The sequence below is a fragment of the Topomyia yanbarensis genome, chromosome 2 (assembly GCF_030247195.1).
Source record: "Topomyia yanbarensis strain Yona2022 chromosome 2, ASM3024719v1, whole genome shotgun sequence".
Taxonomy (NCBI): Eukaryota; Metazoa; Arthropoda; class Insecta; order Diptera; family Culicidae; genus Topomyia; species Topomyia yanbarensis.
This window is the reverse complement of record NC_080671.1, coordinates 340,407,378-340,695,735: the sequence shown is the minus strand read 5'-3', so window position 1 is coordinate 340,695,735 and position 288,358 is coordinate 340,407,378. Positions and strand designations below refer to the sequence as shown.

At 38.4% G+C, this 288,358-nt stretch overlaps 6 protein-coding genes and 1 long non-coding RNA gene across 12 annotated transcripts in view; 3 read left to right on the top strand and 4 right to left on the bottom strand.

Moving 5' to 3' along the window:
• The window catches only part of LOC131684073 (acetyl-CoA acetyltransferase, cytosolic-like), a 17,831-nt gene extending 15,474 nt beyond the window's left edge, over nt 1-2,357 (top strand). For all 5 annotated transcript variants that reach the window (XM_058966614.1, XM_058966611.1, XM_058966610.1 and 2 more), the window contains 3 exons: nt 903-1,753; nt 1,818-1,980; nt 2,038-2,357. In XM_058966614.1, coding sequence (XP_058822597.1) covers nt 903-1,753; nt 1,818-1,980; nt 2,038-2,156 — 1,133 coding nt within the window. In that variant the 3' untranslated portion in view covers nt 2,157-2,357. The remainder of the gene's footprint in view (nt 1-902; nt 1,754-1,817; nt 1,981-2,037) is intronic.
• Nucleotides 2,358-2,917: 560 nt separating this feature from the next.
• Nucleotides 2,918-3,439, bottom strand: LOC131680637 (uncharacterized). The gene has a single exon (XM_058961353.1). It carries the CDS (start codon nt 3,437-3,439, stop codon nt 2,918-2,920), a length of 522 nt encoding a protein of 173 aa, XP_058817336.1.
• A 7,747-nt stretch (nt 3,440-11,186) lies between these two features.
• LOC131684071 (Golgi apparatus protein 1-like) lies at nt 11,187-15,817 on the top strand. Of its 2 annotated transcripts, none has more exons than XM_058966608.1 (6): nt 11,187-11,734; nt 11,832-12,957; nt 13,039-13,888; nt 14,081-14,828; nt 14,887-14,993; nt 15,060-15,817. In XM_058966608.1, the coding sequence occupies exons 1-6, from the start codon at nt 11,428-11,430 to the stop codon at nt 15,225-15,227; spliced, it is 3,306 nt and encodes a 1,101-aa protein (XP_058822591.1). In that variant the 5' UTR covers nt 11,187-11,427; the 3' UTR covers nt 15,228-15,817. The 2 variants fall into 2 exon arrangements, with proteins under 2 accessions (XP_058822591.1, XP_058822590.1); XM_058966607.1 differs by having other exon boundaries at nt 13,039-13,903.
• A 23,105-nt stretch (nt 15,818-38,922) lies between these two features.
• LOC131684068 (uncharacterized) lies at nt 38,923-102,386 on the bottom strand. The gene is made up of 6 exons (XM_058966595.1): nt 101,716-102,386; nt 63,984-64,413; nt 53,324-53,437; nt 51,854-53,254; nt 43,501-43,630; nt 38,923-43,440 (listed from the first exon to the last, which is right to left on the bottom strand). The coding sequence occupies exons 2-6, from the start codon at nt 64,152-64,154 to the stop codon at nt 43,079-43,081; spliced, it is 2,178 nt and encodes a 725-aa protein (XP_058822578.1). The 5' UTR covers nt 64,155-64,413; nt 101,716-102,386; the 3' UTR covers nt 38,923-43,078.
• A 56,090-nt stretch (nt 102,387-158,476) lies between these two features.
• On the top strand, nt 158,477-237,355 carry LOC131684066 (putative metabolite transport protein HI_1104). Its single transcript, XM_058966594.1, has 4 exons — nt 158,477-158,936; nt 221,473-221,763; nt 235,514-236,415; nt 236,554-237,355. Exons 2-4 carry the CDS (start codon nt 221,534-221,536, stop codon nt 236,952-236,954), a joined length of 1,533 nt encoding a protein of 510 aa, XP_058822577.1. The 5' UTR covers nt 158,477-158,936; nt 221,473-221,533; the 3' UTR covers nt 236,955-237,355.
• Nucleotides 188,177-189,267, bottom strand: LOC131684067 (uncharacterized). The gene is made up of 3 exons (XR_009304604.1): nt 189,052-189,267; nt 188,340-188,992; nt 188,177-188,275 (listed from the first exon to the last, which is right to left on the bottom strand). It is a non-coding gene; the product is annotated as an uncharacterized LOC131684067 (long non-coding RNA).
• Nucleotides 237,356-239,260: 1,905 nt separating the features above from the next.
• On the bottom strand, nt 239,261-286,942 carry LOC131684065 (dynein light chain 1, cytoplasmic). Its single transcript, XM_058966593.1, has 2 exons — nt 286,761-286,942; nt 239,261-240,144 (listed from the first exon to the last, which is right to left on the bottom strand). The coding sequence occupies exons 1-2, from the start codon at nt 286,866-286,868 to the stop codon at nt 239,983-239,985; spliced, it is 270 nt and encodes an 89-aa protein (XP_058822576.1). The 5' UTR covers nt 286,869-286,942; the 3' UTR covers nt 239,261-239,982.
• Between the last annotated feature and the right edge of the window lie 1,416 nt (nt 286,943-288,358).

The window sequence follows — 288,358 nt, the reverse complement described above, 5'->3', positions numbered from 1 at the left end:
CGTCCGTTCGTAGCGGTTGCTCTTAGGAGTCCCCTGGCAGCCCACTGCCTCATCTCCAGTCTCTTGTCGTTCGCATTGTACTTCATACTAAGACCAGCAGTAGTTGGGGTGGCCTCATTGGGTGATCGAATGACCAAAATTTTTCTTGTTCATTGCTCCATAGTTGGGTTGAAGTGATAAGCCGCTTCTTGACGTAGAGAACGGCGCTGACCCGGATCTGAACTGTTCTCTGTCGGCGTACGACCAAAGATGCCAGCGGGGTTGGATACTTGATCTTCACTAAGGTTGCTCGGATCCCAGTTGGTACCGCGGTGCGGGATAGGAGTTCTGTATCGGAGGTGAATGACTGCTTGTGGGGTCTTAAGTGACAATAACTCAGCTTTACCATCTTTTTTGATTTTGATTGTGCAGGTTTTAACCGTAGGGTCGTCTGCCTTTTTTCGGGTTAGAAAAATCTCTTTCTTGTAAAATCTAACTCTATGTGCGATCGAACGCAGAAGAGCTTCGTACAAGGACATAGATCTATCAACCACGTTGTTCTCGCCCAACTGATTGTACTTGAGGCCATTTCAGGGTTCTAAGCTTCTGCAGGATGTCTTATACGCGAATCCGTGGATTACTTGTTAAAAGCTGCAGCCCAAGCTTCCCTCCGTTGTTCAATCCGCCAGGTTGAGTTAGCATTTCCGTTTTTGGATTAGCGTCTGTCTGGCGCTAAGCAGCGCTAGGTCAATGTTAGAAACTTATGAGACGAACTCGAAACGTAGAATCCTAATACGCTAAAGTGTTAGATATTGCACCTTTTATGCGAATAAACGGTATTTGTGCAATTTTATTCTACATCTCATTGAGCTTAAGAAAATAGTCAGTTGAACACTTTTAAGTAATTCTATCAACCTTCACAGGTAACTTCCAAGGCACCGTCTCCTCGCTAACTGCAGCCGAGCTGGGAGCAGTCGTCGTGAAGGAAGTTCTGAACCGAGCCAGCGTACCACCGGCCGATGTCGATGAAGTTATCCTTGGACAGGCACTAACCGCAGCGCAAGGTCAAAATCCGGCCCGTCAGGCTGCGATCAAGGCTGGCCTTCCCAAGGAAGTGCCGGCCTATCTGGTCAATATGTTGTGCGGTTCGGGGTTGAAAACCGTTTCGCTAGGCTATCAGGCAATCCGTTCCGGCGATTCCAGCGTAGTCGTTGCTGGTGGACAGGAAAGTATGTCCAAGGCGCCGCATGCAATGCACCTGCGAAGCGGTACCAAAATGGGAGAAGCAAAAATGATCGATACCATGCTGCATGACGGACTGACGGATGCTTTCCACGACATACATATGGGAATAACCGCCGAGAATGTGGCCAAAGAAAGTAACATTACTAGGGAGCAGCAGGATGCTTTAGCTTTGGAAAGCCAAAAGCGGGCAGAGGAGGCTCAAAATAAGGGTTACTTCACGGAGGAGATTGTTGCCGTGCAGGTTCCAACAAGAAACGGAACAATTTCGTTCGAAAAGGATGAGTTCCCGAAACCGGGTACAACTTTGGAAAAACTTGCCAAGCTGAAACCGTGTTTCATCAAGGACGGTACTGTGACGGCTGGGAATGCTTCGGGACTGAACGATTCGGCTGCTGCCGTTTTGCTGATGTCCGCCGAAGAGGTTCAGAAACGGGACACTAAACCAATGGCTCGGATCGTCGCTGTAGCTCAGACCGGTATTTGTCCGAAGACGATGGGGATTGCCCCGGTCAGTGCGGTGTCGAAAGTGGTATGATTACTTAAATAACAGCTCTTAACGATTGAAAATTGTTGCCAAATGTTATTTTTTTCAGTTGCAAAACGCGGGTTGGAAGGTAGAGGATGTCGACCTCTTTGAATTGAATGAAGCTTTTGCAGCTCAATCAGTTGCCGTCGTGAACGGTCTTGGGGTTAGTCCGGACAAGGTAAACATTAATGGCGGAGCTATTGCTTTGGGACATCCAGTTGGTGCCTCCGGTAAGAAAACTGATTCGATACGATAATATTAGATAAACATTACCGATCATATTTTAGGGTGCCGTGTTTTGGTTACGTTGTTGTATGCTCTGAAAAGAACCAATGGCAAGAAGGGAGTAGCTTCACTCTGTATCGGGGGCGGAATGGGAGTGGCCATGGCTGTTGAAATGGTTTGAGAAATGGTCTGATCCAATAACTTTTTTGTAGTTAGCAGAATATATAACTTTCCTCTTCTGTTGGCCAGTACTTACGACCGTTACCACAAGTCGGTTGCAATCAATATATTATACAATGTGTTTTCTTTTCAATAGTATTACTCTAGTTTCAAATAGTATTATTACTGGGAAACTTGCGACAATAAAGAATTGATATATCGATTCACGTTTTCTTGGTAAAAAGACATACCGAAATCAGTCCGGCTTGAAACTTCGTTCGATCCGGTCACAAATCTCGATAGCTATTGGTTTACCTACAGTCTTTCAACAGCAACAGCCTTTCTCAAGACTCGGTCAGTTTTTTCTCAATACAACCTATATTTTTTCGACAATCAGTCTTTCTCAAGACTACCTACTTTTTCTACTCAATCTTTGTCAAGACTAAAACATTTTTCAAGAATTATTCAGCCCAAAGAAATATTTAGTTGATCTAACATGTCAAATATTAAAACTCCACCCGAAAATACGATTGATTGTGGCAATTCATTAGATGTTTTATCCAAATATGAAGCTGAAGAAATTAGTAAATTCGCATTGTGCATAATGCCAATGATAAGAAAAAGCAATCGCCGATAACTGATGATCTCCGACTTCAAAGCCTTTCGAACTGAGCTTTCGACGTTCCTTTCAAAAGTGAAATATTTGTATTTGGTTGTACGCCGCCTTAAAATCCATGAAAAGATGGTGGATCTGCAAGTTGTACTACCGGAATTTGTCTAGGATCATCCGCAGGCTGAACATCTGATCCGTCGTTGATCGGCCTTAACGAAAATCAGCCTGGTTCCCTCAAGCGGTCTCAGCCTGCTAGATAGGATACGCGACAGTATTTTGTACGGCGAGTTCAGGAGAAATATCCACCTGTAATTAGCGCACTCCAGTTTGTGCCCTTTCTGGTCGAATGGGAAAATGGGTCCATCCAGCCAACTAGCAGGCAATTCTTCGTCCGCCAATATTATTCGAATAATCCGGTGGATTATTTGGTGCAGCTGCTCACCACCTTGTTTGAGAATTGCAACCGGGATCTCGTCCTTCCCAGCAGCTTTACCGGTTTTCAGGTCACGTATAGTGTTCTTAACCTCATCTAGTGTTGGTGGATCCACAGCTTGTCCGTCATTTTCAATGCTTGTTCTGTTCCTAGATATACTTTCACTTCCGTCATTCAACAAAACCTCGAAATGCTCCTTCCACCTGACAGTCACCGTTGTTTTGTCTGTCAGAAAATTTCCCTGTTGGTCATTGTACATAACGGGCACTGGTGCTGATTTACCCGCGCATCGTTAACAGTTGCGGTATTTAACACAAATTTTCCTTGTTACCGCTCGATTTCAGCAGACTGCGAAGCCAGCCATAGGGCAATGGAGGAAATATGTACCGTAGAGATTTTTTATGCTATTAAAGCTAGTGCTTCGCGGAAGTCTCCCGGCAGTGATGGCTTACCGAAAGAGTTTTATCTGAAAACTTTTGATATAATACCAAAGATGCCAGGTACTTTTTTCAAATGTCTCAATGTCTGCTATAATAATAATAATAAAGTCTGGGAAGAACAAAAAATGTCAGGAAAGCTAGTGTAACCAAAACCCTTTATATTCAAAAATCTGTAAATATCTGCAACCAAACTAAAAAATCTGCAAATATCTGCAACCAAACTAAAAAATCTGCAAATATCTGCGTCATCGAAAAAATCTGCAGCTTAAATTAAAAATCTGCGAATTTGCAGACTTGTCTGCAAATCTGACATCTCTGTATAATACATAGGCATTTCAAGCTAATTTTAAAAGGGAGCTTCCCGCCGAAGTTTCTATACGGAGTTGTTTCACTAACTAAAAAGAATAACAATGACAAAACCATCAAAGCCTATAGACCTATCACACTTCTAAATTGTGTCTATAAGCTTTTGTCGCGGATTCTGAAAACACGAATGGAAAAAAATATCGAAAAAACATTACACGAAAGTCAGAAATGCTCTAAGTATAGACGAACCATGTTCGAGGCAGTGCACGCTATCCAGACAGCATTGCAGAGATAAAATGTAAACGAAAGCAGGGAAAGTTCATATCTTTTGACTTGGACAACGCTTTTGATAGGTTCAACCAAAGCATCTTCTTCGAAACCATGAGGATCATGTGCTTCAACAATATCATGATGAGAAAAAAATCATGCATTTATCTCGTTCTAGAATACCGATCAATGAAAATCTATCACCCGAATTTCCAATCGAACAATCTATTTGCTAAGGTGATCCACTCAGTGTGCCCGTTTTCGTAATATATCTGTACCTTCTGCTTGACAAACTCACTGCGATTTGCAACAACCCGCTAGTGTTGGTAGTAGCCTATGCATGATGACATCTCCATAATCATCAATGATGAAAACAAGTTAGCAGCAGTTAGACAAGCATTCTGTGAGTTTGAGAGCTGCACGGGAGCTGTTTTCAACACGACTAAATCAACAGCAATTAATGTAGGTAGAATTGATCCCAATGCACAGCGACTAGCAACATATATCGCAATTAATGATTCAGTAAGGATATTAGGAGTTTCTTTTACATCTCCCTCAAACGAACAATAGATGCAAATTGGAACGCTATCGTAAGGAAAATATCTTATTTAATGTGGATGATCAAACCGCGGATTCTACACACAGAAAAAAAATATTGATAAAAATAAGAGTGTTCCGCTCTTAGCAAAAAACAACCAACGCCAACTATTAGGTTGCAAGTAAAACTTTAAAATAAATCAAGAATAATAATCAAAGTAAAAGTTTTCTTTTTAAGCAAAGAAAGAATAGTACTCAAAACAAGGGTTTTTATTTTTAAACTATGAGTATGCGTTGGTTGTTTTTTGCTAAGAGTGAAAAATTCTTATCTTTACCAACATTTTTTTTCTGTGTGTATCGTTTCGCCAAAAAGTAGTCTCGTTGAATACCATGATCACACCAATTCTATGTATTCCTAATGCAATTGCAATTAGAACCGTTTATCTGGGGAAGAAATCTTACAAGAGTAGCAATGGAACTGCACGTGCCACACCGAGCTGGGGTACGCAACACAACTGCGCTATGAAAAAACCACAGCCACTTTTTCAAAAGCACCATTTAGCTAAGCCGATGGTTTTTCCAGCAGGTATTATGCATGAATTGAATCGTGATGATCTAATAAATCGACTGATATTCTTCTTTTAGAGTTTTAAAAAGGTTTAAATGGATAATCCGGTGGCAAATCTGAACACAAATTTTCCTACGCACACTTCCAAGCATTCAATTCTAACACATGCTTAAAAAAGGTAACTTGAACCTTAATTTTCATAGTTTTTTTTATTCCTGAACTAAGAAACAACAAGAGCAGAAGATAGGGGAAATGCACTAACATGGTAGATAGGGGAAATGCACTAACATGTTTATAAATTTTGTAAATTTTACCTTAGATGCTAATAGCACGCTCACAGTGGCTGCTCCTGATTTTTATATAGATTGTAACTGCCCATAATATATTTTTAAAATCACGAATAACTGTAAACTGATGTTCTGAATAAACGTTAATTTTCAATGTTATAGTAGTTTAAAAGTGCGACAGCATAATTCGGAAAGCATAATTTCTGCCTCCAACAATATACAAAAAAATCTAAAAAGACATTAATTTTAATACGATTCTTACGAACATAAAACATCATAGGAACATTTGGAAACATCTATAATGGCTCGAAGACCGAGCCATTACAGATGTTTCCACCTTTCTTTCAATCGTTCTGTCTGCCATTTGTCGCTCGCTTATTCCGAAAAAAACACATTCCTGAAAGCATCTGACATGTTCGCACAGTTTCACGCTGATGGAAATTTGTATAAGAAGGAGAGAAATAGCAGACAAAAGTAAGGTTGAACCAAATACAAATATGTATTTGGCTGAACTGAGTAAGCTTCGAAAGGCGGCCATCTTTAAAGGCGAAAAAACAGTTGGAAAATCTCTATGAAAATCAATCAGTAGGATTCTAACTATGTTCCCAATATGTTGATTGATTTTCTAGAGAATTGTGTATGGGTTAGCGAGAAAACTGCTCTTTTTCGTTTTCGTGGATGACTACTTTTTTGGGCTTTCTCAGTTGAACTGTTAACTAGCGTTTTTTGTAACAATGCCGTTGCCAGGCATTCGCTACTGACTATATGAACATCCCAACAAACAATTTTAAATGGATATTGGCTTAAACAGTACTTGTTTAGCTTATTCTCTCGGATCAATGGCTTATTCAGCTTTGTTTGTTGGGATAATTTCCACAATATATTCTCATATTCAGAGCATTCGTAATTATTTTTTGACTTTGACCAAACTGGCGCAGACGGATCCAAAGTGAAAAATGGGTAGGTAATGTCAGAGACATAACCGAAGTGAAGTAGAATACACTTAGGCTGTTAATTCGAATGCTGCAATTTTTGCTATCTTCTGCATTAAAAGCTAGCTATTTCGATATTTGTTATGATATATTGTGCCCCGCTGTTGTGGTGCATTTTACCCCTGCACAGGTGCGTTTTGCCTTGCCCATTTTGCCAAGAGCAATTTAAAATGATTTTGAAAAATTGAATATTTTTCATGTCCCTGAATATTTTGCAAAGCGATTGTGATTTCAGAGTAAAATGTTGGCTAAATGATATCATTAATTAAATTCTCCCAATTGATGGTCTATAGCTAAGTTACACCGAGACAAAATGACTATTGAATTCCATAAGAATCGCTTATGATTTTGCGCCACAAGTATCCCATATGAAAATCATAAGTTTGACTTATGACTCGGAGGAGAAAATGGCCATCGAGTCACTTAGGGTTTTCATAAGTAATGCTAATGAAATTTTTAAGCCGTTCTTGTACCTTTCATAGGAATGTGCTTATAGAAATCATCAAATTAGTTCGAGAAAATATTAATTCAGCATCACGTTTATTTCATTTTATGGCATATCTTTATTATTTAATTGAATTAATTTTACATGAATAAAAAGTGCTTAACCTAAATTTGATGTTTGGATGCGTGTGTGATGTACCTCATTATAGTTCCAAAAAGCTGTAAAATGAATGGAAATGAAATCTTGAAAGTTGGTGTCAATTCCATACTTTTTTTGTGAAAGTCATGTTAAATATGGAACAATGAGAAAGAAAAGAATATTTACTTACATTTCATTGCCACAAAATTGCAAAGAAACCTCAGTTTCAATGCACTTTTAAATTTGTAATTTGTAATTTATTTATCAGCAGAACGAAAACTTGTCAGTTACATAAACTTTGTATCAAGTCAAGGAAAAATGCCTGTTTCTCTAATTTCACAGATTTCGTATGGTGAAATTATGACATTTGCACAATAATACGGTTATGAACATCATTACATGCGCCTATTAATTCCATAGGACGAACTTATGAAATTCATAAGCGCTCAATGGAATCAAAATTGTGCACCTTCATAAGTTGCGACTTATGAAATTCTTAAGTAGGTTTGCCTCAGTGTATGATTATATTTTCGTAGGGGTGTATTTTACCCCATCTACCTCTACATACGCTTGCATTACATTCACATAAATCACACGCGACGCGTTTGTGCAAATGGAATCTTGATTATATCTTGAAATTTTCAAACGTGCACCCGAGACACATACATGGCTAAATTCAAATGTTGGGTTTGTTCCATAGTTTCGAGTGGGTAATTACCAACTCGATTATTTTCAAGTTGATAGTACTACCTTTACTATTCACATTACCCACCGGCCCTGATAATTGAATATTAATATTAATTAGTCAAAAGGGCGAAATTGTTTTTTTGTAAATAAACTTGATTCGCTCACTAGTCTGGTGCAGAGTGGAATATCATGTAAAATATGCGTTTATGTAAATTTTTACCCTTCGTAGAAGTAATTTCACTTGCTTTCTGCTTTGAAATTATAGTAATTTAAGAGAAACCATCAAAATAAAAGTTTGTTTACAAATCTTATTCGCCCTTTTGCAAATTTAGTATGGTTCATTACACATATGTATAGTGGGATCGAAATTCATTCGTCTTGCTGAATATTTTTAGAAATAGGCCACTTTAAAGAATGGTATGTACAAATAAAGTATATTAAGGGCCAAATCGGATAACGAATAGTTTTTGGACTTACTGTAAATACTCTGCAGTTAAGAGCCAGCAGAAGGGCATTTGCGTGTGAAATGTCAGAGTTAAGGCGAATGCCCTATACATAATATGTTCAAACCTTCACCAAGCAGGTTTCTTAGCGTGGAGTTTTCGCAATAACCCTGCAATTGCCACGTATGATTATAACCAACAACGAATGTAGTGCCAGGCAGCGATGCCACATGTTTTTATGAAATTTCTGTAGAAGAATAATTAAAATGTCTGTAAATGTCTCCAGATGGTTGTGTAAATCCTAGTTACACTAGAATATTAATTTAAAAATAAAAAAAAAATCACTCGTAGTCGAATACAGTTATTCTAGTACAATTTTGCTAAACACTATTACTCTTTTAAAAGTCTGTAGATTTCTAACTACGTCTGTAGGAGGCTATCAAGTCTGTAAATTTCCGACATGTCTGTAAATCTGGTATCGCTAGTGCCAGGACATTACTTTTAATGGAACATTTCAATAATTGAACTGCGAAATAAGTAAAATCATTTATGTGAACGTAAAATAAACTGGTCTTAATGTGGATGTACAAATCCCGTCATACATGCAGCAGTTATACAATTAAACTGTGTTTATAGCAGCATATACATAGATATGTAAAAAATTGTCCCAGTTTGCCCCGAGTATCGAAGCAACGGTAGAAGCATATTATATCAGTATCCAATAAGCCAACATCATCTCCTTTACACAACACAACCAATGCTATTAAAATCGTCATCGTCAATAGTACTACTGCTTACCAAAAGAAAATTAATCAAATGATGAATTTATCTGAGCCCGCCACGCATAATTTAAAGAGCAAAAGAGCGGGGTCTTTCGCACCCAACCACCCCTTCGCACGCGCACACTTGCAATCCGCGTATTGAACTCCGAAAAAGAGCGTTTTGCTTTTTCTGCGATGTGTGCAGATCATTGTATGCACGTCACGCCTGTGCATCATTGGATGGAATGATGCCTGGTGACAGTCATTGAATATATGCCGACCGGAGCTTGAGCTGACACAAAACGTAGCAGCTACTACTTTTTATACCTGGCGAAGTTCATTGGATAAAAAAGAGGCAGTCCTAGCAACGCTCGCTGCTTGGTTGAATTGTACGGACCAATCAGCGCAAATAATTACCACCTTTACAAAATACATTATTTTCGTTATCTATAATAGACGTACATTTTACGGGATCAAATACAATATACGTGCACATATTTCCGATCAGAGAGTGCAAAAATATAGCGATTGCGATCAGTACAACGGAAGTTAGTCGCATTTGAACACTGGGAAAATATCTCAGCAGAAATTTTTGAAATGGGACGCCCATATTGAAAAGTTAGAAGTATTCTACTTCAAAAAAATCATAATGAAAAAAGGTTAATTTCAAGTTTATGCTAATTAATAAGAAAAACTCTTGACAGTTTCCCACAAAGATATAGTTTTGAAACAGATTCATAAAAAACATAGACAAATTCATTTTTTTCGAGGTAGACGTCTCATATTCAATTCGTCTAGGGGTCCAAAACCGGTTGGTTCCCTTATAGGCCTATATTAGACTGGTTCAATTTTTGACTTTAAGCTCCACCAGGCTCTACTGATTCCTTTTATAGCCCCTAGTAATTGTGCAAGTTTTGGTACCGATCGGTTGTGTCTACGGACCCTCCAAAAAATTCAAAGTTTATATGGAAGTTTGTATGGAAAATAGGTTAACATTGAAAATAAATTCTTAAAAAATCACCTCATCAATCAATTAATCAGAACACTATATATTTCTAAAGGTATTCTTCTACTGAACACATTCGGGTAACATTGCAAGTCTATGAAAATTCGTTGAAAAAAGTTATTAACTAAAGAAGCAGTATGACTTCAAAACAAGTGGATTTTATTAGTAACCATAGCAACCCTGTTTGAATAGCTGTATCTGCCATACGCGAGCGGTGGGTGGGAAGTCTAGTTTACACTGGTATAACGATGTAGCTATTCAAACAGGGTTGCTATGGTTACTAATAAAATCCACTTGTTTTGAACTCTTCTTTAGTCAATAACTTTTCTCAACGAATTTTCATTAAGTTGCAATGTTCCCCGAATGTGTTCAGTAGAAAAATACCTTTAGAAATATATAGTGATCTGATTAATTGATTGATGAAGCGATTTTTTAAGAATTTATTTTCAATGTTAACCGATTTTCCATGCAAACTTCCATATAAACTTTGAAATTTTTGGAGGGTCCGTAGACACAACCGATCGGTACAAAAATTTGCACAATTACTAAGGGCTATAAAAGGAATCAGTAGAGCCTAGTGGAGCTAAAAGCCAAAAATTGAACCAGTCTACTATATATACTTGGCTTCTCACGTTTCGCTTAACTCTCGACAAACATATGATTACGGCCTAAAAGCCAACTGTCAAAATCCACTTTGAATGGAAATTCCGGATAAACCGTTACAGGTCAATCACAGATATTGGTAGTAAACGAAAGATAAAAGTTTTCTCTTTCATAAACTGTGGTGAATTGTGTTCGACTAGTAACGGTTTGTCTGGAATTTCCATTCAAAGTGGATTTTGACAGTTGGCTTTTAGGCCGTAATCATATGTTCGTCGAGAACTGATGCTCTCTATAAACTTCTTCGGAACAGTTCAGTTCGGAGTGCATTTTGAAGACATTCGTTTTATTTAACTCTAAGTTGACCAGCGATGAATTAGAGTGTTGCGCTAGTTTGTTTTGTTCTTAATTTCTCATGTTCCTTCCACACACACAGATGCACATAAACAGTTGAGTTACTCATCGCAGGCGATTCGCAGCAGGGTGCCGAAGCCGGACGTCGCTGTCAAAATTCATTCATCCCCATCTTCATTCTTTTATCATCTTCGCGCATCGGCTCTGACACGTACCACTTTGTTTTTCGCATCAAATAAAAACTTGTTTTACCGTAATTTTTATTGGATTTCATGCACAAAGTGCATCTAACCGCTATGTTCCGCTAGTAGGAGACCTGTTGCCGGTGAAATTCAGAAGATTGTTTGCGGGGCAAGAGTGATTTGGAAAGTTTTGTTTTCGCAACGCCCATAGCATCGAAAAGAAAGACCATCGAAATGGAAACATTTGGCATTGTACTGCTAGTGTTGGTTGCGGCAGCTAGGACTACTGCTGCGGCGGAAATTAACTCCGGTGGGCCACAAAATGGGCCTCTCAAATTACTGGATAAGGAAGGCTGCTCTCAGCTAAGGGCGCTGTGTCCGAATGTGCCAAACGAAGCGGAGGATCTCAAAGCGCTGGAATGCGTCCAAAGTCTGTCCCAGGAGCAGGTGGACGCACTGACCGATGACTGTCAGCATCTGATTTGGAGTCATACGTTGTCCTTGATGGACGACCGGAATATTCAGCGGTTGGTGCAGAAGGGTAAATATAAATATTTGCTTTTGTGCTATTTGCAGGTTTTTATTTACCTGCCATCGAGCTGATTTCAGTGATGCCATCTTTTTTCTCTTCCTTGTAGGATGTCCAAAGCATTATGAAAAGTTTCCCTGCACCGTCAAGTCCGATCCGGGTCAGTTTCTGGCCTGCGTAATCGACAACCGGGATTCTATTAAGGGTGATGGATGTCGCCAATACATCCAGCGGCTGGAATATGTAGCCTTTTCCGACTATCGGCTGATTCGACACTTTCTGAAAGATTGTACCAGGGACATTGAATCGCTGGGCTGCGGAAGAATCAGCAACGATGATAACAAAGTTTCACAGGGCGAAACCATATCGTGTTTGCAGAATCGTTTGGACCGTTTGAATGGAGACTGCAAGCGGGGAGTTTTGCACCTGTCCGAGATTCAAGCCGATGATGTAAAGCTGGATAGGCAGCTTTTTCTTTCGTGTGCAGTTGATGCCATTCGGTTCTGCCCGTCGACTCCGCAAGGAACTCAGCTAGTGTTAAGATGCTTGATGAAGAATCGAAACGACGTCCGAATGACGGATCATTGTCAGAAGCAGTTGCTGCGGAGGGAACGTCTTATTGCTCACGACTACAAAATGAGTAAAGGTTTAACGCGGGCGTGTAAAGATGATATTAAACTGCATCGGTGTCGTCGGGGAGTATCGGACGATAAAGATGTACGCTTGGCGCAAATTCTGCTCTGTTTGGAAGCCGTTCAGAAGAATAACACGAAACTAGCACAGGATTGTGTGTCGGAGATTAACGACCACCGACGAATGCTGATGGAAGATTATAAACTTTCGCCGGAGATTTTGACCGGCTGCGCTGACGATATCGACAAGTTCTGCAGTAATTTGGATGCTGGGGGCAAAACGATTCACTGTTTGATGGATCATGCTAGACCGAAGAAGAAGAAGGAACGCCGCGTAACGGAGATTTGCCAGCGTGCTCTGGAAACACTGGTGAAAGTGGCCGATGTTGGAGAGGACTGGCGAGTTGATCCCGTGTTGCGGAAGGCTTGTAAGCCCGTAGTCGACGTTGCATGTGTCGATACAGAGGGAGGGGATGCCCGAGTTATGTCCTGCTTGATGGAGAAGCTTGGGACGAATTTTATGACCGCGGAATGCGAATCAGCTTTGCTGCAGATTGAGTACTTTGTTGCGAGGGATTTTAAGTTGGATCCTCAACTGTACAGGTACTGTATCGGAGTGGGATGTCCGGAAATGAAATTGTATTTAATGTAGTATTTGACTGATCAAATCGTTTCTTTTCCCAGAAATTGCAAAGACGACGCTATTCGATTCTGCCGGGCAAAGAAAACCTGGGCTGATGTGGATACCGCCCAAATGGATCCGGAGCGAGGTCCTCTAATTTTACCCTGTCTGCACCGGTACGCCTATCACCCTGAGAAGGATATGCAACTGAAACAGGAATGCTTCCAGGAAGTGAAACGTGTCATGCGACAGCGTGCTCGTTCGGTCGATCTGATCCCTGAGGTCGAGGACGAATGCATTGACGATTTGGCTTACTTTTGTTCGGATAAAACCGGCAAAGGTGAGGAGATGCTCTGTTTGCAGGAAAATTTGGAAAAATTGCAGCAAAAGTGCAAGGATGCCGTTAGTACCTACACCGAAGAGGAGGCAGCTCATATTGAGTTAAATCCAGTGATTATGGCCGTTTGCGGTGATGCCATGCAGAAGCATTGTTCGGAAATTTTGAAAACCGGAAAAGATGAAGGCGATGTAATGGAATGTCTTATTTCGTACAAAAACGATCCGGATCTGCGAAACGATGTCAAGTGTCGGTCGGCGATTGAGCACTTTCAAATCATCACACTCAAAAACTACCACTTTACGTACAAATTTAAGGAAGCCTGTCGTCCGTATGTCACTCGATTCTGTCCACAGAGCAACACCAAGTACGACGTAGTCGCTTGTCTCAGCGAAGTGATGCGAAACGATACCATCAAGGGGGCAAAGCATTCCATTCCGAAGGAATGCCGGCAACAGGTACGGGCTCAGCTCTACCAGCAGCGGGAGAATATCGATTTTGATCCGAAGCTGAAGGCTGCCTGCCGGGAGGAAATCAACACCTACTGTTTCAACATTCCGCACGGATCCGGCCAGGTGAATAATAACAATGCAAGTGTGGTTTGTCTTAACTTTTTCCCGTTTACTATTCGTTTTCTTATTGTTGTTGGTTCCGAGGATATTTTGAACGGTATCTAAGTCTAGGTTTCAGCGAAACATTTCAAAATACACCCGGATTAGTGTTGATGCTGTTTAATTAATTGCTACAATTCTATCCGCTTACAACAGGTCTTGGAATGTCTGCAGACGCATCACGGAAAGCTTGGGGAGCAATGTCAGCACATGCTGTTCTCGATCAAAAAATCCGAGCTCAGCGACAGTACCACCGATTACATGCTACTGAATACGTGCAAGGAAATGATTCACCAGTACTGTCGGGATGGGGAACCGGCGGCAATCTTGAATTGTCTGAAGATCCACAAGGACGAGAATCTGTTCGACGCGAAATGTCATCTGGTGGTGGTGAATCGAATGATCGAGCAGAACATGGACTACCGGTTCAATCCGACGTTGCAGAATGCTTGCGCGAGGGATATTGCTGATCACTGTACGGACATTGTGGCCAGTGCGAAAGCGAACGAGGAACTGAACGGAAAAGTGATCGGGTGCTTGAAGAACAAGTTCCGTGAAGGGAAGTTACATACGGATTGTGAGAAGCAGATGACGGAGGTTTTGCACGAGCAGGCGTTGAACTACAAGTTGAATCCGTTGCTGCAGAGTGTATGCCGGGACGAAATTCAGGTGTTGTGTAGCTTGTCGGTCGAGTCGGGAGCCGTGGAGGATTATGGTAAGGTGGAGGAATGTTTAAAACAAGCCTTCCTTGATAAAAAGCTGGTTAATCGCGCCTGCAAAGTAGAGGTAGCCGAATTGATACAAGAGGGTAAGGCTGATATATATGCCGATCCGATGCTGCAGCGTGTGTGTGCGGTGGATTTGCTCAAATATTGCTCCAACGTGCAGAGCGGAAACGGAAGACGTAAGTTTACTACAATCAACATCTTTGATTGTCACTCAAATTGTAACATTTATTTCAGTTCTAAAATGCTTAGAGGTAATCCTGCAAGACGAATCAAAAGCACTGGATGATGAATGTAAAACCACGTTAGTAAAACGGATGGAAATGTTTCGTAATGCGGCTGTGGTAAGTAGCTCACTCATCTCGTCAGATCGGTATAAGAGCACAACTAAATATCTGATTGTTCCTTAGGTGATTCCGCAGGCTGAAAGTTTCAGTCAGCTGTACACACAGGTGATACGCTCACCATCGAAGCACTATTTCATGCTGGTGTTGCTCAGTTTTGTAGGCTTCATCTTCATCTTTGGATTGCTGTGCGGGCGTGTTACGCGACGGACGATTGCCATGAAGAACAAGTAGTCACGAAGGTGCCGATCGTTCCGGCCTAGAAACACACCAAAACTGGTCGCTTATTTGTAAGTTAGAGTACTTTGGCTTTCGATAACTTTCTTTAGCTAAACTGAACGGAACGAATGCTGCTGAGTGTAATTGATCCTTCCAACCCCCTCAACACCCGCCAGTCGTTATACGTGTCCGTGTTATGTGATTATAGTTAAGGATATTTTTTATCAAACATCTTCGGGCAGCTCGACGACCAGTGATAACTATTACTTCAAAGGCATTTTGCAGCAACTAACTATCCCTTTATCAACTGCTGCTTAATTTGATGCGATACATATTTTACCAATGTGTTTTTGAAATATTGCTCCTGAATTTTGTAATATACTTTTTTCAAATAGTTAGAAACTTGTGCTGTATACCACTCTACTAGCGATTAAACAATATCAATCAGAAACACAATAAAACTTTATTTAGAGTGTTGACCGAGAATAAACTACTAACGAATGTAAAACAAAAATATAACATCATAGAAGACATTTTATACGTAGTTTTTAACTTATCATTGTAAGGATCACAATTAGAATGAAATAAAAGAAAGTTACATAAAACGATCTTTCATTTATTGATATTTAAAGTAGATACATAAGATTAAAATTGTCACTAGTGGTCTACCGGTAGCGCCTTGCATGCGACAGGTAAGTTATTTTCATGACCGGTCCCTCATTTAGATTCTATGCCATGTCACGAGACCAAACATAAATGCTTGGAATTTAACCAGTCTGAGACATGTTTGATTTTCAGCAGAGCGTGAATGTACGGGTGATGCCCCGACGACCCGCGACTGGTGGTGTCTCGTCGTGGTCTACTCAGTCTAGTCCTCGGCTGTGAATCTAGCTTACGTTGACGGAGAGTTCCCCGGCGAAAGAAGTTCTCCCGATACTGATTCTTCTTCGGTTTTCCATATATTTCTATTGGGTCAACCGGTAGGGTGCCGTGGTCGGTCCGGTGATTTCGGATGGACCGTGTTGGCCGGACAGCCCATATTCGGTGCTTTGTCGCAGTCTACTAGACCAGTCCTCGGCGGTGTATCTAGCCTACTCCTGCGGAGTGTACCCTGGCGGTGATTGTTCTCCCGAAACCGTTGCTCGCTGTTCATTAAGTCATTTTCGCTGTAAGGCGATCATGATCTGCATCACGACTCTGTTGACCGCGTTCCACTTGTTTACGTCGATTGTCATTCTGTAGGCTACTTTATCCGGGTTGATGTCCGGTCCTCCCATTTTAAGTAGCTCCCTGCACCGGTGTCACCTCGACGTTCGCACACTCCGGGCACAATGGTGACGTTGCGTGTTCCAACCGATGAAGATACTTCCTGAAGCAGCTGTGGCCCGAGAGGAGTTGTGCAGGGCCGACGAAATACTTTTTTCCCGAGTGGGTAGTACGATTCGGAGTGATTTCTACTGGTAATGACGAAAGTTCAGACATGGTGTATGTAAGTGAAAGTGAAAATTTCCGGATAATACCTGGTGGCTCTTTGGAAATACCCTTTGTTAACGGGCTGTGTGACGGACGGCTCAGCGAAAATGTGTTTGTTGATTACTGATACTACAAATGTTCCACAGCTAAGTACTAGTTACTCTACTGTGTTAAATTTCATAGTATTTATTTTCTGTTTTCTCTGATAAGACCTCCTTTGTGTGGGTACTGAAGCCAGCATGATAGTGCTGACTAATGGGAAGGTATCTCCGACAACAGACAGCCCCTCTGGCTCAATGGAGGTCAATTTGAATATTTCCATATTAAATTTGCAAAAGGGCGAATAAGATTTGTAAACAAACTTTTATTTTGATGGTTTCTCTTAATTTATTATAATTTTGAAGCAGAAAACAATTGAAATTACTTCTACGAAGGGTAAAAATTTACATTTACGCATATTTTTCATGAAATTCCACTCTGCAGCAGACTAATGAGCGAAACAAGTTTGTTTACAAAAAACACTTTCGCCCTTTTGACGAATTAATATTGATTTATCCGGTGGCAAAATATTACCGATAAATCTCCTTTTCGATATAAATTATAGTCCTCTAATATAACAAGCCCCTGGAAGGTCTACTTCCGAATCAAATATAATCCATTTAACATCATCGATATATCGCGTAAACTAACTAAACAACATTCGGCCGTGTACGAAGAAGTATCTTGTCTACGTATCCGCCTGGGAAGTAGAGATTTTCAATCAGTCTCGTGACGAGCCTTTCGCCGGATCTGCTCTTCCAAACTTTGTTCTTTTGAAGGGGGCTCATCTCGAGGGGCAAGCACTAGCTGGTTTGAGTGCGTCGTATTGAAAATACCAGCGTATTTTGAATATAATTAAAGTAAATAATGAAAGCATTTAAAAATTCTGCTGTTGTACTTAATAAGGTACTTAATGTAATTAATATCGAGGTGTACGTACTTAAAATATTTAAAGTACATGTTGATGGTAATTAAAATATTTTGCGTATTCAAAGTACGAAGGTGCTGTACTTAAAATCGTTTCAGTAATTCAAGTACAATGAATTTGACACGTACTTTTGAAATCTTTGCGGTACTTAATGTACTTTATGGTACTTAAAGTAACTAATTTTGTAAGACTTTTGGCACTGCGTCGTATTGAAGATTTAGTGCTTGCCCCTCGGCTCATCTACCTTTTTGCCTTTTTGTGCTTCTGGGCATGCCGTCATTGCGAACAATTGGGCCATACAGCTACCTAATGTAGAAACGTAGAAACCACGACTAATTTCTACACTTCCTTGTCCACTAAAGAGCGATAGTCTGGCAATCCCATTGAGAAAACATGTCTTAATGTGATTATAAATTTCCGAAAAAAGAAAATTATTGTCTCTCCCGAACTACCTCGTAAAGGCTTGAGCGTGCCCTTTGATGGGTGCTATTACAAAACCGAAGTAAGTGGCTCCTCGTCTCGGAAACTAACAGGAATTTCCTCATGGGACATCAAAAACCCCAAGTGTCCTATATTTCACTCCCACGATTTTCCTAGGTTTAACACGAAGTATTTGGTTAACTTCCGACGCAGATTCAAGTTCCGATTTTTTCCGAATATATTCAACATTTGAAACGCAAATGAAAAACTTAATGAATGCTGAAAACGCGGTTATTGGCACCGGTTTGTCGTCGGATTAACGAGAAAAATAATGTTTCATCTGGTGGCTAGGTTCTACTCAACCGTTGAGCGGAATACACAGAACCAAGAATCCCTTTTCGGCGACACCAGCATTCCATATAGATCTACGCTCAAACAATTGATGTTTCGCGATGAAATGATAATACTTTATTTAAACGAAATGATCACACAAATTTATCTGACAGCAAAGATGCTCGCGCTAAGCTTTGTTGTCTGCATATCACTGTATCGTTCGTTAGATGAAGCCAGCTATGCTTCTATGCTAATTATTTATTTATTTATTTATTGATATATGACAGTAGTGGTGAGGGTGATCATAAAAGAGGCTGCGCTGCATGCATTCTCCCCACAAAATGAATGGTTTTATATTTACAAATTAAGGTTCAAATAACTTTCGGTGAGCGTCTGCACGAATTGAACGCTTGATAGTATGCGTTGGAAAAAATGCGTTCAACTTTGTCACCAATTTATCCATATAAAGCATTTATTAAACGCTAAAAGAAGAATATCAGTCGATTTATTAGATTATCACGATTCAAATCATGCAAAATAGTTGGTGGAAAAACAATTGACCGGGTGGAATGGTGCTTTTGAAAAAGTGGCGGTGATTTTTCGTCGCACCACCACATTGTCCCGGGGCACGCAACACAACTGCGTAGTGAAAAAACCAAAGCCAATTTAACAAAAGCACCATCCCGCCTGGTCAATTTTTTTTTCCACCAACTATTTTGCATGATTTGAATCGTGATAATCTAATAAATCGACTGAAATTCTTCTTTTAGCGTTTAATAAATGCTTTATATGGATAAATCGGTGACAAAGTTGAACGCATTTTTTCCAACGCATACTACCAAGCGTTCAATTCTAACACATGCTCAAAAAAGGTAACTTGAGCCTTAATAACCATGTCTACATCGTTACAGTTCCAAGGATGCTCTTCATTCGACGGAGCATGGAAAGCACTCCTTGTATTTTCGGGGGAATGCATGGGAGTTCCTTAGTTCTTTATCTGAAAAATCATATCAGATTACCTTAGTTTTAATTTTGCATTGCTCCATGCCGGGTAATGAGAAGGCGGACACTTAGATTAGAATGGCAATGAGAAAATGCGAACAGTTAGGCTTTTAGAAGGTGATATTCATGAAAGATCGCGTAGCTTCAACGAGAGGACGCTCGAAAATTGGCAAATTTCGTAGAACAAAGGAAGTTTAAGAATTCCAAATGCACAAACAAGCCTTGGTTCAAGGGGATAGATGAGGCACGTGACTTCAATCGGATGATATCTCGGGTCATGTCCAATCATTATGCGTTGGATGAGCTTCTCTGGTGTAGTGGGATCGTGGAGAGCGGTCTCTGCGCTTATGGTGACGATTATCGCAACATTAAACATGTTGTTTGGTCGTGCGCCTAGCACCCTAGCGCCACGTTAAAGAATCCCTTTGGCCTCGTTCCTCCATTCCGAGATGTGAGTGGGTATTTCCCCCTTCTGTCATTTTCGAGTGGGTAGTACTACCCATACTACCCACGGTATCCGCCGGCCCTGGAGTGGCGTTCGGTGGAAGGTTAACTTTCCGTGCTTTCAATTGACTCACGTAGATGAATTTGGGATGAGCCGGTAGGTCCACCTTCCTTTCTCCGTATTGTCCTATTCCTGCTGCCACGTCGATGGCGACAATTTCAAAGTACATAATTATGTACGGGTAGCGTAAAAGGAAAAACAAATTGATGAATAAGTATGAGTGCATCGGGTGCGACCGGTGCTTGTTTTTTCTGCAAGGCTGTTTATTTGTCGCCTTAGCATAATAATGACCTAGTGAGAATGTTGCTATAACAAGTGGTGTGACCCAGAATGGTTTAACTGGAATGCGCCCATCTGGTTATGCAAGTTGGATTTGAATACGATCGTTCGAGTAATTTACGATCAGTGGGAAAATATGAGTGTGGCCTAATTTCAAGTGGCCTGACTAAAGGATATGTTTGATTTGGGTTTTATGACCTGTGATCTGAGAAGGATTCACATTGATGCATGTAGGGATTGGATTTTATGACTTGTGGGAATATTTTGTGAAGTTATAAAGTATGTCTGTTACAGTGGGAATAGGCTGGTTTCCATCGTCAGCCGTAATGACGTAATAGTCTCCTCCGCTGCCTTGGCATCCGTTTATTCATTGCCGTCAAAGTGTATAAAGCAGTTTTGCTTCCACCTCTCGTCCATCCATCAGAATGTTTCCATCCTTATCCCTACACATTTCGGTTCGCGGCACGAAGCTTTAGCGGGATGCGTTGAGCTTCTGACAAATTTTCGGGTTTCTTGAGAGCGGTACAACTGTTCCATTTCCTCACACTCTGCTTCTTCCAGACGGCGTTTTTTTCTTCTGGAATAGGCGGGTCCGTTGTTTCCGCCTCAGTCGGCATCGTTCTACGTTCAGCCGCGTTCCATACTGCAGCATCAATACCCACGCTGCATCCTTATCTTTTAGAATCTCTCTACACTCCTCGTCAAACCAGTCGTTTCGTTGATTTCGTTCCACATACCCGACGACGCTTTCAGCTGTGTTGTTTATGGCTGCTTTGATAATGTTCCAGCAGTCCTCAAGAGGTGCCTCATCGAGCGCGCCCTCATTCGGCAACGCTGCCTCCAGATTCTGTGCGTATATTTCAGCGACTTCTGGTTGGTTCAGTCGCCCAAGATCATTCCGAGGCGGGCGTCGGTATCGTACATTGTCCATTGTAATGCCGCTAAAACTAGAACCACGTAGAATACGGCGTCCGGCTTACTGATTAAATGAGTAGCTCACGCTACTTGTCTCAGAAGCAGAAAGAGGGGTCAGAGAGCAAGATCGGAGAGTGAGAGGAGCGGGATGCCGCTTTAAAAAGGGAGATCAAGCCTAGCAAACCAGATTGTCATAAGGAGCTGTGCTGACAAGTAGACGCCAATCCCTGGGGAATGCGTACCGAGTCGTGATAGCGAAGATGAGGGCCCGTAGATGCCGGCTGAGATGTGCCGGGATAAGCTAAAAATAATAGTTGAGGGTTTCTTCCCGAAGCACGATCCAACTACCTGATCACCGACACCGTACGGCTAAGAAGAAAGAGCAAACACAGACTAGTGGCAATATCGATTGCTACAATTATCGATGGCGACGTGGCAGCAGGAATAGGACAATACGGAGAAAGGAAGGTGGACCTACCGGCTCATCCCAAATTCATCTACGTGAGTCAATTGAAAGCACGGAAAGTTAACCTTCCACCGAACACCACTCCAGGGCCGGCGGATACCGTGGGTAGTATGGGTAGTAGGGTGGGACAAAAAATAGATTCCAGCTCCGAGCAACTTTTTAGGTACCATTTGGGTCCTAGAACAACTGTGCAAATTCTTAGCTCGATCGGTGAAACTATATTTTTGCGCCCACTGTTTAAAGATTACATGGGATTTTATATGGGAAAATTAACTTTTACAAAATAATTCCTCCAGGAGTCGCCCATTACTTCCTAAAAATAAATCGTTATGTGGCTTGTATAGGAAATTTAACAAAGAAAAAAAGTCTCGAAAACCACGAAACGATCTGATGCTTGAGAAAAAAGTTATTAAGCAGAAACTGATTGATGGTCTGAGGATTGCTAAAATATTCATTTTTTCTAGCACCACTGCTGTTGGTTGTCCAATTATACTCAATTTTGTTTTAATCCTCTCTTAACGTATCTAAATCGCTTATCTATATTATTTGGCCACTTCGCAAGGTTTGGATGGATAAATTGAGGCTTATTTTGTACATAATAAGAGAAAGTTGAACATTTTGTATATAATAAAACCGTCAGAAGCAGTGATGCTATGAAAAGTGAAATTTTCATCAATCTTCAGGGCATCAATCGGTTTTTGCTTAATAACTTTTTTCACAAGCATCAGATCGTTTTGCAGTCTTCTAGACTTTGTTTCCTTGACAAATTTCCTATAAAAATCAGACATCTGTTTATTTTTAGGAGATAACGGGTGACTCTTGGGAGAATTAATTTTCAAAAGACAATTTTCCCATACGAAATCCCATGTAAACTTTAAACCGTGGGCGCAAAAATATAGTTTCACCGATCGAGCTAAAAATTTGCAGAGTTGTTTTGGGAGCTAAATGGGACTCAAAAAGTTACTCGGAGCCAAATTTCATTTTTTTCATATAACCATGTCCCACTCTAATGGGTAGTACTACCCACGCCATCAGATTCTCATTATCTTCCTCACGTTTCTGATGGTTCTTCAATTGTAGCAATCGATATTCTCCGCCAGTGTGATGCAGATGGGGATCATTCAGGCGAGAACGCATACTGCCTCCGACGATATTGTTCTGTAGGCGCTCGCAACTCGTACAGCCACCAGCCGGAACGTCCTGTTCAGCTTTTCGCGGTTCCGCTTGATTTTCAGCGCCGCATCCCAGGCAAGAACTCCCGCCGACGTTTGGTATGATCCTCGCTATTGCGTTCGTTGCCTTCGCCGACTTTTCGCAGACGTAGCTGACGTGGTTATTGAAGCTCAACCGTTCGTCGATTATCACTCGCAATTGGTTCAGTGCACGCTTTGATGCAATCACGTACCCTCCGACGGTGATCTGCATTTGCTGAACCGCTTTGCAGTTACTGTTGGTCAGCATATCCACACCCGTCTTGTGGTTAGCTACCTGTAACTTGATCCCGTTCATCCAGTTCTCAATAGCGTCTACTGTCGCCGTCACCGACACCTTCACTTCATCTAGTGTCTCACCCATCACTGCTAGTGACACGTCGTCCGCGAAACCCACGATTTCCTGGGCAGCCGCAGTGTCAAGACCCGTCGTAAAACTCGTTCCAAAGAGTTGGACCGAGAAGGCAGCCCCGAGGAACGTCCGCTGCGACTCGCATTAACTTCTGCCTTTCGTTCATCTCGTATAGCAGCACTCTATTCTGGAAGCAGCTCTTCACGATCCGGCATCGTCATTCTGTGCAGCGCTGCGGCGATGGCTTCCCAGCTGGCACTGTTGAACGGATTCTTCACATCTATCGTAACTACAGCACAGTATCGATATCCTTCTCTAGGTTCTGTTTAGGCACCTTCTCAGCACTCTCGAGCATTTTCCGAATTACCTCCCAACTGCATCTTGGTCAGGCCGCGGTCACCCTCCGTTCGTTTCGTCAGCCTATTAAGGATAATTCTTTCCAGCAATTTTCCTAGTGTGTCGAACAGACAAATAGGCCTATACTAGGCTGTATCGCCCGTTGAATTTCCTGGCTTTGGTGGCACCGACACCAGCTTCTGTACCTTCCACATTCCGGGGAAATTGCCTTCATCTAGCCACTTCAGCAGCACCACCCTGAACATGTCCGAATATGCAAGAATAGCAACTTTAAGCGTCACGTTTGGTATTGGTTTGGGTTTTGTTTGATTTTAGTCGCATCGACGCTGCTTTGATCTCGTCGTTAGTCACTTGCCACTAGTCTGTGTTTGCTCTTTCTTCTTAGCCGTACGGTGTCGGTGATCAGGTAGTTGGATCGTGCTTCGGGAAGAAACCCTCAACGATTATTTTTAGCTTATCCCGGCACATCTCAGCCGGCATCTACGGGCCCTCATCTTCGCTATCACGACTCGGTACGCATTCCCCAGGGATTGGCGTCTACTTGTCAGCACAGCTCCTTATGGCAATCTGGTTTGCTAGGCTTGATCTCCCTTTTTAAAGCGGCATCCCGCTCCTCTCACTCTCCGATCTTGCTCTCTGACCCCTCTTTCTGCTTCTGAGACAAGTAGCGTGAGCTACTCATTTAATCAGTAAGCCGGACGCCGTATTCTACGTGGTTCTAGTTTTAGCGGCATTACAATGTACAATGTACGATACCGACGCCCGCCTCGGAATGATCTTGGGCGACTGAACCAACCAGAAGTCGCTGAAATATACGCACAGAATCTGGAGGCAGCGTTGCCGAATGAGGGCGCGCTCGATGAGGCACCTCTTGAGGACTGCTGGAACATTATCAAAGCAGCCATAAACAACACAGCTGAAAGCGTCGTCGGGTATGTGGAACGAAATCAACGAAACGACTGGTTTGACGAGGAGTGTAGAGAGATTCTAAAAAATAAGGATGCAGCGTGGGTATTGATGCTGCAGTATGGAACGCGGCTGAACGTAGAACGATACCGACTGAGGCGGAAACAACGAACCCGCCTATTCCAGAAGAAAAAACGCCGTCTGGAAGAAGCAGAGTGTGAGGAAATGGAACAGTTTTTTTTATTCATTTCGTTTATTTGATAGGCACAAATGCGTTAGCTTGGCGGTGCCAAATGCTTATGTTTTTACATTTTGGATATCTTAAAACTAGGAGGTTACAATGCTGAAATATTTTTTTTTTTACAAAGGAAAAAAAAGTTTACAGCTATCTTAAGACTAGAAATAAGATTCAATAAACAAGAGAGGGCCAAAAGATTTTTTTATGAAAAAATTTAAAACAAAGGATTCACTTTGATATACAAGAGGGGGAGTAATAGTATTTTACGAAATATTTTACGGTTATCTTAAAACTAACAATATAGTTTAGTACACAAAAAGGGGGGAACAAATATTTATGAGAAACTTCACAGAAATCTTAAAACTAGGGATTCAATTCTATTTACAAGATGGAGGACAAGAGTTTCAATAAAGAGTAAAAATTATAGCTATCTTAAAACTAGGAATACAGAATACTAATTTGAATTTTTTAACTATAACTTATGCTTGGTCAAGATATTCAGAGGGTGGCTTATTTCCGCATCAGTGTAGCAGCAGTTGTATCAAGGACAGGGGAGAGACAGGGAAAGAAGAGCAAAACTTGCAATTTTCGCTCGAACGGGTGGAGGGGGGGGGGGAAGGGGGGATCAGCGAAACAAATTTGCGTCTCAGTCTAGTAAGTCGTCGAGTACCGGATTGGCGGATGGTATTCTTCGGACCCGCGGGGAATCCTTCAAAAGTCATCGGACCTCGAGTCGCTCTCGCTTCAGTTTCCTTCTATGCAGGCGTAGTGGTAAGGGCGACGGCGGTTACATAGTGGCACTCTGGAGCTGATCGGTTCCACAAGGAAGGAGGAAACTCTAAAAACGAGAAATAAAAGAGAGGGGCTAAATTGGGATATTTATCGTTTTTATGAAAGTATAAATAAGGGACATATAGGGGAAATCACGAGTTGCCAGCATATCTCGGACTGGTACATTGGGTGGTCTACCTCGGGCCCGAAGGGATTCCTTTAACTGAGACCTGGTGTCACAATACCCGGCGCATACCCAGACAACGTGTTCGATGTCGTGATAGCCCTCGTCACAAGCGCACAGACTACTCTCCGCAAGCCCAATACGCCGCAAATGCGCATCCATGGTGTAGTGATTGGACATAAGTCGGGACATTACGCGAATAAAATCCCGACCCACATCCATCCCCCCGAACCAAGGCTTCGTTGATACCTTTGGGATAATCGAATGTAGCCATCGTCCAAGTTCCCCATTGCTCCACGAGGTTTGCCAACTGTTGAGCGTCCTCTGACGACAAATACTAAAAAATTCGTTGAAGCAGATTGGTCTTTCGTATATGTCACCATTTAATGCGCCCACCTTTGCTAATGAGTCGGCCTTTTCATTGCCCGGGATAGAACAATGAGAGGGGACCCAAACAAAGGTAATCTGATAAGATTTTTCAGATAACGTACACAAGGACTCCTGTATCATCCCCAGAAAATACGGGAGTTGCTTTTTTGGCTTCACCGCACGAAGAGCCTCGATAGAGCTGAGGCTGTCCGAAACGATGAAGTAGTGATCTGTGGGCAGAGTGTCGATGATCTCAAGGGTGTACTGAATTGCAGCTAACTCTGCGACGTAAACTGAAGCGGGATCATTGAGCTTGAATGAAGCGGTGATAGTATTGTTGAATATACCGAAGCCAGTGGACCCATCGAGATTTGATCCGTCAGTGTAAAAGATTTTGTCGGAGTCGACTTCTCGGAATTTATTATAAAATATATTGGGGATCACCTGCGGGCGTATATGGTCCGGGATTCCACGAATCTCTTCCTTCATGGATGTGTCGAAGAATACAGTAGAATCAGAAGTATTTAGGAAACGGACACGGTTGGGATTGTACGAAGAAGGATTGATGCTCTGTGCCATGTAGTCGAAGTACAAGGACATAAAACGGGTTTGAGAATTAAGCTCGACGAGCCTCTTGAAATTTTGAATTACCAACGGGTTCAGAATGTCGCATCGGATGAGCAATCGATATGAGAGTTCCCAAAATCGATTTTTTAGCGGAAGAACACCCGCCAGCACTTCGAGACTCATCGTATGGGTCGAGTGCATACAACCCAAGGCAATGCGCAAGCAACGATACTGGATTCTCTCCAGTTTGATGAAGTGTATGTTCGCAGCGGAGCGAAAACAGAAACACCCGTACTCCATCACCGACAATATCGTTGTTTGGTACAACCTGATCAAGTCTCCTGGGTGAGCACCCCACCATGTTCCAGTTATTGTTCGGAGAAAATTGATCCTTTGTTGGCATTTCAGTTTCAGATACCTAATGTGACATCCCCAGGTACCTTTAGAGTCGAACCAGACCCCGAGATATTTAAATGTGAAAACCTGGTTGATCGTTGCACCCATTAATAAAAGCTGGAGTTGCGCCGGCTCACGCTTCCTAGAAAAAACAACCAACTCAGTTTTCTCCGTGGAGAACTCAATACCCAGCTGAAGAGCCCAAGCAGACAAATTGTCCAAGGTATTTTGTAATGGTCCTTGCAAGTCGGCAGCTTTGGGCCCTGTAACAGAGACCGCCCCGTCGTCTGCAAGTTGCCTTAGCGTGCATGAATTGGCAAGACAATCGTCAATGTCATTCACGTAAAAATTGTAGAGCAGGGGACTTAGACATGAGCCCTGGGGAAGACCCATGTAGCTAAATCGCGATGTTATTAAATCGCCATGCGAAAAGTGCATGTGCTTTTCAGACAACAGGTTTAGCAAAAAGTTATTTAAAATTGGTGAAAGACCATGCTGGTGCAGCTTCTCTGACAGAATGTTGATAGAACCTGAGTCAAAAGCCCCCTTAATATCCAAGAAGACTGATGCCATCTGCTCTTTGTTAGCATAGGCCATTTGGATTTCTGTAGAAAGCAACGCAAGGCAATCGTTCGTCCCTTTGCCATTGCGGAAGCCAAATTGTGTATCTGACAGTAAGCCATTTGCTTCAATCCAATTGTCGAGGCGAAACAAGATCATTTTCTCGAACAACTTCCGAATACAGGACAGCATTGCAATCGGCCGATACGAGTTGTGTTCGGAGGCTGGTTTTCCTGGTTTTTGGATGGCGATGACCTTCACTTGCCTCCATTCATAAGGGACAATGTTACCCTCAAGAAACTTGTTAAATAAATTCAACAAGCGCCTTTTTGCAGTGTCAGGCAGATTCTTCAGCTAGTTGAATTTGATTCTGTCTAACCCTGGGGCGTTATTGTTGCACGATAAGAGAGCAAGTGAGAACTCCACCATCGAAAACGGTGTTTCGTTCGCGGTATCGTGAGGAGACGCGGCGCGGCACGTTTTCTGTACCGGGACAGAGTCCGGACAGATCTTCTTGGCGAAAGCGAATATCCAACGGTTTGAATATTCCACGTTCTCGTTGGTACTATTACGGTTACGCATACGTCGAGCCGTACCCCAAAGAGTGCTCATCGCTGTTTCTCTCGTTAACCCGTCGACGAACCGGCGCCAATAACTGCGTTTTTTGGCTTTCATTAGACTCTTCATTCGCCTTTTTAACGACGCGTACTGTTGATAGCTAGCGGGTAACCCGTCTTCCCGGAAGGCCTTATATGCAGTGGACTTTTCCGCGTACAGCTCTGAGCACTCTTTACCCCACCACAGGGTGGGAGACCGTCCATGGGTATTCGCGCTGGGTACTGGTTTAGTCTGAGCTTGATTCGCACTGTCGAGAATCAAGCCAGCCAAAAACCTGTACTCTTCCTCCGGAGGAAGTTCTTGAGTGGATTCGATTTTAACGGATATCGCGGTCGCGTAACTCTTCCAATCAATGTTCCGTGTGAGGTCATACGAGACATTGATTGTTTCCGATGGTCTTGAACCGTTAGCAATTGAAATCACGATAGGCAAATGATCGCTACCGTGGGGATCAGGGATCACCTTCCACATGCAATCTAACTGTAGCGATGTCGAGCAAAGCGACAAATCCAACGCGCTTGCTCGTGCTGGTGGTGTAGGAATCCGCGTCATTTCTCCCGTGTTTAAGATGGTCATGTTGAAATTATCGCAAAGATCTTGGATTAATGTTGATCTATTATCATCATGAAGACAGCCCCATACCGTACCGTGCGAGTTAAAGTCTCCCAGAACTAGCCGCGGTGCCGGTAAGGATTCCGTGATATTACAAAGCGTTCGGTGCCCTACCGAGGCTCTAGGAGGAATGTAGATGGAAGCAATGCAAAGGTCTTTACCTTTAATTAAAACTTGACAAGCGACAATTTCAATGCCTGGTGTCGAAGGGAGGTTAATTCGGTTGAAAGAATAGCACTTTTTGATCCCCAAAAGTACTCCTCCATAGGGGTTTTCTCGATCCAGACGAATTATATTAAAGTCGTGGAAGTTGAGATTTATATCGGAAATTAACCAAGTTTCACATAATGCGAAAGCATCACATTTTAAACTATTTAGTAAAAATTTAAAGGAATCGATTTTCGGGAGGATACTTCTGCTGTTCCACTGTAGAACAGTGATCGAATCGGTGACCTCGTTCGATGACTTAGCCATCGAAGGATACGATCGCTGCAAGGAGGGGCCATTTAGTAGTCAACTGCTTCAAAAATGTTTGCACTATAGGGAGAAAACGTATCAGAAGGCTTTTAAGAGGATCAGTAACATTGAAAGCTGTGAAAATTAAGTCCACTATGTCAGAAAATTTCATTAGTCCGCTACTGGACTGAGTATCTGTTTGAAAAAAGGGGACACTTGGGGTTTTTGATGTCCCTGGAAGTGGTGGGTACTCCTTGTTAGAATTAATATTTCCAAGTCCTGGAGCAAATTGCTTCGGCTTTTGTGCATCACTTCCGTTGGATTTATTGATTGTAGTTGGCGCACTCTGAGTGGACGACACCTTGGCACCCTTACGAGGCAATGTAGGGGAGGCTGGATTTCTCCTCTTCCTGGATTCCCCTGGGTTAACCAAAGATGTTCCCTCTCGTGGGTCGTCAGATTCTTGCTCAACGTTAGCCAAACCAGCATAGGGATTTTCGGACAGGACAGATGGCGAAGCATTCTTTAGCATTTCTGCATAAGAACGCCTTGAGCGTTCCTTAAGGGAGCGCTTAATTTTATCCCCCCGCTGCTTGTACGCAGGACATGATTTAAGAGCATGTGAAGGGCCACCGCAGCAAATACACTTTTCAGTTTCTTTGTCGCAAGAGTCATCCTCATGCTCTCCTTCGCATTTGCCGCATCGTTTCTTATTTCCACAATATGTGGCTGTGTGGCCCAACTGCTTGCAATTGCTGCAGCTCATGACCCGCGGTACAAACAGGCGAACTGGTAGGCGAACCTTGTCAAGGAGGATGTAGTTGGGAAGAGAGGACCCGGCGAATGTCACCCGAATCGAGCCTGATAGAGAGTAGGTAGTCTTACCTCCCTCGGTGTTTGCGGTATACAATTGTTTGCATTCTAAGATCTTAATCTGTTCAAGAGAGGGGTCCTTAAAGCAACCAACCCCGTGCTCCAACAGTTCTTCGCATTTCAGGCCCGGTTCTGACACTACCCCATCGATTTCACAGGCCACACAAGGCACGTACGCTTTAAATTCCCGCGTAAAGCGCTCACAGCAAGCAATCGCGTTTGCCTGGCCGAGATCATTCACTAGAACACGTATCTTGTTTGCCCGAACACGTGTTATCTGAGTTACGGCCGGGTAATTAGCAGTCAGATCTCGAGAAAGTTTTAATATATTAACCGGTTTCTCTCCGGTCCGAAAATATACCACCCATGGCCCAGAGGAACCTTCTGGGTACTGCTTTATACGGGGAGCAATGCGAGTATTAGGGGGATCAGGGACTTCCATGATTACATCAGATGGTATTTCGCCCTCGGCCATTTAAGCACGAGGGCAGAGCGTTATATAAACGGGAATGTGTCTTATTATTTGATTACAAGGTAAAGTAAAAGTAGGGAAAAGGAAAGAAAGCAAACGAGGAAAAAAAATAAAGCAAAACTTATCTGCAAACAACGTCGATTGTTCCGCACCAGCGAAAACAATGTACTGGATTTACTGCCGGCACCAGCAGAATGGCAGCTAACGAACGAACAAAGGATGACCTTCACTCACTGAACACACCGAACACCACTGTGAAATATAACGATCCGTTCCGTTCAAAGGTTGGGAGACGTATGAAATGGAACAGTTGTACCGCTCTCAAGAAACCCGAAAATTTTATCAGAAGCTCAACGCATCCCGCTAAAGCTTCGTGCCGCGAACCGAAATTTGTAGGGATAAGGATGGAAACATTCTGATGGATGGACGAGAGGTGGAAGCAAAACTGCTTTATACACTTTGACGGCAATGAATAAACGGATGCCAAGGCAGCGGAGGAGACTATTACGTCAGTACGGCTGACGATGGAAACCAGCCTATTCCCACTGTAACAGACATACTTTATAACTTCACAAAATATTCCCACAAGTCATAAAATCCAATCCCTACATGCATCAATGTGAATCCTTCTCAGATCACAGGTCATAAAACCCAAATCAAACATATCCTTTAGTCAGGCCACTTGAAATCAGGCCACACTCATATTTTCATTTTTCTGATCGTAAATTACTCGAACGATCGTATTCAAATCCAACTTGCATAACCAGATGGGCGCATTCCAGTTAAACCATTCTGGGTCACACCACTTGTTATAGCAACATTCTCACTAGGTCATTATTATGCTAAGGCGACAAATAAACAGCCTTGCGTAACAAACAAGCACCGGTCGCACCCGATGCACTCATACTTATTCATCAATTTGTTTTTCCTTTTACGCTACCCGTACATAATTATGTACTTTGGAATTGTAACTGACTCTTCCCATCTTTATGTACATAGAATAGTAAAGCTAATTTAGCTAGGTTAGCTCTTAAGATTTTCAAACTGAATAAAACAGAAGTTGTTAAACTACCAAGAACATATATCCATGTTGGACTACCGAGAGCATGTGTCCATCAAGTTGTTAAACTACCGAGAACATACGTCCATGTTAGATTACATGTTGGAAGATGGCATTCAACAGCTCAAGAACAATTAATCTGCACACACTGATAGTCAGAATCTGGGAATCCGAACAGCTACCGGAGGAGTGGAAGCAAGGGGTTATTTGCCCCATCTATAAGAAGGGCGACAAGCTTTGATGTGAGAACTACAGAGCGATCACCATCCTCAATGCCGCGTACAAAGTGTTATCCCAGGTTATCTACCGACACCTATCACCTATTACAAATGGGTTCGTGGGAAGTTATCAGCAAATCCTCCAGAAATGCTGTGGATACCAGGTCTCAATGTACCACCTGTTCGTCGATTTCAAGGCGACATACGATAGCATCAACCGCACTGAGCTATGAAAAATGATTAACGAGTACCTGCCTATCCGGGAAGCTCACAAGACTAATTAAATCTAAGATGGAGGGGGCGCAAAATTGTGTGAGGATATCGGGTGAACTCTCAAGTTCATTCGGATCCTTCCGGGGACTAAGACGAGGTGATGGTCTCTCGTGTCTGTTGTTTAACATTGCACTAGAAGATGTTATGCAGGGAGCCGGGTTTAACAACCGAGGCACGATTTTTACACGATCCAGCCAATTTGTATGCTTTGCGGATGACATGGACCTTATTGGGAGAACATTTGAAACGGTGGCTGAGCATTACACCAGACTGCAACGAGAAGCAGCAAAAGTTGGATTGGGGTGAACGCGTCTAAAACAAAGTACATGCTGATAGGAGGGACCGAACGGGAAAGATCCCGCGTAGGAAGCAGTGTTACTATCGACGGGGATGTATTCGAGGTAGTGAAGGATTTCATATACCTCGGATCTCTGCTAACGGCTGATAATAATAACAGTCAAGAAATTCACCCACGCACTAAATGCACCATGTACAGAACGCTGATAAGACTGGTCGTCCTCCACGGGCACGAAACCTGGACCCTGCTCGAGGAGGACCTGCAAGCACTCGGAGTCTTCGAGCGCCGTGTACTTAGGACTATCTTTGGCGGCGTGCAGGAGAATGATGTGTGGAGGCGAAGGATGAACCACGAGCTCGCCAGGCTCTACGGCGAATCAAGTAGGTGGCCAAAGCCGGAAGGATACGATGGGTAGGGCATGTTGCGAGAATGCCGGACAACAAGCCTGCTAAAGTTGTGTTCTTCTCAAATCCGGCAGGCACAAGACGACGAGGAGTACAGTGGGCTAGGTGGGCTGATCAGGTGCAGCAAGATCTATAAAGTATCGAACGCAACCGTGGGTGGAGAGAGGCAGCCGCGAACCGAGTGTTATGAAGAAGAATTGTTGATCAGATTGTATCAAAATAATTGATGTAACATCATATAAATAATAAAACGTAACGTCACAATCTTTCTTGTTAGATTAGTTGTAATGTCGCAATCTTTCTTGTTAGACCAGCCACATCAACTTTCTTGATTCCGTTGCCCGCCGAAGTGACTCAACAAAGAGGTCTTTTTTAAAGGCTTTCGTCTTTCCGGTCGTCCTTCTCCGTGCAGTTGCAGGTTTCCGTTGGTCGATGCGATAGCGAATCGCGTAGTAGTCGTTATGGGGATACTTTTCGCAAACTCTCCAGGAAATGTTCGCCGACAGAATGTGGCGGAAATTCTCTCGTTTCATGAACCAACTAACTCCCAGTTTTATCACGATACCAGGAGCCATTTAGCTCCCCGCTTCGCCGCGCTCTACTAGATGTAGTTGAGCCAAAAGGTAGATGCCGAGGTCTGTCGCCAAATTTCACTACAAGGAAATATTCTCAGAAGATATCTTTTGCAAATAAAACTGAGAATTCCATTTAACCCTTAAAGGCGCAAATCAATTTTTTTAGAATTTTGTGAAAATCGTCTAACAGCTATATCACGTTAATACAATAATTTTTAGACGATTTTCAGGATGTTGTTTTAAAACAACATTGCGCATTTAAGGGTTAAAATATTGGGCATAAATTCAGTTTTTTTTTTAAAAAATTTCATTAATATAATACCGCTACTACGCCACTGATTAATTGGCATAAAGTCATAGCGCGTAACTGACACTTGGCATCATTTATTTTATCTCCAGGACAACGGTAATTTGGCATAACGGTCATTTAGCATACTTTCTAATTTTGTGTAAAGACCAAATGACCCTTTGGCATAATTTTGAGAAGGGATCATACTGGAGGTCATTTGCCATTTTTTATCTACAGGGAAACATACATAATTTTAGAGTGTGCGACAAGTAAGGTTAGGGATCATCCATAAATGACGTAGCATTTTTTTTTAGTAATTTTTAACACCCCCACTCTCCCATCGTAGCATTTCGTCACAAACCCCTAAATACCCCCCTGGTAATTACATAGCTTGGCGGTAACGCTCCCCCCTCTTGTCCCCGTAAAAAAACTATGTTATTTATATGAAACGGGTAAGATTGTCGTGACATCAGGTTCTCGTTTAAAAAAGCTACGTAACATTGCAAGACCCCCCATGCTCCTGTCGTCACACATCACAAAATTCAATACACCCCCCTCCCCCATATAATGCTACGTCACTTATGGATGATCCCTATTCGGTGTAATTTTGAGCCGTGCTACTGCAGGTTTAAAATTAATTAGTTCATTCTTCTTTACAAATTAATAAATAACATGTCGCTCCGTCGGACTTGCACTAATTCATAGTCCCTATGTTTGACCAATCCGGGCAAACTTGTGGATCACAGGTTTGCTTGCGGTGGGCCGCCGCTTCCAATGGCGGGTCGGTGGTAACCTCGCCTGGCTTTGTGCCGCTTCGGATCCTCGGTCACGATTATGCGGCTAAGCCGCATTACACTGGCTTCGTCCGAAGTGCTAGAACAGTGTAACAACCGGTGATTTAATATATGTAAATCCATGCAATAAATCATCGTTTGAAAAATTTGGCGATATCAAGAAATGATAAAGTTAACTATGGTCTGGATCAAACGGTATATAACTCGAAAGAACAGCTGATGATATAAAGAAGGATAATAGGGATAATTTTAATTGTTGAAATGTGCTATGGAAAGCTAAAACTCACTGGCGATCATTATAATGTTAAAAAAACAAAACATACGTCTGGTGAATCGCAGTTCTAGTGCACTTTTTCAACAATAACCTGTAAAATCTACAATATAGTATAACGTAAGTCATAAAAAAAATGAACAAACACAAGAATCTCAAAAATGAAACTCAAAAGAACTGCTTTTATATAAAAGATGACAAAATCCAAAGTCCGATAGTTGAGCTCAGGCAGAACAGTGATCGGCGCATGCCCCGCATATTCGATATCGTGGTAACCGTCGCCACAAGCGCAGATACCGCTATCCGCTAGCCCAATATGTCTGAGCGTCTAAGGTGAAGTGATTGGACATGGGCCGAGACATCACACGAATGAAATCCCGACCCTCATCTATCCCCTTGAACCAAGGTTTCGTCGATACTTTCGAAATGATAGAATGCAGCCACAATCCTAACTTTCCATTGCTCCAAGATGTCTGCCAGCTTTCTAGCGTCCTGTGACGAGAGATGTTGAAAAAATTAATTGAAGCAGATTGGCCTTTCATAAATGTCCCCATCCAAAGCGCCCGCCTTAGCTTAAAAGTCCGCTTCTTCATAGAGCAATGCAAAAGAACCCAAACTAAGGTAACCTTGTACGATCTTACAGACAAAGTACGCAGGAGCTTCCATGTTTTCCCCAGAAAATATGGAATGTGCTTTCTATTCTGCTTTCATCGAACGGAGAACCTTTATTAAAGAAAGGATGCCTGAAACAATAAGGTAATGATGCGTGGGCAAAGTATCAATAAAACCAAGCGGATATTGCATAGCAGCGAGTTCTGCGACGCAAAATGAAGCAGGATCGTTGAGTTTGAAAGAGGAGGTGAGGTTTTGATTGAATATACAGAAGTCAGTGAAGCCGTTGAGACTTGACCCGTCGGTGTAAAACATCTTGTTGCAGTCGACTTCTCGAAATTTACTATGAAATATGTTTGGGATCACCAGAGTCGAACCAGATCTCGAGATATTTAAATGCAAAGAACTGATTGATCGTTACATCCCTTAATTGAAACTGAAGTTGTGCTAGCTTACGTTTCCTAGAAAATACGACTAGCTCAGTTTTCTCCTTGGAGAACTTGATACCCAGCCGGAGGGCCCAAGCAGACAACTTGTCCAAGGTATCTTGCAATGGTCCATGCAAATCGGCATCTTTGGGACCTCTAATAGGGATCACACCGTCATCTGCAAGCTGCCTTAGCGTGCTTAAATTGACAAGACAATGTTATTCACGTAAAAGTTGTAGAGAAGAGGGCTAAGACCTGAGCCCTGGGGAAGACCCATGTAGCTAATTTGTGATGTCGATAAATCACCATGTGAAATATGCATGTTTTTGGACAACATTTTCTCGAACAACTTTCGGATTGCAATTGCAATCGGAGTTGTGGTTGGAGATTCGTTTTTCTGGTATTTGGATGGTGATGACCTTCACTTGCCTCCAGTTTTCAGGGACAATGTTACCCTCAAGAAACTTATGAAATAAAATCAACAAGTTGAACTCGATTTTGTTTGGCCCTGGGGCTTTATTGTTACATGATAACAATAAAGGGAGAACCCCACCATCGAAAAAGGTGTTTCGTTCACGGTATCGTGAGCGGACACGGCGTTGTAGATCTTCTGTTCCGGGGCTAAATCCGAACAAACCTTAGCAAAATCGATTATCCAACGGTTTGAATATTCCATGCTCTCGTTAATACTGTTTCGGTTTCGTATACGCCGGGCCGTGCTCTAAAGAGTGCTCAAAGATGTTTCTCTCGTTAATCCGTCGACGCACCGGCGCCAGTAACCACATTTCTTGGCTTTCATCAAACTCTTCATTCGCGTTTCTAACGTCGCGTACTATCAATAGCCAGCAGGTAACCCGTCGTCCCGGAAGGTCTTGTACGCGGCGGCCTTCTCAGCGTACACGCTTGAAAACTCTTTTTCCCACCATCGATTGGGAGACCGTCTGCGAGAGTTCCCGTCTGGCACGCGTTTAGTCTGAGCTTAACTCGCGGTGTAGAGAATCAAGCTAGCCAAGAACCAATACTCTTACTCTGGAGGAAGCTCTTTTGTGGATTCTATTTTACCGGATATCGCGAACGCGTAGTTCTTCTAATCAATGTTTCGTGTGAACGCTAATAGCTTTGTTGTTTATGAACGTATTTCCGTCTGGTTATCACCAAACAATTCGGAATTAACTGAAATTATGTTTTATTGCTATAGTGTTTTTGTATTTCAATAGCATACTATTGAAAAACAAGCAAAAATGAACAGATCTCGAAAACGTGAAAACTCCCATACATCAGTCAATCTATCCCCGGCAGCGCCGTCAATAGGGAGCAGCTTAGTGATTCAAACGAACACGAAAAGTTATAAATAAATGTGCCGTGTGCCTGTTTTAATCAGTTGTTGCTCTTTTGCCAGACAAATAACATCGTGCCTATAGCGTCTGGTACGACAGATTTGAGCACCCAGCACACTACGCTTCTATGAATGACGTCATCCTCGACTATTTAAAGAATATCATTTCTCGAGCGACTTCATTCTCCCGTCGGGCCGTAAAGAACAGCAGTAGCAATCATGCATGTTGACAATGCGCTGCGATGAGTGCTGCATTTGATCACTGCTACCGCTGGGGGTGATCCGATGTAAATAGCGCGCGGCTGGAAGAGTTGGAAAACCTCAGTTGAAGCTGACTAATTGTTCCATCCTGCATGTTATTGTTAAATTAAAAGCCCTTTTAAGGGCTATAACAAACAATGAAGAACAAATTTGAATATTTCCAATCATTGACAGTGATAATCCAATTGCGCAGTTTATATTCGTTATTTGTTGCTTGCATACGCGCAAGCAATCTGAAATTTGCAACAATCTGTTATTTGTTTAAATTTATCCTTCAGAAGCAATACAAAAATGTACAGTTATTTAAAAGTATATTGCCATGCTGAAATTGGCGAAAATCAAACCAAATCCAAAAGTCTGCAATATCATAGAAATCGGAGGATGTGAAAAATCCGCAAATATTTTTTCGTTATTCTGCATGAAGGGTCCTTCCATCATCAGTGCGAAAGTGATAAAAGCCGATGTCTCGTTTCAAGCTATCAGTATTTCATATCAGATTCTGAAGGGAAAGGTTGTTTCTTTTTATTTCGAAATATTTATCTGATGTAAGTAGCGTGAGAGGGCAGACCTTGTTTTGCAGCTGACTAATTGTTCCATTCTGCATGTTATTTTTGTTAAACCAAAAGCCCTTAGTTAGTTTAGTACTTTTCATTCCATAGCACGCGTGTTTGTGGATTCCACAAATAGTCCTTTCCAGGATTCCACCAATGGACTCCAAATATAGAACATTTCAGAGTTAATGTAAATTAAACCACCGAATATATAAAGATACATATGTTAAACTTTCTTCGTTTACGAATAGTTTGAGTTATGACCAGTTATTTTTCTATCGTGCTTGTAAACATTTTATGTGATAGCAAGTATTTAAAGATAGATGTAAGATTTTGTTTGTGAGCATCATTAATTTATGTTCCCATTTCGTGGATTTGAATAAAACTTTTTTAAAACTTGAATTTGTCACACTACAGGTTATCGATTTTAATTTAAAAATTCAACAATTATCTCTAGTAAAGAATAGCATGCCTGTGTGTAGTTCTCAAACAGTCGATAGCATTAAGGGGTTTTAATTTGGCCACGAATAATATTGCTTGCTCATAAAACTGGCTGCATTTTTAATGTTATCGTGGTCGTGTCTTGTACACAACCCTTAAATTTTTTCGATTGCTCTAGTTCTCGTCTTGATTTGGGGTTTGCTCAGGACCATTAATGGCGCGTTTTGGAGCTAGGGACAACCCGGTACTGGTTTTTCCCTGATACTAATAAAACGATGAGATGAAGCCGAAACGCAAATTCCTTAACTAATTTAGTTAGCTTTTACTCAATTTTCCCTTTAGTGGAGAAAAAATGGTTTTTACTCATTTTTTTCTCCTTAGGGAGAACTATAACAAAGATACTTTACCTGATTTCTGGTTGATTGGATCTCACGGTAGCTTCTGGCATTCCAGCGATTACTATTTCTGTTGACTAGAAACATGTGCTATTGTTTTCAGGTCCAGACTGGCTCAATATATTTTCGGATACCAGAAATGTAACGTGGCGGCGCTCAAGTCCGTGAAAATGATGGATTAAATTGGAAAAAATAAACAAATTGATATTCAAATCTTTTATTCGAAACCTACGCATCGTCATAGCTTACACAACTTTGTTTCATCAGTACTGAAACAGCGGCTTGATTCAGCTTTTCGATTTATTTATTAAATAGTATCTTGTTACATAAATCTAGAGTGCACATATTTATTCTTTGTTCCAAATACCTATATCTAATTAAATAATGCTATCATATAAGGAAATGTGTGTACTGTCACCTGCCTTTCCGGTGTATAAACAAATGAAGCCAACCGAAGCGCTTTTGGTTTGCCCCATCCTATAACTAACTTTGGAAGTAAAACAAGTAGTTTTTCAAACGTCTCTAGAAAGCTCCTTGGGATTATAAGCTCAGCTCTACTCAGGGAACAGTAAACCAACTATGAAACGAACACTTCATATGTGCATATGGTATTACCAATTATACACGAAATTGAACACAAGTGTGCAAAATCCCACAGAGGAGCCCAAATAATTGTTTCAAAATCGTTTAACACAAGTCCAACAATGGACGTTTGTTGAACGGTTATAAGGACCACAGATTTTTTTGTCTCAGAAAAATCTCAACGTCTTCGGCTGGGTTGAACCCAGACCAATTGGGGTGAGTGACGTGAGTGCTTACCACTCATCCACCGGTGCCGTCCAACCTGTTAATAACCTTTCAATTCCACTATCACTTTGTGTGTATCGTCAGAACTGTTTCAGCCTACTGGTTTTCAAAAGTTTCGTCCGAAAATGACACTGACGGCAAGTTGTGGTTGAAATACACGTAGGTATCTACTTAATCAAGTAAAGTGATAAAGAAATGAAAAGGCTGTAAAACATCTTACTGGGATTTAATGAAATTATTCCACTGAAGAGCTTTAAATGAAACCAGTTGAAAAGTTTTGACTCATTAGGAATTGGTGTACATTGCACTTCTAGGTGATTCAACGCAAACATGCACTTTTATATTACTCATTTAAGAAATGTGCGCCCACTCTGTGTTCAATTTAGTGTTCAATGCACAATAGTTGATAGTATTTACAGTGTTGCCAATGAGACTCTTCCGGGTTTGCTGTGAGTAAATACTGTTTTAGGCAACTAACCCTACCCTAGCCTATTACAAATTCTTACTATAAAATAGGCATCATGGCGCACACATTTAACGTATAGCACTGGCACTATCTACGACAGTGTTGGAAGCTACTGCCGAGGGAAGTTTTTCGTGTTTAGGCTGTTTCGCGGAGTTAGCGCTATCGGTTACTTTTGGATTATAGTGCAAAATTACAATATGATTTATGGTTAACTTTCTGGCGTCGACAATTCAATAATTATGGCCAAAATCAATATTTATGGTATCCACAAATTTTCTCTAAAACATTGCAAACATTTTTGACACCGATTTTTAAACAAATATCACCTATTCTCGTTTCCCGAAGCTGACAACAGAAGTGAACAATGACTTATTCTGTTTTTGCCTTACCCCGAAACAGAATAGGGTTCTAACCCTAATTGGGTCATTAAGTGAAGAATAAATTTCTTCTTTTATTACATAAATCGATAGAGCTCAGTTTTCTAAATATAACAATATACATGTCCAACCCTTAAGAGTTCGGAGCTATTATGTGTTAATAAATTTTCTACGAAAATGTAAATACGTTCTTTGACACTGTATGTCAAGTATACATCGGTAAGCATCTCTGACAGTTAATCCAGCAGTATGATAGGGGTAAATTAAAGTTGGTCAAATTAAAGGTGTTAAGACATTCACCGAAACGTACACGCCGCACCAACTGCTTAATAAACGCGGCTCTATTTGATATTTGCAGTAGTAATAAGCGTCCCATTTTGGTTGAAACGAAAGGACAATTTTTAAAGCAGAATTTGATTGATAAGTATAGCTCATTAAACCAATTTGATCAATTCTGTAATTTAAAAAGAATTTTTGAATTTTACTGATCCTGGTGAATTTGGCACCACTTGCATCTGGGATCGTTTATAAATTACGTAACGCTTTTAGGGGGAGAGGGCGGCAAATTGTGTCATATGGGAGAGGGGGTGTAAGCTACAATGTTACGTAACGTGTTTTTGCCGAAGAAAAAAATATTTAAGAATTTGTTACGTAATAGTGGAGGAGGGGATAAAGAAATTTGTGACAATTTATTACATAGGGGGAGAGGCAGTCAATTTTGGGCAATTTCTGCGTTACGTAATTTATGAATGGTCCTTCTGGTATACTCAAGCTGTACAGAACGTTGCATAATGTAGGGCATTCAGCCGTTCGTTATGCAAATTTGCAACATTATGACAGATTGGCTAAGCGCGGTGTTACATGAATCGGGGCCGTTCCTTTCAATCAGGAAAGGCCGTGTGGAATTTTGGAAAAATTCGCTAATAAAAACGGCATTCGGCCCAATGTCTCAATTACTGTCAGATAACGCATATTGACCTTTGACCGGATTTGAAACTGAAACCTCCATTTACAAACTCTTTATTACGTAATATTCGATGTACGTAACCTCTTTTTACGAATTAAAGCTGGAATATTGAACTCTTTTTACGAACCAAGTTCATAAAAAAAGTTTAAGTACGTACAGTACAGTACGATATTGCATAAAATTTAACATTATTCTTAGTTAACTGTTACTAATAAAAGTTGGGTATATTCGAAATAGGGTTGATGAGTACGTGACGGAAAATGATACCTGACGCCATTTTAAAATTCGAGATGGTGACTACCGGTTTAAATTCTCTATAACTTCAAAAATATGGGTATTTTCGATATAAGGTTGACGAGAACATGGCGCAAATCCATGTCCGCAGCCATTTTGAAATCCGGTTTAGATTAGGTTTATAACCTCAAAAATACAGGTATTTTTGGAATGGGGTTGACGAGTAGATGAAGGAAATCGATATCTGAAGCCATCTTGAAATTTAAGATGGCGACTTCCAGTTTAGATAAACTCTGTAAACTCTACAACATGGGGCTGACGAGTACATTACGGCAATCGATATCTGAAGCCATTTTCAAATTTAAGATGGCGACATCCGGTTTAGATAAATTCTCTATAACCTCAACACTATGGGTATTTTCGAAATGGGGTTGACCTAACACATGGCGGACATCAAGATCTGAAGCTATTTTAAAATCCAAGATTGCGTCTTCCGGTTTAAATAAATTCTTGGATCTCAAAAAGATTCCAATCATCCATTTTCATCATTAACCTGATAATCACGTTCCAAAAATACCCATATTGGTAGGGGAACTTTATGAAATAGCTTTCAAAAAACGAACACTTTTTTTACCAACTAATTCAATTTACGAACCCCCGGATTAGTTCGTAAATGGAGGTTCCAGTGTATCTACTTTCAGCGATGGAGCGATCGTTACATAAAATCCTTACCGCTGTTATCGAGTTAGCAATCGAGTAATCGAGCAATTACATAGATGAAATACTTCATTTCAAATCAACAATAATTTATTTGATTCACAATCTCAGTAACCAATGTCAGAGTTTTATGATTTCATTTTTAAGTCAGTCACTGCAGGTTTACTTGAAACTAACATTTTTAAATGGCTTTGGTAAACATTACAGCCAACCTGGAGCGACTCGAATCTAAAAACGAAGCCAGCATTAAATTTATAGTTTGATTCGTGCTTTGTTTAAAGTTGTAATAACGTAAGTGTTAATTTTCATCTTCAACTACGGCAGCACGTAAAATTTTATTTTGTGTCGTCCATTTTTGTATAAAATGCATGATAATTTGTTAACTTGGTTTCTTGACAACCGGAGTTTTATCAGGGTTTTTGATATAAATTTAAAGTTTTTACGCGCCGTGCCTGAATCTACATAGATTTCTTATTTTACATCGTCAGAGGAACACAAGTAAGTCATTAAAATTCCGTCTTTAGATAAGTATCTAATTCTACCTGAAGCGAACATGCTGTTTGACACTAGATGTCCAACTGTGGGACAGCATCCTCTAAATGAAGCAAAAAGTTGAAACGGTACATTTTCGGCGGAAAATGCCAAATTTACCGGAATTAAAAATTTGCCAGCACAATAAAGCACCGTTTACTGACGACTAGAAACGTCTTCCCGTAAAATACCTCTAATTGAGCGCGTTTAGAAGTACTTTAGCTTCAGTAGGCATTAATAGTCGTGAGCACAGAATCGTCATAAATGAACTTTAGCGGCCTTTCGTTGACTTTCCAATTTCAGCTCCAGCATCGTGTAGGGAACAACGGAGATCACAAGCAAAATGGCCAGGATGATAATCTTCGGCGATTCACAGAGTAATCCGTGGCCGGCAAATGTGATTCCCAGGCCGAGAAATCGGAGAGCCTGCAGCGGTGACAGGACCTCGGGCACCTTGGTTGAGTGCGTTAGGGTGACCAGAGCAGAGATTAGCGTTTCCCATACCGCATTGCATACTCCCCAGGCCGCCGGTATGACATACAGTACGGCACTGTCATCTTTTGAAGGTTTCCAGCGTAGCAAAACTAGTAGAAGGCAGGCATGGAAGATAAAACCAGCGACTGAAATTGAAATAACAGGATTATCAATAGAACGCAGGTGATGTTCGTAGCGATACTTACTTATCACGACCACTCGTTTGGTATGCCTCAATAGCATACTCAATGTGCAGGCAGCGATTAGCTGCATAACTCCCAATCCGATCATTGCTCCGGCAACACTGTTCGGTCCAAGCTCGCACGATACAAATGCCTGTGAGAAGGTAGGTTAATATTGATAATTTATATAGATAAATATGTGCACATTCTTTTCGGAAACAAGTTTCAATAATCCAGCGTTACGTTTTTGGTTTAAAAGTCAGCCTTTAAAACAAAAACTAGCTATTTTAGAGCTCGACCAATTTAGAAACGTAACGCTCCTTTTTGTTCGATACAGTGATACAGTTTTGGAATATTTTGACAGAAATTTGTTTACAAATAATTTCACATCAAAGTACGTGCAAAAAAAAATAAAACTACAAGGGGCAGCCCTATGGGGTTGCACGAACTGTAGACGTAGGACTATACTACTTAATGTAAAATATTTATTTTCTTAGTACTTAGTGTGTGGGAAAAAACACCCGGACCGGTGAAGAAAATTCAACTTTTAGACAATATAATCACATCTCATGTATAGACCAAGCTTTCTAGTTGCTCTCAAACAGATCCTAAAAGTTCAAACACCCATGGATAACCCCAAGGTTGTAGATGTGTTTCGATGCCACAGGATTGTGTAATAATTAATATTACGTCATGAAAATTCAATTCTTCCGTGACAATTTTTTTTCTGCAAAATGCCCTGTGTGTATGCAAAGCTCATGATTTGTTGGGATATTAGCATTGATCGGAAAATACTTTCCAACGCTGCGCATTGCATACATACAGGACATTTTGCAGGTCACCAGAAGCTGTTCATTTTACCACCGCCACATGTTCATTTTACTCACTCGCTAACATGTCTCATTTTTGGACATGTTTAGAAATCAAGAATCATGTTTGAAAAAATGTGTTTATGACGAAGTATTTTTACCAGATATGTACAAAACATGTCTAACAAGAAACATATAAGGTGATTGTAATATCTCATTCACTTATTAGTTAGAAAATAATGACTTTGCTTAACGTGTTCATTTTACCGCCAGTTCCCCTACCTACCGTATTCGCCACAAACATTGAACCCAAGCGCACAATGCAAAATGAGTCAACGTTGATGATGATGGGTAGAGCGAAAGAGACAACTAGACACTATTAGCGCATTTCACCAAAATTCCACGCGGCCTTTCCCGATTGAAAGGAACGGCCGTGCCCCATGAAACGCCGCGCTTAGCTCATCTGTAATAATATCGTGATTTTGCATAGCGAAGGGCTGAATGATAACACATTTTGTTCCAAAAAACAGCCCTACGAGGCAACACTTTGTGCAGGTTGATTATACCAGTTGCAAGTGGGGCCAAATTCACCAAGTTCCGTAAAATTCCTTTTAAATTACAGAATTGATAAAATTGCTTAGATGAGCTAAACTAATTAATCAAATCCTGTTTTAAAAACTGTCCTTGCGTTTAAACCAAAATGGGAAGCTTATTACTACCACCACATTACTTAATTTCAAGCGCAAATAGCAAATACATGTGCTAGTTAAACCAAAAATTTACTGGCAACATTACAGCGGCATTTAGGAAGCAGTTTGACCGGTCGCCTGTTGGACGACACAGAGTAGCGTCCCTCCACAGCCAGTGTAACGGACTTCTAACTCAGCTACACTGGCTGTAAAAAACACAGCGCAGTGATCTGCTTCGCCAGCCGTTCAACAGGGAACTGAGCGTGTCTGGCCAAGTCCGTTCTTTAAATAGTCGATGATGACGTCATTCATAGAAGCGTAGCGCGCTAGGTACACCAATCTGTCGTACAGGGCTTGGGAAGCGCTATCTTCTGTGTGTTAATGCGCGATATTTTGACAAGGTTGTATATTATTTAAATTTTTAATGCTATGATATCAAAAATCGTTGGGATTATCTATTGGAATCTATTCTTAGAAGTATTTCGGGGCGATTTGTGCAAAACATTTGAAAATTTATCGTGAGATGGCTGAATTATATGCTTTTAAAATTGGACCACTTTTCGTTACATACCATTTTTGTAGAATTTGCAGAGTGCACCCCCATATCGAAAACAAAGACGTAGTCCTACGTCAAAAAAAGTTGATGTTTTCTCAAATTACCACACGTTGGAAATAATTTCTGCACGAAGATAATGAATATCCGATATGAGGGTACGTGTACGAGGGTCGCAAAGAAGTTGCGATTCATAAAAAATATCGTATATGCAGTGCTGAAAGGTTTCAAGGAAAGTGTGTCTCTTTCCCGGAAGGTGATATCTGTGGATGAGTTAACGACCGGTTTTAATGCATTATCGTTAGCATCTTCCGCGCAACGAGAAGAATTAGATCAATTTGTCCTTGATGGATGCACATTCACAAGATAAACCATTCGTATCATGCAATAGAAATATTTTATTCGACACTTTTTGCTATTGTAACAACTACATTTCTTGGGTGCGCAAATATAAAATCCAATCAACCTGGTATTATCAGGTTTATTGGAATTTATATTTGCGTATCGAGCAAATGTAGCTGTTACGATAGCAAAAAGTGCTGAATATTTTTTTTACGATTATAAAGGTTTTAACCTTAAGGTCATTCGCCTCTTCGGGTTAGAAAAATCTCTTATGAGAAATTTCTAATCCTATGTGCGGGGTCGAGACTCGAACCCAGGTGCGCTGCGTACAAGGCAATCGATTTACCAACTATGGTACGCCCCGTAAAATATTTCTATTGCATAATACGAATGGTTTATCTTGTGAATTGATCGTATATTATTTCAACCAACCCAATTATTTTAATTGGGATGGTGGATTGTGCTCCAAATTTCTGATATTCCTCAGATGCGTTTTTATTATCAGTGCACTTAACACATCTATACCAATCCGGCGCTAATCTATTCCGACAATAAGTTAGTGTTGGTTTCTGATGAGGCGAAGCCGAAACGCAACACAGTATGACATCTATACCTTTTTACAAAATTATGAAAATTGTTCAACAGAGAAATATCTTTAAAATTTCAACAGGGACTGCGTAATACAAGAACAAAGCCAGAATTTTTTTTCGAGAGGGGCTCAAGAGTTTTGAAGTAAAATTCCGGTGCCTGCCAATCCCGTACATAGATCGCACCAGGAAAAGGAAGCAATGTTAGTCCGACACGTGTATACTAGGGTGGGACAAAAATTGTATTCCAGCTCCGAGCAACTTTTTTGGTACCATTTGGGTCCTAGAACAACTGTGCAAATTCTTAGCTCGATCGGTGAAACTATATTTTTGCGCCCACTGTTTAAAGTTTACATGGGATTTTGTATGGGAAAATTAACTTTTACAAAATAATTCCTCCAGGAGTCGCCCATTACTTCCCTAAAATAAATCGTTATGTGGCTTTTATAGGAAATTTAACAAGGAAACAAAGTCTCGAAAACCACGAAGGGATTTGACGCTTGAGAAAAAAGTTATTAAGCAGAAACCGATTGATGATCTGACGATTGATAAAATATTCATTTTTTCTAGCACCACTGCTGTTGGTTATCCAATTATACGCAATTTTGTTTTATTTCTCTCTTAATGTGTCTAAATCGTTTATCTATACTATTTGACCACTTCGCAAGGTTTTGAGGGATAAATTGAGGCTTCTTTTGTACATAATAAGAGAAAGTTAAAAATGTTGTATATAATTAGACCGTCAGAAGCAGTGATGCTATGAAAAGTGAAATTTTCATCAATCTTCAGGGCATCAATCGGTTTTTGCTTAATAACTTTTTCCACAAGCATCAGATCGTTTTGCAGTCTTCTAGTCTTTGTTTCCTTGACAAATTTTCTATAAAAATCAGACATCCATTTATTTTTAGGACATAACGGGCGACTAATGGAAGAATTAATTTGCAAAAGACAATTTTTCCATACGATATCCCATGTAAACTTTAAACCGCTGGCGCAAAAATATAGTTTCACCGATCGAGCTAAAAATTTGCAGAGTTGTTCTGGGAGCTAAATGGGACCCGAAAAGTTACTCGGAGCCAAATTTTATTTTTTTCATATAACCATGTCCCACTCTAGTGTATACTAGTGCTCTGACTGAGAGTAGGGACAGGTATTCGATTATAAATTAAATTCTTCTAGAATTCGGGGACTTATTAGGTGTCTAACAATGCGTTTTAGGAATATAACGACGAATCGCGAGAAAATGTTTAGAAATATACTTATTTTAAATATTTTTCTTACAGACGACAAACAAGTGGAAAGCACTAATTATTCTCGAAAAAACTTAAACATAGTAAACAAACTGAGGCAACAACTAAAAAGGAGAAAATTCACCACAAATACTTCTTGGACGATATACCGTCAAAATTATTTTATCAAATGATGCGCTGTTTAACGTTTGTAAAACTCATCGAAGATACTAAACCTCCGAAATTGGCGGTTTCAAAATGATGTTATCTTGACCTTAAATTACTGTTTTTAAACATTTGACCTATACAATACAACAAAAATCAAATGCTCATCAAAATCGATCAGAACCTGCTAAAATCGAATGGAAATAGTCATTTTTCATAAATTTCTCTCTACATTCGGAAAGTGTTATCCTCGTTATTAATCATATTACGTTTTCTTCTCAACTCGACGCATTCCCAAAATAAAAACCTGTTTTAATCCACCTAGTGGTGCAATTGTGCTTGTCTCATTTGTCCAGACTACGATTCCATGGCTGGTTATGTTCAATACAATGGTGGAAATGAATATTACATGTTCAGTACGATTTGCACATACATACAACGGATCGGCAGCCACGATCTTGAGATACTATGTGATACTGAAACATCGTTTGAAACCAGCGGCGGATCATGGAGAAAGATCCATGAGGTCCAGGTCCTGCCGAAAATTTTCAACTTGTTAAGAAATTTTAAATTAATTTTAATTTTAAAGTAGCAACCCCTCACTGCATACTCCCTCCGGGCCGGTATGATTGACGATTTTTAGAGTGATTGCATAACCTTTCTATATGAGAAAGGCAAAAATGTACCAAAGTCCAAAGAAGTCAATTTTTGTCAAACATCTCAATGTTTCATGCATTTTAAAGTCATTTGGCATCAAAAATACAAATTTGATTTTGAAAGTTTTTCATTTCAGTTTATATGGGAATTTGCTGTGTGATTGCACTCTTCAACTCGTAACTCCGGAACCGGAAGTCCAGTCAATAAAAAATTCAATAGTAGCCGATGAGAAGGTTGTACCTTTCATTTCAGACTAACTTTGTGCAAATCGGTCCAGCCATCTCTGAGAAACAGAGGTCACATTTTTTACACGTACACACATACATACACACACAGACATTTTCCGATCTCGACGAACTCAGTCGATTGGCATATGACACTCGGTCCTCCGGGTCGGGATTTGATTGACGAATTTTGGAGTGAATGAGAAAGGCAAAAACATTTTTAGCAAGTGTTGAGAGTTATGCATTTTTTTGGTGAGCAGTTCTATGTTTCATAGACATTAAATCAATTTTAACTTCGCTTCCTATTAAATAAAGACCCTTATTACAGTACATTTCTACAAAAACGAGCTCAATTTGAAAAGAAATCTGAGGATTATGATTGATTACAGAACTCTGGAATTTTCTATTGGAATGTTTTCAGGCAGGAATTTGATATTGATGCTATTAGACAGCTGTGAAATCAAGACCAATAGATCAGTTACATATCAGGACCCCATTCCGACAATTTATCAACAGTCCTAATGATGTTTACAACAACAGGTTATCAATCTACGGATCAGATAATTGTTATTGTAATATTGAATTAAATCAGTCTGCATCAATAAATTTTCAACTTCAATCCAATATTTTTTTGGGTGTTGTGGGGGGGGGGGGGGGGGGGGTTGTATGGTGTTAAACCCCAAAATCTTCTCTTGGCTACGCCGTTGCTTGGAGTTTTTTTTTCGCTTTTCATTTTCCGATATGTTTCAGATCGATCCGATGGTCATAAGTTAGAAAAATTTGCAGTCAGAAGGTTCGCACAAATGAACATTTTTGTACTGATAAGTTATCAAGTTCCTTCCAGACAACTTGGAAGTGTTCGATGATTATTTCTAGCGGTTGTAGATTGTAAAATGAAATACAAAATTCGTTTTATCGAAATAATGTTTAGCTTATTTCATTGGATTATTACTATATTGAACAATAAATAGGCGACAAAGAGTAATCAACAAACAACAAGCCATAACTTTTAAAGTATTCAAAATAGATATTTAAAGTCTTTAGTAAAGTTATTCGCAAAAGTAAGAGCTACAAATTTTCTGAAGACATCATTTCGATATAATCACTTCCAAGAAAATTTGTGAAAATATCTCACTCATAGGGGGATTAATCAGCAAAAGCACAATACTAAAAGAAAGGGCATATTACCTCCATTAAATTCTCCGAAGATACTATTGACCTAAAATAAGCCGTTTTGGCGTTAATAATAGATTACATGTTTTTGGTCATATTTCTGGCAATGGGAAATGATAAAAATCTTTCGTCCGCATTTAGTGTTAAATATCTCTTTTGATAATAGTCCGATTTCAACAATCTATAGCTTGTTCGAAAGGTATTCGTTAAAGCTGTCTAAAATATATATAAATTGTTAATCTTTATTGTCAATTTCGGCAGATAATTCAAAAAAACTGCAAAAAACGCCATTTTTACGCATTCAAGCATTCATATCTTGGAAACTAAACATCAGAATCCAAAAAAAATTAATAGCGTTCATACTGTTTTTTAGTTCTTTCATTTAAAATTAGTTTGGATAAGATCGGTTCAGCCATTGCTGAGAAACACGAATGAGAATTTGTCCGTTACATACACACACAGACATTTTCCCAAATCGTCGAGCTGAGTCGATTGGTATATAAGACTCGGCCCTCCGGGCCTCGGAAAAAATCTTGAAAGTTTGAGCGAATTCTATACATTTCTTTTATAAGAAATGTAAAACATAATGAAACCAAACATTACTAGTGGTTTGGGGTTTCTACCAAACCGTTGTGAACAAATTTGTCCATGCAAATTTTGGTTTTAAACTGTGAAGCCACACTGATAGAATATAAAATAAAATCGCTACGAATTAGTTTTGTGCAGACAATTTTCATAAGATATACGAATATCTCGTACATATGATGAACTCGCAGTTCTATTGAAACACTTTTATTTTTTTATTACGAGTTTTTCGTGTAAACCATGAAACGACTTTCGTTGGCTTATTAGGAAACGGCAAACGAATTGTTCGCTGCTATATATGAAAATCTTTATAATATTTACGAGCACCAGTTGAGCCATGCTCGTTGGTTTTATACGAATAGGTTTGAGGTTTCTCTGCCGGAGCAATATCCAAATAATATGCAATTAAATACTAAAACTTATCTTAGATGAACGAAATAAATTCGTGCGACCAACGAAATTGTTCATAATATACACAAACGTTTGTTAAAATAAACAAAACATTTCGTTTCATTTACGAAAAATAATGTCGTTATCAACGATAACATTCGTGCAATGTACACTAAATATGTAAAATTTACGAAAACTATCGTTCACCAAGCGGCCATTCTTGTTCATGAAATGAACGAAACTATTTCCAATGTACGAAAATATTTCGCAGAAAACGACGAATGAACTCGTGCATTGCATGATCATTTTTATTATATTTACGAATTTATATTATCATTGCACCTTCCAATTTTATCAATTAGATTAAATTCCCGCGGATTTTTAGGGACCACATACTTCGGGTTGTTCCCATTTTTATATGGCATCAATTTTTTTAAATGTGGTTTTTTAGGGGAGATGGTGGACCCTTTTCCTGGCTACGTCCTAAATCCTTGGCGTAATATTTTAAATAGCACATAAAAATTTAGATCTATTGTTTCCTAATCGGGCTTGAATCATATGCACTAAAACAAAATCAAATTTGGCGCAAAATTAGTAATAATTGAATATTTGGGTCTTCGCTTTACTATAATGCTCTTTTATAGGCTATGAGGAGCACAGATGAAATATGCGAACGATTCACGAAGATCAAAGAAAGCCTTTCATCACATTCCAGCCGATTTAAATTTATTGCTTGTTTTTCTAGTATCGTATCCCATGGCATATAACGACAAGATAGCCTAGTCAATAATTCTACCCTCTTCTAGATTAACTCCGATTACACGTTTCCGTCCTTCGCCAACTTTGGCGAAAGTTTTTCATGCTTCCGAAATTTGTTGTTGTTCTCCGTGTTGTCAATAAACATCACCCATCACCCAACTGTACCAACTGACTGTTGTAATTTTTATCAACTCCCATTCCACCCACTTACCTACCTTCATGAAATCGGCCAGCATGTAGCCTTGTTCGGTTCCAATGAAATACGCCATCGGTCCGGCGAACAGCAAGGTGTCCGACATCTTTCGTATCGAGTCGAATTTGACGTTATGCTCGATATCCGTCGTGAAGCCAGTTATGGTCAGCGCAATCACCCCAAATATTAGGTATATTCCCATCAGGGGACTGGTTTCGCTGGATCCCTGCATGCTTAGCGATGTCAGTGAGCTGCTGTTGAGCGGTATGTTTCGTTCCCATACGGGACAAAGGTATGATCCGCAGATTCGTTCACCGTGATCATTAGTTTGGAATGTACTGTATGGAAACCGGTCCAGCTGAAATCCGTCATCTTCCTCCTTGCGATGCATACGAACATTGTACAGGAAAAATAAAGTCTCCCTAAAACTAGGCATACTAGGAGTGGTCACTCTGGTGGTTGGATTCGGATCCGCCAGAGTGTCACTGGTCGAAGTGGGAGAAAATTCAATAGATGGTTGGTTGAATGCTATGCTGTTCGAAGCTGTGCCATTGAACTGAGTGGTGACCGATCTAGTGGTATTCACGGAGGGAAGTGCCGATATGTAGTGGCAACCAGCTCTATTAGATGAGGCACACGTTAGGATAAAGGACGCGATTAAAGCTCCCAGAATAATTCCAAAATCACCTGCTGCACGATACCATCTACAGAGTCTTCGAACACTTTCATCTTTACTACATAGCAGTTTATGGTCATCGTAGCTATCTGCGTTTATGCCAGCCATACTGTTTCCACCACATTCGGGCTGTGAGCAGCTTAGCTTGCTGGCCATCGAAACCACTAGCGCTTGCTTGCAAATAACCGATGGTCCCAGTACTAATCCGAGCACGAGGTATCCGGGAACTAATGAAACGAGCACCGGATAGATATGTGTAGCTAAGAACACACACAGTCCTCCATAAACCAGGGCCAACAGAATCGTGTAACCAAATCTGCGCAGAAGCTTTGTCGTTACCAGGCACATACATGCTGTCACTATACAGCACAGACTAAGCAATCCAGACCCGACATCCGGACCCATCGCGAGCCATGGTTCCTGTTGAAACCACGTAGAATTTGAGCCCTGAAGTCCTATCAATGGAAACAAAGCCGTGCACATCAGTCCGTGAGCAATTGTGAGCAGAATAAAGGTTTTGATAACCTTTGATCGGACGTGTGCAGGAATCTTGTGCCGACAACCGTAGCTTCGATTATTGACTGTGAGTAATCGACGCACCGATGTTGCGCCGATGGAACTGTTGCCGGAATCTCGCCGTCGGTTGCCAAGCGTTGAGCTTTGAAAGGGGAACCCGCCGGTCAGGGTTGGCGCGATAATCAATCGATGGCTGCGCGAGGATGCTGGCGAGTAACTGTTGAGGTATTGCTGAAATAAATCAAATCCCGTTAGTATATTGCTATAGATGAGTGACACGAGGCCCCAACAAATCGGTACCTCTATCATAGGGTCATCCCAAATGTGATGCGCTTGGCCAGAGCTGCGTGTTCTCATCACTTTTCTTCCCATAGGAGGGTGCTTCTGTTGAAAGAAGCTCTTCGCAGCTGCAATCTAGGAACAGAAAAGAAATAAAATGTGTATATTTTCTTTCTGGACAAGGCATTCTGTATCATGGCGATGTCTGAACTTGTCTGGGGTGTTTTTAAATTTGGATAAGGATGGTGACCAACAAGTTAAAGTAACTTTTAATGAGATCTCAACAAAAATTGTTTACCGAGATCTCAGTTGTTGAGATTTCGACTAAATATGCGACACAAGCTGAGATTCGGCAGAAAAAGTTAAGTGTGTGTATAAGAACTTTATCAGAGTAAATAAGTCTTCGTCGATTAGATACCTGAGTTGAGGCAAATCAGTTGCTTTGCAAAAAGCGGTGCAGATTGCCGATGGGTAAATGCTTCCTAGATATTGAAGGAATATTTGATTCGAACTTCTGTTAGAGAAGCTGCACCTTTCACACCCATCCGTTACGATATCTTGAACCAAGATAAATTCTGATTTATGAACCTGTACTTCGACTGCTTAACTCAGAATATCATGTCTTCTTCATATAAATCCACTCAATTACCGGAGTCATGTGCCCGCATGTGATCCCGAATATTTTTAATAAATTCTGATAAATCGACTGCGATAATATATTATACACTAAGGGACCATCCATAAATGACGTAGCATTATATGGGGGAGGGGGGAGTTTTGTATTTTGTGATGATGTGTGACGACAAGGGGGTAGGGGGTCATGTCATGCTACGTAGCTTTTTTAAAGGGGAATAGGGGTTGACCTGATGTCACGACAATCTTACCCGTTTCATCTAACTAACATCGTTTTTGATTTTTTTAAATTTTTTTACGGGGACAACGAGGGGGGTGAGGGTTACCGTCAAGCTACGTAATTATCAGGGGGGGTATATGGAATTTTGTGACGAAATGCTACGATGGGGGAGGGGGGTGTTAAAAATCACTCAAAAAATGCTACGTCATTTATGGATCATCCCTAATGGTTCAAATTCCAACGTTTACTCGACTTCAGTGTCGACAATGAAAATATCACCGATTCATGTAAGTTGATGCTTCGTCAGTATTTCTAATGTAACATTACCTTAGAGTCGAAGTATTGGCGCTCTGTTCTGTTTGGCGTAACGCAAGCACCAAACGTCAATTGCCTCCTTTTGTTCGCACCATCTGACCGCGCATCAACATGCTTCTCATTCGACTACCGAACGCTGAATGAGGTACAAAAATATGTACCAAACATTACATGTGCAATGAAAATTTAGATTGTCTTCTTATCGCACCATCTGACCATACATCAACGTCCTTCTCATTCGACTAGCGAACGTTGAATGATGCACAAAAATAATACAGGCTTTGTATAACTTACAAAATTTGCGATCAGGTCTCGTCAACATAGATTTGCCTGAAATAGACTGAAAAAAATCGATTCTCGGTGCTACTTACTACTATTTTTTTTTCTGAAAATCATTTAATTCAAAATCGGTGCACAGTAGAGTGACATTTTTCAGCACAGTTCCTTTTGAGTTCCTTTTGTGGTCCCAAATGCATGTGCAAAATTTGGGAGCGGTCGGTTGCTTCCCGGGTTTGCGCATTGCGTTCAAAGTTTTTATGGGATTTTATATGGGGAAATCAATTGATTTGCATTTACGTTAATAAAGATTGCTATTTCACTCAATATGAAAAAACCAGCTTTACAAAACTATAGTTCAAACCTTGTTTAACTACTTTGACGAAATTTTCAAAAAATAGTTATAACGATTTTAAAACTTATGGTTCAAATCAAATAGCCAGAAATTCATTATTTCTTCTTCACTGTCAGTACACCACCGACGCCGATATTTTAAACGTAAATAACTCATTTATTTCTAATTTCTTACAGAATTCAAAACTGAATTTCTCTTTATCACAACGCAAGGCCGTTCATTCTGTTGCCTTTGCGGAAGCCATATTGTGTATCTGACAAACCATTTGCTTCGCATAAATTGTTGAGGTGGAAAAGAATCATTTTCACGTACAACTTCTGGATACAGGAGAGTATTTCAATTGGCCGCTAACTGTTGTGCTCGGAGGCTAATTCCACCGGATTTGATATAACGATAACTTACCGTTCGTAAGGCGACTCTCAGACCAACAAGTCGACCATCCCAGTCCATGCAGTGTAATGCAATAAAGAATATTGCTAATCCGCTTTCAAAGTTATCTTGCGCATTCTCCACCTCTTCGAGGTTTCGGATTTTTTTTCTTCTTTTGTGTGTGCATATTAACCGTTATTCGGCTAGTAGATAAGTGAAGCAGCAGTGTTTCTTTTCTGGATACCATTACATTTACAATTTAAGTACCGCTGTAATATTACATTTTCCATTCATGTCTCTGATACAATCTCGAACTGGGCCATAGGCCCGTGCCAAAATGACTTTCCCTGACAATGATTCGCCTCAACAAGGCGAGATGGATATTGAAATAAAATCGTTCGTAAACTTCTTTCAGACCAAAGATTTTTTTTAAAATCTATAACAGATTTCTTGAGTTCTCACGTAACGATATTCGGCCTTGACAGAAATATCGAAAATTCGCTCCGAGAAGATTCTGGTGGTGGTGGCTATTTACGAAGGAGTACAGAGTATATGTATCAGCTATTCGGGTTGAACGTGACGGGGCCGTCATCGATTCAAGATTGAATTGCGCGGATTTGCTGGCACGTGGAGTTGGCTGTTTTATGCTTCAGTCAGTGAAGATACTGGAGTGTAAACGTTGGCATATACCATCAGTCGCAGCTGACGAAAATAGGACATACGTCAACTCATACTATTATCGGGTGACCTTCGCCGGGTCTGCCCTACCTACCATATCCCGCGTACAAACAGCGTGAGGAGAAACTTAAGCGTTCCCTTCAGGAACGTTCTAAGCTATCTTTTGCAGAAATGCTAAAGATAGCTACGCCATCGGAGCCTAGTAATATCTATACTAACTAGTCTGCTGACGAATGCGACTGCGATGAACCCCAGGAGGAATATCTCCTGCTGGGCCTAGAAGCAGCAGAAAAAGGAGGAACATTTCCTCCCCCAAAGATTCGTTTTAAAGTCCAGAAGGTGTCTCTTCAAGGTCTCTCGAAAATAACTACTCGAGGAAGTACTGGTGCAAAACCGAAGCAAGTCGCTCCCGATCTTAGAAACCTAAGCTCTGATAAGGAGATCCCAGCACTTCCCGGGACATCAAAATCCCCAAATGTTCCCATATATCAGCCAGAGAAAGAAACCAGCGCTGGCTTAATAAATTTCTCTGACATTGTGGACCGTATTTTTACAGCATTGAATGTTTCTGACCCTCTTAAAAGCACCTTGATAAGCTTTCTTCCCCCAGTAAAAACATTGTTGATGCAGTTCACTGCTAAATTGCCTCTCCTTTCAGTGATTGTATCCTTCGATGGTCAACTCATTGAACGAGGTCACGTATCTGATCACTGTTTTACACAAGCAAATTGCCGAAAATCGAATTCTTTAAAAATGTTAATAAATAATTTGAAATGCGATGCTTTTGCATTATGCGAAACATGGCTATTGAAATAGACCTTTTAATATTATTCGCTTGGACGGAGAAGACTCTTACGGAGAAGCACTTTTGGCGATCATTAAGTGCTATTCTTTCAATCGAATCAACATCCCCTCGACACCAGGCATTGAAGTTGTCGCTTGCCAAACCACAATTAAAGGCAAAGACCTTTGCATTACTTCCACCTATATCCCCCTAGAGCCTCAGTTAGCTACTGTCGGCTTCGCGATATAGCGGAACTCCTCCCCGCACCGAGACTAATTTTAGGTTATTTTAACTTTCACGGTACGGGGATAATCGATCTACTTCACTCCATGAGCTTTGCGACAAATTCAATATGACCATTTTGAACACAAGTGAAATGATACGGATATCTATCCCACCAGCGCGCCCGAGCGCCTTAGTCTTGTCCTTTTGCTCGACATCGCTGCGGTTAGATTGCATGTGGAAGGTAGTCTCTGATCCTCACGGCAATGACCATCTGCCAATCGTAATTAATATTGCTAACGGTTTAGGATCACTGAATACAATAACAATTTCGTATGACCTCACACGAAATATTGATTGGAAGAGCTACACGTTCGCAATATCCGGAAATATCGAGTCCACACAAGAGCTTCCTCTGCAGGAAAAGTACGAGTGCCTGGCTGGCTTGATTCTCGATATCGGGATTCAAGATCAGACTAAACCAAGGATGCAAAATGCCTACCTTTTACACGGCTGTAATTTTTCTGCCTACATTCTCAATTCTCTCTCGATGCTGCTGTCATTCGCTAGTGCAGGACGCCCAGCGCTGTACGGCTGCCTGTGTGCAAAGCAGTAACATGATAAAAAACTACTGTCCCCAGTACAGCCACCAGACGCGAGCGGTGCAGCTTCTCTTTACTTATTTTACATTTTTTAATATTTTCAATCTTTTTAATATTTTTATTCAAAAATGACGACAATGAATGTGGCTCATTTACGCCACGGCCGGCATCAACGCTTTCGTGTACGGGACTCTCCCTTTGACTATGCAGAGAAAAATGTACAAAGCAAGAGAACAAACTTTACTACGCCACACTCTCACCGAGCAGTCGAAGTACAGCAGCAAAACAAAAATGTATTCTAGTGCTGTACGGGAAAATGTACTCAGTTTGGCTACTGTTCTGGCAAGAGCTGCAGTGATGCGTCGCTGTAGCGGGCTGTACGGCTTGTGCAAATGTAAATATATCGAAAAAAAATGTAGTTTATCGGTACCGTTGGCATCCCTGCGCGTACCAGACGCGAACTCTCGCGGGTGTCCTCCCAACCCATGGTGGGCAAAGAGTGCTCAGGCGCTTCCGCCGCGTATAAGACTTTCCTAACAACTGGTTACCTGCTACCTACCGACAGTACGCGACGTTAGAAACGCGAATGAAGAGTTTGATGAAAGTCAAAAAACGTAGTTACTAGCACCGGTTCGTTGAGGGATCAGCGAGAGAAACATTGATGAGCACTATTTGGGGCACGGCTTTGTGTATACGAAATCGTATCAGTACTGACGAGGACGTGGAATATTCAAACCGTTGGATATTCGATTTAGACAAGAAGGCTTGTCCGGTTTCCGCTCCGGAACCTTTTCCGACGGTGGAGCTTTCACTTACTCTCTTGTCATGTAACAATAAAGCCCCAGGGCTAGACAGATTCAAATTCAACTTGTTGACGAATCTGTCAGTCTACCAAGAAGAGGTTTCTTGAGGAAAACATTGTCCCTCATGACTGGAGGCAAGTGAAGGCCATCATCATCCAAAATCCAAATCCAGTCTCCAATAACAACTCGGGTCGACCCATTGCAATGCTGTCCTGTATCCGGTTGTTGTGTGAGTAGTTGTGTGAGTAAAATGATTCTTTTCCTCCTCCTGGTTCGAAACCTCAAAGGGACGTAAAGGCAAAGGGACGAACGATTGTCTTGCGTTGCTCACAACAAAAATTGAAATTGTTTATGCTAGTAAAGAGCAGGTGGCATCAGCTTTTTTGGGTATTTAAGGGGATTTGATTCAGTTTCTATCAACATTCTTACTGAGAATCTGAACCAGGATGGTCTTTTCCCTATTTTAAACAACTTTTGCTGAACTTGTTGCCTGAAAAATACATGAATTTTTCGCATGGTGATTTATCGACGTGATGTCGATTTTGCTACATGATCCTTCCGTAGGACTCATGTTTAAGCCTCCACATTTACGTGAATGACATTGACGAATGTCTTGTCAATTCCTGCACGCTAAGATAACTTTCAGAAGACGGTGTGGTCTCTATTACATATCTCAAAGGTTTTAATATTCAAATATCTCGGGCTCTGGTACGACTCTAAAGGTACCTGGGGATGTCACATTAGGTATCGAAAACAGAAGTACCAACAAAGGATCAACCATCTCCGTACAATAACCGGAACATGACGGGGTGCCCACCCAGGAGACCTGATCAGGCAACAACGATATTGTCGGTGATGGAGTACTGGAGTTCCTGCTTCCGCTCCGCTGCAACTATACACTTCATCAAACTGGAGCGAATCCAATATTGTTGTTTGCGTATTGCTTTGGGTTGCATGCACTCGACACATACGATGAGTCTAGAAGTGCTGGCGGGCGTTCTTCTGCTGAAAATTGATTTTAGGACCTCTCATATCGATTGCTCATCCGATGCGATATCTTGAACCCGTTAATAATTGCAAATTTCGAGAGGCTTGTCGAGCTCAATTCCCACACCCGATTTATGTCCTTGTACTTCGATTACGTCGCACAAAATATCAATTCTTCCTTGTATTATCCCAACCGTGTCAACCTCTCAAATGCTTAGGATTCAACAGTATTCCTCGACACATCCATAAAAGTTGAGATTCGTGGAATCTCGGATCACATACGTCCGCAAGTGATCCCAAACATCTTTCATAGTAAATTTCCAAAAACTAAATAAATTTCGACTGCAACAAGATATTTTACACCGACGGGTCAATTATCGATGGCTCTACTAGCTTCGGCATATTCAATCAAAATCTTACTTTCCTTATTCAAACTTAATGATCCCGCTTCAGTTCATGTCGTAGAACTTGCTGCTATTCAGCATACCCTTGGGATTATTGATACTTTGCCCACCAATCATTACTTTGTCGAATCGGACAGCTTCAGCTCAATAGAGGTTTTCTGTTCGGTGAAATCTAGAAAGCACATTCCTTATTGTCTGGGGAATATATGGGTGCTCCCGCATGGTTTGTCTGTAAGATCGTAGAAGATTACCTTAGTTTGGGTTACTTCGCATTGCTCCATCCCAAGTTATGAAGATTATTTGGATCAAGCAGCACTTTAGAAGATGGCAGCTACGAGAGACCGATCTACTTCAATGCTTTTTTTTTTTCTATATCTCCCAAGAGCTTCTATAATCCCGAAAGTATCAACGAAACCTTGGTGTAGAGAAATGGATGTGGGGACAGTTATCACGATATCGAACATATTGTCTGGGCATGCTCCGAGTATTGTTCTGCCAGATTTCAACGATTGGATTCCCTTTGGGCCCGAGAAAGATCACCTAATGTCTGGGTTCGGGATGCACTGATAAACCGCGATCTCATTTATATGTCCCTCGTACACACTTTCTTAACATCCATCAATATACTGCTTTAACTGCCTCTTTTCCTTTACTTAGCATACTCAGAAGTACCCTCTTCCGCCTGTACCGTACGGAACCTAGAGTACACACATCATTCGCGCAACGCGGTGTGTTGTCGATCCGCATCTGAGCCGTAATACGAAATCGTCGGATTTTCAATGATTATTGGAACGATTTGAAAGTTTACAAAGGTTTTTCAAAAAATTTTGTTGTAGCCTAAATGTATCGTCGTCAAACGGTGAGATAATATGGTTCTCACAAGTTTCCTAATTTTAAATCTGATCCAAGTTGTGTTATTGCTATCAAGTCCGTGCATTAGGATGTCAATTCCTTGTATTTTCTCTTTGTCCATATTGCGTGTTTTCACGGGTAATGGAAAATTTAAATTAAACGTACTTGATCATCACAAAGTTGTGCCAAATTAAACGGCTCTATCCCATTTGGCATAATGTCATTTGGCATAATGCCCTTTGGCATAATGCTATTTGGCATAATGACCATTTGGCATAATGGCAATTTGGCATAATAGTCATTTGGCATAAAGGTTATTTAGCATAATGGTCATTTAGCATAATGTCATTTGGCATAATTGTCATTTGGCATAATGCCATTCGGTATAATGCCATTTGGCATAATGCCATTTGGCATAAGAGTGATTTGGCATAAGAGTGATTTGGCATAACCAATTAGCACCCCGCATTTGTTGAATGTGCGCAAACAAGGAGAATGCCTATGTGTGCGGGCAGGGAGAATGGTGATTGACGGTCCAGGAACGATCAACCTGGTCTACAATACATTCCACTAGTTTATTTCGTCTGATTTTTACTATCGAGGGGTGAACTGCACGTTCCCTTGATGCTGCGTTCCCTTTGGTGTTTGCTCTGATGACAAGCAAATCATAATATCTCTATAGAGCAGCATTGTCTAAGCTTATCGAAATTGCTGATAAGATTGACGTTGAACTGCATCCAGAAGTGATTTTAACAGCTTTAGGAAGGTTTTTACCAATGCGTTTCTCGCAGAGTTCCCTGGTTCAAGGCATAATGGATTTTTTTTTCATTTAAGCACTGGTGGAAATATATCCAACAAAATCGTTTGTTTCAGATTTTCAACAAAAATGAAAACTATATTAATACATACAAAAAAAACACAAGCTGTCGCATTTTTATCTTCCGAAAAAATATCTGATGCCTTCGCAAACATCAAATCATCAGTACCGACTGAACTTACTGGATTTTTCAAGTATGTTGAAGAATATTACGTGTTAGGCAAATCTAGACTAACAACAAAATCAGGTCGAGTTAAAACATGATGATGAGTTATGTTCTATCAATGACCATGCGGTAGACTTGGGTGCAACACCCAACTCCTACTTAGCAGAAGGCAAAGGATTCTTCATATTTCTTTTCGATCATGTCCATATGAGCCTGCCTAGTCGTAGTTTTCCGTTCTAAGTTTATAACTGATTCACTCTAGAATACCTATCCGTCTTTCAGTTTCATTACTTTCATTTCTCTTAGTCTTAAATTTGCCGAAAATAGCCAACAAAATCGATACAGTAGAACCTGCGGGCAATCAAAAAATAATAACATAGTAACACAAAATCAGGTCGAGTACATACAACGGAACCTTTGTATCCTCCTGATCTTTAGTCGGTTTACCGAAACGTGAAAGATGGAATCCCACGTACTACCAACCAAATTGAAGCATGGCACGGTCGTTGGAATCGTCTGGTGGGTCGCAGTGCTGGTCAGATGCATATCATCGAAGAACTGAGACTAGAGGAAAAAATAATCGTTTTACAAATCTTGGTGCATATGTCACTAATCTCCGAGAAGAAGCGTCGTACCAAAGATCGGATAATTGATGCGAAACTCTGCAAAATTTTGATACTATTGATTATCTTCAATAGCAGCAAATCTGGGCTCGCAATCAAGACGATTTTTTAAATTAAATTTTCTAATCCCTATGACGGTTAATACGAACAAAATCATTGAATATCATTTATTTTGTTTTAATTTGCACATAAACTATTAAAAGAAAAAGAACAACCAGAACAAACGCTCAGTTCACTGAATTTATCTACACAAGGATTTTAAAAGTAAAATTTGCTTTCAGTCAGATATAAATTGTAGAAATATGAAATTAGCAATTTGCAAACTTTCGCATTAAAGAACAGCTCATAGTTAAAAGAAGGATGAATTTTCAGTAAAGTATGTCATTTATCTTTCAATAATTGGTATCAGTACAGACTAGATAGTTCGGTATAAATCATTGATGATTTTCCCTTCTTTTAAACATGAGCTGTTCTTAAATAGAAAGATTGTCAAAATTTCTATTTAAAATTTACATAAGTAGAATAAAATCCTTAGATGCTACCTTGTCGTTAATCCAATGTTCACTTTGCCAAATAAATATACCATATACCAAATAGAATTATTCCAAATGACGTTATGGCAAATGGCGTTATGTCAAATGGTCTTTATGCCAAATGGTCATTATGCCAAGTCACCTTTATGCCAACTGACTATTATGCCAACTGACTATTATTCCAAATAACCATTATGCCAAATGGTCATTATGCCATATCACATTATACCAAATGGGGTAGAGCCATGTTCAGATTACTTGAAAACTAGTAATATGCATGATGTATGGTTCAAAAAATAGTGCAGCGCATCAAACGTGGAGATGAACCCTCAAACCTGTTGATTTTCGTTGCCAATTCTACAACAAATCGCATACGTATGCGAAATTACTCATTCTTCGAGATTGTAGTTCAAAGATTTCTATTTCAACTGTTATGCTATGAATGAATAAAAATCTAGTTAGGGTTCCTTGATCAAGACTTCTATTCTAATGTTTGAGGTTTGTAGCAGCTAGAATCATCTCCAAAGATTCAATATTGTTTATAGGTGGTTGAAATTTTTTCTTTTCATCGCAAGCAGCATGGTCACAGATTAAAGTTAGTTTAAATTTATAGCCTACATAGAAACACGTAGAAGATATTTCCTTTGTAATTATGCAACCTTAATCTTTCATCCAGCCAACATAAAAGTTTGATGTGTGGGTATAAGGAATTTTCAAGGCCTGTTTTGCGTAAGCAATTTCACCTTCAATGATTCTCGGAACAGGTATATTAGAAAACAAAATACCGTGGGGCTTCATTAGCTGACCGTTGTCGGTGCCCGGTTTCCTATGATTACGACGGCTTGATAGCTATTATGAAAAACTTCCAATGAAGCGGCTTATTGTACCAAACTTTTCCAGAATTAATTGCTACACCGCACCACGACTCATTTCAGACATTGGGGAAATGAAACGGTTCAGAAAATCCAATCAGAAACAACCCCGACAGTAATTAGTAACCATCACCGCAAAGAAGCAGTCAAGTCTCTCAAGATGGACAAACCTGTTGCTGATGTACGAACACCGGCCGTTCGAGTCCCCGTGCCACCGCATCCCTATCACGGGCAAAGTCTCTCTCGATGATTCGGTCCCGGGCCAAAATCCTTTCGCGTTTCTCCAGTCGCCGTTCCAGCCGCTCCGTCGACAGTTCGTTCAAATTTGGTAGGCTTCCCATTTTGTTTAGGCCTCTATGTACCAGTAGCGTCGGGCAAACGCTCGCTACCGGAGCGCAGTTTGCGTGACGCGAATAATGGTTATCTGTTAGCTGGGTTCTGGTTGCACCGCCAAGATTACGTGCAGGGGAGCGTTGTCTGTGTAGGCGTCTTCTGTTTAGATTATAATTGATATTATTGTTTCCTTCGGCAGTTTGTTTTTCCAGACCACGTTCCAGTAGTCAGATTTTTTGCCACTTTGCGGTTGTGATTGACGAAAGTCTGAAAGATAAATAGGAAGATACGACATTGATTATAAGTCTTCCGGTTTTTACGGAATGTGGTGCATTAATGGTATGGTGTGCTTTCTCTTTTTAACAATAAGGTTAATAAATACTCATGGTTACATTATAGATGTATAGTGTCTTCAGCAAAGTTGAGTCTTATGGGTTTTTCTTTGAAAAACCCCGGGGTAGTGGATTGTACAGGTGTTGCAATTTTTAGCAGAACTAGGCAGGCAACTAGACATGTTTCATTCCCATTTCTGTTAGAAAGTTCTAAACCAGTGCAACCCACTGCCTCGGTGTTTTTCAATGAAAAACGACATTAGTATACAGGCCTTCAGGTGGTCGTATCAAAGTAGTCCTATCTAAAAGATTTAAGGGGTTATATACAAAGTTGTGGCGAGAAAGTCAGTTATGTTCGTGAATTTTTGAAAGTGTTTTATGCAAATTTTATTTGAAAAAGCGAAAGACTGTTCGTTGGTAGCACTACCGAAGATAGAAAAAACAAGTTTAATTAGAAAAAAAAATTTCAAGGTTGTCGGAGTTATGGCATGTTTTTTGGCAGAGGTTTGCGGTGAACGCTCTCCAAGCCGAACCGCTCAACTGAAATCCGAAAACTAAAATAGATTATTGAGGAAAAATGTATTGTGGTGTACTTGAACGAATCGGTTTCTCAATAAAAATTTGTTTTCTTGCAAAAAAATCATGTTGACCAATAAATTGAGTTTTGTGGTGTTCAAAATTTTAAACAAAAATTCACTGCAATGAATCGAAAATTTCTTGATGAAAAAGAAACCGTTCAAGTGTACGAGAATATAATACAAAAAACGCAAACAATTCTTTTTAAGATCGGATGAATAGTTTTTGAGATATTACGTTCACCGCAACGGTATTTTTCAAAACTTCATTCCGAGATAATTGCGTTTAAAATTTTGTGTCCACTTTAGTAGTAATTTAAAATCTAATGCTCCGATCTGGATCAAATTTCGCACAGATATTTTCAAAAGTATGTACTTTCAGAATATTCAGAGTTCCAACTTTGTATTTATAAACCCTTAAGAAAAAAGAGGTAGGAAACTGGATACTATCTATTACTTGCACCTAATAGGGATCTTTAGGGGTGTGCGGGTTAAGGCATATTATGATGCAGATTAGTATCGTGAGTTAATATCTCAGTCCTTTTCCAATTTTTAGGCCCGAAACTATTGAAAAAAACATTTTTTAGTTTGTTTCCTTTTAGGACAATAACACATCTAAACCCGTGCGACTTGCATGAGTCTATAGGTTGCCTTATCAGATCTACCATAGTTTGCAGATGAAACTTGGAATGGCGAGCTGTTAGCGGATTGACAAAGTACCAGATCATGTTGTGTGGGGTGCTGTCCCGGTTAACAATGAGGCGAACGAGATATTTGTAGATACGTCATTTAGTCGGACAACTGTTAGTTTGTTGGTTGAATTTAATTTGGTTTTTTTTTAATTTAAAAACCAGAAAAGAATAATTAAGGTTTAAGAATTATATGAGTGTACTCGTAAGGACAACTGCTATCAATAAAAACGAAAAACTGGCACAATTTTTCCAAATTAAAGATCCCTATTAACACTAATTAAGACATATTTGCTGGCGGTATCTCTTGTACAAAATGGAAAATATATTAAAAAAAATCTTTTTGTCATTTCATACAAAGCTATCTTTAAGCAATTATAATAAAATGTTTTCTTTTTTTCGAGAGTTGTCCTACTGGATCTGTGGAGCTAGGTTTCTTGGAAGGGCTCCCCGTCAGAATCACATACTACAATTTCCTGACGAGACAAGCAATGGCGCCCAATAAAACACTGCTTAAGGCCAATTGTAGCGGGCCGTAATTCTGAATGTGATATTCAATGCACGGCTCAGATATGTGCGGACCTTAGAGACTTCGCGATCGCGTGTATCATCGCGAAGGGCTCGAGCATTTGTACATCAACGTGTTCAATCGCGTGTAAGTGTGTATGTCGCTTGTGCTAAATTCGCGTTCATAAATTCAATTTTATAACCGTGTGCCTTTCGTATATTCGTGTGTGTTACAGGATGATCGCGCGAGGACCGTGAATCTACTATTTAGTTTTTGGTGTATGGCTCAGATGCTAGGAGAAAGTGAGATCTATCATATCACTATAGTCACCGATCATGTCGCCATGGAAGGTGTTGTCTAGTGGATATGAGCATTACTTGTTTGATTGATCCAACTGAATATATGGACCTAAGTAGCTAGGACGGAGGGCAATGATTTCCGGACTTGACTGATTCATGATCGCGCGAACACGGGCGTTTGTAGGTTCGCGTTTGAGACCGCGTTTGAAATTTCATAAGTGCTAAAACGTTCACCTTATTACCGGGGTGTTATCAAGTTTGCGCGATCGCGGGCGTAGGTGTGCGTTGTTAATCGCGAAGGGCTTAAGCGTTCGTATGTTAACGTGTTTGTCGCGTGTGACTTCGCGTGTACAAAACTGGATTTTGTAACCGTATGGCCATTCACATACTCGCGTGCGTTCTTGGATGGTCACGCGGACCTTCATTCTTATATTTAGTTTTCGGTATACAATTCATATTCTGGCAGGGAGTGAGTTACCCCATATTAGTTCCCGGTCATGTCGCCATGGAACATGTTGTCCAGTGGATATGAAAGCTTTCTTTTTTTAATTGGTCCAATTGAAGGTATGAGCCTAGTCTACTAATACCAAGGATAGACACTTCCGGAAGTGACCGATTCATGATCGTGCGAGCGCGGGAGTTTGTTGGCTCACGCTTGAGACCGCGTTTGAAAATTTATAAGCGCTGAGACGTTCATCTTATCACCGGAATGTTACGTTTGCGAGATGGCGGGTGTTGGTGCTGTGGATGGTCGCGAAGGGATCAAGCATTAGTATGTTAACGTGTTTGTCACGTGTATGTGACTTCGTGTGTATAATTTCATGTAGCGTGTATTCTCGAATGATCGCGTGCGGACCGTGAATCTGATGCTTAATTTTTAGTGTATGGTACAGATGGTAAAAGAGAGTCAGATTTCTCATATCACTAGAGTTCCAGGTCATGTCACCATGGAACGTGTTGTTTAGTGAATATGTGCGTCACTTTTTTGATTGCTTTAACTGAAGACAATAGTCTAGACTGCTAGGATCGAAATTAGACTTCCGGACGTGACCGTTCATGACCGCGCGAATGGGGGGTTAAAGCTTAAGACCGCGTTTGGAAGTTTGTAGGTGCTGCGTTTACTTAACTACCGGGGTGTTCTCATGTTGGCGAAATCGCGGGCGTAAGTATGTGTAGATGATTGCAATTGCACAGTCGCTTTTGTGACCAGGTTAGTGTTATCGCGAAGGCCACGAGCGCTTGTACGTTTGCATCTATATAAGTATATATAGGCAACAACTTTTTTCGGAACACTGTTAAATCAAACGGTAATTGGCCTCACATACCATTTGTCAAATATGAGATTTTTCCGAAAACTCTAGGTCACTCACAGGAGTTTCCAAGTTTGTATGTAAAATGTATGAAATATACAGTATATATATATGGGGCATTCCACGCAAAATTTGCCACAAAAAATTTTTTTGCCCAGATAATTTAATATTCGACACGTATTTTTTTATTTCAACATAGTAGGCGAGACTTTCGACATTTTTTGTGTTTAATTTCACCATTTGAAAACAACCTACTTTTTTCAATCGCTCGTACTGTCAAAAGTAAAGAAGGTACCAAAAAAGTACCCATAACATGAAATGTGCGCCTTTTTCATAGCTTTCGGATGAAGCATATTAATACTTACTCAACGTATTGGTTTCATGGAAAATATTGAAAAGTTTTAAACATATCGATTTTTTTTTCAAATTTGAACATGATTTTTTTTCTTTTTTTTATTGGATGAAATGGGAAAATCATTTTTCTTGATGCCATAAAAATTTGGGAGTGGGCAATTAAATACTTACGGAGATATGAATTTTTCAATAGCGCCTTGCGCGCCAAAAACGTACCGCCACGCACTTCGCTCGTACTCAGGTTTGACTGTATGAGATTTTACACACTAAACAATAATAATTATTAAACGGATTGACTTGATTTTTTATGAGGATGCATAATATGTGTAGCCAGTCGATGAACCACGGAAAACTGAATAAAAAAAATTCTCTCATTATTTTTAAGAAAAATCAATGAATTTTACATAAAAATATCAGATTTTTCGGATTTTATAAGGCTATTCCATATTCCAAAATTCAAACCATTTTATATTTTTTTTTTGTTAATCGAGTAAATAATAATCCAAATTTTAAAAATCTTATTGAATTTCCTCTTTCAGTCAATTTTATCAAGAGTTATCATATTCGCCGTGGCGCTCCTCGACGTCAAAATGGTTAGAAGTCTACTCTTGGAACGCTTGTGTGGTTCTGTGTGACCGCAATTTTTTCTCGTACATAATGAATGTATAAATAAACCTTAACATTACAAAAGCGGTCCATTGTTGCCTTACCTTCAAAATCGTAAACCAAAATCACTTTCGGTTTAAGCACTTTACATCAGACGCCCCCCTAAAGTAAAACATACACAGCGAATGCGTTATGTTTGTTTTAGATTATTATTGTTTTATACTCAATGTTGTGGTTGATTTTATAATATAAAACAATTGGGAATATCTTTGTATGAGATAATTTTTAAAATGATTAAAATATGATCTTTGTATTCTGGCGATAAATGATTGCTGAAGAGAGATTCTTGCAGTTCTGCAAAAAATTTTGAACAAATGCTTTTCAAGTTTCTGGCGCTTTTTCAATCTTATTTTCAGTTTAGTTACCTATCGTTTCTACGTCCTACTCTTAACTCCATTCTTTTTGAAAACCTTGAATGTTTGCATTTATTTTTCTGATGGTGTTCGTCAACATTTTAAAAATGTGAAACGTTGTACTAATTTTTTTCACCACAAATCTGACTGCATTCACCCCACACAGTGACATTTTCGCACAAAAGCCCATGGAAAAGGAGCTTGCGACGAAGCCATTATTTGTGGAGCCAGTTTACAAATGATCAATGATGATCAAATGTGGACCGCAACTGAGTCGTACGATGTGGCAAGGAAAGCTGCTTTGTCACGCAATGTTTCAAGTTCAAATCTCAGAATAACATAGGAAACGTGTCAATCGAACCAATTTATTCTGATGCAAGAGCAGAGAAAAATCCACAGAATTGTTTCGAAAAATGCCATACCTGGACCACAATCATTTCACTATGTTGAGACGAGCGTGGACTTCAAATTAAAACTGAAAATCTTTTCTTCCGGCAACACTTTTGAATGATTAAGACAAAATAAATCTGAAAATAAACATACAGCTAAATGCAATAAATAGTAAAGTTAATCGCAAGTGTGTTTTACACAACGCGCTGGTGGGTAAAACTTCATACACCCAAGTCTCAGTACGAGCGAAGCGCGTGGCGGTACGTTTTTCGCGCGCAAGGCGCTATTGAAAAATTCATATCTCCGTAAGTATTTAATTGCCCACTCCCAAATTTTTATGGCATCAAGAAAAATGATTTTTCCTTTTATACAATAAAAAAAGAAAAAAAAATCATGTCCAAGTTTGCAAAAAATAGATTTGTTTTAAACTTTTCAATATCTTCCATAAAACCAATACGTTGAGTACACGCAGAGAAATAAGGCATATTGGATTCAAATATTTTGCGACTTCGAATCAAATTCAAAAAAAAAAATTGAAACGGAAATAAAAATATTTTTTTCAAATACCGGACAGTGTGGGTTCTACAATATTCATATTAGAAACAAAAATACTGCAATTTGATTCAAAAATCTTTTAGGGAAAAAAGGAATATTCGTATCAAATATATTGAAACTTTGATTCAAATTCAAGGAATTAGTTGAGCCAAAAGAAAATTTTATTGGTTTTAAAATAATACCATTTGAAACAAAAATACTTGCTTTAGATTTAAAAATATTGCTTAAAATAATGACCGTGTATGGTTAGATCTCCGCCATTTTGTTACATTACGCAAACGAAAAAATGAACGCATCGGGCAGATATTGCGGTCGAGACACTAGTATTAGAAGATTTGGATATTTTCAAAATATTAAAATCGTTTGATTATTGCGATGTGATAGTGAGTGCTTTTATAGGTGAGTAAATTAATTGTTAATAATGTAATATAAACCTAATATATATTAATATTTCAGAAAACGGAGACACTATTGATGCCCTAAAATTCATCGAACGTAAGGATGTGTAGGGACTAACACAACACCTTTTTCTAGCGGAAAGGACGAAATGCATACATCCATGAAAGTTGTTCCTTAGAAACTGTAATTATGTAGATATAATATATATAGCATAAAAGCCGAAAATCTCAGACCTGCGTTTAATCTATAACGAGATGCTGCAATATTTTGCGCGGGCTTCTAGTTCTGTTCACGATCTAATCGCAAAATTCAAAACAAAAATTCAAAAATTATTTATTTTCTGTAAGTTATGACATTTTTTGAAAATCTTGGTTTAGATCACAATGAGCGAAATTAGGAATCGGCGCAAAATATGAGCACATACGGATTCCAGAAAAATATGATAATCAGAATATTAATATTAACCAAACCTTTTTTTAAAACAAAAGAAAAATGTTTTTTGGATTAAATATATTTTTTCATTGTTTTCAAATGAAAAGCGCATTTCAAGCAAAAAAAAACTAGCGTTGTTTCAAAAATAAACATATGATAGATTTAAATAAAAACATTATTAAATCTAACATAGTCCTATAATAGAAACAACAAACTTTTTTTTGAAGGTAAAAATAAATATTTTTGAATCTAAAAAAATTGCAATTAGGCCGTGGTTCAAAAAAAATATATTTTTGAATTCAAAGCGGATTATTTTGGAATTCAATATACATTTCTCTGCGTGTAAGTATTAATATACTTAATCCGAAAGCTGTGAAAAAGGCGCACATTTCATGTCTTAGGAACTTTTTGGTATCTTCTTTAGTTTTAACAGTACGAGCGATTGAAAAAAGTAGGTTGTTTTCAAATGGTGAAATTAAACACAAAAAATCTCGATAGTCTCGCCTACTATGTTGAAATAAAAAAATACGTGTCGAATATTTTTGACTACTAAATCGAGAAAAAAATTATCTGGGCAAAAATTTTTTTGTGGCAAATTTTGCGTGGAATGCCCCATATATATATATATATATATATATATATATATATATATATATATATATATATATATATATATATATATATATATATATATATATATATATATATATATATATATATATATATATATATATATATATATATATATATATATATATATATATATATATATATATATATATATATATATATATATATATATATATATATATATATATATATATATATATATATATATATATATATATATATACATATGTATATACATATATATATATATGCAGTAAAAAGATATTTTCATTTAAAGTTAAGTGTTGTCTCTCTTTCTCGCACATGCTTAGAATAGAAAATTTAAAAAAATCGGTTGGTCTTCAAAGATAAACAACTTTGTCGGGGAACCTCCAATCAATATGCAACCTTCTAGCTGCTCGTTATAAAATAAGCTAAATTTTGACGTATGCAGAGTTACTGTGGAGTTTTTTTATTTGATTTTAAGTTTTTATTTCCGAGTTTCCATAAATATTACTATAGAAACTTGCAACCGCCGGTTACGATGAGCAATTGGTGGCTCCGCCACAATAACTAACAATCCTCGAGCGGTTCAATATTTTTCCTTCTCGATATCCAAATACAACTCTGCCTTCTCCTGCTTCCAGCTGCACTGCCACCCAAATGGTACCCACATCATTTCACACTTGTTTACAGCGGTACCTGTCTCATTTAGCCGCCGCTACACGCCACGGGTAGAGTCAGGGTTGCCTCTATTTTTCAAAGAAAATTTGGCAGTTCAAATAAAAATGTCTGGCAAAATCTGTCACTTGACAGCGACCTCAAAGTCATCGAAATTTGGTATACATTTTGGTTTTCATAGAACATTAATCGATTTTTGTTTGGGAAAATATGACCCAGATTTCCAAAATTTGAGTGTAACAATCTTTATAATTTAAAAATCTGGTAGAATAAGAGGTTTGTCTTTTTGCTAGAAGCTCAAAAAAACTCTAGCTGTGCCAGATAAATCTGGCATAATAGCATTCCTTCTAGGGTGTAACGTAGAATTCAGAATATCTGGCAAAATTTAAAAAGTCTGGTAAATTGTCTGGTTTGAACAAATGTCTGTTCAATTGGGAGAAATCTGGAAGATTCCAGATAAATCTGGAACATTGACAACGCTGGGTAGAGTAGCCAGCAAAAGGGTTAGCAAACGGATATAGCCGAGCTGTCCAAATTCGGAGGTGTTCGGGTCATCTCCGGTGCCGACTTACGATTGCGACACCGTTTTAGGCTCAGCTCCAGGCACTGATGCTTCTTTCCGTTCCTGACGACTAACGAAGTTAGAAATGCGCGCGGTGTTCGTAAATTTATAAAAGTAATTTTGTGTCCGCGTGGTGTAGGTTAATTAATTTTATGCTTTCTTCCTTTCTGGCCCGGAGGGCCGAGTGTCATATCTCATTCAATTCAGTTCGTCGAGATCGCAAAATGTCTGTGTGTGTATGTCTGTGTGTATCAAATAATGTCACTCAATTTTCTCAGAGATGGCTGAACCGATTTTCACAAACTCAGTTTCAAAACGAATGGTTTAACGCTGCCATAAGACGCTATTGAATTCTTAGTTGATCGGACTTCCGGTTCCGGAGTTACGGGTTGAAGAGTGTGGTCGCACAGCAAATTCCCATAAAAACTGGTAACCCTATGATGTCCGAATGATGAAATACATATTCAAATACGTTCAACGTTACTCGGATTTGCGGGTCTATATCACCTATGACCGGGTCTATATCATCTATGACCAATCAAAGTAGTTTTGACCACATTGGTCACCTATGGCGGATCTTGATGCCCCCGGGGAACTCGCCAAGTTCCCAAGCTAATGTCACACCTATATTCCAGTAAACTCTTAACCGATTTTTACAAACTTGATTTCAAATGAAAGATATTACACTCTTAATGACTATTGAATTTTATTCAGTTCTGGTTTTTGGTTCCGGAGTTACAGGTAGGATATTGCGGTCACATAGTAATTTCTCATATGAACCGGTACAACCGTAATACCTCATAGGTTTAAAATCTATTGAAATGAACATCAAATTACTTCGATTCGCAGGCCTAGATTACTGATGTCGAATCAAAAATTATTGGAATGTATTGTCCACTATCGATAATTCCGGAAGTTACGAGGTTCCGGGCAAATTCCAGCTCTAAAGCTGACGACTGGTGACGACTGAACCATATTTCACTAACATAGTCTCAAATAGAAGGTATATTATGAACCCGCTCCCGCCCTGTCTCAACCCGGCCCCCCTGTCACACTCCCCACCCTCTCAGACCAACCTTCCACATGCATCCCCTTCATCCACACCGTATACTAAAATAAGTTAGATGATTCCCGACACATCCTCCCCCTCCTACTAATTATATCCCGTCCCTTCTCCACCATGAAGTTAGCATGAAGACAACATTGAACTCACGCTGATTAAGTTATATAAATATTATATTTTTGTTTGTTTCAGTGTGTCAGTATCGACATGTTGCTTATCAGGTTCGTGATAGTCGTGCATTTTGCTCATCAAGTGTAATAAGAATGAAATAGATATTTTCACAATGTTATATTGAACATAACCAGCCATTAAATCATAGTTTAAATAAATGAGAAAGGCTTGTGACACTAGGTGGATTACAACAATTTTTTATAGTTACAGTTAATAAAAGTCCAAAGATAAAAGTATTGATTAATGTGCTAGAACAATAGAGTTTAAAAGGTATTGTAAAATATTCGTGTTAAAAGTTGATTATCGTTTAAAACTATTAATCTAAAATTTAGCTGTACGCAAAATAAAATAACAGTGAGAAGACGGTTCACAGACAAATTAAAATTCCGGCAAAAAAGGTAAAAATTGGATACAAAAAGTAGACGGGAAGATGGTAGCGGGTACCACATGGTTGTATGGCTATGTTAGTAATACCTCTGAGTAGGTCCCCAGAGGGCCTTTTATTCTTGGCTCCAGATTGTCATCTGGAACCTATTCCTTCGCAGGACGAGATCAAGAACAGAAACGGAAACTACCGCCAATATGTGGTTCTCTGTCCGTCGCCATGTGTCAAAAACCCCTGGAAACAATCCCGGCAGCCACCACGCCATTCTGACTCCCGGCAACCCTGAAAACCGGCAACCAAAAGCCACAGATCGGATGTACACTCGATAGCAGAAAAGACCATCGGCCGGTCCAGGTACGCTCGCCACACTCTGCTGTGAGAATCCCCCAGGACGCTCCGACCGCAAACCGTTGGACCACAGTCCCATTATCACAGCCATTATCACCGCAAACCGCCAAGATCCACCCAACATGCCACCCAGTCGACGATCCGGCCATCTTCCGCCTAAACCAGAAAAACCAAACCGCAAGTAGCAAGTGACGTCTCTTAGAATTAGGTTATTTATGAGTAATAAATAGAGTTAAGATGTTTAATAGTGAAGAATAGTGATATTGTAACTTATCTGAGCCTTGGGTTAGTAACTTTGCATCCCGTGTTGATATTGCTCGAATTTCGGACTCAAAAGGAATCGCCAGCCCTCGTCGTTGGTTGTCGTCCAGGACGTCGAATCAGGTCGTAGCTTTTGAGCATTCTCTACGTAAGTACACCCTTTCGCTGGTCCTCGTCTAGTTGCATTGTCTGTGATATTACCGAAGGCAAATGGGTCACCCTCTAAATGAGTGCATGAGATGGTGGGTGACATTCATATGCACCACAGACAATCATAATTTCTCTCACCCTGAGCAGCTCGTGCTTGAGCTTGAGCTTGTGCGACCGCCCCTGGCTGCTACTCCGTTATCGATCTGGACTAGCTGAAGTTGCACAGGAAATCAGTAGATAATTATGCCTGGGAGTAGCGAGACATCTTTCTATGTTCAACTCCTGGTAATCCTAAAGTGTTTATTGATCAATACCTGCGCCGGCCAGGCTCGAATGTAGATCGCGGAAGGAAAGGGAAGCTTGCTTTTGCTAGAGGCCTTATATACTACTGCGCACTCCACAAGTATCACGGGAGGAGGAATTTGTTAGTAAGTATAGAAGTTGGATTCTACTTCTTCTTTACCGACGCCAGAGAGGTGAATCTACTATCTAGACTAGATTATCGATCCATCAACTCATGGACCGGGGACCAACGGCTTTACTTCCCTTCCGAAGGAAGACATGACCACAGATTTTTCACCTCAGAAAAATCTCAGCGACCTCAGCTGGAATTGAACCCAGGCCAACTGGAATGAGTGGGGGTCATGCTTACCATTCAACCACCGGCGGCGTCATCTCACCCTGAGCAGCTCGAGGTAATAAACTTGAAACATCTTGTGGATGAACCAGAGTTATCGGAAAAGATCATATTTTGCACATGATTTGTGCATCCAATTACCATTTCAATTAGCAGTGTTCCCAAAAAAAAATTTTGCCGGTCTAATAAAGTATAGTAATAAAAGTAATCATAACATGCCGAATGAAGAAAAAATATGCAAAGAATTTGACTAGAAGTGTATAAATTGACCGGTACTATTTTGGTATACATGAGTAATGGAGAAGCAAACTAATAGATGTAAAAAAGAAACAGACTAATGAAATAGAATAGAAAAATACATGTAACATGCACTCAAACTACTTTAACTTGTCTAAATGCAACAAATGTTCACCATTAACAATTGCATTGTGTTAGACTTTCAACATGCTATGCTGGCCGGAAATGGATGGTTCACGTGCGTCGTTAAATTTATTGTGCCTTAATTTATCCAATCCAACCTTTCTGAATGAATAGAATCGATAGCACAAATTGAACACTGAAAGTATTAGCCACTATTCTATCATATACGCCACTCCCTGACCCAACTGTCACAAATACTCAGACGAACACATACACAGATAGACATGCGACTAGCACAATACAATTGTACACTAGGACCAAAAATTACAATTGTTACAGAACGACAACTAATAGGTTTCTACTTATGCATTTATTAAATCAATTTTATTAATAAATTAATTTAATTAGCCTATGCACGATGACAAAGTTGGCCGTTAAATGGCCACACAATTGCCCCCACTGTAAGCCCCGTTCACGAATACCGCCATCAAACTGTGGAACAATATTTGCAAACACGGCACACAGCAAAAGTCGATACACGTCGACCCTCCAGTCTGCCAAGCCACTGCGCGTAGACTAGTAGTTGAGCGTTAGTATGCGCAGGTGCAGAGTATGAAATAAACATAAAAAAGCACATAAGCCCTTTCGGTTTCCTCGATGCACCACTATCGAGGCGTATTGCAATAATCATCTTAAAGCAATTGTCTGTCGGAGGTTCTGTAGCACTGATCCACGCAATATGCTTGATGCTGTTTGCAATACCGTCAAACCCCTCAACCTTGGGGAGGGAAGCAATTATAATAAAATGATGTCTTAAAATTATTATCCTTAAGGGATTACATACCTTTTCTGTGAGAAAAATTTCAAGAAAATTTGAATTTACGTAAAGGCATAAAGCAATGATTTCGTTACATCTAACTTATAGTATTTTGGTAGTCCAAATTTCAGTGAAATAAACAAGCATAAATTGATAAAAAAGTATTGATAATTGACTTTTTCCTTGAAACCCTTTTTTATTTAAGAGGATTGCGGTGATCACGATTGAATACCAATAGATCAACTAAAATCCCAAAACTCAAAAATTCCATTAGTATATGAATATTCCTCGTACCTTAACGATTAGTTGAATAAATAATATTTTTCCTGCATTTGGGAACGTTTTTCCTTAAAAAATTTAAGCTCTAAAAATTGTATTAAAACTTCTCATCTACAGAACAAAAATTTACTGTATCGATTTTGTTGGCTATTTTCGGCAAATTTGAGACTAAGAGAAACGAAAGCAATGAAATTGAAAGACGGCCGGCGTCGGCAGTAAAACATGATGATGAGTTATGTTCTACCATAGACCATGCGGTAGACTTGGGTGGAACGCCCAACTCCTACTCTGCAGAAGGCAAAAAAAACGGAGTAATTCTGGTGTTATTCAATTCGTTGAATTCTCTGCATGTGCTAAGCTTCTAAACGTAATAAAAACACAGTTTTTGACGTGGTGAAGCTGAATGAGCGTAACTTCCGCGAGATTAGGATCCATTTTAACTTTAACTAGTTGCTCCCGAACTGTGGGTTATTAAAATCTGTCGAAATTGTACTATCCCGTGGCTCGGGCGCTTTTGTTTCTTTTGGCAGACACATTTCACTGCGCAGCCGAGGGCACGATACAATACAGTTTGTGCACTGGATATAGAGCAAAGCGCTGGCCTGCTTCACTAGTGCCTATAGTGTAGCGATTTTTTGCTTCTGCTTTGTGCGAGGTCAGAAGATAGACTGTTGATTGCACATATTTGTCTTTACGTATATGAGAGTACTAATAATATTACATTCAACGTTTTCATTTGACTTTGAGGTTTTTCTAGCTTTTTTTGTTGAAAAAAATCTTTGACTGTCGGGTTTCAGTATCGTAGTACCGAAACTCGTCAAAACATGGTCGACACTAAGAAAGCTAAGGATACCCTACAGAACAAGTGCATCAATCTTATTTGATGCTGGCTGATCGGGGATCGAACAAACTATGAATGAGACCGGCGCCATACCAATTGTTTCATCAGTTTTCTCTGTAGTTAACTGACCGTTTTCCGGTTCCAGTGACAATTTTAAAATAATACACGACTATCAGAAAAGCAGCTAGCCCTCGGAGATGCAGAAAGTTTAAAAAACATGGTTATTATTTCTAAACACCATGTGAATTTTTTGAGGTGCCGAAGAGGAGGCGCTGAACTATCGTAACAGCGACCACCACCCCAAAGACGGAGAACACCCATCCGGTTAACCTGTAAATGTCTCATAGAGAATGCTATGTATGACAGGCAGCGTTTCCGCACGTGTACGAGTAAGCATGGTTATCACCCAACGTTGGACATCGCTTTGATACTCATTTATGTATCGAACAGACAATCCCTGTGCAAACATTGTAAAAATAGTATCATTTTCTCCAGCAGAGATCCGTCGTTATCTCAAACGTATCTTTTCCCTGTGCTGGGGGCAATGTTCCACTCGCATTGTAGTAAAAAAACCCACTTTTCCCAGAACTTATGATACTTATTTTAAGGATACAACGAAAAACGTGTTAAAAATGAGCATATCCACTATCAATACATTTTAGCAGGATAATTTAAACAGAGAATCACAACAGATATTGCGTTTCGTGCTCTACACATATGTATTTACCATCTGCATACCCTAGTTGACTATTCATTCCTATGATTACTTTTCGTGTCACTGTTCCCAGCGGGCATTTGTTATGCTCCATTACATTGGTACTATATGTACCTAGTAAATATTCATGCACGTGGTCGTCTATTTAACGTCCACAAATTATGATGTCACGTGGAATAGAGAATCGAAGCTTCTTAGAAGAAACATTGTTTGTCCAATCTGTTACTTCCCGAACCAAATGAAGTAACAAAACCAATACCTAAAATGCCGTTATGATTCATATTTCGTTAGAAAATCAACTCAATAAATGCGCATCGAAGATTGAACGAGAGATATTATTTTTATTGCATTTTATTACCATAGTTTGATCGGGCTGTATTATGATATGAAACATCTAAAGTCAAAATCATCGATCATTTCGACGTTGGCACAAGGTTGGAGCACCCAGGAGGCTGATTGATGTTTTTCGCAATCGTCTCACGGAAAAAAAAATTCCATTGACAACGACAAGGACTGCTTTCCATTTTGTTTGAAAGGTGGTTTTGTGACTGTTGAAGGATACAAACGTGAACAAGGGCCATAAGTCAGGAAAAGTCGATGTATCGTCGTCGTAGGCAAAGTGGAAGTTGGACTGTGAATTTAATTCATTTTTGGTGTGATGCTATGATGAATACTGTACACTGCACAAACAGTTTCGTTCGCCCAGCTGGACGGTGAAATGAGTGATCTAGGGGAACTGGTGGTAAAATGAACACGTTAAGCAAAGTCATTATTTTCTAACTAATAAGTGATTGAGATACTACAATCACCTCATACGTTTCTTGTTAGACATGTTTGTACATATTTGGTGAAAATATTTCGACATAAACACAAGTTTTCAAACATTATTCTTGATTTCAAAACATGTCCAAAAAAGAGACATGTTTATAGCGTGTGGGTAAAATGAACATGTGCTGGTGGTAAAATGAACACCTTCTAGTGACCTGCAAAATGTTCTGTATGTATGCAATGCTTAGCGTTGAAAAGCAATTTCCGAGCAATGCTGATGTCCCAGCGGCTCATGAGCATTGCATACACACAGGGCATTTTGTAGGCAAAAAAGATGGGTGGGTAATGTCAGAGACATAACCGGAGTGAAGTAGAATACACTTTAGACCGGTAAATTCTGCTCTGGAATAAGCAATTTCTATGCGATTTTGTCGACTTTAGCACATTCATAGTTTATTTGGAGTATTTTTGGAATTATCAAGTTGACAATTTGCAACATTCTTTGAAAATATTGTTGAACTTTTATGAATGAAGGCACGCAAACGAGCGTTTAACCGTCGTCCTACTACCAGCATCAGAGAAGTAGCAGATCAGCATTTTTCGCTACATGGCCTGTACCAAACAGACCGCTCGTAAGTCCACCGGAGGAAAGGCTCCCCGCAAGCAGTTGGCAACAGCCCCCTGGCAACCCTATACTATCATATGGAGTTTGACAGCGACCGACATATATGGGGCGTTATAGCTATAAAGCCCCAAACAAAGAATTATGTTCGGCACTATGCTCGATATTCAAGCATTCCACACGACGTTTTGCATCTTGTGGGATGATTTAATATCATATCATTCAGAAAATCGACATTTTGTAACTAAATACAGCTTCTAATCATTCGGTTCAAAATCAATGTTTTACCTTTCATGGCAGTGATGCTGGCTGTACAGAGACGTCGTCCTTGACAGGGAGCTGGTTGGCAACGAAGGCCGTGTAAAAGTGCCCCAGTCACGGTTGGCGTTAAGAAGCCTCATCGCTACCGAACAGAAACTGTCGCCCTGCGAAAAATTCACAGCTATCAGAAATCGAGCGGACCTAAATTGTGACCCAAAATAAACCACAAACCAACAAGTTGTTTTCAGAACCAGCCAATTATAAAGTATTATTATTATACATGAAATTTTCCATTGCCTTACAACCTCCCTCCCCCTTTCCTCCCGGCTTGAATTACTATCAATCTTGATGATGCTGTGCGGCGGGGGCACTAGTTTTGATTATAGTGAAAAATTTAGGTTTGCGCGTTTTTCCCAAAAGTTTTTTAGCTGTGCTGTTTTCAAGGAAGTTGTAGTTGAATTCAAAATAAAATAGTTTATTTCTATTGTCAGAGATGGACCTTCCAACGAAAACTGGCTCGCTTGGAATCGAATTGTACGGGCCAACCACTGCTTTCACAAAATCTGTTATTTTCAGTAATTGTACATTCTACACAACTAGTCACAACAATTTCCAATCAGCGCAAAAGTCGAAGGTTTTCATTCAGTACAACAGCAGATTTTCACTTTTAGAAAAACAGGCAACATTCTGGCCGAAAATTTTGAAACGGAGCACCTATATCGAAACGTTAGAAAACGTTCGATTTTTGTAAATTGAATCATTACACTAACCTGTCTACAAATCACACAAATAACTTTTTTATTTTGTGCCATTCTACTTGAAAGCGACGATATTGTTCACAAGTGGCTCACTTACCATCCAACGCTCTTGGCAAGCCACTTTCTGAAGCTTATAAGAACAAAACTTCAATTCGATTCTTTGTCGATAAATTGATGGCCCTGAAAAGGGCCTTTTGTTTGGGCAGTGTTTGGAATTTACTTGGAGCTGCTGTATATGGTAACAGTTTTGGTGCCATCTGAGACGGCGTGCTTGGCCAACTCTTCTGACAGCAGCAAACGGACGGCGGTTTGAATTTCGCGGGAGATGCTGCAAACGAACTGCTGCATGCTGATGCTGCAAACGAACTGATCGTGAACAACAGCATGCTGAGTTTTTATACCTGACTACAGCACGATGTAAGCTCGTCCTTTTTTGTGTTTTCCTCAATATGTGTTCTTCGTAGCTCCACCGCTTTGTTGGTCGACCACGTATTTTTGATAAAGAACAAAATTGAAATTGTTTCCAATACGGAGGTTATCGAACACTCAGGGTAAAAAGAGTAATGTAATACGGCACTTTGGTAAAATGTTTGAGAATTGAAACCTTTTTTGAATGCGCCTAGTAAAATACCCTACTTCACTCCAGTTTCTTTCTGACCATATTTGCAATTTGTGTACTGAAATAAATCATAATTTAGGGTAATGTTTCAAAGATATTAACTATATCTGAAGTGGAATTAACTATATAACTATTTCTGAAGTGGAATTAAATGGAAGAAAATCTTTGAAACATTACGTACATTCCACTAAGACCTTCGTTCGCGTATATATTGTGATAATTTAGGGTTTAACCCAAATTGCTCTCCAGGGAGAAACAGTCCATGAAACAGAAAATGCAAATTTATTCTTTGAAATGATTTTGGTGGCCCTGAAAAGGGCCTTTTTTATAATGATACAAGTGAGTTCTACCTTTTCAACTTCCAAATCCATACAAAGTGTGTCCCTGCCGGTTCAGAGTATAAACGACATTCATTGCGGTTTTGCGCTTGGCGTGTTCAGTGTAGGTCACGGCATCTCGGGTGACATTTTCCTGCATACCATCAGCATTCGTAGATTAAATCGGAGATGCATTTTACACCACCATGACGAGCCAGACGCCGAATGGCGGATTTGGTGATTCCCTGGATTTTATCACGAAGAACCTTGCGATGACGCTTGGTACGGAAACGCAAACATGATACCGCTCATTGTACCGTCCGGACGAACATGTTGGTCCTGTGGTAAGCGAGCACCCACTGATACAAAACAAGCTCGCGTGACCTGTATATATAACATTCCCACATGTAATGAAACGCTTACATGCTCCTTTTTGACGACTCTGCGTGGGATATGCTGGCAAATTGCGCATTTTCCTCGCTGTTTTCGAAGGATTTTCTGAAAATCCTTGTTTTGGTTTATTTATAGTAGTCGCAGTAATTCCGAAATTTAATACGAAATACGTGCACAAATTTCCGATCAGATAGTGCAAAAATATTGCGATTTCGTCCAGTAGAACGGAAGATATTCGCATTTCAAATCTGGGAAAATTTCTCAACTGAAATTTTTGAAACGGGACCCCATATTGAAACGTTAGAAGTATTCTACTTCAAAAACTTATCACGGAAAAATTAAATTTTCATGTAATACTAACCAATTTACAATTCTGTGACATGGAAACACATCTACAAACTTGGGGTTATGCATAGGTGTTTAAAATTTAAGGATCTGTTGGAGAACAGTGAAGATATAGCAACTTGAACTTAGCAATTAATTTTGAGGCTTGGTACTTGGAGCAGCAAGATGGTTCATATTACCCCCACTACAACCTGTTCATTTTACCCCCTAAGACCTTTTTTTTTTCTAACAGCCGTTCCGATTGAGCCGATTTGTCCTGATCCCTACTTATTGCTGTGAAATATCTGCAAGAGGTTCAACTACTGTCATTTAACACCATTTTCACAATAAAATTAAAATTTCACCACAAAAGACCTTATATTCTACATGCCGAATTTAACATCAGCGACAAACATGAATGGCGATTTTGGTTTTCATCATATTTATTTCACATTGGACAGCTTTTTATCAAAACAAATTATTTCAATATCCTTTGAATACTTGGCAGGTCACGTTTCTGTGAAGTTTGTTCTAAATTTAACTAACATTGACTTGATTTGGCTACCTGTTCATTTCACCCCCCCCTGTTCATTTTGCCCACAAGTCCCCTACAGAAGTTTTCGACTTCATATTCGTTCTCAGCGACCTCAAAAATCCCCAAAGGGAAATTTTTAAAATAATAAATTATTGTCTCAAAGCTTAATGCAAATGTGACGCCGAAAGGATATATGATATATTTCGTAACCTCGAACATCCATAGCATTGCAAACAAAAATCGTAAATAATCTTTTGAACTCCTAAATTAAAGGGTAAGAGTAGTAATAAATGATGAAACTGGAGAGACTGAGCCACGGTGTCTTTGTCGAACAACTCTATTAAAAAAAATCGGCATCCGCGAGACTTCAAAATAGGAAAGGATGTACTTTTCCCCAACCGATTGCAAAATAATCTGTCGGAGGGTCTCGAACAACTTTTCATTTTAAAGATTTTCGTTTGAAACTTTGGTTTTGCAAAGATACTAATTCATTAATTTTTGCCACTAGATGATACTATAGACATTCAAATAATACTAAAACTAGGAATCTTATGAAAAATATTATTGTCTACAACTTTATAGAACAATATAATATAATTATCCGAGAAAGTTATTAACATTTTATAATTTTTTAAGTTCGCATGGGGCCTACTGGTTAAAAAGTTGATTTGCAAGAACTCACAAAATTTTTTTAGGTTTAGTTAAACAGTGTATTCAGATGAATTTAAGTGTTTACAAAGCCCCATTATAAACGAAAAAACTATATTTTCAGATTCCGTCGGTTTTTTGGGCAGCAATGATATTTTATGATCATGGAATGTAAAGAAATGTTGACAAAACTTCTTCGATACTTTTACCTTTTAAAGATGTTAATTAAAATTGTGAACATATTTTTTTTCTATCATGCATTCGTGTCTTCTTTGTAGTATCTATTTTCATTCTAGGGGATGGCTTTTGTAATCTAGAATTATCCTCCTTCCTGATCAGATCCTGCCTGGTGAAATACAATTGGCTTAGATTCAAAACTTTGAATGAACTTAATCAGACAATTCGAGTCATTGTAACAAATGATGGATTTTATTGCAACTTTTGATTGTAAATCCTGTTAGTCCTTTTCAATATTAAAAGAAAGATGATCGAAAGAGAAAAAACCTATTTTAATCCACCTAGCGGTGCAATTGTGCCTTTCTCAATCATGAATCACGAGAATGTGTGCGTTGTTTATATTCATTAAAAACTTTTAAATGCATATATTACATTTTATTATTATACAACACATGACAACTATATACAAGAAAATAAATCATTATTCGAGTTCTAAAATTTTGCAAAAGAAAAAAACAGCCACGGTAATATTGAATTGAAAAACCTGTTTTAATCCACCTAGAGGTGCAATTGTGCCTTTCTCATTTCTCCAAACTATGATTTAGTAGCTGGTTCGTACAATATAACATTATGGTAATGTTTTTCATTCTTATTACACTTGGTAAGTATATATAAGAGCACCTTTTTGCATTTATCGCGGTATCGGTTTGAATCGGAGTTTTCTATGTGATCGCACTCCACAACCCGTAACTCCGGAACCGGAAGTCGGATGGAGATGGAATTTAATATCGGTTTCCGGGGACGCAACACCTTTCATTTGAGACTAAGTTGATCAAATCGGTCTAGCCATTTTTGAGAAACCAATATAACCGTTATTCTGAATTTGGATGCTTCCGGATCCGTCGATGGTGGCCAGTGTGGCCAAAGAGACTTTGAATGACTGTTGGTGACCTAGATCTACAAATTCAACAAATGTGTTTACATTTTGGAAAAAAATTCACCTTTTTACATTCATCGCAGAATTCGTTAGAATCGGGATTTGCTGCGTGATCGTACGTATCACCCTGTAATTCAGGAACCAGAACTCGTATCCACACAAAATTCAACAGCAGCTGATGGACCATTCATTTAAAATCAAGTTTGTCAAAATCGGTTCAGAAAATTCCGAGAAACCGATGTGGACAAATCAACAAATTTTGTTTTGTAACCATACTCTTCAACTCGTAATCCGGAACAAGATGTCGGTTGAAAATGAAATTCAATAGCAACCTATGGGAATATTATACCTTTCATTTGAATCTTAGTTTGTAAAAATCGGTTCAGTCATTTCCGAGAAACCGATGTGGACATTTTGTTAACAAATCCGCACATACGCACATACATACATACATACATACATACATACATACATACATACATACATACATACATACATACATACATACATACACACATACATACACACAGATATTTTGCGATCTCGGCGAACTGAGTCGAATGTTATGAGTCGGTTAGAAAGTCGGTTTTTGGAGCAATTGCATAACCTTTCTATATGAGAAAGGCAAAAGAATAATATTTAGCTTAATCAGCATGAGTTCAATAGTATTTTCATGTGATTATATTTTGAAATGATGGTGGAATGGGTTTGAAAGTGGAGGGAATGGGGGGTTAGTAGAGTGGGAATGGAGGATGCGTCAGAAATCCTTCATCTTATTTCGGTATACGGGATGGATGCAGGAAATGCGGGCGTGAGGGTGGTCCAAGGGGAGGGGAGTGATGAAGGATGGAGGTGTAAGGGCAAGACGGAGGGGGGAGGGGGGCGGCGACGCAATACTCAACTGCATATTTTGTCTTCCATTTGAGACTTGGTTTGAGAAAATCGGTTCAGTCATCACCGAAGAACCGATTTGACTTTAATTGTGGAATATGCCCGGAATTCCGGACTTCCGGAATCGTCGATAGTAGGCAATATATTCAAAGAATGTTTGATTGGCAATCAGTGATCTAGATCTGCGATTAGAAGTTATTTGGTGACCATTTCAATAGTTTTTAGCCTCTGAGGTATTACGATCGTACCGGTTAATATGGGAAATTCCAGTGTATCCTTACTAACACCCCTGTACCTCCGGAAGCAAGAATCAGAACCGAATGAAATTCAGCAGCAGTCAATGGTATTACTGAATCTTTCATTTGAAATCAAGTTTGTAAAAATCGGTAGAGAATTCGTTGGGGAATGGGTGTGATATTAGCTTAGGAACTTGGCGAGTTCCCCGGGGGCGTCATGACCTGTCATAGGTGGCCAATTTGGTCAAAGCTGCTTTGATTGATCATTAGTGATCCAGACCCGCAAACTAGAGTAATGTTACATCAATTTTAATATGTTTTACATCATTTGAACATCATGGTGGTACCAGTTTATATGGGAATTTGCTGTGTGACCGCACTCTTCAACCCGTAACTCCGGAACCGGAAGTCGGATCAACTAAAAATTCAATAGCAGCTTATGGGAGCGTTATACCTTTCAGATGAAACTAAGTTTGCGAAAATCGGTTCAGCCATCTCTGAGAAAATTGTGTGAGTTTAAATGACACACACACACATACACACACACACACACACACACACACATACACACACACACATACATACACACACAGACATTTGCCGATCTCGACGAACTGAATCGAATGGTGTATGACACTCGGCCCTCCGGGCCTCGGTTAAAAAGTCGATTTTTACAGTGATTGCATAGCCTTTCTTTATATGAGAAAGGCAAAAAAAAGTGCGAAATCGGCAGTCCCAAAAAGTCGATTTTTAGAAAAAAAAATTTTTTTTTCGAGATAACATAAAATCTCGACGTTTCATGCATTTTAAAGATGTTTGGCATCAAAAATACGAATTCGATTTCTGAAATTTCATGAGGTACCCCTTTGAAAAAAAAAAATTTGAGTTCCGGCTTATATGGGAATTTCATATGTGACCGGACGATTTAGTCTATATTTCCGGACCCATATAAGCGATCCGTGCGAAATTTAATTGACATCTATGGGGATATTATAGCTATCATTTGGGACTATGTGTGTGAAAATCGGCCCAACCATTTTCGGGAAACTGATGTGAGTTCCTAAATTTTGAAAGATGGCCGCTTTTCCCGGGCACTTCCGGAACCGTCTATGGTGGTCAATGTAGTCAACGAAAGTTTCGTTGGCCGTCGGTGACCTAGAACAGCAAATTTAAGTTGTTTGAGAGACATTTTAGCAAAATTTTTACCTTTTTTGCTTTCATCGGAGTATCGGTTTGAATCACAATTTGCTATGTGATCGCACGCCACAACCTGTAACTCCGGAACCGGAAGTCGGATCGGGATGAAATTAAATAGCCATTTACGGGGACGCAATACCTTTCATTTGAGGCCAAGCTTAGTCGAATCGGTCTAGCCATCTCCGAGAAACCGATGTGACTGTTATTCTTAATTTAGATACTTCCGCCGGGGCTTCCGGAACTGATGATGGTGGCCAATGTGGCCAAATAGACTTTGAATGGATGCTAGTGACCTAATACTACAAATCGAAGCAGTTGTGGTCATATTTTGGAAAAAAATTCACCTTTATACATTCATTGCAGAATTTATTAAAATCGACATTTTCTGCGTGTTCGTACTCATCACCCTGTAATTCCGGAACCGGAAGTCGGATCCATTAGAAATTCAATAGCAGCCTATGGGAACGTTGCACCTTTCATTTGAGACTAAGTTTGTCAAAATCGGTTCAGCCATCTCTGAGAAACATGAGTGACATTTTTGGTCACATACACACACACACATACGCACATACACACACACATACATACATACACACATACATACACACAGACATTTGCCGAACTCGACGAACTGAATCGAATGGTATATGTCACTCGGCCCTCCGGGCCTCCGTTAAAATGTCGGTTTTCAGAGCAATTGCAATACCTTTCTATTGAGAAAGGCAAAAACTTTGAGTTTTAGGTATATGTTCAATAACTTTTGGGGCAGATTCCATTCATCAGACTGTATAAATGTAGGATTTCGCTTGCACTCAAATCGCATTTCATTCCCAAAAGAAACACATTTCACAAAGTCTTAGGAAAAGGCATCAAAACCAAGTTTCATAATTTCCTTCAAGAAGAAATTCCGGAAGCGTTACTCGCAGAACACGGATCACAGCAATAAATGAACAAGAAAGCATCGCGCTGAACCATACATTGAGGAAATTCTCCTTAGTACGTAATTTAAGTTTGTTTATTGAAGATTTCTCCCATAATATAAGATAAGAGCGAAGACCGTATACTAAGAAACTGGAAACTCTATCCAGATTCTGGAAACAGTAACTGCAATACTTCTTTCGGATAAAGGTGGTAATTTATATATCTACTTTTATGTTAAGCTCCCCATTTTCGTACTATGGACAAAACTTTCGTTTCTCATTGACTATTGCGATTTCTGTTCAGTGCACAGCGATTCTGGAATTTCTTCTCAAAGAGAATTATGACAGTAGGCTTTAACACCTTTCTCCTAGGTTATGTTAAATTTGTTCCTTTTGAAGCCAAAGTGTGATTGGAGTACAAGAAAAGCCTTGTAGGTATATCGTTCGATGAACAGAAATCCTCCAATTTTTTCAAAAAGGTAACAAACTTGAACCTAAATCTCATAAAATCATATTTTTATCCATCATTTTTATACTAATTTTAAAATGGTCGATCAGGATTTTCTAATTACTTAATATCTAATCGAGTTTGTTCAAATATAAAGGTTTAAATTTCAGCCAAATTCATCTTACAAGATGCTGATGGAAAAGGAGGTTGATTCAAAATTATATCAGCCACCCTCCAGAACGCGGGAAGAAATGACAAAAGAAGAAACGAATATAGTTTTGACAGAAAAAAACTGTTTCTTTTTACTACATTACCCAGCTACTTTGAAAAGATTACCAATTTCATACAAATATTATCTACTCTTCTATATACCTTCTTGGTCATAGGATATCATTGGTTCGCGAGAGCCTGAGAAATATGGATTTATGTTTTTCCGCTTTGACGTGGGACTTTGTCAGCACTTCAGATAACACTGTTCAATTAAAGCAAACCATTTTTCACTTATGAAAATATTTTTTCAAATCGGCTTATTAACCAGTAGGCCCCGTGCAAATATAAAACTTTGACAAAATTTGAATAACTTTCCCGGGCGATTTTAGATCGATTTATAGTTTTGTACATAGTTGTAAACGATGAAATTGCCATCAGATTCTTATTTTTTTTAAAATATTTGAATGTCTATAGCAATACCTAGTGGCAAAAATGTTAAACAGTTTCATTGCAAACCCTATGTGCAAAAAATCTTTAAAATAAAAAGTTGTTCTGGAGCCCCCGACCGATTATTTTACTTTTGGCTGCAAATGAAAGTTGAAGAGTCCATTTTATCACATACTGAAGTTTTGGAGATGGCGATTTTTTTTTTTCTAATAAACTTGTTCTACCAAATACACCGTGGAATCCTGAACAGCCGTCATACGCATAATTGTCCCATGTTCAATAGGATTTCCTATATACATTGGACAATTATGCGTAGAACGCCCGTGTACATAACCTAAATTTTTTTCAACTCGTTGTTTTTCGGGAGCATAAGCTCAAATATCTCAAAATTATGAAATGATGGACTATTTCAATCCCCGGGCTCGGTATTACTTCGAAAATGACCCTTAGCTTTCCAACAACTGACATAGTCACGGTTTTGTAGACCTGTGCAATTAAATTGGTTTTAATTAAAAGGTCATAGTCACATCAACAGCCAGTAACTTTCTCGCTTTCTCAAGCAGTAATTTCCAATCCCGTCAGCCCAGTGTTATCACAAAGCGAATTGGGAAAGGTACAATAGATTACATCGAGAATAGTTTTACAAATTGTAAGCGTCGCGTAGTGTTTTCCGAGAAACACGCAAGCAGATGTGAGCTCTGATCGCTTGTTCGCTCTGCATCCTATGGAACTTTATCGCCTCTGTTTCAATTCCCTAGAATCACATTACCACACACCTCAAGTTCCGCACAATTGTCAGTGCAGCTACTAGTGAATTGCATACAACGTATCCTCCGCCCAGTTCGCTTAGCTAATTCCGAGCAGCATGGGGCGGTGCACACTGCTTTCAAATAGGCAAAAACGTAATCGAGATTGTTTTGACCGCGATTATCAAAATAAAAGGATCTGTCAGTTCATTTATTCATTCATTCTCATATTGTTTTCGATTGTCAGTGTCTAATTTTTCGAAAAGTTTAGATAATTCTATTCAACTTATACTTGTTGAGTAAATAGTTTATTTTTACACATTGAACAAAAATTGTTGAAAATCGCCGAAAAAATTATCTGTAAAAAAAATTCTACAAATATCTATCAAAATCAACAGCCAGATGGCCTCTTCAAAAAAAATGTAGAGAAAATTTTCAATAGGACGTAAGTAACAATGAAAGATTTTCTTTGAGGTCTTTCTCTTCTGTTCATTACTCGGCCATTTCAACATTTACTACTCTACTCTTTGCATAACATTGTAGTAAAAACCGTCGGCTTTCGATATGTGTTGGAAAATTAGTACAAAGTATTGTGATGACGTCGTAATAAACGAAAGAGAAAGTAAACAAAGAGAGGCTCTCAATGTTACTTACGTCCTATTGAAAATTTTCTCTAGATTTGTTCTATCATATTTTCTAAACTTTACCGAACAAAGTGAAATTGTATGTACATAAGTGAGGAAACACAAAAAAATTTCGGCTAGGTGGCAAATTATTATCAAAATGATACCTCTATAAAATGGAAAGTATTTTACAACCAACTTTGCTAGTGTTACTATATCACGAAAATCGAGTTTTCCTTGTCAAAACAATTTCGATCGCATGTTGCATGTTTGGAAACAGTGTGCGCTCGCCGGGCGGAGCGTTTATATGTTTCAAGAGATGCCAATTTATGGTCCATTCCGGAAAATGATATAGTGTCGGATGGCTATTTTATAGCATCTACTCAGCAGAATATGATTTGACCATAGAAACTACTATATACGTGCGTACGTGTCGGTGCTGTGAATGAACCAAGCACACGAAATCGTGATCCTGCTCTATTTCCGCTCTAAGCTTTAGGACACTAGGCAAAGAGATTTTAGCGCCAATGTGTTCGAAATTGTGCTTTTGGAATTTATTCATGGTAATGCAGACAATGATTGAGAAGACAACGATAATTATATCTACCGAAGATGATGGGCTGGAGATGCGTTCTGTGCAGCTTCAAATGAAATGGGACGGGACCGCTTTCAGCTCGGCAATTGTCCGCACATCCGTGTAATTGGTAAATTTTAAAACTGATATTTCAACAAAGTGACGTTTATTTAACGATTTTCAGCGAATAATTGGACAAAGTATCTATTTACGCGAGGTCTCGGAAAAATTCTTCTTATGCCGAATTCAAGTAGACTAAAAATTATAATTACAATTGTAAATAGGTTCCGCAGACTGATAGCATGATGTGATTTTGCAGAAATTATACATTTCTGCTAAAATGTGAACCATTGCTCTTAGGTTTTTTAAAGGTAAAGTCTTTCGAATGTGTTAATCAACGAACTAATTTTCAACGAAACTAAAACACGTCAAATTGAGATAAAATTTAAGAATCCAAGAACAATAATAGAATTTTGAATGTAACATTGGTTACATAAGAACCCCGAGCAAAATATATATTTCGAAAAAAAAAATTGTAGGAATCGTTAGGTTTTGTTTGCGGATTTTAAAACACCTAATTACCAACGCGAAACTGGCTGAATAATGTAAATTGTATCTTCGAAGGATTTTATTAATGTTACAACCTCGTACCTCTGAAACTGTGTGTTCACTTATTTGACCTCCAAGAGTCCGTTTAGAGCTACTTATTGAAAAATTAGCTAAAAATTGTTATCGGAATGTAAAAAAAAGTAATAAATGTTGTAGACCCCCCAATAGCAGTGCTCAGATGAAAGAAGAGCATCTAAGCTTTCGATTTGTGAGTACTTTAGTGATACTGATTTTTTTTGTCAAAATATTTTCTACCAGAGACACCGTGGTTGAGCTTTTCCATGCGGAATACATTATCACCACAAACTACCATCAGTAAACAAATTAGAATACCAACTTCCAGGAAATAGAAAATAATAAGAGAAGGAAGTGATTCCCTATTTCAATTTAGTATCTAGCCCAACACCCACTTAAAAACACTGCACCCCATTTATTCTCCATGCAGGGCCGGCGGATAGCGTGGGTAATGTGGGTAGTACTACCCACTCGAAATTTTGGACTTTTTCATAAATTTGAAATCTGCCACGTAAGTATCTCGGGCACACATTTGAAAATATCGATGTACGACAATTCCATTTGCACAATCGCAAGCGATTTAATGTAAAGGTAATGAAAGCATGTGTATTGCTAAAATGAGACAAATCCCTATTCTATTACCCTCACCCTATGCTTACTACCCAGTCGGGCTAAAAGTGTAATGCCGGCCCTGTCTCCATGAACCGATAATGAGATATAAATCACCCCTTATCTTCTAGCTTATAGACAAAAACCTTCTTCTCGTTGGCTGCCGTTATGCATCGTTATAAAAAACTGCATTGCTCACCTCACTAGGCAGAGGCATGAACTAAGATTACATACTAAACTATCGATAAGCCCCCGATACGCCCAACATCACGGTGACACTACCGTATCTCGTTTCCCGTTTTGCCGAAAATGCCGAGGATGACTGCGGGCAATAATCAACCCAGCCGAGCAGAGCAGAGCATAGCACTACTGAATATTCTTGTTACCACCGCGCTGCTGTACCAGGTGTGCTATATGTAGGTCCCGGTGCTAGGTTGGTGTTGGTGTATGGAAATTGTGAGGAGAGACAAATTTACACCAGAATTACGTGACCTTGTATTTTATACCTTTCATGGCCACATACAATACCCAGATCGAAAGGAGCAGGAGCAGAATCGGAAAACGGCCGAATATGGTACAGCATCAACTTTGTAATGGGATTCAAACAGCCCTGCGGCACACCAGAAACGGAAGTGATTTCCACCGCAATAGAAGTTGCGTAGATGTATCCTTTTATTATGTTCTCAATATGAATATTTCAAGCGAAATTGATCGAATTGATTACGTTCGAACGGAGCTTGGTTTTATTGCTAAACAGCGCCTATATTGAAGTGGTTTAGAACGCGGGAAAACGGATGATAGGTTCCTCAACTGATTTGGAAGGAAACATAATTGACTCTTTTTGTGCGCTTCTCGGAATCATGTGAAGTAAGGTTGTTTTCAAGATCAATTACCGTACAGAGCCCGCCCACCGATCGCTCCCATTTACCAACAAGTTTGACGCCAAAATCGTTTTATCTCGAATTTAGCATGGAATCGAGTCAAAACGGTTCCATGTAGATGTAACAATTGCAGTTTTATGGCACTCTTACAGAGCCTCTTAAAACTAAGGCTGCACTTGTAGTGTGCTATAAGATTTAAAATGCTACTTGGGATCCCACTTAAAAATCTGTATTATTGTGAAAATATGACAAAGTTTTCGGATAAGTTTTGTGAATTGTTGAAGGCTTTTCACAATTCGGCCACCAATCAATAAAAATTGTCAAATTTATTTGTGTGTTTCAAGGGGTTATATACAAAGTTGTGGCGAAAAAGTGAGCTAAGTTCGTGATTTTTTTAAAGTGTTTCATGCAAATTTTATTTGAAAAAGCGAAAGAAAGTTCGTTGGTAGCACTATCGAAGATAGAGAAAACAAGTTTAAAATATTCAAGATTGTCGGAGTTATGGTCTATCCCCCAAAGCGTATTTTTTGGCAAAGGTTTGCGGTGAACGCTCTCCAAGCCGAACCGATCAACAGAAAATCAAAAACTAAAAAGATTATTGAAGAGAAATGTATTGTGGTGTTCTTAAACGGATCGGTTTGCCAAAAGAAGTTTTTTTTTCTTACAAAAAAACATGTTGACCAAAAAATTGAGTTTTTCCGTGGTTAAAATTTTAAACAAAAGTTCATTACAAAGAATCGAAATTTTTTTGATGAAAATGCAACCGTTCAAGTACACGAGAATGTCAATACAAACAATTCAAATTTTTTTTATGTAAATCGGATGAATAGCTTTTGAGATATCACGTTCACCGCAACGATACTTTTCAAAAAACTTCATTCCAAGATAATTGCGTTTAAATTTTTGTGTTTATTTCATTCGCGGAAGAACCAGCGCGCTGCAAATGGCTGTAATTAAAAATATAATACTCCGATCTGGATGAAATTTTTCACAGATATTTTCAAAAGCATGTACTTTAAGCATATTCAATAAATTTTTTCCGATTTTATGAGTTTCAACTTTGTATATAACACCTTAAGGGGGAGGGGTAAGGGTTTCAGCGTGAAAAAAACACTTTTTTGTGATTTTTTATAACATTGCGTGAAGCGAATTGATCAAAACTTTTGTACATTATAGTGTATCATTTCCATAACATTCTGTAATTTTTCTATGCAAAAATATCGACAAACGACTCGGTGACGCGGCTTTTTGTGGAACGTCTCTGGCAAAAACATGATTTGCGGTTTTACCTGTCATTAACCCATTCATGCCCATGTTGTTTGTGGACAACTAAGTTTTTTAACAGCTATAACTTTTGATTGAGGCGAAATTTGCTCACAAAAACAAGTAAGGCTCATTAATGTGATTATTGCCTTTAATTTGAGTATTAACAGTTACAAGGATCAGCTTTAGAACTAAAGTTACTGCAATTAGTCTGATTGGATTCTGATGGAGCAGTGCTGCCAGGGACAGTTTACGTTGAGGACGGCAAACGATTTTTTTCATATATCTTCGTTATGGTGCAATATTATTGAAAACTGATAAAACTGATCAATTAAGACTGTCGTTCGCTACGTTTCCCAAGTAATTGGACTATTGTAATTATTCTAGGAGAGTTGTATTGAGTATTAGAAGGTAAAAATTGATCAGCTTCTAGCACTGCCATGGAAGCACCTATCTTTATGAAAATAGGCTTTTCGTGTTTCTTGACTCCACCGTTTTCAAGCAAAAATAGTTTTAAATGCAATAGAAAAAGTTGGGCATGAAAAGGTTAAAAACTACAAGGGGTTGAACGAACTGTAGACGTAGGACTATACGACTTAATGTAATTTTTTCTAGTACATTTAGAGTAATAATAAATCAAATATATTTCTTACGTATAGTTTAAGCAAAACCAATCAACATCGAATGCTACATAATAAACCAAACCTTCTTTATTATCAGGTCATTTCATTTGTAGTAGGTGATCGAATCCGATTAAACTTATTTGAGAAGATCTGAAGAAACAAGACAGAAAACCGTGACCGTACTAATATCTGGAACTAAATCTTGATAGCACAAGATCAGTTTCTAAAAATTGTAAAAAAATTTAGATTGTGATTAAAAAACCCGGGCCGGTGAAGAAAAATTAAGTTTTAGACAATATAATCACATTTCATGTATAGACCAAGCTTTCTAATTATATTTTGCCATTATTGTAACTTTCCTAAAGTACGCATACAAATGCAGTGGTCTTAATCATATATAGAAACAATAAATACACAAAAATCGAAAACAACTTTATATATGGATGCGTTTTTGCAACGGTTTTTCGAGTGGCAGTGTAATCCTTCATAAATAGGTTTTGTAGATACATAGGTACATAACCTATTAGAAGAATCAAAATAGGATAGGCTGAGTGGAAATGAATCACGTGAAGTGTAAATGAATCAATGAATTGATCGAACGTAAATAATAAACTTTCGTTGTGCTTTCCATCGATCCGCGTAAATTTGTTGCTAAGAAAGTTTTCGTCTTTGCGCAACGAAAGCACAGATCGCTACCATGCAACGGCTAACAAACAGGGATACCACATTGAAATTTGTGTTTCGGTCACAACTATCTTTTTACCATCTGTGATAACAGAAACAGGAAAAAAATCTGTGATAAGTTTCCGAAAAACCACAATATTTCCAAAAATCTGGAATTTTCATCGAAATGCCAAAAATCTGCCATCTGTAAAAAAGAATTTGTGATCAAAAATTGTGAAAAAAATCTGTTACACTACAGAAAAATCTGTGAATATGGCAACCCTGCTAACAAATTAGATATACCTATCTCCACATTCGCCTCAAACATTGAACCCGAATTGCGAATTTGCGAATAGAGCTCGAATGTACAAGCGAATTTGTGCACGAATAATTGTGTTCGAGATTGTGCTAGAAACGAGCACAACACAAAAGAAAGCATAGTGTTTGAACGGACAAGCTTAGTCGCGTGTTGAACGGAGCTGGGTAGCATACCTCCACAACCAGTGTAACGGACTTCTAACTCAGCTACATTGGCTGTGAAAACACACAGCGCAGTGATCTGCTCCGCCTGCCGTTCAACAGGCAGTCCGGCCAAATCCGTTCTTTAAATAGTCGATGATGACATCATTCATAGAAGCGTAGCGCGCTAGGTAAACAAATCTGTCGTGCCGGACTTGGAAAGCGCTATCTTCTGTGTGTAAATGCGCGATATTTTGACTAGGTTGTACATTATTTAATTTTTTAATGCCATGATATCAAAAATCTTTGGGTGTATCTATTGGAATCTATTCTTAGAAGTATTTCGGGGCGATATGTGCAAAAAAATTGATTTTTTTCGTGAGATGGCTGAATTATATGCGTTTAAAATCGGATTTCGTTACATACCATTTTTGTAGAAGTGCTCCCCCATATCGCAAACAAAGATGTAGTCCTACATCAAAACTATTTAACTTAATCACATTTCATGTATAGACCAAGCTGTCTAGTTTTATTTTGCCATTATTGTAACTTTCCTAAAGTACGCATACAAATATAGCGAATGCAGTGGTCTTAATCATATATCGAAACTATAAATATACAAGAATCGAAAACAATTTTATATATGGACAGGGATGCCACACTGAAATCTATGTTTCGGTCAAAAATATCTTTTTACTATAATTAACACAGGAAAAAAATCTGTGTCTGTAATAAATTTCCGAAAAATCACAATATTTCCAAAAATCTGTGAAATTTTCATCAAAATGCCAAAAATCTGCCATCTGTGAAAAGGAATCTGTAACAAAAAATTGTGAAAAAAATCTGTGACATGTCAGAAAAATCTGTGAATATGGTAACCCTGCTAACAAATTAAATATACCTACATACACATTCACCTCAAACATTGAACCCAAGCGCACAAAGCAAAATGAGTCAACGCTGATGATGATGGGTAGAGCGAAAGAGACAACTAGTATCACGACACTATGTTAACCGTCTTTGCAAATGGAGCTTGAATGTACCAACGATTTTGTGTACGGATAATTGTATTCGAGATTGGACATAAAAGTGTGCTGGAAACGAGCACAACACAAAATAAAGCATAATGAACAAACAAGCTAAGTTGCGTGTTGGACGACACTGGGTAGCATACCTTCAAAGCTAATGTAACGGACTTCTAACTCAGCTACACTGGCTGTGAAAGCACACAGCGCAGTGATCTGCTCCGCCTGCCGTTCAACAGGCAACTGAGCTTGTCCGGCCAAATCCGTTCTTTAAATAGTCGATGATGACGTCATTCATAGAAGCGTAGCGCGCTGGTCGTGCCGGACTTGGGAAGCGCTTTCTTCTGTGTGCAAAAGCGCGATATTTTGACTAGGTTGAACATTATTTAAATTTTTAATGCAATGATATAAAAAATCTTTGGGTTTATCTATTGGAATTTATTCGTAGGAGTATTTCGGGGCGATTTGCGCAAAAAAAAATTCATGCGTTTTTAATTGGAACACTTTTCGTTACATACCTTTTTGTAGAATTTGCCAAAAGCACCCCCATATCGAAAACAAAGACGTAGTCCTGCGTCAAAATACCCAACCCCTACGTTGAGTTTTTGAGATAAATTTTCAATTTTAATTTCGAAAAATTTGACTTGATTTACTTTTGCGCTTGTTAATCATCAATTCTGTGTCTTTGCCAACGAAAAATACCATTTAAAAATTGTACGAACATTGTACTAACTAACTTGTTATTAATTTGTCCGGCACTAATTATGGGCAGTACAGTTCCCGGTAATAGCGTCCTGAAACTTATTGTCTGGTGTATATGAGTGTCATTTGTCTTTTTTTTAGAAGGGTCCAACTGAAGACATGAACCTAGACTGTAAGGACCGAAGGTAGGGGCCGAGGATGAAAACTTTATAAAACTGGAGCCCGACCTGAACCTGATAATCTCAAAATTTTAAAACCCGACCCGAACCAGAAAATTTATAATTTAAGAAACCCGATCTGAACCGAACTTGTTACACTGATAAAATAAATTCGTAAATATAATGAATTCGATCTTGCAATGCACGAATTCATTCGTCGTTTTCTGCAACGAAGTATTTTCGTGCATTGTAAATAGTAGGTTTCGTTCATTTCATGAACAAGAATGGCCGCTTGGTGAACGAAAGCTTTCGTAAATTTTACACATTTAATATACACTGCACGAATGTTATCGTTGATAACAACATTATTTTTCGTGAATGAAACGAAATGTTTTGTTTATTTTAATACACGTTTGTGTATATAACGAACCATTTCGTTGGTCGCACCAATTATTTCGTTTATTTTAGAAAAGTTTGCTTGATGAACGAAAGTTTTCGTAAATTTTACTTATTTAGTTTGCATTGCACGAATGTTATCGTTGATAACGACATAATTTTTCGTGAATGAAACGAAACGTTTCGTTTATTTTAATAAACGTATATGTATATTACGAGCGATTTCATTGCTCACACGAATTTATTTCGTTTATCTTAGGAAAGTTTTCGTATCTATTAGCATATTATTTTTTCAATCGATATTTTAGGATCGGTGTTTGACAACAACGATTTTTCAACTAACTAAAAGGATCGATCCAGCAAAATCGATTTTATTTCAACCTGCTCACCTCTATTGAGGACTAGAAAGATTGTGGAGTGTAGTAATGGCCGCTTGGTGAACGAAAGTTTCCGTAAAGTTTACATATTTGGTATACATTGCAGGAATGTTATCGTTGATAACGACATTATTTTTCTTGAATGAAACGAAATGATTCGTTTATTTCAATATATGATGAACGATTTCGATGGTTCGATGGGCGCATGAAGTCATTTCGTTTATCTTAGAAAATTTTTCGTATTTATTAGCCTCTTATTGTTTTCAGTCGATCTTTTGGGATCGATGTTTGACAACGTCGTTTTTTTTTAATTTAAGAAAATCGGTGTGGCCAAATCGATTTTATTGTGATACGAAGAAATGGCCGCTTGATGAACGAAAGTTTTCGTAAATTTTACTTATTTAGTGTGCACTGCACGACTATTATCGTCGATAACAACCTTGTTTTTGGTGAATGAAACGAAATGTTTCGTTTATTTTAATAAACGTTTATATATATTACGAGCGACTTCGTTGGTCGCACGAATTCATTTCGCTCATCTTAAAAAAGTTTTCGTATTTATTAGCATACCTTTTTTCATTCGATCTTTTAGGATCGATGTTTAACAGAGGCAACAACGTTTTTTTAACTAACTAAAAGGATCGATCTGGCAAAATCGATTTTATTTCAACCTGCTCACCTCTATTGAGGACTAGAAAGATTGTTGTGTAAAGAATTATCTAGTGTACACAGAACGAATGTTATCGTTGATAAGGACATTATTTTTCGTGAATGAAACGAAACGATTCGTTTATTTCAGTAAATATTTGAGTATATTACGAATGACTTCGTTGGTCGCACGAATTCATTTCGTTCATCTAAGAGAAGTTTTCGTATTTAATAGCATATTCATTGCGCTGGCAGAGAAAAACTCAAACTTATTCATACAAAACCAACGAGCAGTTCACGATGGCTCAACTGAATCCGTACTGCTCCAGTTTCTGTATCAACTGGAAGCGAAAGAGGTTCAGAAAATCTTCCTGAAACCGGCAGACACGGATGCGGCTACCAAATAGTCAGACCGAGACCGTCGTGATGATATATATTCTACCTCTATTGAAGCGCTTTTGACGTTGACGGTTTGACGAATACTGCTCGTAAATATTATAAAGATATTCGTATATAGCAGCGCACAATTCGTTTGCCGAACGAAGCCCTCTCGTAATAAGTCAACGAAAGTCGTTTCGTGGTTTTCACAAAAAACTCGTAATAAAAAATAAAAGTGTTTCAATAGAACTACGAACGATTCATAATATGTACGAAAAATTCGTATATATTATGAAAACTTTCTGAACGAAACTAATTGCTAGCGATTTACGAATATATTCTATCAGTGTAATACAGAGAATCAAATAATGATCCCGAAGATTTTTAATGTTAGGCACCCGGGCTGGATCCAAGGCTCATCCAAAAGAATCATTCATGGCTCAACCAAATAGAATCTCTCGAACCTGACGTAGCGCCATATGCGTCCAGTTATATCTGCCTATGGCAAAACGAATTACAGGCAAGAGGAATTGGCATTATTATTGAACGTCGAATTAGACACGTTCTGAGAACCTTATAAATCGTCGATATCGTAACCGGAAAATAGGATAAATCGGCGGCTAACGCATTGGGAAACAAGAGGCATAATGATGACAGATTCAAACAACCTTGCCCGTTGCACTTAACCAAAATTTCTAATTTTATATCAAAAACATCAAATTTCAAAAACCCGGACCCGACACGTACCCGAGAAATTCAAATTTGAAAACCCGGAACCCGAAAAGTGTAAATTTACAGAACCCGAAATCCGACGGGTTCGGGTCGAGTCCAGGTTTTGGGACCCGAAACCCGGACCCGACCCGAACCCGATGACCATCTCTACTAGTGTGCATCGATAACGTTATTGTTTAGTAAGGGCTGATCGTCTGCCTACCACTTTGACATGCGATGATAATATCTTACCAAGCATTATAAAGGCGGTGCTCAGCTCGTTCGTTGTTTCGACGCACGGACAGAAGGTATGTATACCTGTCCAATCTAGCAACGTTTCTGCTGCACTACTTGATTACAAGAGCGCAGTGTGTCGAAGTGTGTTCCGTTTCCGTTGTTGTCAACTTTCCGACTCGCATTTCTTACTTATTAATTTGAAAATGTGAAGTTTTTCAGTTTCCCGTCTTCACATATAACGTTCACCTACACCAGGTATTTCATTCTACCATACGGTAGAGTTCTAGCATCCACCCACGATCGGTAGTGAGACAATCTTGTAATTTGATTTCCTCCATGCAAACTTTTTCACTCTTGACAAATTTTATACCGTACAGATTGTTGTGAAATGATTATATTCGTGTAAAGTTTAGCTATACATACCTTATAGAGCTCTTACAACAGGAAAACACTAACAGTCCTCCCTAGTGGGCCAATCATCCCAGCATCCCTATCGTAGCTTGTACACGCAGTTTAGGAACATGAGCACTAGCCACTCCGCAGGGGGCTTTATTATGATGCGTTGAATCAACTTTACTGAATGGCAACAAAAATGCGACTACTGATATATCACTAGTGGCAGGTATCTTAACATGGTTCATATAAAGCACACACGCGTGACTGGAGAAGAGAATTTCGTGGTAATTTGATCCCGTAGTAAGCACGATGCCTTTTTGCCAGTGGTGAGCTAGCAGCACTGCACTAATAACAATCTAGAAACCATGTTCTTCATTTTTATCTGTTTCTCACACATCCACTCTGACAGTGGTACACACCCCACTCAGCCCAGATGTTGACCTCTGCTCGGGGGAAAATTTTGATCATTTCCACGTTGGGAAAAAACGCACATCAATTTTGGTTCACCGTCGTAGCCAGGCTCGTCGTCGTAATTTTGCACCGCAAGGTTGATATTTGATTTTAGTAAGAACACATTCCGGTAAGACACACTCTTCTTATTCTGACTATTCCGTTTTCTACCGTCTAGCAGTGGCTATGGTAACGCGCGAGATGCCTGTCTGCTTTTTTCCGAGCTCTGCATTATTTGCAAGCCGAAGGACGTGTCGCGGAAAACTGAGAGCAATATTTGACGGCGGTTGCATAAATACAGGCGTAACGTTCAAGCTACCGTGGTGAATTGCCCCGTCGTGTGAGTTCGTGTGACGTGAGCAGTGCAGTAAAATTTCATTTCATTCAATCGAAACTGAATGAACGCAGTCAATCAGTCGTCTGCAGTAGCATTCACATTCATTTAACGCATCAGTTGTTGTTAATCTGAAGCTGGGTTCATGGCACTTCACTCACCGCTGCTTTCAAATGAGTCGCAATTCATATTCAACCTCCTTCGTTTGATCCTCTCAAATGAATAGATCAGCTTTCAATTTCCCCAGTGAGCACCAGTCAAATGAGATCCGGGTAAACCTAAGACAAAAAGAGACAACTGGCTTCGTATTTTTGGTTATCATGCCTTTCTTGTGCCAGATGACAGATGAGTGTATGCAGCTAGCGAGGTTGGCAGTGCAGCCAATTTCTTTGTCATATTTAGATATGTTGCTATAATACACATAATAATGACCGTTTTATTGACACACATTTCGCATTTATCTGGTACTAATCAATCCAACATTTTTATCACATACTACATGTTTCTAGCAAATTTGGACAGCATAACAGCCTATTCATCAGAATCAAATTTGCAACAAAAATATTATAGAGATGAACGTACTACCAAATAACATTATTCATTGCAATCAGTTTCAATAAGCTGTTATTAGTAGATTCATTATTTTCGTCTGAACTCTGCGAATTTAAGAAAATTTGAAAAAGAAATATGATAGCCGCAGTATGCTATCATAATTGTACGAAGCTGTCAAATTCATAGCTAAAATCAAATATGTAATTCAGCTATTTATTTGCACCTCTACCAATAGTTCCCTGTGTACAATTCCGATGACATGGTGAAGAGGTAAAACATTTCCACACTGGTTATATAGGAACACATTACGAGCACAGTCTATAGTCTACGAGAATCTTTTTTTTTTTCAGAAAGAATTCGAAAAGGTTCTGCTCGATATGAATGCTATAAATAGGTCATATCGAAGGTGGTTTTATTGATTTGAGGTAACCAAAGGCGCCATATTGGATTGATTGATTGCAAAATGTCCTCAATCATCAGTTTCCGTCATCTAGTGACCATCATTGCAAAAGCGATATAGATATATATTGATCATGGTTTTTACTGTGGTGGTTACCCGAAACCGCCATCTTTGTTTTCAAAATGGCCTAAATTCATAAATTACGGTATTTTATGATTATTTTAAATGATACCCATATTGATAGTTGATTTCACAGTTTCTTGGTCACTATAGGCCGCAATCTTGGATTTCAAAATGGCCTAACCTCCTTTCAAATGGTATCCATGTTGCCCTCATCTCTGATTTAAAAATGACTTTAACCATCGAGCTTGAGCTTGACCTTGTACGACCACCCGTAGCTGCTACTCCGTTATCGATCTAGACTAGCTGAAGTTGCACAGGGAATCAGTAGTAGTGCTTGGGATTAGGGAAACATCTTTCAATGTGCAACTCCTGGTAATCCTAAAGTGTTTATTGAACAAAACCGGCGCCGGCCTGGCCCGAACGTAGATCGCAGAAGGAACGTTAGTCCGATACTTGCTTTTGCTAGGCAACGGCTTTACTTCCCTTCCGAAGGAAGATTTTACACCTCAGAAAAATCTCAGCGACCTCGGCTGGGATTGCACCCAGACTAACTGGGATGGGTGGCTGTCACGCTTACCACTCAACCAACTACGCCTTCATTTAAAATGACTAACCATCGATTTCCGTTATCTATCATCTTGGACCTTTAACGAGTTCGCCCGTTTACACCTAAGACAAGATAAAGCAACTAGTAATACGATTTCTGTATATTTCTGTATTTTGGTAATACGTCCATCTCTATTTCAAAGTTTGTGGCAAATTTGATTCTGATGAATAGGCTGTTATGCTGACCAAATTTGCTAGAAACATGTAGTATATGATAAAAATCTTGGATTGATTAGTTCCAGATATATTTTGGCGAAATGTGAGTTAATAAAACAGTCATTATTATGTGTATTATAGCAACATATCTAAATATGACAAAGAAATTGGCTGCACTGCCAACCTCGCTAGTTGCATACAGTCATCTGTCAACAATTATTCACCAGGGCACAAGAAAGGAAAGAAAACTCTCCAAGAAGAAGAGAAAGAAAGGTTCGGAACATTTGTCATTTTTGAGTGAATTTGTTTTATGTTTGTTAAGCAGAAAAGTCCACTACGTCATTTGTTTTATTCTTTTCTTTTTCATATCCTCCTGATTTATCAGCTTCATCGAAAAAAAATACAACCTTACTCATACAGAGAAAAAATGCTCGTACCTGTATCCGTCTTGAGTTGCCTCGTCTTATCATAGCCTTTACCCTATATTATTTATTATCTTGGTCGGAGTTATTTTTATGTCAGTGAGTGTTCCATCATATTCATTTGTGAGTGGTTCATTGGAATGGTTCACTTCCATTAGCTGAGACCGTGCTAATGTGAGGTTGGTGTTCAATAGAAACTAAACAGGCAAAAACGTCAAATGACTAGAACCTGTTATTCAATTGACAGTGAACTTTGAGTGACTCAAACGAAGACGGCAGCCGAACTCAACTGATATAGTGGTGGTATGTTTACAGTGAAAGGCTCGAAGTTTCACTTGAAACGATTATTTTCGTTTGAAATTGATATTTTACCGCACTGGACGTGAGGCATTGTGAGAACTAACACATGCGTACTTGGTACAGTGACAGTCGAAATATATTATCTGGTACATATATTGAGAAAAAAAAGATATTTATTACTTGTTATAACTAACCTGTTTTAATACAATTGCTAGTGAAATTGCACCTACCTTATCATTTAATACTATCATTTGGATCATCCAGGTTAGATGAATCAGATGAACCATAGGTTTATGGCCGTGTCCCAGATGGGATATAATAGGTCGAAATTCTGCAAATGGATGTTATTGCCAAAGTACTTTTAACCCCTTATGCCCATGTTGTTTATAAACAATAACATTTTCAAATAGCTATTAACATTTGGTTTAGGCGATATTGGTTCACAAAAACAAGTAAGACTAATGAATGTGATTATTACTTTTCTTTTGAGCACTACCAGTTACAAGTATTAGCTCAAGAACTGAAGTTACTACAATTAATCTGATCGGATTACGATGAAGCAGTGCTGCCAGAGAAAGTTTACGTTAACGAAGGAAAATAAAATTTTCAGTTATCTTCGTTATTTTGCAATATTATTTAAAACTGATAAAATTTATCAATTTAGACTGTCTTCGGCTACGTTTTCCACGCAATTAAACTATTGTAAATATTCTAGGAGAATTGTATTGAACATTGGAAATAAAAATAGAAGATGCGAGGGAAGCCTCTTTCTTAATGAAAAATATCGGCATGAAAGGGTTAAGTACGTGGGGGCAGCAAAACCGATCGCTTCCTTCTTCATAGGACTATTGTAAATCCTCTAGATGCGTCATCTGGCAATGTATAATAATCCGTTCAGTTCATGTTCCTAAGAACCTTAATATGCTGCGTAAAGAAGTCTCTTTGACAGAGCTGCCAAATGATTTTATTAAAAATCTGTATTGTTGTAATAAAAAATCTGCATTTGTCCGTATTCAATGACAAGCAAGTTTTACAATTTACGTGAATTTACGTGGAAGTGCAAAGCATTATTTAAACATGATAATGCGATTTTTAAAAATGACTTTTTAGCGACTTGGTGGAATGTCACAAGACAGATGTCCTCTTAAGGAAGATGTTTTCGTTTATTTCCACTTCCACTATCATATTAATAAAAATAGTAAAATGGACATGTATTTCCCCACCAAAACAGATACTAGTACTTTGAAGACACACAGTAGAAATACTAATTAATAATGAGATGGTGGTTTTACTATAAATAAAGGGAAAGTATTTAAAACTGTTGCAAAATGAGAACATCGAAACGAGTTTTATCATTATGATTTATTTGAGAATGGGTGCTGTAAAAGAACTGTTGAGAGGTAGATCCCACAAAAAGAGGTTTCCGATTAGATTTTTCATAAAACCTGTGTAAATGTGTGATATTTTGAAAATCTGTACTAAATGTCGATTTCGAGAAAAAACGAGTTTTAAGTTAGAATCGCAGCAACCTTTACATTATAAATTGAATTTTATTTTTGCCATATTTCTTGTTTATTGTTAAATATTTCAAATCTGGAAAAAGTGAAATGTAGCTGAAGAAATTCTTTATCCAGTTCTATCATTATCTCATTTTTTTATGTTTTGCGACCTTGCGGTCTGACCTAACACCAACCTTGTGTATTCTGCATCAGATTTGTATTAGAGCTTAAATTCGGAACAATACTGATTAATTTGTGCAAATGGCACAGATATTGCATATAACCACACTTTGCAGCAAGGATACATTGCACGTTGTTCTTTAACAATAGGACTAACTTCTGAGTTGTCGTTGGCGGATTTTTTTCCATTACTCGATGATGACTGTTTTTAGCTGATCCTAACTAGTAATTGTATGTTCCCAAATTTTACACTTGAAATAGTCTAAAAAATACTCCACATAGTCCAACAAATGCTATACTGTGTTTAAATTCGGTGACTGGGAGAGATGAGGAAGCGTCGATTTTACGTTGTACAGTAACTACCATCGAATTATGTTACCTTTATCACCATCGAATTATGTTCCGTTTCGTTATTATGGATAAAACGGAAACTTCTCTATAACCTATCTTTTTGTCCGTGCTAGTTTTTAAATTCAATTGCCAAATGTGCAAATGATACATCGTAGAATCAATGAAGACGAGTTATCAACTTCAAATGCAATCCAAACCATTATAATTCAGTCAACATGATGACGGTCGATCTTCAATTTTGTAATTCTAAATCAGCGATAGGCATTTTATAGGCATATTGCTATCAGAGTCGTAGTGTAGTTTTCTGGCGCCCTTGGCGGAGTCTCAGTTTTGCACCCCTTTTGATTTTTTTTTGTTTATTTTCCGACGGTCTCTTTCCACAATGACGTGATCATATTTTTTTCACCTCAGAAAATCTCAACGACCTCGACTGAAATTGAACCCAGGCCTACTGGGGTGAGAGGCGGTCACGGTTACCATTTTTGATTTTGATTTTCTTCCGTCTCGCTCGTATTCTCATTGAAAACTGAAAAACTTAGAAAATGTAAACAATAGACTCTAAAGAGAAACCACGTAAAATTTGGTTCATTTCGGTCAAGTTAGAAGCTAATTTTGCGCGTGCGAGTGAAACAAAGATGTTTTTATAATCTGTTGCTCATATAAGCTTTTTCCAGCCCCCTGCTAGGCAGCCATTTTGTCCTAGCCAACATCTGCCTTTGTTAAAATCAAAACAACCCAATGCTATTGCACGGGCGACGTGGGCCTAGATGCAGCTAGGCCCATCATATGTTGACTACTGTCAAAGTCCGTATATCTCCATAGCGGATGACAGGAGTGACACCCTCCTGGCTTTTTCACATTCTCCTGGCCAGTTGCTAAGAAAATTGGTATCGCGTGGCCATATACAGGGTGAAGATAGGCACAACATGTTTGCTTTACTATCCTCTAACTTGTCTTTCAATTGTACACACCAAAAAATATGAATTTTATCTTTGACCTAATTTCAAACATGGCACAATTCAACAAACCGTAATTCATGAAATGACGAAATATAATCCTGTTCCGTTCCGTTTAATTTTACATGAAATATGTACTTTAAATGTGCAGTGCTATAAAATTACACTTATCAACGTTTAAGACAAACGCCATATGAGGAGTAAAATTACGTGATCAACGAAATTCAGTGTCGTGTAAAATTAAAATCGAGCGTAAAACTGTGTCATTTTTTACGCTTGTATATGTCACGGTCAGGAGACGTAATTTTACACGATTTTTTCTAGGTGTGTATGCAATTGTATCTCCCGTGATTTCGGTTTCTTTGCATTTTGCGCTGGGCTCGAATCCCGTACATAAATGAATCGTCTGATAAAATCCAGCAGGTGGAATAATGAATGTCGAACAAAATTCAAACAAATTATTCTAAATATTTCCAAAGGACTGACGCAGAAATATTCAGCCGTAACAGATATCTTAAAAGTTCGTCTTGATAACCCAGAATTGTGAAAATCTGTCTTAAGCAAGCGAATGTTACTGGCGGTAAGTTTCTAACGAAGGGCTACCGCGTCTATATACCCGCTCACAAATTGAGATCGATGGTGTGTTCACCCATTCGATTCCGCTTTTAAAGGACCGCCCACAGTGCGCGAAGATATTAAATGGCAATAGCACAGAATGGAACAAAATTAACTGTCCCTTCAAACTTGTATCGGGTGACCTTTGCTGGAACTGTTATGCCTAATTACGTCTTGTACGACAAGGTTCGTCTTTACCTGTTCCGCTATGTTTACCACGCATCATGCATTGCACGAAACACAAACGAATAGGCCGTTGTAGCAATGAGCACGCGATGTGTCAAGTGCACAGAAAATGATTAGAATGAATGCTGAAAAGTGTGCCTAATGTGGGAAGAGTCCCCATTATATGTTACTATTCCCCGCGTACAAACAGCGTCGGGGAGTCAATCCTTGAGGTAGAACTAACCGCAGAACACGCGATCAACACGGTGGAGGAATGGATGAGCGCGAGAGGCCTGGAGCTCGCTCATCATAAGACGGAGGTAGTTATCGTCAACAACCGCAAGTCGGCACAACATGCAGTTATCCATGTGGGAGATGTGGGAGCGAAGTCTGAAGTCTCTCGGAGTCATTATAGACGACAAGCTGACCTTCTGCAGCCATGTCGACTATACATGCAAGAGAGCGTCGACTGCTGTTGCGGCTCTATCGAGGATGATGTCCAACAGCTCAAAGGTGTGCGCCAGTAGACGTAGGTTACTGGCAGGCGTTGCCGTATCAATCTTCAGGTACGGCGGCCCGTCATGGTCAAGAGCACTAAGGGTAACCAGTTACCTACAGAAACTGGAGAGCACCTACCGCGTGATGTGCCTCAGAGTGATATCTGCCTACCGCACGGTATCGCACGATGCATCCTGCGTGATAGCGAGCATGATGCCAGTCGGGCTGGTCATTCGGGAAGATAAGGAGTGTTTCGAGCTACGTGGAAATAGAGGAGCCCGCAAGCGCACCAGGGTGACCTCGGTCGCCAGATGGCAGCGTGAGTGGGACAACTCCTCGAAAGGTAGGTGGACCCACCGGCTGATACCTAGCATATCAAGCTGGGTGGGAAGACCCCATGGGGAAGTTCACTTCCACCTGACACAATTTCTATCAGGCCATGGCTGTTTCCGGCAGTACCTCCACAGGTTCGGGCACGCGGAGGTCCCAGCCTGCCCGGACTACCCAGGTGTAGACGAAACTGCCGAACACATACTGTTCGTATGTCCTCGGTTCAACGTCGAAAGAAGAGCAATGCTTGACGTCTGTGGCTGGGACACAACCCCTGATACCCTTATTCAGCGGATGTGTCAATCGGTGGAGAAGTGGAACGCAGTCTCGGCTGCTACCATCCAGATTGCCTGTAGGCTACAGGTAATCTGGTGAACGGAGCAACAGACGACGGGCACGGCTAACTAGTGATTGGTTAGCTGGAGCGAAAAAGGCCAAGCGCAAAAAAGGGAGTGAATGGTCTGTTCATGCTGAAGCAGGTTTGGCGCAGCGACTGGCAACTGCGTAAGGGGTAAACCCAGCCACCCCGAAGCAAGACAGAAGAGTGAGTGTATAGGCGTATAAGTGGACTGCCTCATGCCAAGACGGGAGCGTCGTAGCGTAGTATGTTGGGACTTAGCTATCGATGCCTCATGGCGTGGCAGAGGAGTGAAAGGGTGAGCATCCTAGTCAGTCTCACACGGCATGTTAAGGGTGAGCACAAAAGTCAGCCTCACATGGTATGTCAGAAGTGGGGCCTAAGAAAAATGTCCCACATGGGAGGCCAGGGGGAGTGACAGAGGTACAATAGAGTGGCACGATCGAGAGTGAACCAGGTGATAGGGTGAGCACCCAAGTCAGCCTCACATGGTATGGGTGGGGCGAGCACAAAATTAAGCCTAGCAAGGAATGAGTAAGGTGAGCACACAAGTCAGCCTCGCAAGGAACGAAAAAGGTGAGCACAAAAGTCAGCCTCATGTGGGAGTGTTTGAGAGTGAATCAAGGTGCGATAGAGAGAGCACCCAAGTAAGCCTCATACAGGACGTATGAACGCGTGCGTGAGAGTGAATGAGTACATTAAGTACAGCCATCCCCCCAGAAGTAATACCGAGAGGTAGTTCCTGGGAGGAACGATGGCGGAGCCCAATGGAGTTTAGTCGGTATTAATGGCAGCGTCACCATTCGAGCCCGACACGCCCCCAGTGCACCCCGTGCGGTAGCTTGGACCCTACCAATAGCACGTGTACTGGGCTAGGACGTAAAGGTCTTCTCCATTGTAAAAAAAAGAAAAAACAGCGTCAGGAGAATGTGAAGCGTTCACTGATATGGCCATAGCGTGGTTGTCTGGTGCCTTTGGTTGACTACCAGTATTGCATCCACGCGTTTGCATTGGCTTTCTTGTTCAGTTCGACTTTCTAACAATAATTTAGTGTATATCTGGAATGGAACTTATTCTGACTTATTTTTTGACTTACTTTACTTACTTATTTTACAAAGCAGATCCAGATTTCAGCGCCCCCTGTGGGCGGCGCCCTTGGAGGGGCCCACCTGGGCAACCGAACGCTACGGGCCTGATTGCTACATATTTTTTGTAAACTGCTATAGTATAATATCATGATAGTGGGAGTGACGTCGTCAAATGAACCATGGTTGTATCATTTATAATTCTAGAAAAAGGACATTTATTAGCTTTAGACCCTAGCAAAGAGTATTCAAAGAAATCTATTGAAAATAAAAACGAAAACGGTAAAAATGATTGTTTTTATACTTTGACAGCTACGTGCCGATTGAAAAGTGTGATATTTTAGTAACAGTCTTCTAAAATTGCTATGTTTGCCTATCTGTTAACGAAGTTTAATTGCTACTAACATAAAACTGCCTCAGTTTTACAAATCAGATGCAACTGAATGAAGTATTCCTGCAATTCTTGCGCACTTCATTTAAGGTCACACACAGATTACATATTACTTCACCTTCTTCACGGAGGCACTCTTCATCAATAAACAACGTTTTGCAACTATTTAGATCAGATTACATCGTCTGGGGAAGGGCATAGCGTATTTTCACATTACACTGTACGCAGCTCACGCAGTTCGAACTTCCATCGCCACCTATAGAGTGTTAGGCCCTTTGCCACTATCGGTCAGATCGGTTAGAAATGATGATAACTTATTCTACTACTACCTCTTCTACTCAAACCATCTTCCATTTTTCGACTGTACTTGCACTCCCCTCTTCCCCACGGAACTACATCAAGGTATTGCTTCGTACGGAGGGCTCGTTGTGCTTTCGACGAACCTCTTTGTTCTGCTCTAACACGGGTCCTTACATGGTCCATGAAATGGCTCGACCCTTGAGCTTTGATTTAACTCTCGATCCTTCTTTTGCTTCATGTCCCAGTAAGTCGTTTAGATGCTGATTCTACGAGCCATTTGGCCAGTTTACGTGAGTCCATTAGCTCCCAGCCTTATCATGATCTACTTGGACAGTCCCCGACGGTGAGCTCATCCAACTCCAACTGAGAGTTCCCCGACGGAGGAATTTCTCCCGATACCGATGCCCGCTTCGTTGAGTCAGTTAGCTCCCAGCTTTATCGAGATCTAATCGGATATTATCCTACTCCAATCGAAAGTTCCACGGCAACGGAATTTCTCTCGGCACCGGTATTTGTTTCGCGAGCCAATTAGCTCCCATTTTCACCACAATTCTGTCGGGTAGTCTTCGGTGGCGAATGTATCCTACCGTGAATTCCCTGGCGGTAGATTTCTCCCGATACCGATGTTCGTTTTCGTCCCGATCTACTCGATCAAGTCCCCGGCGGTGGATCTAGCCTACTCACGAGCTACCCGGTAGGGTTTCGAGGCCGATCCGGCGATTCCGGTGAAGCCTGGCGTCCGGTTCACTGGCGCCCTGGCGACTCGAATCCGGTGCTACGTCCCATACTACTCAACTGGTCTCCAGTGGTGGAACCAATCCATACCATCGGAGCGTTCCCCGGCGGCGGAATTTGTCCTGAAACTCGATTTGTGATTTTTGTGCGGCGCTCTAGCCAATGGCGCTACTTTGTTGGTCCCTTCGTCACTACCGCTGCAGCTCGGAGAGTACGCTCGTAACTACTCTATTGATAGCGTGCCATATATGCTCGTCATGGCACATCTCTTCGACGAAATTGTTCACTGTCACATTAGGCCCCTTCGGACTACTTCTAAGCTAGGGCATTCGAAGACCACGTGTTCCGGTGTCTCTTGTACGTTCACATTCTGCGGGCAAATGGATGACGAAGCTTGTCTAAACCGGTGTCCGGCCATTAGGCCGAAGGACATTCGGACTAATAGACATTAGGCCGAATGGACATTAGTCCGAATGGACATTAGGCTGAATGGACATTTGGCTGAGTGGACATTAGGCCTAATGGACATTAGGCCGAATGTACATTAGGCCGAATGGACGTTAGGCCGAATGGACATTTGGCCGGCAGGACATTAGGCCTAATGGACATTAGGCCGAATGAACATTAGGTCGGATGTTTAATAGAGAGGAGGGAAAGGGAACCGAAGCTTATCCTGCACAGCTTTCGGGATTTCTCAGTATGCGTTAAATTTTCGAATCCCTTATTGTTTTCATTGTCTAGATAATATAATTTTTTTTACCAATTTAAGTCCGACACACGGATTGGGTCCATGCATAAATGACGTAGCATTTTTGGGGGTAGGGAGGGTATACCAAATTTGTGACGAAGTATGACGAGGGAGAGGGTAGGGTCAGAAGTTGTGCGACGTAGAATTAAGTTTAAAACCCATCGTTTAGAGAAAACAATTTAATTATTCTTTATTCCCAAGAGAAATAAATTTAAATTCAAACAAGTTCCTTTTGATGCGGTTTTTCATGAGGTAAATTTTACGATTCGCGGAATTACAATTTCGCAAAAATACGAAAAGATTTTGTATGCGGTTTTAACTTGCTACATTTGTTAGTTAATGTTCAGGAATCAGAATATATTGGCTCAAATGGCACGTTCCCCGTACATAGTCGGGGATTTGTGCCTAGCTAATGTTGCTAACTAGTAGACTTAGTTTGGAAGCTTTATTAAATTTTCACTTCGGATTCAACAAAACAAAATTTAGTAATATAGATGAACCTATGCTTCTTAGAATCATTGGCAGCTGCGAGATTGTGAACTGAGAGAACTTCTCTTCATGCTCCCTTGACATATAAAATTCAAAACGAAACTATCAACACTATATTTGTCATGAAATGGGCTTATTTTGCACACAATTTGCTGTTATAATGAATAAAAGTCGTCAAACATTTTGAAAGGATATGTATTTGAAATAATTGAAAAACATATGTAATGTTTTTTCATACCCCGGCCGCTTTGTATGGGACGAGGGGAGGAGGTAGGTAAATGCTACGTTATTTACGAAGGGGAGGTTAGAATGTTGTGACCAAATGCTACGAGGGGGGAGGAAGGGTTCAAAAATCGCCGAGAAAAGCAACGTCATTTGTGTACGGCACCTTGAAGCGATGTGGGGTAGCCACGTTAGGCGGTCATATAATTTATTTTTTACATTACGTTGGCAACGATTTCCGGCGATTAGGCCGTTAGGCTGAATGATGCTAAGCACATCAAATCTGTCTATAATCAAAGTAATAACTTTTATGCCAATTTAATTATTCATGCATTATAACGTCTTGTGTAATGAACACATAGGTTTTAATCGAATTTTCTTCTTTCATATTTTTTCATCCTCTATCAAAATTTCTAATTATTTCCCTAACTCAATTTAAAAAAAATAATTTCAATCAATGATTTTTTATCCTTCTTTTTAATATGAGCTGTTCTTTCAAATTATATCCTGTGCATTTCACGACTTCTATCCAGCCAGTCAAATTACGGAAGTTGACCCAGATAACAATTCACGTACATAGAACCAAGCGGCATTTTAAGAATTCAACTTTTACTAAAATTCATTTTCTTTATTTCGATTATGTTAATTAAAGCGGATTACTTATTCTAAAAGTTGTCATTGTACATGTCACTAAGACGCCATTTTTTTGGAAGGCATACTTACATGAACAAAAACGCTGTCGCAGCAAATATCTCGCCAGAAACACGCATATTTATTTATTTATTTTTCTAATCTTCTTCTGCTTGCAGCGAAGCCAGTGTGATGCGGCTTTGCCGCATAACCGAGGTCAAGGATCCGGAGCAGCGTAAGCATCTGCTGAGGATCCGCCGGACGAGGTGGCCGCCGACCCGCCGTCGGAGGCGGCGGCCCCTCGCAAGCAAACCTGTGATCCACTCGTTTGCCCGGATTATTCAAACATATCAATAAGTTTAAATCCGCCAAGTGATAGCGATGTCGGACAGCACCCGGTTTGAAGCGATATGGCGTAACCATATTAGGTGTCAATTTTATTTTTTACTCCATGCAGTCAGTAAATATGCAGCGAGAAATGGGGTGTAAATATGCCAAAAATTATAATCATAAGTTTTTTAAAAAATCTGAAAAATCACCCTTCATTGAAAACTGATCATTTTTTTCAGTTCCAACAACTTCATCTATCATTCTCTTTAGTTCATTCGGTCTAATGGCCATTCAGCCTTTTGCCTTCGGGTGAATGACCATTCAGCCTAATAACCCTCCTTTCTCCGCGGTGTCCCACCAGTTTAGAACCAAAGCCACTTTGGCCACCTACGACGGTTCCTGAGTCCACAGAAGCAGCAACTGAACAATGTTAAAAGCAAAGGAAAATTTGATAGTCGAAATGTCTTTAAAATGCATGAAACATCCAGATTTGATGTAATCTCGAAATATTTTTGATGAAGAATGCGTTGTTTTATTTTGGGACATTTTTGCCTTTCTCATATAGAAAGGTTACGCAAACACTCTAAAAATAGTCAAACTAATCCCGGCCGACGGTAACAGACTTTCTGCATTTTAACAGGGGCGCAGCTAATGGTGTACGGAGAGGGGTTACCATTTCGCGAACCTTCTTGTTCTAAATATGTCAAATCCATATAATATCCGATGAGAGTGATAAGAGTTACAATAAATGTTTCATCACACTGTTAGGTGGATTCAAATCGTAATTTTGCATCCCTCTACTGATCACCTGAAGTAGAAATGTAATGTATACCGAAAAAAATAATCAAATATAAATAATACTTAAAAGCTAGCTTTGGATCTAAGTTTCCCCGGCGATTAATGATACCGCATTTCACGATAGTTACAAACAGTTTATATCTTATAGCCTTGATAGGATTTATAGACTGATACAAGCAGTAAATGGTATTTAATAGATTTAATTCAGACAATTATGCGTAGTAGTATAAGTGCTCGTTCCAATATGCTCAGAATGGATTAAACAAATCTATTTTAAAAAGAACTTATCAAAAATATATCAGTACAAATGAATTTAACATAATGTAATATACGATTCAGTGAACCTGTATCAAGCTATCTTAACTATTGCACTGCTGCCTATCCGATAATGCAGGTTTTTTCAACTTACTTCGGATCAATGCAATAGCAATAGCAATCACTTTACGAGCCGACTTCGGCTCGCGGTTTAGTACTTCAAATCCTTTCGAAAACTCATCCGTGATCATTACTGGATTGAACAAGATCAGATCCACAACCGAGGCGTGTGCTGAAAAGAGAACGTAGAGAAAAGAGCTTTAGGAATCAACGTCATACCACAACACCATGACTTGACCGTGAACTTGAACCTGGGTTATGCAGGTGCCAATGGTGCCAATGACTGGTTAAAAGCGCGGACCGTCTAAAACTGCCTGTTGGGCGTGGAGGTGTGTGAAACTATATAAAAACTTTATAAAGAGATTCGAACCGCATTACGGCACAATATCCGCAGTTTTGGTTTTTGTTTGTTTCTCTGTCTACGTATTCGCAAATTTCAACTCTGTGGAGTCTACTATAATTTGTAGGGTGATTTGCTAGTTTTAATCCTATTGGGAATGGGGCCATCGTATTTCGATAATCACTCGGTTTACAATCAACTAATTTTGCATCAAACGATATCAACCATTTCGATTCGTTCCTACAAATCAGGTGTGTCAGGTTTGCGGGAAACGAAAATCCGTATCAAGTGCTCAAATTTACACCCTTACATTTGCGTTGGATAGATATAGAGATAGCAGGCACTCACATAACACGTGTACTCAAACGGTAGGGTTTACAATAGGAATATGGTCAAAAGCATTCCATAGGTTAAGGTATTAATAATAAGTTGAGAAACAGGCGTGAAGCAAATATTGAACAGTCATCGAACCAATGAAAATAGGACTCAGATATGGTAATGTGGCTATTTCTACTGAACTAGAGTCCCTCTAGTTCAGTAGAAATAGATTGTTTTTATTGTAATGCTCAGCCTACTATACTATAATTTTCTGCCTAATTAAAAAATTTGGATAAAATTATTTTTTATCCGCTAAAGAGAAAATTACCACATTTGCGCGTAAAGGCTACAAAACCTATTACTAAATAGGTTATTGGAGAATTTTCGAGTATCGAGTATCTCACATCAAAATACGACACTTACTTAGTGACAGGACTAAGCTAACTCCGGATTGACGCTAGCTCCTAAAACACAAAAATTATTTGTGTTTCTGAGCAAACCCCTAGTTCTGGGTGATTTTCCGCAAGAAAAGGAGTTCTGATTAAGCTAATAAGAATAGCTCCAATCTCTAATAACTAATTCAATCAGTGGCGTAGCCAGGGAAGGTTTTGGGGGCTAAAATTAATTAGATTGAAAAAAATTAATTGATACTGACGAATTTAATTAAATATTCATCAAAATATTTTTGGAAAAATATTCTCCGATCACTACATTGAGAACCGTGTTTGAAGCGTCATGAGGACTTTTGAAAATTTCGAAAGGGATCTTGTAACTTATCTTTCTGCCGAAATCCCACAGTTGTCAAATTACTTCAATGGAAAATAAAATAACTTTCTGAATTACTATGAGCTCATTTTTGGAAAGATGCTTCAAAGTATGGATTAGAGACAATTTTTCGAATGGGAAGCTAAGTTTGATTGTCTATAAAACATAAATTTACTTACCGAAAACTTGCATACATTTCAACATTTGCTGAAAATGTATTTTTTTAGATTGCGTAGAGTTTAGACAAAAATTCAATATAGCTAATAACAAGAATAACATTTTAGAAACTAGTTGGAAGTTGATGATAAATAACGTATACAGTTTGTCTCTAGCAGATTAGTATCGGTTTTTATGAGCATTTGATTTTTATTGTATTATCAACTATATGAATAGCCTCTAAGCAAGATTGGAATTGATAAATATTCCAATATATTTCAAGTTAGTGGCTATTAATGGTGTATATTTGAGTGCTGCATTGAATGGCGTACTAAAATTACCAAAAATTTCGTGTACTAGGTGCTAGAACTCGTTGTCAAGTTGTGAGCTTGAATGATGAAGAAAAGTAAAATCAATCAACGATCACGATTGCATTCATTCGAAACTGCCAAATTTCGATATTAAGTACATTGAAGAATTTCAAAACTTAAAACTGTTCATCGTCTGAATTAATAATTTTGGCGGCAGTCTTCCAATGAACATCAACAAGTGTGCACCCGTGTACAAAATTTCGTGCACTCGTTCAACCTCAAACATGCTTTGCCTTTGTGTATAGGTTCGCATCGAACACCGAACCCAAGCGAACGATGTGCAAACTTAGGTTTAAACATCGTGTACGTACACTGTGTGCGTAGATAAGAAAGGCACACACAAAACAGAATGAGTCAATGCTAGTGATGATGGGTGAGAGAAAGAGAAAACTAGTATCAAGAACCTGTGTGTACGAACACCGCGTACGTACATGGGGTTCGTTTGTGCAGACGAACATGTGCTCGTGTTTTGGTACGCATTAGCGCGTTCGAGTTTGCACACGAAATGATGGTGTAGGATGAGCACAGAACTAGAGCGAACATGGTGTTCGATGTTCATTTGGGAAGACTGTTTGGCGGTTATAAGTATTTATAGAGAATTTATTCTTCAAGTAAGTTTGGGACGAGATTTAATGTTTTCAGCAAAGTTTTCGAAAATACTGCTTTTAACAACTTTGTCCAAGATATGAATATCCCACATATTCAGAGTATCGAAATATAGTAGTAGAAAACCTTCACAACAAGTTATTCTGATATTACTGAATTTGATAAATCTCTTCTGTGGTTAATAATCAATAAATTCACATTGCATTCAAGGTATTAGTTTCTGAAATTTACAAAAAAAGATATATTTAAGAGAACCCGCATAAATGAAAACTTTATCTGGAATTCTCCATATTAAGATATTACGATAAATACCTATTTCTGTTAAATTATAAGAAATTTTATACTGACGATTTGTTTTATTGTTACAATACAGGTAACTGTTGTAATATAATATTATAAATTGAAAAAATAGAGATGCTTCCGCAGGATTATAAAAAATATATCTAAATGATTTGACTTGAAGTCACAACCGTAGTAACCGATTTCATATGGTTCTGCAAGGTTTTATTTAAAGACAAGTTTGTATGGTTAAAATCCCTTGACAAGATAACAATAACGTTTACTACAAATCGTTTTGTTACAGTTTTCAATAGTCGATCATGTTGAATTGGATGTGTTGTTAGAATGAGATAATGCATTTTGCTACACGCATCAAGACGAGAAGAGACGGACAAATAACGTCAAATAACTAACGTAACATCTTTCATCATTCGCCTAATCAAGCAGATTCGGAGGTAATAAGTTATATCAATCTATTGTATCAAACCTCAGTTCATCACACCGAAAAGCTCCTAAACCAATTAAATAAAGATAAAGAAAATCAGAATTGAAGTTCCAACAATATGCGATATGGTCCCTTATTATTCTGCTCTTGTAATCATGGTCATTCGTAATCGCCAATAATTGATTAGCACACAGCATGCCGATTTACCCTGTTCCGAAAAGCTGCATGTGTCTATAGTCACGAAGAAAAAAATTCCTTCCACAAGATTGCAGAATTAGCTCAATTGGTAAAAGCGGCAGTACCACCACAAGATGTCAACAACATGGATGGACGATGACGAGGCTTTGCCATGCAGCCAAACCACAGAATGCCATAAATCGATAGAATTGAGAAGTCGAGTTAATGGGTGGTGAGGGGGTGAGGAGAAGTTTGAACTGAACCTTATTGGGTGTATCAGAAGGAAAAAAACATTTATAAAGTTCTTTTTACATCGTCCGCATATGCCCTCAAATTTGTTTGAGAAAATTGGCATTTTTGAATGGTAACGTTACTTAACAACCTATTCGGTATATGGTAGAAGTGGCGCTAACCATAAGTGGAATAGTCAATATGATTGTCCGTAGCGTTGGTTTATCGTTTTGCAACCGATAAGAAGGATCTTCAGCGAATAGTTTTTAAGGTCCACATACCATTGCGGTTATCTTACAGAAATGGTCAAGAAATATGCGGAAGCTGGCTTTAAAAAAATCCCAACTATTAAAAGGACTATGGGTTTGCCCAGAAATATAAAAAGTGTGTCCGTTTTTTGGAGCTGGCATCAGTTTAGCTCAATTGGTAAAAGCGACACTACCACCACAAGATGTCAACAACATGGATGGACGATGACGAGGCTTTGCCATGCAGCCAAACCACATAATGCCATAAATCGATAGAATTGAGAAGTCGTAGGTTTTGTGTTCAATTGAGTTATAGGTTTTGTGTTCTCAACTCGCAATGATTGTTTTAAACAATTTTCTCCTTAATGCAGAAAAAATAGTTTTTGCCTAATTTTTCTTCACTAAGGAGGAATGTAGAATCTTCATTTATATCTCGATATGCTGCATTCAGGTAGCCTTCATATTTTCAAAAAATTGTTTAAAATGGCATTATCAACAACTTTGCTGAAGGAACCAACTCTATTGCTATTTTTGAAGAGTTAATTCTCCATAATTGAGAATTATTCACTAAAATTTTTATATTAATGTATGCGCTTTTTATGTTGCAAAACTTCTCGAAGTTGTCAAACCTTCAAAATCAAGGATTATTAAATTGGGAGATCTTGAATGTTGAAAATTTTTTTCGAACATTTATCCCACTTTAAAAAATTACAATTTTGACTTTATTGGCATATTATACAAGAAAATAATCTATATAGGTTTGAAAACTGTTCCATGTTGATTCTTCTTGTTTGTAGAATGGAATGTTATCTGTTAGACTACTAATGTTTCTGAATTTTCAATAATTTATTAAACTCATATTAAATTTCAGCATTTTTCGAAAAATTTATAGTATTTATAGAATTCAATTATAGTTTTGTTCCCTTTAAGTTCAAAAGTGATTTAAAACAATTTTCTCCTAAGTGAAGAAAAAATAGAAAAAAAATTACCTAAACTTTCTCCACAAATGAGAAATATAGCATACTGCATATGTCACTGGCTTGCTAAACCAAATCAATTTTCGGATCCATTGATTCACACCAGCTTAATCAAAACTCCTTGTCTAGCGGGACATTACGCTAGCTAGCGTAGTACTGTTATTAGTAAGTATCGGATTCTTATGAGAGAAACTCGAAACGTTTCTCCAATCTACAATCTTTGCTTTGTATTTTGCTAAAATACAATGTTATTGCAAATTGTGGCTTGAAAGTAGTGAAGCCTTTGAGCGAAACGGAAACTCGAACAACGATGATAAATCAAATTTAAACCAACGTCTTCAAATGGAACGGTAGAATGATAAAAGGAAACGGCTCAATGCCCTATCGAAAACGAAACTAAAAGAAACGAGAAAAAATAGGGTCTCAAAAGTTTGATTGATTGTACTCATCAGTTTATCTAATTTTTAGGATTTGTTGCCGATACCACGAATCTTTGTAATTATTTCTATCTTAAATTGCCAAAAGCAAAAATTGATCGAAAGTCAGCTCTAAACATAAAAAACTGCTAAATAAAACCAGTTTTTCGGCAGCTAGGCCCAAACAAGGGTGTGATTGGATGATCCGATAGGAAAACATCACAAGGACGACAAATAATAAGCTCATAAGAAGAGAAAAGTTTAAAGAAGTAAATAAAAATCACTATCTATTCTAACAGGGGTAGGCGTGGTACTCTAAACTAATCTAGCGGTCATGATGTAAAACGAAGGCAAGTAGCGTTTAAGGTTTTGAATCATTTAGAATCATGACGTAAAACAGCTTTTTAGTAACTTTGGCGGTCTGTCGAATAATAGTACCGAGTAAAAACTCGTGATTGAGATTAATGTGTTTAGCTTTTACAATGATCGGTATTTCATATAACAAGTTTATTCTGATCTAATCAGAACGGCTGACAGGACCCTATTTTAAAACATATGAATGACGTAGGTTAATCGCTCTTTCATATTAATACGTTTTGATGTATGGTAGATTAGAGGAGCCAGCTTCTTCGTACTATCTAAAGCTTTGAAGGTGCCACGAAACAATTGTGTGAGGAATTTAGTTTCTAGCTGTATTCGCATTGACTTGTAGGAACCAACTAGGAGTCCCAAGGCAAAATCACCTTAGAAGCCGTGCATCTGGCGACTGGGATAGGTTTAATCAATGAAATTCCCAAGCAGCACTTGCAGGCAAGTAATGGACGCGATTAGTTTCATAACTAAAAACATTTGCTGGTGCGCTTTTTTAGTTGATCAAGGGGGCTGTACCCCCCAGCACTCTATTCTTATAACCTCGAAATATGGTATTTTTTTGGAAAATTTCTTAAAAAAAGGAAACAATGCGACAGCAAAGTGGTCATTAGTGTTTATTAAGATATGCGTCTGAGTTTTTACTTCTTGATTTTAAGCATATAAAAAAATTCTCAATTTCTTCTAAAGGCGCTCCGTTAAATTATTTTTTACAGTAGTCACGCTACAGTTCTGAAGCACTTGTATCATATTTCTTTAGGTAGGAAAGGGTTGTGTTGTATTTAAGAAGCTACATACCTTTTTGTACGAAAAATGTCAAGAAAGTTTGAATTTACGTAAAGGCATAAAGCTAAGATATCATTACATCAAACTTATAGTATTTTGGTAGAACATTTTTCAGTGAAATAAATAAGCATAAGTTTATAAATATGTATTGATAATTGGCGGAGTTTTGGCTTTTGCCCCGAAACCCTTTTTTATTTAAGAGGTTTGCGGTGATCACAATTGAAGATCAATAGATCAACTAAAATCCCAAAACTCAAAAAATTCCATTAGTATATAAGTATATCTCGTACCTTAACGATTAGTTGAAAAATTAATAATTTATTCATGCATTCGAGAACGTTTTTCCTAAAACAAATACTGTTTTTTGCTCTAAAAATTGTATTAAAAAATTCACAACTACAAAACAAAAATATATGCATACAAAAGGAATCGATAAGGTAAAAGAAAAATTAATTACGATCAATTGAATAAAAAAAATGGAAGAAAATCGGTTGAGTGTTTTTTTGGAAATCGTGACCACGGAAAACCATTTTTGAAAAAAACTACACTTGGAGAAAAACGAGTTTAAAATTTCAAGTTACCACTGCTCTTGGTAGACTAAGCGCGTTTGGATGCGCTGTAACTTTCAATCTATTCCTCTATACTCTATAACAATTTGTGAAAATATTCTCAAGAAGATGTACTTTCAGTTAAAGTAAAATAAAATCGATTTTTTGTAAAATAAAAAAGGTATGTGACCCCTTAAAACTGTTATTCACCATTGGAAATTGTTAACAAAGTCATGCAAAAAAGAAGTTGGATTTTCACCTTTAATTTTTTATTAGCGTCTTATGTTCAAACAATTTGTTTTACTAATATCAGAGTTTTAAGCACAAGCGAAGAGTTTAATCTAGAAAATTAATGCATGTTAATCTCTATACATTTGAGGTTTTGTTCGCAGTCGTGTTTACTGACTGAAAAAGCGGTTTCGAGAAAACGCACACTACAACCTACAACTACAACGTCTATGGTGGTCAATGTAGTCAGCGAAAGTTTGTTTGGCCGTCGGTGACCCAGAATTGCAAATTTAAGTTGTTTGAGAGACATTTTAGCGAAATTTTGATTGATTCGGTTTAACCATCTCCGAGAAACCGATGTGACTGTTATTCTGAATTTGGATTCTTCCGCCAGGGCTTCCGGAACCGATGATGGTGGCCAATGTGACCAAAAAGACTTTGAATGGCTGTTAGTGACCTAGTACTACAAATCGAAGCAGTTGTGGTCACATTTTGAAAAAAAATTCACCATTATACCATTCATTGCAGAATTTATTAAAATCGACATTTTCTACGTGATCGTACTCATCACCCTGTAATTCCGGAATCGGAAGTCGGATCCATTAGAAATTCAATAGCGGCTTTGGGAACTTTGCACCTTTCTTTTGGGACTAAGTTTGTAAAATCGGTTCAGCCATCTCTGAGAAAAGTGAGTGAGATTGTGTTCGCGTACACAGACACAGACGCACATACACACATACATACACACACATACATACACACAGACATTTGCCGAACTCGACGAGCTAAATCGATTGGCATATGTCACTCGGGCCTCCGGGCCTCCGTTAAAAAGTCGGTTTTCAGAGCAATTGCAATACCTTTCTATTGAGAAAGGCAAAAACTAAATTTAAGGGTGTTGCCATAGAAAACGCTTTATAAATCGATAACTTTATGTCCTACAAGTTCAAGGTTTCACCAAAAATTCTTCATTACAAGCATTTCTAAAACTTTGTGAAAGACACCAACTTTCAGTCTACTTTCTACTTCTGCCGCAGTCAGACGTACAATCGAGCCAAGTGAACAACAGGCCTCTCGATCTAGTGTGCATTGTCTCGAGAACAAAGGAAATATCGGATTATTCTTGTCATCATGAGTAAAGTTGACGAAAAAGCTCTACTCCGACCCAACGCAGCGGTCGTTGACTTTAAATTTTGTTTAAAACGACCGAGTTTTAGTGAAGTGGAATACCTTCTGAAGGTAAAAATGCAACTTAGGCTTGCGGAAGTCTTGTACCTTCAGTTTCATCATCTTCGCAGTGCAGTGTTAATATCATTCAGCACGTTAGCACAAGCCGAGCGTTTCATTTTGAAGAACAACTTAAAACACGTGGTTGAAAGTGACAACGTTGGAATTAAAATTCCCGTATACATTGAGAATAATTATATAGATGTAAGGTTTTATGACCTATCACCTCGTACCCCTCCTGAGCCAATTGCAAAATGCATGTCGCAATACGGAGAAGTAGAATCCGTTACACCTGATACTTGGAGAAACTTCTTCCCGGGTACTCCTAACGGCGTGAGTGTAGTGAGGATGCGGGTTTGAAAGGCTTATACCCTCCTACTTGGCAATAAAACTCAATACTCACGGAACTACAATTATGCAAACTACGCTATGCACCCATGAGTGGCAAACTCCTACGTGCAAGTATTGTAATCAGACAGCTCATCATGGACAACCTTGCGCGGAAGATGCAGAGGAAAATGCATCTCAACCGATTGCCAACTCATCTACGGCAAAACAACCCAAAACAGAGTTTTCAATACCAATGCCTGAGCCACAAACGGTGGCCAAATTTGTGGCAGCTGTTCAGACCATAATGACAACCGCAAAAGAATCATCCAGCACCACAAAAGCAACTGTAAGCAACATCGGCAACGAATGCAGTAACAATGACGATGGATTTACACTGATCAACAATAAGTGCAAGAAGCAAGGGAGAACATCTGATCCCGGACACCAAGCCAGCTTCGACCGGGACGTGAAAAACAAGAGAGAATTAAATGACCCCCCCCCCCCCCCCCCCCTGACGCTGTTTACCAACAGACCTCGCGAAAAAAGGTCTCCGCTCGCAATAAAAAGTTGCGCGCACGAGATCCAATTAATTAATTCTTGTTTGTATTTTAATTTTTACATGTATTGTAAACGTATAAAAGATCCATGGCTCCGTTAAGCTACCGCTATGAGCCGTGTCAAATAAACGAACTTAAAAAAAAGACACCAACTTTCTACCTCGTCAGCATAAAAAGGTTTTTTTGTAGTTTGATCGTAGTAAGCCATGCCTAATTTAAATTTTTATCAGGCTGTGGGGGATTATCTTACGAACAATTCGTCCAAAGATACCCTTTGAATATATTCGATGGCTTGGTCTCTAGTGAATTACGTTCACGTTTTTGGGGTTTCCGATCACTATGCAGCGGTGTCTTTTGATGACTCCTTCTCGATAACAAACATTTACCCAATTTGTTGAGCTGAGTCGTTTGGTTCACAACACTATGTCCAGGCTTCTGAAAAATCTTCAAAGTTTGAAGGTTTCTGCACGTTTATTTTAAAATAAACGTTAAAAATCAAAACCCTCCCCCCCTTGAGAATTTTCTGCGCACGGGCCTGTATGCTTAATAGTTCTGAGATAAACCTCGTAGTAACAAGATTTATAGCACCATTATCAGTTGTGAAACTCATCAGAAACATTTCTAAGTTTCAGAAGCAGTCCAAATTGCACAGAATTATACATGTTTTGTGGGATGATACAGTTTCTTTTTGGAATTAGTATAACAGTTGCGCAGCTGATCAGAGATAGAGATATGTTGCACCAACAGTTCAAATAGTTCCACGTAAGTTTATATTATACAAGGACAGTTCATGTTGCTGCTAGTGCAACTTGTTTCCGCAACTTAATGCTAAATTACTTGCATTGTTGGGTTTATGTTATAGTTTATGCAATTCGCTTGTGAAACTGAACTGAAAAGAGTTTTTACGGACAGTGTTCAGCCATTTTGAGTAAAAACAAACAATATCATATCGTTAGAAAACGAAAAAACGGAAGTCATCATGATACGAACATTCGAAAACCCATGTTTTTCCGAAATTTTGAAAATCGATCCCTATTACGGAAGTTGTTATTAGTCACGACAACAAATGCAGTTCATCACATGGATACATCATTAACCATTCGTTATGCAGAAGGACTAGATGATTATAAGGATCAGATGCATTGGCGGACTATTTGAAATGGAAATAGGCTCTATGTGGGGACACTTCTGTTCAGATCAAGCTAGGTTCGATCAATTGACTACTAGGAAACCGCACACTGAATGGAATGTCACTACTATTTCTTTGGAGATTCAAACGATGGATAACAGATTTAAACCTACACAGTAATATTGCAATCAACTGGTTCCATTTGAAATAACTAATTTAAATCCATGACCGATTGAACGTCTAGTGATGCATCGTGATGAATGCATATCTATCGTATGCATATGGTAATTATTCAATTATATCTCGGTAAGCGTAAACACATTCGACAGGTGTGGAATACCTAGGTCGGTAATTATAAATAAAATCCTTACATTGATCAACAAGGCAGTAAATCATTGAATTGCAGATTCACACCAATTTTGTTGTGCTAAAATTAAAATGGCTATTCGTTAATTAGTTGGGAAATAATTTCTATTGAATTTCTAAGCTGATATTGGTGCTACATTGATCTATACGTAATTATTTTTGGGAAAACATATTATAACTATTATATAACCACTTTAATATTTATATTTTGCACTTGACTTGCTTCAATTTTTTCCAGCTCCCTTAAGCCATTAATTACCAATTAGACCTTCCTACGGCGGTGATACACAGCGGATGCGGAATACAGTTCCACAGGCTAGTGACACGCAGGTATGGTGACCTTCTACTTGCTCCACTAATGACTGGGCACTGGCCTAAACGGACTGATCAATTCCAACGGTGCCTTTGTCGTGACAATCGAGACGCTATTTTTGTACCCAATCTCTAGTGATTTAGAGAGCAAACGTCAAGGTACTATTTACTGAGTGATATAATTTATTGTGATTCCCATTTGTTCAACCCTAACGAGATCCGATCGTTGCTGCGGTGATTGTTTGCTAGGTACAAGCCCTGTACATCGTGTACGATCGATTGGTGGAAGTCCTTATAACCTGGTTAGAAAAACGATCATTCGTCACGTTCAGTGCTGCGGAAGGTTGTGAAAAAGTAGCATGTTTACATCCGTTTCTAGAGGCTTCCTATTGATTGCCCCTTGACCTATTGAATAGTCGTCAACCGCTCACGTCATATCAATTTTCCATCAATTTTGATCGTCTTTACTAAATGGTATCTTTGTTGGGCTTCACTCCTAGAAAAAATCGCGTAAATTTTCGTCTTCTGACCCTGACATATACGAGCATCAAAAATGACTTAGTTTTACGTTTGATTTTAATTTTACATCACTTTGAATTTCGCAAATCAAGTAATTTTTCTTCACATATCGTCGCTGTTGTGCTATCTTATGACAAACGCCATTTTGGGGTAAACTGAGTTAGATATGCCACATTACTTGTCTGAAAAATCTCTACAAAGTGGCGTTTTCAGAATTTTGAAATTCTATTTGGTTGCTTAGATATAGCAAGAAACATGATGATAAATTGTAAGTTTTTTGCTTCAAATCACTGTATCTAGGGATTTGCTCAAGTTATATTGAAGTTTTAAAATCTTTTTATATGTAAAAATGTCTGAGGAACACAATGGCATAAAAATTTTCAATAGAAAAATACAAGAGTTGTGAGAAAAACACAGTTTATGATTTAAACTGAAAATATAGCATATTTGGCAACACTGTAACCAAAAATAATTATTTTTTCTAGATTCCCTGACTCATTTCCTTTAAAATGCATCTCACCGATTGTTTATAGACCAAATGAACCCAAAGATACGAATAAAAGTAAAAAATTGATGATTTTTTCCTATGGAAAAATTTCCATGCACGATTATGACACGTCATACAAATTTTGTCATCAATACACGCCTATGACATGTGTGAGTGCGACTTTTGTTTACATTCATAGTAAAAACTCGCAACATAGTCAACCGATCTTTGAAATATTTGAGAGATTAGTACAGAATAGATAGAAGCATCAATTGTCTTTTTTGGATTGTTTATACCATTTATAAGTTTCAAGATATTCAATGTCAAACTTTAAAAATCGTTTTTCTCGAAATGTGCTAAATGGCGCTTGTCATAAGATAGCACAACAGCGACGATATAGCGTTTGTTCTGAATGGAAGTAAGCGTAATTTTAAGTCAATGCGCATACAAAGTATATGTGTCATGTAAAATTAAACAGAACACGGTTATGTTTCATCATTTCGTGAATTACGGTTTGTTAAATTGTGTCATGTTTGCAAATACGTCAACGATAAAATTCATATTTTTTGGTGTGCTGGTCAATGCTTGTTCATTGAATTCAGGATAAAGAGTAACGGTTGATCGCTGTAGTAGGGTTTTATGCTGTCCGACTTAGTAACTTTATACGCGCTCACTGTTTAAGGTAATTTTTCGAAGTCCCCATAAATGTAGATGAATAAGATTTATCATTTGTCATCAGTAAGCTCAATTACATCACAAACAAGAACGGCCGCACTTTGGATCTTTGATTTGTCAGCGCTCGAGATATTGCACCATATATCGACCCCGCCCTAACGCCGCTAGTGAAGCACGTTCGATATCATCTCCCCTTGCATATCGCGCTCGAGGACGGTCCGAATTCAAAATTTGAAAATTTGTGAATGTTTCGTCTAATCCACAGTACAATTTCAAGCGTGCCGATTATATCAGTATGCTGGATGTACTGCACGATATCGATTTGGACTCAGTTCTGGATACTGACGATGTAAAAAGTGCCACACAGACTTTCTGTAACATCATGTGCTACCAGATCGATCGCCAGGTTCCTAGCATAATTAGCCGCCAAGCTGACAAACATCAGCTTCGTCGACTAAAAAAAGCTATACGTGTAGCACTTCGAAAATTTAGCAAACACCGCACTTTGTCATTAAGAGATTATTGCATCGGACTAAATCATGATTTAAAAAAATTGAATGTGCGCTGTTTTCCAGCTATTTTGTCCAGCGTTTTTGTCGCCGAAACCTTGTCTACGCACCAGGTTGCCACTGCCACCAGTAGTGTACATCAACTTGAACGCTGGATAAATCAGTTTCAAGTGAGTAATTTGCAAATTATCTCACCTGCCTCTAGGCCTAACATCGTCCTCTCCTGGTCCGGATGGTATTCCGTCTGTGCTTCTGAAAAAATGAATTTCCGACCTAGCCGTACCACTTCGTCGGTTGTTCGAATTGTCGTTATCATCGGTAACGTTTCCATTGTTATGGAAATCAGCATTCGTGTTTCTAGTTCATAAGAAAGGAGTCAAGAAGACCATAGAAAACTACCGTGGAATTTCTGCATTATTCGCTGTATCAAAACTTTTCGAGTTGGTTGTAATGGACCCGATGCTCTTTCACTCTATCTCAGAAGAGCAACATGGATTCATACCATGCCGTTCACTTCATGCGTCTCTGAAGGATTCGAGGATGGCTTAAAAACCGATGTTATCTAAACCGATCTGTCCGCTGCTTTTGACAAAATCAATCACGAAATCGCCATCGCCAAGTTGGCCAAACTGGGATTGAATGGATCACTCCTTCGTTCATTATTCTTATCTCGTTGACCGCCAACTTAACGTGAATATAGACAGCGACTACTCTGAAATGTTTGCAGCTACTTCTGGCATCCCACAAGGAAGCCATCTTTGACCACCGATCTTCCTACTTTACTGCAATAATGTGAAATATAGACTCAGTTGACCACGCTTGTCGTACGCGGATGACCTCAAAATCTTCAACCGTATCAAGATTTTGGTAGACGCACACGTCTTACAGAAACAATTCGATGTCTTCAGCGACTAGTGGAAAAGAGAATCTATCAATTTCGACTATTATCTATCACGATTACGGGAGAGTTCCGTGAAGGATCTTGGAGTAATATTAGATTCTAGGCTCAATTTCAAGCAATACGTCTCATATGTTATTATTCGTGCATCGCGAAACCTTGAATCCATCTTCTGTACTGTCAAGTCATGCATGGTTATATACTGCTTAAAAATCTGTACTATTCCCTAGTAAGGTCATCTTGGGAGTATTGTTCGACGATTTGCAATCCGTACTACCTGAACGGTGGCGATCGAATTGAAGGCATTCAACGCAAATTTATACGATCTGCTTTGGAGCGGATTCTTCGGCGCGATCCTTTTCGGCTACCTAGATATCAGAGCCGCTGTCAACGTACTCAAGTCGACACTGTCCAACAACGCAGAAATACAGCAAGAGCCCTGGTTGTAGCTGTTAGCACTCATCGATTCTACATCCCTAACGCATTTTTAATCGTGTTACACATTTGTTTGACTTCAATTTTTCCCGTATTATAATAGGTCTAGGTTTAGGAATTTTTAAGAGTGTTTAAATTAAGATATCATTATTGGGGTCGATTGCGGCCTGTTAATAATTTTCGTCCGTTTGTAAAAAAATAAATAAATAAATAGATAGATAAATAAATAAATAAATAAATAAATAAATAAATGAATAAATAAATAAATAAATAAATAAATAAATAAATAAATAAATAAATAAATAAATAAATAAATAAATAAATAAATAAATAAATAAATAAATAAATAAATAAATAAATAAATAAAGAAATAAATAAATACACAAAGAAATGAATAAATAAACGTGAATAAAATAACTTAAATGATACGAATAAAATGTATAAAATGAAAAAAGTTTATCAGAATGTATCCGAAGAATCAAACGAATAATATAGATAAACTGGCATCAAATGAAAAACCTGTTTCAATCCACCTAGTGGTGCAATTGTGCCTTTTTTCATTTATCAAAGCTATGATTTAACAGCTCGTTACGTTTAATATAACATTGTGGAAATGTATTACATTTTTATTACACTTGATAAGTATATATAAGTGCACGACTGTCACGGACCTCATGAGCAATATGTAGACGCTGACACACTTGAAACAAACAAAAATATAATTTGTTACTGTTATAATTGCCGCAGGATTCTACTTTATCGATTTTGTTGGCTATTTTCGGTAAATTTTATGAGAAACGAAAGCAATGAATTTGGAAGATGGATAGGTATTCTAGGGCGAATTAGTTATAAGTTTAGAACGGAAAACTAAGACTAGGCAGGCTCATATAAACATGATCGAAAGTAAATAGGAAGAATCCTTTGTCTTCTGCCGGTAAGAGTTGGGCGTTCCATCCAAGTCAACCGCATGGTCATTGATTGAACATAACTTATCATCATGTTTTACCGCCGACACCATTGCTTTCGTTTCTCATAGTCTTAAACTTACCGAAAATGGCCAACAAAATCGATACAGCAATTAGGAGCGATAATTAGTGGGAGGTAGGGAATGCGTCGGGATCAACCTAACATATTTTGGTATACGGAGGGATGAAGGGAATGCGGGTATGAGGATGGTCTGAGACGGGGGAGAAGGTGAGAGATTTAGGCAGGAGTGTAAGAGGAAGGAAAGGGAGGGGTTGATGGGGGGTGAAATAGCCAACTGCGTATTATACCATCCATTTGAGACTAGGTTAGTGGAAATTGGTTCAGTCATCACCGAAGTGGCTTTAGTTCTGGAAGAGGCAAGGGACTTCGGGAATTGTCAATAGTGGATAATACATTCCAAGTAATTTGAAGTTCATTTCAATAGATTTTTAACCAAAGAGGTATTACGATTGTACCGGTTTATATGAGAAACTCCTATGTGACCGCAATAACCAACCTGTATCAGAAATCAGAATATATTGGCTCAAATGGTACGTTTCCCGTATGTATTCGGGAATTTGTGCCTTGCCGTGTCTTTTCATCAGTACCTGAACAGAAGGAAGGGAGAAGGAGGAGGGAGGAAGTAGAATTAGAAGAGTGAGACAATAGCAGCGCAAAAACAAAAAACAAGCAGCAGGTAAGGTAAACTCACAAGTAGTTCAACTCACCTGCGAGTAAGCCTAAAGCTCTTTACCACATTGCGTTGCGTTGCGCTGCACGGCACTATTCTTAGATTGCATACTAACGATTACTATGTTACCTATAGGTTCTCACCTTGCTTGTGAGATAAATGATTGGGAATGAGCTTTAAGCTCTTTTGCGTTCAGTAAACCAATAGCATAAGAATCGTCATTACCCGTCACGACCGTCTTCACCGATACTTAGGATAGGGTAGGAATTGTTTATGTAATACCTACTTAAGGAAGGCCACCGACTCAGCGACGCTTCCATAGGTAGTACGGAGTTGGATTGAGTGACAGGTATAAAGGGCGAACACGAAATTATTGCGACACCGAAAATGTCATGCCAATTTTCTTATAATGTTTAAAATCAAACCAAAATTTTAGGGTAGTTTTATACATATATTTACTTCAAAAATCAAAAGAAAAGTTAATCTCCATAAAAGTCTTTACAGTGTCATCCGGTAACAGTTTATCAGTTTTTTCCATTTTCTTAACATGTCCTTCTCGTCTTTGACTGTCTTCTTGCTCTTCCGAAGTTCCCGTTTCATCATTGCCCAGTACTGCTCCACCGGGCGCAGCTCCGGACAGTTTGGCGGATTCATGTCCTTTGGAACAAAATAGACAGAATTGGCCTCATACCACTCCAGGACACTTTTAGAATAGTGACATGATGCTAAATCTGGCCAAAATAGCGGAGCTTCGTCGTGCTGCTGCAAGAACGGCAAAAGGCGTTTCTCAAGGCACTCAGATTTGTAGATCTCACCATTTACTGTACCCTTTGTCACGAAAGGCTCACTCCTCAGTCCGCAAGAGCAGATGGCCTGCCAAATGAGATATTTTCTTCTTAAATTTGTCGTCCACATAGAACTTGCTCTTGCCGGTGAAAAACTCCGACCCCGGAATTTGCTTAAAATCGGCTTTTATATACGTTTCGTCGTCCATCACACAGCAGCCATATTTTGTTGGCATCTTCTCGTAGAGCTTTCGTGCCCGAGTTTTAGCCGTCGATTGTTGCCGCTCATCGCGGTTTGGGAAGTTCTGTGCCTTGTATGTATGTAGTCCAGCTCTCTTCTTTGCATTCTGGACGTAGCTCTGCGACATGCCGATCTTTATAGCCAAATCACGGCTTGAGACGTTGGGATTTGCTTTAATCATTCGCTTCCCCTTCCCTCCGTCTTTTTGTTCTCCGGTCCCGGTTTTCTTCCAGCTCCTTTGTCGTGGTCCAACGTCAACCGCTCCTGGAACCGCTTCAACACTCTGGAGACGGTTGAATGGTGAATGTTCAACATTTTTCCCAACTGCCGGTGCGACAGGTCAGGACATTCCAGGTGTTTGGAAAGAATTTGTTCTCTCGACTCGCGTTGGTTCACCTCCATTTTCGTTGAATCGAAAAACACGACTTCGAGTTTGACAGCATGTAAACAATACACATCAATGAGAAAGTGTGCAAAATTTGGTTGATTTTTACCCAATGGTAAAAAAGTTATGCCCTGTTGAATGTGTCGCAATAATTTGGTGTTCGCCCTTTAAGTCTAGAATTCTCCACAAGCAGGCAATGCGTTCACGAAATGAAATGGGGTTTAAACGATAGAATGCTTAGTCACTGAGTATACGAATATTCAGAGTAAAAAGATATTTAGTTATATTTTTCTTGTGTTCAAACTCTGGATAGGCGGCCATCAAGAGTAATTTATTTTTTCCCTAAACTACAGCAGTTTTAACTCCAAACAGCCTGCCGTGGGAGTATTGCTAAAACTGTGAGCAAATCTCATATCTATAATCGATAACCGATAATCGGTACAATCGCACCTAATGTAGAGGAAAACTAAGTAAAGGGCGAAATAATCGAAAAATAATTTCAAAAAAAAACAATGACATTTTAGAATGAATTGCGTGAATGAATGAAAACAACATCAGTATAGCTTTGCTACCAGTGAATTCAAGTTTTGTAGATCGAATTCAGGTTGCGTAGATCGAATCTTATTTGAATTTTGTCTACTTTTTAAATCTGTACCAAGACTTGATCGAGGAGCTTATTTGAAAAAATTATAGCAATTGAATAAAATGAAGGTGCATCAATCCGTTGACATAACTAGAGAATTTGCGAAAGGTATAATACTATGTTCACACTACAGAGTTAAAACATGTATCGATTTTGTTGGCTATTTTCGGCAAATTTGAGACTAAGAGAAACGAAAGCAATGAAATTGAAAGACGGATAGGTATTCTAGAGCGAATCAGTTATAAACTTAGAACGGAAAACTAGAACTGCCGAAAATAGCCAACAAAGTCGATACAGTAGAACCTTGCGGCAATTAAAACATAGTAACAGAGTTAAAACATGTTATAATAATTAGCAACAAGAAAAATGTCATCAAGACAGCGTTAAAACACGTTTTAACTCGTAGTGTGAACGTAGTATAAAGCTCATTCAGCTCTTGAGGGAATTAAATTTTAAGTTTGAAAATATTACGATGGCATAGTTTCGTGTGTACGCAACTACTTGAAAACGATATAAAATACATACGAAGTTAAAGTCGAAAGGTAAAAGCATCAATTGTGATATTCAAAATTATAATTAGAACAGGCTCAACGGTAAGTTCGTCCAATCGTTCGAAGACGTGTCCATCTTTACCGTGACAAGCGACGGTCGGACACATTTTAGTGAACTCGGGTGATTCGTAGTTATACTGCCCAAGGAGTTTTTATTCTCAGGTGATACAATCCTCAAAAACGCCGATCAGCCATGTTGGTTTTAGAAACGATAGCTAACAACATTGTTTACTATTTCTCTCAATATGTTTGCTTAGATTTCAGGCGGTAAACAAAGTTGTTCGCTGTCATTTTTCTTCCCCGCAGTATGCTGCACGCTTACCTCACTCCTCACCTAGTTACTGCCAAAGACGAATCACCTTATAACTCAAAGCACCTTGATACTGCCTAAGCTCGACCCTCATTAACAGACAACAAAGATTAAGCCCGCACGATATTAAGCTTATTCTAATGACCCTGTCACTTCTAGTTTTCCGATCTGTTTACTTCACATCCTTGCTCTCACTTGAGTACTAAAAAAGAAAATAAGACTAACATAGTCGAAATAAAAAAAGATAAAAGAATAAAAGCTCCTTGCTGTCATCTATGTAAGAACGACCGAAAACTCGAAATCACAATGATCACATGACTCAGCGCGCTGAATAGTTGCCATGTGATAATTAAGTTTGCAGTTGTCGGTTAAAGCCCTGGTCAGCATGCCGCAGTCGAGCTTTGAAAAATGTAGAGTGATCGTGAATTTCCCACACTGATATGCATGTTGCATTTTGTGCAGTGTATATTAACCTAAACTAACGTTCCTGATTTGATGATCGATTATCCGTTTCAAAGCTTTCAGAAGAAAAGAAAAGATTTGATGATCGATTATCCGTTTCAAAGCTTTCAGAAGAAAAGAACTTAAGCTGATAGGCCTAAATATCTTGGCTTCTTCATAGCTTGAGCGCCCCCCTTTGGGAATAAATCGAACAATTATTTCTCGCCATGCTTTTGGGACATACCCGGTAGCAAGACTGGAAAGCATAATCTTTTTCAGACATGTTTAAGAATATCAAATCCCTTTTGCAGTTTCACAGGAAGAATTCCATCTTTTCCGGGTGATTTGTATTGAGCAAAGCTGTCAACTGCCCACTAAACCGATTCGGTGGTAACCAATGTTCGTGCTAACGCTCACGAGTCCGAATCACCAGAATAAAATCTGTGAACATTCTTCAGCTCCGGATCGACACATCCTGGAAAGTATGCGTCGAAGAGCCAATTAAAAACATCTTTTTCGTCTGTCACATAAACACCATCTATGGTGAAAATCATTCGATTTCGAGAGAATTTTATTTAACCTGCTAGCCTCGTTCAGACTAGAGACATTGGTGCATAGGTAGTGCATTTCTTATAGATCTGCAGAGCGGGCTGGCTGGTAAAGCCATAGCAAACACAAATAGTATTTTCGTTTTTTTTTTAGCTAGCGTCAATCCGGCGCTAGCTTGGTCCTGTCACTAATTTAGTGTAGGATTCTGATTAGATGAAACGCATATTCCATAACTAATTTAGTTATAGGTTTTATGCTCTTAACGCACAAAGATGGTTTTAAAAATTTTCTCCTTAGTGGAGAAGAAATTGTTTTCACCAAAATGTTTCTCCACTAAAGAGGAATGTAGCATAACATTTTCCTGCAGGCGAGTTGTTTTGGAAAGGATCCTCGGTCGGAAATCTATCTCCCGTAATTTTTGACCTAGCGCCAAAAACAAAAGTGGATTTTTTCAATATTTTGATTTTTCACGAAATGGCACACTTTTTAATAGAAAAACGCTGAAAATGTCATATTTATATTCACAAAAGTGGGCATTCAAGAAAAATTAGGTAATAAAAAAATAAAATCTTGGATGGTGAATGGTGATATTTTAATTTTTTTTTAATCATTTTAATTATACATCCAGCAATATTGCTTTCTAGAGATGATGACTGTATTGAATAAGAAAATATAATTAAAAACGTAGTTGAACACAACCATTTGTATAACTTCAGCCTAAAGCTAACTGAAAATAGTAATGTTGCTATGCATTTTGGTGCAATTTAAAAAATACGTTTTTTAAACATTTTGTTCCAAACTATAATGACAAAAAAGTTATATTAAACGGCGCGATCCGGCAAAGTTGCTGAACCAGTACTACAAAACAAGATTCCAGCTATCCAAAAAACATTCGAACTCTTCCGGACTTGTCCGATCCATAAATTCCAAGCGATTTGAAAACATTTTAATTTTTACTAATTTGAGGTACACCGAAATGCCAAATACTATGTTTGGAAAAATGTATCTCTATGAATATGTGCACAGGCGTCCCTTCCTCTCTCCCTTTTTCACTGATCATCTGTATATGCAACTAAAAAAAACAAATGTATTCACAAAGATCTCCTCGAGATTACTAGCATTCGTAAGGATGTAGAAAATTTACCTCCGCACTGGTAGGTGGATAGATGCCAAATCGTTCTAAAAACTAGTTGTGGTCTATTTTTAGTTCATATTAAGGCATGATAATAGCAATAGTAGCAGTAAATAATTTTGGCCAGGATTCGATCCGAGTTAAAAGTGTGCACCGTAAAAATATAGTTTCAAGAAAGCGCAATTCTCAGTATACTTAGGGTATACCGTAAACCGGGGTGACTTTGATCATCGGGGTGACTTTGATCACTCAAAACATTTTTCGTAGATCGCTTATCAAACCAGAACAGTCTACCGAATCATTTTAATTTGAAATGATTTTTACTCTAAACTTATAAAATACTGATTTGTTACACTTTTTGAGTTTACCTTATTTTTACTTATTTTTACGAAGCTTCGTAAAGTGTCTATTTTTTATAAAACAAATAAATCTCAGATGTGAGCAGGAGGAATAAATGCAAGCGAGTCTTTATTTTCCTTTAGATTGGAATATGCTAAATTTAGTTTTAAGAGTTTGTTTATTTTAATGCATTTTTTTGTGAAACTAGTTGGCAATTATTTAAAACTATTTTAAGCTAAAATTCGCAACATGTTATTTTTTTTAATTCGTTTATTTGGCACGGCTCAAGGCGTTAGCTTCACGGAGCCGTGGGTCTTTTATATATTTACATGATGTAAACAATAACAATAATAAACAATTAATGCTAAGATCGATCCCGTGCGCACGACTTGCCATTGCACGCGGAGATCCGTTTTCGTGTCGGGGAAATCCTTGCATTCACGCTAACTATATCATGGTGGTCATTTGTATCTTTGTCGTCTTCGCACATGTCCGGGTCATCATCGGTGTTACTGCCTTGATGTTCGCGATCAGGTGTTGTTCCTAACTTCTTTCCCTTTCGGGTCACGACCGTGAACCCTCCGTCATTGCTAGTAGCTCCCTCGTTGCTAGAATTAGCTGTTGAGTTTGTGGTATTTGACGCGGCTTTCGCAGTTGTCATTATTGCTTGAACAGCAGCCACAAATTTGGCAACCGTTTGTGGCTCAGGGAATGATATTAGAGACTGAGTGTTGGCATTTGTTTCTGTAGATGAGCTTTTCTTAGCGGTTTCTGGGCAGGGTTGTCCGTAATGTGTCGTTTGTTCACAGAACTGGCACGTGTTAGTTTGTCCTTGATATGTACATAGAGTTCGCTGTATAATGATATCACTCCCTTCTGTTGTGTACTGCAGGATAAGGTAGGAGGGAATGGGTTGGTCTACCCGCATTCTCACCACAAAAACACCATTTGAAATACCTGGAAAGTAATTCCTTCACGTATCCTCCGTAATTGATTCCACTTCTCCGAAATACGACATGAATCTTTTAATGGCCACTTTGCAAGTACGTGGTGCCAAATCATGTAATTTAACTTCCACGTTTCCGTTATCGATATACACAGGGATCTTGATTTTTGCGGTGTCACAATCCAGAACGTGTTTCAAGTTGTTTTGCGTAATCAATCTTTTTGCCTGGGCGATTTTGTTGAACGTTATCAGCACCGCGTGTCTGACGTGCTCCAATTGAACGAAACTGACATCTGAAAACCGAAGCTGCATTTTCTCCTTCAGCAAATGTTCCACATCACCAATACTCGGTCTTATGCGGAAAGACCGGAAGTCAATGGCCACCGTGTTGGCCCGAAGAATCACATTTTGTTGTCGAGACTCAGTTATCTTGATAGAATAATAGTAACGGTTCCCTTTGTTTTTCAGACAAAGCACACAAGAAATAAGCAACTGCTTGCGCTGGCTTGGGTAACAGCAGAGAACACACTGGTATTGTGACTGATGCCTTTGGTGGTTAAGAATGTACATTTTTTTATTGTTCAATATTCCAACGTGTTAAAATGGATGAAACTTTTTGTACATTGATAAAGCAATGAAATATAACAATTTTAGCAGTTTAAAAGGTTTTCAGAATCTGTTATTCTAGTTGGACACAAATTATATGAATTTTGGTTACTCGAATTTCACAGTATATTGAAATACTTTGTATAATACCAATTAACATCTACTTAATAATGAGTACCTTTCCAGAATTAGTTTAAACGAACATTTGAATTAAAAACATTGACATCAATAACTCAATGTGGGTGAACATGCAGGTTATCAAAGTCACCCCGGAATACGAGAACGAATTTCAATTTGAAATCATTTTTGGAAAAACAGCTGGAAGCGGAGAATTTAAGATGAAACCATCCAATCTTGTTCTCCATACAACAGTACATGGTTTAAAAGTATTAAACTTGAAAAAATGTGTTGCGTTTAAAAATATGTAATGATTGCTTCGAAAAGTGATCAATGTCACCCCGGTTTACGGTACATAAGAGGCCTTGCGGCAAAATTTAAAATTCGAACATTTATATGTTATTACCGCATTCCATTTTTGTACATATCACTTTTAATATCATATTGCATGTTTTAGGCAAATTCTACAGTGGTGTAATCTACAGACAGGTAATCAATGTTTAAAAACATTAAATGGTAGAAAAGCCTATGTAAAATAGTTTCAATAATAAGGGAGTGCATATTATAAAAGATTTAAAATTTTAAATTAACGGAACTGTGACCTTCGCTTCACAATGTAGTTTTTTCGTCGCTAGCGGTGAACGTGATTTGCTCAACTGTAGAATATGGAGCTAAAACAAACGTTTGTTTTAAACATCCATTAGTGATTTCAATAATGGTGACGATTTTCAGAAATTGAAAGCTTCCTTATTTTGTGTTTTGGCATTAACATTAGTAGTAATGGTTCAAATCAAAATCCTCTGTTCAATCACTAGCTATTGTGCGTCCAACGGTATTCGGGATATGTTGCTCACTTTGAGGTTAATTTTAGAAAAAGTCGATATCGATATAATCGTGTGGAGGTGGCGTGTTATCAAGAGCTGCAATTTCATCGGAACAGTACCGAATTAATTATAATTTCGTAAAGATTGGTATACAGTGGCACAATTCATTTAGGAGCTCTGGCTCAGGATATCTGTTTATTTCGATTTCGTTTATTATCAAGTTTAGAATTAGTTCGCCTAATACACCAAAATGATGTCCAGTTTCAAACGTCGTCAACAATACAATTCTACCATTTCTTTTCTTATTATTTTCTTAGCATAAAATAAAACACTTATTCTCATTTAAAACTCAGCTTCCATACAGTTTTTCAGCATTAGGTAATTTACTGAAGTAAAACTTACTTAGAACCTACTTCCCATACGACGCATTTACTTTTGATTGCCTTAGTGAAAATTAATTACTATTCGCAACTTCATATTCAGTACTTTTTCTTAGGATGAATATTCCAACAGCTTTGTTGAAGAACGTGAACCATTAAAAAATATTGGTAAAATATGCGGAAAATTACCGATAACATAAAATAAAATTTAATAGGAAATTGATGTGTTATAATTGTAGCTTCCCTACAGCTACCCTCTAAATCTATCATTAGGGGGAATCTGGTCGATAGTTCACTATACTGATTCGTCGATCCGAAATGACGTGATGTGCTAAAACAGTATTAAATATGCAAGGCATACGTATCTTCAAAATTTGGATATTGAAAAAAAAAACAATTGTTTCAGTACATCAGTCCCACCTTGAGCACCCCAGTAGTGTGGACCATGGTGTTGGGCAAACTCCTACTACCTCTAGAATGATAATTTGGTGCATCACCGAGACAGCAAACGAGAACTCAACTCTCACCGTTAAAGTTTTAAATACATGCAACAATATGCGTTTTATATTTCTCGTGACTATAGTAAATATTTTGAAAAAGTGGCACAGATGAGCAGAGCACACACCACTCGCAGTCTGTCAATGGTGGGAAAGACCAAACATCAACAACTAACCGGCTTTGGTGGGATTCCTTTTCTACATTTTTGTTGCTTTACATCAAAGCAGAAGATTTAATTGTGATGAGGCGGACGGGGTAATATGCCCATGCTTTACTCAAAAATTGTTGAAAATTAGTGAACAAAAAATTATCGGAATCATGATTTAAAAAATAGATTTTTTGTTTATGAACATTTCGCGATTTACACACTTAAATTAATTTAGCTGTTCGTTATTTTTGATGAAATATTTCGGTTAGTATCAGAAATAACTGATGTTTCGGTAAACATGACTTGCTTTACAGAAGTTTCGTAAAAAAATTGGTTATACTACGTTCACACTACGAGTTAAAACGTGTTTTAACGCTATCTTGATGACATTTTTCTTGTTGCTAATTATTATAACGTATTTTAACTCTGTAGTGTGAACATGGTATTATATACAATCTGTTTTACCAAATTCGTCAAATAAAAGTACAATGTGTTCGGTTATTCCCGAATACGGTAAACCATTATCGAACGGACTGTGAAACTAACTCGTAATTACCGAATTTTAGTATTTCAAGAAAATGAACTGTTAAGCCGTGGTCATTTGGAAATTAATGGATTTTGTAGTTACCGGTTGCATTATTTAGTGCTAGTGACTGTGAAAAAAGACGACCGGAGCGTGAATTCTGGAAATGGAGCATGTATACCAGCAACTGAAGGAGCAAGACGAGCGCTCCAGCGAAATTTGTCGTACCTATTCCTTTTTTAAGTACGGTAGCTATTCCTAAAATTACCAAAAAGGCCCGTAGCTATTCTACTAAAGCTACCGAACTACTCGGCATTTTTGACAGGTCAATGAAAAGTTTCGTTACCGAACGATTTGTAAACAAATCATTTACCGGACTGGTTACCAAACATTCAGCTGTTTAAAGTTTTATAAAAATACAGACCGCTGCAAAATTTTCTAAGTGTGTCATATACTAGAGCTTAGATATGACATTATATCTATAGAGAATGCGTTTTACTCCACCCTCCCCTATTTACGACCACCTGATTTATTAATTTAGATATAGGTGTAGGATGATTATTTTTCTACAACATAAACCTCATGAGAACGGCTTAGAACGAAAATCAAGTATAGAATATCACCAATGCATTTTTGTATTGCCAGTTACATAACACCTGACTGAAAATATTAGTGAATAGTTAAAAATGGTTCTAAAACCAGTTATGGAAAACTAAATGAATTGCATGATATCTAAAAACAAATAAACAAAAACAAATGAGTAGCTAGTGAATCAGCTAATCATAATTATTAGAATCCCAAATAAAACAATTATGCAGGGCAATAGACTGTTTTCTTATAACAATACCTTATTCACCAACGTAATTTTTACAATGACGAGCGTAGTCTGTTGATAAACCAAAATACAATATGCCAAAATTCCACTATTAGCGTGAGTCACACGAAATCACCGCCCAACAGGTAAATTCAGCTTTGTAAGACGAAAAAACGAAAAGCCTAACGTCATACCTCATCATCCCTATCTACTTTATGGCTGTTCGGCCATCTATGGGAGCTGTCCATCAATGTCAGCTTCTTTCTCCGAACAGCCTAGATAAGCCGTGTAGTGTCGGTAGTGGTTGTTTTAACCGGCTAAGAATTACACTACGGACTACCTGTTCCGGTGGTAACACCAAACAGGGAACCCCAATTCCATAGTGTCATGCGACCCGTGCTATGGGTAAAATTGTTGAGGGGGTTTAAAATATTTTCAATGGCGAACGGAGCCTGGGAAGAGCCGGGCGAACTCCCCAGTAACTGGCTGTGGTCCACTAGGAGGTTGACAACTCTATTATCTTTCTCCGGACAAAACCAGCCTAGAGGCCGCGTGGCATCCTGCGGGTTGAAGTATGTCAGTTATGAAAATAACTGTCAAATTCATTCCCAAAGGTGGCCGCGTCACTTATGAGGAGGCAAAGAGCTTTAGACCGATCAGTCTGACCTCCTTCCTTCTCAAATCAGTGGAACGTTTAATCGACCACTACATTCAGGATGGTAGCTTGGGCGAGCACCCGCTGCATGCAATGCAACATGCATATCAGCGGGGGAAGTCTACTACCACCCTGTTACACAATGTTGTCTACAACATTGAAAAGGCTTTTTCACAAAAGCAATCAAGTTTAGGAGTTTTTCTCGATATTGAAGGTGCTTTTGACAACGTGTCTTTCGAATCCATTTTGGAAGCAGCACGAGATCATGGAGTACCTTCATATATCACGAACTGGATACACACAATGCTTAGCAACCGACATCTGTGCTCATCGTTAAGACAAGTAGAGATGAGGAAACTGAGTGTCTGCGGATGTCCTCAAGGTGGTGTGCTGTCACCACTTCTATGGAACCTTGTCGCCGATAGCTTGTTGAGAAAACTAAATTAGCTTGGGTTTCCGACGTATGGTTTCGCCGATGGTTATCATATAATGATCACCGGTATTTGCATTAACATACTTTTTGATTTGATGCAACAAGCCTTATGTGTTGTTGAGCGGTGGTGTCTTCATGTTGGACTATCAGTTAATCCAAATAAAACCTCAATGGTGCTTTTCACGCAACGAAGGATTACAACCGGAGCTCGTCCATTGCAGTTTTTTGACTCTGAAATTATTGTCGAAGATCAAGTTAAGTACGTTGGGGTAATTCTCGACTCAAAACTTAATTGGACAGCTCACATCGATTTCAGGATCAAGAAAGCTTGCATGGCCTTTGGCCAATGTAGACGGGCTTTCGGCAAATCTTGGGGACTCAAACCCAAGTACATTCAGTGGATCTACACAACAATTGTTAGACCAATACTGGCATACGGGTGCCTTGTTTGGTGGCAGAAGGGAGAAGTCCTGACAATCCAATCAAAGTTAAACCATCTTCAGAGGATGGTCTTGATGGCGATGACTGGTGCGTTCTCGACAACACCTACTGCTGCTCTCGAGGCACTCTTGAACATAAAACCACTACACGTGTTTCTGAAACAAGAAGCACTTTCTTGTGCATACCGTCTTAAGGTTACTGGGCTCTGGAACAGTAACCCAATAGATCGTGTAACTAGCCACACAAGACTGTGGCCCCAAATGGTTACTTGGGATGAATATACACTTGCTCCCAGTGACCTTACACTCACATGTAGTTTTTCTTCTAAAACTTTCAATGTGAGAATTCCTCTTCGTGAGAAATGGCTGTCTGGCTGGATGGAGCGACAACTTGAAGAATACGTAGTTTGTTATACGGACGGTTCTTTGTTGGAGGGCCGAGCTGGTGCTGGTGTCTATTGTCATGAGATGAGATTAAACCAATCTCATTCGCTTGGTAGATACTGTACCGTATTTCAAGCAGAAATCTTTGCGATTCTGTGTGGCGTACAATCCGCACTTCAACAGGGAATTTGCGGTAAAAGAATCTATTTTTGCTCTGACAGTCAGGCTGCCCTGAAAGCACTTAGTTCGGCAGATTCGAGATCGAAATTAGTAATCGCATGTCGAACTCAAATCGAAGAACTTAGCATTTCAAATGCTATCTACCTTCTATGGGTACCCGGTCATTCCGGTATTACTGGAAATGAATGGCTAGAGCTGGCGCTGCGACTGATTTCGTTGGTCCAGAACCAGTTCTACCACTGTCAATAAGTTGGATAAAGCCCAAGATTCGCTCTTGGGCTGCATTCGCCCATTGGCGTAGCTTGCAAACTTGCGTTCAAACAAAGGCTTTTCTGCCGGATGTGAGTCCGAAAATGTCAAGAAATTTGTTGCATTTTTCCAAGCACAACTGCAGTATTCTGGTCAGCGCACTGACTGGACATTGCAAACTCAATTATCACATGGCTACTATTCAGCGCGCTGAGTATTATTCATGTGATCTTTGTGAATCCGATTACGGAACATCATATCATTTGATATGCAATTGCCCTGTATTAATGCAATTGCGCATCCGGATTTTTGGTTCTCCATACATAGATGAACCTATGTACAGAGAGCTGAAATTTAAGGATATGCTTTTGTTCCTAACCCAGTGTGGTAAAGAGCTATAGTTTTTTAGCCGTATTTGAATGACAATATCTCTTCGGGGGTGTTTTCGTTCTGTTATCTCAATATCCCCTCGGGGGTGTTGATATATCCGCTCACTGTTTGAGTAGAGGTTCTAAATCCCTCCGGGGGTTGGAAGTTTTATTCCTGCTGTTGTGGCACCTGCAGATCGTTCAGCATCACTCCGGGGGTGCAGAATGCTCTGTTTTAATTGTTCTGTGTCGTTGTTTTCCTTACCCCTAACCTTACCACTTCCCCAATCCTTCCCATCAGGAAAATGATGAAAAGACGATTCTTGGCAAGGCACAAATCTCCGATCAACATGGGGAACGTGCCATTTGAGCCAGACGCTACTGATTCCTGATACATAACACCTGACTGAAAATATTAGTGAATAGTTAAAAATGGTTCTAAAACCAGTTATGGAAAACTAAATGAATTGCATGATATCTAAAAACAAATAAACAAAAACAAATGAGTAGCTAGTGAATCAGCTAATCATAATTATTAGAATCCCAAATAAAACAATTATGCAGGGCAATAGACTGTTTTCTTATAACAATACCTTATTCACCAACGTAATTTTTACAATGACGAGCGTAGTCTGTTGATAAACCAAAATACAATATGCCAAAATTCCACTATTAGCGTGAGTCACACGAAATCACCGCCCAACAGGTAAATTCAGCTTTGTAAGACGAAAAAACGAAAAGCCTAACGTCATACCTCATCATCGAGCAGAGAAACTGACCTGTCTGGAGTACCACTGTGTAATGAGTGCCGCAAATAGATGGTTTCTTTTTGCTTTAGGTGTTTAATTGACGGCGAGTCTGTCATATTTCATTTGTTCACTTATTTCATCAATTCTTACCTGCACAATTAGAATCGATTTCACGCCAATAAAACTAGTTCAATGCAGTAAAGCTGCAAAAATTCGTACCATGTCGGTCGTCACAAGTCGTTTGATATAACCAGTTTATATATGAACTCATCGGCACGGTTAATTCGGCGACGTTTATTCCTGTTCCGTCTGTTTCCTGCATGGCCATTAGGTAGCTATTGTGGTCTGACGTTTCCCTTTCACACGCGTGCACTATCGATTTCAATAGTGACTAAGCGAGAAACCCTTAGTGCGAAGGTGGCGCGGCGGTCTAGAGTCTAGTCGAACTGTGGTAAACTGAAGGAGTAGCGTGAACAACTACATTGTGGAACCAGCGGAGCCGAAAAACGCCTGTTCTAAGGTGTACACTTAATTCGATGGTAATTCGGCAAATTAGAGATTAATGGACGTTAAGGAACTGTTTGGGATACATGAGAAATGGCAATGCAGAGAAGACCGGATTTCGCGAAAATTAATGGTTGGCAGTATCCTGTAGAATAATGAACTAGGCTTGCTTAAATATTTTGTCCAAATTTGAAATCTTACACACTGGGTTATCCTGAAATCAAGAGTCATTTGAGGATGGCTGAATTTCTTTCCTTACTTCGTTATAAATAAATGTCTGAAAATGGTAAGATCTACATAAATGAAACTATTAACGAAAGGCCTGAACTACTGTACCAACTTTCTGTATCATTTCGTGCAATGCGAAAAACCTCTTCCAGAGAATAGTTTTACAGCCGACAGTATAACGAACCAAAGCAAAAGAATAGTAAAGAAGCATCGAACTCGCCATGCTAGTTCCCAGCATCGTAACATACACCTCTATTTATTTGCAACAAACGACCAATGCCCTCCTCAATTGATGCACTGTCCCAAGCGGCTATCTCACATGATCCCATCACAGTCGGATGGACGGGCCGACGCATGGCAGGTCGTTGGGTTGTACATATAGTGGATGTCGTCTCGTGATCTTCATTCAAAGCCTCCGCTGCTGGTATACTGGCAAGATTTCCGTTCTGCATCGCGTACACATGCACTACATATGTTTTATTGGGCTTGTCTGGACGAGACAAGTTAGCCGTGTTACATGTTTGTGTGATGGGAAGGAAAAAAAACTGAGAAACCTGCAGGCGAAGGTGTGTGGAACGGAAAAACCAAGCCTAGAAACCCAGCGCTGTAAACAGGCTCCACCTTTACTTCGGCGGATCGTGATTTTTATGTTATGGGCACCGAATGATCGCGGTGCTGCAATTATGTGATTTTACGGGATAGTTTTAACTTTTGAATTTATTTTCATGGGCTTATTTCGAGAATAGGTTGAATTAAATATTCGGTATTAAGTCAGACCGGACTAAGGTCGCAAAATGTTAAAAAAAATCATGTAATGACAGAACTGGATAAAGAAATTTTTCAGCTATATTAGACTTTTGCCAGATTTGAAATATTTTATTACAAGCAAGAATTATGACAAAAATGTATTTCAAATTATAACTTTCAACTCGTTTTTCTCAAAATGAATTCAATGTCACGCTCTGACTTAACACCAACCAAATCTGTCCTCAATACACACGCCGTAGACATAACTGCGATATTGACTTATTTGTTGGCGTATCATATTCACACAAAAAATATGAATTTTATCATTGACGTAATTGCAAACATGACACAATTTAACAAACCGTCATTAACGAAATGACGAAACATTACACTTACTGCCATTCAGAACAAACGCCATATGTGGAGTAAAATTACATGATTTACGATATTCAATATCATGTAAAATTAAAATAAAACGTAAAACTAAGTTATTTTTAATGCTCGTATACGTATGGGTCAGAAGACGTAAATTTACATGATTTTTTCTAGGTGTGTTTATCTTAACAACCCTGCTGACTGAAGTTAATTTTTTTTCTCTCAAATGGGTCATTCTTATAAAAATCTCACACCTTCCAATTTTGACATTTTTAAACAGTCGGATTTTTTAATATAACTGTAGTGTAATTTTTTCTGAAATATAGTTATTTTCTAAAATATTGACGCTTTAATGTCTGATGATTAAAAAAAAGTACAAAAGTGGACTAGGGGTTTGCTCAGAAACACAGTGTTTTCGTTCTTTGGAGTTAGCGTCAATCTAGTGCTGGTTTAGTCCTGCCACGAAGTTATCGTCGAATTCATATGAGACGAAGTCGAAACCCGAATTCCATAACTAATTTAAATTATATAAGATTCTGTAATCGGATTCACAATAAACACACGAATAATACTCAGCACGTCGAATAGTAGCCATGTGATAATTGAGTTTGCAATGTCCAAAGCCCTGACTAAAATACTGCAATTGTGCTTGGGAAAATGCAACGAATTTTATGACATTTTTGGACTCACATGCTGCAGAAAAGTTTCTATTTAAAATAATGTTGCAAGCTACACCAATGGTTGGCATGTTCGGATGCAACCCAAGAAGGAATCTTGTGCTTTCTCCATATCTACCGTAGACTTATACCACAGAGAACAGACGTCCATCTTCAGCATTCAACTTGTGTAAAATCTCTAACGGTTTCGAAGGTAGTTGGGATATCCAAACCAGGTGCGCTACTGTCGTCATGTTTTTTTGTGGCTGAGTTCGACAGAATTGACAGCGGTTACTCCGCTACCCAGTCAAACTAGTCCGGAACCGGTTCGGACTTCCAGCGTGAATTCCAGCTCAAATGCATCAACCGATAGAGTCGGAGTCGGTTGTTTTCTTTGAGCAAGATTCCATACTAAATCCATTCAGGATTTCAAACCGGTTCCGGAATGGATTTGACGGATAGTTGGGATAGGTTGGTGTGGCGGCGCTAGTGTTTATCGTATATTAATTCAAATGTTTACACACGTTTTTTAAATATTTATGTTCGATCATGGATGTCTGTTCTCTGTGCTTATATAGAGCAAAACGTTCCAACATCCATTTGATCGATTCGATTGTCATAACTACACGAGCAAATGCTCAGGAATTAGGACTACCGGAAAAGAACTCAGAAGCAGTCATCTGAGATGGCTTCGTACAGCCTGGAAAGTCTGTGTCAAAAAGACAATTAAGTAATTCATCTTCATCCAACGAGTATTCACATAACTTTTTGAGTTTAATAATTAAGAGGTTTCTCTAGAAGCACGCATAACTCGAAGCGAACAAGTCTCTTGTATGATGCTACTATGAGTGAGTTTGTTTTTGCCATGACCACAATCAAGTCCCATGGAGCTTCAATCGTTGAGAATACCTGTAAAACTTGTCGCCAAACCTTCTTCGCAGAACATTCAGTCGTAGATTTGGGATTTCGATATGTAACGATATTTAAAGAAACGATTAAAAGATCAAAGGATGATCCTTTGATCATTTAATCGTTTCTTTAAATATCGTTACATATCGAAATCCCATATCTACGACTGGAAGTTCTGCGAAGAAGGTTTGGCGACAAGTTGAAGTATTTATGATAAAAAAACAAAGGTTTCAGTTCGTTCGGACGAGCCAGTTTGCCAACTCATACGCAATACTGTCGGAATAGAAAGTTACATCTAACGCCTCTTTCCTGTCAGATTGTGCAAATCTGGGGCTATTACCTCTATATAGTATATGGCTTATAATTGCATATAGTGAACCCCGAAATGGGTACTAGGGGCATGACCATTATTCGAATCCGTTCGATTTGCGAAGAAACAAATTTCCACTGTGTGAGACCCACGACACTCCGTACGCGACTGGCATATTTCGGTACTACCGACAATGCAGTCCTCGGCATGGAGAAAAATCTTGACTTGAAGACAAGTTTTGTTGAAATACAGTTTAATGTGTAATGACCGTCTTCTGTAAATTTCGTGAAATTTCCTTTTATAGTTTGGTAAATTTAGTGAGATTTCTGTCCATGAGTTAACAAAAGTAAAAAAAATAGCCAAGCAAACGTAAGAAAACTCAGCTCACTCATCGTAAGAATTCAAAATTATCCCTTTGCAAACTTAAAAAAGACTCGGGGCAGTGCACGCCACGGTTTCGAGAGTAACTGATATTAATCGCCAAAGATTACAAAAACGGCAAACAAAAAATAAATCGAATATGACAAGGATTTTTCTGGTCCGGCAAGCAATCTGCAGTTGCGGCAAACAACATCAGATTTATGTCACAACCGGGATTATGAAGCAGGGCAGGGAGCCTACCACAAAAAATATCTTCAAAAACGTGGGCTGTCTCTTTTAGAGAAGACTAGTTCTTGTTTTTTCCTTGTTTTAATAGAGGAGACTGAGGAGACTTGATCCCCTTTTTTATTTTTCAATCCTACTCCGTGGAATGATACAAAAACTATGTATTTTTTGTACTTTTATATTGTTTCTAGGGTTGACTGATAATCATAAAAAAATTACATGGAAATATTATACTGGACATGAGCTATGAGCATTTTTGGAAAACAACAAAAAACTGGAAAATTCTTTGATTAGTGGAGACTCGATCCCTAATTTGGGGACACTTGATTATATTTTGAAAAAAATGAGCATGTAGGGTAATAAGCCTATTTTTACCCTTTTTCTATTATCATCCTACCCATCTGAAGCCTTTGGTTAGAGCAGCGTCTGCCATCTTTGCTCAACGCATTGGCTCAAATGGTGTTGCGATAATTGGGGTACTCGATTAGAGTTTTTGCTGCGCTCAAACAGAAGATTTTCACCATTCTCAAGACAATTTTGTTATTTATATTGGCTCTTAATAAGAGGCGAATGACCGTAAGGCTAAAACCTCTATAATCGAAATAAAAAATGGCTCCTAATAACAAAGCAAAGAAGCTGAAATAATAAAATTAATAATGAAATAATGTGGTACCCTCCCTAATAGGACAAAAATAGGTACCTAACCCCATTCAATGTTATAAATGTATTGTGGTATTGATTAAATTGTTGTGATTACATATTACTATTTTTGTTACTACATATTACGCATCTCTCACAAGATTTTTTTACGAATTCCCCAAATCTCTGTGCAATGTCGTTATTATGGTTGAGAAACGTCAAATGTGGGGTGCATGGTTGCTACGTATACTGTAGTAAACAATTACAGTTAAGTTTCTGTACGATGAAGCGTTCATTTTTGACAGTATTTTTTTGTTATTTTATGGCAACAATGACTTCAATTGTTCTGGTGTGAATTTGGTTATTTTCAGTGGTGTGTATGAAGCATGGCGAAGGAGATCAAATCTCCACAAATTTGAAGGGATCAACTGAACCCATAGCATCTATTTCAACATTCTCCTGTAATTCTGTATGCAAAAATATAGTATGTAGTGGGTGATTTTATCAATTGTATAAAAGTTTGAAAATTTATAAAATAAATCTTCTTCAGTTCTTCCGAGATTTTTTTCTTTGAATCGGTAAAAGTTCGGTAACACATGTCCAATTTATTTTTTTGTGTTAAAGAAACTTATGTTTAGATAAAACTGCGCAACTTTCTAGTATATTCGATTCATGTATTCTGATCCGCCTTCGAGTTACAATGATGGGATCAAGTCTCCCCGGGGATCAAGTCTCCTCAGTCTCCCCTACTGTGGCGTTATGCAAAATCAGTTCTAGAGTTGTATAAAGTCATCAAGATAAATTCTGTGCTCAAAGACTACCCGGCATTTTTGTAAATCGAAAGATATTGGGCAATTAAGAAGCAGCCACTAAAAGATCAGATGTCATAACACTATAACAATCTATGAAAATGAATTAAAACATTCAATAAAATTTAACTTTTAAAATTATATCTTAATAACGATCTCAACGCGAAAATGTCTTTAAACGAATGAATTTAAAAAAATCTATAATTTTAAACTACGGGGATAACAAAAGTGTTATTCTTAACATATTGAACCTGAGTAGTACCACGTTCATGATGTGATGGAACTGCACACAATGTGGCAATGGAAAAAACTACATTTTGTTTTTCAACAATCATTCCACTTCGCTTACAGAAGGCTTTTGAATTGATTTTGAATCAGCATAATTCATTTTCGAGCCTCGCGTTTCTTTCTGCAAAATAAATAATAATAAAATAAATAAATAAATAATAAGGAATTACGATTCTTTCGCTGGTGTAGTGCCTATCGCCGTAATTTATCTTTGCATTTGACAATAATCCGGTTTAACTAAAACTGAAATCAGCAGCTCAGGAATAGTCTACTTGTGATTGATCTATTAATCCAAGAATGCTCATCAAAATATTTTTCGAAATAAATAAAGAATTGACTGTTCTTTTCTTTTGAAGCACCAGCAGTGCAGACAGCTAGCATGATTTTGAGCGCCCATCCTCTGGCCTCTGGCTCAGGCCCAGTGTGCCCATTCGTACATACGGTACAGAGGACGATAAACTGTTATTAACCTACTTTATTTGTGTTTTTCTACCATTTAATTCCATTAACATAGTGGAATTAAATGGTAGAAAAACATATATAAAGTTCGTTCATTCCGCTAAGACCTCCATTCGCGTATAGATTGTGTTATCAACATTCTAGCGGACAACAGCCCACATTGGAAATTTTGCTGATTTGACAAGGTACTTTCGATTAAAAACCACTGAAAATGACATTTTCTGTGGATCCCCGGACTACCTATTTCGTCACACAATGTGCACAGAGGGCGAAATACACTGATGAAAAAACGTGCAGAATTAACACATCAGTCAGAGAAATGTTAATCACTTTTGTAAAAGATCCTTATTGCCATTTAAAAAGAACATCGGTAGCATTCAGCCATACATCGAGTATAAATAGGTGAATTTTTCATGTCTCTTGCTTCGTAATCTGAAAGCTTTCACTTCGCGTCGGGCTCTTGACCCGTGCTTAAATAAGCTCTTCAACAAACGATCCAGTTGATGTTAAATGGATCTTGAACAAACTCGAACTTTCCATTTAAAATCATTCAAATTGTACTCAGTCTTCTTTCGGGTCATAGATAATCCGCTACGTTTTCTAAAGATTTCGAACGAACTGACGCAGAAATATGTCATGACAAAGTTTTCCTAGATAAGTTCAAAATTGGGTCAATAGGCCAAATGCTGCTTTTAGTCTTTTTGGATGCAGCTGGCGTGAAAGATACATAATCGAACTTTTTTATCACGTTTTGGTACGTAAATTACAAATAAAAGTTTTTTTAAATTTAATTTATAGAACTACTCGTTCCATTCATCCACGTGGATGAAGTAAGATCGATAATGTCAAAGAGAATGTATTTACATTTTTGTAGAAAATAAATAAAAAATCGTGCTGAAACTTTAAGGACTAGACGTATACATTGTTATATTTAGAAAGTGGCGCTTTGTTTATTCCTACAATAAAAATATTCTTTATTCTTCTTTAAATAACGCTATTATGACAGCCTGCCAAGCAACATTATTAGCGACAAGTAATTTGTAAAGGACTACCGCGTTTACATGCCCACATACAAAGTGGAGATCGACGGTGTGGTCACCGATTCGAATATGTCATATGTGGATCTACTGACGCAAGAAGTTGGCTATTTCAAGGACTCCTTTCTCCAGTGAATGAAAATTTTGAATAGAAATTAGACAGGACAGGACAAAATTTTAAGACCTTTCAAACTCGTATCGGTTGATCTTTGGTGGGACTGCTTTGCCTAATTACCTCTTGTTCGACAAAATTTCTCTACTTATTAGGGTGCTTGTGCTTCCTGTAATACGAAAAATCAAAAATGGCACAACATTTCAACTCGAGATCCAATTGGGGCAGTACTGTTTGGGTCTAACTTGAGAACCGGCAGCTTTGTGTTATTTCATTTTCAGTCTGCTTCCTCACCTCGTATATATCAGAAGTCAAAAAGGACATCGCTTGCGAACAGCATACAAACAAAAAATACAACCCGCGCCCAACTGCGGGTGGAATAAGTGAACCACCAGATAACTTGTCGAACTTGTTCTTACGGAAGCTTCACATACACAGCTACATCATACGACGCAAGTAGTACTAATAACGTTCAACTCCTTAGTCAAGGTAGAAAGTTTCGTAGCAAAGACCAACATGCAATACGATGTCGAATATGAAAACGTCAAAATTTAGATCCCCGTGTATATGGACCTTGATCTAACGGACATTTGTCTGAATGATTTGACACCTCGTACTAGCACGGATTATATTAAAAGATTTGTGTCGAAGTATGGACAAGTGTCTCCAACGATTCTAGGAGAATCTTTTTACCTGACATTCTTAACGGTGTTCGGGTGCTGCGAATGCAGCTGAACCAATGTATTTCGTCTTATGTAACTTTCGAGGGTAGATCATCTCAATGTGTGAACTACATATAAAGAACCCTATACACATACCCTGGGTAGAAGACATAAACAAGAAAGAAGACGGCTAGAACAGAGTCACTCGAAAACACAAAAAGCACCAAACATATAACAGCGAAAATTAAAGCTCTAGCGACGACGATATGGGCACAAAGCCAAGCGAGGGAGAAGGCGGATGGAATGATCAGCAAGCGGCACAGGGTAAACCTGACCATACTCTCAGCACCACACTGATAATATAAATTCGTAAATATAATATAAATAAATTATAAATATATTCATTTGTCGTTTTCTGTAACGAATTATTTTCGTGCATTGTAAATAGTAGGTTTCGTTCATTTCATGAACAAGAATAGCAGCTTGCTGAACGAAAGCTTTCGTAAATTTTGCACATTTAATGTACACTGCACGAATGTTATCGTTGATAACGACATTATTTTTCGTGAATGAAACGAAAAGTTTTGTTTATTTGAATAAACGTTTGTGTATATTACGAACGATTTCATTACTCACACGAATTTATTTCGTTCATCTTAGAAAACTTTGCGTATTTATTAGCCTGTTGTTGTTTTCAGTCGATCTTTTGGGATCGACGTTTGACAACATCGATTTTTTTTTTAAATTAAAAAAATCGATGTGGCCAAATCGATTTTATTGTGGGACGAAGAAATGGCCGGTTGATGAACGAAAGCTTTCGTAAATTTTTACTTATTTAGTTAACGTTGCACGAATGTTATCGTTGATAGTGAAATTGTTTTTCGTGGATGAAACGAAATGTTTCGTTTATTTTAATAAACGTTTATGTATATTACGAACGATTTCATTGCTCACACGAATTTATTTCGTTCATCTTAGGAAAGTTTTCGTATTCATTAGCATATTAATTTTTCAATCCATAAGTTAAGATAGATGTTTAACAACGGTGTGTTTTTTTTAACTAACTAAAAGGATCGATCTGGTAAAATCGATTTTATTTCAACCTACTCACCTCTATTGGGGACTAGAAAGATTGTGGTGTGAAGTAATGGCCGCATGATGAACAAAAGTTTTCGTAAATTTTACATATTTAGTGTACATTGCAGGATTGTTGACGAAATTATTTTCGGGAATGAAACGAAATGATTCATTTATTTCCTATAAGATAAGATGAACGATTTTGTTGCTCGCATGAAATTATTTCGTTTATCTTAGAAAGGTTTTCGTATTTATCAGCCTATTATTGTTTTCAGTCGATCTTTTGGGATCGATGTTTGATAACATCGATTTTTTTAATTTAAAGAAAGTAATGTGGCCAAATCGATTCATCGTAGTACGAAGAAATGGCCGGTTGATGAACGAAGTTTTCGTAAATTTTACTTACTTAGTTTACATTGCACGAATGTAATCGTTGATAACGACATTTTTTCGTGAATGAAACGAAATGTATCGTTTATTTTAATAAACGTTTATGTATATTACAAACGATTTCGTTGGTCGCATTCGAACTTTTAGAATCGATGTTTGACAGCACCGATTTTTTTTATTAAAGGGATCGATCTGGCAAATTCGATCCTATTTCAAACTGCTCTTCATTGTTGAGAACTAGACAGATTGTGATGTGAAGAAATGGCCGCTTGATGAAGTTAACTTTAACTTATTTTGTGCACGAATGTTATCGTTGATAACAACATCATTTTCCGTGAATGAAACGAAATGTTTCGTTTATTTTAACAAACATTTATGTATATTACCAACGATTTCGTTGGTCGCACGAATTCTTTTCGTTCATCTTAGAAAAGTTTTCGTATTAATTATCGTCTTATTTTTTCATTCGATCTTTTGGGATTGATATTTGACAGCACCGTTTTTTTAATTAAAGATATAGATCCGGCAAAATCGATTTTATTGTGGTATGTAGAAATGGCCGCTTGATGAATAAAAGTTTACGTAAATTTAACTTATTTAGTGTATATTGCACGAATGTCGTCGTTGAAAACCACATTATTTTTCATAAATTAAACGAAATGTTTTGTTTATTTTAATAAATGTTTGTGTATATTACGAACAATCTCGTTGGTCGCACGAATTCATTTCGTTCATCTAAGAGAATTTTTCGTATTTAATAACATATTATTTTGACATTGCTACTGTAGAGAAAAACTCAAACTTATTCAACCAAAACCAACGAGCAGTTCGCGATGGTTGGACTGAATCCGTACTGCTCCAAATTCTGGATCAAATGGAAGCGAAAGAGATTTAGGAAATCTTCCTGAATCCGGCGGACACGGATACGGCTACTAAATAGTTAGACCGAGACCATCGTAATGATCAACAATTATCTGACGTATAGCGACAATGACTCCATATTCTGCCTCTATTGAAGCTCTTTTGACGTTAACGGTTTGACGAATGGTGCTCGTAAATATTATAAAGACTTTCGTATATACCAGCGAACAATTCGTTTGCCTAATGAAGCCATTTCGTAATAAGCCAACGAAAGTCGTATCGTGGTTTTCACGAAAAACTCGTAGTAAAAAATAAAAGTGTTTCAATAGAACTACGAACGATTCATTATATGTACGAAAAATTAGAATATTTTATGAAAATTTTCTGTACGAAACTAATTCCTTCCGATTTACGAATATATTCTATCAGTGCAAGAAAGAAAATTAACACAAGAAGCAGAAAGCAGTGCGCCCAGGATATTCGACATAAATAATATTCGATCATTTTTGTTTTACCTATTTTGAATTGTATTTTCGAAATATACATTATATACTAATGAAATAAAGATTCGGTTTTTCATCGGTTTCAAATTCATGTTTTTGTATCGTTAAGCACCGTTGACAAGAAAGATTTAACTGTGTTCTTCACCATCTTTTCAAAGTATACATACTGTGCGAACTTTAAGGCAAACACTTTTCCTTTAGAGGAGATCTGAACCTGTGCGCTGGAGATTTTACATTCCCGAGAACCATACAGCATTGGGAGCAATGTTACCACAAGTACAGATTCAGGCAAAGAAGAAAAATATATAGTTCTGTAAAACTTTAACTCATTAGTTAATAATTTTTTATAAGTTTTAAACGTCATTTTCAAACCAAAACTTTCACTGATTTTCATCAAAAATTATCTGTAATTCGATATAAGCAAAAAAGTGTAATAACGTGCTACACGATTAACGTATTACGTATTGCACAATGTTCATTTCAAAATCACAATTCAGCCACCCATTTTTTTTCTGGATCCTGGCATCAAAGCGGTTGCATTGAATGTGTAGCCCGATAAATCCAATTTTATAGAGTAATTTTTATTTATCATTTTATGTAAGAAAAAGCTCAACTACGTAACTTTAATATCATCTGTATCGGAATAGAACAAAAACAACATGGTTTAATGGCCCAATTGCTACAACGAACTGTAATGATGACGATCAACTTCTAGACTTCATGAAACTTCACTCTGCAACTAAATAATGAGCGATATAAGTCTGTCTGTAAAACTCTCTAGTACGTACACTCGATTTTCATTAAACAACTTCACTTCCAGCACACCGCAGTACCATGTGTTTGTAATATCAGACGGCTAGAATGATGTAAACGGAACAACAGTGGCCGACAGCGAAAATGACCAAGAACAAAATGCTATAAACCTACACACGAAGAACACTTTGGGGTACTATCATCCGTCCACCTTACCTGCCCGGTCGTTTTGTCTCGCTTGTAGGATAAACCCCTTTTCCGGAAGGCGGAAAGTATGAGGCAATTCAGTCCCCGCGCGTCGTCGTAAGTTCTACCCCAGTAAGCAGCAGCGGGGAGGTTCCGCTGCCGTAGCCGAAGCCAAATCTAATTACACTGGCATTGGCTTATAGGCGATCGGTCGGTCGGTCGGTCGGTTGGTCGGTCGTAGCGTGAAACAAACAGTGCCTTTTGTTATTTATTGAAACGCCCGGGATCGATCCAAGCTTAGTCAGTGGCTGATCGACGGTAGATTCGGTTGTATATCCTAGCTCTCGTCTCAAGAGAAGATCCTTCCCACCGCCCGGTAATACTATCTAAGCGTCCCTTTCTCGGTGGACGGTAGCCGTAAATTTGCCGGTTTTTTTGAGCAACGGAGTCAAGACGTAACCGACTCAGGTGTGATCATTAAGGTGCAAATTATTTAATTTAGGCCGAATTGCCAAAAATTGAAAGTGATAAAATACGCGCGAGGAAGAAGAGTGCAATTCTGTGAGAACAATTTGTGATCAAGTTTATTATATAGTATATCGATCGATCGTCAATTTGTTGGAGTGTAGTGTTTGACTGAAAGTGCAACAGAGAGATAGTAACAACCTGTTGGAATTAGAGATCAAAGGTGAATAATTGTTTACGTCTATTTAATGATTAGCTTGTACAGCGAATAATAGACTGTAGTCTTTTGGAATGTAAGGGTTATTCTGATATATGAACACTTGCTTGGTTATTCGTGAGGATAAATCGATGAATGCTGAGTCGCTGTAACAGGTTCGGAACAATTTCGTAGCGGCTCTGTGGAGAAGCACTCTAGCATTATCGAACGCTTTACTTTATTAGAACCCATGGACATTATTGTTGTGAAGAAATCTCAAAAGTATAAATATAAGCATTAAAATATTTTTTTGACAATTTTGAGCTCTTGTCGTTTAACGCATTATTAACAAAATGATATGATTGAGCTCCGAAGAAAATCCGTATCCAATCGATATTAATTAATCCTATTATTCAAATATTTTCGTTATCTTGTCATTGTTCAAATACTTATAATACGTAAGAACTGCATAGTTTCTCTTGCTGTATTAGAGGATTGATTCTTTTTCGCTAAATATATGATATTGTTCAAAGAACTATTGTCTGTTTCAAATGTCTCACATGTTTATAGTGGAAACAAGGTCTATTTTTTCATGAGATATCATCAGTTTCGAATGGTATTATTTGAATCTCGCCTGATAACACTAATTTACAAAATAGTTGCGAGAAAAAGTATTTATAAGCTCGTTTTGTACAATAGTGTAAATAGTGTAAAATAATACATTTCCTAGTCGTCGATTGAGCTTATTGCACCAGTTTACAGCATTTCTGAACTCAGTAAGCTGGTGGTCATTTTCAATGTAAAATCGTGTGCTGAATCCGAAAATGAAGTCCAAAAAAGTTTACAGTAGAACAGTTTTCGAGTTAGACTAAAAAATGAATTTCTCCTCTAAAATAAAAGGTACGATTAGTTAAATTCATATATCTTCGGTCATAGAGCATTGATACGAAAAATAATTATGTTGAATTAAAGGTAAATGAAAGTACTTTTTTCGTCTGAACATTTTGTTTTAATGTGACTACTGGTTCTGACATTAGATATGAGTTTGTTTATCTGTTTTCTTGATTTTTCCTCATTTTTAAAGAAATGTAAAAAATTGGTATTAAATAATACGCATAATATTCACATGAGTCATACAGAATCGTATACGTTCAAAATTCGGTGCAAACTGCACTATGCACTAATATACAAATCGTAATCTTATGATGACGCAAAATTTTAAATACTCTTACTAGTTTCACAAATGGTGACTTATCTCCCCTTTTTGCCACGTTTGGTTCTACTAACAATTAATTTTACGTTAGTAAAATGTCTAGAAATTTGTATTTTGAATTTATATTGGATGCATACAGGTTTCCACGACGTACCGATTTTACTGTCTTGGCCCACAAAACGTCGATATACTAGAATACATTACGTAAGACATCTAGAAGTGTAATTTCAAAATATTTCACGTTCTTCGAATCATTCTGTAGATCAGACTTTGAGGTTTCAAACCTAAAATAAGTCGCTTCCGACATCCAACATAATTTCAAAATACGAACATAAATAGATGTTCTAGTAGGGAAAACAAACTATTAGTTTTTCAATATTTGACGTATTGGTATGTGATATCACGTATACGTAGGGATTCGTCAAGTTTGTATTAACGTTGTACAAAAGTAGTAGTTGAGCACTTATAGAGTTTCAAGATATGAACTGTATGAGTCGTGAGGTTTTAGTTTACAATGAATTTTGTATTAAAAGAGAGTTATTTTCTGAATGGCACATGTAAATATTACACGCGGTATTGCATACTAAGCATTCGATGATTTATTCCTTCACAACGTCTGAAATTATTATTATCAGAAGACTAAAATTATTTGGATAAACGATGTCGTATAATACTCCTGATCAAATTTTCAGAACTTCTTCATTTTATTTGCTCAACACATTTCTGACAGATCCCTAACATTTTATAAAATAAACACTAGACAAAATGGGTTTGGGACGGTTCAATAAGTTAAGCCAGAGAAACTGAAAAATTCTCATTTTACAAAAAAAATGAATTACTTTCGTAATTTCCGTCCGATTTTGACTAACAAGAGCTTATTTTTATTGGTTATTACCAGGCTATAAGTTTCACTACAAATATAATTTTTAGAATTGTTTTATTTTGCCCAAAATCTTGATTAAACGCTGAATTTCCTTCAACAATATGAGAAAAAAATAAGAAAAAAATTAAAAAATAAAACTCGCGAATAACGCCAGAGCCATTAGTCGTATCAAAACAAAACGTACCGACGACCGAAAGTACGTACATTTACCTTTAATTTAGCATAATTATATTTTATATTGATGCACTATAACCGAAGATAAATGGATTTAACTAAACGTACTTTTTTCTTTAAAGGTGAAATTCACTTTTTCACTCTAATTCAAAAACTGTTTTATTGTAAATTTTTTGGACTTCATTTTCGGATTCAGCACACGATTTTATATTGAAAATGGAGGTCACTTGTTGAAGTTCAGATTTTTGTTTTTATTTTGTAAACTAGTGTTATTGATACTATTCGTTGATTTTTTCGCTGATATCAAGTTAACCCTTTCATGCCCAACTTTTTTCTAGTGCATGTAGGGTTTCAAAGCTATTTTTTTCTTGAAAATGATTGAAACATGAATTGCTTATAGGTGATAGGTGCTCCCCTTCCAGTGCTAGAAGCTACTCAATTTTTACCTTCCAATGCTCTATACAATTCTCCTAGAATATTTATTGATAAGTTTTATCAGTTTTCAATAATATTGCATCATAACAAATATATATGAAAAATTTATTGTCCGTCGTCAACGTAAACTGTCCCTGACAGCACTACTCCATCGGAATCCAATCAGACTAATTGCTATAACTTCAGTTTTAGAGTTGATTCTTGTAACTTGTAACTGTTAATGCTCAAATGAATGGCTATGGCATTTATTAGCCTTAGCCTTCAATCAAAAGTTATAGCTGTTTAAAAACGTTGTTATCCACAAATAGCGTGGGCATGAAGGGATTAATAATAAAGTCACCAATTACTTGCTAAAGAAACTGAGATTTAATTGCGTTCTGTCAAAAAAGTTCGGCCAATCTCTGGACTGACAATCTTTGGAGGATCTGTTATTAATAACATTAATTATTAATGTCATTATTAATAACATTCACTTTTTTAACTTCTGCTCCATTTTTGCGACAGTTTTCTCAAACTTGCCTTGAATTTCGTAAAAACCACATGTTCACATTACGAAAACTAGACCGTGAACAAAAATTGTCTTTTGTAGCAGTATTATACTTTTTTCCGTAACACCACAACCAACGCTTATTTGTTCGTTTTTGTGTGAAATTCAGCTATGTTATTACTAAGTTTTTCCCTTTCGCTACTTTACGAACATTATTTGTAATTCAAATATTAATTCGTGATTTTATTTATAGATATATTAGCCTTGTCTATTATAACTGATTCATTAATTCCATATATTTTTTTTATGATCCGGTTTTCGAGAATGTGAAATACTTCACAAAAGCAAAACCGTCTTGTCATTTTCTGGTGAACTATTTAACATAATCAAGAATCTTATTTATGGATCGATTGCTGCAGCGTGATGCTTCAAAATTCGTACACGAACAATATTTGTCAAGACCGTAAAACAGGCTCCCATTGCTATGATGTATTTCATATAGCTTGCAATTTTAACCATAGTTTTAATACTTTTGCGTGAACAATTCCACAGAATTCAGAATGCTCCGTAAACTGATGCTTGATTTATGGTATATTGGTTATTATCTATTTCACGTGCCCATAAATTAGACAATATCACCAATCATTTTCACTTTAATGGTCTTGTTCAAACAACTCAGTCCATGGTTTATATAATTTCACGTGAATTATTGCTAAAAAAATTAAATATTCATGGATCCAATGATGCTCCGTGAACTGGTTCTTGATTCATAGTATTTTGATCACGATCTGAAAATCGTACTTGCGAAAAAAACTCACAAACCCATTAGATACCTTGATCGATTTTACGATCTTATCATAAATTATATATTTCAAATATTGCATGTCAACTATTTTACGAAACTTGGAACATTTTTCATGTTCCCGCCCCATGAATTCAATTCCGTTTCATAGTATATTAGTTACAATTCACCATTCATACTCGTAAAAGAATTTCCAAAATGCAATTTTGTCTATAGTCCTAGTATTTTGGCTTAAACTCTTTCACAAAACTTTTTTCACGTCGTGAACGATTCACATTTCATAATTCACAATTTACCTTTGGTTATCATGAAGAATTTCACAAATTCCGAAGAAATCTCTATATATTTTCAAGTTCCAGCAACTCTGCTCATGACATTTTTGAACTGGAAATAATGATTCCATAACTAATGTTCACAAAATTTGGAATATTAGTCATGGAATGATTATTGTCCAATCACGTTCGTGATATATAATATATTGGTCCCGATTCGTTGAATATTCCATCAGACGGCCAAATTAACTTATATCTGATTTCGCACTCATAACAAACAATACAACAAGGAAGGGGCAATGTGAGTGACTAGTGAACGGACAAGTAGAGAAGGCACAAACTAATTAAGGATTAGGAATGATGGAGAAGCTGAGTGGATCCACTCACACTAGATGAAGTACGCTATTCAGAAGCTGAAAAATGAAAAGCCCGTATAAAGGGACGGCGTCCAGGTCGAAATTCTAAAAGTTTGGTAGTGTACGAAGCAATCCACTGCGTGATTGAAATAATTTGAATGGAAGAAGAAATAGCAGTGTACTACCTTAATTATTCTATTGATGCCAAGATGGTCGCTCACATATTTTATCGCCACATTTAATACAAATCTATCGTACAGGTGTGGCAGCGAAAAGGATAAATCAAAATCTACACTTTCGGATAACTTGAAGTAGTATGCTACATTTACTGTGTAATAAAACATTTATAACAAAATGTAATTGGCATTCTTATATATCAATCTTTTTCGTAAAACAATGACCATAATGATGAGGTTTTAGTTGTACATATTTATGTTCCTTTTGATTTTTTTTAAACCTTAAAATTTGAATAAACTATCCATTTGACGCCAGCTGGTGGTGGTATACTTCGAATTTGAGTCAAATGTGACTTATTTGTATTTCGACTTATTCCGACTTTTCAGTCCGTTCGGGCACTTTTTCAGGGATTCGATTCGATTGGATAAAGACAACATAGTTTGTTTTTGATTAAAATAAGACTGCATGGCGATGTTATAGGTTGAACAAAAGTGAGTAAGAGGTGAAACGAAGATATTCTAATTTTTGCAAGTTTGGTTGTTTAAAAATTTAAAAAGCATAGAAACGGTATACAACCACTCAGCCTTTGAGTTGCACAAAAATTCTTTTTTTTTAATATTTTGATTATACAAGTTGTGACCTTTAAGGTCATTCCCGCCTCTTTTTCGCGTTAGAAAAATCTCTTAAGTAAAATTCTAATTCTATGTGTGGAGTAGGGAATCGAACCGAGATGATCTGCGTACAAGGAATTCGATTTACCAACTAGGCAATGCTCGCCCCAGAAAGATTATTGAAAATTAGATTGCTGTCAATAAAAAAGTTGCGTTTTTAACGGTTAGAATCTGTTTACGTTATCAACAAATAATTATGAATACATCATCCGCAACAAACTTTAGTGAAAACAATATTAGTCCCATCCATTCGAACGCTCATGTTTGAATATTTCAACCAAACCGCAAAACTGCCCCAAATCATTTTTCAAACACCAACAATGCGAACCTGCACCCTATGTAACCACAGAGGTCGTCTGACAGTTCATTATAAACTATCTCCGACCAAAGGTATTCTGTTACATCATTCTCATCTCTTGATCATACCTTTTTTATTGATCTCCGACGTTCGACCCCTCTTTTCAAGGCCATTCTCGTTCGTGATTTGTATCGCCGCACGTACCGACGACGTGTTTATGTATTATAATTACTAGCAAAGCCCTGCAATGAATGGGAGTAAATTACATTGGGATCTGGAGAAAAAAAAAATGCATGTAAATCAACAACATAATGATTATTACCGTAGAAAGTCTCACGGTGGCAAGGTGACAGGTTATTTACTTCGTCTTGCTTTCTCTCGTGTAGAACGAAGAATACAATCCCGCTGGGGAACGTTAGGTGAAGAGTGTCGGTTCCGTTGCAGCCAGCGATACACCAGTGTCGAACAGTGATCCATTTAAAAATTCTTTTCGCGTATTATGTTGGTAATTGTAACACTCTCTGTTCTTGGTTTCTGCCTGAGTATTTTGGTTTTATGTAAATTTAGTATAACAAATGAGGAATTCCTCGAAGATCCGTCTGAAATTATTTAAAATCGTGACCGACCATCTTCGATTCCTATGAAACTTTACACGTTTGACCGGCATGGAAGACTAAACATTTTTCACAATCAGTAAGAACATTTTGACTCAAGAGCAATTTTTCAAAAGGGCGTAGACATTTCTACGTGCCATAATTTCAAAAAACTTTTGTTCGATTACTTTATTTTATACAGCAAAACTTTCTGAGCATGAGTTACAGGGAATGAAGATTTCCGTACGAAAAATGTCATTTTTCACAAAACCAAAAATTTGTGTTAAAAATTTAAATAGCAAAAAAAACTCTTTTTTTATTTTTTTTTATTTTGTCAACAAAAACCTAAAGAGAAAAGAAGCATTTTGAATGTGATTGTATGATGGAGAACTCATCGGTAAAGTTTTTTCTGGCAATAACTTTATACATGTTTTTAAATTTCATACTAATTGACATACAAAACTGCAATTTTATTGCAGAATATAATTTTAAGTATCGCTTTAAATCAAAATGCATTTAACAAAAATCTTCCAACATGCGATTGTTTTCGAGATATTTGTAATTTTATTCCAAAAAATCAGTTAATTCGACTGATTATGCCCTTTTTAAAAGTTATTCGCGTTACCCCATCATAAAATGTCAGAAATGTATGGTTTTAAAGACGTAAAAGAAATTTTTTCAGTGTATTTGGATTATGAAGAAGCTTTCAATAAAAAAGCTTTCCTAACAACAACTTGACACATTTTCATAATTCATACTATTCAAAAATACATTTTTTTGTTTGAATATATTTCTAAATTTCTAACAACATAATTATTTTATTTTATTATGACCTTTTTATAAGTTCTTCACATTTCTCCATCAGCAGCAATAAGTTTTTTAAACGGCCGTAACATTTCCTGTAAATTTCTCTTTGACATCAAGGCGATATTGTAAACCATTTGAAAGCTACATGAAAAGAACCAAAATATTTAGTTTAATCATCAGACCCTTCGGTTGAATAGTATTTTGATTGTTTTCGTATACCTTTCAAATGGTTTTCAACATCGCCTTGATGTCAAAGGGAAAGTTACAAGAAATGTTATGGTCCTCTGAAAAACTCATTGTTGTTGATGAAGAAATGCGAATAACTTCTGAAAAATTCGTATTAAAACAATAGAATTGTATTGTTAAAACAAAATTTTAAATATCTCGAGAACTACAACATATCACAAAATTTTTATTATGAGCATTTTGATTTAAAATAGCGTTTAGAATCATATTAAAAAAGAAAATTGTATTTTTGACTGCAAATAGTATGAATTATAAAAATATGTCAAAAGTTGTTGTTAAGAAAACTTTTTTATTGATAGCTTCTCCATGATCCACATGCACTGAAGAAGTTTCTGTTATGACTTTAAAACGATAAACATTAGATTTTTAACATTTTATGATGGGGTAACGCGAATAACTTTTAAAAAGGGAGTAATCAGTCGAATTAACTGGTTTTGTTGGAACAAAATTCAAAATATCTCGAAAACTATCGCATGTTGGAAGTTTTTTGTTAAATGCATTTTGATTTAAAATGATACTTAAAATTATATTCTGTAATAAAATTACAGTTTTGTATGTCAATTAGTATGAAATTTCAGAACATGTATAAAGTTATTGCTAGAAAAAAAATTTACCGATAAGTTCTCCATCATACAATCAGAATCATAATGTTTCTTTTCTCTTTAGGTTTTTGTTGACAAAATATTAAAAAATAAGAAAAAATTTTTTTTGCTGTTTAAATTTTTAACACAAATTTTTGTTTTTGTGAAAAATGACATAGCATTTTTTCCAGTGTATATTTTTTTCGTACAGAAAGATTCATCCCCTGCAACTCGCTCTGAGAATTTTTTGCTGTATAAAATACAGTAATCGTACAAAAAAATTGAAATTAATGCACGTAGAAATGTCTAAACATAAACCGAACACAACTTCAAAGTTTCGTTCGAATCGACGATGGTCATATTTTGTGGTCGGCCGGTTTCTTATCGCTCAAATCAACTTTATGTCTTCTCTCTGGAGAAGCAGATAGGCAAGCTGGAAATGTAAACCAAAGCAATTTGTATATAAGATAGTGTGTAACTGCTGAGGAATATATGGTGAATTATCTATATAAGCTAGAAGAGCTTTAAACATATTGCGATTTGCATGGTCATCGGTATTAGTTTGGTCAGCAGTTCTGACAGCATAAGTCACTTTACGCTTGTCCGGACATGCCCCAGACTCAGGTGATTCGCATTTAATGCCGACTTTTGCGTGTAGAAGACAAAAGGTTAAAACGCAGGAAAACTCTAAGCTTGCTCATATGACCCTATGCCATGCTTTTCTAAACTTTGTGTAAAATTATATCAAAATTGGTTAAAAAAAGCATGTGTATTAGTGGAATGATTTACTTTTAAATCTATTTTCATGCTCCAAATAACTGCATGAAAACAAATGTAAAATAACAAATGTAGCTGAGGAGGAAAAAAATCAACATGAAGTCGGAAGCAATTGTGGTAACGTGGTCTAGAAAATTTCACCACCGGTGATCTCTCCGTCGGAGTGCCTAAGAGCTAAATGGCTCACGAAGATGGACATCGGTATTGGGAGAAATTCCGCCATTAGGAAACTCTCAGCGCCAGCTAAGAGATAAATAGGATCGAGAAATGTGTAGAAGGGTAAGAAACAATGCGAATGTATTGTAAAAAGATGTAAATCATTATGTTCAGCACCACTAAACCTTTTCAAATACCGATATCTCAAAATGGAGCAAATAATACTGATTGCTTCTTTTAACATTCGAAAGAGCTCAACTGATAGTATATTTCAAAAAAATATCTCAGCACAATTGGTGTTTCCTTCTCAAGAGGGTATGATAATAATAATTCCCTTGTTCTGATGCAACAGCGCAGCGGCGAATAACCATGTTCGCACTTTTATAGATCTTTCATAGTTGGTGACATATATGAGTAAATAATTTCTGAGATTTTTTGGGTAACTCATTTTATTGTACTTTGGATATTTTGAATACTAATACTGTTGGTAGCATCGATAGTAAAACGAGATATAAGATAAATAAGTGATTTTAAGGGATAACATTATGATGGAAGATAAAGGTTAGAAATTGTATTTTTGATGATTTGATTTTTTATCGTGTCTAGCTAGTCCTATTGGTAAGCAACGAGCAATTTTTACGAGTGTGGTTGGAACTCATTATGTTTTAGATAGCTGTTGCCAAAATGTTACACAAATCGTACACAACTTGCTCATTTCCATTTTTGGGAATTTTTAAACTCAAATTTAAAAGGTATCATTTTTCTTAAAATCAAAGCATATTATAAAAATAATTATAAAATTATTATAAAATGATAAATTATAAAAAAAATAAATAAATTATAAATTTTAAAATAAATATTTTCATTGGTGTGGTGTGAAATATTTGTATTTAATTTGAAGCGCATAACACAAACTGGATTGACTATTTTAAAAATGCAAACTTTATTGCATTTAAATTCTACAGAGTGCAATTGTTATAACAACGGTCTCACCACACTGGTAGGTAGATTAAGACACTTTTCATTTTGCTACTTTAATATGAATCCTTAGAGTTCTAGCGAGTATCCTTATCGTCAAACATTGGTATCAAATAGCTTATATTTAGTTAAAAAATTTACCTGTTGGAAGGATTTATTTACTATAAAATTAGGCCATTCTAATAGCAATACATAAAATTATATACTCACGTGAAATGGGCAATTTTGTGGCTGCCATTTATTATTTGGTGCTTTATGACACAGTAACTCGAACACACTTAATGGCAGTTGTCGTTTTAATTATCACGTTTGTGTAATCAATTAAAAACTATTCCTTTCTGTTTTTGCCCTGACAGCTTATCCGTAAAATGGGGTAATTTAATTATCCTCGTAGCTAATATTTATCAGTCTTTAACTTGTTAGTTACATGGCTACGAGTTTATATTGCCATACAGTCATGCCCTGTCTTTATCTACCAGTTAAACTTTTTATCTCGTTTGATCATTGAAATTTAGAGCAATATTTGCGAAAGTCTCCAAACAATTAGTACCGAATTTTATGATACTATTTTTTAAAGTTGGGCATTTTACATGAAGTTGTTATCAAAACATTATATAACTACAGTGGCTAATTGTTGAAACTGCTTCAACATCTATGACGTTATAATGTATTTATTTCTGGTCTACAAAATTAAAATTTGAAATCCAAAACATGTAGGGTAGACCATATTTTATTCATCTCATTAGTCAGGATGTCACACTATTTCATTGATCACTTGGCTAACTATCACTGGATTGCGCTTAAATAGGTTTTAACTACCCTGTGCGCCGCCGAGCCACGCCGCCGCCGCCGGTAATTTTTAACGTACGCCGACGCCGATCTACCGTTGGCGGCGCGCCGCCGATGCATTTTTCCCGCGCCGACAATTCGCGAACTCTAAAACTGTTGACTCATAATTTTATCCACAAATCTAGGAACATTGTCCATGGACCGAATATACGACGTTAACTGATTGATGATTTATCACATCTTGATCATTATTTGGTATTAGTGGTCGTCAATTGGATTACAAAATCAAAATAATCTTGATATTTTCTCGAAAACTATTACACGACACTCGTTATATAATTCAAAGATACATTCTTGCTTCGTCAACTGGTTATGATTGTGAGCATATAAGTTTAAATTCACCATTCGTGTGCGTGAAATGGTCCACAAATTAAAAAAAAAACTTCCTCTTTCAAGATATATGAGCCTGAAATTTACGATTATGTGCCTGATCCTAATGTTTGCACGTAATCAATTTCACTGGAACGCAGTGTATTATTCATTGATTTTTTAACCGATTCTTATTTCCTAATATGCTACACACGATTCACCAGTCGAGTTCGTGAAACTGTTCATGATGTAATTCATGAAGTAATTAATTTTCCACATAATCTTAATATACTTACGTAAACAATTACAAGGAACTTAGACTATCATTCATGGATTATTCGCTCTGCTTTTTAGTTTTGAAATTTCTATGTGAGCTATTGTGTACAACTGCTAGCAACCAGTCTCATAGGCACGAGCATTAGATACCAAGACATTACTAGGACCTGTAACCCTGTTATTCCTTTGTTAAAATTCAGAGAAATGTTCGTAATTAAATGAAACTGCGCTGAGCAAAATACATTACCTAGCCACAATTCATGTCCGTGAAATAATTTAGAAAACTATAAGACACGTGACTCTGTGTAAAAAATCCAACGGTAAGCTTAAGACTAAAATATCACGATAACACGACGAGAATTTACGAAAACCGTTGCACGTCGTTCAATTCTTGACTGTTTTAGTCAATAAAGTTAATACAAATCAATGTTTCATCGAGTTATGAATATAATGTCTTTTTTTACGTGAACTAGTTTTGTGAAAACACAAAATTTATTTTCAATACGAGGCTTATTTATAATTGATTGAATCGTCACCTATTTTAAATTTTTTTTACCGAAGAATAGTTGGACAGAGTGATCTTGACTTTTCGCGACGCTGGTGCACAGATGTGGCGATGCAGAGGGTAAGTTTTCTGGTCTCATAAATTATTCATCGTGTGATCTAGCCCCACTCAAGAAAGATTTTCAGTGTCAGTTGCACCAGCCCGGTATCACAGAAAAATAAGACGTAACACGAGATGAATTTTCATGACTCGTAGAAAAAACGGTCGATTTCAATTACAAATCGGTGGCGTCAGTGAGATTTTGACACAGAGCTAATTGCGTTACTTAGTTTCCGCACCCACCCGAAAACGTTACGGTCTTTTTAATCTCATGCAAACCAAAACAAACAATATGGGCCGGAAATGTGAAATTCATTCTTGTCGAAGTGCCCAAGGTGGGAGTTGTTCACAACCATTTCTTAAGTTACAACACGATGCCTATCGGTGAGTAAGCACATAACAGGACGTTAGTAATTTAATTAATTCGGTGTATCGAATGTATGCAATGGATTAGAATTCGTTGGTCCTCGGCACTGCTGAAGAAATTGGCGGGGTGCAGGTGCTACAAAAACTAGAGAACGCTCAGACCATTTTCAATCAGACTTGTTTAGTGATCAGTTTCAACCTAACAGGAGCTAACACGTCAAGTCGTGGAATGATTATGATTGATAGTAACTGTATATTTAGGTTTCGTCAGGGTGTAGATCTGTAATATTCCAGCAAATCGAGCATACTTTGCACTCAAGATAGAAGCAGACCATACGTTGTAAGAAAATGTAGTGCCAGGGAATCGTATTCCTTATCATTGGCGATTTTGTACTTACAAGAAGTAAAAGTAAACACCAGCCTGGAAAATGAAGTAATGTGTCTACCTTGAAAGGTTTAAAAAGTGACATTTCTGCGCAGTAATGCGTGTTAGGGTTCCTGATATCTGCGGGATTCTAAAAGAGCGACGGTAAACAACCCAGGGACAACTTGACAGATAGTTCTTGTTTCATATATGCACCACCGATTTGATGGTGGCGCTAGTATGCCTTCTCTGTATGAGTACCACGAACAACGAAACGAAAAAGTTTCAAGAGAAAAGCGTGTTTCGTTACGCGTGTTATGAACGCCGTCAATGCGGCTAGAACAACATTTAGAAAAAGCTTATTCCAAAATGTGAATAAAGATAACTATTATTAGAGAATAAATTTATCCCTAACTGAAAACCGTCAGCAAAGTTACATAAATCTTATTATATATTTAGCTGGAAGTCGTTGTTTTTAACAACCGGCTCTCTTCCCTCCTAAACATGTTTTGGTTTTCTTGTTGTGTGAATTTTGAAACCGTTAAATCATTGGTGCTTTTTATCTCGAGAAATGTAAATGAAAAATATTTTGGCCAATGAAAGTACATCACCACCAAACTTAACCATTCGTTTTGAATAGAATTTGTGTTTTATTAGAATTCTAGCAGCAAAAAGAAATGGTAGAAATGGTAGAAAAGCTTAAATTGATTATTTTCCACAGATATGGAAAATAATAAATGGGATGCGCCTTTTTCAAATTTTGCTCCATTCGAGCCGCCACGACATCACCAAATCACCCCAAAATTTACTTATGAATTCAATATATGGGAGCTGTCAATTGTCCCCGGGCTAACGGTAAAGATGACTAAATAGAAACAAAAAACAATGAAACGACAACAACAATTAATTTCCTCAAACATAACAAAAACTGTTTTACCGTTGCTTAATTTCTCAAATATAGAACAATAAATAATTATTATGGGTCATTGAAATACAGTCGTTACTCTGCATTCTTCAAATTTGTCCATTGCAATCATTATTTCATGCGAAGTCGTAGTATGCGACATCGCCAATTTTTCTATTTCGTTCTTCAAATTTTACAACTGTAAAAATAGTTCCACCTTTCATTTATTATCTTGCATTTGGCAAGCAGAGTGGTCACTATTGGAGCATCAGTCGAAAAAAAATTGATATGGTTGCGAGAATTACATTTTGTGCAATGTTCAACAGATGTCGCTAGTACATCGTGGGCGATGATTTTTTAGATTTTCTTCAAACTGTAACGTTTGTTTGTATGTGCTTTGAAGTCTGTTACAATAGCAACCGAAAATTTGGGAAAGGAATTGTACTGTTAAGAATTTTTTTTAGTTACCTAGGCGTCAATATTCGTCACGCCGACACACGCCGGCGCGCCGCCGCCGATAGGGTCCAACGGCGTGACGCCGTCAACGCCGCCGCCGCCGGCCAAAAATGTCGCTTACGCCGCCGCCGATTAATAATGCATCGGCGCACACCTCTAGTTTTAACATCTTTGCTTCATTCCTAAGAAGTAATACAATGAAAAATCTTGCCTGGAAAATGTAAAATACTCGCGTTTTAGTGAAAAGTGGAGTACAACGCACCCTTATTCATCCTACCATTTAAGCTAATGTGTTGAATAGAGATAGCAGACACTGCTCTAACTAATCTGTCCAAATGGGTGGGAATAACGGAGGCGCTAAGATTAATTAGGGCATAGTAATTAGTTACCCTAACTTCAAAATAAAAAAAAATAAAAAAGCAGAATCTAGTCAGTTAATACTTTGCAATTTATTCCAGTTCAGTTCAATTTCTGGCCTCGAGAGTAAAGGACTCCCTTAAGATACAAGCTTTATCAGTTCATCAATTTATTTTAATAATTTATCAGCTCACAAAAAATTAAAAAGAAGCAATTCTTTAAAAGCTAAATACTGACTATAGCTTAAAAATATATGGACCAATTAACCAAACAAATTACTTCGGCAATATTGTTGATCTTGTAGGTTTACATTTACATGCATTCGGAAGCGATAAAGAACAGGTCGTCACTGTACTAACGTCGTATATCAGCTGACCTTGTTCTGCATAACCGCGCAGGTTTCCGCATTTTCGACACATTTTACCGTTTTTTTTTGGGCGACCGGATGCACTCGTGCGAAGCCACTTAACGTTCTGTGTGTTTTGAGTCGAATTTTCGCGCCTTCGTTTTGCTTCTCATTAATTACTATAGTCTACACAGTTATGCCACTTGTACTCACCTTTCGAAATCGCATTCATATGTAAACTGTAACTGGAAAAAATTTCAATAGGACCTAAGTAACAATGACAGATTTTCTTTGTTTACTTTTTCTTTTAACTATGTATTTAATGTTTATCACTTAACATTTTCCATAGTATGCTAATCAATATCGTCGTCATTCATCATGTATTAGAAAATTTGTGAAAAGTTTTACTGTAACACCGTAATAATCGAAAGAGAAAGTAAACAAAAAGAGGCACTTAATGCTACTTAGGCCCTATTGAAGCATGTCCGTTGGACGACTTTTAGCACAAATAGATACTTCTTAAGAAAGCGATGTTTAAAGATCATCCAATTAGGGACTTGCGTTGGTACAACGTTGGCCGTCTTTTGTGGGAAATAGGAAGCAGAGTATTTTGGCACGATTGGTACCATGTTATTCTGAGGTTTTTGCCTTGTCGTGTCCTCTCGTCACTTTCCTGATCTCTTCCCATCAGGGAAAATGAAAGAAAAGGGTAGAAACATGGAAAATCAGAAACCATATCACAAAAAAATAAACAGCCTGGATAAATCACTCCTGAAGAAATAATGAACCCTGTTGATCAAGTCTATAGCTATAGTCTATAGTGCAACTTTGATGGGATTGTCGTAATTTCTCTGTTCTACCACCACACAAGCACCCGCATTCCTGTAATGGTCTAACAATGTCAATGTCAAACTAGGAAATGTCCAGTCACATAACTTCATAAATTTATTAGGTGTGCCCCAGGGTAGCAATCTAGGACCCCTGCTGTTCTCCTTGTTCTTCAATGACGTTTGTAATGTCCTTTCACCAGGATGCAAACTTATCTATGCAGATGACCTTAAAGTACTTCATATCGTGCGATCTGAATTGCACTGCATTGAGCTACAGCGACAACTAGATGAATTTTGTAACTGGTACACTCGAAATTGATTGACTATCAGTGCATTATCCACGTAATATTATCCACGCGCAGAAAAAAAACCCAATTTTGTGGTGTTATACTATCTCAGGGATACTACTGGTAAGAGTGTCAGTTGTCAAGGATCTTGGTGAGATCACTATTCCCACATGATTGCGAAAGCCAACCGGAACCTTGATTTTATCATTAGAATAGCCAAAGAGTTTACTGATCCATACTGCCTGAGAGCACTGTATTTCTTTCTTGTACGCTCCATCCTGGAAGCTTCAGCTATCATTTGGTGCCCATACACGAATATCTGAATGAACAGGATTAAATCTATACAAGCTAGGTTTCTCCGATATTCTCTTAAAACCCTGCCATGACGCAACGCAATAGCGCTGCCACCATACATTGAACACTGTCGTCTGCTTGACATGGACCCTCTTTCAAAAAGGCGAAATATATCCAGAGCTTTTTTGTGGGAAAAGTTCTAACTGGTGAAATAGTTGCCCCAAATATACTTTCTCAGATTAATGTAAAAGTTTAACCTTCCGGAAGTAGTGCTAATGTACTGAGTGCACGCTGCTCGTTCAGTGGGCCATAAGCGCCGGAGGGTTAAGATCGTGGGATTTTTTAGGACTTGACTATCAAAGTACTGATTATGGATAAAATGAACCCATAAATGCGATGTTGGCGTCTTTAATAATGTGTATGTATGTTTTGGCGTTTCTGTATCATGTGATGTTTTTAAAAGTAGGCTTAGACGGCTAACTTAGAGCATAAGATGTGATTTAGATTTTTTAGATGTATTATTAAGTTCGACACAGTGTAATTTAATGTGCAATATTTTTGTGGATATGTGAAAAGATAATGAGGTTTTTACGAGCATTTGGAGGGTGTTCGATGGACTAACTCCAAATTGGCTTTTTCTCATTCTATATTTCGTGTAGACCATGTAGGTTAGATGAAAAATCAATCAATAAATAAATAAATAAACAATTGTTGTATAAATCCACTGAATGAACTTGGGGTTGAGTCTCCAAGATTTGCCGAAAACATGTCTAGGTTGGCCGAAGGCGGTGCAAGCTCTCTTGGTTTTGAAATCGATGTGAATTGACGAATTTAGTTTTGAGTCAAGAATTGTTCTACCGTGCTTAAATTGATCTGCGACAATAATTTCAGAGCCAATGAACCGCAACGGATGAGCTCCACGTGTAATCCTTCGTTTCGTACGTGTAATCCTTCGTTTCGTGAAAAGTACCACTGATGTTTTATTTAGATTATCTAATAGTTCAAAATGAAGATATCATTGTTCGACAACACATAAGGCTTGCTGAATTAAATCAAAAAGGTTGTAATGTAAATTCCGGTGACCATTATATGATAATCATCGGCCATGTATCGGAAATCCAACCTCATTAAGTTTCCTCAACAAGCCATCGGCGATAAGGCTCCATAAAAGTAGTGACAGCACACCACCTTGAGGGCATCCACAGACATTCAGGGTAGTAGACTGTCCACGCTGATATGCATGTTGTACTGCTTCCAGCGAGTGCTCGTCCAAGCCAACATCTCGAAAGTCTAAGTCTAAGTCTGTGTCTCCTCACAAGTCATGCAGCCACCTCTGGGAATGAATTTCACAATTATTTCCCGCCGTGCCAATGGAATGTATTCTGTTGTAAGACTATAAATAAGAACTTTTTCCAAAATATGCTTGAAGTGTTCGCATCCACTTTGAAGTAGAACTCAGAGATTTATACGAAGCAAAACTTTCAATCGCTTCCTTGATCTCTTCTTTTGTCACAATGCTAAGAACAAACGCCCAAGAATCAGACTAGCGATAGGCGAGTGAATCGCAAATCGATCAAAAGAATTGACTCTTGAAAAAGAGTGAGTGAGCAACGTATCTTTTTAAAAATGTTGCGATTCTTTAAAAAAAAATCTGCTGTTGAGCGACTTAGAGGAATGTATAATTATTAATTACCAAATTTACAAAGGAATATTTATTGTAGAAGTTGTCTTTTTAGTGTGCATTTACCGAAGCCAGCATTCAGTTTAAACGCTTCCTTCATTCATTCACTTCCAAGCTTAGTAAAGCTTCACACAGAGTCGAAAACCTTCAGTTCCAAGGAAGTAAAAATTAATTCACGAACAAAAGCATTTATTTGCTATACATGACGGCAGAATGTGGCATGTTTTAAATTTTAGAGCATAAGTGAACTGCGTAATCCTTGTTTGATGCATTTTTGCTCGTTAATTCCTCTCAGAGCCAGCATAGAAACAAAATTCAATTTGAAATCAAAATTGAATTTGAATCGAAAATAACTAAATGAATGCGCTGCACAGAACTAATGAAGCACGATGATCCTAAAAATATGCAAGCAAATAGAGTGAGTTAGCTGTGGACATGAATCACATAAAAATAAATAAGCGCAATGAACACACTCACAAGTATTTTTTATATATGGAATTAAAATATGTACTCCTTATCAAAAATCAATAACTGAATTGGTTTGCCAATCTCGAATCACATTACCTGAAAACAAATCAGTGGCAGTTGTGATGGTAATGGCTCCATACAGACTGAAAAGTCTGTGTCAAAAAGACAGTTGAGTACTACGTCTTCGTCAGACGAGTATTCACCATTAGCAGTTCTAATCGAACTAACATGAAAGACTTTCGATTTCGAAAGTTGCTTATTTAATCGACTAGCCTCGTTGAGATTTGAGACATTTGTGCAGAGGCTTTTCCAATCAATTCGCTCAGAGGATCGAAGGGCATTTTCGTTTTATACGAGCCAGATTCACAACTCATGCGCAATACCGTCACCGCAGAGAGTTACATCTAACACCTCTTTTCTCCCAACAGTTGGGCGACTTCCTGCATTTAGTAGAAGAACTGTGCCTAAGACGGACATTTTAAGGTTAAATAGCAAATTCGACTTATCCGTTGATGCATTGCTCGCAAATTGTTTGAAAACCGTGATTTGAGATCATATTCCATTAATATAGTAACTGATACTAATGCAATTTAAAACAGAAAAATGTTTAAAATGGTTATGAAAAAAGGCATAAAATCGTCATTTCAAAACTGGGACGGGAAAGACCGACACCCGACATGAGTAAGATGGACCTTCGGTGTTGGTAATGATAAACATAGGACAAGGGCTGAGTGAGACGCTTCTCGATCAATAAATTTTGTTTTCTGTCGGTACATCACAATGATAGCATAATGAAAAATAGCCCAAGGGTATGCAATTTAGCAGAATTCTACTTTGTCCTCATGTAAAAATATGTCCATCATTCCCTACCATACTGTGTCTGTCATATCCAACATGGCACTAAATTTAAAAAAAATCTCCTAAATTATGGTCGATTAAAATTTTCAGTCATGTAAGCTACACTTTTGAAATCATAAGAAGGTGATAATTCATTATATCGTCGTTGTTGTGCTATCTTATGACAAACGCCATTTTGAGGTGAACTGAGTTAGAAATGCAATATTACTGAATTTTAAAATATCTACAATGTGACGCTTTCAGAATTTTTAAATTCTGCTGAGTTACTGAGATACACGATTACGACAAGCGCCGATTTCTTGAATTGTACTATCTTGCTACAACAAAAAATAGACAACAATCCTAGTTTGTTGGCTTGCTATAAGCCAAAAAGCTTATAGCAAGCCAACAGATGTCTCTGATGACATACGTAATTCCTGTGCAGATCAACCATAATCATTTTCTAGGTTCTTGTCTTGGGAGGAATTTTTTCCTATCATAGTTTTTTTTTCTGCGAATTGTTGGCTTGTGCTAACAAGATTATTGAACAAATTTCCATTTGAGATTTCCACTAGTTTTGGAAAGTATGCCGAAATGTAATGATGGATTATGCAAGAAGCATATTTTTTTCGCCCAGTCGCATGCCAACAATAATATTGTTTGATATATTTTGTCTCTAAATTGTGAAAACTTTTTTTTCCAGTACCATCATTTTGTAACCTGATATTGCTGCTACCGTATGGAAAAGCATAACATTGGGCATTATGATCTGTAACGCATAATATTACGATTCAGTTATGATTCTTTTTTATATGAAATCTTCTGTGCACATTTGTGACACATCATACATATTTTATTATCAATACATACTTATGACACTTATGCGAGCGACTTTTGTTTACATTTTTAGCAAAAACTGTCAATATAGTCAACCGATATTCTCATAAAGCGAGAGATTACTACAGAAAAGATAGAAGCATCGATTGCCTATTACAAAAAGTGTCTAACATTTATAAATTTGAAGATATTCAATCTCAAACTTTAAAAATCGTGTTTCTCGAAAAGTTCTAAATGGCGTTTGTAATAAGATAGTACAAGGGCGACGATATAGCAAATATACCGAACAATAGACGAATTTCCTGTTTATGTTATCAATAACCATGTTGACTGTGACAGCTCAAATATTTCGAGTTGTGCGATCCGATAAATAACATGCGTCAACAGCGTTATTTGTAAGTATACATGCAAGAGGCATTTTACGTGGATTTCTCATGACATTTTGAAAAGCTATGAAGGCGGAGTTAAGTAGCTTTCCAACATAGATGTCTCCTTTATGGAAATATGGTTCTTGAACCAAAGCTATGGAAGCTTATCCTTCCTGCACAAGGCGGCTTAGATGCATAGTTGTATGCTTATACTGAGCATTAATTTGTGTTACTCTAACTATACTCGATCACAGCAGTACACATTTCATCATCAACACTTATTGTACGTAAACTAGAAGATACCAAACACGTTGGATTATAATCGCCTATCGCGTATTCCGAAATGGATATTAGTATCATTTCAATCCCACGATTTGCGTGTCAGAGATTCGCTCAACACAGCAAGGGTGATCCACAAAACTTCGTGCGCGACTGGTATATTTTAGCCTAGCCATCTATACAGTCCTCGGCAAAGAAACATTTTAACATAAGAACTCCTGTTGTTAGTCGCCTCTTACGACATGGGAGCTGGAAGCCAGGGGACCAATTCTTGGCTGAGATACTTTAACCCGCCGGATGCCACACGGTCTTTATGCTGGTTTTGTCTGGAGAAAGATAATAGACTATTATTATCCTTCTAGTGGACCATAGCCAGGGACATGCGTTGGTACAACGTTGGCCGACATACATTCAATCCATCAACAGGCGTCCATTACGGAACCTGTGTTTGACGATTTTTAGGAACTTTGCTGGACAGATTATCAATAAAAACAATAGGGAACTGTTTGTAAGTTTTTGCGATTTCATCAACAAATAATATTCTACAGATTTGATCGGTATGGGGTAACCGCAATTAAAATGAATTAGTAACAGCTTCCATTTATAAAACGTTTTTCTCTAGTCCATATTCAGTTATTGCCATCAATAAAAATTGTCTGTTTGCTATAGAATGATACAAGGTGTACAGAACTACAACAACCAGTCTCTCATTCTTTAAACCATGTAACCTTGGATTAGATTCTTCTATATTTAAATAAACAAAGCCGGATGAGGAAAAATCCCCCAATCTGAAACAAGAACAAGAACGGAACACTTATTTTATTTCTCTTTTATGACACGCAGCACCGCGGCTAGAACAGTCGCTTTCGATCCAAATCACCTCGCATCGCTTGGCCGGCATAGCTTCAATGCCTACCCTATATTGCTATCTTCCCGGACAAAATCCACCACAACCTTCACGTGCACGGCTTTGTAGTGGTTGGTAGCAGACAAAACACGGTGGTCGGTAGTTATTAAACCGGATGATAAATCGTTGTGATTTTGGGTCCAAACTCACACTCTTCAGAACACGCGCAATGGGTTTTTACCGCATCAGACTCGGTATTACTCATGAAATGCCCCATTCGAGATAGACATCATTTTGAGACTTATGTCTTGCGAGATCATTTACTTCGATTAGTAGCAGTTATGCTAATTGGCGGTTCGGTTCCTACATTACCAATAAGTGTGGAGTACCTCCGGTATGGAATTAGTTAAGTTCAATCCTTTACGCCCACTTAAAGTTTAATCCTTTCTAGCCCAATAATCCCATGTGCGTAATTATTGGCTGCACCGTTTTTCATGTTTCCGTGTACCTTTTCCGACTGTTCGTGGTTGCTGAATCAGTTGCTTAATGGTCTTAAATAATATTGACACAACTTCTACATAAAATGCCGTACAGGTAGCGAACTTACTAGGAAACAGCCACACAATTTTCTAATTACGGCACAGTTGAAAAGGGTCTATATTGCACTTCTAAATCTTTCACTATGACTTTTCATTGTTAGGGTTGAGTAAATTGTTTTAAACGATATTGAAACTGCGAATTAATGGGAGGTCACATGACATTTTAGATGTTTGTTTTCGTTTTCCAACCTGGAACGTTTACGCTAGTAAGATAGTTGCTAATCCAATCCCTCTAGCCTCGATTGGTAGGGGAGACTGAGGAGACTTGATCCCCGGGTAGACTTGATCCCATCATGGTAACTCAAAGGCGGATCAGAATACATTAATCGAATATACTATAAAGTTGCGTAGTTTTATCTAAACATAAATTTCATTAACACAGAAAAAAGAAATTGGACTTTTGTGTAACCGAATTTTTACCGATTTAAAAAAAAGTCTCAGAAGAACTGAAGAAGATTATTTTTCAAATTTTCAAACTTTTATAAAATTGATAAAATCACCCACTACATACTCTACTTTTGCATACAGAATTACAGGAGAATGTCAATTATATGAATACGTTATGATTGAGCTGATTCTTTTGTTCAACTATATTTTTACTAAAATTTGCTGAAATAGATGCTATGGGTTCACTTGATCCCTTCAAATTCGTGGAGATTTGATCCCCTTCGCCATACGTCATACACACCACTGAAAATAACCAAATTCACACCAGAACAATTGAAGTCATTGTTGTCATAAAAAAAAATGTCAAAAATGAACGCTTCATCGTAAAGAAACATAACTGTAATTGTTTACTACAGTATACGCAGCAACCATTCATCCCACATTTGACGTTCCTCAACCATAATAAAGACAGCTTTCAAATAATTGAACGGAGATTTGGGGAATTCGTAAAACAATCAGGTGAGAGATGCGTAATATGTAGTAACAAAAATAACAATACCTAATCATAACAATTTAATCAATACTACAATCCACTTAATAAAATTGAATGGGGTAATGTATCCGTTTTTGTCCTATTAAGAAGGGTACCACATCATTACTACAATAATTTTATTATATCAGCTTCTTTGATTTGTTATTAAGGTCCATTTTTTTGTTTCGATTATAGAGGTTTTAACGTTAAGGTCATTCGTCTCTTATTAAGAGCCAATATAATAACAAAATTGTTTTGAGAATGGTGAAAATCTTCTGTTTGAGCGCAGCAAAATCTCTAATCGAGTACCCCCATTATCGCAATACCATTTGAGTCAATGCGTTGAGCAAAGATAGGAGATGCTGCTCTAACTAGAGATGGGCCATTCGTTCGCGAACGGTTCAAGTGAACTGGTTCTTCGAAGAGAATGAGCGAACGGAAGTTCTTTTTAAAAGAACGGTAGTTCACAATTCTCTTCAAAGCGAATGAACTGAACCTGACCCAAAGCCGTTTGGCGAATTTCTCGGACCGATTTTTAGGTGAACGAATGAAAATGAACCGACTTGCCGTCCCACAAACCGCTCTCTGTGCTCTCCGAGAATGGAACCGGCGAAGAACGACTCATCACATTCTCTATTTCTCTAGTTATACATCATGAAGAAATCGCTACCCTTGATGAACTTGTTAAGCATACAGGGGTATAATAGTTTGGGCACCATCTGTTTGGTTCCTCTCCAAGAATCGAATGTTTTGAGAGACATTCGCTAGATACAAGTAAAATATCAGCTGAACGGAAGAACGGTTCATCTGAACTAGTTCTTTTTACAGAACTGTTCAGTCGGGAATGGTTCTGCGAAGTGAACTGTTTCGCCCATCTCTAGCTCTAACCAAAGGCTTCAGATGGGTAGGATGATAGTAGAAACAGGGCAAAAATAGGCTTATTACCCTACATGCTCTTTTAAACACGTTTTCATAAAGGAATCAAGTGTCCCCAAATTAGGGATCGAGTCTCCAGTAATCTAAGAATTTTCCATTTTTTTGTTGTTTTCCAGAAATGCTCGTAGCTCATGTCCAGTATAATATTTCCATGTAATTTTTTTATGATTATTAGTCATCCCTAGAAACAATATAAAACTACAAAAAAATACATAGTTTTTTATCATTCCACGGAGTTGGACTGAAAAATAAAAAAGGGGATCAAGTCTCCTCAGTCTCCCCTATTGTTTTCAATGACTTAATCGTTCAAGAGGCGAGCAGCTTGCCACTGAGTTTTGACAAGATTGTGTGGGTGTTTATGGTATAATATGATTGTAGATGGAATCAACTTTGTTTGGCGCTACTCCCATCATCACTTAATTATATGAACACGGGAATCACAGTAGCATCCATATGATCGCATCTGATATAGGTTATCCGTTACTTTCTCGTACAAATAGATAAAAAAAACTAGCCTTGGTAAAACAGGGGGAATCTAGAAGAATAGCTTCTCCATGTGTTCCCACAAAGCGATACCATAAAAACTTTATAACCGTTCACATACAGTAGCAGAAAATCAACCCGTCTTAGACAGATTTCCGGGCGGTTTAATGAAACGAGTGAATAATAAGTTTTTTATAACCTTTTGTGAGTAATAGTACTGATAAAATATGATAAAAAATCTAATTATAAACAATCCGGTCTCGTATTCTATATCGCTCGCCAGAACATAGAGGGTTCTGCCTACATCAAGATTCGTTAATTAAGTTTTTCATCAATTTCCAACAACAACCTAGAAAACAAGGTATTGCTAATGAGCGTCGATCACTTTTTATGGTCGTTGGGAAATTTTCAGTTTGCTGTCTCAAGATTCATACAATGTATGTTTGAGTCGCTACAATACTTTATTACACAATAGAAAATATGTTGCCAAATTCGAGATCTGAAACAATTACGTGTTTACTTTACGAAAACAGGACCATGAACAAAAATAATTATTTTTGTGATTGTGATCAATTTTTCTTCAGTAACGCCTGCATAATGCTTTTATTTAAGAAAATATTTGTTATTTATCGGCTATATTATTCGTTTTTCTCTAAGAGAAGAGAAGACAATCACGTAGCCAATTTGATCCAGTCCTAACCTCCTTGAACCAGCTTCTGATTGGTTGTTTTATCAGCCAAGAGCGTTCATAATATTTTCAAAAGGGATGAAAAACAGTGCTGCTGAATTTATTTTGGCTACTTTTCATACACATGAACATTTCAAGCAAATTGAATAAATACCCTGAATGACGATATAACTACGTGTATTGTTAAGAGAGACACGAATAAACCTAAAACTCAATTTTTAGTATTGTGAATTCTTCAAAGAGGGTCGATATTTGAGGTACAATTATTTTCAGCAATTGTGAAAAACATGGAATCTGGCAACGATGGATGGTTGTTGTCTTTACGACTCTTCTCTTAGGTTAGGTCTATCAGTGAGCTAGTTCAAAGCTTTATGAACTGCATCTATAAACCAAATTTTGGTTTTATCATGGATTTAGTAATATTATTTGTGATTCCACTGTACGAGTATGATTAATAACACCGGTTTACAGCATTTCTGAACCCAATAAGCTGATGGCTTTTTACAATGTAAAATCGTGTGCTGGATCCGAAAATGAAGTGGAAAAAAATCACAGTTTTCAAATTACAGTCAAAAAATGAATTTCAAAACAAAATAAAAAGTACGTTTAGTAAAATTCAATTATCTTCGACATGAAATATTATTATGTTGAATTAAAGACAAGATAAAAAATGTTCAAAAGACAGAAAGGGCATAGCAACATAATAAGATTTCATATCGATGCACTACAACCGAAGATATTTGGATTTATTGAACGTACTTTTTATTTTAAAGATGATATTCATTTTTTTACTGCAACTCGAAAACTATTTTTTTTTGTACTGTTCAATTGTTGAAATTCAGTTTTTATTTTTATTTTGTAAACTAGTGTAGTTCATCATCCTGAACATGATCTGGCTTAGGTAGTTGTGAAGCAAAATTAAATTGCTTTGCTAAATTAAAAAATCAAAACAATCGTGAAAAGAAGAAAAAAAAAAGAAAGAAAATTCGAAATTTTATTCATGGATTCCTGCCACATTTCTGTTTCATAGTTTCTAGGTCATGATTATCCATTCATGAACGTGAAATAGTTCACAAAGCAATGCAATTCCATGGTTGCCATTTACATGATACGGTGATATGGTTCATAAAGTACGCAATTGTTCGCATGGTCTTTATATAGTCGTAAAAGTAATCTATTGAAAATCTATAAAATTGAAAAATCCACGAAAAAAATTCATATCTGGCAATTATTTCAGGCAGAATTCATTGTTGTTTTACTATCTCCTGACTCGTTTTTTCATATCTGATATTCAGCCGCGATATTGATACTGATATTCTATTTAAAGAAGCAAAATGTCATAAGTAGCGACAAGTATTTTATGAAAAACTACCGCGTCTACATGCCCGCTCCATAAAGTTGAGATTGACGGTGTAGTCCCCGGTTCGAGCTTATCTTGCGTAAATTTACTGGTTGGCGATTTCAGGGAACCATTGCTCCAACGAGAGAAGGTACTGGGTGATCTTTGATGAGACTGTTTTGTCTCAATTACGTCTAGTTCGACAAGATTCGTCTGCTTGTTCGGCAATAGACCTTTCTCGTCCGACCTAACACCTGTTTTTCTTATTTTTAATCGAAAGATTACACATTGATAAGAACATTTCCGTAAAAATGAGATTTTTAAGAGCTATCATGATTTTTTAAGGATTTTTTAAAGTTTGAAATATGCAAGAATGTTGAATATTTTTTTCACCTCAGCAAGAATGGTGGGACTTAAAATGTGCGTTTGGGCAGCACTGCTTTGAATATTTTCACTTAAGTTCTTGGCAACGCGGTAAATGAAGTGGTGAATCGCAAAGAGAATAGGAAAAGAGACGAATAGTGTGAAGCCAAAAATACCTTATTGAGCAGACCAATCGTGCAATGTAAATAAACATTACTCATGCCTGAGTTGGAGGAGATAAGTATTGTAAATCTATCAAAAAAAATTTGAATTTTCGTCAGAATTTAGTGCAATCGTGATTGTAAGGTGCATTCTAGAGTCTATGTATGAGTAAAAACAAGTTTTAGAATTATTTAATCTCTTTGTTTCGAAATGCACATCGTTTGATATACAAATTCAACGATCGACAAAAGGTTTGTTTTCAAAATATAATAGGAGTCCTTTAAAGTGCTGCCTTTGGAAACGGTTGCCAAATTCTAGTCTTGAAATCATCGTAAAGAGAGTGTTGCCGTTTTGACTGATTTTCACTCTGCGTCTCTTTCACTATTCTCTTTGGTGAATCGCAGTACAAAATTCATTAACAATGTAAACAAACTAAAATGAACCTCTCGCTGTAGAACATTGGATGAAAATGTGTAACCTCATTTTTTTGACATTTCGCAGAGCTTGTTTACATAGACTTGGATTTTTTTTATTCGACCACAGTATGAGAAACTTGATTTGGTTTACTCTTAAATGCGAATATCTTGTATTAACAAGCTCGCTAGGCTTTCATTTTTATTTGACGTCATTGGGCAATGTTCCGTTAAATTTGGCATTTGTTTTTTTCTTGTCCACGATTCGTTGAAGAAAGCGATTTTATTTGTTGCGATCAATTTAACTTGTTTTGATTTTTTTGCTGAATTACAACGTTAGCCACAAAACATTTTGATGATCTCTGGTAATTGGTAATCTCTGGTAATCCTTGAAATTATATACATCGCAACATAGGTCCGCACCAGTTGCAGCTGCTCCACCTCGCCGGAATCGAGTTAGCCGATGGTACAGTCGTCTGCGTCACACTCTGCTGTCGCTGCACCAATGGTGGCTCCCAACCAGGCCTTTGGATTAATTACTCAAATCGCAGCTACTGCTGGTAGTGTAGCGATCGGCTCCGTCGGTAACACCGTTGGACATGCCCTCATCGGAATGTTTAGCGGTTCCGATTCACAAGAGGCAGCCTCGCTAGGACAGGCTGCCCCGGTATCGGGCGAGGCAAACACTCCGGCAGGACCATGCTCGTGGGAGATCAAGCAAATATCTTGTACCCAAGGCCAGGTCGAGTGTGATTCGGAACAATTACCAAATCTAGAAGTCCATATATATAGCGTTCACGTGATACATTTTCCTTGAAGTTGATTGAATAAAAATAGTATAAATGTTGGCCAAATCCTGCAGCACTAGGATCAAAGATAGAGCATTAACACCAACTCACTGTGCTTCGGTGTTTTTTTGCAAACGTATCTTTAAAATCGATCACTTGAAAGTAGTATCAATGATTATAAATACAACAATACACTCATAACCTTTTTAATGGTTATTTAGCCATAGGTAACGAGGAAATCGGTATGTTTTATTCATGTACAACAAAAAAATACTCAGCAATAATGTAACTTATTATTAATTGTTGCGTAGTATAAATGATTATAAAATGCGACAACATAAGCTCATAACCTTTCTAATGGTTATTTAGCCATACTGCCGTGATACGCATAACTGTCCCATCTGCATAGGAAACCCAAATGGGACTGCTATGCGGATCACGGCAGCATAGGTAACGAGGCAATCGGTATGTTTTATTCATGTACAACAAAAATTACTCAGCAACAATTTAATTTATTATTAATTGTTACGCGTGATTTTGCCTCCAGTGATTGGCCAAAATTGGTCGCTTTTAGAATCTGGTGCTCTAAGCATAATTGTCCCATGTTAATAGCGAATCCCATAACACATGGGACAGTATAGCGACCATACAGCTGCAACAGCGAATTTAGCATTGACATCAATATAACCAGGTTGGTTGCAAGCAGAAAGAACAATACTAGCTGGGCTGCTAGCTGTTTGTGCTACTAATAACACTTGCAGCCTGTCAAATTAACATGATTCTATGATCTAGCTTCAATGATGATGGAATATAGCCGAATCCAAAGCCTTACCAATCAGCGCATTTGATCATGTAATGGATATGATAAACTCTGAAAGAAATACATTTTATTGTTGTGTTTTTGAGGTTAGAATTTTTATACTATTATAAGAATGGTCCTCAGCAACTATCCTTCCAAATCAAAAACTCGTGCTAGCAATGGCTTCGTTCAGAAGCTGCTGTACATTTGTTTTCGTTAGCTGGTCGATTACGATTTCCCCGACCGAACCACTTTTCCGACACAACAAGAGGGAAACGAACGATTTTCATTTGATTTCCGTAGTCACAGAACCGTATTCATTCGTTCAGTCCGAGCGATATTGCGTAACTCGGGGAACAGGCAAGTGCGACGATTGAGTCGTCATGGGCTTCAATTTTGTACATACAGGCACCTATAAATAACCAATCAATTTAATTATGTAGATTTAGGCCATACCGTAAATTTGGCTGACATACCCCGTATCAAGTCCCTCACATATAGCACACCATCCTGGCAACCAGATGCGCCCATCTCAGCCTGCCACTGGTCTATGAAAATACATGTAATAGGACCGCAATGGCCGTTTAGGGTGAACTGCAATAGGTGGCTATCGAGCCGGAACACGTTAACAGTGTGGCCCTGGCTGCCAGTCATGACTGTACCGCCCGCCACTTCCAAACATGTCACCGGTAACCCTGCTGGTGAAACTCTAGGATACATCGAAGCTCCTCCTCGGATGCGTGATGTTGAGCTGGGAAAGCTGTGGACGGATTTGATCCGGCGGATTGCTGAAATGCTTCCTGCCGAACCGCTGCGTACGTGAGCTAAAAAGAATAAGAATTAAGGCACTTGATGACATACTCATTACAGACTGAAAATTAAATGACTTAGAATATACAGTATTTTAAAAGAACAAGTAAAATCTGTCTGCGCCCTAGGTGAGCTTAAAAAATTGCTTGAAACATAGAACTTACTTCGCCCATATACAGACGTAAATCCCCAATCGATCTGACAACCTTACGTGTACGTTTCCAGTCTCAGAAAATCGATTCGTTCACTCAACTCCGTCACCGGCGAGGTTTATGTTAGTTACCCCATTGTTGTGGGTGTTTTCGGCTTCATATATATCCTGCAATTAAACGTCCGTCAATAGTTGTAATAAAAAACAAATGACTCCAAACAATTTACCTTAAAGTTACAAATCTTTCCCTCCCAGAACTTTAACCGCCCATCTGCACACACAATCTCTATGAGATCATCAAAAAAGTCCAGATACCAGATCGGTGAAGTCTGGTAACATTTCTTCCGCGCTGAACTTCCTCCTCCAGGTGGCTGAAAACATTCCCCAGCGCTCATCTGCTTTCGGGGTGGGATGAAGCCGTATGATTGGACCTACTCTGACCGCTGCTACATCATAGCCCTTGGTCGAATTATTCCACAAAAACCGAATTCGCAGATCCGCACAAAACCTTTTCGACATACACGATTATCATTTGTGAAATGAATCTCCAACTGGACGGTAAAATGAAACCATTCTGGGTTAATATTTTCCTGCATCTCATTCTGATGATTGTGCCTGGTGAAGTTAAACTGTAGTTTTCTCTTCAGTTTGAAAGCAAAACTGGTCGGCGAACTCTCTGGAAACGGGAGACAGCTGATGTTTTTGAATTCCTTGACAGGATGAAACACATCAGATAGGTAGAGAAAACAGAAAAAACAAAAAAGATGTCATCGATGTTTTAAGAGCACTTTTCACTTTAGAGCAGCGTTGTCAGATGGTTTGTATAATAGGTTTGCTCTAGTACACAGAAGTTGCTCCGGAGCAAACAGAAGCAAAAAATACTTCCTTTTTACTCCGGTTTGCTAACGGAAGCAGAAAAAAGAGAAGAGAACATAGGAACGATTTTCTCTCTGTTTGCTCCGGAGTACTTCCACTTTCTACTGGTACTGGAACAAATCTAATATCGGTATAGTTCTGAATAAAAAATAGGTATTTATCGGTGTGAAGATGTATGCTAACCAAAAGTTACCTGCAATTTTTTGGGTTTAAATTATAGATCATTCTAATGTTATGTAATCAAACCTACCGAGCTCAATCAATTTCAGAATCGGTTGTTGAGCTTCATTTGAAATTTTGATAGTAACCTGGCAGATTTCTGAATCAATTTCCGGATGATTTGATGTGGAAAGGTGAAGACATTTTCTAAAAAGGCCCATATGTTTTATTAGTTGATCTTATTATATGAAAATCGTGATTTTTTGGTAAGAAAAAAGAAGTCGGTATTTTTAGTAACTTTATTGGAATTGAAATTAAAAATCGGTTTAAATATCGATAAATCGGTATATTCTGCAACACTGTTTTGGGGTTCATCTACGTCAAAACAATGTTTTTGACAAATTGGAATGAACTCTTGGAGTTCATACCCAGTAAACGAAACGGCGAATAGCCAGATTAAAACAGCTGCCGGCTAGCGGCAGGCTACTGGAACTATGTTATAGGCTACCCGCCGTAACTTTATTTCATATTCCCCACTCGAAATTCATCCAAATGGTGAAAAAGTATGGAGAATCGAGGTAAAATAGGACAGGGGAATACAGAGTAAAATGGGCAGCTCGAAGAATTTTTGATTTTTTCAATAGTTAGAGACACCAAATTAACGTGACAGTATTCAGAATTGATCCAGCGATGAAAACGGAAGCTGTTCTGCATATAAAAATTTTTGACGAGAAAGGTCTATTATTACCATGTAATGTATTGAACTAAATACAAACAAATGAACCTTTGTAGCACTAAGGCTCAGTGTTGTGATAAGTGTACAGAGATTTGATAGGATGACTCTTGAATTGAAAATGCTGCTTATTGTGGTCCACATGATCTTTAAGCATGCCCCGCGTACAAACATCGCCCGGAGAATCTGAAGCGTTCCCTTACTAGATGGTGGGACACTTATACTGAATTTTTTATGACTATTCCACTTATTAAGCAGATCAAAATTGCAGCGCCCCGCTAAGGTTGGCTCCTTTGGCGGAAGTCAGCCCTGCCAAACGCACACGACGGGCATGATTGGCACATTTGATTCATATTACAGATATATGTAGTACATTTTTTATCACCAAGGCATCTGAGAACATGCTTCTGTAATTATTTCTAAATCACGGGCGGAGTAAACTGGATTTGCGTCTATAGAAAGACGGGGGTTAGTTGGAGATTTTGCTGGGTGAGGAGACTGAGTTATGTTAGAACAGTTTTACTTTTGATTTGTTTTCAAAAAGCGAGATAATCTATTGCGATTATTGATAGTCAACCCAAAAATAATGCCATCTGACCAAGAGAAAGCACTGATTGGTTTTTATCACGGGTGTGCATTATTGTTTTATATCAATCGAAATTCTTAGGGTATGTTCAGCAGTGTAGTATTTTATATGGAAATTTCAAAGAGGAATTTAAACGTAAACAATCAGTCCCAGCAGAGCCTTTTGATTTATTATTTGGAACTGTTCAACTGGTCATTCTCTTTGTTGTTTTATTTGAAATGCATTTGGAACTGTTTTGAATATAAAAGGGTATTCAGCATATACACTCAGGTTCGATAGATTGGGGAAAATGATTTCGAGTCAAGTAACAACCTGAGGACAAGTTCGGGAGTGGTTGATAGTTCTATAATGTAAAACTGAAAATATCAGCAGTTTGAACGGGTGTTCGTTTTAGCTCAAAATTCAGGTTTAAAACTCATGCCATGTCTTAAGCGTTACTGTCTCAAACATTATGTTGCCCCAGTATATCCAGTCTGAGTATTTGTCCTGTTCTATGTATTTAAAACACAGTGCTAAACATGTTTTAAATTCAGCAACAAATAGAACGATGATGTACGCCAATTTAAATTTTATATCAATACTGTACTGTACTAGGAATGTAATTGTTTTAGGTCTAGTTCCACATTGAAAAACCTATATAAAAGAAAAGGCTGCAGAACATGCACTAAGTTCTATTGTTCTAGTTTCAAACTGGAACCGGTTTAGTAACAATGTAATTTATCAAATATTTTCATTTGCTTGGTCATTAATTGATTAAGAAATACTTAGCCTAACGATTGTTTACCTAAGTTCATCAGTACAATATTAAAAATCTATTTTTTTACGTTTTAACGACATTCAATTAGCTAGAGATTACTGGGTAGGGAAAGTTATGAAACTTAGAGCCATAGTACTCAAGTAAGAGCAAGGATGTGAAGTAAACAGATCGGAAAACTAGAAGTGGCTGGCAGGGTCATTCGAACAGGCTTAATATCGTACGGGCTTAATTTTTGCCTTCTGTTAGTGAGGGTCGAGCTTAGGCAGAATAACTACGAATCACCCGAGTTCACTAACATGTGTCCTTGATAAAGGTAGACGTATCTATCTTTGCCGTGACAACCAAGAGAACACTATAGAACTTCGGTTTGATGAGCTTTTAGCAGAAATAGCAAAATCTTCGATAGAATCTGATAAGCAAAAATTTTTGATTTTTAAAGAAACTTATTAGAAATAAACGCAATAAAAGTATTTCTGTGTATTTCTGCTATTACTATAGTGTGCTAATAGTGTAATTGAAGTGTCAGAAAGATCCCCAGCCTTTTGTAATGAACCGCATGGAAACACAACCATCTTAACAGCGTGTCGGTTTTACCCTTAACCAAAGGGTGTCGGTTTTACCCTAACTTTTTATAAAAGCAATTAAAAATATTGAATTTCTCAAACTCGTCTTCAATGCACCCAGTTGATCATAGAAAGGGTACTGAAGTTGATAATAATAGGTACTGCAAAATGTGGTGATTTGAAGGGCTTTGTTCGGTAAAAACTTCAAAAACCTGCCAACAAAATTTTATATCCAGAGGAGTATGAACGCTGCTGTCGTATGTTTTGTTTATTTTTATGACATTCGGCGTACTAACGTAAATCCAATTTGACTTTAAATGCTCTACATAATCGTACTAATAATAAAGTGTCATTATAAACTAAATGAAAACTTGGTTTCTAGGAAAAATTGTGGGATGTCGGTTTTTCCCACAATTCCCCTACAACTGTACTGATATCTTTCCCTCAATAAAAAAAAAATACACAGCTGTAACGTGACAGATTTTGGTTGTAACGAGACAGATCATGGAGTATTCTCCATAAAACCGAAAACAAAATTTTTATCCAGGAAAACGATATTTCAAACTCTTCTTAATTTTACAAGCTTAAACTCAGAACTGTGTTCACGCAAATTTGGGAGCCAACGGAGCAGACGTTTCAATTTTGTCGGGTAACCTCAAAAGTCACTGCGAAAATTGTGTAACGTGAGTGGTGACAGACGCCTTACAATGTCAATAAAGCAAAAACCGTTCATGAAAACAACACTCTGTAGAAAAAATGTAGAGTTTAGGGACCCTAATAACGGGCAATTATGACAGAACCTGATTCTATCGTTTTTTGCAGACTTATCTTATGAAATATGCGTTAACTTGTGAAGTGACTGCCAGAAGCCTTGACCATATATTCTGAAAGCAAACTGTTTGTTCACGTTTCGTTAAGTGTGATTCGAGCCATTTCAAGAGGTCATTTTGTGTGCCATATTTTTGAAGTTTGAAGAGTACTGAAGGTGTGACTGTCAATACTAAAGTCCGTGTAGAGTTTTTCCACATGGTTGCCATTGTCCCTTGCATTCACAGCAAAGGTTAGAAATTCTGAAAGGTTTGATTTTCTTATGTGGCTTTTATGAAAGCCATTTGGCTTGCTTGTTATTTGCTTTTTGGTTTCCTGAAATATTTTTTTCATTTACTAGTTTTTCGAATAATTTAGGAATGCATGCACAGTAAAAAATATCATGTAACTTTACGTCTTGCAAGGTGCACATAAAAGGAGCGTCCCAATTCACATAAAAATGTGAGATGTTCGGCTTTTTCTAGATCATTCAGTCTGAGTTTTACATCAAAAGAGTCACAATATTCAATTTTACATATCATAGCATGTAAAATCCTATTATCGGACAGAAAAATATGTCGCTGCGATGTTTACGTCAAATGTAATTTTCATTTTTTCTAAGAGTGTGAGATAATGACAATCCCACGATAGTTTCGGATGTCCGGAGTGCCTAATATAAAAGTAGGCACTAAAAAGGATGGTGTCCATCTGGGAACGGTCCATTTTTCAGTGCGTTTTCACAATGCGCAGTAATTGTAGGGCGAATTCTTCTACTAAATTTTTCAAGAATACTGGTGTAATTCCATCAGGTCCTAGGCTTTTTGATGCTTTTGGATTTTTAGTACATTGGTAGTTTCGTGTTCCAATAACTCATGGACGGAAATGTCATTTGAAAATTCAGGTATAAATGAAAAGTAGTTATGATCTGTTTCGGAATATAAAGCATAGACATCTGGAATGAATTTAAATTTCACTTCCACGTAAGTGAAGAAATTCTTTCGACTTGGTTTGATTTCATTTCCGATTACACGACTATATTCCTCATGTACAATGTTTATTACTATGTTGAGATGGGAACAAATGTCCAAATAATTTTGCCGATTCGAAATGCTGTGTTCTTTCTTGTACATTTTTTATGTGTCTTGTGTTTTATATTTTTTAAATTTTTCAGATGTTGGTTGAACCACACAGGCTGTTGACCATGCTAATGGTTTTGAAATTTTCAAATGAAGAATTTCACTAAATTTGAAAATTATGCATTGTTCCTGTGATAAATACCGAGTTTCTCCCAATAAAGATGCCTAAGCAGCTCCAATAGAACAGTTTCCATATTGTCTGTTTATTAAATACTGAAACTACAACGTATAAAAAATCCCATTCAAAGATAAGACACAATTGCGTTCATGTGTGTGACCCCATAATGCATCCTGCATACATTAAACAGATTAGTGCTTTACGCAAATCGATCCTTAGATAGATAACAATCTGCGCATCGATATCTATTATCGGCACGTTTCCAGTGCGCTCCCATGCTGGAGCACGTAACGAACAATTAAGTTTAACAACTTTTCACATACAAAATTTATGCAGCCCGACACGCGGCTAGTTGAGAGATGTAGGTACATGAACTGCATGTACAATTGCATGGATTTCATTGAATCGAACAGACCCGGGTCCGGCCGGGTGAGGTGTTGCAAATAGGAGGGCGCTTTATTCGATTTTCATAGAATAGAAATGTGCTTGCTATTGACATTGAGCGGCATTGATGCGCTGTGCGGAAAATCGATCATTCCTGTCCTTCTCGTTTGACAAGGTAACTGGAAGTTTCTTGGCTAACCAATTATGATTGGTAAAGCTTATCAATGTCAATAAATGTTCAGTTCATTCGATCACGTTCCAATCTGTGAAATCAACTAGCTACTGTTAATTACATATTTTTTGCCGAGTAGGGCGGGTATTGTCTAGGTAGGTCGATTGCCGGTCCATGAACTAATGCTTTGTTTGCATCACTTAACAGTGTTTGAATAATAGTCGCATATATTTTAACGCATCAAAATTGTGATTGTATTTTCAATTTGTTTTATTTTTCCCAATTCAATTTTTTCTATTGACAGGTTCACCGAAACTGAGGGTAGCAGTTTAGGCAATCTAAATAAATTCTAACTAATTCAGGAAATCGATCGTAAACCATTAAGAATCGCTACTATTCTAAATGCCCTGTAATTTTTTAGGAATGATTATCCAGATCCTGTTGCCCAACCCCTGAGTCCAACCACCTTCATAAGGTCGACGCTTTTTGCCTATCTCATTCCAATCAGGCGAAACATTTTAACACAGGCTCCCCAGCAATTTGCAATTTGTGTCCCTTTCACTTTTATGGATACCTGATTCTGTGTAGCTACAACCAGATCTACATAGCAACAGTTCTTGATTCTAGGTTCGGGAACTCCTGCTGGTCGGCAATTCAGTGCCGGTGGACAACACGCGAAACGAATGAGTCGTGCGATAGAACGTTCAAATCTCAACCAATCTGGAACGCTGAGATCACTAATTACTGTCGAGCCTCTATGTGTGTATCATTACAGGGTAGATGATCTCATTCTCAACTAATTTATCAGGGCAACGGTTTGCTAAAGAATGTTTTGAATCTGAAGTTTTTATTTTATAGTTGTGGCCTTATAGAAGTTTTTTTAAATAAATGTGTTGTCACTTAATAGTAATACGGGACCTTTCGTAAATATTATGCTTCCTTGTTTTTGATAACACCCGTTTATGGCAATGATTCTATCCCAATATTGGCAATAACTTTGAAAATAATTTTCATATCTCGTCGGGCGCTAAATTAATTGAAATAATTTTAATAATTTTTGAGGCTATTGAGACGTAAGTTGTCTGTAAATACTTCTAGATACAAATCCCATTTAACATTTACTTGACTGGATTGAGTGACAAAACAGCAAACCATAAAACCTCCAATTTGCAAATACAAGTATTTTGTTTAAACGGTTTTTGCATGCACTATTGAAAAATATTGTTGCGAAACCGTCATTCATATAGAAATAGAATTATAATTACCCGGGAATCAATTAAAGGGAATTATTCGTTCTTTGCGTAATTAAATTAAAGGGAATTATTTGTTCTTTTTTGTAAACTAGATCAGTTTTTTCGCCCGCTATATAAATTTAATTAAATTGTTCAAATATGAAAGAAGCTTTGGGGTAGTTTCTGTTGGTAAGGGGAGTTGGCTCCATTCTCTGCATTAAGAAAATATCAGATGCATATCCTTATCCAAATATTTTGCAAGGTGCTATTTCTGGAGAATACCTTCGAAGCGACAATGATCTGATGCATACCACTCAAACCACGAAAGAAATGGTTTGCCGACCATAGTGTGATGAAATGGTTAGTTTAAATCATAAATAAATCTCAAGTTAAAAATCTGTCACCATAAACTATTGATTTAGAAGAGATATCACCTATGTAGAAGCTGCCCGAAAAAATATTGGCTTTCTTGTGCAGTTCTTGTCCTTTATAACATTGATTAATATTTTTCCCAAATTATAGGTTTAGGGTTTATCCAACAAAGCTGAAGAGAAACCAATTTTATAAAACTTTGTCAAAGACTTTGTCTTCATAACTATTAATTTTGCAATGATTTTTAAAGGCTGTCCTGATCTTATATAGAAACAGTTTTTCAGATATAACATTTTGAATATGTTGAATATATAACATTAACAAGTTGAATATGTTGTTATGTGTATCAATAGGATTCGATGTAACCTGTTGATGCAAAAAGATTAGGAGGTTTTATGCATATCAAAGAGAGAATTTGTTATGTTCTGCTTGAACGGGCTTTTCCCTGCTCCAAATAAACGAATTTTGGATTGCTTTTTCAGGCACCGGCTATTATCATCCCCATCCCTTATCACCTATTTTTATATAGTGACTCAAACAGTGTATTAGTGCATTGAATATGAACCATCTTTATTATATGAACAATCATTGGTTTTATGGCATTGTAAGGGAACACGTATCCGCCAGGTGACGTAAATTGAGCTGACATATCTTTTAACTCAGAAAATCGAGTTATTTGTGTTTATTTGACCAACTAGGCAATTAATCCATAGGGCATTTTATGAGTATGTGGAATACGCATGGTCTTGTCCGAGTTGAACATATCATTTCGAGCAGCATATTCACTATATTATTAACCATATTTCATCGTGTGCACAATAATTGACTATTATCGTAGAAAGCGACTAAAATAGGAGTTTCTTCTTCATTTTTTGTGTCTTCTGTATGTTCTAGCTTCTAGAAAGCAACTAGGTTTTCTTGTCTATAATCTTGCTTCTGTTTCAGGTACTTAGCATAAAAAACTAGACACACGTGTCGTCGGTTGTATAACCGGTATACAAAGTCGGTTGCTTTAAGTACTGAGCTATTGCTTATTTTATACCGCTCATAAGAGTCGGCATCTTATTCAATTGTTCGTGGAGAAAGAAACAATACATAGTTATCGTTTGTCGGCTTAAAATGATACCAAAGCTGACACATGATGAATAATACTTATTTCATGAAATTTTCAATTGCATAGGTATTAAATATCATACCTATTTCGACAAATGATTCAATTAAATACAAGCAACACTCAGAGCCGTAGTGTGGTCTTCTGGCGCCCTTGGCGGAGTCTCAGTTGTGTGCCTTGGCTTTCTTTTCCAGTTCGACTTTCACATACAGGTCGGACTCGATTATCCGGGGATTCGATAATCCGGGGTTTCGATTATCCGTGATTCGATTATCCGGGGAAAATGATTCGATTATCCGGGTGTATTGAAAAATAATCAAATTTCATCTAGAATGTCTGAATATAGTGGTAATTCGATCATTGCAGGCAATACAACTTTTTCGGGAAATGGGGGTTTCTAGGGTTAACATCCTCTCAAATTTTGGCCCGCCTCAAAAATAGCTTATATATGGGTTAGTCGGGGCAAAGTGCCCAAGAAAAACCAAAATTTGGAATCGACCTTCACGGATTGGAACTAGTTTCGAAGAAATTGCTCAGCTAGAGCCAATGACCTAAATTATTGACCTAAATTAATGTGGCAATTGAACCACCCCTCAGTCCATGGAAACACTTTTACTTTTACAAATTGTTTAAAAAAAATTGTTTTTTTTTTTTTTCGGATTATATCTCTGGTACTGAATTATCAGCGAAATGATTTTTGAAGGATTTTTTCAAGGAATCTAGAAAAAAAAAACTTTTAACGGCAGTGTTGCCAAATATGCAACTTTTTAATTTTAAACTGAAAGTACATTTTTCTTGTAATACACATATCGGTTACTGCAGGCCCTTTCGACACATAAAATATTTTTATACCTACTTTGCTTGCTGCGGTTTCTGAGATAATGATATCATGCTTCTCAGGATTCTATTTGGATACTTTACAGAGGATTCTGATCGAAGTTTCCCTAGCATTCCAATGGAATGTTGTTCAGAATTTCGATTAAATCCTTATCCGAATTTCTACGAGTTTTTTCTCTGAATTTTGGTGCAGGATTCTAGAGAAAAGCTTCTTCGAGGTCTGGTGAAATCCTTCTCAAAATAGAATTCTGCTGAAGATTCACTTATTCAAGATGTTGATAGAATCATGCTCCTATTTTCAGTGAAATCTGGTACAAAATTCTCATGAATATCCTGCTATGTGTTCCAGTGGACTTTGACACAATATTTCTCTTCTCCCATTATCCCCTCCAACAATTGATTCCAGCTCAGAACTCTAATAGCATCCTTCCCTTTTATGCCCATGTTGTTGATAAACAACCACGTTTCTAAACGACTAATTTGGTTTACACAACATATATTTACAACAACAGGTAAGACGGCTAATAACTAGGACTCATATAACAGTTTTTGCAACCGGCCGAGACGGTTGTGCCTCCAGGTGGAAGGTTTTGTTCTCGAGAGAGTGACGGAGTGCGAGACGCTGTATGCGTTTTTGTGGGAGAGAGAGAGACCAGTTTGTTAAGTGTGAGTCGACAGTTGATACGTCGGAGGCGTGGTCAACGGCATCCTCGGTGTTTTGACAGCAAACCGCGGGTAGACGAATTTGCCTACCGCGGTGGCAGAAATCGACAGTGATCGTGCCTGTACACACAGAAAAAATATATTGTATTGGTGTCGTCGGGCAATTCTAATCGACGAGAGGGGAAGCGTCACAGGTAGACCCATTTGCTCTATTCGTCTACCGCAGAAGTGGTACGACGAATAAGGAAAACAAGTGGCACCGAAAAGTGCCGCATCGACAGTGGGATTTTCGCAGCAAGCCACAGGTAGCCACATTTGTTTACCGCGGCGGTGGAAACGGAGAGAGCGCGCTTGTGGTGGTGATACCGACGAGCAGCTTAACCGGAGAGTATTTTGAAGTGTTGCAGGTAGGCCTATTTCTCTACTGAAGAAGCAACGCGACGAAGAAGGACAGCAAGTGTCACATTGTCATACAACGGGCACCGAGTTTACAACGTAACACATGAGGTGTGTTCTACAGGTGTAACAGGTATATTTTTCATTCCTTTTTGTGATAGTTTTTCTTGCTAGGTAAAATGGATGAAGAGATGGGAGAACGAGTAACAGACCCTCCCCCTAAGCCTTATGCTGAAAATGTAAATCCAACTAGAATTAAAATTTATCCAGAGTCGTCAACGGGACCATGGATTGTATTTATTAGGCGTAAAGTAAAGGCGCTAAATATTATTCAAATTTCTAAAGATTTGACTACGCGATTCTCGGATGTAAAAGAGATCGTCAAAGTCAATAAAGATAAAATACGCATTGTCGTTGGTAGTCTCAAACAAGCCAATGCAATTGCTTCTTGCGAGCTTTTTACGCGTGAGTATAGAGCGTATATTCCTTCAAAGGAAATTGAAATTGATGGGGTCATCACAGAATCGAGTTTGACTGTTGATGACATAATTAAGCATGGGGTTGGTCGTTTCAAAGAAACCACACTTAAAGACGTAAAAATACTTGAATGCAAGCAATTGCATTCAGTATCACACGAAGGAGATAAAAAAGTTTATCGACTGTCTGACTCATTTCGAGTGACTTTCGCTGGGTCTGCGCTGCCCAACTATGTCATCATCGATAAGATTCGTCTCCCTGTTCGCCTTTTTATTCCTCGTGTAATGAATTGCCTTAATTGCAAACAGCTTGGCCACACAGCCACTTACTGTTCCAATAAGGCACGGTGTGGCAAATGTGGCGGTTCTCATCAAGAGGATACATGCAATGAAAATTCAGAAAAATGTTTAATGTGCGGAGAAAACTCACATGAGCTCCCTGCATGCCCCATTTATAAATTGCGTGAGGATAAAATTAAACGATCCTTGAAGGAGAGGTCTAAGCGCTCCTATGCAGAAATGTTGAAAAATGCTACCCCTAAACCCATTTTCTTAGAAAACACTTACACATCTCTATTTTCGGAACAGTCTGACTCTGACGGAGCGTGCGAAGGTACATCATTTGTTTTACCCGGAAATTCCAGAAAAAGAAAACAGTCTTCTTTTCCCAAGCTGCCAAGAAAGGGCCTTAAAATTTCTCCACCAATAGATAAACTGCGCCCAAAACCGAAAAATTCCGATTCAAAACCGAAATCAATTCCGCCCGGTTTTGGGAACGTACAATCCAAACAGAACACCATTACTGGAAATAATAAAATTTCGACTTCCTCTGAGCCTCAGCCGGGGGTAGGATTATTGAAATTTTCTGAAATTGTTGATTGGATTTTTAAAGCATTCAATATTTCTGAACCACTAAAGAGTATACTTTCAGCTTTCCTCCCAACAATTAGAACATTTTTAGAGCAGCTGATTGCTCAATGGCCCATCCTTGCAGCAATTGTATCTTTCAATGAGTAATTCACCTCCTCCAATGAAAGATTCCATCACTGTTTTACAGTGGAATTGCAGAAGTATCATACCAAAAATTGATTCTTTAAAAATTTTACTGCATAATTTAAAATGCGATGCTTTTGCTCTATGTGAAACATGGCTTACCTCAAACATTAATTTCAACTTAAATGATTTCAACATTATTCGCCTAGACCGAGACACCCCGTATGGAGGAGTGCTTCTAGGAATTAAAAAGTGCTATTCTTTCTATAGTATTAACATCCCCTTGTTTGCGGGCATTGAGGCTGTAGCTGTCCAAACGAACATTAAAGGCAAAGACATGTCTATCGCTTCTATATATATACCTCCCAAAGTTCAAATTGGACAACATCAAATTTTTGAGGTAGTGGAATCCATGGCTGCTCCGCGTCTGATACTGGGAGACTTCAACTCGCACGGAGTATTGTGGGGTTCCCTCTACAATGATAATCGATCCTCTTTGATATACAATGTGTGCGACGAATTTAATATGACAGTTTTAAATACTGGCGAAACAACACGCATCCCCAGACCTCCTGCACGTCCAAGTGCATTAGATCTGTCTCTGTGCTCGACATCACTTCGGTTAGATTGCACGTGGAAGGTTGTACCTGATCCTCACGGTAGCGATCATTTGCCAATCGTTGTTTCAATTAACAGTGAATTAGGCCTTACGAATTCAATCAATGTTCCTTATGACTTAACACGAAATATTGATTGGAAAACATACGAAACATTAATTTCCACTTCTCTTGCTTCGACAGAAGAGCTACCCCCTACCGAAGAATATGAATTCTTAGCGGGTTTAATTATTGAAGCAGCAGAACAAGCCCAAACGAAATGCAATCCTGGAATGACAATAAATAGACGCCCCCCTAATCCTTGGTGGGACAAAGAGTGCTCTGATGCATATGAAGCTAAACAAGTTGCCTACAAAGAAATTATGAAACAGAAAGGGGGTATACGTGAGAACTTTGAAAATTATTTCATTTTGCAAAACAAATTTGACAGTATACGTCGTGCCAAAAAGTCTAGTTATTGGAGACGCTTCGTTGATGGCTTGTCAAGAGAAACATCAATGAGTACTCTTTGGAACACAGCCAGAAGAATGAGGAATCGAAACGTGACTAATGAAAGCGAAGATTTTTCGAATCGTTGGATATTTAATTTCGCCAAGAAAATTTGTCCCGATTCTGCTCCTGCGCAGAAAATCACTCGCGATGCTCCCACAAGTAACGATTTCATAGATTCGCCTTTGACAATGATGGAATTCTCAATTGCACTCCTCTCATGCAACAATAATGCTCCGGGACTAGACAGAATTAAATTCAACTTGGTGAAGAATCTGCCTGACCTAGCAAAAAGACGCTTGTTGAATTTATTCAATAAGCTTCTTGAGCAGAACATTGTGCCGCACGACTGGAGACAAGTGAGAGTTATCGCTATTCCAAAACCGGGAAAGCCAGCCTCCGATCATAACTCGTATCGACCGATTGCAATGCTATCCTGTATCAGGAAATTGTTGGAAAAAATTATCCTACGACGTCTCGACAATTGGGTTGAGGCGAACGGCTTGCTATCAGATACCCAGTTTGGTTTTCGGAGGGGAAAGGGAACGAATGATTGTCTGGCGCTACTTTCGTCAGAAATTCAACTCGCTTACGCAAAAAAAGAACAAATGGCGTCTGTGTTCTTAGACATAAAAGGAGCATTCGACTCAGTCTCCATTGATGTTCTCTCGGAGAAGCTACATCAATGTGGTCTTTCACCGATATTAAATAATTATTTATACAATTTATTGTCAGAAAAACACATGCATTTTTCATATGGCGATTTGGCGACACTCAGAATAAGTTACATGGGCCTCCCACAAGGCTCTTGTCTAAGCCCCCTTCTCTATAATTTTTACGTGAATGACATTGATAATTGTATTGTCAGCCCATGCACTTTAAGACAACTTGCAGATGATGGGGTGGTTTCTGCCACAGGACCAAAAGCTATAAATTTACAACAACCATTGCAAGATAGCTTGGATAATTTATCAATTTGGGCTTTAAAGCTGGGCATCGATTTCTCTACGGAGAAAACAGAGTTGGTCGTTTTCTCAAGGAAGCGTGATCCAGCTCAGCTTCAGCTTCAGTTGGTTGGTAGAACGATAGCCCAAGTCCTGACTTTTAAATACCTTGGAATTTGGTTCGATTCTAAAGGCACATGGGGAGGCCACATTAGGTATCTAATAACGAAATGCCAACAAAGGATAAATTTTCTGCGAACAATAACTGGATCATGGTGGGGTTCTCATCCAAGTGACATGATAAGATTGTATCAAACAACAATACTTTCAGTAATGGAATATGGGTGCATCTGTTTCCGTTCAGCTGCGAACACTCACATTATTAAACTGGAACGGATACAGTATCGCTGTTTACGAATTGCCTTAGGTTGCATGCAGTCGACCCATACAATGAGTCTTGAAGTACTAGCGGGAGTTCTTCCTTTAAAAGACCGATTCTGGGATCTCTCTTCTCGTTTACTTATTCGATGTGAGGTTATGAACCCACTGGTAATTGAAAATTTTGAAAGACTTGTCGAGCTTCAACCCCAAACCAGATTCATGACAGTGTATTTCAATCACATGTCACAAGAAATAACGCCTGCTAGGTATGTTCACACATACGTCAATATACTAGATATTCCTGAATCCACTTTATTCTTCGACACGTCCATGCAAGCAGAGATTCGTGGAATTCCGGATCATCTACGCTCGCGGGAGATCCCTAAAATATTCACAAGTAAATATCAACACATAGACTGCCTTAAAATGTTTTACACTGATGGGTCACGAATCAGTGAGGCCACTGGTTTCGGTATTTTCAACAATAATTTTTCAATTTCTCTCAAACTTGCAGAACCCGCCTCTGTTTATATAGCGGAACTAGCAGCAGTTCACTATAGTTTTCAAATAATTAATACTTTACCCCCGAACCATTACTTTATCCTCACTGATAGTCTCAGCACAATTGCAGCTCTACGCTCAAAGAGGATTGATAATCACGATCCATTCTTTTTGGGGAAGATACGAGAATCTCTGAGTAACCTGACAAGAAAATGTTATAAATTTACCCTAGTGTGGCTCCCCGCCCATTGCTCTATTGGGGGCAATGAGAAAGCTGATAATTTAGCCAAGATTGGTGCACTAGATGGTGAAATATATGAAAGACCCATCGCTTACAATGCATTTTATAGCGCTTCTCGACAGAGGACACTTGCTAGTTGGCAAACATCTTGGGACAATGGAGATATGGGACGATGGCTACACTCAATTATCCCTAAAGTATCAACGAAGGCATGGTTCAAAGGATTGGATGTAAGTCGGGACTTCATCCGTGTGATGTCTAGGCTCATGTCCAATCATTATACTTTAGATGCGCATCTCCGTCGTATTGGGCTCGCTGAGGGTAATCATTGTGCTTGTGGAGAAGGTTACCACGACATTGAGCATGTTGTTTGGTCCTGCACTGAATATCGTGAAGCCAGATCACAATTAGTAGATTCTTTACAAGTCCGAGGAAGACCAATCCATGTTCCTGTTAGAGACATCCTGGCGTATCGCGATCCTCTATACATGGAACTTATCTATCATTTTCTAAAAACAGCGTCTGTCAAAATTTAATTAAATTCATCTCCTCATACTCTCATCCAAGGCTAATCATTCACCAATTAAAGTGTCCTAGAATATTTAGTTTTTAAATTTAGACAATAACAGAAAAAAAGTAAATAAATACACCCGAAAATACTAGATCATTATGAAATACAACAATGTAAGGAAAAAAGCAAACAATAAAGTGATTTCAGTGTTAGTTTTAGACAAAGTACTAGTATAGTTAAAATTAGTCTTAAGGATTTTTGTAACGTGCTATGTAAAAAAAAGAAACTGGCGTAAAAAGCTTTTGCAAATGCCGTGTCAAATAAACGTATGGAAAAAAAAAAATAACTAGGACTAATATCTTTTATTTGAGCTCTAACGGTTATAAATATTGTCAGTAGAACAAAAGTTATTACAATTAATTCAGGCCCCTGCTAGGTAGCCATTTTGTCGTAGCCAACATCTGCTTTTGTTAAAATCAAAACAACCCAATGCTATTATACGGGCGACATGGGCCTAGAAGCGGCTAGGCCCACATATGTTGGTTACTGTCAAAGTCTGTATATCTCCATAGCGGATGACAGGAGTGACACCCCCTGAATTAATCTGATTAGGTTCCGCTGAAGCAGTGCTGCCAGGGATAGTTTCAATGAACTTGAAATTTGGTATACAAATGATTGGGCATTTTCGGACTTTCGATTCTCTCACTGATAAAACGACAAAAAAGAGGCTTATGATTTCATTGGGTCATAGGAGCGATGCTTCTTGAAGTCACAATTTTTGCTTGCCTTTTTGAGGGTTAATGGTGAAAATGAAATTTTGGAATGTTTTCTTGGCGTGGCAGAAAACTAATAAAATGTTCTAACCTAGACTGCATGCAACAACCTTTTTCATGTAATTGAACTAGGTCGTAAGGTAAATATTAAGCAGCTTCTAGCACCGCGAAACAAGCACCTATCTTTATTAAACCAGATTTTTCTAGTTTCATGACGCCAACAGTTCTAGCTTTGGAACCCTATACGCAGTAGAAAAAAGTGGGTTAACCCAAGAACGTTGCACTGGGGTACAAATGTACCCCACGCCTTCTTTGGGGCCGTGTAAAAACGAGAATTCGGCATTTACCGACCTGGGACCCTAACCATAATTCAATTTAGAGTTCCTCGTAAGAGTAGAAAAAGTAGCCAGTTTGCTTACAGCCTTCGTGGAAGCATGCTTCAAAGTTGGCGTGGGGTAGTTTGTACTCCAGTGTACGGTTGCCGTTAGTGTTTCGTCAGGTTTCTTGCTGTCAGTGGAAATATGATTCGTGACAATGGCAGTTCAAATACTGGTTGTTTTACTACGGTAGTAACAATTAGTATCATATAATCGTTTTTAATCGTTTATTTAATTAATTTAATTAAATTTTGAAGCGGAACAAAAAATCGTTCTCATTTTTGCTGATTTTCGTTGTTTTATTGTTAATTTTTTATAGTTTTTCAATGGCTCGCAATTATAATTTGCGCACAATAACAGCTGTAACAGTAACATTGCGTGTTACCAATGTATCACTGGTCAGAAATATTTTTTTCATTTCAATTTCCACCCCACTTCGTGGTATTTCCCAAAACCCGATTTTTGAACTTTCACTCTTCAAAATAATTGCAGTTTTTCAAAAATATCAAATTTCCATTTTATACCGTATCAAGATCATTCCTTCAACTTTTAAAATCATATGATTTTTTTTTCAAATCGGTTGAAAGTTCGCAAAATTATAGTAATTTATAGTAATAGTAATATAGTAATTATGTATCATTGATTCAATAAATTCCATACTTTCACTTACACAGCTGTTTTCGCAATTAAAAAACGAAGAAAATGGTGTATTATATATTTCTTTTGTTTGAATTTTTACCTGCCAAAATTGTGATCAAACGCGTGGGGTACATTTGTACCCCAGTGCAACGTTGTAGGATGGAAAATGCAAGTGCAACGTTCTAGGGTTAAGAAAGGGCTAACAAGATTCTGATACGAGTTCAGGCGGAGGCGATTTCAATTCTTGGGTAGCTCAAGCAAAGATGGATGTAGGCTATGTAAGGAGGACGCCAGCAGTACTTCTCGCTGAGGCGGCCGGGAAGCCATCATCTACGTAACCTTTTGTAGTTTTTCGCTGGTGACAAACATGAGTGGGAGAGTTTGCGAAGACTACATGCGTAATGATCACCTGACAATCCGGTACGACATTGGTCAACTAAATGAGGGTTAAAAGAAGCGTTAGCTGTGATATGTGACACCACCACGTAAATTAAACTGGAGTCAAGAGACAGACGACCCGCAGCTTACATATTTTATTTTTTTTTTCTTGTACACGAGTAATCGAATCATTAAACCTGGAAAATTGAAAAAAATGAAGCCCGGGTAATCGAGTTTGACCTGTATTGCAAAAGACACACACACCTTATTAAAAAATTAGTCCTAATATTCATGCACAAATAGCTATAAATAACTGATACATACCGTTAACTAGTTACAAATATAAATAACAAATCAAAACCCACTGAAAAGACAAATCACACCTTGAAATGCTGAAAAACTGACTAGGGCCAAAATAGATACATTTACAAAAAAATTTCCTGAACATTTTATTTCCAATTTCTCCACGAATGAAGCTTGAATTCATAAAATAACACAAAAAAAGTTTGATTCGATTATCCGGAGTGAGATTTTTTTGAAATCCCCGGATAATCGAGTCCGACCTGTAATAATTTGTGTACATGGAAATGGCACACCTATTCCTTACTTAATTCATGTTTGACTTTCGTTCATTTCATGTAAATTTCAGCCATAAATCTTTTCCTGTATATGTATGAAATCAGTTGACGCTAGGTGTTTGAAGACGACGAAAGGAGCATCTATTCAGACTATATATTAGAGTGCCAATGCCATGTATGGAAAACAGGAGTTTAATAACCAGACGCATCTCAACAGCATAACCCCCTCGAAAAAAGTCTCTTTGCTAAAGTTTAGCGCAATCGGACACGATTAAGGGGTTGCCCCTTAGAATATTCTAAAATTGAACTCGAATCTTTTATGCTGAATGGCTTAGGATGTAATGAAACGTCGAGATCTACTTCCACCCTGAATCTTTTTTCAGGATGGTCTTTATGGAACTTGGAAAATTCTGGATTTGAGTTGATTATAGGATTTGGAAAGACTGCTTTAAATTTGTTTTCTATGCAAAATTTCCAAACTCCAGTCCCATCTCAGTTCAAAAATTTTTGAACTAGGTTCAACCGTATCCGATCTTCTTAGTCCGATCAAGTTAGTCCGCGAAGCAGTCTAATATTCCGAAAACACAGAAATATTCAGCTGTGCCAGATATCTCGAAAGTTCGCCTAGAAGCTCAGAATTGTGATATTTTGTGTAAAGCAAACAAATAACGTTACTGGCGACAAGACATCCATGAAGAACTAACGCGTTTACATGCCCGTTCAGAAAGTTGAGATCGATTCGAACTTGGCATGCGTGGATCTACTGAGAAACGGGATTGTCTGTTTCAAAGACCCATTGCTCCAGTGAAGGAAGATTTCAAGTGACAATCGCATTGGACGAGACAAAATGGGGACCCATTTTGTCTAGTCCAGTGCGAGTCACTCAAAATTTTCGGTCATTGGAGCAAGTCCCTTCAAGCTTGTGTCAGGTGACCTTTGGCAAGACTGCTTTCCGTTTTCTTCAACAAGGATCGTCTGCATGGTCGGTTGATGATGTTCTATCAATGACCATGCGGTAGATTTGTGTGCCACGCCCAACCTCTACTTAGCAGAAACCAAAGACTCTTCACATTTCATTTCGATCATGTACATATGAGCCTGCCTAGTCCTAGTTTTCAGTTCTAGGTTTATAACTGATTCGCTCTAGAATACCTATCCGTATTTCAATTTCATTGCTTTCATTTCTCTTTGTCTCAAATTTGCCGAAAATAGCCAACAAAATCGATACAGTATTTGAATTTCTCTTGAAAGCTTCGACTTTCCGCTTCACACGATACGAGGATCCATTTTGGACACTGTTTTTCCTCCTATCGAAGATCATACACACCAAAATTTGGTTGTCGATTTCAGCAAAATTTTGATGAATTTTCATCAGCTGAGAGTTTCAGCAATACAAGATGCCGAAAGATCGGCAATTTGAATTGAAACTATTTGACAGATTTGCTTTGCTGAAAATTCAAATTGTCAAATTGACAGCGCAATTACCGACTTTACTGTAATCGAGCCCGGAATACTGAGAATTCGGCAATCGCGCTGTCAATTTGAATTACTGAATTTTCAGCAAAGCGAATCTGTCAAACAGGTTCAATTCAAATTGCCTATTTTTCGGCATCTTATATTGCTGAAACTTTCAGCTGATGAAAATTCAGTAAACTTTCGCTGGCAAAAAAAATTGGTGTGTACGTTCGTTGTACCATTTTAAATCAGATCTTGCCATAGATCCACTTGCTTATGGCGCGGTTAGAGAGATCCCGTTTCTCGTGCGTGCTCAAAATTTGACATCTCAATATGGTGCTTCAAAATCATTATTAGCGTCAAATAAGATGGATTTGGATAGTTTTAGAACGTCTTTTTTGGATTATTTGATATGAACAAATACATTCTCTAATTGTTCAAATAATATATTTTCAAGAAACTTAGGACGCTTATTTTAATATTTTACATAAAATATATTTTATTGTTCATTTCTTGACCTACATGGTTCATTCAACAATGATTTTTTGCGCTTACCCTTAAGACGAATCAGCAAAATATAAATACTTATCACCAAATAACTGGAATAAAGTAAGCGTTAATTCTCCTGTGTTTAATAAATCTACTAGCTACTGCATAAGTTATCATGAAGTAGTTCCAGAAACATATAACAGCATATTTCAATAGGTAGATAAACTCATAAGCAATCCTGATGTTGTTACGATAACCGTCTACTAGTTTGGTGCCTACTAACCATTACTACCCTTCCTCTCTATTTCGGCTCCCGGTTACAGGGAAGTATGAAGAACATCTGTTCAGGAGATCTGAAAACTTAATTTGCATACACCGACATGGAATGATAAAAAACTTTAACTAATGGAATATTCTGCTCCTTCTTGACATCTGTTCGCATATGCATATAGGTGCAACAATCGCAACCCAGTTCAATATGCAGTTGCTCATTCACACTAGCTGATGGATTGAATACAATTAAATTTAAAATTATTATTACTCTCATGAGTCGCATTAATTATTAACTGTGAGATCAGTAATTGAAGCACGGCAAACATGTCACTCGAATGTGATTGAATAAACGACCTAATTTGCAATTACAATGGTTCCGGATCAGATGTGGTAGCACTTAAAGCACTTATTTATTATTATAACTTGGAACAGCATAGCGTTGTTCCGTTTGGGCATGATGACATGTCGCATATTTGAAATAAGTAGGTAGATCGAATTGTATAGCTTTTCTTGCTTTATTTTTGTGGAATTGCATCAAAATTTCCATTCAAGGTTTTGGAAATCCCAGTAGCTGAAAGATTGATTTACAAGATTGTCTTCTTACAGTAATATTCCTAGCCACCAAGCCCTGAATTTCTCTACTTATCACGTTTTTCTTTTTCTTACCTACTTTTAATTTTATTAAAAGTAGGTAATTGCGCTGTATTGACTCAATTCGTATCGTCTTGTGCATGACAAAATCCTCTGAAATTCTTATTATAAAATACCAACCGGTATTATTAGTACAAGCAAAATATATCTGTAATTCATCCCCACTCTTCAAATTAAATTCTATTTTTCCCTTATTTGTAACGAACTGTATTTTTAGTTGAAAGATAACTGTGAATTGTTCCCCTTAGTTTTAATGGGGCCCATATTATTGGCTCGAATCAAAACTCGTCGAAATGTCAATTGATGATAGGTTCATCCGGAGTGTTCATTTGTGTTTACATTTTGCTAGCGTTGCCAATTTTATTTTGTGTCCAGTATCCAATGTGGCTACGCCACATCGCTTTTGCGCGTGCTAGGGATAGCCCCTATGTTTGAGTAATCCGGGCAAACGAGTGGATCACAGGTTCGCTTGCTTCCGACGGCGGGTCGGTGGCCACCTTGCCCGGTTATGCGGCTAAGCCGCATCGAAATGGTACCTCTTAAGCATTCTAAATAGAATCGGTTGTTTTACCGGAGCCGGAATACGAATTAGAGCCAGCCAGCATTCCGGCTGAGCTTAACAGGGAAGTTTAGTAAAATTTAATCTGGAAATAAAAATTTTCTGGCAACGCTCCAGCACCCCGTTGAATTCTAACGATTTCACCACCTGGGCGCCAGGTTGACGATATGAAATGAACTTTGTTTACTTTCGACAAGTTTTGATTCGAGCCAACAACATCCAGCCGTTTTAATGTAAGAAATATATACATATAGAAGTATATGTCTGTTAGTCTGTGGTTCACCCACCATACAGATGCGGCGGAATTTATTTTATGATTTTGGATTTTTTGAACGATCGAGGAAAATGCGTGAGCAGCGAGCGTTCATGAAGACGGTACAAGATCGAGTAACCTGGAAATTTCAAAAACGTGGTTCAGAGAACCTGATGGATAAATCGACCACGATGATGATGTCTGCGCTCTTATTCGCAATTAAATTGGTTGTCCGTTCGAAAGCAATTAATTTTGAAACTCGTTTTCTGGAAAGATTTCATTTATACAAATAACTTCCTAGTACATACTAAACGTATGCCAACGATATTCAAAAAGTTAGCGTAAAAAGACTTTTCCTAGGTTCTGCCATTTTAATAGAATTATACAAATATTTCACTTCAAGGAAAATTAATCACTATAACTATATACTGTTTTACAATATCCATGAACACCGCAGAAGACATCATCAACCAAATAATCGCTGTTTAAATGAGAACGCCAGGAGCAAAATTAACAGACTCCTTGGCATTGTAATACTTTGTTATTGTTAATTGTTTTAAGAGTGTTCTGATGACAATTTGTACTTTATCACGATGAGAAAACAGCTCACACGGGATGTTTGTCATATCATTACTGGTTCGTTAGTTTCTTTAACGTGTGCAGCAAACTAGAAAAATTCCTTCTATACAATTCCTTATTGCGGTTGAAGTTGCTCTTCGCATGCGTGCATATGTACATAACGTAAATTCCGTGTACTGTGTAGACTAATGTGTATTTTTACATGTAGCAAACCACACATGTCAAGATTAATTATTACAGGTACTAAATAAACAATCATAAATATTAGAACTCGCCCTCGATCAGATACCCTATCGACTAGAAATAGAAAAAAACTTGCCCCTCTCTGATCACCATCTGTCCAGATTGTTGCACCGATCGTTGCTAGAGCAAAAACTAATCACTCATACTTAGCATATGTTCACCACAGGGGGCTTTATTTCGCACACTCCATTTGATTGCCGCAGTTTCGAGCTGGAAAACGCTTTCCGCCTTCTGCTATCATTAACGCATAGTGCATTCATACATCTCAAATCGATCAGTTTAGAACCTCCAGAGATCTCCATTAAACATATAGGTGCGAATTAAATACACGCCACCGCCGAACAAGTTCTGCGACAGGTGGGTTCTCTGTGCTATTCTGAATACCGGCCCAGCTGGCGCAATTGCAACAGCAGCAGCAGCTCTGACAGGTGTGTCGATCCGACCCCGACGCAGCTCGGTTCCGATTCAGAATGTGTCCCCCACGGTGCACTTGACCACCAGGTGACCGTGTTTCGTCTGTTCACGCCGCCAATTTGCACTATATACTGATCTTGAGCGGGTGGCATATTTGTCTCGCAAATCGCAAACCATGATTGAGCTGGAATTGTAGCACGCTTAGGTACTAAATTGGCATTTTATGACATGCAGATTTTATACAGCGTAAAGGACTAGGTTGTGTGAGCGCCGAAAGGATCGTTTTATACGGAAGTTGTTAAATATATTGTTTTATTACTGTGGTATTATAAAGTTACATAACCATGTTTATATATGACTTTTATCCACTGATAGCATGGTTGGATGGATGAAGTATTGGTTAATGATCTGCTCGTACGGGATCGTTTTTCAGTGCCAGCAGTTTTTTTGTCTAACACATATTGATCACCAATACAAATACATCGCTAATAGATAGGCAAAATTCGTTTTTTCTGTTCCTTGCATCACATGCAAGGAAGCTTCTTGCAATTGTTGCACATTTCCAGAACGCTTGGAATTTGAGCTAGCGAATTTCAATGCGTAGTTAATCTGTTAATTTACATCAGGCAATTGCGGAAGAAACAGCGATCAAAACTCCCTCACCGCGACCATGAATGCTTCGATCCACACTAGGGTTGTGGTACCGGTAATACCGGTACCGAAAATCCCGGGAATACCGACCCATTTTTGGTATCGTAATACCGGTACTGAACAAAATTCAGTACCAGTATTTTCGGTACCATACAATTTTTTATGAAAAATACATGGACTCTCTAGGGGAATTATATTAATTACCTTCTAGATAAATCGTCGAGCTAACACTTTTGTGGGGAATGAGGTGGGGCCATCATCATAAAAATTCAAGATGTTAAACATTACTAGCTCTTGTTCTACTGAACGGTATATTTAAATTCCTGCACTATTTTGTCCAAATTAAATTTTAACGATCTTGTTCTAAATTTCAAAATATTCACATCTAGCGTAATAGACGTAAAAATTTGCTATGATTTTTTTTTATTAGCGACATTCTGATTGGTTTCCATTATTCACTGGGTGACGTGTAATAAGACTATGGTCTAAGTCATGTCTGTATTTGGTTTTCTCTTAAACCTTTATCTATAAAAGAACGTACAGCGATTTAGTAGCTAACAATTTGGTGAACTGCTTCTAATGGGGCGATTTGTAATTATTGGTGATCGGAAAATTCAGAAAATCTCCATCGTTTACAGGAAAGCAAAGAGTCTTGGTATGCATTAGAGAATAGTAGACAAACGACATAATCGTCGAAGACAATTTACAGAAAAGCAAGAGAAGAAATGCGAGCAACCTGCTTGGATTTACTGCCATTCTCGCTTTGATTTACTGTTGTTGATAGGGTTTCTTACATTTACCATCTGTTGAAGTCGACGAAAGTCGCATTGCTTAGCAGTTATTGATTTCAAAGTGTCCCAAATTTCGAAATAAAAGAAGGTGCCGCATACGAAAAATATCTTCTGCTGAAATGAGTTATGCCATTCCGAAGCAATTAAAAACAATAAACATGATTTTTTTTATCAGCACAAATCAATCATCTGAGAATAAGGCCATCAGTTTGAGCAATCAATTTCACTTTGAAGCTTTTTCAATTTAAAAAAAAATGCTCGAGTACCGGTACTTTACCGGTACTACCGGTACTAAGGGCTTCAGTACCGTAGTACCGGTTCTCGCCAAAAAGGGTCGGTACTGCGAACCCTAATCCACACGATAAACCACGTAAGAATCCCCGAAGAGCTGCATCGATGTAATACGATCATCAAGCCAAGTTTATATCAGAAAGTATATATCGTAATCGCCGTCAATAGCAGCCACGTACACGCCCTCGATTTTCGTCCTTAGCCCTCAGACGTTTTGGTAATACATCCTGTCAAAAAAAATGCGGACGAACATGGTCAGGCGATTTGAAAAGTTTGACGTTTGACTCAACTTGCCTGTGCTAATTGCCCCTAGGAACAAATGCAATTTGCGAATGCGATTTAAAGGCAATTTCAATACATAGACAAATTTTCTGGCGGCTGAAATGGACTTGGTTGTTTTTTGCGTTTTTCAAACATGGCGGTTCATGTTTGGCTTAAGTTTAAAATTGTTTTTTTTTTAACAATTGGCGTGTTCCCGGTTGTATTTTGTTTGTTTAGTGCACTTAATTTAGCCAACGAATGTGGAAAATTGTGGAATCGTGTGTAAGTATAGTGGAACAAGATCTCTGAGTCTAAATGAAAGTAAGATTGTTTTGGTGTGCAATACGAATTTCACCATCGATTCTTCCTATAGTCTGGTGGTGATTACCTAGTGTACCGATAAATTTATGTGAGTAGATAGTGAATCCGAAAATAATTATTATTTTTAATTTTCATATCAGGCAATTAAGGACGATTAAATGGCGCGTTCCCTGGGCGATTTAAGGGCGGGTAGAGCGGCAAAAAATGACGGTGGCAAATCGCCCAAAGGTTGCATATAAAATAGCCCCCTAATTACCAGCAAATTGCTGGCAAATTGCAGGGCAATTAGCGCATCCGAGTTGGCAAATAGCCCCCCGCTAGCCAGAAACTTGCCCTTTTTGACCGGGCAACCGCAAACCATCAGCGCTACGTACCAAGCTTCTCGACATATTGAAAGGACACAGGACTTTCTACTTCTGCCCAAATCAGACTAGTCGATCTAGTGTGCATCGACTCGAGAACAAAGGAAACATTTAATTTATTCTTACCATAATGAGTAAAGTTGACGGAAAAACTCTGCTCCGACCCAACACAGCGGTCGTTGACTTTAAATTCTGTTCAATTTACGACTGAGTTTTAGTGAAGTGGAATACCTGCTGAAGGTGAAGATGCAGCTTAGGCTCAAGGAGGTTATGTATCTCCAGTATCATCATCTTCGCAATGTAGTACTCATATCATTCAACACGTTAGCCAAAGCTGAACGTTTCGTTTTGCAGAACAACTTGAAGCACGTGGCTGAAAGTGATAAAGTTGGAATTAAGATTCCCGTGTATATAGAAAAAGACTATGTAGATGTAAAGCTACATGACCTATCACCACGTACCCCTCCTGATCTAGTGGCAGAATACATGTCGCAAGACGGAGAAGTAGAATCCTTTACACCTGATACGTGAAGAAATTTCTTCCTGGGTATACCTAACGGTGTTCTTGTGGTGAGGATGCGGATCGAAAGACTTATCCCCTGACACTTGACTATAGAATTCAAAACCCATGAAGCTGCTATTAACCCTTTCATGCCCAACTTTTTTCTAGTGCACGTAGGATTTCAAAACTATTTTTCCTTGAAAACGGTGGTGCCACGAACATGAAAAGCCTTTTTTCATAAAGATTGGTGCTTCCCTCACAGTGCTAGAAGCTGCTCAATTTTTACCTTTCAATGCTCAATGCAATTCTCCTAGAATATTTACAATAGTCCACTTACGTGGAAAACGTAGCCAAAGATACTCTAATTTGATAAGTTTCATCAGTTTTCAATAATATTGAATAATAACGAAGATATATGAAAAAATTATTTTTCGTTGTCAACGTAAACTGTCCCTGGCAGCACTGCTCCATTGGAATCCAATCAGACTAATTGCAATAACTTCAGTTCTAGAGCTGATCCTGGTAATTGTTAGTACTCAAATGAAAGGCAATAGTCAGGTTTATTAGCCTTACTTGGTTTTGTGAGCAAATCTTGCCTCAATCAAAAGTTATAGCTGTTTAAAAACGTTGTTGTCCACAAACAACATGGGCATGAATGGGTTAACCAAACAACGTTATGCATCAATGAGGGGCAAACTCCGTGCAAGTATTATAATCAGACAGCACACCACGGACAACCTTGCGCGGAAGATACAAAGGAGATCTCTATCGATTGCCAACGCATCCACGGCGACAAACCAATTCAAAAAGAGTTTTCAATACCAATACCTGAACCACAAACTGTTGCCAAATTTGTGGTAGCTGTTCATATCCATATAACTGCATCCAGCACTCCAAAAACTACTGTAAGCAACATCGGTGAAAAAAATAATAACAATGACGACGGATTTACATTGGTCACCTGTAAGTGCAAGAAGCAGGAAAGAATATACGATCGCGAGCACCAATACCCTTTTAACGATGATGACCTTGATGTGAAGGACAGGAGACAATTAAATGATCCCCATGAGGCAGTAGGCAAGCCGCGAAAGAAGATCGCAATAAAAAGTTGCGCGCACGAGATCCAACGGATAGTCAATAATATTGAATTTTATTTTTATTTTTTACATATTGTAAACACATGAAAGATCCACGGCTCCGTTAAGCTACCGCTATGAACCATGTCAAATAAAAGAAATAAGAAAAAATTTGCAAGGACGTGATATAGCCGATAGTATGCTAGACACCAGAAGGATTTCATGAAGCGGATCGTCAAAGCAAAATACTCGCTTGAGAAGGGAGGAAGGCCCTCTCACGACCTCCGAATAAATACAGTACCGACTGATCTTGGCGCTGTTTGGGAACCATTTATAAATTACGTAACACTTTTAGGGGGAGGAGGAGGTACGATAAATTGTGACATGCTGTGACATATGCGGGTGGGGGAGTAGGCTAGAACGTTACATAACATGGTTTTACTGTGTTTTATGGAATTTGTTACGTAATGCACACTTAATTTTTTCTGCCGAGTCTCAGTATTTTTTGCAACTTTTGACGAGATTTGAACAGCGGAGCGCTCAGTAAATTCATTTTTCGTTAAGATCTCAGTAAAAGTTACAACTGTTTGCCGAGACTCGGGAAATATTTTGCTGAAAATAAGCAAACAAATAACACTTTTCCGATATATCAGTATAAACATTTACCGATTGCTCGGTTGTGCGAGAAATTGCCGAGCTCACCTAAGTATGTGGAGGGGAGGGGCATAGAGAAATTTGTTACAATTTATTACCAGGGGGAAGGAGGGAGTCAATTTTGGTCAATTTTTGCGTTACGTAATTAATGAATGGACCCTTGGTAGCACAATAGCGTCAGAGCGCTCGGGTGCTTCCGAAATACGGTACAATAGGTGTCCCGGTGATGGCAGCGCATCGTGGATTTGATGGAGCACTCTTGGCGATGGTATACTTGTATTTGTATTTGGTAGATGTATCAATCAATTGTCTGGCTCCACGATTAGGTTTTATTAGCACGTCGATGAATTCCCGAGACAGCAGGTCCTCGGGCCAAGTAGAAGGAGTAAGTGCTATATGTTTTATTACTGAAATTCAAGGCCAATCTTGTGCGACACGAAGGACAGATTTGTCGTGTCGTTACCGTTTGGCACTAAACGCACAATATCAACGGTGCCTTCAACGTTCAAACAACGAGAAATGACTTTCTGAGCGTTGCTGGAGGTACTTCATGAGTAATAAACGTAACAGCCTGGCCTTGATTTTCACGACGACTCTTCACTCCCAGCCAAGGTCAAACAGGCGTAACCGATTGACCACTAGAGCGAACTTGTTCATCATTCGTTTAGTTTTACTTTCCAAGGTACTCGATCTTGGGCCGGCATTCTCCAATCCAGTTCCGCCGCATAGTATTTAACACAAAATACTTCTCTCAGTGTATTCGATAGTTTGCTTCTTCCAAAGCCTATGCGCCATGACCGTACACAGCAATGGGGAGTATCAGTTATTCGTATAGAGCTAGTTTTGTACGCCTTCGTTGTTCACGGATTTTGAGCTGATTACGCAAATCATACAAAGTGCTATTCACAGCTGCAAGACGCATTTTTACCTCGCGGCTAGCATGGATTTCACATGTTCGAAGATATACAAATTTGTAGACAACCTCTTACCGCACCCCAAGGATTTCCCACCAGTGAACCAATACCATTCGGACTACCCTGCTCTGTACCAACTACCATGTACTTTGTCTTGCCAAAATTTATAGTCATTCTGATTCTCACAGCCTTCCTTTTCAAAGGCACTTTTCGATTGCTCTGCAATCAACGCCAATGATATCGATGTCGATGCCAAGGAAGCGACAGGAGCCAAGATCTCGTGATGATGGTTCTATTGCTTTGCACGTCAGATATTTGCATAGCACCTTTGAACACTAGAAAGTGCATCACCCTGCTTCAATCCATCTAAACTCACAAACGTATCGGATGTCTCTTCGGCAATTTTAACCGTTGATTTTGACCCATCCAGCATCATCCGATTCAGCTTGATCGGTTTAGTCGAAAACCCACTTTAAACATTATCTGCCAGAGCTCGTTTTTTCATTGAATCGTGCGCCGCCTTGAAATTCACAAACTAGGTGAGTCGGCAACTGATATTCCCGGAATTTTTCCAGAATTTGTAGCACGGTAAACATCTGATCCGTTGTTGACCGTATTTCTCAAAACCCGTTTGGGAATTCGCCAACAAAGGATTCAGCAGACAGACGCAGTTTGCTAAACAGACCACGAGAGAGTACCTTAAAAGCAGCTTTGAGGATATTTACCGCTAGATAGTTATTACATTCGAGTTTGAGGCTCTTCTTGAGAATAGGGAATATGAAGTCATCCAATTGATCTAGGGGGGAGAAAAAGTTCTCCCAAATCATCCCAATCACGCAGTGGATTGCATGGTACAGCCGGTCACTCTCCACTTTTAGAAGTTCGTCTAGCGTGGGTGCATCTACAACTTATTGTTCACCCCAATTTAGTTATATTGACTCGATTTCTAGGCATCCTTCAATAGGGTAAATTTAGAACAGCCGCATTGATCCCATTAAACCACGGCAAAAAGCATAACTCAGTGCTAGGCCAATTTTGGGTTAAGTATATTTAAAGTTAAAGTAAGTTAAATGTACTGAATTTTGAGAATATCTCATACCAGAGCTGATATTTGTCGGTCACGTCACAAGACTTTGACGAAAATCAAAATGTCACCGTCTTTAGAAACCTTCCAGTAATAACGGAAATTAAATGAGTCGAGTTGTGGTTATTTGCCTCTATAATTTCCTAATCCACTCTGAACACTCAGAAGTATATGTAGAAGGACACTCAGAAACTAAATGCAGCTGTAATGGGAAATATAGCGACTAGTTCCTTAATGGAGAAATATTTTGGTGAATACTATTTTTCACCTTAAGGAGTAAATTGTTTTAAAACCACATTTGCGCGGTAAGACTACAAAATCTATAACTAAATTAGTTCTGCAATTTGCGTTTCGACTCGTCCCATCAGAATCCGACAATAACTTAGTGACAAGTGTTAGCTTAGTCTTGTTACCAAGTTTGTGTCGGATTCTGATAAGACGAAGTCGAAACGCAAATTCCATAACTAACTGAACAATAACAATCTCATACATGGGATACGTTATGGTCGCTTCGCCTTAGGAAATCTGTGAGAATTTGAAAGGAGAGAACTGTTTGCGGTTACACTATTTATACATGATTCTTTGTAGCGTGCTGTTTCAAGCTCATAAGTTATGCACTGGAAGTATTGCTGTGTGATGGGGATATATTTAATGCCTGTCTCTAACAACTCAAAAATACCTTATCAAACGGAAGGGCTCGTCTGAGTTGATCCCCTCGTTCTGTTATTGACAACAATAATGAGTTCGTGTGAAAAACAAAAAGAAAAAGCACCTAAATTTAATTGTGAAAGCCCTCTTAATTTGGTTATTTTATTTTCACCAATTAACCAACCTACAATATGTATTTTTACCCACCTTGTATACCTTTTTGTGTTGAGCTCGAAGCAATATATTCAAATGTAAGCGCATGAAACTACCATTGACGTCTAAACAATCCCACCTACAAATCAATAAATCCTGATGGAGAATTGCAATAAAGCTCGACCGGTTGTCAGACAATAATCGATTCAATATGATATTTCACGCAATAAATTTTATACTCCCTCAGTTGTAGACTGACGATTTACGTTGGCTGAGTTCTAGGGTGTTCATTAGGCTGATAAGACAAAATCCTTTCTTCTGTGGGTTCCAATCTCCATCAGCAGTTACTATGTCAAGTTTAAGTAAATTCAGTTGAGGAGCACAAATTTTTATGTCATCCCTCGGCGTAGGTATCACCAAAAAAAAAAGAAATACATTCATGACAACAACTTTGTCGAAGACTTCAAATCGATTTACGATGGAATAAGTCATAAAACTATTTGCGAAATAGTGTAAGCGGTTAGTTTCACAAACTTCGAACTATTTCCAAACATATAATTCAGTTGACCACCCTGATTGGACCATGCATTGGATGTCAGCCGGCACATCTGTAATACATTTACCAATAGCGTCGATCTTGATGCAAATGGGCATCTGATGCATCCGCGGGACCGGAGGATTGACACTTTGACGGTGCTTCATTGATTGAAACACCAACCCATCAATAATTTATCGAGCACGATTTTTAAGTAATTCGATTTTACGAAACTTTATGATGTCATTTCCCCCTTTGCGGAATTGTGGCGTTTACATCGCATCACCGCTTCTCTTATACCTATATGTATCGGCAAAAATGCGGCATTTTGGCACGACTCAATGCTGAAGGGTGCCCGATAATTAAATCATTTGTAGTTGTTTAATTAACCGATGCGGTTACCGGTACCATTCGAAAAGTGGTTTGTGGCTGGTTGGTACGTTAACTGCTATACTGTAGGAAAATGAGTCAAGTAAGCGCGGTTAATGGTTAGGAAGCAGTTGCTGTTTCTCAGATTCAGACAGAGTAATTACCAAGTATTTATTAGATGACATAACAAACGACAAATACATACATTACGTTAAGTAGATTTACCTTCTATTCCATATGCTAATAATGGCATAAAAATATCTATCAGAAAATGAGCCGAGAATGCAATCTAAATTTCTTTCACATTTCTGTCTTTACAGTGATAGAGCCACCCACTTGCAACCGGAACCCATTATAAGCTAATAAAACCAAGGTAACAAAATGCAGCCGCCCCTCGTGGAAAAGCTGAGATTTCTCTACAAACCGTATGTCTTGGCGGTGCTCACAATCGGCTACATCGCTGGCGAGCTGGGCCACTACCTGATCGGAGTCACATCGAAAGCAACTGCCATAGAGCTGGACTACGGGGACCATGCGTGCCAGCAAAACCATACCGAAGTTCATCGTCATCTGCTGCCGCAGCAGTGCGCCGATATCGACATCGAGCATGAGTAAGTTTCAATTGAACGATGCGGAGCTTTTTCGCCGGCATTGGAAAGCTTGCCGTTTACAAGTTTGTGGGTTGTCAGTGGTGCCGATTTGATTTCTTTGGCACAATTTCGTCTGTTATACTTTACTTAAAATATTGAACCGACCACTATTTTATTGTTTGGCATAATAAATCGTACAGTTTATTGAACTATCGTGATTTTAAAAAATTACCTTCAATAAATTGGTCAGTGTTAAGTGAGACCGAACTAAGTGACAAAATATTGATTTCGAGAAAAACGGCTTTAAAGTTTGAATCGCATGATCCTCTACGGTATAATTGGAAATTATTTTTTGTCTTGTTTATGATTACATATTTCAAATCTGGCAAAAGTTGAATGTAGCTGAAGAAATTCTTTATCCAGTATTGTCATTATCTCGTTTTTTGATGTTTTGCGACTTAGTCCGGTCTGACTTAACACCGACCAATTGTCAGAAATAAGTAATTCTATTACTGCGAATCATATTAACACAATATTTCAGCTTTTTCATATCAGAGGAGCCCGGGGCTAATTGGTGGTTGGGGTAAGTTGGCGGAATGCCTTTTTCTCCGTTTCTATTAGACATATAGCTCTACCTCTCGTTGTGTACCTCAAGTTATGTGAAGCCCATTATCCAATGTTTTTATTGCAAAACATTCTGTTTTGTAGAAGTTGTGGGCGATATTATATATTTTACTGAATCAGGTTGCAATCCACGTCGGTCGAATGTATGGCCCAAATAGCGAATCTGTTGTATACTGAAGCTGCACTTTTCGGCTCTGATGGTGAAGCCGAAATACTGAATCCGCTGAAGATCAATCTGGCTGAAATTTTTGCAGTTAGTCAGCTTGGCAAAGATGTCTTCCGGCAGTGGCAGTGGATACTGATGAGACTGCAAAGCAGAGTTAAGACCTATTGAATAGTCTCCGCAAACTCGGATGTTGCCATTTGCTGTGCGCACTACGCCGATCGGCGCTGCCCATTCTGAATAATCGACCGGTGTGATGATAATGAGTTTTTCTAACCTTTCCACTTCCTGGTCGACTGCGCTATACATTGCATACGCCACCGTACGCTTGACACAAAAACTACAAGGGGCAGCCCTATGGGGTTGCACGAACTGTAGACGTAGGACTATACTACTTAACGTAAAATATTTATTTTCTTAGTACTTAGTGTGTGGGAAAAAACACCCGGACCGATGAAGAAAAATCAAATTTTAGACAATATAATCACATCTCATGTATAGACCAAGCTTTCTAGTTGCTCTCAAACAGATCCTAAAAGTTCAAACACCCATGGATAACCCCAAGTTTGTAGATGTGTTTCGATGCCACAGGATTGTAAAATGGTTAATATTACATCATGAAAATGTAATTCTTCCGTGACAATTTTTTTGCCTGCGAAATGCCCTGTGTGTATGCAAAGCTCATGATTTGCTGGGATATCAGCATTGATCGGAAAATGCTTTCCAACGCTGCGCATTGCATACATACAGGACATTTTGCAGGTCACCAGAAGCAGTTCATTTTACCACCGCCACATGTTCATTTTATCAACTCGCTATAAACATGTCTCATTTTTGGACATGTTTAGAAATCAAGAATCATGTTTGAAAAAATGTGTTTATGACGAAGTATTTTTACCAGATATGTACAAAACATGTCCAACAAGAAACATATAAGGTAATTGTAATATCTTATTCACTTATTAGTTAGAAAATAATGACTTTGCTTAACGTGTTCATTTTACCGCCAGTTTCCCTACCTACCAACACATTCGCCCCAAACATTGAAACCAAGCGCACAATGCAAAATGAGTCAACGCTGATGATGATGGGTAGAGCGAAAGAGACAACTAGTACCACCACGACACTTTTAGCGCAATTCACTAAAATTCCACGCGGCTTTTCCCGATTGAAAGGAACGGCAGCGCTCCATGAAACGCCGCGTTTAGCCCATCTGTCATAATATCGTGGTTTTGCATAGCGAAGGGCTGAATGATCACATTTTGTTCCAAAAAACAGCCCTGCTTTATGCAACACTTTATGCAGGTTGATTATACCAGTTGCAAGTGGTGCCAAATTCACCAAGTTCCGTAAAATTCCTCTTTAATTACAGAATTGATAAAATTGCTTAAATGAGCTAAACTAATTAATCAAATCCTGTTTTAAAAACTGTCCTTGCGTTTAAAGCAAAATGGGAAGCTTATTACTACCACTACATTACTTAATTTCAAGCGCAAATAGCAAATACATGTGCTAGGTAAACCAAAAATTTACTGGCAACATTACAGCGGCATTTAGGAAGCAGTTGGAGCGGTCGCCTGTTGGACGGCACAGGGTGGCGTACCTCCACAGCCAGTGTAATGGACTTCTAACTCAGCTACACTGGCTGTAAAAACACAGCGCAGTGATCTGCTCAGCCGGCAACTGAGCGTGTCTGGCCAAGTCCGTCCGTTTAAATAGTCGATGATGACGTCATTCATAAAAACGTAGCGCGCTAGGTACACAAATCTGTCGTGCTGGACTAGGGAAGCGCTATCTTCTGTGTGTAAATGCGCGATATTTTGACTAGGTGGTTCATTATTTAAATGTTTAATGCCATGATATCAAAAATCTTTAGATTTATCTATTGGAATCTATTCTTAGAAGTATTTCGGGGCGATATGCGCAAAAAATTGAAAATTTATCGTGAGGTGACTGAATTATATGCGTTTAAAATTGCGTTTAATTTTTTCGTTACATACCATTCTTGTAGAATTTGCAACGTGCACCCCTATATCGAAAACAAAGACGTAGTCCTACGTCAAAAACAGGCTTGCACTGTTCTTTTACCTCAAATTTAATTTTGGTCCGGTTGCACAACCCGAGCTTTTCGCTGAACTCTTTTGGGTAAGTAGCTTTTAGAGTTGCGCTGATGGATGGGGGATATTGAAGTTGGCAGCAAAAAGTATCCATAGGTATGGATCACAAATCGAAACTATCGACTAAATCAATAAGTCAAATTCACCATTAAGTGGCAAAATGTTTCCAGATGCTGCCTTGGCTTTTACTGTTGCTGATGATAGCCTTGGGCTGCCAATTTTCTTCCAGATCTGCTGGCTGATAACAGTAATATCGGAAGCCGTGTCCAACTGAAGACGAACCTGTGTTCCATTAAGGGTAATGGAAACGAATCTCTTTCGCTTTTGCACGTTACACACATTAACGACGACCATTTTGCTTGCAACTGAATGCTTACCTTTTCTCGATGAACGTTGTGACTTTTTCGAACTGTTGCAGTAGCCTTCACGTTGCCCAAATTGCTTATATTTGGAGCATTTATGGTGTTTGAAGGGACGTACCCGTACGTAGTGAAATGCACCGCAAAACCAGCACGGTGTATCAGGTTTTTTTTTCTCGTGTCATTCGCAGCAGGCTTGGAAGATTGCTGATCCCGTTTGTTGAAACGTTTCTCAGAAGATCGCTGCTTAATGACATTCACTTGACCGAAACATGTGGCTGACTCGATCATAGCATTGTCATGTTTGAGGTTAAGAAGACGCTGGCATTCTTCCGCTAGCTGCTCCAACGTGACGCTATTGTTCTCCTCAGTTCTGGAGAGCAGCCGTGTACGGGTTTTTGCGTCGCTTTCTGCTTTCAGTCCGCAAACGTAGGTCAAGCACTTAAACTGCTCTTCCGATAACTTTCCCACCTCAAACTCAACACAGACTTTGTTAACACGGCAAGCGAAAGCAATATGGTTCTCAGTCGGGTGCTTGGCGATTGGTAGCCTTCTATACCGCCTGCTTATTACCGACTCTTTCGACCCAAATAAAAATTTTAGTTTCGGTAGGGAAGAGTGGGTACGCTTGATCCCACTTTTGTTTTTTTCACATAACTTTTTTATGAAATGAAAACTTTGATTGCAAAAATTGTCATTTTACAGTCAATTCGAATTGAAAGAGCTGTGAATAATGCGCAAATGCGAATACCATGTCCTGTCAGTAATATGAATAATTTTGAAAATCATGTCAAAATGAAGTTTATGTAAAAACGTGTGGTAACTTGATCCCCTGCCTACTAGGGCTGAACAAACAGAGCACACTATGACTAATAGTAACGAGAGTTAAGCTAATCACCTAGCCTGACAAAAAACTAAAAAAACTACCTTTTTAGATGCCCACAAGCCTTAACACCAGTAGAAAGTGAAGCCAGATATTTGATAAATCAGTGATGTTTGACTGGTTTTTCAAACTTTCAATAACGTTTGTCAAAATGTATTCGCGAAACAAACATTTTAGTTTAATTTATACTGTCAGATACTTTATGTAAATGATTATTTCTATTCCTATGCATTTCGGAAGTTTGTGTAACAGTTACTGATAGGGATCAAGAGTACCCAGTGTTGCAGGGATCAAAGGTACCTATTATATGAGGTGAATGAAATTTTGTTTTTTTTTTGTATAAGTTGAGTAACTATTCATTTGAAAAACATGTTTTTCTAGACAAAAGCCTTTATAAAGCAATTGTAGTTGAAAATATTCATAAATAATTAGTTTGACGAACTCATACAATCGTTCAAAAAAGTTGTAAAAAGATCTTCGAAATGAATTTCAACCCATGCTTTCAAAAATAGAATACAACTTTTTCAAAACAAATGCAATGCATTTGATTTGTTTTTCAAACATCGTTAACAACCAAATATGTAATTTTCTTTTTATATTGTGATCATTTTTTGTGTTTAGATTACGCGATATGGAATGGGAATCAAATATCCTCAAGGGTCAAGTGTCCTCACTCTCCCTTTCTGATTGGGCTAAGGTGTGTTCTTTCGGAAGTTTCGGCAGAATAAAAGAAACATACCTTTCATATTCGACTGCGCACAGCTTTCGCAGCAGTAACCTGACCTTCGCTTCGTCGTCCAAACAAGCGGCATCTTTCTCGAACTATTGTCAGCGTCGTAGCGAAATTATTTCACGTTGCCTGCCAGGGAGTCAAGACTTTTCTCTGGGTTGAGTGATTCTTGTACGTGAATAGATGAAATTGCACTCCAGAAAAATGCTTGCTGCTGCTCGTCGTTTTACTGCTGCCACTGGAGAAATTGTGCCATTAGCTGCTGGATCTGCTGGTGGTGGGACTTGCTCCCGGTCATTATCATGTGGAATTTGACCATTATCCATGCTTCTTCTCCGTTTTTACCCGGGGTGACGGAATTTTGAGGTAACGTGAATCGAAATTTCACCAAATACTCCCTAATATACTCGTCGCCACTGTTGTAGTCTTGTGCGCGGGGCAGGTCGGGAGTCTTGGTGAACACATATAGAGTTTTCGATTGAAGGAACTGGTGGAGTGTTCTGCACTGAAATTGCACTTTTCTTGCAGAAGTGTTGTCAAAACACCGACACCATGTTCCATTGATAGGAACTGCAATAAAAAAGTGCAATTCCAGTGCAATTTCGGGGCAGAGATTTGGCACCGAAAATTTTGTCGGTGCGAGCCAGTGCACTCACCAATACCAACATGTAAACGTCAAAACCGCAATCCAAACAAAAACAACAAAAGGTGGATGCGTAAAAATTCTGAAATCGACGTGATTAATATAATTTATGTTTAATTGGATGCATAATAATGCTTTTGTGTTATAGAAAATACTTTTCAATCAACGATGGTGTCGTCGCAGTTAGTCTTAAAAGATCTATGGAACTTTTAACAATATGGTTTGGCAGGAAACAAGTGATCTGCATTGTTATGCATCTGCATGGTCGATCCAGATGTAATGAACTTTCCGAGAGTGTTCTGGCTTTGGCGCATACAATCTCGCAATGTCGAGACGGATCGAACCCGGTCTTACACATCAGATGACAAAGCAAACAATCTCGCAATGGATTTAATCACTGGTTCAGTACCTCCTGAAGTAATCAGTCTATTTCGTCTTTCTGATTTTTGATGGTAAATGAGATTCCAAAAACTTAAGATAGATTAGTTAACGCCGCTATTTATTGAACGAGAGCTAAGCATCTCAAAATAATATTTGCCGGCAAAGGACGGTTTTAGTCTGTACAACAAAACCTGATAGCATTAAGAAAAGTTATGCTTTGATATTTATAAATTACATTGAAGTTTGTGAACTATTCTTATGCCTATACAGCCATCCGTCGAACCCTTGTCCCTCCCAGATTCTGTAGATTGAATTTAAATTTATTTTTTTCATTATAAAATTCATACACCATGCCCAGGATTCGACAGCTGAACACAGGTAGACTACGAACAATCAATTTACAAACAGCGCATGTCTTCGTAGAGCCGGTGCTTCCAGACGTAGTCCTATCAAGCTTGTATTGGAATCATGTGCTGTATTCGATCGAGTCAAATGGTATCCAATTAGTTCTGTAAGGTCATTAGTGCTTTGCGAGTGGTTAAAAGTTATCCTCTGGGATCAATATCCAAATTTAGCGGTGAATGGTTCAACTGTCCCCGTGGTTTCAAAACAATTCGATATGGTTCTTAGGTAGTTATTTACCAACGTTCTGATTTTATCGTTTCTAGCCACATTCTCAATGTATTCAAAGAGCATTCATTTTTGGCATCTTATGACCGATCCAAGGGAAAACAGGAATGATTTACTTCAATTTCTATTAATCTGATAAGATGTGTTTTATAAAACTCTACAAAGCATTTGAATTAACCCAGTTACCCCAAAGCAATCGGAAATAACTTCGGGGTTTTTGGACCGGGATGACATCAGTTTCACTAGATAACATCTGGAACTTTTGACGCAAAAGTATTCAAATAAGTTGATGATTTTCTGAAATCTATTTCTTACTGGTCCCAACCTGACCTTTTAAGTTTAGCAAGGATATTTGAAATCCCATATTCGATCCACCTGATTAGTATGAGAGGAGACTTTCCTGTTCCATTTTTTTGCAGAATTTTTGCGTCGTACAGTGCGAAAACGCAGATTCTAGTCCTGCTTGAATAAAATTAATGAAACTAACAAAATGAATAAAAAGGATAAATTGAATAATAAGAATCAATAAAGTAATAAATTAAATAAAAATATTGAAATGATTAATTCATTTTAAATTTTTTTATTTAATTTATTTTTATAATTTAAAATTAAATTATAAATGTGGCAGAAGATAAATTTGAGAGTCATAGTTTCAAATAGTTAAAAAATGTATAATCGTGTTACATGAGAATCTACCATGTAGCTGGTTATTCTTAGCTATGTAGTCATTTACCTCTGATAGAAACTTGCATCCGCCTGGTGTCAGCTGAGGTACGAATAACCTTAGTGAAGATCGGATAACCAACCCTGGTGGGGTCTTTGCTCGTATGCTGACAGCGAAAGCGAAATCTAAGAGCATCTGTTTTTCATGTTGAATTCTGCGAAAGCCATCCTGCTTCCTCGAGAGCTGCATAAAGTGAACATTACAGTACTTCAGGCACTACGAAAACTGTACGTTACACGCTGCTTGTCTTAGAGCCAGAAGTCGGGCTCAGAGAGCAACATCGGAATATGAAAGAGGAGAGCAAGTGAGGTTACGAGAAGGTAGGGACGCTTCAAAAGGGAGATCAAGCTTAGAAAGCCGGTTTGCCATAAGTAGCTGTGCTGAGAAGTAGACGCAATCCCTGGGGGCCGCGTACTGAGTCGTCATGACGAAGATGATGGCACGTCGACACCAGCTAAAATATGGCCGGGTAAGATAAAGATAACCGTTGAGGGTCTCTTCTCGAAGCATGACCACTACCTGGTCACCGACACCGTACGGCGAAAAAGAAGGAGCAAATACAGCCGAGTGGCAAACGACATCGATGCGACTAAAATAAAAAAAAGACTCCGGTCCGGATAGAATACCAAACGTGGCGCTGAAAGCTGCGATTCTGGCATATCCGGACATTTTCAGGATGCTAATGCAGAAGTGTTTAAACGAATTTCTCCGAAATGTGGAAGGTACAGAAAATGGTGTAGCTGTAAAAGTCATAGAAGTCACCGAGCCATCCAGCCTCGTATTGGCCAATGTCGCAGCGCTGCACAGAAGAATGAGCCAGATCTTGAAGAGCTACTTCCAGAGTAGAGTACTGCTGTAAGAGACGAACGAAGGTCTGTTATCTAGTGTTTAGTCATCAATACTGCGATATGGGGTTCCCGCCTGAGGTGCGGCGCTGAGAACCAAGCGGAACCGTGAAAAGCTGAACAGGTCGCTCCGGCTGGTGGTCGTACGAGTTGCGATTGCGTAGAGAATAATATCTTCGGAGGCAGTATGCGTTATTACCGAGATGATCCCCATCTGCATCACCTTGGCGGAGAATATCAAGTGCCACGCCAGAAACGTGAAAAAGATTATGAGAACCGATTCGATGGTGACGTGGCAGCAGGAATAGGACAAGGAGAGAGGAAAGTGGACCATCCTAAAGCTGTCGACGTGGATCAAAAGCAAGCACGGTGAGATGACCTTCCACCTAAAACAGCTCCTGTCGGGCCACGGCTGCTGCAGGAAGTATCTTCTTGGGTTCGGGTACGCAACGGCACCATTGTGCCCGGAGTGTGAGAACGTCGAGGAGACACCGGATGTGGAGCATGTGGTCTTCGAATGTCCGAGGTTAGAAGCAACGTGCAGGGAGCTACTTGAAACAAGAGGAGCGGACATCAACCCGGATATTGTAGCCTACAGAATGACAAGTGACGTAAAGACGTGGAAAGAAGTCAATAGTTATGTTGTAGATCATGACCGTCTTACAGCGGAAACGGCGTGATGAACATCGAGCAACGGTTTAGGGAGAGCAATCATCGCCAGGGAACTCTCCGCAGGAATAAGCAGAGCACCGAGTATGGGTCGTCGAAACGCCAGCGAACTGGCCGCCACGTTCCATCCAGAATCGCCAGACCGACCACGGCACCCCACCGGCTATTCCTGTAGAAATAGTGCGAAAACCAAAGAAGAATCGGTATTGGTAGAACTTCTTTCGCTAGGGAGCTCCCCGTCAGCGTAATCTAGATTCACTGCTGCGGACTAGATTGAGTAGACTGCGACGAGACACCACTAGTCATCGGGGCCCCAGTGAACCGGACGCCCTGCTTCACCGGAGTCACCGAACTGACCTTGACATCTAGCTGATTCGGAAAACTCGCCGGGGATCTCTCAGTCGGAGTCGATCAGGTCCATCGTCGGGAACTTGATCGAGTAGTTCGCGAACAAGTCGGGTAACTGATTAGCTAATCAAGGAAGTAGTGTGAAATGGCACAAAAAGAGAACTAAAGGGCTTAACGGAGTTGCGGTGCTTAATGACACGGAGCCAAAGGACTCAATAAGTTGTGGTACTGACACTAAAAAAGAATCGGTATCGGGAGAACTTCTTTCGCCGCGTACAGTCGGATTCACTGCCAGGAATTAGGCTGAGCAGACCGCGAGGAGACATCACCATTCGTGCCTGGGCTCCAGGACGCCCTAGTCCATCGGAATCGCCGAACTGACCTCGGCACCTGGCTGGTTGGCTCGCTTTCGAATTTCTCTCGTCGGGGAACTTTTTGTCCGAGTAGGCTAGATCCATCGTCGGGGACTAGACCGAGTAGTTCGTTAACAAGTCGCAAGCTCCAAGGAAGTGGTACTAAATGACACAAGGGAACCGAAGGCCTCAGTAAATCAGACAGTCTGAAGTTTGCCTCCCAGATTGTCCTCGTAGGGGAAGAGCACTAATTCAAGACCCACAGCTAGCTTTCCTACTACCATATAGAAATTGCCACGTTGTGTGGATGGTTGAAAACTGGTAGTGTGTCGAGGATGGATGCTGTAACCCTACTGAAAGAACTAACTGCTAAGTAGTTGGATAGGAGTGTATGCTATGCACATGAAACACCAGGATTGTATGACAACAATGATAAATTGGTGAGAACAGCTATTATAAACGGTAGGGTTACCAACATTTAAGAGAACGGTTAAAAAAAGTAAAAATCACCTTCTATTGCTTGCATTCTATTATTTTTCCACTTCTCGTCTTCATCCTTCGTAACAACTAAAATGAACAGATCTAACACAACAAGGTAGTGGATTTGTTTTCGTTTATTTATCGACATCGTTAGAATATTTCATCTTGTCTACCTCAGCTCAATAAGCCTGCGCTAGAAATGCGGCAATCCGAGTAGGAATTGACACCGGTAAGCCTGGCTGGAATCTTTTAGCACAGAGAACAGACATCCATGATCGAACAAAAATATTTAAAAAACGTGTGAACAATTTGAATTAATATAGGATAAACACTAGCGCCGCCACACCAACCTATCCCAACTATCCGTCAAATCCATTCCGGAACCGGTTAGAAATCCTGAATGGATTCAGTATGGAATCTTGCTCAAAGAAAACAACCGATTCCGACTCTATCGGATGATGCATTTTAGCTGGAATTCATGCTGGAAGTCCGAACCGGTTCCGGACTAGTTTGACTGGGTAGAGGAATAACCGCTGTCAATTCTGTCGAACTCAGCCACAAAAAAACACGACGACAGTAGCGCACCTGGTTTGGATATCCCAATTACCTTCGAAACCGTTAGAGATTTTACACAAGTTGAATGCTGAAGATGGACGTCTGTTCTCTGTGCTTTTAGCATTGTAGCGATCGTTTCCTCCGGCTGCCTGGACTCGTCTTAGGGGCCGTACACAAATGACGTAGCTTTTTTCTGGCGATTTTCAACCCCTCCCTCCCCCCTCGTAGCATTTGGTCACAAAATTCTAACCTCCCCCTTGTAAATGACGTAGCATATCTCTAACCCCCCGCGCAACATGACCGGGAGATGAAAAAATACATATGTTTTTCAATTCTTTTAAATAAATACAAAATGTTTGACGACTTTTATCAACATTTTCATTATAACAGCAAATTGACTACAAAAGAAAATGGGCTGACAAATATAGTGTCGATAGTTTTGTTTAGAATTTTACATGTCATAAAGCATGAAGAAAAGTTCACAATCCTGCAGCTGCCAACGATTTTAGGAAGCATAAGCTCAACTAAATTACTAAATTTTCTTTGATTGAATCCGAAAGAAAATTTAATTCAGCTACCAAAATAAGTCTACTAGTTAGCAATATTAGCTAACTAATGTGGAAATTTAAATCCGCATGAAAAATCTATCCTTTTCTTTGCGAGCCTGCCATTCCGCGAACAGTAAAATTTACAAAATGAAAAACCGCGTGAAAATCAACTTAGGAATGGAGGAGCAATAATTCGTCACAAATTTGGTGTACCCCCCCCTACCCCCTAAAATGCTACGTCATTTATGCATGACCCCTTATGAGAACACAAAACTGAAATAAGATGGGATAGATGGTCACTGAAAGATCTCAAAACATTATAAGAAATGTGTTCAGTTCTAACCTGGGCGTTACAGGCTGCTCATCGCAACGCGGTAATGTGTCCTGTCGACACTATGTTACGACAGTGTGCCATGACCAATGCATTGAGAGGAGCATGACAATAGTAACAACTCTGAAAAATGTCCAAAAATAGCTGATGCCGTGATAAATTTCCTTCTCTAAATCTGATTTTTAATTCAAACTTTAAATGTATCGTTTGATAATAGTGAAAATTTTAGCGCCGAGAAATTTTGAGTCCGGCCCTAGGCAGTTGCATCAAGTACATTTGTTTCGTTGTTGTCGTCGTCTGCAGGATGATGTTGTTTTCCACCTGCTTCCAGAGCAAAAGAGACTCTGAAAATCGGTTCCTCAGTAAAAGGTTCCAGCTTGTTTGCTCGAGCTATTGCTACAAGAAGCTCAGCAATGTATAGGGCCTAATATGCTGCTAACACTGCGACGATAATTCGTGAGGTTAACCTGAAAAAAGCAACCGACATGACCATTTGGGTTTTACTTCTACTATGAAGATAAATGAGATTGGAAGGTCTTTTTTAAAATACTCATCGAAATTTTAGAATGCGAAAACCTACCTCATGAACTAGGGTTTGTAGTTTTACTTTATGGTTGAACAGGTTGAACTTTCACCGCTGCAGATACTCTGCAGTTGACTGTTCGTTCGGATAGAAATGCGGTGTAAAAATTATCCGATCAAATAACTTACTAGCCGAAGTATAAACCTAACCATGCTCACTTTGAATGCCATTTGAGCAGAATGTCCTTGCTACCGTTGCCGGCGATCTACAGCTAGAGCCCAAACCATCAGCACGTCTAGAAATTGATTCGGCTTTAATCAATTTCATCGCCAGCTTTTAGGTTTTTCGATTGATGGCACTGACTCCGCACAGGTAGTAACTCTCGATTTTTTCCTGGTTTCAGTTTCAGCGCATACCATATTGAAACAATCACATAACGGCAGATTTCGATAAAACCTAATCAAATGCAGAATTTCACCCCGCTATCGCTCTGTAGCAGAACCAAGATTATCTAAATTCTTCTTCTTCTTCTTCGCTTCTGTTTGGCTTGTTTGTGAAACAAAGCCCAAAATGGCACAGCGTTTAAAGCTATATTGCCAGTTAATTTTCGTTTATAGTCCAATGGACTTTACTTTTTGTGACTAACCGACGATAAACTCGCAGCGCCACAAAATTGGTCCACCACAGCACGAGTAATTCGCCCAATCAAGGTGAAAAAAGCGAATTATCTAGCACTCGGTGAGAACCAACATGTCGACACGTTGAAATTTTCACCGGAAGTCCATCTAAATTCTTAATTCCATGTTTTGTAGCCGGAATCACGTAAACAGCCCGAGAAAATGAAAACAGTAAAGCATCAGCTGTTCAATGACAGCTCGATTAACTACACGCACACAATCATGCATGCACTCGATTTGCATTGGAATGTTCCATTGACACCGTGCCAGTGCAAAACACCGGCGCGGAGTCAGTGCCATCAATCGAAAAACCTAATAAAAAACACTCGCGTACAGATTACATAAAATACTTTAATACCGATTGTTAAAATAAGAGCACGTGCTCCACAGACTGACTGATGACTTACTGATGAATGACCGGTTAACAAGTGGTTTCCTAGCCTAGCGCAGAGCGAGTGGCGGATGGCAGAGCAGAGTTGCCATCGCTCCAGTTTAGTTGTCTCCAACAGTTATGTATCTTTACATTAAAAAAGATCGATTTTTTTCCTAACATTTTTTGCTCAGAATGTGAATTTACTGTATCATTTTTTCGGTGGGTAGTAAAGTTAGTATTTACAGGAAGTTTTATCGTAAATCAACTGTGAGAACTCAGCATCGAACAATGTTGAAACAGTAGTAACCATAATATCTATTGTTTTATGATTGTTTGTTGGGTAAACGCTATTGTGAGTTTCTGTCTGGCTTTTAAGACCGTAATGCACATTTTAGGCCATTAAAAAATCATTTTCATAAAATTCTACGGTGCCCCCCTACACTCTAAAAACACCGACGAAAGCTTATTCCGATGCATCGAAAGCTTCCTCCGCATACTGCTACTCATGTCGAACCAGAGATGCCAGATTTGCAGACAAGTCTGCAAATTGGCAGACTTTTAATTTAAGCTGCAGATTTTTTCGATGACGCAGATATTTGCAGATTTTTTAGTTTGGTTGCAGATATTTGCAGATTTCTTAGTTTGGTTGCAGATATTTGCAGCTTTTTGAATATAAAGGCTTTTGGTTACACTAGCTTTCCTGACATTTTTTGTTCTTCGCAGACTTTTAAAATTATTATCGCAGACATTTGAAAAAAGTACCTGGCATCTCTGTGTCGAACTGCTAATACAAACCGTTCTCCGTTTTCTTTCAGCTGCCACCGACAACACCTCAATGGGACAGTTTACTGTGAATGGAACTACAACGGTCTGGGGTTGGAATATCAGCTGCTGGCCGGACCCAGTTTCATTGCCGTGTTCACTGTGATGGGAGTGGTGCTGGGATTCGCCGCCGACAGATTCAACCGTGTCCGGATGCTGACCGTGTGTACGCTGGTGTTTGCACTAGCTATTATTTTCCAAGGCACAGTGAAGGACTACTGGCAGTTGATTCTGTTGCGTATGGTTATGGCTGCTGGCGAGGCCGGATGCAACCCACTCGCTACCGGTATTATGTCAGATATTTTCCCAGAAAGCAAACGTGCCCTTGTGATGGCTATTTTCAATTGGGGAATCTACGGAGGCTACGGTATTGCTTTTCCCGTTGGACGTTACATCACCAAGTTGAATATTTGGGATCAGGGATGGCGCGTGTGTTACTATGGGACTGGAGTACTGGCGATATTCATTGCAATCCTGACTGGCACTACCCTGAAGGAACCCGAACGGCAAAGCATTGGTGAGGAAACGACCGGTAAAACTAAGGTATCGCTTATGCAAGCACTGATGCAGCCACGTGTTATCCTGCTGATGATTGCTGCCTCCATTCGTCACTGCGGTGGTATGACCTTTGCTTACAATGCCGATTTGTACTACAACATCTACTTCCCGGATGTGGATCTCGGCTGGTGGCTGTTTGCCGTGACCATCGGAATTGGTAGCATTGGAGTAGTGATTGGTGGAATCGTTTCGGACAAATTTGTCGCAAAGATGGGAATCCGTTCTCGAGTGGTATGCCTCGCCATTAGTCAGCTAATTGCTACTCCGTTTGCTTTCGGTTCCGTGTACTACGAACCTCTGTGGGCGATGATTACCCTCGGAATCAGTTACTTCTTCGGTAAGTTTATTTGGCTATCGATTTAACAGCGCCTAAAGGATGTGCAATCTTGTGTTCCCATATTCAATATTTTATCATGGAGACGCACGATCGCGCGTGTTGAGTTTTGTTTCACTAACAAGCTATTTTTTCTTGCAGCTGAAATGTGGTTCGGAATCGTGTTCGCCGTTCTGGTGGAAATTGTCCCACTGCAGGTTCGCTCGACCACCGTTGGTGTGTTTCTGTTTGTGATGAACAACATCGGAGGCAATCTTCCCATTCTGGTTGACCCGTTGGCCAAGGCTATCGGCTATCGAGGCTCGATTATGCTCTTCTATGCCGGTTTTTACGGAATCAGCAGTCTGTTATTCCTGCTGACGATGTTCTTCATGGAAGGACCAAAGCCAGAACCGGTAACCGAAGAGGTCCGGAGTCAGGTAGAGATGGGTCACGAGAACAGCACTTTCCAGTCGGATGATTTCATCAACGGCGTTGGAGGACCACAATCGAACGGGCGCAGTGTCCTCGGAATGCGACCTGCCGAGAGCAGTAGACTGTAAACCAGATGGAACAAATTAGATAGGGTTCAAGTAGAATTAAGTTAGAATAATCAATGAACGAACGACGCACAATCTCAATGACAGTTGGTAGCATACCTGATATAGGACTCAGAAGAAAAAAAAAATGAATCTATTGAGCTGGAATCTTAATTACTATTATCTGTCTGCGGAACATGAGAGTTTGATCTCTGTTCGAAAAGAGTCTCGTATTACACGTTATGCTACGCTTTCGAATCAGTACCTCTTGTGTTTATTATTGTAGGTAACTTGTTGTACATCAAAGTGCTTGACGTGATCTAACGTGTAGTTGATTGTATTTATATGAGCCGTAAGTTTTAAACATGTTTACTTAAACTGGAAAATCACAATTTTTAATTTAAATAAAATGGAAATTGTAATAATTTTTTTATCTTATCCTCTTTGAGAAAATGTCTAGTAAAACTCTTTACTACTACAAATTTCACGGTTCTACGGCTTTCCCAGGAAACTAAAACATCGAAATTATAGTTTATCTCCTTACAGATACCGCATACACTCCGCTGACATGGCCATATCGCATACACTTCGCCCCATAAAAAGTAAGGTACATTTTGGAAAAGGGAATTAAACGTATTGTGATATGCTGGTGTATCTCGTCGTATGGCCCGGGCCTGTGCGCAGCGGTTACCTACTTTTTGTTTTTTTTTCCATATCGATGCAAACAAATAATTTAGTCCGCGCTGAAGCCTCGAAAGATACCCACACCTTCAGAATCATCTGGGGAGATTCAAGAAGGTCAAGACCTGGATTTGTGGTGGATGCCATCTACATAATACTCTATTACGTCAATTTTGGCATTACTCGCACCGGTACTCAGTCTGTAAACAACGTTGCATAGCCCAGGGCTTATTATTCGCAGACTTGAGATCGGAATCAGCCTTTCGTTATGCAAATAGATATGTATGAATTTGGGTTAACGATTTTCATAAAAGCTTGACACTGCCATGTAGATAGGGAATCCCACAGAACACGGGGTTGACTTGAGATTATGCAGGGCAGCTCCTTTCGGTTGGCATACACAGTGTGGAATTTTAGGAAAATGCACTAATACTTCTCCAAAATAAGTTGTAACACTATTTCCCACCTGGCATGAGTTTTACCCAAATTGCACTGCAATACAACGCTGTTGATTTCGCAAGGCTGTCATCATGAAATTATAACCCCCGGAAAATGAAAGCAAAAGATGAAAACGGATAGTGCAGTGATAGCGAAATAACGAAAATAAAAAAAACTACTCGTTTTACATTTTGGTTCGAAATGTGTTTCCTGTTTTTTCTTTTATTTATACGATTCAGTTTTCAATTAATAGCATCTATCTCCAATGAGTGTTCGGCATGTTTTTGTTTCACTGCATTTTGTTTTCTTTACACAAAAATACTGTAATATTTCCATTCATATAATAGCTAATGAGAAGTACATAAATTGATTTGATTGGGTAAATTCAAATCTGTTGGATTTTTCTTAACGTTTTCTGCGGTTAAATTAATCGTTTGAACATCGGCATGTGCAGTATTTTTCGTAAAATTGTTTTTATTTTTGATAATTTTATCTGAACGTTTTTTGTCGGCACTGCGACGGTTCTTTGGAAAGAAATTGTGAAGTGATCGATCACGCGCGTGGTTTCTGATTTTCTACGGTCACTGACTGGGTGCTTATTGAGTCACTGTATAAAATAAATCTATTCTTCGTTCTGTCAAAAGCAATACTTATTGAGAAAACTTCCTGTTCCATCTCTCGCAGTTTGTTGCTGTGGCTGTCCAAAATCAATCCACTGTTTCCTGACCTCGGTATTCGATGCTCTTACTATAGCTATTGGTTTGTAACCTGCGTGTGAATGCGTGTTTGTGAGTTGTCTATTTATTTGCAAAATTTTAACTGATTGACGCACAAAACTTTCGAACCGTCGTTCAGTTGCTGGACGAGTTATGAATATGATGGATTCGTCATAAAGTTGCACAAAGCTGATTTTCATTTTTATTTTTACCTTTTGTTATCGGTAATGATACACACGTACATACACTGACAAAACGACAGGACGCTTTCGAACGTTTCAAGGGAGAACACATACCACAATTGGTATAGAAAGGCGAGTTTTACATTTTGGTCTCAAACAACGAGATGGGGTCGAATGTGTCGAAACGGGACGAATAAAGAACAAAACTATTCAATTAACATGTTGTATCACGACAGTGTCCATTCTTGATAAGTTGCAATTCGTAAATGTGCGTAAATACCATCACAAAATAAAAGAAAGAACAATCGGGCCGTTCTGGATACCATGGTTATCATCATTTATTAGCGTTCCGTTTCATAAATTAGTTCACAGGGTAAATCAGGACCGGCGATTAATTATATAAAGTGACTCTAAAAAAGAACACAACATTTTAACGCATTTAGTTTTAATTTGTATGTATGTTTACAAAGTAAATTTGCTCTAACCAGAATTAATTCAGTTTATCAATCAAAGATTTTACTTGTAATCAAATCATCATCAATTATCTACTTTTCTTTTCGCTAAAGTGCTTTTATAAGATGTTTCATTCCAAAAAGGTTTAGCGTCTTATTTGATTTTGCTATATATGGTTCGGAAAGTGATTAAAAACTACAAATCGAACCTCAACCCGAAGTGCTGTTTTCTGTTTACTACGCTGATTTGTAATAGTTGACCTGGACCACGCTTTTACCACAGCCATCGTAGTCCAGGTATCACACGCACACATACAGCCGTGTCCAGTCTCAGCTGCCCTCGTTGCTGTCCAGGTGCATTTCACTGACGTCGTCGGTTTGGTTGATGGGCATTGGTTTTTTATAATAATCGTTAATAATAGTAGAAGTAATAGTAAATAGAATGTGTTCCTGCTTTGCGGTTGCTTGCTGCTACTGCTTGCTGCTGCTGCTCGATTTGCATCCTCCACCTCCTCTGCTCTGCTGCTCTTTTCTCTGTATACAACAAATACGCGCTACTTATGAAAGATCCTAGTACTCGAATTTAACCGCTCTTAAATAAAAGGATGGCGACTTGTCCCAGGTAGAAGTAAATAAAGTGGCGCGTTTCGTGCGTGACGTAGGAGCCAAAGTTTCGACCGACGATGCAGTGCCAGGTGGGGTTGTACTTTTTGTCGAACTCCTTCTTGATATAGGCGGCAATGTCCTGGAAGATGAGAAGAATAAAAAGGTTGCGATTAGCTTGATGTGTATACTAGGTACAGCCAAAGGACGTTGACGCCAGCCGAATTTTGAGTGCAAAGTACGAACATATACTTATGTATCGCATTGTGTTCAATTTACACTGTATGAGATATTCTAAGTTCTAAGCTAGTGTTTTTTTTTGCGACGGGACACAGGCAACAGGCTACAACAATATTCAGAATCGATTTTATTCTACCTATTCCAGCACTGTTACTGTTGTTGAGTTGGAATAGCTAGAACTTCACAGTGAATATTTTTTGTGGCGTATCCTGTAGCTTCGTAAGGCTTTAAATTTATGTAAATGATTAAACTAGCATTGCTTTAAAATGATGTTTGAATCACACAGTACCTTAAAAACAAATGCTCAAACAACTGGATTACCCATATTCATCGGAAGTTGCGCTATCATAAATAACAAGAACATCGCGAGGGTGCCGAAACTAAAGTTCAAAGCGAAAATAAACTAGCACACCAGACTAGGACATTTTGACTGGCATGGTGCAGCGACCCGAGGAAGCAGCGAAACAAACCCTGTACGGGCTAAAGTGGAAACGATGACGTTGTTCTATTCGCCACTTTTCACTGAAACGATGCTTATCCCACACGGCAAGCCTCGCAGAATTTTATGCTGCGACTGATTGAAGAAAAGCGATACATTCATAATAAAATAACACATTTATAATTTGTTTTATTGTGCGTTCAGTTTATGAAGCAACACGCACAATAAAATGAGAAAATTCAATAATTAAATTTCATTAGAAAAAATGGAACGAAAAATGAAGAAACACAGAAAAAGATTATTATTTTTCATATTTTATACATCAATGCAGAAAATAAATAACAGCTACTATTATTTCTAAAAAATAACACTTATTTTTTCAAAATTCTTTCAATAAATTCGTAAAAAAATTACGCAGAATTGCAGAAAAAATTACTTTACAAATAATTTTTTAATTCATAGCGATGGCATGTACATTTTTATGCGGCTTTAGCACGAACGTCGGAAGGTTAATCATAACCGGTGCCGGGGTGTTTTTACTTCTTATGTTGTTGATCGTTTTGTAAGACTTCCGCGCGTCCTGGCAAAGCTTCTCTGTGCCACAGCGAACAACGAGTACATTTTTTCTCGTGCTTAGGTTTCTGGTGCCGAAGTTTTTGTTTTCTTAGTAGCCCTCAAGTAACTCAAACGTGCCTTGTTCTGATGCGTAGCAGCTACAAGCATTCGACTTCTGACCTGGATTTTCTCGTTCGTCGGCTCTTTGGCAACCGGTTGTTAAGCCAATGACTGCGGATTGGACAGTAACACATACTAACTCAACAGTGCCAATCACGCCCAGTACCACAAATCCAACTGTCATTACCAACAGCATAGGAAAAACGATTGCGTCTAGTACCTCCAAACCAACATCCAGCGTCACCAATAAAGAAGTACATGTCAATGAAAATGGATTTACAATACCAACTCCAAGACAAAAATAAACAAATAGGAACATCCGACCGAGAACAGCAAGAAAGCAATACCGATGACGACATGCAAAAGAACGATAACGCGCGAGACTGATCCCCAACCTATCTCGAATAACGCAAGTAATGCTTCCTCAACAAGAAAGAAAATCTCAACACGCAGCAGCAATTTGCTTGAACAAGAATTGAAAGACAGGCATTTTTAGCGTTAATTTTTATTTTTACTTATTGTAAAAATGTATAACATTCATAGCTCAGTTTTGCCAACACATTCAGCCCTGTCAAATACACTAATAGAAAAAAAAATATATCGAGGGCCATCGGCTACATTGTCCACAATTGCAAGTCCGTCCCATGTTCTTTGAGATTTTATATCTACATGGGACTGACTTGCGATTATAAGCAGTACAGTCGGTGCCAGAATTAAATCAAAATATCGAATATTCTATTTCAGTCGCACTTTTGAAAATAAATATACAATTTAATATTCCATCTAGGGATGTCCAATTGCGATTCGATTAACCGATTAATCAATTAACGTCTACGGTGTTGGAATAAATTTGTTATAGGGTGATGAGCCTATTTTCACCATACTAAGCAAGGTGCCTCACTAATTCGATAATTTCTTGCCTTACAATCAATAGAATGCGTAAAAATTGACATCAACCGCTTTGCTTCGTTGTTAAGAACCAATATAATAACACAAATGCGTTGAAAACAGTAAAATTCTCGTGTTTGAGCACAATGAAAACTCGAATCGAGTGCCCCTATTGTTGCGCTACCATTTGACTCAATGCGTTGAACAAAGATGGCAGACACTGCTCTAACCAACGGCTTCAAATGGGTAGGGTGATAATAGAAACATGGCGCAAATAGGCTCATCACCCTATATAAAGTGCTGTTAGCTACGAAACAGCTACTTTCCAACTCATTCCTAATAGCAAAAATTGTGTTGCGTTGCGATTCGTGGATTGCATACTAACGATTATCATGTTGCCTATAGGTAGTTTTACTCAGCTTGCTTGTGAGATCGCGGTGTCTTTTTTAACAACTTTATGCAAAAAACTCAGCATCTCTGAAACTTCAGAATATGAACGAATGGGCCCTTTCATTTGAAACCAACATAAAAATAATCCGTCGGGGGGTCAAGAGCAACTTTGCAAAACAGGTGAACAGTGCATTCAGCGGAATTTGAGAGCTTGGAAAGTCTCATCTTTTAGCTGAAAATTATAATTCCAGATTCCACCTGATATAGGGCACCATTAATATTTTTGGGATGAAAAGTCTTAGATAAGTGTTGACCAAACTAGTATGATATTAATATTCTTTTCCAAGATGGTGAATGGTCCCTCCCGCAGAAACAGTTTTTTCAATGATATATGCCTTCTTTTTCATTTTTCGATTGTTCTCGGGGATGACTGATAACTATTCTTGCATGAACCTCCTACTTTGCTAGCATCTTCGTATAAAATTCACTTGTCCTGAACTTCAACTTTTATATTTGAACAAACTTAATAAAGCTGTTAACACCATTGCAATATTCCGTGAATTTCATTGCAATGCTTGGCTAAAAGCGCTGATTATCTTTTTCAAAATTAACTCAATGTGACAAACAGTGAACAAAAAACTTTGAGTTTTTGGATAAAGATAATTTTTTTTGGGATATATTCGTGGATTTGAGTGTATATCAGGTTTTTCTTGTACTCAAATCATATTTTGTTTTCAAAAGTAATACATTTCGCATAATCTAGGATCAACTTATTAACGATTTCTCGCATAATTGATAGGAAATGGCCGTAAAATCCAGCTGCCATAATATACTTTGCGGGAAAAATTTGAATAAATCGTTTCACGCTAACCACTAATTTGAACAGTTACTTCTGTGGTTGCTTTCAATTATGAACTGTGTGTCCCAACATTTCGTCTTGAACAGAATTATAATAGCTGACTTAAGCGACCATAACCCAAATTATGCGATGTATGGTCCTTTCTCAAACATAAGTGTAAGCGAACCCTTGTAACCAAACAATACCTTACGATGAATGGTAGTTCCTTCGAACCTATCGGGAAAGATTACAAACTTGAACCAAAACCACAAATAGTTTTCTGTCTCTGTCAAACATCCTAATTTTCAGAAAGTCAATAGGAATTGTCAACGAAGAAGTTGTAATGAATCCCGTCAAATATTTTCATGCCACTAAACCCAATTATTTTTTTGGTAGTGAAATAAGCGCGAGAAAATACATTTCCAAACCACTAGGCCTCGTGTGAAACTATCTTAGATATAACTTCGTTAAAATCTTAAACAACTTTTCCGGGTGATTTCAGATCAATTTTTAGTTGTCAACAAACTTGTAGACAATTAAATTTTCTATCAAATTCTCACATTTAGTGTTTTTTGAATGTCTAAAGCACCATCTAGGGACAGAAATATGAACTAGCTCGAGTAGTAAAACCAATATTGTTTCGAAAAAACTTCAAAAAAAAGTTGCTCTGGACCCGCCGACGGATCATTTTGATCTTAGTTTCAAATGAAAAAGTAAAGTCCATTATTTCATGTTCCGAAGTTTCAGAGATGCTGAATTTTTTTGCATAAAGTTGTTCTAATAAATACACCGTGGAGATAAATGATCAGGAATGAACTTTATCTCCTTTTATTTCCGTAAACCAATAGCATGAGAATCGCATTCACTGATACTTAGGATAGGGTAGGAAATGTTGATGCAATACATACCTAAGGAAGGCCACCGACTCAGTGACGCTTCCATAGGTATTACGGAGTTGGATTAAAGGACAGGTATGAATATGTTTTATGCGGTGGAATAGTTAGTCTCCGAGTACATGTATACTCAGGGCAAACAGATGTTTAGTTATGTTTTTTTTTATGTTTAGGCTCTGAATAGCCGACCATCGTAAGTCAATTTTTCCCTGAACTACAGCAATTTGAACTCCAAACAGCCGGCTGTGGGAGTATTGCTAAAACTGTGAGCTAGTCTAATAGCTATATTCGGTTGGGAATTGTATAGTACGACTATATGCACGGAAGTCGTTCGCGATCGATTTACGAAAATTTTAATCGTAGAAAATTGGCCATCGGGAGTGTTTGCTCCGTATTAAAAATGGGAGTGTTTTTTCTGCTTTACATGTACAGCTCGTGCGACTGCTCTTGGTTGCAATTTCGTTATTGAACTAGATTTACTGATATTACTGAAACCATTGCGGTAAATGACGAAAAAATGCCCAAAATAACCATTAACTGTACCGAGAGATTCACTCTGCATGACGAATACACAAGCAGATTCACGCGCGAGTCGTTTGTCCTCATTTCCTGTCAGCATACAACCACAGATCCTAGCCGATCTTCACTAATGCCACTTCCGCTCTAAACGAAACTGAGACAGGTTCCAATCCGTCAAACTGTCGAAGTGAATGAACTGACAGCGGTTGGAGACCCGACCCGACCCAGTCGCGAATTTAAGCAAAAACGGCATAAGGTGGGCTGTACCTCGGTTGGCACCGTGGGGAAGCAAGGGATAGGAGTTCTGTATCAGAGGTGAATGGCGACATAGTTTGGCCTAATGTTGCGCGATAATACAGCTTTGCCAACCTCAAACTCATAGCAAAAACTGTGGTTGCCAGAAATAAACTGTCATTGTTTTACGCATTCTTCTGTACGGGACTCTAACAGTACATAGACACTAGTGCGTGCGACTTGCCATTGCTATTACGCTTTCCGACCTTTTTTTCGGTGAAAAAACCTTTGTTTCCACACCAACTGCGTGTTGGGAGTCTTTCATTTCTCTCTTGTTGTCGTATGCGTTATTATTGCCATCGTTAATGTTGCCTAAATGTTCGATGTTATGCCTTGCTTCTTGCACCTACGGGTCACGAGTGTGAACCTGCCTTCCCCGGTATTAGTTTCCTCATTGAAGGTCCTGACTGATTTTGTGATAGCTTTTACCGTTGTCGTTACTGCATGAACAGCTGCCACCATTTTGCCATCATTTTTTGGTTCAGCTAACGGTATTATAGATTGTGTAGAGGATTTTTTTTTGCCATAATCGATCTTATTCTAGCGAGTCAGTGTGCGGTTTTTTCGTAATGTGCTGTCTGATCACAGAACTGACACGTTTTAATTTGTCCTTGATGTGTGAAAATAATACTCTGTCTAATGGAACCGCAATCTGTTTTGTATTGCACGCTCAAGGTAGAAAAAAATGGGTCGGTCCAACCGCCTTCTCGTCACGAAAACACAGTTTCTTCAAGTATATTCCGTAACGCAAGTGCGCGGAGCCAGATTATCTAGCCATACTTTTGCCCATCATCTACACACTCAATTCAGCCCAGCATTTTTCGAACAGCCGGGTAATCAGTAAGTTTAGAAACTGATATCTCAGAAAAGTAGTATTTGTTTATTGATTCATAGAATTTCAGTCAACAAAACATCACATTTGCACGCACTGCAACAAAATTGTTTGCTGAGGATCTCAGCTGTTAATTCTCTGCAAATTATAGAAAAAAGGGAGATTCGATAACAAAAAATCAAGCGTGTATATTATTTTTAATGCGATCATACACAAACACTTGTTCTATTTTGTCATGCTAAAGCAATCAACGACAGACCGTATTTGACCGGAGCTCCACTTGTTGCTTCTGCGATTCACTCATCTCGACAGTTTACCAGTATCCAATAAGAATATGTAAATCATTTTGTATATGAAGAGTACCATACCTAACTTTGAAAAGTTGACTAATTTGCATTTCAACTTCCTCTCATCACCTTTTTAGTTTCAGATAATGCTAAGTATTTAGCTGTCCATGCACAAAATTGTCGAATCCAATTTTTTGACGTAGGACTTACGTCTTTTTTTACTATACTGGGTGTCATTTCAAAATTTTCAAAACGGATGCGTTACGTACACTTTGAACCTTAATAACTTTTCTCCTACTAAAGGAATTACTAATATTGTTTCATAAATCGAAAGGAAAACGTTCAACGCTTGCTACTGATACCTTGTTTGCTATGTAAAACTTGTTTAAAAAGTTCAAAAACTACTTTTAATGCGAATCAACATTATTGCTAGAACCTATAAATATGGGTGTCACAGTTTTTCTTAAAGCCAGACGTGTGTAAGCCACAGAGCAGAACACACGTACGTGTGCTGCTCAACGAGAAGCTGCATTTTGACCACCAACCAAATCATAGCTACTGCCTTATCGTTGCCAACCAAGAACTGTCGTCGCCCTGCGTGAAATTTATCGCTCTCAGAAGTGGACAGAGTTACTAATTCGCAAGCTGCTCTTCCAGTGCCTGGTCTGTGAGATTGCACACCATTTCAAAACCGATCTACTCTTCCGGAGCTCAGCCGTAATAGCCCTCTAAGAAGCCAGCGAGGCCTGCCTGGTTAGTTTGTTGGAAGATGCGCTATCCATACCAAGCGAATAATCATCATGCCGAGCGGGAAACGGCGAAATAATATTCACAACAAACGGTTCTTATTAGGACCACAAAATCGTTCTCAGAAGAATTACAATTGAAATTTCCATTTCGCGCTTTGGAAAATAACTTCCCTCTTATCGGGTTAGTTATTTTCTATAATAATATCCGAAAAATGTACGATAAAACTAATAAACTGACCAATTGGACGGAAGCAAGAAAATACCTACAAAAATTTGAGTCAGAAAAGTGACATTGACGGAAAAATGCTTCGATCGTGTCTAAGTGTTTGGCAGCTGAAGTTGCCGATTTGTTTTCCAACGTCAATTATTTGTAAAAGCATTAATTAGCCTGCTTTGATTGGTGGTTTTTGCAAATCTTTCAAGAACATTAGTGAATGTGGCAACCTTGCTACTAAGCGAAAACCACACCAAAAAGAATGATGAAAATATTTCCATTTGTCGCACAAAAGGATGGACTTCCATCTGCACTAAGAAGTTTATAAAAGAGATCGCATTGCGATATACAATGCTCATTCGATGTGAGCTGCGAAAGGGGAATGTTCGTGTATGTACGCAGTAGAAGCGAATTCGGGCAAGGTTCGCGTTGTTAGAAAGGATTCTCGTCTGGTATCACCAAAAATAGTTATCTGAAAACCGTTCTTATTAGGATGAAAACATAATGGAGAAAGAATTGAATTAGAAAGTTCCATTTAATAACTTGGATTGAGTTTGCGCCTGTCAATTCTTCTGTACATGTACCAGTGATTCATATAAGCAAATGTTTATTAAATTAATCTACAAACCCGAAGGTTTTTGCAAGTCCTAGAAAATCAGTGAATGTGGCAATCTCATTCGACATGAAATTTCCAGTAAACATTCATTCAAAAAGTGCATTGGCTCAAATTATCCATGAATGTCATATGATATGCCCAAGTTTAGTCCTACGTCAACACCGCGGTTATGTCCAGGACATTACCCACTCCTAGTTTTTTGGAAAAGATTGCATCAAAAGCTTGTCAAGTAGTGACCAAAACGAGAAACCGTCTGAACTAAATTGATGAGAGCATGTAGTAAATCTACACCACTAATCCTATATACAATTGAAAATCGTACATATAGCCGAACTAATTGGTAGTCTTTGAATAAAAAAATTCCATTCCTGCTTAAAATAACTACGACAAACATTGTCAATTTCAAATAAAATTGAGCGCAATGAATAATTAGTTATTCGAATATTGCGAAAAAACTTTCGGAAATCTAAGCTGAGAAAAACGCTATGTATAATACAGGTATGCATCACACAAAGCATATTTTGACTCACAGTCTACCACGCCAAGTCTATAAAAAAAACTTTTGTCCGCTTTGCAGAAGTTCTACTGATTTGCCAATGGTTTTAACTTGCCGTCAGTCTACCACGTCCCGACCGTATAAAATAGTCTCCACCGCTTCGTAAAAGGAGAAAACTATTTTATATTCATTTTTTGAGTTCTACTATCATTAACTACAATAAGTAAATTTATTCATATATGTGGGTCCTTCCTTGTGATCTTTCGACAATTTTTTGTGTTCGAAATTTTGTCCCTTCGACCATTTGTCTTTCGACAGTTTGCACTTTTCGGCCTTTTGTTCTTGTCCTTTCAAACTTTTGTACCTAAACAATTTTTATGTAGTGCAGAAAGAGGTAAATAGATTGGATAAGTTAGAATGCATATACGGATAATTTTGCTCGCTCGTGCTATATTTCTAATGTCCTCTTGGTCGGCATTCATAACTCATCAAAATGCTGTTACATTTTTTAGGAAGTTGTCCGCAGTAGTATGTAGATGAATCAGAATATCTTTTCTTACAATCATATATTCAGTTGCCCACTTACACCCAGACAACTTCAGACATTAACCCTCCGGAAGTCGCGCAAATGGCTCACTGAACGAGCAGCCGCAGGTGCGCTAAGACGATTTCGCTAGATTTTCAAAGCAGCATGCACTCAGTGCACTAGCGCGACTTCCGGAAGGTTAAATAACACAATATCTTTGAGAAATGCTCACCTTCTCTTTCGATAACCTTAACAGTGGATTTTTAGAATACAGGGCAATAGTGCTTGGCACTTGTTGGCTTTAACAATCTCTGCTGCTTTTTTTCTATTAAATTTTGAGACATGCTGCAATCTGACGTTCGTAAGCTACTAACGTTTCTTGAGCCCCACTCAAAAGAATATTCTTTGCCATTTGTTGTTTGAATACATTTTCTTTTAAATGTTTAGCTTACCAGCGCTTGAGGTGGTCCATTAAAGTGGATTAATTTCAGATGGCGTGTTCGATCATTTTAAGTAGTGTCCCATTTCTGGCTCAATGATTACGTCAATAAGCAAAATTGACATATTTGGAGTGAGGGGTAACTCTAAGGGATGCAAGAGCTAACCCATTATCCACAAAAAAGCAGTTTGGTGCGAATTATGGGCCGATGATATCATTGGTCTGTGTTTCTTTGAAAATAAGGATGGGCAGAGTGTTACTTTGAATGACCCCCGTTATCGTGTCATGCTAATAGACTGGTTTTGCCCGAGCTTGAAGCTAGGGTCTTGACAACATTTGGTTCCGAAAGGAGGGCTCCATGCGTCACACAAGCAATGTAACAATGAAATTGTTGCATGACATTCGGTGAACGTTTAATTTCGCGCCGTTGACTTGTCAATTGGACGCCCAGAGATCGCACGATATCACTACTGTAGACTTCATTTTTATGGGGTTATGTGAAGTGAAAAGTCTACATTACTTGAGTAATTCTGGAGAACATTTAGATTAGGACGTAAGTAACAATGAGATTCTCTTTGGGGTCTTTCTCTTCTGTTTATTACTCGATTGTTTCAACATTCACTACTCAACTCTTTGCATAATATGCTAGTAAAAACCGTCGGCTTTCGATATGCACTAGAAAACTAGTACAAAAGTAGTATAATGAAGTAGTAGTAATCGAAAGAGAAAGTAAACAGAGAGAGGTTCTCAATGTTACTTACGTCCTAATCCAAATTTTCTCCGGAATTAGTCCGATACCCCTTAAAATGCTCGAATCCGTTATCAAAAATTGGACCACTCGATTAAACGACCTCCAGCGCTGCTACAGTAAACATTTAAAAGAAGTTGTTCCCAAACAATAAACGACAAAGAATTCGAACGATAATAAAATTTTCGAGTGATTCATTTAATTTTTATTTTTGCTAGTTTGAAAAGAAACCCTCATGATGAATCACCCTGCACTGCTCAACTCACTCAAGCGGAAACATTCCTACAATCTTTGATTTCTTCAATTGAACTACCAATCACAACAACCATTTATTCAGCATTATCTCGTTGTCAGCGTCTTTAGGTCGGCAGCCATAACCGACCACGTAAATGAAAACTACTCAAGCATTTCCTTTCTAGCTCACTATTGATCATAGTTTTCATCTGACGACGAAATTGGAAAAGTTTTATCGTTTCGATAGGATATCTTTTTTATTATTTTTTAGGCAAGATTAAAGGTATGACATCGCGAAATGTTGGTAACCAACTGGATTCTTCTTTATGATTTCAACAGTTATCATCAAAAGGCAAAACTTCTAGGAAAATGCGGCACCAAAGCCGAAGATAGCACCAAATTTGGTGTTCCTCGAAGTAAATATAGCTTTAAGAGATAAGTAATATAGACAACAAAATTTTGTTCGATGTCAGATAAGGTTTGCTATTTGATTTCGTTTATTATCGCGACAAGCAGGTCGTTCTCTTTCGCTATATTATTTCACTCTGAGTCTACAATAGAACAAATCCAACAATCGGCGGTTGAAAGTAATCATGCCAAATCGACGGCGCACAGTGTCGCCTAGCCGGACAAATCCTCAAAATTATATTTTAGATTTTTCATGATTTAACATTTTTCCCTGTTTCTTAACAGGTTGAACAAAGTCTTCTCAAAATATAAAGTCCTGAGACCGATAGTTCGATTTTTTACAGAACTTCAAAGATGAAATAGATGATCAATTCTGAGACACTGTTTTCAAACCTAAGTTATTCAAATGAATATATCTTTTTAGTTAAGACTTCGATTAGGATTAAACTGGTTTCATTTTAAAGGTTATTCGCTGGACTTATAGTTGCCATTCGATTTAGTCGATACAAGCCTTTATTCTCGCTCAGATATGAGGAACAAATAATAAATCGCGCAATAAATTAAAGTTGTAATATTCAAAGTGGCTGTACTTTTTTTGAAACAGTTCGGAAAGATCGCTTGTTGTTCATGATACTTGAAAATTAGTGTACTTTCCGAAAATCAATATCTTGTTTTGTCCCTTTCTGCCCCGAGGTATGAAAAAAGGTGATTTTTCATATGTCTGAAGGAGACGCATGGTAGCCTTTGATTACCCAGGGTTCGTAATATAATTTATAGATGTGTCTTATCATTATTAACAATTGAAAAAATGTGTATTCTGTTAAAAAATTCACCGCAGCTAATTTTTTGAAAATGAATTTTCGGATGTAGTGCACTTTATATTCGTAAATATTGAATTTTCGAACAACCCTAAGTGCCAAAATTTTGAGGCAATAAAAAAAAACAAAAAATGAACATCAAATATGAATTCAGCGTCACAAAATTACCTTAATGTAAAGTTTTCATCAAATTCAGGCCACTTTTGAGGTTTTGTCCGACTTTTGTATGGAAGGTGATCACTGTGCGGCGGTACGTCGAAAGTGCTGTGCTCATAGACGAGCTATTACCGTCTGTCATGATACGCTGGTTGGGCACATCTTAACAGAATAATAGTTAGACCTAACCTAGTTAAACCATTATTCAACTAAAAGGCAACTGAATGCCCAAAGTATCATGTCAAATTAACATTACCAATCAAACTGACAGTAAAGTTCAGAATAGATGCATTTACACTAATAACCGTTTGGTCTATTTTTGACGCAAACAAAATATGTTAGTTGGACAGAGGTAGTGGTCCAACCAGCGAATCATGACTGTATTTCCTTCTAATCATACTGGAAACCTGCTCTTAAAATATTCAAAGTTCAATTTGATCCATTCTTCGCTACACAGAAAATGAGAATGAGCATACCACCAACACCATTCAGTGGTCAATGTTAGCTCCTTGACATTGGAAAGTTATCATTTAATGTGATAGTGAAGAGTATTCTCTCAATTCTCTCATAAAGCCAACCGGAGCATAACAACCAAAAGTTCAGTTCGCTGATAGTACCACAAAGCTATCCGCTTCATAACAGTTTTTGCAACCGGCCGAGACGGTTGTGCCTCCAGGTGGAAGGTTTTGTTCTCGAGAGAGTGACGGAGTGCGAGACGCTGTATGCGTTTTTGTGGGAGAGAGAGAGAGACCAGTTTGTTAAGTGTGAGTCGACAGTTGATACGTCGGAGGAGTGGTCAACGACATCCTCGGTGTTTTGACAGCAAACCGCGGGTAGACGAATTTGCCTACCGCGGTGGCAGAAATCGACAGTGATCGTGCCTGTACACACAGGAAAAATATATTGTATTGGTGTCGTCGGGCAATTCTAATCGACGAGAGGGGAAGCGTCACAGGTAGACCCATTTGCTCTATTCGTCTACCGCAGAAGTGGTACGACGAATAAGGAAAACAAGTGGCACCGAAAAGTGCCGCATCGACAGTGGGATTTTCGCAGCAAGCCACAGGTAGCCACATTTGTTTACCGCGGCGGTGGAAACGGAGAGAGCGCGCTTGTGGTGGTGATACCGACGAGCAGCTTAACCGGAGAGAGTTTTGAAGTGTTGCAGGTAGGCCTATTTCTCTACTGAAGAAGCAACGCGACGAAGAAGGACAGCAAGTGTCACATTGTCAAACAACGGGCACCGAGTTTACAACGTAACACATGAAGTGTGTTCTACAGGTATAACAGGTATATTTTTCATTCCTTTTTGTGATAGTTTTTCTTGCTAGGTAAAATGGATGAAGAGATGGGAGAACGAGTAACAGACCCTCCCCCTAAGCCTTATGCTGAAAATGTAAATCCGACTAGAATTAAAATTTACCCAGAGTCGTCAACGGGACCATGGATTGTATTTATTAGGCGTAAAGTAAAGGCGCTAAATATTATTCAAATTTCTAAAGATTTGACTTCGCGATTCTCGGATGTAAAAGAGATCGTCAAAGTCAATAAAGATAAAATACGCATTGTCGTTGGTAGTCTCAAACAAGCCAATGCAATTGCTTCTTGCGAGCTTTTTACGCGTGAGTATAGAGCGTATATTCCTTCAAAGGAAATTGAAATTGATGGGGTCATCACAGAATCGAGTTTGACTGTTGATGACATAATTAAGCATGGGGTTGGTCGTTTCAAAGACACCATACTTAAAGACGTCAAAATACTTGAATGCAAGCAATTGCATTCAGTATCACACGAAGGAGATAAAAAAGTTTATCGACTGTCTGACTCATTTCGAGTGACTTTCGCTGGGTCTGCGCTGCCCAACTATGTCATTATCGATAAGATTCGTCTCCCTGTTCGCCTTTTTATTCCTCGTGTAATGAATTGCCTTAATTGCAAACAGCTTGGCCACACAGCCACTTACTGTTCCAATAAGGCACGGTGTGGCAAATGTGGGGGTTCTCATCAAGAGGATACATGCAATGAAAATTCAGAAAAATGTTTAATGTGCGGAGAAAACTCACATGAGCTCCCTGCATGCCCCATTTATAAATTGCGTGAGGATAAAATTAAACGATCCTTGAAGGAGAGGTCTAAGCGCTCCTATGCAGAAATGTTGAAAAATGCTACCCCTAAACCCATCTTCTTAGAAAACACTTACACATCTCTATTTTCGGAACAGTCTGACTCTGACGGAGCGTGCGAAGGTACATCATTTGTTTTACCCGGAAATTCCAGAAAAAGAAAACAGTCTTCTTTTCCCAAGCTGCCAAGAAAGGGCCTTAAAATTTCTCCACCAATAGATAAACTGCGCCCAAAACCGAAAAATTCCGATTCAAAACCGAAATCAATTCCGCCCGGTTTTGGGAACGTACAATCCATACAGAACACCATTACTGGAAATAATAAAATTTCGCCTTCCTCTGAGCCTCAGCCGGGGGTAGGATTATTGAAATTTTCTGAAATAGTTGATTGGATTTTTAAAGCATTCAATATTTCTGAACCACTAAAGAGTATACTTTCAGCTTTCCTCCCAACAATTAGAACATTTTTAGAGCAGCTGATTGCTCAATGGCCCATCCTTGCAGCGATTGTATCTTTCAATGGGTAATTCACCTCCTCCAATGAAAGATTCCATCACTGTTTTACAGTGGAATTGCAGAAGTATCATACCTAAAATTGATTCCTTAAAAATTTTACTGCATAATTTAAAATGCGATGCTTTTGCTCTATGTGAAACATGGCTTACCTCAAACATTAATTTCAACTTAAATGATTTCAACATTATTCGCCTAGGCCGAGACACCCCGTATGGAGGAGTGCTTCTAGGAATTAAAAAGTGCTATTCTTTCTATAGAATTAACATCCCCTTGTTTGCGGGCATTGAGGCTGTAGCTGTCCAAACGAACATTAAAGGCAAAGACATGTCTATCGCTTCTATATATATACCTCCCAAAGTTCAAATTGGACAACGTCAAATTTTTGAGGTAGTGGAATCCATGGCTGCTCCGCGTCTGATACTGGGAGACTTCAACTCGCACGGAGTATTGTGGGGTTCCCTCTACAATGATAATCGATCCTCTTTGATATACAATGTTTGTGACGAATTTAATATGACAGTTTTAAATACTGGCGAAACAACACGCATCCCCAGACCTCCAGCACGTCCAAGTGCATTAGATCTATCTCTGTGCTCGACATCACTTCGGCTAGATTGCACGTGGAAGGTTGTACCTGATCCTCACGGTAGCGATCATTTGCCAATCGTTGTTTCAATTAACAGTGAATTAGGCCTTACGAATTCAATCAATGTTCCTTATGACTTAACACGAAATATTGATTGGAAAACATACGAAACGTTAATTTCCACTTCTCTTGCTTCGACAGAAGAGCTACCCCCTACCGAAGAATATGAATTCTTAGCGGGTTTAATTATTGAAGCAGCAGAACAAGCCCAAACGAAATGCAATCCTGGAATGACAATAAATAGACGGCCCCCTAATCCTTGGTGGGACAAAGAGTGCTCTGATGCATACGAAGCTAAACAAGTTGCCTACAAAGAAATTATGAAACAGAAAGGGGGTATACGTGAGAACTTTGAAAATTATTTCATTTTGCAAAACAAATTTGACAGTATACGTCGTGCCAAGAAATCTAGTTATTGGAGACACTTCGTTAATGGCTTGTCAAGAGAAACATCAATGAGTACTCTTTGGAACACAGCCAGAAGAATGAGGAATCGAAACGTGACTAATGAAAGCGAAGATTTTTCGAATCGTTGGATATTTAATTTTGCCAAGAAAATTTGTCCCGATTCTGCTCCTGCGCAGAAAATCACTCGCGATGCTCCCACAAGTAACGATTTCATAGATTCGCCTTTGACAATGATGGAATTCTCAATTGCACTCCTCTCATGCAACAATAATGCTCCGGGACTAGACAGAATTAAATTCAACTTGGTGAAGAATCTGCCTGACCTAGCAAAAAGACGCTTGTTGAATTTATTCAATAAGCTTCTTGAGCAGAACATTGTCCCGCACGACTGGAGACAAGTGAGAGTTATCGCTATTCCAAAACCGGGAAAGCCAGCCTCCGATCATAACTCGTATCGACCGATTGCAATGCTATCCTGCATCAGGAAATTGTTGGAAAAAATTATCCTACGACGTCTCGACAATTGGGTTGAGGCGAACGGCTTGCTATCAGATACCCAGTTTGGTTTTCGGAGGGGAAAGGGAACGAATAATTGTCTGGCGCTACTTTCGTCAGAAATCCAACTCGCTTACGCAAAAAAAGAACAAATGGCGTCTGTGTTCTTAGACATAAAAGGAGCATTCGACTCAGTCTCCATTGATGTTCTCTCGGAGAAGCTACATCAATGTGGTCTTTCACCGATATTAAATAATTATTTATACAATTTATTGTCAGAAAAGCACATGCATTTTTCATATGGCGATTTGGCGACACTCAGAATAAGTTACATGGGCCTCCCACAAGGCTCTTGCCTAAGCCCCCTTCTCTATAATTTTTACGTGAATGACATTGATAATTGTATTGTCAGCCCATGCACTTTAAGACAACTTGCAGATGATGGGGTGGTTTCTGCCACAGGACCAAAAGCTATAAATTTACAACAACCATTGCAAGATAGCTTGGATAATTTATCAATTTGGGCTTTAAAGCTGGGCATCGATTTCTCTACGGAGAAAACAGAGTTGGTCGTTTTCTCAAGGAAGCGTGATCCAGCTCAGCTTCAGCTTCAGTTGGTTGGTAGAACGATAGCCCAAGTCCTGACTTTTAAATACCTTGGAATTTGGTTCGATTCTAAAGGCACATGGGGAGGCCACATTAGGTATCTAATAACGAAATGCCAACAAAGGATAAATTTTCTGCGAACAATAACTGGATCATGGTGGGGTTCTCATCCAAGTGACATGATAAGATTGTATCAAACAACAATACTTTCAGTAATGGAATATGGGTGCATCTGTTTCCGTTCAGCTGCGAACACTCACATTATTAAACTGGAACGGATACAGTATCGCTGTTTACGAATTGCCTTAGGTTGCATGCAGTCGACCCATACAATGAGTCTTGAAGTACTAGCGGGAGTTCTTCCTTTAAAAGACCGATTCTGGGATCTCTCTTCTCGTTTACTTATTCGATGTGAGGTTATGAACCCACTGGTAATTGAAAATTTTGAAAGACTTGTCGAGCTTCAACCCCAAACCAGATTCATGACAGTGTATTTCAATCACATGTCACAAGAAATAACGCCTGCTAGGTATGTTCCCACATACGTCAATATACTAGATATTCCTGAATCCACTTTATTCTTCGACACGTCCATGCAAGCAGAGATTCGTGGAATTCCGGATCATCTACGCTCGCGGGAGATCCCTAAAATATTCACAAGTAAATATCAACACATAGACTGCCTTAAAATGTTTTACACTGATGGGTCACGAATCAGTGAGGCCACTGGTTTCGGTATTTTCAACAATAATTTTTCAATTTCTCTCAAACTTGCAGAACCCGCCTCTGTTTATATAGCGGAACTAGCAGCAGTTCACTATAGTTTTCAAATAATTAATACTTTACCCCCGAACCATTACTTTATCCTCACTGATAGTCTCAGCACAATTGCAGCTCTACGCTCAAAGAGGATTGATAATCACGATCCATTCTTTTTGGGGAAGATACGAGAATCTCTGAGTAACCTGACAAGAAAATGTTATAAATTTACCCTAGTGTGGCTCCCCGCCCATTGCTCTATTGCGGGCAATGAGAAAGCTGATAATTTAGCCAAGATTGGTGCACTAGATGGTGAAATATATGAAAGACCCATCGCTTACAATGAATTTTATAGCGCTTCTCGACAGAGGACACTTGCTAGTTGGCAAACATCTTGGGACAATGGAGATATGGGACGATGGCTACACTCAATTATCCCTAAAGTATCAACGAAGGCATGGTTCAAAGGATTGGATGTAAGTCGAGACTTCATCCGTGTGATGTCTAGGCTCATGTCCAATCATTATACTTTAGATGCGCATCTCCGTCGTATTGGACTCGCTGAGGGTAATCATTGTGCTTGTGGAGAAGGTTACCATGACATTGAGCATGTTGTTTGGTCCTGCACTGAATATCGTGAAGCCAGATCACAATTAGTAGATTCTTTACAAGTCCGAGGAAGACCAATCCATGTTCCTGTTAGAGACATCCTGGCGTATCGCGATCCTCTATACATGGAACTTATCTATCATTTTCTAAAAACAGCGTCTGTCAAAATTTAATTAAATTCATCTCCTCGTACTCTCATCCAAGGCTAATCATTCACCAATTAAAGTGTCCTAGAATATTTAGTTTTTAAATTTAGACAATAACAGAAAAAAAAAGTAAATAAATACACCCGAAAATACTAGATCATTATGAAATACAACAATGTAAGGAAAAAAGCAAACAATAAAGTGATTTCAGTGTTAGTTTTAGACAAAGTACTAGTATAGTTAAAAATAGTCTTAAGGATTTTTGTAACGTGCTATGTAAAAAAAGAAACTGGCGTAAAACGCTTTTGCAAATGCCGTGTCAAATAAACGTATGGAAAAAAAAGCTATCCGCTTGAAATATCAAATTAATCTTGTTCAAACTTTTACTTTTTTACTATGGAGGAATGGCCGTAAATATAATTAGTAGTTCGCTTGCTGGTATAACTTCTCACGCCGTATCAGCCGCCGTTGATTTTAGCAACGATCACGTCGGTGATTTTATCGAACAGCCGCGCCGATAAGCCACCGCCGGTCGAAAACACACCAGCGCCGCCGATATCGATATTTCTTGCACGAACGGAGAAAGAAGGATTCCGCTAACCAACCCCCAATGCCCGGTGTCCATTACACTATTAAAACTGTTATAATTTTTTTTATTGAATTACATTTTCTCGATATAGATGAAAACGCATGATATGTCGTTTATTTCAAGTTTCTCTGTGCGTTGATTATTCAACCCGTGACTACCTTATTTCTGAAAACAGCTGAAGTTGCTAATATTTGATGACATTCCTGCTTCTATTCTCTACTTCACTATTGTTGAAATAGTAGTTGTTTCGAACCAAAACTCCGATAAATCAGACGTTCATCACTTCGATTTTCACGAATCGATTTCACCCCAAATCAATATGGCAGTCAAGTATAGACTTTAGCATCAAAACAGAGAGCGAAATTTCATTCTATTGAAAGAATGCTATCACATACTCCTAGGTATTTTACTACAAAGAAAAACTTTAGCACTTGCACTAGATCTAGTGACAACAAACAAATATTTCACCAGCCAACAGCTCCACTTAGTACAGCTCGACACGCACACACCTGCCACAACACGCTATCCGTACTTCTCCGTATCTCGTCGCGGAAAATAGAATGTCTCCTAGTGAAAAACTTACAGTGCATAGTCGGGTGACTTGTGTCTTTTCAACTTTTTCAAATGAAAAGCATCTCCATACACAATGATTGTCTTGGGTCACCAAACAACATATTAGAAGATGAACATGATTAGCTTATGTTTACCACCGACGAAAAGGGTCTATTCGATATTTTTCACCAAACTAACATTCACAGAAAAAAAATATTTTGCAATTTTAAGTTTATTTTCTTGCACATATTTGGAGCATGAATATAAATGTAAAATTAGGTTCCACCACAAATACACACGACTTGTCGTGCTTTCTTCAACGAATTTTATTATAATTTTACACGTGAATTGAAAATTACAGTTACTTTAAACGGAAAACCAATGCACTTCAAAGTATTTTTACTCGAATACTGCTATAAAATGAATGACATGTAATATTACACGAATGGAAGTGTAAAATTGTATGCTGTTTGATGCAATCTTTGTATGTTGACATTCGTATTGATTTACATGTCTTTTAAATTTCATTATTTTTTTGGTGTGTTAGGAATATCTGCCCTTCTCTCGTGAGTAATACAATTAAACTCCTATTTAAGTACGATTCACACGATACAACAGACTGCCGTCACTGGTACGCAACGTCAAGATTAGTTACATGCAGTTAAATGGAGGCATTCACTCACAACATCAACGGCACGGAACGTTATGGCGTACGGCACGTGTGAACCGGCACACGAGAAACGCATTTTACTTATCCTGACGGAACGGTAACGTTCCGTTGACGTTGACGGAAGCTGATGTATCGTCTGAATCGTTCTTTATTGCCGTTATGCGCAATAGGAGTTTTTGTGTTGCAGCTCACTCTTTATGTAATATCCCTGGAACGGTTGAAAATAAAACTGAACCGTTGCAATTTCTGATTATTTGTGTTATAGAATTTAGATGATTGCAAAAAACACAACAGAATAAATCGGGTTTGAATATTCTTTTTGAATTACAAAAGATCCATTTTTCTCTATTCCCAAGACATTATTTTTATTTCTCGAATCCCGGGAAACTGAACACCGTCGGGAAATAGAAACATTGCAGTAAACGCATTATCCGAGTATGAGCTGCTCTTCCTTTTTTTATTCGGATGTAGCAATGAACTAAAACATAAATGGAAGGCTAATGAACATACTTTCAACTAAAATTGGATTTCAGTCGGAACTGTTTGCTTATACGCTAGTATTTTTTTTTCAGTGAGCAGTCACGTCTATAATAGCTCAGCTCGTTCTATAATTCGTGGGTTAAAGGATCAAAGCTAAAGATAAAAGATGAAACCACTGCGAATTGGGGCACAAGTGAAATAGAGTGCCCAAATTATCGGTAATTTTGTTGGTGCTATCGATTGACAGTGGAAAGTTGCAGCATTTGAAAAATCCTTATAATCGAAATAACGTCGTCGGGCAAGCTTCTGAATGGTACTAACTGCCAGTTACCGATTCTCTTTAAGGGGGGCATCTGGTGTAAAGTGCCCAAACCAAAAGTTATTTTGTTTTGTGATTTTGAAGGCAAGGCAACAATGGATCTTTTGTGGAATGTTAAGATCTACTTATATATTCATTGCGCGCGAAAAAAATATTTTCAGTCAAGCAGAGCTATACGAGCGTTCCACGAGTAGACGTCCAACCATTTCCACGTCGAGCAGCACCGCGGCGAACACGATAACTCTTGATAAAATTTTCTAACACAGGAAATTCAATAAAATTTTCGAAGCTTAGGCTTGTAGTTACTCGATGAACCAAAAAAAAAAATAGAAAAAACTTCAAGTTTCGGAATATGGCGTCATGAAAACCGAAAAATCTTATATTTTACTGTAAAATTCGGTCACTTTTCTTTGAAATAAGGAGAATTTTTTTATTCAGTTTCCTGTGGTTTATCGACAACATACTGTGCATTCTCATAAAAAATCAAGTCAATTCGTTGATTAGTTATTGAGTTATCGTGTTCGCCAATTTGAAAATCGCGGCTTCGAGAAAAACGCTATTAAGGGGTATCCCACATCAAGTTGCATCATGGAAAAAAAAAATGTAGAAAATGATCCATCCCAGTCAAAAAGGGCAAGTTGCTGGCTAACGGGGGCCTATTTGCCAACTCGGATGCGCTAATTGCTCTTCAATTTGCCAGCAAATTACTGGCAATTAGGGGGCAATTTCAAATGCAACATTTGGGCGATTTGCCGCCGTCATTTTTAGCCGCTCTGCCCGCCCTTAAATCGCCCAGGGAACGCGCCATTTAATCGCCCTTAATTGCCTAATATGAAAATTGCAAATAATACTTATTTTCGGATTGATTATCTATTCACATAAACTTATCACTACACTAGGTAATCACCATCAAACTATAGGAAGAATCAATGGTGAAATTAGGGGGTGGGCGTGGCGTAGTTGGTAAATCGATTGCCTTGTACGCAGTGCACCTGGGTTCGAGTCCCGGCCCGCACATAGGGTTAGAAATTTTTCATAAGAGATTTTTCTAACCCGAAGAGGCGAATGACCTTAAGGTTAAAACCTCTATAATCGAAATAAAAAAATAAAAAAAATGGTGAAATTGGCATTGCACACCAAAATTTACCACAATCTGACTTTTATTAAGAGTTTAGGTCAGAGATCTTGTTATACTATACTTACACATGATTCCACAATTTCCCACATTCGTTGGCTAAATGAAATGCACTAGACAAACAAAATACAAGTGAGAACATGCCAATTGTTTTAAAAAACTATTTTACGCTTAAGCCAAACATGAACCGCCATGTTTGAAAAACGCAAAAACAACCAAGGGCAATTAGCACAGGCGAGTTGAGTTAAACGTCAAACTGTTTGAATCGCCTGACCATGTTCGTCCGCATTTTTTTGACCGGGATTGGTTATTTTCTCTTGAAAATTTGGGTAGAAGTTATTTAGAGTGTATTCTTTACACTATTTTTGTCACCGCTAGTTTTTCGAAAATTGTTGCAGATAGTTTGAAATCTGCGTGTGGTATAGCAAATATGCGTGAGGAATGCATGGATGTTTAAAACAAAAGAAGTTCAGTGAGGCCACAGAGATTGCGGGAGACTGTTCTAGAGATTCAATAGTAAAAATTAAGCGGATTTTTATCCCGATTCCGATCGATTTTTTTTGCCCACTACGCCAGGCGATCCTCTTAATAATGTAATAAGTTATACAAAACTGCTCTTGCAGGAATGGTTTACCATAAAAAATAGAAATTTTGGTTAAGTACGATGGGCAAGGTTGTTTGAAACTGTCATCACTTTTTGTTTCCCCATGTGCTAACCGCCGATTTATCCTACTTTTCGTTAAAATATCGACGATTTATAAGTTTCTCAGAATATTACAAATTCGACGTTCAATAATAGTAAATAGAAATGCGAATTTCACTCGCCAGTAATTCGTTTTTTTCCATATGCAGATGTGACTTAACGCGTATGGTGCTATTTCAGGTTCGAGCGATTCTAACATTCTTAGATGAGCCTAGGATCCAGCTCGAGTGCCTAAAATTAAATATCTTCGGGATTTTTGGTTAATTATCCGTAAAAACAAATCGGGTTCGGATCGAGATCTTCAATTATAAACTTTCTGGTTCGGGTTTTCAAATTTTAGAAGTGTCGAGTTCGAGATTTACAAAAATTTGATTCTCGGGTTCGAGTTTTTTCCATTTTAAAATTTATGGACTCGGGTCGAGTTCGGGTTTTTTATATTTTATAATTTAGGGTTCAGGTCTGGGTCGGGTTTTTTTGATTTTCAAGCTCTCGGTTCGGGTTCGAAAAAATTGAAACCCGAACATCACTAATCCACATGCCTCTCATTCGACAAGCAAACGATAAATGAAGCACTTAGCACAAAAATACATGTGGGACTTCTATAACTTCCCAATATTTTATTATGTCTTCTAGATGCACCATATCGACAACTCCTCCTGAAGTACACTATCAAATACAGTGGAGACCCGTTGTTTTTGGTGAATTGTAGGCTGATAAAACGGAGACATCGACAGATATTTTTTTTCTTTTTAAAAAAACCGAAGCTCTTAAAATATTTTTCTTTAGTCCCTAGACATAGCCTCACAACTCTTTCTGATTATTTAGCTTAAATTTCCCTTAACCCATTCATGCCCATGTTGTTTGTGGACAACAATATTTTTAAACAGCTATAACTTTTGATTCAGGCAAGATTTGCTCACAAAATCAAGTAACGCTAATAAATGTGACTATTGGCTTTCATTTAAGTATTAACAGTTACAAGGATCAGCTCTAGAACTGAAGTTATTGCAATTAGTCTGACTGTACTCCGATGGAGCAGTGCTGCCAGGGACCGTTTACGTTGACGACGGAAAATGAATTTTTCATATAACTTCGTTATGTTGCAATATTAGTGAAAACTGATAAAACTTATCAATTTAGTCTATTGTTGGCTACGTTTTCCACGCAGTTGGACTTTTGTGAATATTCTAGGAAAATTGTAGGGAGCATTGAAAGGTAAAAATTGAGCTGCTTCTAGCACTGCAAGGAAAGCACCTACCTTTATGAAAAAAGGTTTTTCGAGTTTCTTGACCCCACCGTTTTAAACGAAAAATAGTTTTGAAACCCTAGATGCACTAGAAAAAAGTTGGGCATGAAAGGGTTAAGGGGGTGTGACAGTGCAAAATTTAAAAAAATAGAATTTTTATCTTTTCACATTTTGGTTCTCTAAGATAAGAAAAATATGTTCAAGAAAGGATTTACGAATTCAACTTGGTTCGTTTGCTAGAGCCCATCCAACTACCATCTATCAATTTTGGTATGAGGCTGACAAAATCGAGACAAAAAGCTGATAAAATCGGGGGTAGACAAAATCGGGGGCTGATAAAATCGGGTCTTCCCTGTATCGGGTTTTCCGCGTCATTCTAATAATTCTTGGGGTTCTCTTTGAACGGCTTTCTCAGTCATGTTCAATCAAAAAGACAATTTGTTTATTTCCTGACGGTTCGGCCTTTGGTTTAAGCCTTTTTCAAAAGAAACTACATTTATTGAAAGAAAGATTTCGTTAATAAACTAGACAAAAATATAAAAGCATTTGGCCGAATGACATTGTGAACATTGTCGCTGTCTGCCAATACGGTGTCTGGTTGTGGTTTCTACTCATACAATCTCTTCTATGGTTAATGTTGAATCATTTTAATAGCGGATATAAATTATTTTCTAGTCCGACTTACTGTTCAGCGTAAAACAATAATTCAATTCGTTTTCGAAATTGGTGCATTTCGCTACTGTACTGAATGACAACTGGTTTGAATATAAAATGGTTATCGACGTAAGAAAAGCTCGCAATATTTATATTGGCTCAAAAGAATCCGGTAAGGGGAAGCTCGATCTGCTATTGCTATTGAACTTGATGGTATGTAAAATGCCAGGGTATGCGGTGTTTCGGTTCTGTACATCGGTGCGATGATTGACGGTCTTGGGTGTGTTGGTTATGTGGCACATCTTTAGCAGTGGTACAGCCGAAGTTCGAATGGTACGATCAATGATCGTAGTTTTGTTACTAGCAATGATTGTATACTGGGGAATTTAGTCTAAAATATGCTTTAGGATGTTAAAAATGATATCTCAACAAAATGGAAGGCGAAAACAATATATAAATGTTTAAATTTTCTATTCTGATGCAACGCCTCTTATGTAAACCTCGAGTGCACTGAAAACTTTAACCGCGTTTTTCTCGAAACCACTTTTTTGAACCGGTCAAAAATGTGACTCGAACAAATGATTTTTGATCATTTTGAACTGTTCACAGTATATTCAAAATTGATTTCTCCAGCGACGTACGCAGGATTTTAATTTTTATTGCTTTTTAATTAATGTTTTATTTCAAATGAGTAAAAAAAACCCTAATTTAAAAAGTATACCGAAAACTCAACGTAGAGGTTAAGTTTTTTTTACATAGAATGTGCATGCAAAGTTTAAAATTAATCGGTTAAGTAGTTTTTGAATGGAAGCTAACACCGCAAATCGTGTTTTGTCCAGAAACGTTCGTCATCAAGTCGCATATCGATATTTTTGCAACAGAACTTCCAAAATCCAATTTTGGACGGGATAAAAATTTGGGAAAAACGGTCGGAAAAGTGTGTAGAGCTGAAAGGAGATTATGTTGAGAAATAAAAGAATAAATTTCCAAAAAAATAGTGTTTTCCATCTTTTTCTAATGACTTATTGAACGGCTCTCGTATATTCATTGTACGATTCGGATATGTGCGGGCGTAGAGATTTCGCGACCGCGTGTATCATCGCGAAGGACTCGATCGTTTGTACGTAAACGTGTTCGATCGCGAGTGCGTTTGTATGTCGCGTGTGCTAACGTGTACGTAACTTCGCGTGTATAAATTCTATTTTATGACCATGTGTCTTCGCATATTCGTGTGCGTTCTTGGATGATCGCGCGCGAGCCGTTAATCTGATACTTAAATTTCGGATTCAGATACTAGATTGACATGAGAAAGTGATTTCTTCCATATCACTAGAGTTCCCGGTCATGTCGCTATGAATCTGAACATTATTTTTTGATTGGTCCAACTGGACCAAAGTTGTTAGAACGAAGGGTAAATATTTTCGAGCGACCGATACATTATCGCACAAACTCGGGCGTTTGTGGGTTTGCGTTTGAGGTCGCGTTTGTAACTTCGTAAGTACTGAAGCGCTCACCTTATTGCTGGGGTGTTATAAAGTTAGCGCGATCATGGGCGTAGGTATGCGTGGATGATCGCGAAGGGCTTAAACGTTCATATATTAACCTGTTTGTCGTGTGTGTGACTTCGCGAGTATACATTCGATTTTGTAGCCGTGTAGTTATTCACATATTCGCGTGTGTTCTTGGATGGTCGCGCGGGTATTTTTCGGTGTACGATTCAGATTCAGATAGGGAGTGAGTTACCCCATATCACTAGAGTTTCCGGTAGTTATTTTTTCTTATTTTTTTAATTGTAAATTGGTCCAAATGAATGCATGGACGACTTTTGGTTGTAGGTAATTTCAGTATAGGACTCGAAAAGAAGAGATAAAAGGCAACTGATGAGAAATGCAATTGATTAGAGAGGTACAAGATACAGCTAAAATCACGATCATCATATGACAAATATACATTAGTACTTCAAATATTACTAATAGCCAACCACCACTCATAGCATATACTTTCTCATTTAACTATTTTTTGCGTGGCGCACGGCCTCTTTGATACACCACTATCGAGGCGTATTGTAACCAACACCTTGAAGCGGGTTTCTTGTATAAATCAAATCCTGAGCAGTCATAATGATTAATGGACATGAGAACTAATTAACCTCTAGTAGTAGAACTTGGTGAAAATAGATACTAAAAAGAACCAATTTAAATTTTTAAATAACTCTATTGAATCTATTGTGGCTTGATGATGTTTACAATACCATCTCAATCCCATCAACCTGCGAGAGGGAAAAATTATAGCAAACATTTATCGCGAACAAAATGATAAATGATCATATTAGGTAGATTCTGATAAAGATCTTGAAAAAAAAATTGAAAATTGATTTCTTGCCAAATTCAAGCGTTGCGTCAAATTGAGAACATAAATCGCGCGCCAAACCCGAAAAATTCGGCAACCGTAATAACCCTGGACTTGTGAATAAAAGTGGATATATAACAGTTTTAAATTGCGCCAGAGGCTCTCGTGACTATCGACATTCTGTCTAATCAATTTTCTCATGCCATCACTATCACCTCAGCCATGACTTCGGTACCGTAAACCGGGGTGACATTGATCACTTTTCGAAGTAATCATTACATATTTTTAGACGCAACACATTTTTTTCAAGTTTAATATTTTTAAACCATGTACTGATATATGGGGAACAAGATTGGTTGGTTTTTTTTACCTAAAATTGTCCGCTTACAGCTATTTTTTCAAAAATGATTTCAAGTTGAAGTCCGTTTTCGTGTTCCGGGGTGACTTTGATAATCTGCATGTTCAGTCACATTAAGTTATTGATGTCGATGTTTTTCATTCAAATGTTTGTTTAGACTAATTCTGCAAAGATACTCATTGTTAAATAGAAGTTAATTAATATTATACAAAGTATTTCGATGTACTGTAAAATTCGAGTAGCCAAAATTCGTATAATTTGTGTCCAACTAGAACAAACGATTCTGAAAAACTTAAAAACTGCTAAAATTGTTTTGTTTCTGTGGTTTATCAATGTACAAAAAGTTTCACCCATTTTAACACGTTAGAATATTGAACAATAAAAAAATGTTGCGAATTTTAGCTTAAAATAGTTTTAAATAATTGCCAACTAGTTTCCCAAAAAATGTATTAAAATAAACAAACTCTTAAAACTAAATTTAGCATATTCCAATCGAAAAGAAAATAAAAACTCGATTGTAATTTATTACTCCTGCTCAAATCTGAGATTTATTTGTTTTATAAAAAATAGACACTTTACGAAGCTTCGTAAAAATCAGGTAAAGTCAAATTTCGGTTTTTTGTAGTTTTTGTACCCAAAAACCGAACAATATACTCAAAAAGTATAACAAATCAGTATTTTATAAGTTTAGAGTAAAAATCATTTCAAATTAAAATGATTCGGTAGACTATTCCGGTTTAATAAGCGATCTACGAAAAAAGTTTCGAGTGATCAAAGTTACCCCGGTTTACGGTACCAGACGACGACGTGCATAATGGATAATAATGCATAATGTCATACGGAATGCTGTAAGCCGTGTATAAAATATATGTAATTATTCGAGTTTCATGGAGAAACATTCTAGTCAAATCTACTATGGAATATCAAACTTTATAGATAATACCAAGACCCTAGCACAGACGCTTGTTATCAATATTCCAGTGAATTCACAGTATAACCAAAACTTTCATCTCTTCATCATAACGGCATTTTATCTCGTACCAACAGAAAGCTCGCAAAAGACTATGTTGGTAGTTCTACGCTTGCACCACCGTATCAAAATGCATGCGTGACCTAGCATCTCAACTCAACCCATAGTAGTAACAAACTCACCCTACGAAGAGTACAGGTTATTAGATTTAATTGGTTGTTAGTCATGTTTAAAGCTTTGTTCAAGTTGACACCTCTGTAGACCTGCTAGCGACGACATAACGACTGAGGGGTTAGCTGCATGTGAGCAGAGAACAAACGAAAGGAAAGGGGTGATGATTGTGACGCGATAATCTGATTGCCGAGAAGAAAGTTGCCCTTACATTTGAATGGGTTGGAAAGTTTCACTTGCGCTTTTATTATGACGGGACTGGTTTTCTGCTTTTCTCACGTATCTACGGGTTACTGTGGCTAGATCAATGATCAAGCATCAGTTTTGTTGGGGATTCTAACGCTTGTCGTACTTAGTCTAATTAGGCTCACAAGGGATGATTCATATAAGTTAATAAGTTAATTATAATAAGTTAAACTCGATGCTGCCATTGTTCTAAAATAGTGCGCTCAGTGGTCGGATCAATGTATACTTGAAAGTTTATAAATGTTATTAATTCAACCAAAATCAAACTACACTTTCGAACAGATGGACTTATGACTTAAGATTTATGGACTATGACATATGAATGACAATAAAAAAATGAATGATCAAAAAACCTCAACATTACGTAATGAAGATCGAAAAAATTCATCTGCAAAATACAAATTCCTTCTATAGTTGTAATTAATCAACAGTCCTGGATTAAAGCTATTCCTCGCAAGCTTCGTTTTATTAGTCAACGATACAACTATAGCAATAAAATAGGATAACCTTTTCCAAAGATAAATTAACAGTTTAATGAGAAATTGTCAACTTTTCACATAAAGTTACTGAGAAACTGCAATAGAATTCTAATGTTATCTAAGAAGTTCTACTGAAAATTCTACCGTGTGTGAGATCGTTTAAAATAAACAAATATAAAAACATAAACATGGGTTAGAAGATCGACGTCAAAAGATTTAAATTTACATAAATTCATTGTGGCATTCATTGCCTCCAAATGGATTTCCTGAAGCAGATACAACGTCTTGTTTGTAGATATCGATCACCAAACAAACGACATTGTTATCAACTTCTTTGCCGAAACCGAAACTGTAGTACCCGGTTGCCTTTCAGTGTATAAAATTTGCCCATTCCCGTTACTGTCTGAAACCAACCGGACTGCTCGTGCAGAGTACAACCCACTCGGAAAAAAAATGATGACGATAAATTTACATGGAAAAGGAGAAGCACCACTGCAACTTATATTGTTATTCTTCTGAAGTATTGGGTAGCATGATCGATTGTACTGGACGGGTATATAGCATTGTACTACGTTGGACGGAAAAATGTCGCTTTCAATAGTTATCTTTTATATTGCAGGAAATTGTGTAGGTAGCGAGCGGAAAGAAAACTTCTTGAGCTTGTGATAGAAAAAGGTGACATTTTCACGCAGATACAGTTCATGAAGACTGGACAAGGAAAAAAAGCCCTTGACTAAAGAATCTTCAACATTCTTACGACCGAATGTAGTTGTTTTGACCTTCTTATGAATCCTATCCTACCACGATTGAGGTCGACCTAAAACAGTAAAATGGAAATATATGGAAATTTGTCTACTGCCGCCAATTCAGTTTGGGATATTGGGACTCTGTCAGGACTGAATTACTATGTGTAAGTGCATATTTGTGTCCAATGGCACAAATTCACAACACACCAGCTGTAGGATGTATAACTCATGCTGATTCCACTTAGTTCCAGTAACCTCGTCGACGCGACCGTGCGCAATTGCTGGCACAATGGGACTGTATATCCCTACTGTAATTTGTTACAGTTCAGATAGGATTGTAGCGCAGAACGCGTTACTGCCATTTTTTTCTTTGAAAACAACAATGTCCAGGCTCCAAACATCCAATAGGAAAAAGTGACGAAGTCCTAATGCCAATAGTTTCCAGTATTCCCCAATGTGTTGTTATTCAAAAAGTAAACATGTTAATGAAGAGGACTAACGAACACTCGCTCAAATGCCTCCCAAATGTGCATGGCTACACAATCCCTCGCACGCCCTTTTGAAAAAGATTAAATTTACTCAAAATCTTAATTTATAGCCATGCAATTTATTTGTTTATACGTGCCAAACAATCCTATGTTTGTTGTTAGGTTTATGTTGCTCCCGAACGATTGGCGCGCTTCCCATTCCACACCTGGTCGCCACGACCACCGTATGTTTTTAATGTTCCTCTCTTGCACGGGATGATGGGGCGGGAGGCGTCGGCAAATGCCGAGGAATGTTGAAGCCGCCTAGCAGAACCGAATTGATGTATTTATTGGTGCTTTCTGCTGCTATTTTGTTCTTGAACTGAGCCTGCTGGTCATGAAATCCAGTATCGATCCACTTGTGGTGCCCTACATTTTTTATGTTGGTGGTGGATAAACTAGAAGTGTTCAGTGTTAGGGAGTGAATAACGTTTCAACTTTTTTGAAAGTGATATAGGGTTACTGGCTGAAATGCCGCCACTTATTTTTGTGGGGTCCGCCATATTGAATCGGCCATTTTGAATTTCGAAAAACTGGCTTCAGATTCGTAATCAGCGTTGTCCAAAACCCGCTATACTAGATGATTGTTGCAAAACAGTTACATTTTGGCACGAATAATTCATCGAAAGTGTTCTCAAAACAATAGACGCGTTTATCTCAATTTTTTCAAAACTGCGTAATCTCATTTGGAAACGGTTCAATTTAAAGACTTCATCTTTTGATCTCTCGACAGAAAGCCTTTTTCATTGGACGAAAGAGCTATACAATCTAAGAATTCTTTGTATTCTCTATGTTTAGTGAAGCCTTTAAGTGAAAAAATAGACTAAAAATCGACCTTAAAGTTTTAGATTGAACCATTACGCTAAATATGAGATTTTTTACCCGTTCTTAGGCCATTCTTCCAATACAGTTCACTTTAGAAGCTGATTATTAGTTTTATGTTTCAAATCGATCCTGAGGCAATTTTGGAATTCCACGTGCACCACGGGCGCCATTTTGCTTTTTCGTCTTCCAAAAATTGTAAATGGAGACTAAAATATAAGCTTTTTGAATCCTGAAATTGTTTCCTTTTATGTTTTTTCATCGGACCACAAAAAAATCCAAATTTTGCGTAGTATTTGGTAATTTGAATGAGAACATCCCCAGGCGGTGGTAAGTTATTTTCGTCCACGTCTCTTATCACCTATTTTATAGGTGATTTTTATTCATCAACACTGCTATCTTTGAAAATGAGCCACCTTGGTTATGCAACTGATTTTCCCGATCTTGTTTTATTGCAAATAATTAAGCAACCTTCTTTTTATTATATTCAAAATTGTACATATTTTGTCGTATGCAATTTTAGATATTCTTTGATTTGATGGCATTGTAGGGAACACGTATCCGCCAGTTGAAACCAATGGAGCGTTGGACTGATCAAACTAAACTAGGAAACTCATCCACTAGGCATTTAATGTACGTGGGGAATACGCATGGCCTTGTCTGAGTGAAATGATGGCTGCTGAATTATGTATGAGGGTTAAGAATTGGCGGTTCGCGAGAAGAATCGAATCGCAGAAACACGAAGAACAAATGTTTTATTGCAATATTCATTGGCTTAATGTTAGTCCATTAAATCATCAATAAAGCTTGAGCTTGTGCGACCACCCCTAGCTGCTACAAGCACAGGGAACAAGCAGATATTTTTGCTTGGGAGTAGCGAAACATCTTTCAATATGCAACTCTTGATAATCTTAAAGTGTTGATTGATCAATACCGGTGCCGGCCAGGCCCGAACATAGATCGCGGAAGGAGGGGGAAGGAATGGTTGGTCCGATACTTGCTTTTGCTAGAGGCCGTATATACTACTGCGCACTCCACAAGTATCACGAGCGGAGGATATTTGTTAGTATAGAAGTTGGATTCTACTTCTTCTTTACCGACGCCAGAGAGGTGACTCCACTATCTGGACTAGATACCGATCCATCACCTCATGGACCGGGGACCAACGGCTTTACTTCCCCTACAAAAGAAAACGTGACAACAGATTTTTTTACCTCAGAAAAATCTCAACGACATCGGCTGGAATTGAACTCAGGCCAATTGGAATGAGTGGCGCAAAAAGTGACAAATTAGTTTCCTTTTCCAGCCTTCCGACTGTCGGCTACCCGGAGCTGAAGTTGCCTTTTTAACAAACCGAGCATTTCAAAATTAATTCAGTAATGAGCCTATTTTTACCATGTTTCTATTATCACTACCCATTTGAAGCCGTTGGTTAGAGCAGCATCCGCCATATTTGTTCAACGCATTGGAACAAATGGTATTGCATCAGCGGATAATTTTTCCACACAGAGCTTCACTTTTCGTATCCCGTACCGTTTTTTTTAAATTGTTGAACCACCCAAAACTAAACTTGAAGGAATCTGACACGTTAAGGATTTGGACAAATATCTTGACTATTAAAATCAGTGTATTCGAAGGGACTACGATTCAGTTCTCGTTGCTTCAATATCCATAGAAATAGTCCCCTATCCAATCGTTGATGTTGTCCTTCCAAAAGAAAAGTATTCACGTCAATTCAAGAAAAAATGCATGTCTCGGCATATCTACCATATCTTGCCTATTTTGTTTTTATTATTATTTTGTTAGATTTTCCTGCTGATAACTAACAAGCGAATAAAAAAGTCGATTTTTTAACCGCTACACCAGATGCCTCCTTAAGGGCACGGCAAATAAGTTACGGAGAATTTAAAACAAAAATTGGACTCACCCGAAAGATATTTCAATTTCAGCTATCCTAGTCATTGCAATAACATTTTTGGTAGAACATGATTTCGAGATTATTCACGTTTAAAGTTTCGCGCCGCACCCTCCGCCCACGTAAAGGAACATGATGAACAGTGCCATAACTTTGCTTCTACTGATTAGACCTCTATAAAAAGTTCAGATACATTCTTAAGATACTATACTTTACGATAAAGGAATAAAAAAGTTCGACTTTTTGACCGACCTCATCACATATAAACTCTTAACGAAATAGTCCAAAACCCCATAAAAGGCTCATTACCATATATGTAAAAAGCAAATTGTAAAAATTCCTTGAAAGTGCCAGGATACAACATGTGGCTTAATTGGATCAAAACGCAGCGTGCCTTGTCTGTTTTTCAAAAAGCGTGATATAATCGAGACAAAACCGTGATATAATCGAGGGTGATATAAACGAGTATTGATATAAACGGTCCTGCAATTCTGGGTGGAGGGTGACTTCCAGTTGACAGGCGCCCCAACAACCATTTGTCGGTGCTGCTTCCCGATCTACTCGAACTATTCTCCGGCGGTTTTCTCTCGAAGTCGTTATTTCGATGCTGGTCGCTTAGGTGTCGAGGTCAGTCCTGTGATTCTGGGGAGTCGCTTTGACTTTACGCTTGTCCGGACATGCCGCAGACACAGGTGATTTGCATTTAATGCCAAAAGATCCTGACTCCTGCGTTGCAGAAGACAAAGAATTAAGTTGTCTGGACGATTGCCTTGTACGCAGCGCACCTGGGTTCGGGTCCCGACCCCGCTCATAGGGTTAGAAATTTTTCCTAAGAGATTTTTCTAACCCGAAGAGGCGAATGACCTTAAGGTTAAAACCTCTATAATTGAAAAAAAAAAAGTTGTCTGGAAACTCTAAGCTTGCTCATATGACCCCCCTCCACGCTTTTCTAAACTTTCTTACTTCAAAACTTACTTGAAAATCATTTCACACCTTATGAGTTTTTAATATGGATTTTCAAAATATGCAAAGATATGCTGGTTTTTTATGCGGATTTTCAAAGTTATGAGGTTTTTAAGCGGTACGTATCCCCCGCATAAAAACTTCAGTGTACTAACATTCCTTTCCTCCCCCGATGACTGCAAGGACGTGGCCGGCGCCGTAATTTGCGTTTCAAAGTATAGAACTCTCCAAACGTGCACATTGAGGATGAATAGCTACTCGCAGACCCTATTCGTTGATTCTCTGTGCAATTTCGCTTATTTTGGTCAATCACCGAGTAGCAACTACGAATTGTACGGTCAACATGCTCATGTTCAATCCTAGTCACCGCCCGCAACGATGTTTTTGGAAAAACTTGATTTCGAAAAAATCGCGTTTGCTCTACTTCTACTGTTATACTGTCTATAATCGCAAGTCAGTACCATGTAGATAGGTAATCCCAGAGAACACGGGTCTAACTTGCGATTATGGGCAGTATACTACATAATCAGAGAGGATTATGAAACTACATCAAGGCACTAAAGAATGTTTTAACAGCTTTGATTTAAGAAAGTAAAAAATATGTTCCAATTTTGGCAATGTTCCCGTTTTGACAGCCTTAATTTCGCCAAGGGGCTGATAAAAACAGGTCTTCACTGTAGCATTTGAAAAAAAAATTATCATGCATTATTTTGCTGAAGTAACTAAATCGTTATCTTTTCTATTTTAGCAATTAAGAACAATTTGTGAAGCATATTCTTAAGTTTGAATATTTTTTTTAACAAGAACAATGACCTCGCAGTTTTTTTTACCTACTACTAACATATACTAAAATCTTACAAAAGGAAATGTTGGCTTGAAAATGTTTTTGTAATCCTTGAAGATATATGGATTTGTAGAAAACCAATCGCTTGTAAGTCCATATAAAAGAAAAAGAAATTCAGAAAATGTGCGTCAATAGAAGAACTGCTCTAGAACTGGATATTATAACTAGATTTTCAAGAGCCATCCGACCTTCAATATTTGAAAACTGAAATTCACAACACATTGCTCAGCAAAGGTGCTTCAATTTGATTGTTTTATAGGTTTGTAGAACAGTGCTTAAACTAATTTTAAATATTTCAAAAGTTGATAACTTAAGCACCCTAACCACAAAAAAACCAACCAGATTGAACTTGTAATATGAAAATTAAAAAAAATCGCTGAAAAATACATAATTGTCGATACTTTTTACGTGTTGCAGATTCGAAATTATAAATATATGGCTTTTGCGTCAAATGAAGGAATTATGAAAATACGCAACAGCACATTCAAAAAAATTTTATGCATCTAAAAAAATCATTTCATTGAACAACAAGTATAAAAATGTTGTTTTAAAATATCCATATTAGGTGTGAGCAAAATAACGAGAATTAGTGCTCAGCATACGCTCCCAAATGATTGCAATGGTATATCAACTCCACTATTTGCAAGACTTTCAAGCAAAAACAAACTTATTTTATCCACCCTGATAAGGCGTCCCCGACTGGACGGGAATGAATAGACTCTACATAAACATGTGATGAATTAGCAACAAAGTAAACAGTTCCCCACATCTCGGATGGATAGTGCTCATAAAATAATTCCTTGTTCCTAGACTTTGTTCCGTAGCATGATAAAGATATCCTGCTTCATTTTCAACGCTTTAAAAATCGTGCTCCGTCGACGTGAATAGGAATGTCGCAATGACTGAATGTTGGCATCGGGTCAATGTGATGTATACTGTAGTCTTGAAAGTACAGAACATTCATCTCGGATATTTCTTTGCTCCTAAATGGCCAAAATAAATGTCGCACTGATTTATAATGGTTGATGGCATTGCACCGCTGAGTAATCGCCTTCTACGCCGCAGAGTAATCTAAAAATAAACAATCAACACAGGTTTTATCCGACGTCTTATCACCGATAATAAATAAGGCGCCAAAAACTGAGATCTTAGTAAAAAGCATCGTCTTGGTAATACATTCCAGTAAGGAACATTACCGTCGATTTCAACAAATTTCCCAGTATAAGCGTACGAGCAATCTCGCAGGATTTTTTCTACGGTCATACTAACACCAAGAATCCTTCCAGACCACGGTTAGTCCATGAAACCAGCACTGGAACACTGGTATACCACGAGAGCTAGCCAAAGAAAAATGCGCAAATGTCAAAGTTTTGAGAAACAATCGCGTATGAAAAAATGGCCAGCTGAGTTCGGGCCAGTCTGTCCTAAATGGAGTGAAAATGGAATGGCGCGACGAGCCGACAAACCGGCCTTGAATGGCCCTTTTCATTTGTCCGCTATTTATTTCCACAAAAACCAGATGGCGGCCATTTGACCAAGCTCCAGACCAGCGCGCGTGAAGCCGGCGAGAATGAAGCGAACTGTTACTGGGTAAAGCTAGAGCTTGTTCGTTGGCTTGAGGAGGTAAAGTCTATCGGACATTAAGCAGGTCCGCAACGTTCCGTGCAGTCGGCGGGAAATTGCTTCCTCTCGAGAAGAAAAGAACGATGATACGCGCCAGCAGTGGCTGACTGGAGGACGCTTATGATGATGATGATGCAACCTTCAAATTGGTATGTCGATGGGCGCGTTCCAGAAATAGAAACATGTTCGGCGGAAGAGTGCCATATATCGTAACTTTTGAAATGTGCTTTGATTCTTCGAAATACTTGTATGTGTAAAATTAACATAGTTTGATACATACTTGTTTAATAACCTAATGAATTGATGCCCTATGTGAATTAGCATACCTGAAAAAAGAGGAAAAAGTATAGCTTAGTAGAATATTTGTTCGCGCTTTTTTAAGCATAGTAACAAAATCTTTGTTCCGCTGGTTGATAAATTGCCCACATCAGTCAATCGAAGAAATCATTATACTATTATACTTGCTGACAAGAACGATGTACTAATAGGTTGAGAAAGACACAGTTTCTTAATGGCAACGTCGTGGATATATTGCCGCAAAAGGATTATGACACAAATCCGGAATATGGGAAGAACCCCTTGTACATCATAATATCCCGGACGCCTTAAAAACACCAGAGTGACTCAAGGTTGCATGAAGAGCATTTAAAATGGTCATAATTAGCGAGCACAGCCCTTTTTGAGCCCAAATTGTGGGAGCGATTGGCTGCTCCTCGGACTTGTCCATTGCATGTAAAGTTTGTATTAAAATTAGTACGGGAAAACGTACTTGTATGAACTTCCATTCACATAGATCGCTATTTTACTGAAATTGAATAAAAAAATGCAATGAAAGAGTAGTGCAGAGTAGAAAAACTCATAGTAAGAGAACTGCGGAGAGAAAAACAGCATTTTTGGCAAGGTATGCCCCGGCATTGTATGGCAACACGTCCAATGTCATAAGGATAGTCAATGTTCGATTGGATTCGTTTTTTGACAGCTAAACGCGAATCCAATCGACCCAAAATGGAGTCTCCGCAGTTCTCTTTCTAGAGTTTTTCTAGTGCAGAGTATGATTAATAACTTTGTCAAAAACTGTAGCTTGCTAGGATTAAAAAATACGGTTTTAGGATACAAGGGTTAAATTAAACGCAGAAATTTAATAATTCTGGCAACACTGCAAATGTACACCAACATCTACGTTTCAATCCTAAATATCTCAGAAGTTGAAGGGCTGGCGCTCAAAATGGACTAACCCACATTTTGCATTTTTTACAGAATATGGGAAAAACCCACATTTCCAAATTAATATCGTTATAATTGTAAAAATACACGATTTTATTAGTTCATTTACCCATGTTGTCTAAAAAAATAAGATCATTACATGAACTATCTTTCAATTCACGAGCATTTTCGTTATTCGAGGGGGTAACCCCGGAGGCACCTAGCGCCCAAAATGGGATAACCCACAATTCACACGTCCTTTCCTTATCTTTCGTTTTGTGTCTTTGACAAAGTTGTTGCATGTCATCTAGCACTTTATTTGATTGTTTCATATTAGTTCAATATGTCTTCTTAATATACTAACTTTGTATGTCTAAAAGTTTTGAAATATGACGCATTTTTGAAAACATTATCTGTAAGCAAAATTTTTAACCAAAACATACTCCATCTCGAAGCATACAGGACATACAAAGTTTGCATATTCAGAAAATAGCATAGCATAGCAAAACCGACCGCACTCGTCATGGGTGGCTGATACAGTGAAATCTTTTTATACGACAGTATAGTTCACTGCACACCTGACCATGTCCTTACGATCGCAAAAGGGAAGGGAATTTTAGTTGAATACCTACTTAAGAAGATACGCAATCTCCATAGGTATTACGGATGTTCGAATTCGTTAGTAAGGAAAGGAAAATGGGATGTGAATTGGGAGTGATCTTATATATTCAACAAAATGGATAATGATAATTATTATAAATCGGATTGATCTCACCAGATTTATTTCGATGATGGCACCACCGACAGATTACTTTCTCCAAACATCCCGCTTAGCTGGGTTATCACAGCAATGAAAAACTGGAGATGTAGTTGACGAAGGAGGCGACGATTCTGACTGCAAATCAGTAACAAACTGATATCCATGCTGACTGATTTGCATTTTGCACACTCGCACAAGAAATTTTCACAGTTTTGAACAACTCATTTCTTCAGTACAGAAAGTTGCAGTATCAAGAACTAGTTTCCAATCGGTGAAAAAACGTGACACATTGAATTTGCGTCCAACTTTACTCCACAAAGTTTGCATATTCAGAAAAATATATTTAAAATGATAGCAACTACAACTTTCTCGATAGTATTTTTTTCCGAGAGTTGTTCTACTGGGGTGGGGTGATAATACGACGCATACAGTGCCGCCTAGCGGCGAAAATGGGAGCTAGTGGGTTTTCTCCATATAAGTTGTCGAAAAATCCCATACAAACTTCTGGCACATTGGTCCGGTAGCTAGACTTGTCCGATTTGCTTCAAATTTGGTGCAAGTACTCCTGGTGGGACTAGGAATCGAGTAAGGGGTGGACCGATTGAGTTTTCAAAAATTCATTTTTTTTCTGGGCAGTCTACTCCTCAACCTAGGGGACGGTCATCCAGTAATCATAGAATTTTGAATATATGTCATTCAACGCATGAGAAGCCTAGAAAAAATATAAAATATCGACACAAGCTTTTGAGGTCTTGTCCAACCTCTGACCAGGATGATCTGGGAACCAATTTCACAAAAATTACACTTGACGTTGATTTGTTCCCAGCGGTTTGCTATTGAATTTTGACAGATCAAAACAGTGGGACCGTTCTAAAACGCCACCTTGTAGATAGGGAACAAACAACGATCGCCAAAACATCGGTACTTCAGCTTATTTTCAAGTGTTGCTATCGCATTCGGCAAGAAATACGATTAAAACCAAATTTTTATCTATCATCAAATGTTACCAATCTAAGTTACCATCATTGGGGCTGAAGAGCTTGTTGGTGTACGTACAAATGAATGAACTATTGCTTTCGGTTGTTGCATTTGGCATAAGGTCTGTACTTCCTTTGTTACCGAACGAAAGGTCACAGGTCATTTGGCATAATTTGAAGAATTGATCACACTGAAGGTCATTTGGCATAAAGGACATTTGGCATAACGGTTATTTGCCATAATGGTCATTTGGCATATTTATTAGAATTGATCACACTGAAGGTCATTTGGCATAACCGACATTTGGCATAACGGACATTTAACATAACGAACATTTAGCATAACGAAAATTTGACATAATTTTGCTAAGTGATCTCACTGAGTCTTTTGGCATAACATACGAATGTATAGGTTATCAGATGAATGACCCATTAGGTTAAAGCTTTATCGTTTTTATCAACCCCTTGGTGAATTTTAGGCTTATAAAACCGGGACATTGATAAAATCGGAACATATTTTTCTTTTTTTTAAGAAACCAAAGCTCTTAAAATATTCTTCTTCAGATATAGCCTCATAACCTTTCTTGATTATTTAACTTAAACATCCCTTAAGGGGGCCTGACAGCGCAAAATTTAAAAAAAGATACTAATTTTATTTTCGCATATTTCGGATCTCAAAGATTAAAGGATTTGCTTGAATTCAATTTGGTTCGTCTGCTAATGCCCATCAAACTACCAACTATCAATTTCCATAAGAAGCTGATAAAAACGGGTCATAAAGCTGATAAAATCAGGGGTAGCTGAAATAGGGGCTGATAAAATCGGGTCTTCACTGCATTTCGAGTGAATTTTTAGCATTTAATAACTGATTTGGGCTTTTCTTAAATACAAGCAGTTTCATTTTTGAAATTTTTGTGCTTGTCCATTCTTGCAATTATGGATTCTTTGCTATGACATACGTTTTAGTATAGTATGGTGTAGAACTACGATCCGCCCAACGTATGTTTTGTTTTGGCCATTATTATTATAATTCGCCAGTGAGTTTTGGTTTTCCATACAATATCTCAATGATTAAAATAATACTTATCATCTTTCTTTTTATCATAAGCCATTTTTTCAAATTATATACTTTATCGGCGGCGGAAGCGGCGGCCCCTTGCAAGCAAACCTGCGATCCACTCGCTTGCCCGGATTACTTAAACATATTTATTTATTTATTTAATTGTTGCTCAAGTAGCGTAAGAAATTCATCTTTTTTATGTTACAACGATCTTACTTGGTAATGATTAATAACATTGAAATTTGAGTTTAACTAATTATTATTTGCTTCCTATTCAATTCAAAAATTCTGTGCACTGCCTCTTAAATACTTCCAATGATTGTATACGTTTGAGTGAACCCGGCAGAGAGTTCCACATACAAACACCTCGCACAAAAAAAGAGTTGTAGAAGGATGTAAAATGGGCTGGAATTGTGAAATTGTCAAATCTTGCGCTTCGAAAAGGTTGTAGTTTCTCAAATAATTTGGACTTTTTTTTCGAGAGTTGTCCTACTGGAGCTGTAGAGCTACGTTCTCGAAAGGACTCCCCGTCAGAATCACATACTACAATTTGCAGACGAGACAGGCAATGTCGCCCACTAAAACACTGCATTAGGCCAATTGTAGCGGGCCGTGATTCTGAAAGTGATATTCATTGTACGGTACAGGTATGTGCGGGCGTAGGGACTCGCGATCGCGTGTATCATCGCGAAGAGCTCGAGCATTTGTACTTTAACATGTTCGATCACGTGTGCGTTTGTATGTCGCGTGTGCTAACGTGTATGTATCTTCGCGTGTATGAATTCTATTTTATAACCGTGTGCGTTTCGCATATTCATGTGTGTTCTTGGATAATCGCGCGCGGACCGTGAATCTAGTTCTTTATTTTTTGGTGAACTGCTAAGATGCTAAAAGAGTGTGAGATCTTCCATATCACTAGAGTGCCCGGTGATGTCGCCATGTTGTCTAGTGGATATGTGCTTTATTTTTTTATTGGTCCTACTGAATGTATGGACCTAAGTTATTAGGGCAGAGAGTAATGGAATCCGGACGTGACCGATTCATGAGCGCGCGAAAACGGACGTTTGTAGGTTCGTGTTTGAGACAGCGTTTGAAACTTCGTGAGTGCTAAAACGTTCTCCTTATTACCGGGGTGTTATAAAGTTTGCGCGATCGCGAACGTAGGTGTGCGTTGTTAATCGCGACGGGCTTAAGCGTTCGTACGTTAACGTGTATGTCACGTGTGCTCGCGTTTATGTGACTTCGCGTGTACAAGACTGGATTTTGTAACCGTGTGGCATTTCCTATATACGCGTGCGTTCTTGGATGGTCACGCGGACCTTCATTCTGATAGTTTTTGGTGTACAATTCACATTCTGACAGGGAGTAAGTTACCCCATATCACTAGAGTCCTCTCAGTCATGTCGCCATGTAACGTGGTGCCCAGAGGATATGAGTTTTTTTTAATTGATCGGATTGAATGCATGGACCTAGTCTGCTGATATCAAGGATAGAAACATCCGGTAGTGACCGATTCATGTTCGTGCGACAGCGGGAGTTTTTAGGTTCACGAATGAGACCGCGTTTGAAAATTTATAGGATCTGAGACATTCACTTTATCACCGGGATGTTATCATGTTTACGAGATTGCGGGTGTAGGTGCCGGGTATGGTCGCGAAGGGCTCAAGCATTGTATATTAACGTGTTTGTCACGTGTATGTGACTTCACGTGTATAATTTTGATTTTATAATAATGTAGTGTGTGTTCTTGTTTGATCGCACGCGGACCGTGAATCTGATGCTTAATTTTTAGTGTATGGTACAGATGGTAGTCCGTTTCTCCATATCACTTGAATTCCAGGTCATGTCACCATGGAACTTGTTGTTTAGTGAATATGAATGTCATTTTTTTGATTGGTTCAACTGAAGGCATTAGTCCAGACTGGTAAAACTTTCGGACGTGACCGTTTCATGATCGCGCGAGTGGTGGGTTAATGTTTGAGACCGTGTTTGGAAGTTTAAAGATGCGACGTTTACTTAACTACCGGGGTGTTTTCCTGTAGGCGAAATCGCGGGTATAAGTATATGTGGATTATTGCAATTACATGGTCGCGTTTGTGGCCAGGTTTGTGTTATTGCGAAGGCCACGAGTGTTTGTATCTATATGAGTATATATAGTGTATAGTAGAGATATACTAATAAAAGGAATCATAGCATGCCGAATAAAGAAAAAAAGATGCAAAGAGCTTGACTAGAAGTGTATAAATAGAACAATACTATTTTGGTATACATAAATAATGGAAAAGCAAACTAATAGATGTACAAAAGAAGCAGACTAATGAAGTAGAATAGAAAAATACATGTAACATGCAATCAAACTCGTCTAAATGCAGCAAATGTTGTGTATTTATCATTAACGACAATTGCATTCTGTTAGACTTTCATCATGCTATGCTGGCCGGGAGTGGATGACTCACGTGCGTCGGTAAATTTATTGTACCCTAATTTATCCAACCCGTTTTCCCCGAATGAATAGAACCAAATGCTCAGATTGATGACCAGAAGTATTAGCCACTACTCTATCATATACCTCAGTTCTACATCCATTCCTTGACCCAACTGTCACAAATACTCAGACGAATACATACATAGATAGACAAAGGACTAGCACATAACAGTTGTACACTAGTACGAAAAGCTACGATTATCACAAAGCTATAACTAATAGGTTTCTACTTATTCTACTTTATTCAATTAATTTAATTAGTATATGCACGATGACGAAGTCGACCGATAAATGGACACACAATGACTCCCTCCGTGAGCTCCGTACGCGAATACCACCAATAGAACAATATTTGCAAACACGGCACACAGCAAAGGTCAATCTACGTTGATCCGCCAGTCGGCCACGCCACCGCGCATAGACCAGTGGTTTAGCATTGGTATGCGCAGGTGCAGAGTATGAAAAAGCATATAACATAAAAAAGGCACATAAGCCCTCTCGGTCTCCTCGATGCACTACTATCGAGGCGTAATGTAATACTCATCTTAAAGCAATTGTCTGTCAGAGGTTCTGTAGGACTGATGCACGCAATATGCTTGATGATGTTTGCAATACCGTCAAACCCCTAAACCTTGGGGAGGGGAAATAGTTTGTTCGACATGTTGTGCCAAAAAAAAAACGACATGCAAAAAAACTAAAGGTCGTACATATATTTACAGTACCTACACGTCACAACAGCAAGTGATCAAAGGAGCTGAAGCAATCTGTCAAGCTGTCCGATAAAACATGCACGTATGAGCGCAAACAGTAACAATCACCTATGTGGAAGTTTGTAATGTCTAAATGTGCAAATACCTTTTACTATTCAATTAAATAAGCGTCATTCATCACTCATACTTTCTAAGCATCGACCGGCAACAGCTTGTTTAACACCATTTCAAAAGACGCATTATTGACAAAGGATCTCGGTATGGCTCCAGGCAAACTTTCAATGAACGATGAGCTATTCCGAACAAGTTCACCTCTTGTTCCAGCGTTCACAACAAAACGCTTGCGGCACTCAGTTCCGACTACATTCCGCATGGTTGATTTCGTCGTTCTAGTTTTTCATCGCGCTTTTCAGCATTCAGTATCATCCCCCGCATTTCGACAGCAACGTTCGCGAAGTCAATGTTAAAGTTGCCTCCGGTTCGCCGGGTAAGTTCGTTAGCTAGCACAACATGCTTCCAGGCGGTGTGAAATATGATAGGACCCCATCCTTCAGGCAAGAGAATAAATATGTGTGTGAACTGTAAAATGCCACCACCGTCGCCTCGATGATGCATTGGATTAAACTGTGGCTGATGGAGCTCTCACCCACCCCGTGCGGGTTAGATGTGCCATCACCGTTATGAAGGTCTGCTCTACACTGAAGTTCGCACTAGAGGCGTTACTACTCATAATCATTAATGTCACAATCAATCGACAAACGTATAGCTGCTCTCTGCGTGTCAACGTTGTTGGTGTTGTATGTGCTAACAAGCCTTTCAATTCGCAGATGCGTCTTTTGATGCTGATCTATTGGGGAGATAGTGTATGTGCGTGGGTTGTGTCAGAAACATCAATTCGAGCACCATGTGGTGTTTGCTGAAGTAGTTTGTTCCAACTCTTATTCAATGAAATTTAAATTTTTGAACATCTTTCACCGATTTTGTCAAAGAGAAACAAAAACCAAAAATCCTAACGCTCTGTCATCGTTGTTAAACAACTCAAGGGTGAAGATAAAATAATGACGGGAGTGAAGAAAAGCCGTTTGCATTCTGCTATGATGCTCTCGCTAATGAGCTAATTTCATTCGCTCGGCTGTCCTCATTATTTTCAGTCGATGAAAACACCCAAACCCCTCCCGGCACGAATCACAGCTGCGAAAAGGTCAGTCGGCTCCAAGGAGGCCAATGTCACCATTAGTAGCATTTTCTTCTACCATTACCGCCCCAGTTGGTGGTCGGCGGATTCGCTGGCATCATTTTCGCGCAGTAATGGACCAACCAGAGTGGCGGCAGTCGGAAGTATAGTCATTTCTGGACCATCGGATAATATGCACAAACACTTCTCGCTGCTGAAAGTACTCTACTGTAGCTATATAGTCGTTCGTAGAAACGCTCTGGAGATAAAGATTAAAGGAGAACGAAACCGACTGGCAGGAGCAAATATCTCGATGAAAGCTTTGCTAAGGCTTGTTGCAATTGCCAAGCAAGCGAATTTTTGGTTTAAGTGCAAATGTCTCGACAAACATATGATTACGGCCTAAAAGCCAACTGTCAAAATCCACTTTGAATGGAAATTCCGGACAAACCGTTACTAGTCGAACACAGTTCACAACAGTTTATGAAAGCGAAAACTTTTCTCTATCGTTTACTACTTACATCTGTGATTGGCGCGTAACGGTTTGTCCGGAATTTCCATTCAAAGTGAATTTTGACAGTTGGCTTTTAGGCCGTAATCATATGTTTGTCGAGATGTGTTCCAGTTTCATAACACTTTTTTTAATTCTTGTTTTTGAGTAGGCTGAACAGAGCCGTGAGTCTTTTCAAGATTTACCCGAATGAGATGTTTGCAATGTTTGCTTATACGGGTCCGTCGTGTTCGGCATCTGCTTGGTAGTGCTGTTTGTTGGTTTGGAAATACTAGACACAGTCTTCGTTGAACGGACATTCGTTGCTACCTAAGCTACTGTTTGTACAACAGTTTGTCATTTTTCTGAAGATTGTACGTTAGATTGGATTGCAGTAGTTTCGATAGATTATTGCACGTCATTGTGCAATAATCTGCAGAAATAGCTTCAACGACACAGAGCATCTGTGCTTGGCTAACCGAGACATCCCTCGGTACCAGCCAGTTGCTTCAGGCGTTCACACATGTTGTGTGAACTGTTTGGAATTAGTGTCAAACTGAAGCCAAGTTGGTGTTAGTTTTGATACATCATCTAATTAATAGCAAATTGGTGTTAGTTACTGACGAGTGGAACACGAATCATTAAACTCCAACTTTTTTATAGAAATACATTATTCCACAAATTAATTTAATAGGTCAAATATGGTTGATACATTTATTGGACCGTTGAACACTTGTACAGCAGTTCTATGCATAATTGGCCAGTGTATAGGGAATCCCATATAACAATGGGTAATCATGCGTATATCGGAAGTTCTGAAAAACGATAAACTCTGGGAATGTAAATTTTAAGATACCGAAGCGATATAGCAGTTGGCAAATGCGAACTAATCGTGGATGTTTGGATATGTTATCGAGGAGACTACATATCCGCTTCCAATGCGTTTCTTTCCCACCATTGATATACATTTTTCTCTGCCAACATCGATGTTGGATTACACAACAGTCATACTACCATGAACATTTTTCATTACCCCATCAAAGGCGTCCGCTGGGAAAACAGAGGAAACGCAATGAAATGAAAGTTCTAAAAATAATTTATATTTATTACAGACGCATCCCGCCGACATTTCTTCCGTCCGTTAGGTGGTGGCCAATAGTTAGTGACCTTGCTCACGTGCATGATCCATTTCAATGGAGCGAAGGGAGAAACAAACCTCTCAGTACCAGTGTAAATAGCTCAACACTGAACAGATAAAAAAAACCTGCTACTATACACATACGTAGAGTAGGAGAACATAACGCAATTTCCTCTCGGGTTATGTACAGCATGTGCAAAGTCTCTATAGAACAATACCGAATGACTTTGTAATCAAAATTAAATGAAAATTAGTAGGGAAATAACTAAACCTACAGACCCTGAGACCCATTATGGCAATTACGCTCATTGGTAAACTTTCTAGTTCGTTAACAGTTATCGCCATCGGCACACTGATGGTGTAAGGCTGTGGGCAAATGAAGCGAGAACTAACCTTTTCGATGTTGTACTTTTCCAGTGCCTGTGTCGCACAGTCCACCGCATCCTGCTGCATTTCTTCGCCCATGTCGGCATTCTTGATCACTGCCTTACGGTCACTCATTTTGCTGCGGGTTTTACTGTTCGATCTGCTAGGAGACGATGTGGAAGGTGATGACCTGAAAAGGGAAGCATGAAGAACAATGTTATTTTTCGTTTGATATCTCTAAGATTGAGCGTAACTGAATGCCTGTCTGTTATTGATCTGATATATTGGTATTGATGTATTTAGCCATCACCTTTCGTACCGGTTGGTGGTAGCAAAGGTTTCCACAGCACCTCTGTGGATCCGCACCGGTAGTGGTTACTTTGTATCATAGTAAAACAAACGAATGATAACAAACATTTGTTGCCAGAAGTATACCAAAAACAAATCGAGTTGTTGGCAATTGCTAATTTTAAAAGGAATACTTGGTGCCTGAACTCAAGTTTTAAAAGATTTTATGCATGACATGACCACAATTACAAATCTAAATCGTTTGGTGCTTGAATAAGGAATGCAGCGAAGACCCATTTTTATCAGCCCCTTGGTGAGTTTTAGGTTGATAAAACAGGGACATTGTTAAAATCGGGAAATATCATTTTCTTTCTTTTTAAGAAACTGAAGCTCTTAAAATATTCTTATTTAGTCCCTAGATATAGCCTCATTACCTTTCCTGATTATTTAGGTTAATCTAGGGGTCTGACAATGCAAAATAAAAAAAATGCATATTTCGGATCTCTAAGATAAGAAAAATATGCTCAAGGATTTATTCGAATTCAATTTGGTTCGTCTGCTAGAACCCATCAAACTACCATCAATTTTCATTTGAAGCTGATAAATCGGGTCAAAAAGTTGCAAAAACCAGGGGTAGATAAAATCGATGAAATGAAATGATGAAATCGGGTCTTTACTGTATCTATCATAATTGACGACACTACAAACGTATATTTAAAATAATCTCGTGCCAGGGATAATTTTTTAAAGTTTAAAACACCAAGCCCTAGCCTCATATAGACGAGTAAAGCATATATGTTCATATCCCTAGCTCATTGAAAACTCATTCAATCAAAGATAACTCAAGAAATATCAAGCAACATTTTACTCAGACCAAACAATGCGTATTTTCCATGCATATTAAACTCCCCAACAATATAGTTTTTGCAGTAGTTGGGGGAGGGGTGCCATATACCGTTTGCTCTATCGCCGATGATACAATATTCGTAACGAATCATTGCTTGATTATATCTACAGAGTGCACGATCAAACGGAAAAAATGTTGCCAAAAGCATGAATAAAATGTCATGAATTCTGGAAAAATCACATTTTTACGCTAGGAAAACAGAACTTTCCATTTCAACATGCTGATCCTCGCACACCAACTCAGTCAACGACCAAGCATACCTGAGGCAACAGGTATAAACACACCGTGAAACATCATCGCGATGAGTAGGTAAATATCACAATTTTGATCGGCTACACAAGTGTATTGAACCTGCCAGAGAATTGGTTTAAAAGTACCCTGTTCTAGTGCTACATAATTGCCTTAAATCCAACATACTCTAGTGTAGTCA

Excerpts from the sequence above, each read along its gene's own strand:
- LOC131680637 (XM_058961353.1), bottom strand. The coding sequence starts at position 3,439 with ATGTACAATGACCAACAGGGAAATTTTCTGACAGACAAAACAACGGTG.
- LOC131684071 (XM_058966607.1), top strand. The coding sequence starts at position 11,428 with ATGGAAACATTTGGCATTGTACTGCTAGTGTTGGTTGCGGCAGCTAGG. Across the intron at positions 13,904-14,080 it reads GCCAGGTGAATAATAACAAT|GTCTTGGAATGTCTGCAGAC; the intron begins GCAAGTGTGGTT and ends CGCTTACAACAG. Across the intron at positions 14,829-14,886 it reads GCAGAGCGGAAACGGAAGAC|TTCTAAAATGCTTAGAGGTA; the intron begins GTAAGTTTACTA and ends CATTTATTTCAG.
- LOC131684068 (XM_058966595.1), bottom strand. The coding sequence starts at position 64,154 with ATGGGAAGCCTACCAAATTTGAACGAACTGTCGACGGAGCGGCTGGAA. Across the intron at positions 53,438-63,983 it reads TGTTCGTACATCAGCAACAG|ATTGCAGCTGCGAAGAGCTT; the intron begins GTTTGTCCATCT and ends TTCTGTTCCTAG. Across the intron at positions 53,255-53,323 it reads GGGATGACCCTATGATAGAG|CAATACCTCAACAGTTACTC; the intron begins GTACCGATTTGT and ends GATTTATTTCAG.
- LOC131684066 (XM_058966594.1), top strand. The coding sequence starts at position 221,534 with ATGCAGCCGCCCCTCGTGGAAAAGCTGAGATTTCTCTACAAACCGTAT. Across the intron at positions 221,764-235,513 it reads GATATCGACATCGAGCATGA|CTGCCACCGACAACACCTCA; the intron begins GTAAGTTTCAAT and ends GTTTTCTTTCAG. Across the intron at positions 236,416-236,553 it reads CGGAATCAGTTACTTCTTCG|CTGAAATGTGGTTCGGAATC; the intron begins GTAAGTTTATTT and ends TTTTTCTTGCAG.
- LOC131684065 (XM_058966593.1), bottom strand. The coding sequence starts at position 286,868 with ATGAGTGACCGTAAGGCAGTGATCAAGAATGCCGACATGGGCGAAGAA. Across the intron at positions 240,145-286,760 it reads AAAAGTACAACATCGAAAAG|GACATTGCCGCCTATATCAA; the intron begins GTTAGTTCTCGC and ends CTCATCTTCCAG.